This window comes from Leopardus geoffroyi, chromosome X, assembly GCF_018350155.1.
Source record: "Leopardus geoffroyi isolate Oge1 chromosome X, O.geoffroyi_Oge1_pat1.0, whole genome shotgun sequence".
NCBI classification, from domain to species: Eukaryota; Metazoa; Chordata; class Mammalia; order Carnivora; family Felidae; genus Leopardus; species Leopardus geoffroyi.
Genome location: NC_059343.1, coordinates 123,941,378 through 124,210,208, shown reverse-complemented (window position 1 = coordinate 124,210,208; position 268,831 = coordinate 123,941,378). Strand labels below are relative to the sequence as shown.

At 47.9% G+C, this 268,831-nt stretch overlaps 1 protein-coding gene across 5 annotated transcripts; it reads right to left on the bottom strand.

Annotated features, from left to right (window-relative positions):
• Positions 1 to 47,369: 47,369 nt before the first annotated feature.
• Positions 47,370 to 169,347, bottom strand: MAMLD1 (mastermind like domain containing 1). Of its 5 annotated transcripts, XM_045472973.1 has the most exons (7): positions 169,230 to 169,347; positions 168,670 to 168,759; positions 168,049 to 168,118; positions 106,385 to 106,543; positions 85,493 to 87,190; positions 50,605 to 50,689; positions 47,370 to 49,611 (listed from the first exon to the last, which is right to left on the bottom strand). In XM_045472973.1, exons 4-7 carry the CDS (start codon positions 106,478 to 106,480, stop codon positions 48,512 to 48,514), a joined length of 2,979 nt encoding a protein of 992 aa, XP_045328929.1. In that variant the 5' UTR covers positions 106,481 to 106,543; positions 168,049 to 168,118; positions 168,670 to 168,759; positions 169,230 to 169,347; the 3' UTR covers positions 47,370 to 48,511. The 5 variants fall into 5 exon arrangements, with proteins under 5 accessions (XP_045328929.1, XP_045328930.1, XP_045328928.1 ...); XM_045472976.1 differs by lacking the exons at positions 168,049 to 168,118; positions 168,670 to 168,759; positions 169,230 to 169,347 and adding exons at positions 56,722 to 56,965; positions 167,406 to 167,709 and having other exon boundaries at positions 49,586 to 49,611; XM_045472974.1 differs by lacking the exons at positions 168,670 to 168,759; positions 169,230 to 169,347 and having other exon boundaries at positions 168,049 to 168,134.
• Positions 169,348 to 268,831: the final 99,484 nt, after the last annotated feature.

Genomic DNA, 268,831 nt, shown 5'->3' with positions numbered 1-268,831 from the left:
GATACTACAAGGGAAAAAAAAAAAAAAAGAAATTTCACTGACTCTGGCCCAGAATCTGCAATTCACAAACCAAATGAACAGCTGAGGTGTGTACTTCATGCCGTGCCAGTATCTTTCCAAGAACTCTCTTGAGACTTAGTGAAAGGAAACATTTAAGGACAAAGTTCCTTCTGCTTTTTTAAGGTTAGGGACAGGCGACCATTAACACAGTAAAAAGAAAGGAAAAGAAAAAAAAAACAGAAGCAAGACAACTTCAGGAAAAGAATTCCGTGTGTCATCAAATAAACCAAACTTAATAGGACACATTGAAGAACAGGAGTAAAATTCCTCATGCTACGTAATAATTACTAATATATAATATATATACATCAACACTTCATGTAAATGATGGTAAACAGGATCCCTTCAACATCTTTTTCCTCTTATATTTGTTAGTACTCCAGCATCTAAACACAACTGTTTTACCTGATACTAGTGTGTGTATTTTCATATGTATCTATATACAGTCATAAGTCACTATGTACATTAAACGCACTACACACACACACACACACACACACACATACACACACACACACACACACACACACACACACACACACATTAACCCTACTGAAGAGTCCAGACTTCTTACATGAGTAACAAGTCCCTTCAGACTCAACCCACCTACTCTCCCAATGTGCCTCTTCTCTCTCCTCGCCCCAAATTCTGGTCTAGTCACAGAGAACTTCTTTCTATTCTCTGGATGCACCATGTTCTTTCCTCCTTCCAGCCCTTTACACTTGCTGTTTCTTTCTCCTACATTGGCCAAACTCTTGGAAGGGCAGCAGAATAGCACTTGTTCCCGGGCCAGGAAGAATTAGCTCTCCCAGCGTCCTTTTCATCACGCTGATGTCATCATTTGCTTACATGTCAGCCTGCCAACTCCCCTCCCCAGACTGTGAACTTCTTTGAATCACATTCACTTTTGTACTGGGTTTCAAAAAGTGCTCAGTAAATGCTTCTTGATTGCATGCATTGCACGCCAGAGAGGCTGCCTGGTGGGTTACTGAATAATCTGAGTCTTGAAGCAGAGGGATCGGGGAAAACGCCATGGAGAGAGGGCAGCAGCTCGGTGCAAGACCTTGCATACAGTTGGCTGAAACCCTTTGTTCAACCAGGGGATGGGGGTTACAGAGCAAGAACACTCCTCCTCCTAAAGAGGTTAACCCAGCTCCAGCTCTGAAGGATACAGCCCAGGCAGAAAGGGCCAGTAAAGATCAGTCTCAGGCCTGTGGGATGTAGACAGTGACCCTTGCCTCACAGTGTAGGTGTGAGGATCAAGTGAAGGGGGGAGGGCACTTGGAAAACTGTAAACATGGAGCACTACTGGGGAGCAACCACCTCGTCTTGGGTGAGGTCACTGTATTCTTGACCCAGTCCTGCTGTCTCTCAGGCTGGAGCTGCATCTTGTAGTTCAAAGTATGTGTGTATCTGTGTGTGTGTTGGGGGTTCTTCAGGCTTCCCTGCATTTTACACACACACACACACACACATACACACACCAAATGCAGAGGAGCCTGTCAGTAGACAGCTGGCTCTGAGACACTAGGGAGGGAGCAGCAATGCATGTGACATTAAGGCTGATAACCTTCCTGGGTAGTACACGGTGCACCCATCTCCCCACCTAGGCCCTCCGGTGTTGGCTAGGGCACAGGCTGGAGGTGCCTCCTGTCCTCTGGGGCTTTATCCTGTTCTCTGAAGTTAGGGCAAATGGAGCATGCAGGCCCCAGGATGGGTCTATGTTGATCCCACTTCTACAGTCCTCAGTGGGAAGCAGGTCTGAGAAGGGAAAATTCCTGTTCCCTTAGTGTCCTCACACACGGGCCCAGTGCTGGTGCTCTGACCTCCCAGTCCCCACCCCTGCTGTAGGCTGGGAACTGCAACCACCTGGTTCTACCAGGTTCAAGCCCAGGGTGGAGGAGGGTGGAGGAAGGGAAGGGGCATTCTTATAGAAGGAGAAGGCTGTTGGCCTTGGGAAAGTTACTTCTGATCATTGGCGGCTTCCTCTGAAAAAAGGAATCAAATGCCAATTCTCACAGTTACTGTGTCCTAGCACAGTAAGAACAGAGGAGAATGTGCTGTCTAGAATGTCAAGGCAGCAGTGTCCCTAAGCTGCCGGGTTGTGGCTGATAGGAAGGGAGGTGGGAGAAGGCAGGAGCAAGCCCCTGGGCATTCCAGCTCCTTCCTCTGTTTGTTAGGTGTGTGACTTTGGGGCAGTACATGTCTTTCAACCTCAATTTCCTCATCTGGGACATGGGGACATTAGTATCTACATTATAAGCTTATTGTAAGTGATTCTACCCACGGCCCCCTCACCTCTGCTCTTTATTTAAAAAGTAGCCATGGGGCGCCTGGGTGGCTGAGTCGGTTAAGTGTCTGACTCTTGACTTCAGCTCAGATCATGATCTCACAGTTTCTGAGTTCCAGCCCCACATCAGGCTCTGCGCTGACAGTATGGAGCCTGCTTGGGATTCTGTCTCCTCTCCCTCTGCCTCTCCCCGACTCATGTTTCTCTCTCTCTCTCTCTTTCAAAAATGAATAAACTTAAAAAAAAAGTAGCCTGAGCAAGGGCACCTGTGTGGCTCAGGCGGTTGAGTGTCCAACTCTTGATTTCAGCTCAGGTCATGATCTCAAGGTTGTGAGATCAAGCCCTGAGTCAGGCTCCGCACTGGACATGGAACCTGCTTAAGATTCTCTCTCCCTCTCCCTCTGCCCTTCCCCAGCTCAGGCTTTCTCTCTGAAAAAAAAAAAAAAGCTATTATTAAAAAAGTAACCTGAGCCACTTTGGAAAACAGTTTGGCAGTGATTTATAAAGGTAAATGTACACAAGACCCAGCAATACCATTCCTAGCTATTTATTCAAGAGATATGGCAACTTATGTTCACAAAAAAACCTGTATTCAAATCTTCATAGCAGCCTTTCACAATAATAGTCAAAAAGGTAAACAACTCAAATTTCCATCAACTGATGAATGGCTAAACAGTGATGTGTGCATACAATGGAATACTACTCAACAATTAAAAGGAAGAACCATTGATACATGCTACAACTTGAATGAATCTCAAAAATATTATGTTGAGTGAAATAAACAATACACAATACACTATATTTACACTACATTAGGAAAAGGCAAAACTATAGTGATAGAGAGCAGGTTTGTGGTTGACTGGAACCAGAGGTGTGGGAAGGGGGCTGACTGCAAAGAGGCAAGAGGGAAGTTCTGGGGGTGATGAGAATGTTCTATACTTTGTGATGGTGATCACGTGACTGTATACAATTGCCCAAACTCATTAGACTCTAAACTTGAAATGAATGAATTTCACTGTGGAAAAGTTATACTTCCGTAATGCTGGGGTTTAGAGGGGCAGGGGCAGGAGGGTGAGTAGCCTCAGTTAAGTTTCCTGAGACTGCCCACAATTGTCTGTTTTTGTTTGGCTGGTTGGTTGTTTTCAAGAGCCCCAGGGTTTTGAATGGGAGAGGGTGGTGCAGCTTGCCCTCCACACACCAAGGGTGTGCTACAAGGCAAGAGATTGGCTCAGGCTAGGAAAAAGCCCCACCAGGAGAAGATGGTGGCCAAGCCCCATGGGGGCAGGACAGGGAGTGCTTACCTGGGAGCTGAGTCTGGACAGAGGGAACCTGACATCCGTAGACTCTAGAAACCAGAAGTTTTCCCCCCATCTTCTCTCTGGCAACTTCCAATGACCTATAAGCACACACACAGAGGGGCTCCAGAACGCCAAGGGGTCAAGCTGGACTCTGTTCACGTGCAGATGAGAGCTCTGTTGCTTCTTGCTGGTCTTTCCCTTCTACTTTCTCATAGAACTCAGTGTTGAGTTTGGGGCCTCCTTGGAGAGGCCCCGCTGGTCAGCAGAGTCTATTTTCCCAGGTGCTGGGTGGAAGTTTGAGCCAAGTAATGGGACATGAAAACACTCACACACAAAGAGAAACACAATTTTTTTTTTTGGTCTCAAGGCCTCTTGGACATAGGGGCCAGACATGCAGAGATTATTGTTATGACATTACAATGTTTCCAAGGGCCAGTTTTGTTTGTCTCCCTCATCACTACACAAATGTAGGGTGTTTGGGGATGGCTTTGAGGTCTAGTCTACAAGCAGCATGGTGAGAAAATTGCTCCAGACCCCAGTCATATCACAAATCAAACCAAAGCCACACAAAAGAAAGATCAGCTCACAAGATGCCCACCCTTTGCCCCTAATAATGAGGGTTTTTAAAATCTCTATTTCTTACACTAAGAAATTTTTTTGAGGAAGGAAGTCCTATGAGGAACTGTTTCATGATACATTCAAGTGTGTTTTACTCAAAATAGATGTTTAAAAAGAACTTTATCTTTGTCTTTGAGGGGGCTGTCTGATTCATGCTGAGGTGAATAGTATGCTACTTCTCAAACACTGAAATATTCGGAGACCCAACATTAAACCTAGAAGAGAATATATGAGAAAACAAGAAATGAAAGAGAAAAAGACCTGAATGTCAGCAAACATTTGCTGAGCATGAACATTTTGTTATTCAGATTAATCAATCAAAAAGAATAAAATACTTAGGAATAAACTTAACCAAGGAGGTGAAAGATTTGTACACTGAAAACTACAAAACGTTGCTGAAAACAAAGACACAAATAAATTGAAAGACATCCATGTTCATTGATTCAAAGATTTAATATTGTTAACACATCAATACCACCCAAAAGGGATCTAAATATTTAATACAATCTCTGTAAAAATCCCAATTCTGTTTCTTTTGCAGAAATAGAAAAATCCATCCTAAAATGTATATGGCATCTCAAGGGATCCCAAATAGCTGAAACAATCTTGAAGAAAAAGAAAAGCATTGGAGGTGTCACACTGCCTGATTTCAAAACAAATCACATAGCTATATAGTAAGCAAAATAGTGAGGTACTGGAATAAAAAGAATATATGGGGCGCCTGGGTGGCTCAGTTGGTTGAGCATCTGACTCTTGGTTTCAACTCAGGTCATGATCCCAGGGTCTGCACTGAATGTGGAGCCTGCTTGAGATTCTCTCTCTCTCTCTCTCTCTCTCTCTCTCTCTCTCTCTCTCTCAAATTAAAAAACAAAAAGAAGATATATACCAATGGTATAAAATAGAGAACCCAGGAATACACCCTCACATACATGATCAAATGATTTCTGATAAGGGTACCAACACCATTCAATGGAGAAAGGACAATGTTTTCAATAAATGGCATTGGGAAAACTGTATATCTACAGACAAAAGAATGAAGTTAGATGCTTACCTGACACCATACACAACAAATTAACTCAAAATGTATGACATCAAAAGCTCAGGTAACAAATGTAAAAATAGATAATTAGACTACATCAAAATTAAAAACTTCTGTGCATCAAAGGACACAGCAAACACAGTGAAAGGGCAACCTAGGGAGAAAATATTTGCAAATCACATATCTGATGAAGGATTAATATCCAGAATGTATAAAGAACTCCTACAACTCAATAACATAAACTCCAATAGACCAATTAAAAAAAAACAGCAAAGAACTTAAATTGACATTTCCCCAAAGAAGACATACAAATGGCCAATAGTCACATGAAAAGGTGCTCAACACCACCAAGCATTAGGGAAGTGCAAATCCAAACTACAATGTGATATCCCCTCACACCCTTTAGGAAAAACAACCCCCCCAAAACCAGAAATAACAAGTGTTGGTGAGGAGGTGGAGGAATTGCAACACTTGTGCACTGTTGGTAGGAATGTAAAGTGTGCAGCCACTGTCAAAAACAGTATGGTGACTCCTCAAAAAATTAAAGATAGAATTACTATATGACCCAGCAAGTCCACTTCTGGGTGTACACCCGAAAGCAGGGTTGCAAAAAAGTTACCTGTACACCTATGTTCATAGCAGCATTGTTCACAATATCCAAAAGGTGGAAACAACCCAAGTGTCTATCAATGGATGAATGGCCAAACAAAGTGTGGTCTATCCATACAATGGAATGTTATTCAGCCTTAGAAAGGAAGGAAGTTTTGACACATGCTACCACATGGATGAATCTTGAGGACACTATGCTCGGTAAAAGAGACCAGACACAAAAGGACAAGCATTGAATGATTCTACTTATATGAGGCACCTAGACTAGTCAAATACATGCAGACATAAGAATAGTGGGTGCCAGGGGCTAGAGGGAAAGGGATGGGAACTTGTTTAATGGGGACAGATCTTTCAGTTTCTCAAGATGAAAAGAGTTCTGGAGATTGGTCGCACAACAATGTGAGGGTACTTAACACTAGTGAACTATACACTTAAAACTGGTTAAGATGGTAAATTTTGTTATGTATATTTTATTACAATTGTTTCGAAAAGATTGATTAAGCCTCCACAGTAGTCTGAACTAAGGGGGCCAAAAAACCTAGACTCTGTAGTTCATCTTAGACGTGATTGTACCCCTCAAGGTCGGCCTCCACCTAGGACAGAAGGTCTTGTGTCCCACTTCTGGGGCCCCTGGGTGGCTCAGTCAGTTAAGTGTCAGACTCTGGCTCAGGTGATGACCTCGCAGTTGGTGAGTTCAAGCCCAGCATCGGGCTCTGTACTGATGGCTCAGAGCCTGGAACCTGCTTCAAATTCTGTGTCTCCCTCTCTCTCTGCCCCTCCCCTGCTCATGCTCTGTCTCTCAAAAATAAATAAATGTTAAAACAAAACAAAACAAAACAAAACAAAACAAAACAAAACAAAACAAAACTTCCCGCCGGGAGCCAGAAGCAAGCAAGAGCCCAAGTCCCAGGCAGCTAGAAAAATGAGGGAAGCAAGAACAAGAGTCTTTTCCAAGATAAACACCATCACCTCTTCTTTGTGTCACCACCAAATACTCACAGGAGTTTTTGGGGAGGGTCCTTTCCCGGATTGCGTCCCTAAACCCTTCTTATCCACTCTGAAGAAAGCATCAAGGAAAAGGCTGGGGTGTGCAGGGGAGCAGACGCCTTGGAATTTCCCTAGAACCTGCATCCTAAGGATCGCACCCATCAGAGGTGGGGAGCTGGGGGGAGTTCTTTCCCATGTGCCCCAGGGAGAGCCTGAGGAAGGTCCTCCCTTTCCACTTAGAGCACCCGGGGATCACTTCGACCAGTGGAAGGCATGTTCACCCACCCAAAGAAACCTGTTAATCTTATGAGTTTTCCAGGGGTAGCTATTTGTGAGCGGGATGGAGCCTCAGCCCCTTCTCCAGCTCTTAATCCTTGCCTCTGTCAGGCCCCAAGAGAATAAACTGTGTGATGTTTCTTCTAGCGTTTCTTCTAGCGGCAGTGCTTCTAGTGAGAGCGGCAGACAACTCACCTGTCCTTCCTCAGCGATGGGGCTCATGGGAGCAAAGCCCAAGTGCCTGGGAATGAGAGGGCTGGCAATTCTCAGACAGTTAATAGAGCTCCAGGAAAGCCTGGTCTCAGTGCTGCATGTGGCAACCTGCTTAGGCTAAGCTCCCCCTCTCGTTCCCCTCTCCCCTGCCCCCAACACAGAACATTACATGAGCTCTCTCTCTCTTTTAACAGCTTTATTGAGATAAAATAAAATTCACCCACGTAAAGTGTACAACTCAGTGGTTTTTAGCATATTCACAGAGATGTTTAACCACCATCACGATCTAAATCTGGGACCGGGGCACCTGGGTGGCTCTGTCAGTTAAGCATCCGACTTCAGCTCAGGTGGTGGTTTCATGGTTCCTGAGTTAGAGGTCTGTACTGGGGTTCTGTGCTGATGGTGCAAAGCCTGCTTGGGATTCTCTCTCTCAAAATAAATAAATAACTTTTAAAAAGTAAATCCGGGACATTTCATCACTCCCCAAAGAAATCCCACACCCATGAGCAGTCATTCCCTATTTCTACGTCCTGACTATCCTGGGGCAACTACCAACTTTCTCCCTATAGATTTGCCTATTCTGGGCACTTCATCTAAGTGAAATCCTACAATATGTGGCATTTTGTGTCTGGCTTTTTCCACCTAGCATAATGTTTTCTTTTTTTTTTTTTAATATTTTTTTTTTTAAGAGAAAAGTGCCAGCAGAGGAGAGGCAGAGAGAGAGGGAGTGGTGGACAGAGGATCCCCAGCAGGCTCTGTGCTGACAGCAGAGAGCTCGATGTGGGGCTTGAACCCACAAACTATGAGATCATGACCTAAGCCAAAGTTGGACACTCAACTGACTGAGCCACCCAGGCGCCCCTAGCATAATGTCTTCAAGGTTCATCCATGTTGTAACATGAATCAGTACTTCATTGTGTGTATATATACCTACCACATTTTGTTTATCCATGCATCCATTGATGGACTTTCGGGTTGTTTCCACGCTCTTATGAATGAATAACACTTCTCTGAATCCTCATATACATGCATTTTCATTTTTCTTGGCTATACACCAGTAGAATTACTGGATCATATGGTAATGCTATGTTTGGCATTTGTTAGAACTGCCAGACCATTTCCCAAAGTGGCTGCACCATTTTACGTTCCCACCAGCAAGGTGTATCAAGCTGCCAATGACTCCACGTCCTCACCAACAGTTGTTACTTTTTCATTCTAGCCATCCTAGTGGGTGTGAAGTGGTGCCTCATTTTGATGGTTTTGATTTGCATTTCCTGATGACTAGTGATGGTGACCATGTTTTCATTAGGTCACTGGCCATTTGCATATTATCTTTGGTGAAATGTCCATTCAGATCTTTTGCCCATTAAAAAAAATATTCTATTGTTGAGTTGTAAGAATTCTTAATATATTTCAGAATCAAGTCCACTGTAGATATATGATTTGCAAACATTTTCTCCCATTCTGTGGCTTGTATTTTTATTTTCTGGATGGTTTCTCTTGAAACACAAATGTTTTAAATTTTAATGAAGTCAAATTTACCTATTTTTTTTCTTTTCTGACTTGTACTTTTGGTGCCATATTGAAGAAATAGTTGTCAAATCCAAGGCCATGAAGATTTACCACTATTTTCTTCTAAGAGTTTTATACTTTTAGCTCTTACATGGAGATCTGTGGTCCACTTTGAGATAAGTAAAAAAAAAAATTTTTAGCTTATTTATTTTTTGAGAGAGTGATCAAGTGAGCAGGAAAGGGGCAGAGAGAGAGGGAGAGAGAGAATCCCAAGCAGGCTCTGCCCTGTCAGCGCAGAGCCCAATGCTGGGCTCGAACTCATGAACCGTGAGATCATGACCTGAGCTGAAATCAAGACTTGGACGCTTAATAGAGTGAGCCACCCAGTCACCCCAGTTTGAGTAATTTTTGTGTATGGTATGATGTATGGGTCCAACTTTATACTTTCACTTGTGGATATCCAGTACTATTTGTTGAAAGGGCTGTTCTTTTACACAAAATAGTCTTGGCACCCTTGTTGAAAATCAATGACCAGGGGCACCTAGGTGGCTCAGTTGATTAAGTGCCTGACTTCAGCTCAGGTCGTGATCTCACGGTTTGTGAATTCAAGCCCCACATTGGGCTCTGCGTTCTCAGTGCAGAGCCCACTTTGGATCCTCTCTCTCTGTCCCTTTCTCTCCCTCTCTCTCTGTCCCTCTGTCACTTGCTCTCTCTTAAAATAAAATAAAAATTAAAAAAAAAATCAACGACCATATGTGTAAGCATTTATTTTGCGGCTCTCAATTCTATTCCACCAATTTATATGTCTATCTTAATGTCAGTAAGGTACTTCTTTCTTTTTCTTTTCTCTCTGGGTTTATTGGGAAGACCATCTTGGAAGGCCCCTAGTATATCCGGTGACTTCAAGTTCCCCAACCACTCTCATCCCATCTTGTTATCTGGTCCACACAGCAACCTTTGAAGACAAGTGAATAAAGTGATAATCCCACTCTTATAGATGAGGAAACCAAGGCTCAGAGAGGCTGCAGGTCGTTCAAGGTAACTGTGCTGGTAGCCGGCAGAGCTGGGAACAGAACCTCAATTTTCAGCTATGAAGCTCCCTCCTGGACAGTCACCAGTGTGACTTTGGAGACACACTATTTGACCCTTTTAAATAAAGGCAGCTTCCAGCGCTTCTTTCTCTGCCCTGGCTAGTTCACAAAGGTGTTGTGAGACCTGGTGTAGCTCATATGAATCAGAATTTTGTACAAATTCTCAGTGACTCAATACACATGTAGAGTTATTAGTCGTGCATTTCTACAACAGCTCTCACCTGAAATCACCTGGATCAGAGGTTGAAATGGGCCATTTCCCACATCTTCCCTCACCTTGCAGCCATTGTTGGACAGGAGATTACTGTAACTATATCATTTCTCTTTCCCAGTGGAACAGTCACTCTGAGAGAGGTCATTGTCTCAATTGTGTTTGTTGTCCAGAAAGCCCCCAATATACTTCAAGGAGGGAAGCAAATGCAGTATTCTTTTTTGACTCATAGTATTGTATAGCAACTGAGTTAGGCTCTTAAATTAAGCATGCTCTTAATAAATAGGCATTGAACACCTCTGATGTTCTAAACACAGTACTAGCTGCTAACGGTGACACGGAGAGGATTAGGGTACAGTCAAGACTGGCAAAACCCGACAACTTTAGAAGGGAGGATAAGCACTCAAAGAAACACCTAGATGCTCTTTTATTCAAGTTGTGTGCCAGGACACAGACACGGTCCCCACTGCCACAGGTTAGGAGCAAGTAATAGATTACTGCAGTGGATATGAACTCCCCCGAGTAGCTCATTACAACCCAGACTACAAACCATGAAGGGAGGAGAGCCCAGGACACTGAGAGCAGTGACCAGGGCACTGAGTCAGTCAGGATGTCAGGGAGGCTTCCCCGAGAAGGGCATGTTTGGGCTGACATGATATAGTAACAAGTATCGTGGTCTGGAAACGTATAAACTTCTCTGGGGACCCAGAGGACCAACTGATGAAATCTTGGCTGAGGTGGTGTGTGTTTCACAGAAGCAGTGATTTTTGGGACAGGTTTTGAGCAACGAGGTACCAAACGAGAGGGAGATCGCTCGAAGCTGGAGTTGGCACAGAAGAATGCTACGGTGACCACAGAATACACAGTCCAAACTAGGATGCCTTTGAAAGGGGGCACTGTTCATTATTATGCTGGCACAACAAACACACGCTGGGACCGTCCCAGTAAACCCAGACGTGTGATTCCTCTTGGCCAAGGCACAGAGTAGTGGGAGTGTAGGATTGGAGGCGGCCGGACGGATCAGGATGGAAGGTGAGTGCATTCCTTTGCTAGGGCTGCCCTTACAATGTACAACACGCTGAACTGCTTAAGCAAGCAAAATGTATCATCTTCCAGTTCTGGAGGCCAGGAGTCTGAGATTAGGCTGTGGGCAGGGCCGTGCTCCCACTCAAAGTCCTAGGGAATGATCTGTTCTGGGCGTCTCTGCCAGCTTCTGGTAGCTCCTTGTGGCAGCATCACTCTGGTCTTCTTGGTATCCTCCCCATGTGCCTCCGTCTCTGTGTTCAAATGTCCCCTCTTTCATGAGGACACCAGTCCTACTGGGTTAGGGCCCACCCTAATGACCTCATCTTAATGTGATCATCTGAGAAGACCCTATTTCCAAAGAAGGTCATGTTCACAGGTACTGGGGGTTAGGACCTCAGCCTCTTTTGAGATGACACAATTCAACGCTTAACAGTGAGGCAGAAGATGGTGACAGCTGCAGAAGAACGCCACGTTAAAAGGTCTAGACTATCCCGAAGGTCATGGGGCATTACTACCAGTTGGGAAGCTGGCACACAGCATGATCTCTTTCAAAACAGTAATCCTGGCAGCCAAGCCCTTCAATTTAGTCCAATTAGACACGGACAATGCTTTTTTGGCTTTTTTTTTCCCTCCTCACAGTTACAAAAATACCTTGTTTAGTATTGCACTTCTGTTTTGGAAATCAAAGAAAACAAAATATGCACCCTGAAAACAATGGGGCCCCTTTAATAGAAAGGGTATTTCCTCACTCTCCAATCATTTTCACCACCCAGCTTGCAAGACAACAATTGCACTCTCTACTAGAGTACACAGTGTAGGCTGACTCTTGGTAAATGCTTGTGGGGTGGAATAAAACGCTGTTGAATTTTCCCAAGCGAATTTCAGGGGTAGTCCTTGGTGATCTGTGTGATGTATCACTGGCACTCAAACATTTCATTTGCCTTTGACTCCTGACCTACAACAGGGATTTCCACGTGGCTCTTGGTGCCCCCAGGAAGTACCCTGGGGACTGTCCAGAGGGTGGGCAGGGCAGACCAGAGGGGCTTAGCTCGGACTGTTTTCATACTTGTGAGATTTGTGTCAAAAATGCCTTACACTCTTTTTGTAAGAAGTTGGGAAAACTTGGAACTTCGTGCCCCACAACCAGTTTCTCTTAGCCGAAGGGCTAGTCCATTTGGCCATTAAATGAATTTCATTACATTCATTCAGCCAACGAATATTTATTGAGCATGTACTATATACCTGGTACTCTTCTGGGGACTGGCATTTCAGCAGTGAGCAGGGTGTGTTTCTGTGGTTATCCTTTCAGAGGGGAATTTGATGACAACAGAAGCTACTTTGAAGCACATATTTCTTTTTTTAAATGTTTATTTATTTTTGAGGTGGGGGAAGGGGCAGAGGGGCAGGGGGACAGAGGACCCGAAGCAGGCTCTGTGCTGACAGCAGAGAGCCCGATGTGTGGCTCGAACCCATGAACTGTGAGATCATGACGTGAGCCAAAGTCGGATGCTCAACGGACTGAGCTGTCCAGACACCCCTGAAGCACATTTTTCTCAATCAATGATATCCTCCTAAATAATATCTAGTAAAGATCATTTCTGAAATGTCTACACTGCTGCAGAATTCAGTTAGGAGCATGTAGTGGGTTGAATAACGTCTCCCCCAAGTTCATGCCCACCCAGAACCTCAGAATGTGACCTTATTTGGAAATAGTTTTTGCAGGCGTAGTTAGTTAAGGATCCTGAGATGAAATCATCCTGGATTTAGGGTGGGCCCTACATCCAATGACCGATGTTCTCGTAAGAAGGGGAAAAGACACAAAGACACACAGAAGATGAGGCCATGTGAAGACAGAGGTGGAGATTGGAGCGATGAGGCCACAAGCCAAGGAATACCTGAGGCCACCAGAAGCTGGAAGAGCCAGGGGAGTTTCCACCTCTGGAAACTTCAGAGCCAGCACGACTCTGCCATCACCTTGAGTTTGGACTTCTAGCCTCTAGAACTGAGACATGAAGTTTCATGAAGTTCAAAAGAACATGAAGTTCTTTTGAGCCATTGTTCTGTCAGTTCTAGAAAGGCTTTCTTTCAAGGCTTCCCAGACACTTTACTTAACCTTCTCTCAGCAGAGGAGGGACAGGGCACAACAGTCTCCGCACGCATCATGACGAACTAGCACCAGCTGCTTTCTTGCTTCCTCTTCCTTCTCAGCTTCTCAGCAAAGGTTGGCCATGAGTGCTGGGGGTCCCTCTGCTCTTGAATGACACTGGGAGAAGTGTCCACAAGAGTAGGGGAGCAAGTCTAGGTGGTTTCTGCTCCCCTCCCCTCCTTTCTCGAGGCAAAAACGTCTCACACACAACGTTTTCAGCAGCAGCTCCAGCCCTTCCAAGTACCCCAGCCCAACCACCTTGGGCTGGCCAACACGACCTTGGTAGAGGAACACCCCAAACGCCATCAGTTCTGCACCCTCAACCTCACGGTGGCCAACGGGCCAGCGGGAAGTGGGGCGCAATCAAGCCCATGCCAGGTAGGGCAGCTCTAAGTGTGGGAGCCACTGTTGGGAAACCCCTTTTGAGAAATCTGCTTGGGTGACGTGTGCGGAGTGAAGAGCTGTAACCCTGTGAACAAAACGCCTCTAGCCCGACTCCCACTGCTTCCTGTCTGAGGGCCATTCATTTGCGTGCTTCTGACAAGAGTGTCCATTTCCTGAGCCCTGAACATATCTTATTTATGTTTATTATCTTACTTATTATCTTATTAAAATTTCACCACTGCCCTGAGAGGTTAGGAGGATTACTATGGCCGTTCTAGAGATGAGGAAATGGAAGTTCAGAAAGGTGTGGGGGACCCTCCTGACATCAGGTGGCTCTTGAACCCAAGGATGATCAACCCCAGAGCCAATGTGTCTGCCTTTGCCCCACTGCAACTCGCGCTTTCAGATGCCCTGTGTAGAGGGCAAGCTTCAGCAGCTGCCGTATCTCCCCCCTGCCTGTGTTCACTAGCTGCTTCATTTGTTTTTAACGTTCACCTCTAAGACCGATGGGCTGCTTCCCAAGGCCTCCAATTTCTATACTGGATTTATGGGACCTAAAGAGAAGGCACTGATTGCCTCAACCATCCTTGGGGGTGTGCCTGCTTCAGGAGAGATCTGGACCTTTACAAGAATCTCCCCCAAATGCCCCGAGCTTGCGAAAAAGCAAACAAAATCGCTGCTAGTTTGTAAATTTCTTCCTGTGTACCATGGTTAGCATTTTAATTTTAGGCCCAGTTATGGGGGCTGTGTACACTTTGTGTGTTGGGCCTTGTGTGATCCATGGCCAGAGAACACCGGTGCCCACTGACCCCTTGCTCCCTTTCTCCATTTTCGGCGATTCTCCGTGTTTAGATGGCTGTCGGGCTGGGTATATGGTGGTCGTAGTTATGCTTTATCAGATGTCAGTTGGTACACCCTCAGTCGAGGAGCCCCAATATGGCAAAGGCACTGGCAACTGTCTTTTAGACGTGGAGTCTCAGTTTGCACCACAAGTGGCAAGGAGAGAGCTTACAGGAAAAGCCTGTCAGGTTTTTGGAAAGTAGCCTTGGAGAGAGAGGACTGGAAGGGACACGGGAACCAAGAGTAGGGCCCAAGGGCAGGGGCTTACAGTGTTGAGAGGGACAGCCTCCTCAGATGCCACTGCAGTTCCTGGGGCCACACCCGCACTGCCTGGAGCCCTGAGTTTTGGCTGGCATGGAACCAGCTCACATTCCCCTCCTCTACTGCACCCAGAGCCTGCCCATCCCTTTTTCATTGTTCACCCCCAGGGGGAAGCAGCCAGCCAGCCAGTGTCTTCCCATGCAGGGAAAATAACAAATTCCAAACTTGCAGTCCTCAGGACATTGTGCCTGATGTGGGGGTCTCGAGCCCCTTTCAGAAATCATCCTGGAAGCATCTAGGCCTCTTGCCCTTATTCCTTGGGTGGGACTCATCCTACTTCTTCTATTCCTTCCTTCCCCAGTTGGTGGCTGTCCCTCCTTTATTGCGCAGGGTTGAGCAAACAACCGGCTGGACACCAATCAACACTTGCTCCAGGGCTCCAGGACCCTGGGGAGACATTTTCATCTGAGGGAAGCACCAGACCAGACCGGGGACTCTAATCAATGCCTCCATTCTCAGACAAGGTCCTTTTGGGCCATTGCCACACCTCTTTCCCCAAAGTTCCCAGATTTGCAAAATAAAAACACAGGTCATGTAGTTACATTTGAACTTCATGTACACGACGATTATTTTTGGTGTAAGTATATCCCATGCAATACTTAGAATATACTTATACCAAAATTGATAATTTTGCTTATTATTTATTTATTTATTTATTTATTTATTTATTTTAGAAATAGAGCCGAAACAGGGAAGAGGAGCAGAGGGAGAGGTAGAGAGAGAGAGAGAGAGAGAGAGAGAGAGGAGAATCTTAAGCCCCAACGCGGGGCTTCATCCCAGGATTCTGGGATCATGACCTGAGCCTAAATCAAGAGTCAGATGCTCAACTGCCTGAGTCACCCAGGCGCCCCTGCTTATGCATAATTCAGCTGTGACTGGAAGTCCTAGTGAATGTACCATCCCCCACCCCGTCCCGCATCCCACTGATCCACACCGCCCACGGTAGCAGCACCGGGCTGCAAGCCATGCTCTGGGAATAACCAGGGTATTCGTGAGCAAGCATGAGCTTCCCCCCTTCTCAGTAAATGGCTCTGCTCTCATTCTCTGCAGGAAGCAGGCCCATTCACACTGTCTTCTGTGTTCACAGTCACCTCAGGCACAGCACTTACTGGCTTCCAGTATAATTATGGGTTTGCACATCTTATTCTCCACTGGGGTTGGAGCTTCTTGAGGGCTGGTTAATCTTGCTCTTGTCCCTCTGCTCTCTCCCGTTCCTTGCGGTGCCCAGCAGAATTCAGGACTCAGGGCAGAGTGAGCTCAGTAATGGCTAAATGGTGAAACACCCGCCTGCATAAATGCCTCTGATCACAGCGGGGTGACTTGTGACAGGAAAGGCCTGGTGTGTCTTGCTTTATGCACTAGAATGGCTGGTCCCTAAGGGCAAGAGCTTACCTGATCACTCCCTACTCTGTCTTCAGGGCCTGGCATGGTGCCCAACACCCAGCAGGTGCTCAGTAAACACGTGTTGCATGAATCAGCAGTTGTGCTCCTGGTGACGGAGGGCAGCCTCCACGAACATTTCCCAGATGTCTGGCCCCGTATCCCATGGAAGGAGTGAGCTGGGGTGGCGGTGACCGCCTCCCAGGGCTGAGAGGCAGAGGAGTCTGCAGGGCAGGGAGCAGGGCAGGACTGTGGGAGCAGGCTGCACGCCGGGCTGGGGGAAAGGACTGGGCCCACTCGGGAGGGAAGCAAGGCGTGGCGGAGCCCCAGGGATAGAGCCGGGCCGTGTGCCGCGGGAAAGGCCGGGCCCTGGGGAAGCTTCCCGTCCTGGTCCCCGTCTGCCGCCCCGTGAGTGGGCAAGGGCACAAGGGATGGCTTCTCGGCCGAGCCTGCGGCCCAACCCTGGCGGGGGGGGTGGGGGGGAAGGGGGGTTGGCTCTGGCCTGTTGTCGCCCGCTGGGCCGGGCACGTGACCCGCCAGGCCAACAACGGGGCGGCGGGGGACTGAGGTCAAGGGCCCGGGGTGGCGCCGAGGCTCGCTGCTGCTGCTGAGGAGCCCGGGCCTTGGGGGGGCGGCTGCCAGCCCTCACGGGCAGAAGAAGGGGCGCCCAGGCCTGGCCGCCTGGCAGGAGGCCCAGCCCGGGAGGGCCGCCGCGTGGGTGGGTCCGGCAGGGTAGCGACTGCCAGGAACCCCGGTGTGGGCTCCCCCTTGAGCCAAAGCCGGAGGGAACGGGACACTCCCCCCGGTGGCGGCCGGCCGGAGCGGAAGGTGGCCCCTCAGACGTAGGCCTGCCTGGGGGACTCTGCGGTGGACACCTGCTACCCTCAAGCTGCCACCGGCGAAGGCCCCACCTGCCTCCCTGCAGGGGGACTGCTGAAGCCCACCTCGCCAGGGGGCAGCTGCGAAGGACCCGTCTCACCCGCCTCACCTAGCCGGGCTCTGAAAGAGTGGCGAGAGTGGCACGCGCACCCTAGAGGACAGTGAGGGAGACCCACCATGATGCCCTTGTCAGCGCAGCGAGGCCTGGATCTGTGACCCCACACCTAACACCTCACTCCTACGAGGTGCTCGGGAAGTGTTTGTTACTGAGGAAACAGATGAAGGGATGAATGAAGGAAAGGAGCCTGGCAATGACTGCTGAGGCTGAGGACCGGCCCCTTGGGGGATGCCTCCCCTCCGTGGGTGTCTCCGTCTGTGGGGCTGTGGCCATTCTCCTGTGTAGTGTGTCTTTTAAAACAGGGCTGTGGAAGAGGAAGCTGTTGTTCTCTCCTGCCCAGGAGGGATGAGCTAGAGCCAGGTAACCGCAGTGCCCACTTGGGGAAGACATCATAAGTCTGAGCCATGTGGGGAAACAAACCTCGGTGTCCGCTCCTCCCTGTGTCACTGTCCTCCTGCAGGGCCACAGCGCTCTCCACTCCGGGAGGGTGCCTTGGGTGCCTCTTCTGTGGACCACCACACCCTTAAGGTCCTCCAGTGCTGCAAGGCCAGCATCAGGGGCCTCCTCACTTAAGAAGCATCCTGCCTCCTACCGCGAGGGGCCCTGGACCCCTCCCTTCCCAGGATGTCACCCGAACATTGTATTGTGGTTCCATACTCTGAGCACAGTCCTGTATCCTGGAGTCTGAGAAAGCTGGGTGGAGATCCTGGCACCCCCACTTCCCAGCTTGTCTTCGGGCCTCTTTATCTGTGTCTGTAAAATGGGATGACCGGAACAGCACTAGGATTACTCTGAGGGCTGAACGCAGTGTCTCCTCCGAAGGGTCTAGTGCAGAAGTGGTCCTCGGCAAATGGCAGTCTTCGGTCTCCTGGAAGGTCGGGGCTGTATTCTGTTGGCCCCCCAGCCTAACTCTGAAGCCTCCCAGACGGGCTGGCGTGAGCAGGCACTCCAGGAAAATCTGTTGACGCGCTGCCTTGCCCGACCAGGACTGGTTCCCAAACTGGGCAGGGCTGAGCTTGCAGGCTGCCGCTGGGGCCGGGACGGGGAGGCTGACCAGTCTGCCAGAGTGGCTTGAAAAGCACCCACCACTGAGACCAACTGTGTTTTGAAGTGGGTGCAGAGAACTCCTTCTTGGGAGCTGAACTCCCTTCAGCTGCCCCCGTGGCCCAGCACAGAAAGGAAACGGAGCATGTTTGGCTGTGTCCCTCTTTCAGTGCCATCCACAAGATGGCTGCCTCCGGAGGTCTGGGCAGCCGGGGCGGGAGCTCAGTCAGGCTTGATCCCCTGCTGCAATTTGCCTAGTGACCTAGATTTGTGGCCAGGCGCCGGTCTAAACTCCTGCCTGGTTTGGCTGGCGCTAGGGTTTCCAGTTTTAGCAAATAAAAATACAGGATGCCCAGTTAAATTGAAATGTCAGATAAACAATGAATAGTTTTGTAGTAGTATAAGTATGTTCCATGCAAACTTTAGGACATACTTACACTATGAAATTATTTGTTGTTCATCTGAAAATCCTATGCAACTGGACTCCCTGCGTTCTCCCTGGCAAACCTAGCTGGAGCTTTTCCAGCCACTGGGGATTGGAAGGGACTCAGCCTTGGGGGGCGGAGTGGGAGGGGATGGCTCCCACCGAAGGCACTTTGAATTGATGTCAGAACAATGGCAAGGGTTGTTCTGTTTTTCTTTGCATAGAAAAAGAGCATTCCATGTCACTCAAAGGAAAACAGAACGGTGAATTTCAGCTCTCTGCCTTGCTCTATTGATGTTGACCCGGAACATGCCTAGATTCTGAAAGGGATATTGACTGTTACACAAGTGGCCCTTTCATTTGTCTCCGCAACACTCCTTCCAGTGGTTGGTGCCCACTACCCTGTGGCCCGTTTGGCATACACTCGGGATGGGATGTGCAGTGGCCATTTGCCTCTCCAGAGGTCCCTGTTCTGCAGGGCTTTTCTGATGCTCCAAGTACAAAGGCCACTTAATCGAGTGGCCTGAGCCGCACACTAAGGAACAGATATAAAAAAGGAAGGGTTGTTCAATTTCCCAAGCACCTCTGAAGCCTGGGGTGCTTTGCATTATACGATCTCTAATCCTCATAACTCTGAGAGGCCATGTTATCCCCATTTTACCTATGGGTAAACTGAGACCCAGACAGAGAAGAGCATTTGTGTGGGATCATACAGCAGATGAGCGGTGAGGCTGTGGTTCAGACTCCTTTCTCTCTGAATCCAGTGCTTAAACTCATCCCTATTGTCCTGCTCTGTGACCCTTGTGCCCACCAGCTTGCTCAATCCCTGCTCCAGGCCTCAGTTTCAATATTCATTGAATAAGGGGGGATAGAGGAGGTGATACCTGAGATCTGTCCTAGTGATTCTCTTTTTCAAAAAAAAATATATTATATTATATTATATTATATTATATTATATATTATCTCAAACTCCCAACATGGGGCTCCAACTCATGAACCCAAGATCAAGAGTCGCATGCTGTACCCACTGAGCCATCCAGATGATTTAGTCACCACTTTCATGCACGTGCCTGTTGCAAGCAAAGCGACCTCTGCGGATCGACATTTCTATTGCAAAGCTTGGCTAGCAACTTGCAGGCTGCCTATGCTCTGCAGCACGGGCATGGTGGCGGTATAGACGCACTGAAGGTCAAGGGCTCACAGCACTTTCTGTGCAGGCCAAGGGCTCCTGCGTGGAGCCCTTGGTCTCCAGGCCTGAGCAGAAATGCGGCATTGGGATTAACTACGTGCCAGAAATACCTGTGACATACTTGTAAGTTATGAAATACAGGCCTGGGTTCCGCATCTGGACCCAACTCTCCCACAGACATCATGAGAACAGAGGAAGAGTAAGTCTTTTCAGACCTGCTTCCCTATTTCATGGGAAATGGATTTGGGATTTGAGGACCAGGCTCTGGGTGAATGGCCTAGGGACTGAACGTCTTCAGGTGCAGCTCCTGGTAACTGTCCTTCGGTTTCAACCACAGGGGTGGGACGCTCCTCACACCATCTGGTGGGGGAAGGACATGGCTTAGAAGGAGCTGGTAGTGCCTGACCTGACCCTCCCATGCTCTAGGATGCCTACAGGCTGCCGATTCCAGGGCGCTCGGCCCCACACAGCCCACAGATGCAGAGGCTCTGCTCCCTGGACACAACAACAGGCACAGGTGTTCGGTGGGCTTTTCCAGAGGCAGTCCTTGCAAAACACTCTGGTGGTTTCTCCAAAAGTTAAGCACACAGAGTTACCACGTGACCCAGCAGTTCCACTCCTAGGTATATGCCCAAAAGAATTAAAAACAGATGTTTGAACAAAAACTTGTACATGAATGTTCATAGCACCATCATTCACAATAGCCAAAAGGTGGAAACAACCCAAATGTCCGTCAATGGATGAATGCATGAAATGTGGTATTGTCATCCAATGGGGTGTTATTGGACTATAAAATGAAACGAAGTATAAAATCATTATACTGTACACAGAAACTAATATTATATGTCAGTTGTACCTAAATAAAAAAAGAATGAAGTGCTGGTGGATATTACATGGCCGATGAACTTGAAAGCATTATGCTAAGTGGAAGAAGTGAGACACAAAAGTCCATGCTTTGTACGACTCCATGTGTATGAAATATTAAGAATAGGCAAGTCCACAGAGACAGAAAGTAGACAGAAAGGCTGCCAGGGGCTGGGGGCAGGGTGGGGTGGTGAGATGGGAAGTAATGGCTTGATGGGCATAGGGTCCCCTTTGGGAAGGAAGGAAATGTTTTGGAGATAGGTAGGAGTGTTAGTATAGCTCTGTGAATGTGCTCAATGCCTCTGACTCCAGCTCTTCAAGTGGTGAGTTTTATGTTATGCAAATTTTGCCTCTCTTTTAAAAACAAAAAGCAGCTTTCTCTGCCTGCGGGTCCTCACCAGGGTTGAGTTTCAGGAAAAAGCAAGAAAATGGTAGGCGGCTTCTTGCCAGGAATCCCTGGGCACTGGCACTGGTGCTCCCTGGTTCACCCAAGAGCCTGCTGTTCTGCACCCGTAATTTCCCTTGGTATTTTCACTCCTGAGAGAGGAAACCAAATAAATAACTATTGTTTCCACCCTTTGTGGGCCAGTGTCCAGAATATATGAGATGGGGGAGTCCTGTGGCTTTTCACATCCAGGTAACCCCCCAGGAATTTCTGGGGCTAGCACACCAAGTGTACAGTTGCTCAATTTGGCAATGGACAATAGCAAAAGGCAGCTTCTGCTGGGAGGTGAACATCGTCACTCAGAGAACAATCTCTGCTCCAGGCCCACAGCATGTAGAATTGTCCAGAAGCATGGCGCTGACTCGCAGGCAAGTATTCAGATGGGTGGTGCTGCTGTGCCAGGTCCTGCTTCCCTCTAATGCTTCCTGAAGTGCAGGAACAGCCTGTGGAAAACCTCAGAAAGAGCAATCAGGCTTTCGGAGCCTCTCCCCCCCCCCCCCCCGCCCCCCGCCTTTCCCAGGGAAGGTCCCAGGGTATTCAGGCTACTGCAGACTTCAAAAGGTCACCTTTGTTAGAAACCAGAGTCCAGCCGAGTCCTCAGGTCTCCCACAGCTTGCTGGGATCTCCCACGGCTCGCTGCTCCTGCCCACCTGCTCAGGCCCTCCCAGCCCAGGTCTGCTCTGAACCTGGAACACTGCTTCGAATCCAGTTTGGAAGCACATGGGGATTAACTTATACATTGATTAACATAGTCCTCAGTCATACCTCCTGATGCCAGAGAGATCTTAGTAAAGTACGCATCTGAAGGGGCCAGTGCCTGCTTAACACTCTCCTAGACCTCCCCATTACCTTCTGGATCAAGTGCAAGCCCCCTAGCCTGCATTTCAGAATATCTGTAGATCCCAGGTTCATCCTGGCTCTAGCCTCTTGCCCCACCACTTGCGTGACACTCTTCCCCGCTCCTCCCTTCCACCACCTCCCCAGACTCAAGCTTGATGGTGTTCCAACCAGACCTTACACATCTGGAGTGGGGCACAGGGAGGGGGCTTCCGTGAGCCGGGTGCTAGAGTCAGGAGGGGCCAGGCAGGCATGAGGCTTCTGGGAGAGGCTGGCAGTCACACAGAAACGTAGCCTGGACCCCAGGACAACAGGCCAGGTCACTGGAGCCAGAGTAGGTGTGCTCCGGGTCTGCCCTGAGCTGCCTTCGGTGGGCTAGGAAGACGCCTCCTGGCTTTTGTTCCTCAGCATCTTAAACTTGCCACCAGGCCCTGTCATGCTAACAGCTCAGCGTTATGGAGCCTTCCCAATCACAGCTTCTGGCCTTCCTCTGTCACCTCAGCTTGCAATGTCCTTAGGCCCACTTTTGAGCTTTCAAGCAATAAAAAAGTTACTAACTCATAGCAGAAAGTCCAAAGGTGGGACAGACACCATGATATTGTCAAGCACTCGGATTTCTTTCTGCCTCTCTTTGCTGTGAACCAAGCACTCATCCAAAAGCTGGTTCCCCCTGTGTCCCTAATATGGCTGCCAATGGCAGTTCTGGCTTCTGAGATTCCTTGTTTGCACCCACTGGGTGAGAGAGCCAGTAAAGGTCTCAATGGGCCCACTTAGTTCACAGGCTCATCCCTGAATCAGTGACTGTCCCGGGAGGAAAGGTCGTGTGCTTTTTGGCTTAAACCTAGGTGGTCACTTGTCACCCTGAACCACAGGACTGCCTGTGTCACCAGGCTGCACGTGGTCCCACCCAGAGTCAGGCAAGGCTACCCCAGCCGCTGTGCCTCCTTTGTCATGGCACTGCTGCCACTGTGTGGTCACTGACATGTTTTTACTGTCAGCTCTGAGAGGACAGGGGTGCAGAGGTCCTTCTCGGGGTCTCTGTGGTCCCGGGGGCTGTCATAGGAGAGCTGCTTTGCGTTATTTGTTGAATGAAAGACAGAAAGGCTGAGTGATGGGGGCAGTGAGTGAGGGACACAGGAAGCGTGGAATGGAGGGAAGGGAAGGCCACTTCCCCAGGCGGGTTCCAGTATGTAAAGCCAGAGTCAGGGTGGGATATGACCCCGCGTGAGCTCTCTCCTCCCATCTGGAAGCCCCGAGCTACAGCCGCAGGAGCCCTCGCTGCCCAGAGCCTGGCCTGGTGTAGCTCCTTTAAGTAGCTGGGCCAACACCAGGTCTGGCCCATCCTCCCTCCCCCACCCTGGCCTTTCCTGGCTACTGACTTCACTCCTCTTTCTGCCGCCTGTCCTTGTCTCACCCTCTGGATTTGACACACACTGGTGCCCTCTGTCTGGTTATTAATAATATTCAACTGGCTGTGCCTGTTCCCGGAGTTTCTCAGTGCCAGGCCCCGCACCAGGGGCCGCTCCAGGTGTGGGAATCATCACCCTGATTCCCAGAGAGCACTGGGATCGGGGTGCTGCCTGATGGGTCGCTGGGAGAAAAAGAACCTTAGCCGAGGCCAGCGTCAAGGTGCAGTGCAAAAGCAGTAGCTACCTTTCCCAAGGGAGTCCTCGGTTAGGTCCCTGTCAAAAGGTGGATCATAAGGCAATTGCTCTGACTGGGCCTTGGGGACGGGAGCCCTGCTGCCTCAGCTCCCCACCTTGTGCTCAGTGGACTCCAAGACTCGGCCTGGGTTCAAATCTCACCTCTGCCACTCAGTAGCTTGGTGCCCCCAAGCAAATTGCCTCTCTAAGCCTCAAGTGCCTTGTCTGTAGCGAGGAGGGGGAGAGCAGGGAGGGTCCTCACCTCAAAGGATTCTTTTGAGCGTGGCGCGATTTGCTGAGAGGTCAACGAGCCTGTGCACGTGAAGTTAGCACCTGCCTGGCACTCAGGAATTGCTCCTTGCTCTGCTCAGGTACTTGTCCCTGCATCTGAGGACCGCAGCAGAATGCAAGCCCACTTTTTCTGTAGCTCTTCCTATCATCTCCCAACCTGCTCTTTATCACCCAGATTGCCTCCCCATCCACGCATCCACCAATACATTTATTAATGTGACAAATATCTGTCGGGTGCCTATTACATGCCAGGCACCAAGCTGGGCACGGAAGGCTGCCCTCGTGAAGCAGTTGTCATCATTCAGTGTCTAGGAGAGCCGGACTAGGGAGGCTCCTCTGCCCAGATGTCATGGGAGATACATTCCCACCTCCCCAGGTTCCTGTGCGGCTGACGACTGGGACCCAGTCCCATGCCCCCATGCTTTCTGCATCTCCTGATGCCTCGGGGAGAGGGCAAATGCTGACAGGCCCCTGCGTTCCCCGCTGTGCCAGGCTGGTGCCCTCAGCAATGTAAGACTTGTGAGTATTATTGTATCATATTTAAATAAATACGGATGCAGTATGCCCTTGATTGCAGTCATGCAGTGGACACGTGCTGGATGGTCCTAGGCCCAGGAGGTTCTCTTGGGGCCACTCTGGATAAATGCTCTGTGGCTCAATTCAGGCAGCTGAAGAAGCCCTCCCTCCACTGTGAACTGGAAATCCCTTGCAATCACAGTCACAATGTCTGAGGGGAAGAGAGCATTTGATTTACAAAAATCCCACATATATATGTCCCGCAGCCTTGGGTGACTTTCTGGGCACTCTGTGATTTGCCACTGTTTCTGTGCATTCCGGCTGCTGTAACAAAGTGCCATATGCTGGAGGGCTTATAAACAACAGAAACTTAGTTCCTATACTTCTGGAGGCTGGAAGTCCGAGATCAGGGTCCCAGCGTGGTTGAGTTCTGGAGGGGACTGTCTTCGAAGCTGGAGACCATAACCTTACACAGAGGACGGCAGAGAGGGGAGGCAAGCTCGCCCGTGACTCTTATGAGGGCACTAATCCCATTCAGGAGGCTCCACGCTCATGGCCTCATCTAATCCTAATCACCTCCCAAAAGCCTCTGCTTTGTCATGCCATCTGCGTTGGAGGGTGGGGCTTCAACATACCAATTTTGGGTAGACATGAACGTCCAGTCCATAACAGCCATGGGTGTGGGTGCAGGGAGTTAGGGGACATGCCTCTCTGGTGGGAGAGCCACGCCCTCTCTTTCTTCCCACAGATCTGATGGGGCCAATGGGGCCCTGTTGTGACAAGCTGGGCAGCTGGATGGGTGCATGAGCTGGGTTGATGTGCTCACAGATGCTAATCCCAGGATGCCAGGCCTGTCAGCCTTGGGAGCATCGGGACACTCATGGAGGTACTTGGAGATCCTTAGCTGAAAAGGGCAGTGCATTCTCTGATTGTCATAAGGTCAGCGCCCTGGCAAGAGTGCAAGCTGTTGGCTTCACCTGGAATGGCCTTCCTTCCCCAGACTCCTGGGAAGGTCTTTCTTCTTTCATGATAGGCTTTACTCCCTCCAGGAGTGACACCTCCCCCTGTACCCCTGCCAGGCCAGGTTGGGCCTTCTCAGTTGTGCTTTCACTGCCCCCTGAGTTTATCTTTGCCAAGATACTTACCATCTTGTACTATCACGTATTTTCTCCCCATGACCTTGTGACCACTTCCTATTGTCACTTACACTCTAGCTCCTGGCCAAGTAGCTGACATACAGTGAATGCTCCAGAGGATGAATGAGTTAACAATCTTCCGTTGAGAATATCTTCAAGGACAGGAGAGATGAGCCATATAGACATCCCACCAAATGCCTCTGATCCCCTAGGCTCAACCCTGACATCTCAAGTTCAACAGGCGAAGCTTGTTGCCAGGCACTGGGGACATGTAGGCAGGCCGGGCTGCTGCTGGCTGTGGTATGCAAGGCCTTGAGTCGTCACAAGGCAGATTGCATGCACAGGGCCTGCCAGGCCAGCGTGGGTTGGCTGGAGGAATAGGTTCCAGCTCTGGGAGGGGGAGTGAACAAGGTCAGGAGGGCTGGGGGGAGCCGTGACCCTCTTGACCTGTGCCCTGAGGGCAGTGTGCAAGGAAGCACCGCCTGCTCCTGGGGGGGGGGGAGGGGTAAGCGTGGGCACTTGTTAATATTGAATATTAACCTGGTGAACACCAGGCCTTTCCAGCTGGGATCCCTACAGCCCATGATCTCTTCGTGGAGGGTCAATTTTACTTTCAAACTGGGGGCAAATAGTTACTTTAACTGGTAAGACTTGTGAGTATTATTGTATCATATTTGAATAAATATGGATGCAGTATGCCCTTGATTGCAACCTTCCTGTGGACTTTTGATGCCCGTAACATAAGGTATGAAAAGGGTAACGTTGGTCTGCGCCCTTAGACCACCCGTGGGAGCTGCATCTCATTCCCTTCAGTTGTTAGGGAGACCTGGTGGAAAAACTCGAGAAACCCAGCATGTTGGGGGGAAACAGCAGTAGCCTCTGGCATTAGATTGACTTGAATTCCCATCCCACTTCTCCCCACTGGCCTCCCTGCTGATAAGATTGCTGGGACCTTGAGCCGGTGATTCTAATATTTGGGGATGATGAAGCCTGCCTTAGAGATTGGCACAAGGGCTAGAGACTAAGGTGGGAAAAGAGATCCTGCCCCGATCCCTGCCTGGGGCCGGGAACCCACCGACTGCCGAGATAGGGATGGATTGGAAGTGCCTCCTGCTTTCATTGGTGGGTGGGGGCATGGCTGTTCCTGAGCCTATGCTGGGTCCGCTCTGTCAGGCACGGGTCTGAACAACTTGACCCCATGATTTCTGCCACCTTCCTGCCAGCTACGGGAGAAGACAGGAGTCTCTGGGGCTTTGAGGGGAAGAGAGGAGACAGGGGCTTGAGGGCCCGGGAAGGCTCTAGCTTGCACGCTGAGTGCTGATTTGTTGCTCCCACCCTTGGAGGAGAAGTGCCCTCCTCCTCCTCCTCTCCATGGCCACCTCAGCTTCTGGGTCAGCCTTCCCTGGTCTGGCCTCTCCTTGACCCCAAGAAGTAGACTGACTCAGCCTGACAGTTCATTCTGCTCACTTGGCCAAGCCCACTCCTGGGTCTCTGTATGGGGAGGTTATAAGTTCCTGGGCCCCACAGGGGTCTGAGCAGGGCCTGCTTTCCTAGTCCCTAAGTATTAGCATCACCTGCCCAAGGTCCCAGTGATCTTCTCATTGGTGAGGTTGGGCTATGGAACAAGGTAACAAAATACCACAAACTGTAGACAACAAGAAAGGACTGTCTTGTAGTTCTGGAGGCTAGAAGTCTGAGATCAAGGGGTCAGTAAAGTCAGTTCCCTCTGAGGGCTGTGCAGGAGGATCTGTTCAATGCTTCTCCCCTCACATCTGGTGTTTTGCTGGCAATCTTTGGTGTCCCATGGCTTAGAGAAACATCCCCCAGTCTCTGCCTTTATCTTCATGTGGCCGTTTTCTCCCTGTGTGCACATCTGTGTCTGAATGTCCCCTTCTTATAAGGACCCAGTCATACTGGATCAGGGGCCCGCCCCACTCCAGGATGACCTCAGACTAGCTTACTTAATTCCATTTACGATGATCCCATTTCCAAGTAAGGTCACATTTTGAGGAATTAGGGGTTAGGACTTCAATATACAAACTTGGGGGGGAGGGACAGAATTCAACCCATAACAGAAGAGAAATGGAAATTCAAGTTCATCTGATGCCAAAGGCCACCTTTTATCTCAACACGCTGGTGCTTCTCAAATTTTGTCACGGAGCCTCCCTAACAACTGCAGAAAATGAGATTCTGAGTGATCATCCTTGGTACTGACCTCCCAGGATATCTTTTGCTCAGGGCCACCTCCTAATGATTCACATGCCTTGGTCTCCTGATGCCTCCCTCCTCACCCCACCCTCCTCCTCACCCCACCCACCCCACACTGTCCCAACCAAGTCCAGGGTTGATTTTAAGCTCCTCAATTTGTTCCAGACTTCCAATCTTGGTATTTCAGCTTTTCTTCCAGAGGGGAGGCTTGGGTGTTACCACGTAGGAAGGATTCCCTTGGTCTACTATGCAGAGCCCCAGAGTGTCCGCAGTGGCTCCCAGGTTAGGCTTCCATGGGCACCTTAACTGCAATTCATTGTCCTGCCCATTTGCACCATCCTCTAGACTGGGAGAATGTTATTCTGGCCCAGGCTTCTGGGTTTGTGGAGGCCTCCAGACTGCATCTTGAAGAGGAATTGCTTGGGGGACCATGTGGAGCCCTTTCCTGGATATGCGGCTCCTCATTTGCTGCGGGCTGTCGGTCAGAGCCTGAGGGTTCTATGATTCCCCTCTCTGCATGCTGGCCGCACATTTACTTTTAGACTCATCTCAGGAAAGCATGCTCCGATTTAATGCCTTTCAGCCACACTTTCACACTGCTCAAGCCTGTTTCTATTTCACAGTGTGAACACTGAAGTGCCTTGATTAGAATAATCAATTCTGTATCAAGAAACCGCCTCCCCAGGAATGCAGAATCCAGCCAGGTGCCCCGGTGCTGAGAAAATGGTCCCGTCTTATAGCCACATTACCCTGGTCCTCAGGAGCTTTTGTGCATGGTGGGCTTACCATTCCCCAGGTCCTGCCACTATGAGAAAGGAAATCAGTTCTGATCATGTCCTTCTCAAGGATTTACCAAGGGTGACTGCTCCTCCTGCACAGCAGCTTTGGGTTTTAAGTTTGTCAGCCTTCTTAGCCAGCCTGTTGTCAGTTGATGCATTTTAAGGACAATCAAGCATTCGTGATAAAAAAAAAAAACAACATTTTTTTTTAAAGGAAATAAATAATTTGAGGATTTGATTCAGCCTCTTCATCTGTGGGTAGGGACACTGATGTCTGGGGATAGAAAGGAACCTGCCCAAGTTCATAGGGCAAGGTGGAGCCAACGTGACTTCACAAGTCACCACAGTGGGGGGATGAAATGAGCCCCTCAGAGATCAGAAGGAGAGGCCATTGCTCTGACTTGTCTATACTTGAAGCAGTCCCAAATCTTTTGAATCACCCCTTGAGTGTCCCGCTTTCTTCAAAGGTGAGAAAACCCCAGAAAAATCAATCCTATGCTAACTCAGAATGAGGGTCTTGCACTCTTTACCTCTGGGCATTTAGTCACACCTTCAAATATTTATCATGCGCCTAATATGTGCCAGGCACTGCTCTACGTGCCAGGGAAACATGAGTGAACAAGACAGACACAAGCCCCCACCCTCATGGGATTTACGTGCTAGAAGGGAGACAGCAATAAGATGGGAAAAAGTAGCAACCCCAAGTGGAGAACATGATATGATGCCATAGAGAATAAGTGGCTTGGGTAGTCAGGGATGGTCTCAATCTAGCTATGGGAGGCTATAGAGGAGCACTGCAGGCAGAGAGACCAGCAGCTGCAAGATGCGGTGTGGAGAGGAACTTGGTGTGTTGAGGAACAGGAAGGAAGCCGGCATGGCTGCGGTGTGATGAACATGGGGCAGAGTGGTAGACGAAATGAGAGAACTTAGTGGGGCTGGGCCTGTGGGGCTTTGTGAGCTGAGGAAGGGTCATGCTGATTTCTGTGGAGAAGAGGCTGGGAGTGGGCAGGAGAAGCAGGGAGACCAGTCTGGATGCTGCGGTGGGTTAAGTGGTCCTCCCCACCCCTCTGTGCCACAATGTGTCCACCTGGACCCTGTGAATGTGATCTTATTTTGAGAAAGGATCTTTGTGGATGTAACTAAGTCAAGGACCTTAAAATGAAGACCATCCTGGATTGCCCGGTGGGCCTAAATCCAAAGACAAGTGTCTTTACAAGTAAAAGGAAGCTGAGAAGGCATATGAAGATGGTGATGGGGGAGCAGAGATCGGAGTGATGTGGCCACCAGCCAAAGAACACCTGGAGCCACCAGAAGCAGGAAGAAGCAAAGAAGGATTCTCCCGTAGAGCCTGCAGAGGGAGTGTGGCCCTGCAGACACCTTGATTCTGAATTTCCAGGCTCTAGACCATGAGAGAAGAAACGTTTGTTGTTTTAAGTCACCAAATTCATGGAAATTTCTTACAGCAGCCCTAGGAAACTCCTACAGATGCTGCTGCAAGAATCCAGGTAGAGGTGATGGTGGTTTGGACCAGGGTGGTAGTCATGGGGCTGGAGAGGTGTGGACAGTCTTGGGATATGTTTTGAAGGTCCAACTGGTAGGACTTGCTGATGAATGGACTGAAGGAAAGGGAGGAGATTGCTAGCTACAGATCTCCAGTGGGCACCCCACACTACCTGGCCATTTTAGGAGACTGCCTGGATTTGCTACTTGAGTAATAGGGAGAATAGGAGTGCCATGTATTAAGGTGAGGAAGACTGGGGCAGAAGGCTCAGGAGCAGCCAATTGGCAATGTGTTTGGTCAGGTAGCTTTGAAGGACCTGTTAGATATGCAGGCAAAGTTGACATGGCAGCCAGATATTTGGGTATGAAATTTGGGATGGGATCTTGATGAGGATGCCTAGATTTAGGGGGTTGTTGGTGTAGACATGATATGTTTTTTTTTTTAATTTTTATTGTGGTAAAATACATATAATAAAAAATTGACCATCTTAACCACCTTCTTTTAAACAGTATATATTTTTTTATTTTTTAAGGATTTTTTTAATGTTTACTTATTTTTGAGGGAGAGAGAGAGAGAGAGGGAGAGAGCAGGGAGGGGCAGAAAGAGTGGGGGACAGAGGATCCGAAGTGGGCTCTGCATTGAGAGCGGAGAGCCTGATGCGGGTCTTGAACATACGAACTGTGAGATCAGGCTCTGAGCCAAAGTTGGACACTCAACCAACTGAACCACCCAGGCACCTTGACCACCTTAACCAGTTTTAAGTGTACAGTCCAGTGGTATTAAATACATTTACAGTGTTGTGCAACCACAACTAACATCCATCTCCAGAACTCTTTTTCATCTTGTAAAGCTGAAACTGTCCCCATTAAACAGTAATTCCCCATTCTCCCCTCCCTCCAGCCCCTGGCAACATCATTCTACCTTATGTATCTATGATTTTAACTACTCTAGGTACCTCACGTAGGTGGAATCATGCAATATTTGTGTTTTTACAACTGACCCGTTTTCCTTAATGTAAAGTCCTCAAGGTTCACCTGTGTTGTAGCATTTGTCAGAATTTCCTTCCTTTTTAAGGCTGGATGATATTATATTGTATGGATACACCACATTTTGCTTGTCTATCCATCCATAGATGGACACTTGTGTTGCTTTTATGTGTTAGCTAATGTGAATAATACAGCTTTGAAGATATGTATGCAAATACCTCCTTCAAACCTTGCTTTCATTTCTTTTGGGTGTATATACAGAAGTAGAATTGCTGGATCATATGGTAATTCTATTTTTAATTTTGTAAGCTTATTTATTTATTTTGAGAGAGACAGACAGACAAACAGAAAATCCCAAGCAGGCTGAACACTGTCAGTGCAGAGCCCAACATGGGGCTCAAACCCACAAACTGTGAGATCATGACCTGAACCCAAATCAAGAGTCAGATGCTTAGCCGAATGAGCCACCCAGATGCTGCTCTATTTTTAATTTTTTGAGGAGCCTCCAAACTGTTTTACACAGAGGCTGTACCATTTTACATTCTCATCAACAGTGCACAACGTTCAGATTTCTCCACATCCTGGCCAACACTTGTTATTTTCTGTTTTTTTCTTTTTAGTAGTAGCCACCCTAATGGGTATGAGGTGGTATTTCACTGTAGTTTTGATTCATATTTCCCTAATGATCAGTTCTGTTCAGCACTTTTTCATGTGTGTATTGGCTATTTGAATATCTTTGGAGAAATGTCTAAGTGCTTTTTTTTGGTTGCTGAATTTTGAGAGTGTAGAGGTGATATGTTTTGATAGTCATGAGACTGGCTGATACTATCTAGCAGGGGAATACAGATAGATAGGAAAGAGAAGTCTGAGGACTAAGCCCTGGTGCATTCCACTGTTTATAGATTGAGTTAGTGAGGAGCCAGCAAAGAGTCAACTGCTGTCAACAGATCAAGGAAGATGAGGACTGGCTGTAGGTCATTGGTGACTTTCATGGAAACATTTGTAGTGGCATGATGAGGCTGCAAACCCCACTGGAGGGAACTGCGGAGGTAGTGTGAATGAAAAATGGCATTATTCTGTGTAGAGAACTCTTTCAAGAAGTTTTGCTGTGAAGGGAAGTGGACTAGTGAGGCAGATAGCTGGAGGGAGATAGGAGTTGGGGTGGGGGGATATCTCAAGAATGATCTAGAGAAGGGATAAATCGATGCAAGGGTGGTGAAAGGTGATGACTGTATGAGCAAGACCTTTGTGAAGGCGAGGTAACTGGGGTCCAGGATGTATGTGGAAGGACACAAGGACATGTCTTCTGTGGTGACATCAGGGAAGACAGGATGAGTGGGTACAGATGTGAGTCCTTGGTAGGTATGGTATTGTTTCTGTTTTTGGATGGGAGGGAGGAAAATATGTGTGATAGTAGTTTAGGGAAGAGAGGAGAATGTGGTAGGGTACTGGGCAGTGTTGAGCGCCCACATGGTATGTATTGCTACTATTATATTTAAGCAGACTTAGGTAACACCACGTCTAGGCATCACTGCTTGACAAGTGGTATCATAGGTGAGAACTCTGACTTTGAATGTCTGCTTCTTGGAGGGGCCCTTCCTAGCTGGGGAACCTTCACCAAGTCACTTACGTTGCCCAGGACCGCATGGCCAAAAAGTGATGGAGCTATGCTTTAAACCCAGAACCTCCAGGCTTCCTCCTGTGTGGCATGGACTCTGTTCACCAGAGAAAATGCAAAATATCAAGAAATAGCCAAAATGCTTTTACTTTTAAGATATTGTTTGGGAAAATGTGATTTGGGGGTCCATACAGTTTGCCACAGGCTCATTTCTGGTTATTCCAGTCTGGGTTTGAGAGACCATGGAATGCTCCATGGGCTGCCCCTGCCAGGTTCCCAGGCTCTGCCTCTCCTCTCCCCATCCCTTGGGCAGCTTGTCCCTGGCACCTATGAGCCCCTCTCTTGGGGCCTGGAGCCTAGCCCAGCCCAGCTCAACTCTGTGCACCAAGACTTTTGAAGAGAGGCAGGCTTTGTCAGGCTCTATGGGATTCTTCCCTCATGTTCCCAGAACTAAGAGGACCCAGGCCTGGGACTCTCCGATGGTCAGAGAACTCAAAACTGCTCTGAAGGTCTTGAAGAGACTGGCAGAGAGGCAAGGGCTTCTAGTTCCATCCCACTAGGCACCCATTAAAAAACGCTCAGCCTGGTGTCAGACGTTCATGGAGGAAACATCTCAAGCACTATGATTGGTGTTAAAAAGAACTTTAGACACAAAGGTATTCTGGGCCAAAGAAAAAAAATCTCAGAATTTTTCAGTGAAATCTTCCATTTTGTTTGTTTGTTTGTTTATTTATTTAGTCATTCATTCATTCATTCATTCATTTGAGAGTGAGCGAGAGAGAGAGAGAGAGGGAGAGGGGCAGAAGGAGAGAGGGAAGCCTACGCAGGATCCATACTCAGTGTGGAGCCCAACACAGGGCTTGATCTCACAACCCTGGGATCATGACCTGAGCTGAAATTAAGAGTCGGACACTCAACTGACTGAACCACCCAGGCATCCCTGAAATCTTCCATTAAAAAAATGTTGGCCATCAAATCAAATAAAAAACACAACATTAAGTGTCCCAGGCCCCTGTCCTCATCATTGTTTCTTCCTAGCACAACATGAGTCTCTTTGGTGGATTAGAGAATATGGCAACCATATCTTTAAGGCATTCATGGAAACCAAAAGAATCACAGAGGGATCCAGTTGATTTCATGGGTGAATTGAAGATTTGCTTCATTGATGAGCATTTTTGGAGACTTCTTGGAGTCTTTTTGATATTCCACTGCCGCTTACCTTTTGAGTTTGTAGCAGACCATTTTGCTGGTAGGGTTAGAACAGGAGTCAAAGAACCATGCACATAGGCCTCATTTCTGTCCAACAACAATGTCCTTGAGCAAAGGCATTTAACAGAAAGGATCAAATTGGCCAGCTGGGACTTGGCCACCCCACCACCCCTTGACCCCATACCATGCTTTGTGTTCTACCTGGGCAGCCTCCAACAGGAATGCTGACAACCTGGGACTATCCCAATGGTAGGTAGATATCACAGAAGGGCTGTTATGAACTGAATGTTTGTGTTCCCCTAAATTCATATGTTGAAGCCCTAACCCCAATGTGACTATATATGGAGATAGAGCCTCTGAGGAGATTAATGAGGTTAATGAGGTTAAATGAGGTCTTAATGGTGGGACCCTAATCTGATAGGGCTGGTGCTCTTCTAAGGAGAGGAAGAGACACCAGAACTCTCTCCATCATATGAAGACACAGCAAGATGGTGGCCATCTGCAAGCAGCGAAGGGAGCCCTTACCAGGAAGTGAATCTGTTGGCACCACTGCCCATTCCCCATTCAGGTACCAAGCACATCTTGGTACAGAGGTTGCACTCCCTTGGGGGTCACTCACCCACCAGGGGTTGGGCAGTGGATTGTGGAAAGGGAGAATGACTTCCCTGGCCCCAGCTTACATGCCACATTTTCATTCTGCAGCTTTTTTATTGCTGAATGATAGGGTGGCGTTCACCATTCTGTCTGTAACTCTTCTGCCTTTACCATAACACCCAAAGATGAACATCCCGGGTAGGACTGGGCAGGTAGTGACTCTACATGCATGTACCTGGGTGGAACAGTGCATCCAGATGGTATCCTTGGCTATCCCACAGCTGTGGTACCTAGTGGATAAGAGTGGGGGGACAGGAGTGCACCCAAGGGTTTGTCCTGACTTCACCTTTATCAGCTACATGGCCTTAGGCAAGTTACTCCACATCTCTGAGCACCAGTTTCTTCCTATGTAAAAGGACATCATAGTACCACCTCTTGAGTGTTAGTAAGAGAAGAATATCCTATGCCCTTAAGGCTCTGAGCTCAGTGTCTGGGATATGTCAAATGCTTAAGTGGGATTGCAAATTTACCCCCATGAAACTCTTCACATGTACAAAGAAAAAGGTCACTTCAGCAGGTGATATCACAGCTTTACCCTTGTTAATTGATGGTACTGGTCTTGTCAGGCCTGAAGGTAAATGCATCCTTTCCCTGTGCCGCTTTCCAAGACGGCATCTCAGGCAGGCCCAGGTATCACCCCCTCCACCCTCACTACCTCTGGGTCTTTTCACCTTTACTACCGTGGGCTCCTCCCATGCTCTTGGACGGCATGAGTGGAATAGATTTCATGTTCCCTGAACCACCGTCCAATGTGCTCCTAGTGTGCATAAAGCCTTCCTGGGATGCTAGTCCCAACGAGAGAAAAGAGACTCATGTGCCTACATCTCTCTTTGCTTTCCTTTCCCCACCAACCCTTTGGCCTGAAGTGGGTGTGGGGAGCACTTTCTACCTTTTTTCATCACAGCCTGACCTTGTGCTGCCCCTAGCATAGAATAATATGGGCTCATCTTGATATGATGATAATGGGAACTCTATTAGTCAGGGTTATACCAGAGAAACAGAAACAGTAGGATATAGAAAGTGTGTGTGTGTGTGTGTGTGTGTGTGTGTGTGTGTGTGTATTATAAAGAATGGGTTTAGGGGCACCTGGGTGGCTCAGCTGACTGAGCGTCTGACTTTGGCTCAGGTCATGATCTCTTGGTTTGTGAGCCTGAGCCCCGTGTTGGACTCTGTGCTGACAGCTCGGAGGAGCCTGGAGCCTGGAGCCTGCTTCAGATTCTGTGTCTCCCCCTTTCTCTGCCCCTCCCCTGCTCATGCCCTGTCTCTCTTTAATTCTCAAGAATAAATAAACATTAAATTTTAAAAAATGGGTTTATGTGACTGGGGAGGCTGGCTAGGCAAGTCCAAAATTTGCAGGCTGGAAACTCAGCTGTTGCTGCAGGATCGAGGCAGAATTTCTTCTTCTTCAGGGAAACCTTAGTCTTTGCTTTTAAAACCTTTCAACTGATTGGATGAAGCCCACCTCAGCTTATGGAGGATAATCTCCTTTACTTAAAGTCAACTGATTACAGATATTAACTACAGCTATGAAATTCCCTTCACAGCAACATCCAAATTAGTGTTTGATTAAATAACTGGGGACTACAGCCTAGCCAAGGTGACACAGGAAACTGACCATCACAGGAACCAAAGGAATTTAGAAGAAACATCTTTCTCTGTAGATAAAGTCTGGCTTTCAAGACTATTGTCTAGTCATGGACAGAAAAATCCTATTTTAGATATCAAAAGCGGACTTTATCTTTCTTGTTATATTTCTTGTTATGTTCTTCCTGTGATCAGAATATTGTGGGTAGAATATCGCCCACAGGAAATGTGAATGAGAAAAACACATTAATAAATTTTTAGCACAACGTTTTGCCCAAGGAAGGACATTTTGTCTTTACAGCCACGAGTTATCTCACCAGAGAATAAAAAGAAGCAACTAATGAAACCAGCAAGCTCCCATTTGAAAAGAGCGTGAACAAGGGTGGGTGGTGGGGCTTGTCCATAGACTGTCAGAAAGACACCAGGAAGGCCAAAGCTGAGGGGATGGGAGGCACAAGAGGTGCCGAGGACACAGCCAGGGAGTGTTTGTAGCCAAGCCTGGTCCTTGGTGAACCCGGAAGGATGGGCTTGTTGCCTTAGGAGGCAGGTTTAATATTATCAGCTGATAGAGGTGGGGAGAACAACTCAGTTTCTAATTTACTTCTCATCCAAGAGACGATCTCACACTACAAAGGGCCCAGCTAATGTCACCAGCTGGTAATGGCCTGATTCCAGGCTCCACCCAGCCCTGGTTCATGCTCCCGTGCTCTTGGAAGACTTGACGAAGAAGCGAGAGGGAGGAAGGTCAATCTGTGCACAGTAAACTTGGTTTTGCTTCCAGAAAGTGTAAAGAAGGTCCTCCCAAACCTGGACCTGTTACTGTCTTCTCCTCTTTTGATCCTCGCAGCCCAGCCAGTGCCAGGCCATGCCCAGGGGTGGGGGGCCAGGAGCTTGGGTTGCATTTGAACCCCCTCCTGGGAGGCGGTGAGGATACTGGAGAGGTGGGCAGCTGGGGTACTGAGCACTGTTCTCCAGTCTTCACAGGTACTGATGCTGTATCTTTCCATGTAATTCAATGGGAACGGACAGTTTCTTTTATTTTACTTTGGTAAATAGTTTAACATTTTTGGTGTTTCAAAAGACAGTTTTGTTGACATCTAATTCATATAACATACATTTTACCCACTTAGAGTGTGCAATTCAATGGTTTTTTAGTCTACTCACAGATACGTGTAACCATCACCATAGTGAGTTTTAGGGCATTTTCGTCACCACGATGAGAAACCCTGTACCCCTTAGCTATCATCCTCCGTGCAAACCAGCCCCTGGAAGCCACTAATCTCCCTTCTGTCTCTATGGATTTGCCTCTTCTGGACTTCCAAATGAATGAAATCCTATAAAATATGACCTTTGGGTGGGGGGCGCCTGGGTGACTCAGTTGGTTAAGTACCTGACTGTGGCTCAGGTCATGATCTCATGTTTCATGGGTTTGAGCCCCATGTCAGGATCTGTGCTGACAGCTTGGAGCCTGGAGTCTGCTTCGGAGTCTGTGTCTCCCTCTCTCTCTGCTCTTCCCCTGCTCAGGCTCTCTCTCTCTCTCTCTCTCTCTCTCTCTCAAAAATAAATAAACATTAAAACTATTTTAGGGGCGCCTGGGTGGCTTGGTCGGTTAAGCGTCCAACTTCGGCTCAGGTCATGATCTTACGGTCCGTGAGTTCGAGCCCCGCGTCAGGCTCTGTGCTGACAGCTCAGAGCCTGGAGCCTGTTTCAGATTCTGTGTCTCCCTCTCTCTCTGCCCCTCCCCTGTTCATGCTCTGTCTCTCTCTGTCTCAAAAATAAATAAAAATGTTTAAAAAAATTAAGAAAATATTTTAAAAAAGTAAAAATATGACCTTTGGTATTTAACTTCTTTCATGTAACAACATATTCAAGGTCCATCCAAATTGTGGCATAGATCAGGATCTAATTCCTTTTTATGGCTGAGTAATATTCCATTGTACAGAGAGACCACATCTTGTTTACCCATTCATCTGTCAATAGACATCTGGGTTGTTTCCATTTTTTGGTTGCTGTAAATAATGCTACTATGAACACCGTGTCCAAGTTTTTATGTGGACATTTGTTTTCATTTCTCTTGGCTATTGCCCAAGAGTGTCATGTAGTAACTCTATGTTTAATCTTCGAGAAACCTATTGGTTCTTTTACTCTGCACAACAGCCGTATGGGGTATAGATACTACTACTATCTTCATGCGGCAAATGGAGAAACTGAGGCACAGAGAGGCTAAGTGGTTTGCTGAGCTGCCCAAGGCCCCATAACTAACAAGTGGTAGAGCCGTGATTTGAGCCCAGGGGCTCTGGCGTCAGAGTTCCAGTGCTGACGGCTGCCCTTTGCTGCCCCTTGGCTCACAGACCATGTCCAACTCCCATGAGGCTCTGGGGCAGCCAGGTCTTTGACTTTGGCCGGCATCCACTCTTGCCAAGTCCTCCCACTGCTGCTTTGCAGGCCAGGATGGTCAGTGTGCCAAGCCTGTTCCTTTTGTTCCCAGAGGAGCTTTGCAGCCATGGCTGCTCAGAAGGAGGCCGGGTCTAGGCGGTGCCTTGAAAGGCCCACACATTTCTTTATTTCTTGCTGACTGTGGGCCATGCTATTGAGTGCAAGGAAATTGATTTCTCAAATCCAAAGGCAAAGCAATGTAGAGAACAGGATGAGGGTGCTGCATTTCCACGAATGCTCTGTGCCCCACACCCCTTGCATCTTTAATGATCAGAAGAATTCAGTTTACAGAGAACCGGTGAATGTTTCAGTGGCCATGATGAGGCTCCAGATCTTCTAATAGAGCAGCTTCCACCTACAGCCACCCAGCAGTAGGGGGTTGGAAAGAAAAGGAGGAAAATCCACTGTAGAAGAAAAGAAATGGAGCTGGTCTGTGCCCATGGAGATGGCCTGGGGGCTGGAGCCAAAGCCAGGCAGATGGGGTCAGAGTAAGAGCCTTCTGCAACCTGAGATTTGGAAAGCCTTGCACCTGAATCAGCAGCCCCAGTCCTGTCTCAGGGTGAACCCCTTTCAACTGTGGGCTAGGTGACTTGGGGACAAATTAAACCTGCTGGGGTCATAGCTCCCCCATATCAGAAACCACAGCAGCAGAAAGCAGGATTCTCCCTCTTGTCTGCCCAGGGACAACCTCGGGTAACATCTCTGGGTGCCTTCTTCCTGATGGGTTGACCAGGTTACTCTAGGTGGCAAGAACTCTCATGAAAAGATCATTCTGTGTAAGTGTGTGTGTGTGTGTGTGTGTGTGTGTGTGTGTTCTCTTTACAGTCCTCCTATCCCCAATTTCAAGCACATCTCTGCCCCAACAACCTTTTGCTTCATACCCTTACTACTGGGTTGCACCTTGTCATTGACTTTAGAATCTGAAGACACACATGCACATGGGATGTGCCAAAGGAATGGACAATTATGCTAATAATCATAATTCTTTTATGCAGGTATAATTCTGCGTCTTGTTGCCACCTTGTTTTCAGCTCCCAGAAAGCCTCTTTGCAAGGCAACACAGACATTCACACCTGTATCCAACTGGATCTCCATCCTGCGTGCAAGACAAGCCATTAAAAGTGAATCTCAGATGCTTTGGAGTTTCTGTGTCATGAAGAAACACCAAGTTTCCATTTCTGCTGACTGTTTGATTAGATCTTTTCTTCTTTGTCTGGCTGCTGGAACAGCTCTTCCAGTAGGTGGTAGCAGGACTGGTGGTCAAGTTACTGAGGCCCTTAACTGGCATTCATGAGGACAGATAAGAGGGTGCTTTCTTTACTGTAAGATTTGAAGAATGATTTATGAAATTCAAATTCAAATTTCAATCGACTCTGATAAAATAAATGCTGAGTGAGGGTTAAGTGCTAAGCAAGAGCTCTCTGTTTCATTAGTTTTTCCAACATCCAAAGTACTGTGTCTGCTCTCATGGCCTCTTTTGTTGGATCTCTTCCTTATTGTCCCATGCTTGGGGCAGTCAGTCTGGTGGGGGGATGGGTAGTTGGTACCAGGACTGAAGGTCAAGTTACTGGAGCCCTCTATCAGCATTTCTAGGGGGAGTGATGAGAAGCTGCTGTATCTTCTCGAGAATTTTCTTTTGAAGGCATCTGGGAAAACTCAGGATCTAAGGCTAGGTTGAACTTCTGTGGTGGCTCCATGGAGCTCTAGTCACAGCTTGAAGCTCCTCTTGGATCATTGCGTCTGAACAGGAAAGTGATGCTCGAGGCTCTCATGTTGGTATAAGTTGGCTTGGAAAGGAGTTCCAGGCTAGTTTGGGCAGTGGAACCCAGACTTCCAATAAATAGGAAGCCCACATGCTTTTTCACAGCTACATAGCTGAATGGCTTTACCTAGTCCCTATTTTGGACACTTAGGTTATTTCTAATTTTGGCTAGGTCAAACTATGCCGCAATCAGTAATTCCATACACACATCTTTGAGCGCTCGTGTGAGTTTTCCCTGTAATGGATTCCCACCATGTTGAAGGCATAGCCAGTTATCCTCAACCCTGTAGCTTTAAATACAGATTCCTGGGCTTTCCTCTAGCCCCTCTGAGTGATATTCTCAGAGGTTAGGGCCCACATGGATGTATTTATTCGAAAGCTCCAGGTGGTTCTGACTCACAGCCCAAGTTCAAACTCTCCCATCAGGGAGAGAGAGGGCCTGTGTGTCCATGCTCTGTCTATACTGGCTGTCATTAGTTGTTACATCTGGGGCCAGTCTGGTAGAAAGGCATGACAGAACATCATTGGTGTTTCTGTAATTTCTGTCATTATGAAGGAGGGCTAGCACCCTCTCTGTGTCCACTGGCAATTTGGGTGTCCTTTGCTCTATTTTTAGTTTTTGAACCCACAAAATAATAAATGTTTATTAACATAAATAATTTAACTATGAAACATGAAAATGGAGAATTTTGCAAAGATCCATTTCAAAGATATTGAGAACATAGAGACAATTGAGTTGAATAAAACAGGCGAGCAATGGTTTGAGCGAGCAGTTGCCGCAAAATGTTGTCAGAATAGGGGGAGACAAGACCGATCTGTCTAGTTTTTCATGTAGCGACTGGCTATGAGCTCCCTGTGGTTTTGTGTTAAGCTGTACGGGATTCCAGAACAGACGCTGTAGGAAAATCAGGCACTATTCCTCTTCCTCCTTCCAAATATAAACTTGGTTTTTGTGGCCTTTTTCTTTCACTTCAAATCGCTATATTTGTACTTAAAAGCACCTCTGTACTTTAAAAAATTTATTTTCCTCAATGTTTTGTTATGAAAATTTTCAAGTAGTCAGAAAAGTTTGAAGAAATGTACATTGAATCTTCATAGACCACCTCCTACGTTCTATAATTGACATATTACTCTATTTACTTTACCATATCTCTCTCTCTACCCATCCCTCTACCCATCCACCAATCATCTTTTTTTTTAATGTATTTCCAAGTAAGGTCCAGACATGAGTACATGCCACCCCTATGCACTCCAGCAGATAATCAACTAGAGTTCAATATTTGTTTATGATTTTAAAAAATTTTAATGTTTATTTTTGAGAGGGGGTGTGGAGGGGCAGAAAGACACGGAGACAGAATCTGAAGTATGCTCCAGACTCTGAGCTGTCAGCACAGAGCCCGAAGCAGGGCTCGAACTCACGGACCGAGAGATCACGACCTGAGCCAAAGTCGACAACTTAACTGACTGAGCCACCCAGGCGCCCCTGTTTAAGATTTTTCTATTTTAGGTAAAACTCACTTACAGTGAGATTTCTAGATCTCAAAGGAATCATTCTCTGAGTTTTGGAAATGCATGCACCTATGTAACCCATGCCCCTATCAAGATAGAGAATTTACCATCACCCCAGAAAATTCCTTGTGCCCCTTTTCAGTCAAGCCCCATGCCTGTCCTGAGGATCTCCTAGTTCTGATTTTTTTCCCCATGGATCACTTTTGCCCATTGTAGCACTTTATATAGATGGAATCATACAGTGCATATGCTTTAGCATCTGGCTTCTTTCTCTCAGCATAATGCACCTGAAATTTATCCACATTGTACCTTGTTATCAGTTAATTCCTTTTCATTGCTGAGGACTCTCACTTGGTGCACACGAGGAGTACCGCGTTGCATGAACAGACCACTTTGTTTATCCACTCTCTGATTGGTAGATGCCCAGGTTGTTGGCAGGTTTCGATTACTGTGAATAAAATTGCTATGAAATTCTGGTATTTGTCTTTGTAGACAATCTACTACCTTTATTTGCAAGTATTAGGTATATCAGCCTTTGTCTACCATGTGTTCCAAAATTTGTTTCTAATTTGTCACTTTGGACTTTCATGGTGTGTTTTTCTGTATGCGAGTTTCTATGTCTTTTCCTTTATGGGTCCTGGGTTTCGTGTCATGATTGGGGAAGTTTGATCTACCCTATATTATAGGAATAGCCATCCTTGTTTTCTTATAGTGCTTTTACGGGTTATTTTTGCTATTGTAATCTTTGAATCATCTGAATTTATCTTGATGTCAGGAATGAGGTCAAGGATCCAGATTTATTGTGCAAATGGCTAGTCAATTTCTCCAACACCATGTATTGTGTCTCCCTCACTGATTTGAAATGCCACCTTCCTCATTGTCTCAGTTCCCGTGTATGCTTCTATTTCCTTTCTGCTGGCTCATCTGTCTTGCCCTGTGTCAAGGGCCACATTGGAAGAGAGAGAGAGAGAGAGAGAGCTAGAGAGAAACAGTTAATTATATACAGTTGAACCATGAACAACACAGGGGCTGGGGGGCCAATCCCCTATGCAGTTGAAAATTCCACGTATAGCTTTTGATTTCCTCAAAACTTAACTACTATTAGCCTACTGTTGACTAGAGCCTTACTGATAACGTCAATAGTCGGTGAACACATATTTTATATGTATTATATACTATATTCTTACCATAAAGTAAGCTAGAGAAAAGAAAACGTTATTAAGAAAATCATAGGCGAGAGAAAAAAGATTTACAGTACTGTTAGTGTATTTATTGACAAAAATCTGCATATGAGTGCCCCCACATAGTTCAAACTCATGTTGTTCAAGGGTCAAATATGTAGATAATGTTTAATTTTATGTGTCACCTTGACAGGGCCATGAGCTGCCCAGATTAAACCTTGTTTCTGGGTATGTCTGTGAGGGTGTTTCTGGATGAGATCAAAATTTCAAACAGTGGACTCAGCAAGCAGATGGCCCTCCCCAACGTGGGTGGGCCTCTTCCAATCTAGTGACGAGCTGAACAGAGCAAAAGACAGAGGAAGGTGGAATTAGCCCCTCTTTTCCCCTGCCCCGCTCCTTGAGCTGGGACACTTCATTTCATCTTCTCCTGAGTTCAGACTGGGATTTACACAAATGGCTCCCCTGATTTTAGGCCTTCAGGCTCAGACTGAACTACAGCCCTGGGTGTGTGGAGTCTCCAGTCCATGGATGGCAGACTGTGGGACTTCTCAGCCTCCAGAATCGTGTGACCTGATTCCTCATAATAAATCTCAATCTCTCTCTCTCTCTCTCTCTCTCTCTCTCTCTCTCTATATATATATATATATATATATACACATATATATTTATGCCTATATATCTACAGATATCTCTATATATGTATATATATCTATAGATATAGATGTCTCCATCTTATTAGTTCTGTTTCTTTCTTTGGAAAACCCTGACTCACTCTCTCTCTCTCTCTCTCACTCACACACACACATACAGACACACACCACACGTATAGCTCCCACGGGTTCTGTTCTCTGCTATAACCCCGATGGATATCCCCCCCCCCCAACATACCCAGTTCACTCCATGAGGCAGGGGACCATGTCTGTCCCCGTCCCCGTGCATGGCACCAGCATGCTTATTGAATCGCTGAATGGCTACACAGTAGAGAAGCCAACAGTACGTGCTTCTTCAGAACCCCATGCCCACTGGCAGATCCCCTGGGCTGAACGGCAAGTGAGAGATGGTACCTTATCTAGGGATCTTGGCCCTGGGGCCTCCAGTGGCTTGAACCTGCTCTAGTGAAGGAGGGAGGCCCTAGGTTGTCACAAAGCTACCTGGGGACTTGTAGCATTTCCCCTGGGGTTGGCCCCAGAGTTGGGAGGGGTGTGATAGGAGAGGGTATGGAGGCTGTGACTGTGGTTCTTTCTGCAGCACTGTGGGAAGGCCTTCAGGTAGCCACCTGTAAGCTCCTCAGGAACCACGGGCAGTGGATGCTTTGGGTCTTGCGGCCCCCCTCAAGGAAGGACTTGCTCAGGCCAGGGGCGTATGAGGGACTCAGACCAAGGCTGCTTTCTGAAGCAGATGAGGGAGAACTGTCTTCTCAGGAGTCATCTGCAGGCCTCTAAGCTCTTTCACTCTTTCTTCAAGGGGCCTAGAGGGTTTCAACCCAATGTGCCACCCAGTCCAGAAGCATTCCCTGGGGGATTGAAACTTAGACCCTGGCCCAGATGCACCATACTCTTCTTGACCAGGCCGTCAAGATGCTGAGATGCTGGGATGCTGGGACACAGGCTCAGAAACCTATTTGTCTGCCCAGGAGAAGGAAGGCAGAGGAGGAAGGAGCAGTGTCTCCTTATAGAGGGGCGGGTGAGAACACACCTCAGAGCAGGACAGGGCCAGCCTGCAGGCCAGAGGGGATGAAGAATCCAGGGGCCTGTGGCTCCTAGGAGCCAAGGGGCAATGTTTTTCTAGAAGGAAGGAGAGTGTAGTGCTACTGGAGGGGCAAATCCACTGAGGACTGAAAAGCTTGCATTGGAATTAAGGCCCGGAAGAAGCCATACTCTGAGCAGTGCACTTAGGGGAGAGATGGGGGACTGGAGCTAGGTTGCTCTGGGTTGAAGAGTGAGTGGGAGGGTGGCAGGGAGCTAGGGTGGCAGCTGGTTGCACTGTGGTACTTAGGGTCTTTTGAACACGGGTAGGTTGGAAGCCCTTGGTAAGAATCCAGCAGAGGAGAGGCTGAATGTACCAAAGAGAGGGGAGCTAAGCGGTGGCAGAATGGCGGGAGCTGGCACTCCCCGAGATCGGAGGGAAAGGGCTGCTGGGGGGCAGGGAGACCATGCTGGGGTCTGGTGGCAGGCATCGCTCAGGGAGCTGTCAGTGCTGTGGTCCACGCTGGCTCAGCTTTGAGGTCACGTCTGGCTGGGGTGGGAAGTGGGCCCTCTAGGACTGGAAAATGGAACCAGCCCAGTGGGCCAAGCTCAGCTTTTCTTTGGGGGTTTGGAGGGCCAGCAGAGTGGGGACAGCTGTGATCCCCAGAGCCCTCTCGAAGGCTGAGGAGGCTTGACTGGGAGTGCTGGACTGGGGGATCTATGGGGATTCAGATCCCCAACTGACTGGCTGTGAGCAGCATTCACTGGGCAGGTGGGTCCAACACAGAATCAGGAAGGGCACCTGGTCCAAATCCGGATACCCCGGGGCCATTGGAGAGAGGGAACAGGAGAGCTGGGCCCAAGTGCCCTGGCATGGGCCTGATGTGAAGCTGGGGACTGCCTGGGGCCTGGCACCCTGGGGCATTTGGGGTAACACTGGGAGCCCCCGTGAGGATGGTTCCTGGGGACATACTGCCTGTGAGGGGCAGAGGGAGCAGGGACAAAGAGTGTGACAGGGAGTGAGGACAGGAGCTCGTGAGAGACACATACATTACCCAGACCTACAAGGAACGCTCTGCAAGAAGCAGAAGGGGCCTCTGTGAGCCAGTGGGCCAAGAGCAGGGCTTTTGAGTCAAGGCTGTTTTTAGCATCCGTCTGACCGGCAGGCTGGGGAGGTCAGCTTCCACCCCGGCCCGTCTTTACTTAGTCACAGCAATCAAGAATGGTGGGTGGGGGCGTCCTCTTGGAGCACTTCAGGCTCTATTGGACAGGACAGGCCTGCCTCAGTGTTCCAGCCTCCCTCGGCCCCCAGAGTGTGCCATTATCCTGGAACATTCTGTACCTCCAGGATAGGATATAAAAGTCTCCCAGCCAGTTTGGAGGGTAGATGTGATGTATTCAGTTTCTGCAACGATCTACAAATGATCACAAGCAGTGCTTCGGCTCTGCTCTCAGAGCTCACGGCAGGGGCGTCCTGGCTAGCTTCCTCGCTGCCTCTGCGGAGGCGTGCTTTCGTGTGCACCCCCTGCCACCTCCTGGGAAAGGCACAGGTCCCAGCCCTCCGAGTAAGGTTCTCTTCCGAATGAGGCCCGACCGTAAGCCAAATTCCTATTAAGCTCTGTGGAAGGCACTTTTTTGCTGTGAGGGGGTGGCTCGAGCGTGGAGTGACAGCAGTCCCTGCTGTTTCTGTGCAGTTTAAATCGGAAACAACCAGCCGCCAAGCCGCGTGCCACAAATGCCAGCGGGGAGGGGGTAGGAGGGGACCGGAGCGGGGGCGGGGGGGGGGGGGGTGGTGGTGGTGGCGGGCTGGGCCGGGCAGGTGCTGACCGCGAGGGCAGCTCCGGGCCTCCAGGGGGCGGGGCTCCGGAAGGGGTGGAGCTCGGCGGGGGGTGGGACCGCGGGGCAAAGCTGTGGCAGTAACTTCCCGTCCACAGCGGTCCCGACCCTGAAGCCAAGTTCTGCGCCCCGTCGCCCCCGCCCCCGCCCCCGGGCGCGCTGAGCTGCTCCCGCCCCACACTCCGGAGGAACAGGGTTGGATTTAGCCTAGGCTTTGGGGGAGGAGGTGGAGGGGAGGCGGGAAGGCCCTCCTCTCCCGGGTTGTCTTTGTGAAGTGACAGGACTTCTCTCCCGTGCAGCAGACTGCCTCAGCGCCACCCCCCCCCCCCAACTCGTCGCCCTACACGGGTGTCCCTTAAGTGGTAAGAATACAGATCTTTAATTGGGTCTGTCACCCTCTCAGGGGTGAGAGGATAGTGGTGCAGAGGGTCTACATTGGCAGTGGGAGTCTCCCCCTGCCCCTTGCCCCCTGCCCCCTGCCCCCAGTGCACTTGGTTCAGTGGCCTCGGCTTCCTTCTCTGGAAAATGAAGGGCTGCAGTGAAAAATAACCTGCTTCCGTGCTATGATGCAGACTGATGGCAGAGGCAAACTTTTTACCCCTCGCCCCTCGGGTCAGGGCCTGCACGGTGCACAAGGCACGTGTAGACTCTGAAAGAACCAAAGACACCAACAGGCTTAGCTGCCATGGCTTTGTAAGTACTGAATGCTCCCTTGAAAATTGAAAACATAGAGGCACTTTTCTCCTGGCTGTTTATTACAGAACAAAGAAAAAACGCACTGGCTTGAAACAGACGCCAGATTTCAAATGTAAAGGCGAAATAGGAGGTGGCAATTAAAATGTGATTACACAGAGTCTGGACACGGAGAAAAAGTTTACAGAACACGTGTGGGTTTTCTATAACAGACACTTAAATATACATGACAATAATTGCAGATAAAAACCATCAAAGACAAACCCCAAATCAACTATTAATGTTTACAGACTCCCCCCCCCCCCACCACAGACCATACATGAAAACAAATACTGAAAGGCTTTAAACCAGGTACATCTAATCTCCACCCTGCAAGGTGCCACTGGAGGAGCATGAACCTGGGGGTTTCTCTGTCTGAATGATAAACGGAGAACACTCTAGATCCTCAAGGTGGACAGCGCAGCCAGTGTTCAGCTCACAGGCTCTCTTTTCACCCCTCCCAAATCTACAGAACTCTTAGCCTCCTGGCAAATTTCCTCTGCGGGGCACTTGTAAAGCTTCTGCTGTAATATGCGCATCAGGAAAGAGCCAGTGGAGACCCAACAGGTTTGCGAAAGAGTTTAAGAGTTTAAGAATCACACAAGACGATATAATTTTTAGTGAAAATGGCAATAAATGGCCAAGGGGTTTCTACTTGGCATTTGTCAGTTTGTACAATGCCTCTTGGTCACATCCACACCTGCCATTACATCAAAACCATAAGCAACAACCACCTGGCTTCTAAGGTAGTGCTGGGGCTTAACAACCAGCTTAACAAGGTAGCGCTGGGGCAAAGAACACAGCCTGCATATTTGCAACAATGTATAGTAAACACAAACAATGCATAATAAACACAACTCTACTGAAACAAAAGCCGTCACTTTATTTACAAAGTCACAAAATGAAGTATAAATACTTCTGTCATTAACGTTTACGAAAACCATTTACAAAATTTTCAAATATGTACAGGTAGCTTGAAAAATCACCAGCTTTCCATTTTGTCACAGGTAGAGACAGGGATGAGCACAGGCTGATGCCACTCAAATGTGATGAGGAAACTGTGTGGCTGTGGAGGTGGCTGTGAATTTGCTATGGGTCCAGCCACTGCCTAAAGTGGTGGCAGCGCAGGGTTTTCCACGGGCACTTAAAGCCCCCCCGCGCTCTGGGTGGCAGCATCGTGGGCGGCGGCGTGCTCTTCCAAAATGTCGTCGATGAGCCTCAGGTCGCACACCCAGCCTTCCTCTGGGCTTGCGCTGGGGCCCTTCAACAGAGCTTCGATGAAATCTGCCTCACTACAGTCAGGGGGTGAGATCAGACCATTTAGTTGGGGCTGGGGCTGGGGCAGAAAGTCATAGGGTGGCAGCTCAGGGGGGTTGCCCATTCTGGGGAATGGACCTGGGGACTGGCTGGCAGCGACGGCAGAGGCGGCGGCGGCGGCGGCGGCGGCGGCCATGTAGCTTGGCGGCTCAATGCCCTGTATGGGACTCATGGGACCAAAGCTGGCCATTCCCTGCTGGAGGGATTTGGTGGCATTGAGCGCAGGCACGGGACCCTGCACCGGGCTCTGGCCGAGGCTCTGGTTGCCCAGCGGGCTGAAGCTAGGGTCAACCAGAGCCGCACTCACTTTATGGCCTGGCCTGCCTCCTGAGGTCACCTGATTGGGGGGCGCAATTGCCTGATGCGGTGGAAATGTCGGGGCTACCATGGGAACTCTTGCGGGCGCCTTGGTGAAGATGGAGTTGCTATCAAAATGCTGCTGGACGCTATTATCTACACGGCTCAAGGCCGGTTCCCTTGAGACCGCTGTGGTCACAGCTGCCGCCGCCGCCCATGCAGCATTGTTGAACACTGCGGGCATTCTTGGCACACAGGGCTGTCTGAGCTGGTGGGGGCTCGGGGGCTGGCTACTCAGGGGCCTGGGACAGAACCCAGGCAGGGGCACTCTTGAGGGAGTGGCCTTGGGAATCTGCAGACGACGACAGACAGAACCGAGGCTACTTAGGGGGTTCTGGCCCAGGCGCAAGGGTACGGGAAACAGGGGGCTGGAGTTGAAAATTCTTTGCTGCTTGCCCGGAGTCGGTGAGATCACGCCCATGCCTTCATGGCTCTGGTGCCTGGTGGGTGGGATCATTCCTGGACTCAGATTGTTCTGAAGGAGCCCAGCTCTGGGTGGCATCATAGGCTGGTTGGATGGGGGGCTTGCCTCAGTCTGGTTACACTTGGACGTGACTTGTTCTTGGACGGCTACAGAAAGGGAAAAGTGGCGGTCAGTTCCACAGTCACCTTCAACTTGGGCTGCGGCTGCCGCTGGGGAGCTACTGGCCCGGCACTGATTTCTTGCTTTCTGCACTCAGCTCCTCAACTCTTCTCAACTCCCCTTCTTTCTCCACCCTCAGCTCTCCCCACGCACACACCGACATATGATCCCACTGGACTGAAAATGCCAGCTTCTCGGTCTGTCTTTTCAGGTAGATCGTAAGCTCCACAAGGCCAGGGTCCGGGTCTGGTTTTATACTCAGCACTCCGTACACAGGCCTGGCCCTGCACACACCTTGACAGTGGTCCACCCCTTGCCTCTGGCCTTCCTGGAACTTGTCTGTCCTGTCACTGCAGCTGAAGTATGGCCTGACATGCTACTCCAGCTTGGGCAGGGAGGACATTCGGCTGGTGTCAGGCCCAAAGGAACAGGGGTTTTTGCTGGAGAATGGAGGCAGCACTGGGCTAAAACCAGGTGAGGGCATTCTTGGCCCAGCCCAGTGTCGCTCCGCTGGCTGCTAAGTATTGTTTCACACCCATCTCCCCAGCTAGTGTGAAAGTTCCACAAAGTGGGGACCATGCCTGGCTTTTTTGTTAAGGACTGTATCCGCGGCCAATAAGTGTTGAGCCCATTCAGAGCTGCCGTGGTAGGGAAGGGACCCCTGCTATGTGTGCAGGCTCTGGGAACCCCCGCTACAGACTCTTTGAGGAAGAGGTCCTCAACCCCTGTCCCACTGCCCACACCTGAGGGATGGCTCAGGAATGATTAGAGTGGAAGGTCACTCCAGCAGTGGCTGGGGTGGTGGTGGTTGGGGGGCGGGGACAGCTGCATGCTATTTAACTGAGTTGCAGACCTCCCCTTTCTCCCTCAGGAGTTTCAGAAACACTGACAGTAACGGCTTACTCTGGAGTGAATTGTTCCCCCTCCCCCGCCCCCCACTCCAGCCTTCCCCTTTGGGAACAATGACCTTAACTGCTTACCTTGAAACTGACTCATCTGTTGGGCAATATATGTACTCCGCTGTTCAGGGGTCATTGCCATAAGACCTGATCTCTGCTTCTCTTGCTAAACAGAAGATGAAAAAGATGTGTTAGATAGCGGCTACCAAGAAACTCGGCCTTGGGATTGCTGCATGGGGGCCCAGGACTTGGCTTTGGTGTAGCAGAAAGCATGAGTGAACACATCAACACACACTTGCATGCATGCCCCACCCTCCCGCGCAAAACTCCACAGGTATAAACAAAAGTAGGATTCTGCACCTGGGTTAAAAAATCAACTGTGACAGCATAGGATGGGGGCGGGAGAGACAGAGCTTAACAGCAACAGCACACAGAGAAAAGATTCAGGCATTTTGGATGTCCTTCTGCTCAGGATGGGCCAGCAGTGAGATGTGGTCACCAAAAGAGCAAATGTAACATTAGGCTGCATTAATAGAAGCAGAGTATGTAGAAGGAGGGAGGTGACAGTCCTACACTCCTCTGCCTTGGCCAGACCATGTCTACAGTGCTGACAACAGTCTTGGCAGGCCAGCCTCAAGGAGACCCAGACGAACTGGCTATATTCTGAGGACGCTAAGCGATAGGGGTAGGGCTCGGACCCGGAACCACGCAGACAAGGAATGGCTAAGTGAACCAGGGATGCCGTGGCTGGAGCAGAGCAGACTCTGGGCTATGTGGTGGTGGGTACCCCGCTTCTGCAGAGCTGTCACGGGGAAAGGGCTCAGGCTCCTTCTGGGTGGTCCTGGCATGAACGGCAGGATGATCACATGGTCAGATAAATGCATTGTCTGCCACCCAGAGTAGCCACTTACTGCCAACTTCCCGTCATTCTCCCGCCTGGCTGTAGGATGGGTAATTGGGACAAGCTTCCTGTCTCCCTCTCAGGGGACGGCTGGTGGGCTGGGGCAGGAGCCGAGCTTCAGGGCTGCAGTCTCAGCACTGAGTCTCAGTGGCCCAAGGAGATAGCAGAGAACCGGATGAGGGGTCGGGGGCACGACTTACCCGGAGACCCTCAGCCATTTGGTTCCAGGTGGTGACTGGGACCCAGATCTCGCCCACTGCCCTCTCTCTCCCCTTCTCGGGAAGCCTGCTCCACAGTGTGCTGGCAACCAAGGCAGCTCCCACCCCTTAGCCCATGTTTTGAGCTGCAACCCCCTCCCCAGATGCCAGAGGACTTGACCTACAACATGGGCTGCCCAGCGGGGCCTGCTTTTCTGCACCCAGTGGAGCTGGCGCTTCGGAGAGTGCTGGGCTCCCAGCCTGGCGGCAGAGGACAGACACAAGGCACTGGGCAGACCACGCCAGAAGCGATTTCACCATCCTGCAGTTAGCCTGCTTCCTGTATGGGCTCTTGTCCTCCTCCACCGGGGCAGCTGGATGTGGGCGGTGGGGGGCTGCTCCTGGGGCTGCCCATGGAGCTGCCGTCTTCCTGCTAGAGTATGGGGCACCCAGGGCCAGCCCACGCGTGCTCACTGTGCTGAGCCGCCCGCACCCTTCTTTCATATCATTGCAGTTAGGGATCTGGCCCCCGAGTAGCACGGGGGTCACGTGGCTGCCTGAGGCAGGAAGCAGGGCATCGAAGCCAGGCTCTGCCTGCCACACTGGGGGCAGGCAGGCTTTCTGAAGGCAGGCCTTTCACCCTGGGCCAGCACTTTCACTTCTGCTCTTCCCTTCCATCCTTATACCAGCGGCCAAGATCTGGGCAGAAGATCCACAGCCCCCCACTTACTAATGTGACATGTGAGGCTCAGAGAGGTTAAATGCCATGCCCAACGTGATATGGCTAGGAAGTGCCGTGTGTCTCAACAGCAGACCCGGTGCTCTGGCCTCTCCAGCCTGCTGCTTCTGGGGACCGGCTGCTTCTGGGGTCTGGTTCCTGTGGCTGGCTGGGTCAACACCCACCCTAAATCCATTTCCACTGTTTGCCCCATTAGTTGCCTCAAAGAACGCAGTTGTACAAGGGGTGGGGGTGGGGGCCAGGGGGCAGGTTGGAAGAATATAGAGCGCAACCGAAGAAAAAGCCAGGGAAGGGCAGAAGAGTCCAAAGGGAAGGAGGTAGAGAGGAAAGACACCCATGGGGCAAGGGGTGGAGAAACTGGGTGGTGTTGGCCAGATGAAAGAGAATGCTTCTTGAGCAGTCCGGCGTTACAGGGACCACGGGACAGTGCCCAGTGTTCATCCAAGGAAGCAGAAAATCCGGACCTTCCCGAGTTTAAGGGCAAATCTGGTCAGCGGCATGCCTACAGAAACTCTCAAGTTCACATAGCACGGTGACACCCGGCCTGTGGGGCTGGGCCTCTGGCATCCTGGGACACAGACATCAAGCAGGAGTCTCTTCAGTGGCCTGGGGCCTCCAGAGGCCAAGGCAGCCCTCTGCTCCTGGCCTGGTCCTGTTGGCCCTGGCAGAGGAGGCCTCCCTGGGAGGCTGCTTCCTTTGTTTTGCAGACGGAGGCCCCCATCCTTTGTTCTGAATCAATGTGCTCCAAAGATAAGCCCCAAGAAAACAGTTGTTGCCTTTTGACACTGACAATTGGAATCGTTGGAAAATGGAGAAAACAGGAAATGACCAATGTTTTCAGTGACCAGGAGGAAGTGATGGCTGAAAATTGCTGCTTAGTGACAGACACTTGTGAATGATGGCCCAGGCAACCTGTGGCTTTTCATAAGCATGGTTCTGGAGAAGGTCATCAAATGACTCATTTTTCTAGTGCCGCAGTTGTGGAGGTGTCCTATTGTGCCAGGTGACACTGACAGAGCAGTGTCAGGTGAGTGCTCTGTGAGCCTAGCTGTGCTTTCCTCACGGAGAGAGAGAGACCAAAGGCTGGCCTGAACCCCACCACTGTCCCCTGGCACAGCCCAACCTCACACAGCGTCCCCCACCAGCAGGCCAGGCCAGACGCTGTGTCAACCTCACCCTTCAGCCACCGCAGGTGAGTGTGTCCTATAAGGCCCAGTGCAACCACCTGGATGCTTCCTCACCACTGCAGGGAAAGTGGTTGCCAGATTCAATCACTTAATCAGAGGGACTCTAAACTGGATGGGGGATGGGGGAGAGAAGGAAGAGCAAAGGACCAGCAGGACTCACGGACAAAAGCCTACAAAGGGTTTCTGGATTTCAGCCAGATTCAGACTGAGGTTACTGTCCCCAGGACCCTGCAGGAGAGCATTCTGACTCAGAAGGGGATTCCAAAGGAATAGCTCCAGGGGGATGGCAGGGAATGGGCCCAAAGCCTTGTTTTGTAGAGCACATTGAGGGTGAGAAGGAGTGGGGGAGAGGGAAAAAGGGAGATCTTTTTCTGCTTTTAGGTAACTAGGCCTCCTTTCCAAGCAGACCCACCCCCTGAGTGTCCCCAAAGGGAGCCAGCCTGCCTGGCCGCTGAAGGCACTCAGCTACCTTAAAGGTTCAAAGGTTAATGAGTTCTACTGTGTAGGTTTGTTTGTTTATTACTCCACTAGGAAAATCACCTTCTTTTGTAGTTTCTGGAAGCTAGATTTGGAAACAACTCACCCACTTTTGACTTTTCTTTTGAAATGACAGGAAGACAGCTTTCTGCCTGGAAACTATAAAATCAAGATCAGAATTCTTGGGACTCTTGCTCCCATGGGGGTGGGGTCCCCTGATACCCATGGGCTCTGGCTTGTCATGGCCGATGGATGAAGGCAGTCAGATACTTCCATCGGGAGCCCTGTTTTGAGGGGGTGTTGACTCTTTTCGGCTATAATCCTCCTCAGTGTCCTTCAAAACCACAGGGGCTTTTTCCTACAGTGAATGACAAATGAGGTTCATAGTTTCCTGGTCCCTCCTAACTCTCAGAACCCGTGACTCAGTTTCTCCAGGAGGCCTCTCCGTGGACCGTTAAGGCCAAGATCTGGGGAGCAGGGGATTGCCGAACACCTGTTCTTTTGAGTTGCCTTTGCTCGATGCCCTTCCTGGTCCAGAGTGCACCCAGTGACATGTGGGCCTCAGTGACTCTGGAGCCCCCAGCGTGAACATGCTCAAGGACTGGATGGGAAGACAAGGTTTACTTAGCAGCTCTGTTAGTCCCTTTGTCAATCAGCGTACAAACACTTCTTGTGGGCTAACGCTGGGCTTCTCATTGTTCCGGAGCTTATAATGGAAGGGGAAACTGACAAGATACAAGTCAGTCAAGGAAGATCACTTCAGATGGTGACATGTCTTCTAAAGAAGATAACGACAGAGTGAAGGGATCAAGAGTGGGTGGGCACGGCAGAAACCTTGGGTCAGGGCATGGGACCCTGAGGGTAAATCAGAGACTGCCACACTATTCTCTAAGACAGGTGAAGCCTGGGGCAGCAGTGGTCTGCTAGGGTCTTTCTGTGCCCCTCCCGGCCCTTGGCGTTCCTACGCCAGAGACCTCCCCCAATGGAGACACTGCTGCTTTTGGGTCGGAACCCATCTGAGGCTGTCACTGGGGGCTTCACAAAATCAATGCCACCAAAAGCCAACAGCAGAGAGCTGTAGCTCAGGTTTTTCACTCTCTGGTTTTCTGTCTTTGTACTTGATCTCCAACTGCATGAACTCTATTCTGACTCCTCCTCCATCTTGGTGGTTTCAGGGCTGCCTGGTCCCGGAAGGGCTTGGCCTCAATGCTGGGAACAATCCTGGGGCAGAGGAAACAAACGTCTTTGCAGCTCACCTTTCTTCTTCCCCTATGGTGCCTGCGTCCTCCGTCTCACACTGAGTCTGGCCTTCCTGAGTCATGGGCTGAGCTGGCAAGGCTCTGTCCCTCAAAGCCCCCCAGGAGGGTCCAACTTCCAGAGATTCTTAGGAAAGATTTGGGGGCCAAGCGTCTGCCTGGTCCTCCACTGCTTGGTGGAAGGCGTTGCCTCGGGAAGAGACATAATAAGGTAGGGGCTAGGAATTTGAGGCAAGCTAGCTGGGATCCCCTTCAATGTTTGACTTCTGAGGGAAGAGAAAGGCAGGGAAGACTAGGGTGGAACAGTGACATCCTGAGTGGACCATATCCCCATCCATTTTTGCTAATTCTGTTTTCCTGGTGGCTTTGTGCTGGACGTGATTTCTCAGGTTTCAACTGAAGAGCGAAGGGCTGAGGAACACGGTGACTCTGAGAGCACACACAGAAAAGGGGGAAAGAGGCAGGAATCAATAGACCTTGAGCAAAAGGCACTGCTTGTTCTTCCCGGCTGGGGCTGGCAGGATAAGGAGAACAAGGCTGTACCTACCGAAGCAGAACTTCCATTAAAGGCCAGAATCCCGGCACCCTTTCAGCTTGATGACCATCTTCTGATCACTATCACTTAGCAAATGCTCATTTCGCCAGTTTTTTTTTTTTCCTGCAGATAGGGCAGATGTCCTGTGCACACTGATATTTTATGTACCAGAACAACATTTCCACGACCCAAACGATACGCCCTGCAAAGGCCCACTCTGGCTGGCATCCACCATCTTGCTCCCACCACCGCTAATGTGACTCTTCAAGCGGTTCCTTCTAGGCTGCAGGGGATGGTCCAAACTCACAGCCATTGTGGATAGGCTTGGCTTGGCTTCCTTCTGCCTGCTCTCCTCTGGCTGCCAGTCCTCCAGTGAGGTGATCCAACTTCCCACTTTTAGGGTGCACGAGTCTGGAGTGGGGTCAGAGAACACTGTGGGGTGCAGAGTCCACAGCAGATCGCTGGCAGGAGAGGCAGTTCCTGAGTACCCGCTAGGCACAGAGCAGGCAGGTAATGGAGGGTATCCAGAGGTGCAGAAGCAGAGTCCCTGTCCCCCTTGGGCTCACAGTCTGGCCGCAGGGACAGACAGGCAAGGAAAGACCCGGGGTGCTGGAAGGCGTACCACAGGGAGGGAGTAATTGCAACCGGGGCAACCCCCACTCATTTCCCTGGAGGTGAGGCTCAGGCGCCTGGAGCACTCTGCTTGCTTGGGTGGTCTCTTTGCCAAAGATGGGCTGGGACACAGTAGAGAAAGCACTAGAAATCCCTCATAGGTGTACAAGAGCTTTATGGGCTGTCACCTCCTGTGTTCCTCCCAACAACCCTGTGAGGCAGGCGGGCAGGCTGAGCAGGGGACTGCGCCCCAGTTGACAGATGAGAAAGCGAGGCTCGGGGGAAGTGACTTACCTACAGCGTCGCAGCTAGGCAGTAGTGGAGCGGGCACCTGCCTCCAGGCCTTCGGATCCCAGCTGCCCCAGGGCGCTGCCTCTGAGGTGCTGTACGAGGAGGTGACTCGGGCCAGCTCATGAGCAAAGGAGCTGCCGGGCAGGAAGGACTCACTCCCCAGGGCCTGGCAGGATGGGGGCTGTCGCCCGAGGCTGACCTGGGGGGGCCTGGCTTCCCCAAGCTTGCAGGCTTTGTCTACATGAGTCTACAACAACCGATTGAACAATCCATCAGCTGTTTGGCCACAAAATGGTCCTGACTGATCTTGTCACTGCCATGACCGCCTGCCTAGCTGGGTCCTATGAGTGTGGTGCTTATACACACCACCTGGTCTGGGGCCACAAAACCAAACAGCTTTGCGCTCTTAATTGTCATGGGTCACAAACTCCTTTGAGAATCCATTAAAAGCTATGGTCTTTCTCCACAGAAAAAGCACTCCCAGTGGTGTTTCCCCTTTCCCGGCCCACCAACATTTTACATATAATTTCAGGGGTTTTCTGGACACTTAATACCCATCCAAGGATCTCAGTTAAGGATCCCCTGCTTTGATCAGTCATTGTTTTGTTGGAAACGGGAGGAAAGCTAGGTCACATAAGCTGGTTCATCGGCAATGACCTTGACCAATCCCGATCCCTCCCATCCCTTTACCGCCCCCCACCCACCCAACAGAGCACACAGTTCTAAACTGGTTTGTAGGTTTGTGTGTGTAGAAATGTTGAGGAATCTGCAAAACCAAATGGTGAGTGCAAAACCAAACAGTTAAGTGTAAATCCCACAACAGCCAAGTCCTGAACTCTAGCCCTCACCGCACTTCACCTTACCAGGGCCCCGAGGTTTTGGGACTTGTGTGTGTGTGTGTGTGTGGGGGGGAACCTTTCCTTTCTGTCATGTTTTAGATGACAGGGATTTCACCAGAACTGAACATATGACCCAATTCTTTCAGCTAACAAACAGCAATTTAAAAACCTCACACTTGATAACCGTGTCAGAGAACATTTCAAGACTCAAATGAGCTGCTGATATAGCCCTGACATCCTGATGAACACACCGAGCGCTTGACACAGCCTCTTCCGTCTCGTGCTGTAACACCTGGGCTGGGAGGCACGATCTGTGTCTCCTATCACCCCAGTAGAAAGGGAAAGCTTCATCCCCCAAACTAAGCTAACCAGCTGGAATCAATTCACTTCACTGCAATAAACACTTACTAAGCACCTACTGTGCACGGGTCTGTGCCATGGACAGTAGGCCGGTAGATATTTGGATGTATCGTTTGAAATAACACTAAACATCGCCACCACTGATTTTATTGAGCATTTGCTATGCACCAGGCACTGACCCAAGTGCTTTCAAAATGCAGTCTCACTCGGTCCTTTAAGGAGCTGTCTCTGAGGCAGGAACTACTATTGTCCTTATTTCACAGAGGAAGATGCTGAGGCCCAGAAAGGTTAAGTAAGTTGCCCAAAGTCACACAGCTAGTTAGGAGCAGAGCAGGATGCAAACTCAGGTTCGCCTGGTTCCCAAGCCCACACGTAGTTTGCCGTGGTGTGTGTGTGTTCAGTCATTAGCTTACCAAATGCAAAATGCATTTTGAAATGTAGAAACTATTCAAATGCAGCATTTAGAAAAGTTCAAAGTTTTACAAGGGCGGTCCAGACAAATTCTTAAGAACAAATTATAGACTTCAGGAGGGGACTGGGAAGACATTCTAACTACCTGGAGAGTTTCAGAGAGTACACCCGTCCCCCAGACAGATACAAAACAAAACAAAACAAAACAAAACAAAACAAAAAAACAAAAAACCAAACCAAAACAAACAAACAAACAAAACAACAACACAAAATATCCTTAGCAAGTAAAGTCCGTGCACTTGGGAAAGAAAAGCTCTTCACCATCTGATGGTGTACCCACCGCGCAGGGCCCAGTGCCCCTCCTCTTGGGGCGGTTCACTCGTAGGGAGCTCAGCTCCCTGGCCATCTGTGGCTCCGGTTTTTCAAGCTTCAGTTTGTCCTTGGAGCAAGGTCATCCGGGACCTAAGCAGAGAGGTCGCCTTCTACAACTGACAATTCTTAGTGCCCGCACACCTAGCTCCTTGATAATTTTACACACTATTTTATAGCCACATTGGAGTTTTTACAACCCCCAAATGCAAATATTACTAGACCTCTGATTACTCACCCGCTCCATGACGACACAACTGAAAAGCAATGAATAGGGCTTATTTGTAGGGAACTGAAGCATTTTAAGCTTTTGCTCAGGAATCCCTGGTAGCTTCATGTGACTTGTAGTATATTAGTGATGGGTCAAGAAACAGGACCCCCCATCAGTGTTAACATACGCTTGCAGTGCCTCAGTAGTTTATCAGGCAGAAAAAACTGCAGATGGCACATGGAAATTACCAGCGGCGGAAGATGCCCCAACAGTGTGGGCAGTTCTATTTCGGCAGCAATTGGGAGTGGGCCTGGAGCCATTCATTCGAGTGGAGCAGAATGGGAGCAGGCACTTGGCGGACCAATGCAATCCCCAGTTGAAAAACAAAACACATAAAATACATGAGATTCAATCTTGACTGTGACTGACCAGCTTTATAGCCGATGCTCATGTGTCTCCTCTGTTTTATTTGGTTTGGAAAGAAACCCTGCTTATCACGTACCCTGTAAGCGTGAGGCCTAAGTTTCCAAGAAATGGTGGTTAGGGACATTTCAATTCCTTGAGGTTTCCAAATGTAAGGTAAAGCCATCGCTTTCTTTGGAATCACTGAAAATCTGAGAAAAGCTAGTCAATGAACAATTGGTGGGCACAGTCACTAGCTCTTAGACTGGCTGGTTTCACGTGACTCCAGACCTCAGAGAATTAGACCACAGGTGGATAGTGTCTGAGAGTAGTGCCCAATTTCACAGAACTCACAACCATTCAGTTCCCTGGATCCTGAGGTTTCCATGGTTGCAAAAGAGTCTGCTGGACTGAGGTTGGCCAAAGGTCCCTCCCCCTGAAAAATCCTCCAATGGCTCGCAGCTGCCTAGAGATGCAAGCACATCCTGTTAAATTCTGCTCTTAGGGCTGTCCATAACCTTGGCCTCCTGTCGTCTTGGCAGTCAGGTTTCCTGTCCCATGGTGTCATGTACTCTATCCTCCAGTCATGGCAAAATCTCCTTTGAGCTCATCAGATCTCTCCAGACAGGCTGCCATGTGTGTTCAGCCCTCTGAGCTTGTGCCCCTTGATTCACCCAGCCTGGAATTCCTTTTCCCCAAGTTTTCACTCTGGGAATCCTACATGTCCTTCGAGATCCAGCCCCTCCACCCTGAGAATTCTGCCTCTCCTTCAGCCTAGCTCCTGTGGCTGAACACCTGTGGCTGACTGAACATCCTTGCTGGACCAGGTCTTAATTATCTCTGAATCCCTCTGGTGCCCAGGTAGTGCCTGTGCCTTTGCCAGGGGCTCAGCAAATACTCAAAGTCCAAATGACCTTGCTTTGTTATGAACTTGGCGTGATGTCCCAGGCGCTTGGGAGATGGTAATCTGGTGAGAACCGTGCTGGCCTCTTTTTGGGATGAACCTTACTGACAAAAGGAGCCTTGACCCTCACTGAAGCACATCTACTCATCCTTTTTTAACATTGTCATGTTAATAAAACCCATCCAAAGAACAGAGAGGAATCATAACCGCACCATAAAAATAACATCAGCTAACATATTTACTGGGCACACACTGTGTGCTGGGCACTGAACTCTGCATACATGCAGTTGAGACTGTGGCTAGTTTACAAGACAAAGAAGTAGAGATACGTTTACCCAGGGCACACAGTGGCAAGGAAGGGTACAGACCCGGATCTGATTTACAGCGTGGCTAAAACCCAAGCAACTCCTGGGTCTGGAAGTACAGAGGCTCCTTCTCTGCACATGAAGAGGAACAGTAAGGTATCCTCTTTCGTTTACAGTGGAGTAACTGCACCTCGTTGGCTATTCTGTGACATCATTGTAGCTCAAATGGGTTCTGGGACATGGAGCGAAGGTTATGACTAACCCCCGTAGACATTCAGCTACTTTGCAAGAAGCGGATGGGTGTTCTAACTCTATAAATTATTAGCTAGATTATATATTGGTCCAGTCTTCTCCACCATGGGGATTCAGAAGGAAGTATATGTGTACTCACAAGGTTATAGCTGTGTACTATAATTCCACCAGCTTCTGGGAGCTTGCGGATTTCTAGCCCCCATCATCCAAGAGTTCAGGTAATGAATCTTGAACTCCTTTCTTTCTTTTATCTGGCCTTTACTAACCATGTAATAGAGGTGAGCAGAGAAAGCCCAAGAGAAGGACCTGGAGGCTTGGCACAAATGCCAGAGACCCCCAGAACCCAAGGTCCTTCAAGAGCTGGGCCGACTTCAGAAGCCAGCTCCAGTTGTTATCCAGATAGCGCAAAGAGGTCAAGGTGGAGCTGTGGAAGAAGCTGAATCTTTGGGCATATTGGTGAATGTCCCTACGTGTCAGAAGTGACAGGAGACAATTTTGTAAATGTGAAGTAATGCATTAGGAAAACAGGAAAAATGTAATGTGAGTTAGACTTCTTGGTTTTCTGCTTGCCATTTCCCTACTTGGCCAAGTGCAGATGAGAGTTCAATATATCACAATTACGTGTCTGTTAATAATAACACAAGACAGCTATACAACTCAAGTCTGGGATTTCATAAGGAATAAAATCCCAGAAGCTCTATAAGCAGCATTGTCCTACAGAACTTTCTGAGATGATGTTGAATCATCCTCCCAGAAAGGAAAGAAGGCTCTATACCTGTGCTGCCCAATATAGTGGGCACTGGCCTCACGTGGCAAGTGAGCACTTGAAATGTGGCTACTGCAAATGGAAAACTGAATTCTTAATTTTATTTACTTTTAATGGATTAAATTTATTTAAAAAGCCACATGTGGTTGCTGCCTACAATACTGGAAAGCACAGCTTTTGGCAAGGCGGCCAAGAGTGCATGTAGGCTCTGGAGACAGAGGTTTGGGCTGGGGTCATGGACTTGCTGCTTCTTAGCTATGTCATTGTAAGGAAGTTACTAACTCTTCTGTGTCTCAAGTGGTAGGGATTGTGAAGATTCCTTGAATTAACACATATGCAGGGCCTGCCTGTTACACGCACTGTCTGAAGACTAGTGAGTGGTAGTCTTCATTAACAGTAACACTTCTGCCATATACTAAGCACTGTTGCGATGCTCCATGTGGTGTCCCAAGAATTGTTCAGGGATTAGCCTGGAATCAGACATGCTACTTTAAACATGGTTTGGCCAACACAGTTCAACAGGGCCATCACCTCTCCCATCTCTTGGTAACCCCTTCTGGGGGTGTCTTTCAATTAATTTTTGGGACAAACCTATGAGGAACGTACTATGATGAACCCCCTGTAAATATGAGGAAACTGAGGCACAAAGAAGGTAAGCAACTTGCCCAAGGTCACTTGTTAGTAAGTGCCAGAGCCTGGACTAGAACCCAGATATTGTCTGACTTCAAAGCCCACCCTGAGTTTTGCTCAATCAAGTGGCCCAGCTGAAACCTTTGCTATTATATACAAGCAGACCAGCAGCAAGAACATTCTGGAAGGCCCTGAGGGGTCCACAGCTGTGAAATGGCTGCTGGGTTGGTTACTGTGTGGCCCACATGTTCTTTTTGCAACAACTGTATCCCCAAATTAGGAGAACTCCAAGTTGGAGCATTTCTGTTATGATACATGTGGTACAGGGGATGAGAGGGAGCTAGGGCTCACTAAAGAGATTCTGCTAAGAACTCTAGGGTAGCACCAATCCCACCCACTGGGTGAAGCTTTCCCGTAAATTTGCATTTTGTTAGAGTGTCCTTGGAGCAGGGTATTCTGTATGCAAGAGCTGGAAGAGTTTGAGCTTTTCTGGATTTTTTCCCCTTTATAAATGTATATTTAACCTTAATTTTTCAAAGTTTAAATGTCTAAGGCTGACTAAAATTGATGAGGTCCAAAATCAAGTTCACTTAGTCAATCAAGTTCTCAGACTTGAAATTTAATCACAGGATTAAGTTCAACTGGTAAATTGCTACTTTGCTGAGAGAAGAAAAAAAAAAAAAAAGCCAAGAACACAAAAAAGGCAAAATCAATAATGTATACATCAATTAAGGAATGAAGGAATAAGTATCTTTTCTGCAGCATGAATTCCAATGAGTAGGCAAGTGGCCTGAGAAGCACCTGGGCTAAAGACTGGCATACACCTCAGTATCCCCCATCGCGTGAGGCTCAGAGCAGGTCTGCGGTAGTCTTGATATTTAGGTGAGCTGTTTTCTGTGGGGCACTTCTGTAGTGTGGCCAGTGCTGCACCTGCTGTCATTAATGCGGGAAAACAAGATAGGAAAACTGGCTGGTCAAGGCTAGGTGGGCCACTGGGAATCATCACAGGAACAAGGTGAGGTCTAGACCCCTACTATGGGGGACATCAAGGGCAGGGCAAAAGGGAGGCCATCAAGGCTCTCTGGAAGCTAGAGAGCCTCAGCAGCCAGGAGAGGCCTGTGGCACTAGTTGCTCTGATAGCTTCTGGAAGGTTCCTATTGTCTCATGACGGTGATGGTGATGGTAAACCCCTATGATGTACTGAAATTGTACAACATGCCAGGCACTGAATAAAATGCTATACAGTTTTTATCCCATTTAATCCCCATGGCAACCCTGAAAGATGGGTACCATTACCACCTTCATTTTAATAGGGACGAAAATAAGGTTCAGAGTAACAAAGTAACTTGCTCCAAGTCACACAGTAAGTAAGTGGCAGAGCTGGAAGCCAAACCCAGGTCTGGCTTACTCCAAAATCCAGGCTCTTAATTACAAATACTAACCCTTATGCTTATGCATTCCCACATTCTTTCCTTAGCAGTGTCTCCCTGCTGGGCGTAGTGAGCACTGCTGACAGGCCCCAGGGCGCCAAAGGAGCCATCCGACTAACCATCACATTCGGGCAACCGAGGAAGGGAGTGGCAGGATTTCCTTTGGAGACTTCCGGATTTAGACAGCAGATTTAATGCAAGCATCTAACTTCACTCCCTCCCAAAGCCCCACTAAAAGTGCGGTAAGGGTTTTGTTTTGTTTTTTAAAGGCACAATCCCATGAGGGTAAGGAGAACAGGAGAGAAGACAGCAGCACCATAGTTTCCCAAGCCAGTGAATGGCTAGACCAAGGTTAACGGACTACACAGCCTGAAGAAACTGAATCACAAGATGTCAGAGGGAAAGGCAGAAAAGCATCTTGGTCTGAATGGCCTAATCTTCATTGGGCTCACGGACAGGAGCTCCAGGTTTTCTCTGGAAGGAGGTGAAGGGGACAGACGTGACCAACGTAATGCAGTAGATCTGGATCCCCTCCCTCACTCTATGTCTGTGGGTATCTGCCTCTCCTTGACCCTGGCAAAGGTCTGGCTTGACCATTTGCTTCTAAATTCCTGCTCTGCCTTCCAGATCCTGCTGCCTGGATCAGCTGAGGACACTCAACTTCACCCCACAGAGGTGTCCTGTGTTCACCTACACCTAAATGCTGGAGGAACTCGAGGCAGGCTGTGGTGAGCTCAAAAGGAGACACAGAGCAGCCCAATCCCTTCTGCCATATTTTCTGTGTGTCCAGTATCATGCCCATAACTCTGCCAGGAGTCCTGATGGTGGTGGGCTCTATACGTGCCCCAGTCCACCACTGTCTTTGGCCACCAACTTCCCTAAAAGGGGAGCTGGGGGCAGACAGTGGCCAGGACTACCCAGCTTCTCTTCTTTCGGAAGCCTTCAGCTAACAGCAGCACTATGGTTCTTTGCTGCTTACGTATCTACCTCGTGCCCACTGCTCAGTTCTCCAAAATGAAGGGACTACTTGTTCAAGAGTTCATTAAGGAAACTATAGAAAAGCAAGAGAATGATTACATCAGAATCAAGAGAGTGGTCGCCTCTGCGGGGAGGAGAGGCTAGGATCACAGAGGCACATTGGGGGTCTACTCAGGGGGTGGCAACATTCTATTTCTCAACCTAACTGGTGGTGACACAGGTTTTCACTTTGTACTTCTTCTTTAAATTGTACATATGGGCCTTGCACACTTTTCTGCACCTATGTTATATTTCACAATAAAAGTAAAAGCTATATACAAAGCTTGGTGTCAGTAATGTGACAAATATATTTCTGCATAGGAAAAAATGAAATGCTGTATTCCAACATGTTAACAGTGGTTATTCCTGGCTTATTTGTATATTATATATTTGTGTATTTTATTATCACACGGAGTTTGTGTTTTCTCTATACTTTCTTGCACTTTCCAAGTTTACTATGAAGAACACATATTACTCTTGTAATCAAGAGATCATAAAATGTATTGGAAAATGACGAGGTCCCCATCTAAAATTGAAACCAATGAGGATCAACACAAAATAGATGGGAGGAGCCATCAGTGGAAATCAGACAATAAGTACCTAAAGAGATTGGAGAGAAATAGAGAGAGAGAGAGAGAGAGAGAGAGATTGGTGACTGTCTAATCTACCTAGGAAGACCTCAAAGCTCATCAAGGGGCTTCAGGTGCATTCCTATATTTGACTCTTAGAAGTCAGGAGAGTTGTTATCTCTGGGAAATGGGAGGGGTACAGAAAAGGCTTCTAAGATATTTAAAATTTTTTTAATGTTTATTCATTTTTGAGAGAGAGAGAGAGAGGCAGAGAGCCAGTGGGGGAAGAGCAGAGGGAGAGGGAGACACAGAATTGGAAGCAGGCTCCAGGCTCTGAGCTGTCAGCACAGAGCGTGATGCAGGGTTTGAACTCACGGACTGCGAGATTATGACCTGAGCCGAAGTCAGATGCTTAATGGACTGAGCCACCTGGGCGCCCCTAAGGTATTTTGAATGTTTCATTTCTCAACCTGGTTGGTGGGTACATGGGTATTGGTCTTATTATTATATGCTTTATATACTCTTCTGTGTGTATCATATGGATTCAAGAAAACCAGGATTAGAAAAATCCAGGAATCCTGTAAACAGAAAATATGGTGCTATGTCAAAGGAACAACTCAAGTTCATAAAAAAATCATCATTGTTTACAAGTTAAGAAAAGTTGCTTTGGAATTTTGACCTTATTTTCTTTTCTGTTGTCAATCCCATCTCTCTGGAGATGCTCCAGTCAGACAGGTTTAGGGTGAGGTCAAGGCTGGAAAGACCTAGTACAGCACACTCTTCATGAAATTTAGGGTTGGCCTGGTTTCAGCTCCCTGAACCCTGGCAAGAATGCCAATACTCCCAGAGCTCAGGGTTCCTTCCCCAGATTTTGTCCACAAGGATGTATAGGTGAACTGCAAATGAACCAATGCTTTCCTGCTACCAATGCTTTCTCATGCCTACCTGTGTGCTCTCCTTCCTTCCCAACCTTTAAGGGGCATCATTCTCTACTTTCTTTTTACTGAAATCCTCATCTTCTGTTGTCTTCTGACCCATTCTGCCTCCCTGGGGCTAACACCTCACCCTACTACCCTAGCACTTTTGTAACTGGAGGGGAAATGAGAGATCACCTACTTGAGTCAACATTCCCTGTAGATGGAGAGGTCCATGGTTTGCTCAAGATTGCCAAGCAATGGACAAGCCTTGCTCTGGGAAAACGGCCTTGGTGATCACAGTATCCCTCCTGTCAGGTAAGTACAGTGGTTGCCAAGGGCTGTGCAGAGTGTGTCATGAAGAGTATTGTTTAATGGGGACAGAGTTTCAGTCTTGCAAAATAAAAAGAGTGCTGGAGATGGATGGTGATGATGGCTGCACAATGTGAATGTACTTAATGCCACTGAGCTGCACACTAAAAAATGACCATTTCTATGTCATGTGTACTTTAACCACCATAAAAAATGAGGGAAAAAAAGATTGCTGAGCAAGTTAAGGACAGAGAGTCTGAGAGGCCTACAGGGAGCACCTGTCTGTTTTTGCAGGGATTCAGTCTCTGGGAGTGGGACCTTGCAACACGACCTTCTGAGAAATACTGCTTGCTACCAACTCCCTACCTGGTGGGTGGGGACTCTGGGGCTCATGGTAGGGAACAGCTTCGCCCCAAGTCAGAGGAGACTAGAACTCAGCACTTGTGATTTCCAGTCCATGGTGCCTTCTTGCAACCCCTTTATCCCAAAGGAAGCCACTTTCCCTGGTCTAAATGTCAGGAAAGAAGAAAAGGGCAGGAAGAGTATGCAGTGTTGATGCGGGGCCTGGTGGGAACATATCTATATGCGAAGCAGATGGCATGAAGAAGAGAAGAGGTGTCCCATACAGAGTCGACCTCTTTAAACCTCTCTGTGATTCTCACTGAGAGCAAGAAAAAAGGGTACTCCACATTGCTGAGTTAAACAGGCAGAACAGTACTGGGAAAGCCCTGCTTTGTACACTGCTGACAGCCAGCACACCCCCACTATAGCCCGCATGTTCGAGCCCTGAAAATGGCCTGCAGGCTCAGTGCCTGACTCTGGGGTGGGTTCTCCCAATGTATTTTTGAGGAGAAGAAGTTTTGGAGGCCATGGTGAACACATCCAGAGGCAACTTGGCCAACTGGGCCCTCAGTAGAGCACCATCTGAGATGCGCAGGTGTAAGGCCAAAAAACCCACAAAACAAACAAACAAACAAACAACCACTTCACTGCATCCTGGCTCTGCTGTGTCTCTCTCCCTGACTCTCTGAAATGTTTGCCTTCTTTTTCTTGTCCCAGCAGGGAGAGCCAGGACTCAGTGGCAAGAGCTCTCATTGGGTTAGGCCCTGCCAAAAGCCAGGCCAGCCTGGCCCTCAGCTTCTCCGGGAACAAAGAACAGCCTCATCCCTCTCTTGGCCCCACCGGCCTCCACTTCCCAGCCTTCTGGCCTCTGGCTTCCCCAGTGCTTCTTTACAGACCTCCAGTCCTTGCACAGATGTTCTAGTCATTAGCATATACAAATGGCCACTTAGCCCAGATTACACCAAGGTAAGTCAACAGCTTCAGCTCTGAGAGTTGTCACACTCTGGCACAGGAGAGGGGCTCTTCCCCCGGAGAGTCTGGAGGACACTTGTATCCACTCAGCAAAAAGCCCATCTATTTGGCTTGGTAGCAGATAATGTGAGAACTAATGGAACCAATTTAATCCAGTAGCACCAATCAATAAGGGGAGAAGTGATGGGTGAGGGAAAGTACCAGAGGGAGAGACAGTAGACCTGGGGTCTAGGCTTAGCTCCTCCTTGTGCTTGGCAGCTGGGTGGCCTCAGGTGGCCTCTCTATGCCTGCTTTTTCATGTGGAAAGTGCGCTCTGCCAGGGGCTATTGTGAGAAGAGGATGGAAGGAAGAGGGGAGATTCCTCAATATGGGCTCAGTGCAGTGCATGGATGTGGAAGGGCTAGTTCCACCTTCTGTCCCCATTCCCACTACTAACTATGAAGAGCTCTGGCCTGGAAGGTAGGTGACTGCAGTTTAGCCTGGGCTTTGCCATTAGCTTTATGAGCTTGAGAAAGTCTCTTGCCTTTTTTGTCTATTGAGATGATCTTTTTGTTGTTGTTGTTCCTTGTTTTACTAACATGGTTCATTACAATGAATGATTTTCATAGGCTGAACCAGCCTTGCATTCCTGGGATGCAGCCCACTTGGTCATGGTGTCTAATCCTTTTCATAAGTTACTGGATTTGTTTTCCTAGGGTTTTGTTGAGAATTTTTGCATGTTTTTTTCCCTGAAGGATACTGGTCTACTTTTTCCCTTTAGGGCCTCACTGTGTCCTCATCTGTAAAATGATGTTGTTGAACTAGACAAACTCCAAGGATTCTTTCAATATTCATGTTCTCTGATTTTAGCATACTCACACAACTAAAAAAATAGTGATTCTTAGGCACTAGACAGACAAAACTTATACTCTTCCTTGTGTAATCAAGAGGCTGAATATTCATTTGTTTATTTCCCAAATAACTGTAGTCCCTTCAGTCTGCCCCACTTCTAAAGCCTGGGAATCTTTTGATGCTTAGGATAGAAACTAAAGCCAGCCAGCTAATTCATTTTAAACTTCTTCCAAATGCACATGGTTGTGTTTTCCTAGACCTGGGGTCAAAGGGTGAATTGAACAAACAAGGGGACAGGAGGGAAAACCAAGAATCCAAACACTAAATAAACAAACAATGAAGAAGCACAGTCCACCTACAGACTAATCAAACCAGCCTTGGCCTTGTCCTCCAAAGTAGTCAGTCTCGTTCTACCCCATGAATCTATCCTTGTAGCTATCTGTCTGCCAGGGACTCTGGGAAGGGCCTTCTAGTCATAGCTACTGAAGGAGGGATGTGGTGGCTGTGCTAAAGGCTGCTGGCATCTCCAGCCATGGGAGGCATAATTGACTGATAGCCTCCAGAAGCCATCCCTTTGGATCTGTCACCGTATCTGGCCCCAGTCCCTCTCCCGGCCATTGACTGAACATAGCAGGTATACTACTAATGCAGGCCCACTCCTGTGAGGTACAGGTCTCTTCCAACAGCAACTTTGGCTCGAGGACTCTCCACTGGCCTTGCTGAACCTTTCCTGGAGCTGCACTGCAGTCTAACATTGTTCTTTTTTTATGTTTATTTATTTTTGAGAGAGAGAGAGAGAGAGCAGAGGAAGGGCAGAGAGAGAGAGAGAGACAGAGGATCTGAATCAGGCTCCATGCTGACAGCAGAGAGCCCCATGTGGGGCTCAAACTCACAAACTTCGAGATCATGACCTGAGATGAAGTCAGATGCTTAAGTGACTGAGCCACTCAGGTGCCCCTGCAGTCTAAGATTGTTCTTACCCAATCCCCCTCTGTCTCCCGATCATCATGGACCACCTGCACTGTGGGCTGAGGCTCTCCCCGCCTTCTCTTGCTTCCTTTGCCTTTAGCATTCATAGGCTTCCCCTACCCTCATACATTTCTTATATGTCTAACTCCATACAGGTGTCTGCCTTTCAGCAGACCTGAACAGACACCAAGGAGCACTTGGCTAGTTAGCTCTTCTTGCTTTCCAAAAATATAGAGGAAACCCTTTTTTCTCATCCCCCGCCCTGCCACTCCCCACACTGCCCGTGAAGCACCATGGTGAGCAGTGAGCAACATGAGAAGCACTCTCCTGCCTCTTCCCTTAAGCACTTGGCTCACAGCTCAGAGATTTCATTTCTGTCTGAGTTTTATTGGAGTTTCTGTAATTTCCTGGGCCAGATATCTTTTTCTGTCATCTTCCTGCCTTACCCTAGTCATGAACTGGGCAATGCGAGTTGTGGGGAAACCCTGGACAAGTCCAGCAGCTCTCAGCAAACGCAGTACGACTGGCCTGCAGAGAAAGTTGTGATATCTACCATACTGCTCTCTCGACCTCATCAAAGTTTTGCAACCCAGTAAATGGGTGGATTATGGGGCTGTTTTGCAGGAATAAGGGCTAGCTCTGGGAGCTAGAAAGGCAAACATATACATAACCTACCATTAAGGCTGGGCAAACAGACATCCTTTTTGATGTGTGGACATCCAATGAGAATGGGCCCAGCAGTTACACTGAACTTAGGCACAGTCTTCAACGTCAACATCTGCAGGATATACTTCTAGTTAGTTTGTAGACTTGAATAATTGGCCTTCTCCAAATAATTTATTTTAAGGGTTTGGTTTGATTTAATTATAAAATTCTATTTAATAGCAGAGGGTTGATTACAGCAATGGTAATAAACTGTCAAGAATGTATGAAGTTCATATCCCATTCCCAGATTTGAAGCCACCTGCCTGCTTCAAGATGTAGAATTTATTTATTTCCCTACTTATTTATTGAAGTTGATTTATTTATTTTGAGGGGAGGAGGGGCAGAGAGAAAGGGAGAGAAACCCAAGTAGGCTCCGCACTGTCAGCACAGAGCCTGATGCAGGGCTCGATGTCACGAACCATGAGATCATGAGTTGAAACCAAGAGTCAGATGCTTAACCAACTGACCCACCCAGGTGCCCCAAGATGCAGAATTTATGAGCTCAGAGTCTGTGTCAGAAGTCAGGGACTCCAGCTATTACTCAGAGCCAGTCATTTCATGGCCTTGTGGAACTCCCACTGCCTCAGTGGGTAAGTGCAGGGTTCACCCAGATCAGCTGTGTCCTGCTGCCTGGGGCATCCTGTGAGCTGAGGGGCCTCTACTGCCTTCCCCCAACCGCCTATCTCCAAACTGTATGGGTGTGATATAAGAGGGAGCTGGGTGCTCAAAGGGCTGCTACCTATGGTGAGGAGCCCCAGGGTGCCTGGTAGGTAGGGAGATACCCAGGGTCCCTGAGGCACCAGGCTGCCAGAGAGAGGGGGAGGGGGCTACAAAAGAGTTGGCTGCAGTTGCCGGGGACACTAGGGTTCTCTGTGTGTTTGTTTCTTCTGAGGACTTGACTGTTGTGTTCCTTTGAAGCACCTGTCATCATACACTGTAGAATGCAGAGTGTAGATTGTTCCATAGTTCTCCACTGTAATAAAATACTGCAGCTCAAATCTGCTCACTCTGCCTTTTATAACATTCGCACAACACATATTTACTGAGCACCCGCCACAATCTAGGCCCTGTGCTGTGACAGCATTGGTGGATAAGGCAAATGTGCTTCTTGCCCTTTTACAGCTGGCACATTTGTATTATGGAGAAGCACTTAGATGAGGGTCGGTAATACAGATTGATTAAGTGCTGCACGGGAGCACTGCAGAGTGCTAGAGAACAGGAGAACCCAATCCAGTCTGGGGAAGGATTGGTTAGAGCAGGCTTCATGGCAAAACTGAGCTTTAAGCTGTGGCCTGAAGAACGATGGCGTGTTAGCCAGGTGAGAGGCCCTGGAGAGGAAATTGGGAAAGTTCTCAAACCAACTTTATCTATCATAGCTGCACCCAGTGCCACTCCTCTTCCAAGACCTGACTAATACCTAGGTTATGGATATTTGGGGGAATGCTTACAAAATGAGGCCTAAGGATACGGGTTCTCCCTGGATAAAGGGCTGCTTCCAGGAGTTGCATGGTCACCCCAAAGAGCCACCTTCACATTTCTGTTCCTAACTTATTAAATGCCAGAACTTCGTTAACCTTCTTAAAGCCCTAAGGTGTTCCGGAACGTGAGGGTGGTGCATCACCTGCAGTTTCTAGATTGGAACCGAATCCTCTTGGGGAGGGAGTAAATGGGCTTTCTGTAGGGGTGAGCATCTGGGAGGCATACGCTTGGGAAGGAAAGAGCAGATGGACATCGATGGTTGAAGACGCCAATTGTCACAATATAGTTGGCCGCTTGGCCAACATCTAGTTTTCCTTCCCTTGGCACCTTCCCCAGTTTCCGCTCAGGCAACCTCGCCTGCCCCATGCTACCTATACGCTTTGGGGAAACCTGGCTCCACTCAGGGTTCTAGAGGTGGGGCACTTAGCTCAGCTCACAGGAAACAACGCAGTAGGCGTGCAATCAGTTCAGGCCACGAGGCCCCGAATTCCCAGGGGTTTCTGGGAAAGAAGCCTCCTTGTTTACCTGACAGAGCTTCTAGAAGCAACTCTCTCTCCTGCTTCTCTGCCTGAGGGAAAAGGAAGTTTGTAGCCCCTGGAGCTGCTGGCAGCCATGGGTGCCCACAAGGGGGAGCCAGCTTTAGGATGACGGTTGAGCTGTTGATTCAAACCACCACTGCAGTCCCCAACTGCTGGACTTCCGCTTATAGGACTCAGTCCGTTCCTTTTATTAGCTGAGCCAGTGTAAGCTGGTTTTCCTGTTATTTGTGACTCAATACACCCTAACTGGTAAGGATTGAAGCCTGGGCCCCTAGGCCTCTGAGCTCATGAAGTCTACATTGTACCTCCAGCCTCATGTTGGAGAACATTGCATTTCTAATGATGAAGCGCAGAGCCTGGTGGACCCTGTTCAGCCTCCAGTCATGCTCCTTTATCCCTGGACTGGTTTAAAAAGAAATCTACCACACGTGAACCACCTGCACCACCTCCTCCAACAAACATATCTAGTGCAGATCAACTACGGCAAGCTTGGGCAATTCATTCAGATCTCAAGTGCAGTAGTCAAGCTCTTAAATACTCTATTTTGCATTAGTTGAGTGCATACACATTTTAGAAGCAATCACGTAGCTTAACAACATTAAGGATTTCTAGTTCATATTCAATTCCAATGCAAACCTGAATATGTACTTTGTGGCTTTCTGTGAAGAAAATAATTGAGGACCCAAACTGGAATTCATCTATAGAAAATAGGCAGCGCTAGCTCCTAAAAGCAATTATTGGCATTGAGCTCCTGAATTTTTAAATCCCTTCAAAAGTCCAAGAACATACCAGAAAGTAGAGATTTCAGAGGTAATAACTGTAAACAAAAAAATTAAAAGCCCATTAAGAGGTGTTGCCAAGTCGGATGCTGATGGCTCTAGAAACAATTATGAGGGTTCATTCTATTTCTCAATCCCTAGTCCAATATTGTATTGCAAACTTTATTTACCAGGAGAGTGGGAAATAGACAAGTCAAGTGCAAGTTTACAGAGAAACACTTCGCCTTCACGAACCTCTTCTGCAACAGGGGAGTATATAGATTAGAGTTTGGCTGGACAATGAGATCAGGCAGGGCGGACAGGGTATGTGGTCACCCACCACTGCAAGTGACTTTCAGGGGGGCAGGAACAACGCGTGAACCTCTCTGTGGCCTCTGCACAGGGCTGATGCCTCTGGAGCATTTGGTTTGGTGGAATAGAGCCTTCCCTCCCCAGAGGGCCTTACTGCAACGCTTTGTGCTCCTTTCAGAGGTAAGCCATGAAGACAGGGGTGGAGGACTGGGAGGGGTGTGTGTGTGTGTGGGGGGGGGGGAGACTCCGTAAGAACATCACAGTTGTCTTCAATTCTCCCAAGGACCCTGAAGTCAGGAGACCTTTCTAGAGGGCAATGAGAATGCATCTCCTTGTAATGTAATTATTCTGCCAAAGAAGACACTTCCAAATGAAAAGTTAACAATCAAAGAAACAAACAAGACAACTGTCAAAATGACAAAAACACACAAATAAGAACAAAACCCTCATGACGTCGTTTCCGCAAAGGGTGTAAAAATCTGTACTCATGAACTGGTAAAAAACAAAAACAAAAACAAAAACCTGACTGAAATGTATTGGTTTGTCAGGAATATTGGTGCCACCCCAGAGTGGCATGAATGAATCTTAAATGGGAAAGAAGCAATGGAAAGAGTGGCCTGAATTTTTAAGCCAGCAATTTTTTTGGGGGGTGGGGTGCAGTTCTTACGTGCTGCTGTCACTGTGCTACCTGCAGCGGCCCCCGGAGGTCCCGTTTTGGCCTTCCACCAGCACCACCACTGCCACAGAACAGCCGGTGCCAACTGCCACCTGAGGTACTAGACTGTGGGTCTGTCGGAGGTGGAAGAAACCCTGCGCTCTCAGATCCCACATTTGGGGACTGCCAGGCACTGTTTGCCCAGTGCTGCAGGAGGACACGGGCCCCAGCTGGAGCAGAAAAACGTGTCACGAGCAGGGGGTGGTGGCACAACATGAGAGCCCAAGTTCATCGGCCTCCTAGGCCTTGAAGTCTGGGACTTCTGACCGATAATGACTCAGAAACACTCAAAAATCGTCTCAGGAGCTTAATTCTGCAACGCCACTTTATCCCTTCCCGCCAGCTCCCATTCATTCCCCCAAAGGGTCCTCCAGCTCACTGCGACCGAGCCAGAGAAGACTTCTTCCTTTTTGTCATCAAGTGACAGCACAGACAAGACACAAGTGACTCTGATTAAACAGTGGACGCCACCAAGCCCTGAAATGTCGAAATCAGTGGTCTTGGGAACCGGGGTGTGAGTAACCAACCAGGTGTGTCGACTTTTCAAACGTCAGTTGGCATTGGCCAGAGGCTCTCACTCCCTACATTGTGTGCCAGCGTCAGGCCTTATGCGCTGGTTCTTGTGTGGTTGACATCCTTCACTTTTTCCAGAACTCTACCCCAGGGCCTAGCACTTGCTCCAGAGGGATACTTTGCACAGAAAGCCAGTCACAGACAGTGAGTGCCTAGCATCATTCTGTTGGCTCTTGTATTAATCAGCAAACTGTGAGTCATCACAGCGTTTCCAGACCTGCAGCTGCACCAGAGAACCAATGAAGCAAGTGGGGTTTCTTATCCCATTCAGAAGCAGAGACAATGTCCCTTCCTGTCTATAGTCGCTTCTCTGTTCTCCGACCTGCGTGTTGTCCTGTCTCCAAAATGCCCAGAGAAGGACAGAAATTGTGTTCAATTTACCAGGAGAGTTATTTCTCCGTGGTGGCTGTGCCCGAGAAGTCTATGCCACGTGTTTGACATGCATGCATCTTGCTAGGACACCCAGCAAACGCAGCTGGCTCCCCGAGACGATGCGCATACCCATATCCATACCACTGCTCCCTATGACAGAAAGCGGGCAGTGCACCTTGCTGCCACCTGTGCGTTGTCTGCTAATTCTATCTGCAAATAAAATATTGCTTTTGATCAGGAGAGGAATAGCAAGTGTTTTAAAACTTAAGGTTTTTGGGGCGCCTGGGTGGCTCAGTAGGTTAAGCGTCCGAATTCGGCTCAGGTCATGATCTCGCAGTTAGTGAGTTCGAGCCCCACATCGGGCCCTGTGCTGACAGCTCAGAGCCTGGAGCCTGCTTTGGATTCTGTGTTTTCCTCCGTCTCTGCACCACCCCTGCTTGCACTCTGTCTCTCAAAAATGAATAAATGTTAAAACTTAAGGTTTTCTTTTTTATCGTGGTAAAATTTGCCATTTTAACCATTTTAAGCGCACAGCTCCGTGGCATTAGGTACGCTCACAGTACTGTGCAGCCATCCCTGCCATCCATCTCCAGAACTTGTTCATCATCCCAAACTGGAACTCCATCCCCATTAAACACTAACTTCTCCTTTTCTCTCCCCCAGGCACCCACCAGTCTGCTTTCTGTCTCTAAAAATCTGCCTACTCTTGGTGCCTCATAGAAGTGGCACTGCACAGCATTTGTCCTTATGTGTCTGGCTTCTTTCACTCAGAATAATGGTTGCAAGGCTCATTCATGTAGTAGCACATGTCCGAATTCTCTTCCTTTTTAAGACTAAATAATAATCCATAATACGAGCATATGGATTTGTTTTTCCATTCACCAGTTGATGGGCATTTGTGTTATTTCCACCTTGTGGCTACTATAAATAGTGCTGCTATGCACATTGGTGAACACATATCTGTTCAAGACCCCGCTTTCAATTCTTTGGGGTCTATACCTAGGAGTGGAATTGTTGGGTCAAATGGTGATTCTATGTTTAAAGTTTTAGGAACTGCCATCACGTTTTCCACAGTGGCTGCACCACTTTGCATTTCTACTGATAGTGCATATGATTTCCAATTTCTCCACGTTCTTGCCAATGCTTGCTATTTTCTCTTTTGTTTTGTTTTAAATAATAGCCACTCTAATAGGTGTCAACATTTTGTCTGTTTACATTTTCCACAGCTTGTTTCTGAAAGTGTTGCCTGATAGAGGGAAAGGGTCATGGAACTATTCCCACTTATCTGCACTCAGGGGTGGTTGGGGGCCTCCCACACCTTTCAAAGCTTTGTCACACGGAAAGAAATGATCATTGCTCAAAATTGCAAGTGAGGAGTCTACCTTCGTCTACTGGCCTACAGAGTCGGCTGCTTTGGCAAACTCTCCTCTCGTGCCACCCGGCCATGGGCCTGCAAAAAAGAGTCTAGGTCCCCACCACTATGCTCACCTTCTCTTCTCAAACATGGAGGATGGCCAAACGCAGCAGTGTGCTACAGGGGGAAAAGCCAGGTGGAACCTGTGCCGGCAGCTTCAAACATGAAGTCCGCCAAAGCAAAGCAAGACTTGGAATACTTTCTGCTGAAACAGGGCTACTACACATGTGTCAGGCCTTCAGGGCCACATTTAGGCCAACACTATATGATACTTTCCTAAAGTGCCCACTTCCCTTTTTCCTGCATACCTAGTTCCAACTCGCGACAGCCTCGCTTGTTTCGATGGGAAGAACAACAACCAGATGGAGTAACATGGAGAAAGCATCATTTGTCACCGTGGGCAAAATTAACGAGACCAAAGAGAAACCCAAACTTTTTCAATCCCATAGGAAAAAGCAGAATCTTTTTCTTTGCGGGGGGGGGGGTGGGGGGGTGGGAAGGGTTTTGCTTTAACCATAAAGTGTTCTACCATCTGCTGCCCCCTTCAAGCTCACCAGTAACCAGGCCAGAGCACACAGATCTTCGAATTTGTCAACCCCCAAGGGACAGAAGAGGTTAAGAGTACAAATGGACTCAGGAGAGGTTTCCTAAATCTGTGCTATGCGGGCCCTCAATGGTGGCTGGGGGTCGGTGGGGGGATGTGGGAGGGAGGCGGAGGAATGCAGCAACATGGCGGGCTCTAGGTATCAGGGCCACAGCTGAATGGTGCAGGCCCCCCGTGACTTTCCAGCCTCCCTAGACAGTTTTTACGTCTTATAATTTTTCACGTGGGGTCCATTGAAAGGTGCTCACCACACAAATTTATGTCCTCTTCTGCTCTTTGCAAACCTTCCTTTGCTTTACAGTGACAAATAGGTAGGTTTTGCTACACTTCGTTTTAAACGCCTCATTTTGAATACCCTGGCTTCAGCGAAGTTCATGGTTTCTCGTCAAGTATGTGAAGGCAAGAAGAACGAACAAACAAAAAACCCAAACAAACGTGACACAGGAGGTTTCTGAAACTGGTGGCCTTCTCGGCCTTCACAAGTCAATCACTAAGCAACTACAAAATTATACCTATCGATCTCTATGATTGAGGCGTCTGTACTGGGGGGGGTTTTGCGCATCCCCACGATTTGGCTGTGGACCTCACTGAGTGATGGGTTGTGACTCCAGGTGCAAAGCAACGTACCCCTGCCTCACTGCAACACGCCACCTCGTTCTTCAACTTCCAACAGAAAAAAAAGGTTGACGTTTAAAAGGTTAGCACTTGACAAGCAGCACATTTTGAATTTCCGCTTTTTAAAAAAGAGCCGTCGCTTTGAGGTGGAGGGTCATTAATGATTCTCAGAAACCGGAAAAGAAACAGAAAGAAAAACCTGACTCTTGGTAATATTAGTACCAAGTTCTGAGACTGCATTTCCCAAATTCAACACCCTTTGGAGTTTCGTTTCCTGGCAATTCAGAGTGGTTAAAACAAAACTTGGTCAACACGGAGGAACTAGCCCCTACATTTTCAAAAATGTATGTTACACTGTGTCTAATTATATTTCTTCCCAAAGCAGCTAAAAAAAGGTTTCCCCAAACGAAATAACATGTTGCGGCCCAATTTAGGAAGAAAGGAAAAAGTAAGCCGTTACGTACAATCACGCTCACATACAAAATGAAGACGCTTATTCAGGAAAATGCTGCCCCATCTGGCAGAGAAGATATGTGCTGAGCTGGCCCCTGGCTCTAGTGCACTGGGAACCTGACTCACCTGCCCTGTCCTCCCCAGGGTGCTTAGAGCTTCCCCAGAGGCCTCCACTCTCTCATTTCAGCAGGACTAACCTTTGAAATGAAGCTGTGATGCTTCGTGCCAGAATTAGTAAAAGACAAACGCAAAGAAACTTTTCTCATAATAGGGGAGCAGTGCTGCTCTCCCCCAACCCTTACCCTCAAGACAAGAGAATAATGAAGGGGAGGAGCGAAATGACTCAAGAGCCCAAGGTCACAGGCCACCCCCCACCCCAACAATATGTGCTGTGTCTGATTCCAGGGGGATCAAGTATGCCAGGCCAGAGAACGGCCACCTGGTTTTAAACGCTAACAGACAATTTGAGACTAGAAGAAGGCTGGCTCATGTCACCATCTCTCCTGACTCTCTCTTGTTTTTAAATTAAAATTGTTTTTTAATTTTAAACTTTTTTAATTCAAGTATCATTAACATACAGTGTTATATTAGTCTCAAGAGGACACTTATTGTGATGAGCACGGAGTTAATGTATAGAATTGTTGAATCATTACATGGTACATCTCTGAATCTTTCTCTAGTGATAAATGGAGCCGATGTGACTTTGACAAGAATAGACAATTCTCTTGGTCTAGCCTGCTTTTATCATTTTGTTTTCCATGAGAGGTCATGGTGCAAATACAAAGATTTTAATTTGCAGTGCTAACTGAGACAGCAGTAATTAAAGGTTCTGCTCTACTGAGCAGGTGAGTACAGCCCTGGAAATTCAAACCAAAAGGAATCTTGAGTTTCTGCAAAGGTTCTTGTGGCAGGCTTTGGGAGCGGAGTGAGTGGTGGAGGGGAGGGGGGAGGAGAGCGGAGGAGGCATCCCTGAAGGTTCAGCATGGGTGCTCTGAGCACCGCCATCATCCATCTGGGGCTCTTAGCAAGCCTCCCCATCCCCCAATGCCAATGACTAAGCGGAAGCAGCAGTCCTGGCCCTCGCTCTCCCTGGCTCTCTGCTCTCCCACTCTCCCGCTCTTGCTCTCTGCTCTCTCTGCTGTTTGCTCTCTCTGCCTGTCAGCCACAGTCCTGGGGTTGGCCCATTTGTTACTCAGCATTCACTGCACCACCCTCCCCATGGCCCCTAGCACTTCATTTTTTAGAAACTTATTTATTTAAATTCAAGTTAGTTAACATACAGTGTAATATTGGTTTCAGGAGTAGAACCCAGTGATTCATCTCTGACATGTGACACCCAGTGCTCATCCCAACAAGTGCCCTCCTCAATGGCCATCCCCCATTTAGCCCATCCCCCGCCCATCCCCTCCAGCTCATAGCACTTCTTCGGTCTGCGCTGGGAGGGAGGAGCAGCCAACGTTCCCCCCTTCTCCCTGGCCAGGAGTGCTCAGAAAGCTATGGCCTGACTCAGCTGCTCTGCTCCTTTCTGGGGTCACCGACCAGTGTTGTCCACCACTTGGCTTCTCTTCAGCCACCTCGCAAATGTCCTCCCTGACTAATCCCCCCCAACCCCCCCCCCCAAGAGCTGGAGAGGAACCTGGACACTGAGGCAGTCTAACCCATTCCACTGGGTTACTTACTGGTGTTCTAAGTTTCAGGAACTTTCCGGACGTAGTGGCAGCTAACATGTATGGAGCGTTGTTGTGAGCCAGGCCCTATGCCAAGCACTTTTACTTCACTTCATTTAATCCTCCCAGCGACCCCCTTAGATAGGTATACTAGTATCTCCATTTTATAGATGGGGAGACTGAGGCCCGGAGAGGGAAAATAGCTTGCCAAACTAAAAAGTAGCAGAGCCGAGATTTGGACCCAAGTGTTCCAAAGCCTGGGCTCTCTTGAACCTGGTCTCAAGCCCAGTCCTGGGGCCTACACCCTGCCAAGGCCCTGGGGTCCCCTCCCCTGTGCTGTCTCCATCAGGCCCTGGGCAGTGGGAGTGCTGCACTTTAGAGGGCTCCGTTTGCCAAGGCCAAGAGGGACCTATGGCTGAGGGCAGTGAGAGGGCTTCCCCAAGGCCCCACTTCGGACCAAGCTGCCCAGATCCTCATTGCAGGCCCAGCCCCTCGAGGAGGGAAGATGGCGAGCTCTCTCAATTTGCCCACTGTCTTCGCAATTGTTGGGCGCTCATTGCTGCCTCAGCTAAGCGGATGGGAGGCTTATCACTAAAGGTAGAAAGTGTAGCAAACCCAGGAGGGGCCTCATCCAGCCTCCCTCCAGTCGGGCTGGACTCCCCTCGTACCCTTCTCAAAATCTGTCCAAACAATATCATGTGCCTCTTTGGTCTGTTTCTCCACAGCTGCCCCCTTCCCCTGTGCCTCACCCTGCCTCAAGGATCAGATTTCAGGCCTTTTTGTTCTTATTCCAACTGGCCGCCATCCACATCCCTCCTCCCCAGGATGCTGCGCTCCCAGCTCTCCAAGCCATGTGCACTGAGGGCCCTCGAGCTGGGCCGCCTCCCACCGCCCCCATCTCCTCAATGGACCTGTTTTCGTCTCTGAGCAAATGGAAGTTCCATTCACCCATGGTTGGTGGTAAAATTGAAGTTCGAACACTGATTTTTGCATGTATCTCCAATAAGTCTTCAGGGAGAAGGAGTCCTAAATTACGGAAACAAAATTCATCTTGATTAAAAATGGAGAGACGTCACCCAGCCTTGGGAGTAGGGTGGGGAATACAGTGAGGAGATCTGGGGTCATTAAAATCCGACACAGAAGGGCTGGATGCCCCAACTCCAAAAAGTCGCTCCCTTAGTAATTCCAAGCCCACATCCCTTAGCTGTAATTTCAAACCCCAAAAGCTCTGAAAGCCTATTTTATTTTGGTAAGTTGGGCATCAAAATTTATTTGGGGACAAAAATTGATGTGGACTTAAATATTTGTATTTCTCTGCAAAAGTAATGAAATGCTGCCCCAGGTTCTACCGGAGGCTTGTGTGATATTTGGTATATGCACCACATGATCTTTCTATAGTCCCAAATGTCCTCAATTTGGAAATGCACCTGTCCTCAGAGGTGGTGGATCCCAGCCCAGCATGTACTGTGTGCCAGGCAGGGCTCTGGGCAATTTCAGCTTAGCGCTTCCTTTGTCTTCCAATGTCCTAAGGCTCAGAGGGACTAAGCAACATTGCTCCCCACCCAGAGCTCAGTCAGTGTCAGTGCCTGGACTTGAACCCCAGTGCCCTCGCTTCAGCTACCATGCTAAACTGCCACCCTGGAGCCAGATGGCATTTGCCTTTTACCTTCAGTACAAGCAAATGGTCCACTGAAATTGGGTCGTTTACCTAACTGGTCAAGTGAAATTCTCAGAGCTGAGAAATATGAGCTCCTGTAGATGACTGGACGTGGTTTTTCTGCTTACTCAAGAGTTGGTTTCTCACTTTTCATTTAGAAAGTACTCTTTTCAGAAACCAAAATCTGGATTAAAATGAAGGCCCAGTGCCTCTGTGGTAACATCTGGAAGTGCAACAAGGTAGTCTGTGTCACCACGTAGTAGGTGAAGAGTATTTTCTGAGGCTCAGTCTGGCCATCAGTGAAATTCGACCAGCTGGCCCTGCTGGAAGGAAGAAGCTTGTGCTCTTTTCTCTCTCCTGGAAGGGTGAGCAGGGCTGAGTTCTCAGGCCTCAGAGCAAATGCAAAAGGCCATGAGAAGGCATGGTGAGCTGTTGATGTGCAAGCCTGGATGTCCATTCTGTGTTTTGGTTAGAAGAGTGCCATGGACAGAACCGGGAGCCAGGCGAGGGGTAGTGAGAAGGAGATCCCCGCCCGCCAGGCAAAGATGACCTTTTCCTTTTCCTTTTTTTTTTTTCGTAGGAAGTGTATTGTTTTTTTTTTTTTTTAATTAAAAATTTGTTTAATGTTTATTTATTTTTTGAGAGACAGAGCACAAGTGGGGGAAGAGCAGAGAGACAGAGGAAGACACAGAATCCGAAGCAGGCTCCAAGCTCTGAGCTGTCAGCACAGAGCCTGATGTGGGCCTTGAACTCACGAACTGCAAGATCATGACCTGAGCCGAAGTCGGACACTCAACCGACTGAGCCCCCCAGGGGCCTGTTTTTTTTTTAAGTTGATTCATTTGTGTGTGTGTGTGTGTGAGAGAGAGAGAGAGAGAGAAAGAGAGAGAGAGAGAAAGCATGAGCACAAGTTGGGGAAGGGCAGAGAGACATGGAGACAGAATCCCACACCGTCGGCGCAAAGCCTGATGCAGGGCTCGAACTCACGAACCTTGAGATCATGACCTGAGCCGAAACCAAGAGACCGACGCTTAACCTACTGAGCCACCCAGGTGCCCCCGCCTTTTCCCTTTTCCACCAGGCCTGGAGTTGTGTCAGTGGGGCAGGGCCTGGGACAGGGAGAACCCTCGAGGCTGTAGGCTGTCAATCTCGCGGTAGGCAGGGGGTCTGGAGAGAGCACTGCTCACATTTTGTCGTGACACATCTCAGCCCCCACCAAATGGATCTGGAGGCTCAAGGCCAGGAGTTAGTCATAGTGATAGCAAACCTTCCTTGACAGGTACTTTGTGCTGCTAGGCCTTGTTCAAAACGCTTTAGATGTATTAATGCATTGAATCCTCAATCAACATGTCATAACCTATTGCCCATTTTGTAGAAGAGGCAACAGTTTGGAGGTTACAGCAAGATCAGAAGGCTCTGGAAGCAGTGCCCCATGCATGGGGTTACAAGTATGGGCTCTGTAGCCAGACTCCCTTCTCTGGCCCTAACTTCCTGTGTGACTGGGCAATTCTAGTCACTTCTTTGTGCCTCAGTCTTTTTGGCTTTAAAGGGAATGATAACGGCCTCTATCTCTGATGACTAAAATGAGAAAAAGGCAGGTGAAGAGCTGAGTTGTATGCCTGGCCCGTGGGCACTGGCCAGCACTGGCAGCGAAGGCAGCTCTTGGCAGCAACAGCCTCCCATCCAGGGAGCCCAGGCTCCCCCCTCTGCTGGTGGCGGTCACCTGAGCCCTTCCTAGCCTCAGGGAGCTTGGCTGCTGGTCTTTCCTCGGAGCACTTTCTCCAGCTCACCTAGGTAATCAGTTGGGTGTGATTTTCATGACTCAGGTCATTAAGGATTCTCCCTCTGAGCCAGCTGATCGGGTTCTGAGGCCACATAGTCAGGCTACAAATGTACCCCACTGAAGAAAAAACCCAAACGGGTCACAGTGTTAGATGGTGATCGGTCTCCAGGCTGAGGACCTTGCCTGCTAGGGGGAGACTTCCAGCTCCACGAAGGCAGATGGCAGTAAACCCGCCGCAGACTCAAACCCAAGTGCTCCCGAACTGCACACGAGGGCCTGCGGCTCGCCCTGGCCACACCCACGGATGCTCTGTTTGCTGCACAAGTCCACCAGAGGACCAGTTCCCTGGTGTGGAGCTCTCTGCTTGCTTATGTTTCATGAGGCATGGAGGAAAAAGACTTGGTTTTTCTCCTCCGGGGGCTGCCCCAGTCACACTCATCCAGGGCCCTCAGAAAAGAGGTCAACCCTGACAGGTGCTTCCCTTGGGCCAGGTCGCCAGCCAAGCTCTCTTCCTTGGCTGTTTTAGAGAAGAGAGAGGCAGAGTGGGAGACGGAAGTACCAAGGCTGGTCCTGGAGGGGATGGTTCCTGAGCCTTAGGAGCTGTGGGGGTGGGGCAGGAGAAAGGTGGGAAGGCACTGCCAGGCACAGGGGATGGTAGGAATAAAGCCGACTGCCAGCACTTCGAATGATAGAAGCAAAGTGCTGGACAGGGCCCGATGTGCACAGAGTCCAAGGAGATGGATGGAGCCAGGTTATGGGCCCCTGGAAACTTCTGGCCAAATGTGAAACATGATCTGTTATGATCTGTTATGTCAGGTCTCTTGAAGGTAATGTTTTGAGTGATGGCTGGTTTATTGGGGAAAACCAACTTAAGAGTCAACTCTGAGTCCAGGCAAAGAATCAAGAGGACTTGAACTTGGGCAAGGCTGAGAGCAATGGAAAGGAGGGACCAAGATAGAAAGTGCTCTGGGTAGGCAGAAAGTGCTCTGGGTAGGCAGATATCTGACATGGTCCCCAGTGACCCCTGCCTCCTGGTATTCACACCTTCATGCTTGTGTCCAATGAACAGAATACAGCAGAAGTGATGGGACATCACTTTCAAGACTACGTTCTAAAGACTGTAACCTCTGACTTGCTGGCAATCCCTCTGCCTCTCTTGCTGGCACATTCTGTCTTGCTTAGTCAGACGAAGCCGGCTGTCATGCTGTGAGATGCTCTATGAAGAGGCCCACATGGCAAGGAACTAAGAGAGGCCTCTAACCAACAGCTCATGAGGAATGAGGCCTCAGTCCAAACACCTGCAAGGAACTGCTTCCAGCCAACCACCTCAGGAGTGAGCTTGGAAGCAAGAACCTTCCCGGTTAAGCTGGAGATGATGATAACCTTACAAGTGACTCAAGGCCAGAAGACCCAGCTAGGTGATGCCAAGACTCCTGGCCCATAGAAACCGTGAGGTAATACACCTGTGTTGTCTCAAGCAGAGGTCTTGGAGTCATTTGTTACACGGCAATAGATAACCAATGAGGGCAGGGGTCAGAGCAATGACGAGGGGAAACTGATCAACACCCCTGGGCGGGCATCAGCTGAGCTCAGTGATTGATCATATTGTAGATGAGGGAGGGGGAGAAGTCACAGTGATTCTGAGAAGAGCACAGGCTCTGGACTAACACTTCCTGGTTCCCAGTTCCTGCTCTGTCCCCTGGCTATGTGACTCCGGGCAAGTCATTTCAACTCTCCGAGCCTCAGTTTCTTTGTAGAATGGAGATGGTAAAAGTAACTACTTTATTCGCATCTGTCCTTTTCATTTAGGGCCTGCCTCAGTGTCCAAGCCAGCACAGTGGTGAAGGGCACACTGGGGCTGCTCAGCAGAAGTTTGCTGTGGCACTTCTGGAAGGCTCAGCGTGCAGCCATATGCCAGCAGGGTAGGATTTACATGCCTCGGCGCAATTTCCTTGCGTCCTACGAAGCCTTCACTAGTCCTGTGTGAGGGAACACGCTACCTGGCCCGGTGCAGGGGAAGGCAGTTCTAGGTGATTCTGACTCATCTCCCCTGGTTCCTTCCCCTAACAGCACCTTCTGGGTGCACTTTTCTTCCCAGGGAAGTTAAGTGACTTGCACAGGAGCTAAAACCATAACCTCGGCCTCATGAACACTGCACCTTGACCACACAGAACTAGCTGCCTTCAATAGACTTCTCCAGAGTTAAGTCCAGTCTCAGAGAGGACTATGGCCAGATTTGCCTCCAGAGCCAAGTATCAATAGCACGAGACACGGTTCCTATGTCCAAAACAAAGGAACGCAACCGGACGCGACACTGTCTTACCTGTCTGGGCAGAGAAGGCATGGAGTCCGGGGCCACTGGCCGCTGAAAGCGCGGGGGCGGCTGCTGCATCATTTGCTGCAGGAGGAGAGAGGAGTGGTCAGGCTGCTGCTGCAGCTGCAAAGTGGCAGTGGCGGTGGAGGAGGCGGTGGCAGAAGAGGCCGGGGTCGGCTGCTGCAGGTAGTGGAGCAGGGACGGCTGCCTCGAGGTGGCGGGCATGGAGGGCATCTTCTGGGGGCCCGGCTCAGAAACGAAATGTGACAGGGGCTTGGTGTTGCCAAAAGTGAATGGCTCCGGGGCTCCCGGGCTGGGGCTGGCCAGCCCCTGCTGCATGATCACGCTCAGGGTTTTGGGTGGGTTGGTGGCCATGGGCTTGAAGATGGTGTTTGCCGGCTGCTGCGAAGGCAGCTGCTGCTGCTGACTTAGCGGATTGCCGGAGGGGGTGAGGCTCCGGATCAGGGAGCACTGCGGAGTGAAGGACTGCTGCGGCAAGCCTGGGCTGGAGAGCTTCTCCGGGCGGTAGGGCGGGGATGGCCCCGGGTTGCTGGCGGGCAAAGCAGACATCAGGTGTCCCTGAGGACTTTTGATACTAGAGGACACCAGGTTGGCAAGGAGGGAGCTCTGTGGGCTGTACTGCGGCTGCTGATTGAGAGCCGGGCTGGGGAGCTTCTCGGGAGTGTAGAGCACGGGGGGCCCCAGGGCGGCACTGCTGCCGGATGCCATGCTGGCCAGTAAGGCGTTGGGGGAGCCTTGGAAAGCGCTCCCGGGCAGGTTGCCGGACGCCATGCAGGACACCATGAGGCTCTGAGGGCTGAACGGCGGTGGCGGCGGGTGTGGTGACGGCACCGGGCGGTAAGACGGGGAGAGGCCTGGAGGAGGCAGGCCAGACCAACTGGGGTTGGGCCCCGGCTGCCTCGTAGCAGACCCCTGCTTGCTGGCTGCCAGCACCTTCAGCTGGTGGGCGTGATGCCACTGAGGCACTGGGAGTGGGGGCAGAGCGACCGGGACCATCCCCTGGACCTGGCTCTTGGTCTGTGCTGCCGAGGAGCCCGGCGAGGCCACTTGCTTCCCGCTGGCAGGAATCACATAGCTGAGCCCGGCCGGGGAGGGCGGGACCGGCAGTGGCGCGCCCGGGAGCTGGCCGCAGCTGGAAGCAAACTCCTTGCCGGAACCGAGGCTCTCCAAGTGTGGCATCTGAACCGAAGGCTTGGCACTGGCATCGAGGGTTGCCTGTGGGTGCTCTAACACCAGTGGTTCTTCTGGTTTGCTCCCCAGTATCTTCTCAAGATCTAGCTCATTCGGAGAAGGTTCTTGAATTTTTGTTAGCTCCTCCAGGAGATCTTGAAGTTCCTGGTCCACAGCCGGCATGCTGTTGGCTTTGTCATAGTAGGGACCAGAAGGCCCTTTCAGTCCCATTTCTGCAGCCGATGGCACTGCAAACGGTGAACCCATCATGCTGCCATTCATGGGATTAGTTTCGAGTGGTAATGGATGGCCAGGTACTCCCACGGCGGCAGGGCTAGGGTTCATTGTCAATGGAGGCACCTGCAGCTCTGCACAGGGAGTGCTGTGATGGGCGCCTGGGCCCATAGAAAGGGTAACGTCTTCAAGGCAAGGCCTCTTGATTTTATTAGGGTAACCTCCGTCAGCCATGCCTGGAAACTGGAAGCTATCTCCTTCCTGTCTCCTTTTAGTGGGTCCCTGTGGTGGAGAGAGAGAGTGAGAGGGAGAGAGAGAGAGAGACAGACAGACAGAGGGAGAGGGAGAGGGAGGAGGAATTTTTATAAAGCCTTGGCACATGAAAGCTAATGAACAGGAAACTTGCAACATAAAACATCTCTCAGTTTCAAGACTTGTCAAAACTATACAATACAGCCTATTTTGGGGGACCATAATGCTTGCTTCTTTGTTGCTGTGTTTCATTTAAACTGTCTTGTTACACTTCAAATTAGGCATTATGCTGTCTGTATACTAAACACTGCAGAAAGTCCCACAAAGGATCTTCTGTGCCCACGTAAGGGAGAGCTCACCAAAACTATGCGGAAGTCACTAACTGAACTGAGCCGCCCCAGACAGGCACTGGAGGGCAAACTGGAAGTACTTCAGATGCTCTCAATTCCTACCTGTGTACAGATATCCCCATTTTTAAAAAGGAAAAGCACAACACAGACAGGCAACTTTTAGGTTGCCTCCCCGTCTCGTTTAAATGCACCGGGCTGTGGTGACCAGACGGAACACAACAGAATCTTTAGAGGAATGAAGTAGATCTAGGTGTGTGCTTTGGGGCAACTGTCTGAGATATACTGTCTAGGGGAAAACACAAGTGGCAGAACAGTCACTGAGGCATGGTTTCACTTATCTTTGCACACGCGGACACACACAACACACACACACTACTAGGTACACACAAAAATAACGTGGAAGAACCTACACGCAACCATCGGGAGTAGGGATCTTTTGGGGAGATTGGCAAGTGCCTTTCTATTTTCTATGGTTTACTATCACATGTTTGTTTTTATTGAGAATGACTTACAACCGTCCCCCTCAAAGTACAGGAAAAGGCCCCGATCTGCGACCTGCACCTTGGGGGAGCTGCTCACCATTTATAAAAGCATAGCCTTTGGGAACAAAGCAGTTAACGAGGCACTATTTCCTACTCGTTCAAGGCTTCATACAGTCATCTGTGGCTGTCATGTTAATAACCATGACCTGCAAGTAGAGGGGAAAGCAAGTGGGGTGGAGTGGAGGCATGTGTGAAAAGAGAAGGGCTTGGAAATTACCTACACGCCAACAGTGGAACACATATACAGGTGAACCTTGAAAAATGCCCTGTGGTCAAAAATCCGACTATAATTTTTGACACCACTCAGAACTTAACTACAAATAGCCTACTGTTGACTGGAAGCCTTACAATAACATACAGTCGACTAAGCACATATTTTGTATGTTATATGTATCATGTACTGTATACTTAGAACACAGTAAGGTAGAGAAAAGAAAATGTGATTAAGAAAATCATAACGAAGAGAAAATGCATTTATGGCACTGGACTGTATTTATCGGAAAACATTTAAGCAGACCTGTGCAGTTCAAGCCTGTGTTTCCAGGCTCGACTGTATTTCTCTTGACACACTTTTTCATGTAAAGAAACTCTGTTTAGCTTTAGAAGTCTTCCTGGGACATTCGTTGCTGATCCTTTGATGTCGCTTCACGTCTGGCTCACTGGTGGGGCGGAGGGTCAATGTGTGTGGTAGCGCCACACTGGCCACGACTGTCATGACAGAGTGAACATCAAAAGAGGGCTGCACATGTCACGTTTTGGTGCTCATCAGCTTCATTGAGAAACATCCAGATTCCCAGGGCTTCCCACCACAGACGAACTGCTTCAGTCTCATTCAGAGCAGGGCCCGGGTATCTGAGTTTTCTCAAGGCTCCTGGGCCGATTCTAAATGCACAGCCAAGATGGGAACCACTGGCCCAGAGCGCGAGTGGAGGCAGTGTGGTGAAAGGTCCTGGTTCTGAGGCAGACACAAGCAGGTCTTTGCCTTGCCACTTAACCCCTCTGGACCCCGGTTTCTTCATTTGCAAAATGAGCCTTATTTTAGTTCTCATCTCATGATGCTACTCTGCCTATTGAGTACAATGAAGCAGATTCTGTGACACCTAGTAAATCCTCACTGACTGGTAGCTGGCATTACCAAGGGCAGCCATGGAAGGGCCCTGGAAGTCCAACCTTGTCCTAGGAAGAGACAGGGGCCCTGACCCCAGGGAAGGGGAAGGACTTGCCCAGAGCTGCTCAGCTGGAGGGCAACAGGGTGCAGGCCAATGCAGGGCCCCTCCATGACCACTGGGCAGCCTCACAACCCACCGCCTTAAACCGCCCTGGTGGCAGGACACTGTGTCACTTCTGCAGGAGGGGTTCCACCACCTGGAGTAATGGGACTTGCCTCCTTCTTTGCCTTTTCTCTGCAACCTGGACAGGGGCACTTTGAGGGGCCGCTCTGCCATCAAGTCCATTGGGGGCTGAGGGCCACAGGGGAGGCAAAAATGCACTGGGCAGGGTAGAGAAGGTGTAAGAAGAGGCCTATCTGGTCATCTGCGTCCGCTCTTCCATCCAGGGGCAATGGACTCTGTATTGGCCCGGAGCAGGTGCTTGGGAAACAGCAGCTGAATGAATCCATGGACAAATGAACCCAAATGCCCCGAGACACAGGCAGCTCTGCCGCGTGCTTTCCCGGCCGTTCATTCCATCAGTCATGGGGCAGCCCACAAACAAGTCACTGAGTCCCAAACGAAAATTCCATTTTGTCTACATTCCCCCAAGGACTTGAAAGAATTCCCATATATCAAAAATAGAAATGGATGACCGAGTACAGGTTTTATAGCAGACCCCTTGCAGGGAGTCCGAGCCGGCAATGGCTGGGCCCAGCGTGCTGTGGTGGTATCCTGGACTGCACTACAGGTGTAATGACAGGGAAGCATATGTGGCACCAGACAGGGGAAGGAAGGGAGGGCGGGGACCGTGAGTTCAGCAGCCTGGAATCCCTGGCAGGCTCTGTGGGTTCCCAGACCGTTTCTTTAATTGTTAGTCTGCCGTTACCTCGTTGGAACCAAGGTAGCAGGACGTGGGGAAGACCAGGCATGGCCACGGGACGCGACAGCTAATATTAGGAACCACTGGCAAGGGAAAGTGGTCTCTAACTCTCTGAAATGAGAGGGCACGTGCATGCAACTTTCCAGGCCCCCAAGCCAATGGTCCCCACTCAGTCCCAATTCTGGAACCCAGCTGTCTCCTCAACAACAAAGCGGACCCCAGGATGCCCCTCCAGGATGTTAGCTCACTGCTGGTGAATCCAATTTGCTGGAGTGGGTGCCCCCCCTCACTGCGCCAAGTTGGCAGCTGGATGCCTCACTGAACACTTTGGGAGGATGCCTAACCAGGGGCCACGTTGGCCTCGCTGTCCCTGGGAATGCAGTTGTGGGGACTGGGGGGGGACGTGCTGGCTGAGGCCACCGGTTCGGCAGGGCAGGCGGGAGCCTCTTTGGCGCTTCCCTTTTTCAATGGACGTTAAGGGAGACTTCGCTTTGTTAGAGGCCTCAGCTCTGCGTTTCAGGTTTTATGCTGAGAGCTTTCAACAGCCAGCCTGAAGCACCCTGGCTGAATGGCCAGAACCCCAGCCAAGCGTGCACAAGGCCAAGGGAAGGTGGCTGTGTTCACACAGAGGCACTCAGCCTCTTGACATCAGCATCTGCCTCCCCCAGGCACCGCCAAGGCTTGGAAGTCTGCTATCCAGTGACTTCTGCGCCTAGATACAGGCTTGCATGCATGCCTTCTCTTGTGCACCCCCGGGATTTGTTACTCATCTCAATTTCCAGCAGCCAGCTGGGCTTTCCTCCTTTCCTAGCACCACACCGGCTCCTCTGCGGGTCACCTGGGCCAGTGGGTGCTGGGCTGAGGTCTGCCTGACTGGGCTGGTTGCTGCTGACTGAATCCCAAGGCACCCTTGGGTGCACCCTTGTTGCAAGTGCAACAAAAGCTGCTACTCTGGAATGACTTCCCTCTCAATGTCATGTTATTGGTGGCAAGTCCCTCCCTAAGCTTCCAGAACCTTCTTAAACAAACCTTCCAGCTTTGCACGTGTCCTGTTTTCCAGTCTCTGGACTCTATGACAGCAAACTATTGGTTCCAGCTACCATCGGCTCCTCTTTCCTCAGGCCATGTATTGTGCATGATCCTGCCCACTTGCTGTGAGGTTTTTTTTTTTTTTTTTTTTTTAACAATAAGTAAATCAGAAAGAAAATAAATAAATCATTGGATGGTAGCAGGATTTCTAGAGACCACATCTCAACCTTCTCTTTTTACAGAAAACAGAATGAGATGTGATTTGCTTGTGGTGGACACAGCTAATTAGTGGACGATGACAACACTAGACCCCAGGTGTCCCCACTCCCAGCCTGAGCCCTCACAGGCCCTTTGGTGGCAGGAGGTGGGGCAGAGAGGGGAAGTGAGGGAGCTTCCCTGGTGTCTTTTAGAAAGGAATGACCATCTCCATCCCCAAATGCCTGCAGAGTCCCATTTCATAGGCAGGCAGACACAGCCACCGATGGGTCCCCAAAACCTTATGAAAATTCACTAAACTGCATTTAAAAGCATGTGATGGCTTCCCCACCCCCTAAATAATGAGAAAAGAAAGGCAACCCTTCTGATAGGGGCCAAGTTCAGCTCTGAACTCAATATTATTTCTGGTTCTGTCTGGATAAAAAGAGCAAGGATTTCTTGGGAAAGGTCTAGATTATAAGAGTACAGTCCAGGCTCATAAAATGGGCATAAGAATAAAGAATATAATATATGTGTGTGTATACATTATAAATATATACGCATGTAAAATACATAAATATATTACGCTTCCCAAAGAAACCTGGCAGGCTGGTATGAACACTTAATTTTGGAAACTGTAGCTAGAGGTTTAACATGGACACGGTTCCTGTTGGGTAAGTTCATAGGAGGCCAAAAGCGTCTAGGAGAGATCAGTTCAGGGAGCCTTATTTCCCTCCGGAGGTCGCTGGGCACATGGGGCCTGAGCAAAATTGTCAAAAAGGTGGAAATGGCCTGTGGCTTATTAGTCTCCCCCTTTCTCCCCCACTGGTGCCTCCTCCAGGTCAGCTTAGGCCAGTCCGCTTGCCGGTTCTCTCAGTCTCTCTCCCAAGTACATCTGTACTCCATCAACATCTTTCTTCAGTACTGTTCCACATTCCCTGAGTTTCTGAGGGCCTGACGTTGCCTCACTAGATTGGATTTCAAGCCCTCAGAGACAAGCATGATCCCTAGTACGCTTGCTTGGAAGGAAGGAATAAAGGTATCATGCATGGTGGACGTAGCCTCAGAATAGGTAAGACAATGATGCATCAGGATTGGGTTTGCAGGAGCAGAGAGAAGATGGAAGGGAGGGAGGGAGGGATAGAATATGCCCAGATATATTCAGGGGATCAGATGAGTGTCTATGTGTACAGTATAAAGGCCTATATTGGGGCGTATATTCCATTTGCATGTTTGTTCTTCAGAAAAACCTCCTCATACACTGAAATGGACCTTCTTGTAGATCAAACAGGATTTTCAGCATTTCCAGAATTGTAAGATATGATGCTTTGGACAACCCCAGGGTAGCTAAGAATGGCAGAGAACCCTGAAAGCCAATTGGCTTCAAGAGGAATCAGTTGGTCCCAAGCAGGAACCTCTGCTAGTAAGCGGTTTGGAGCGAGAGTCTGATGCTACATATAGGGGATTTATTGGTGCCCCTGGCTTGCCCTGATCCAGCAGAAAGTGCAGCCTCAGCACCTGATGCAGCCGGCGGCAGGCAGGGGTGCAGGACAGAGCCTTGAAGGAGGCACCGAAAGACCTGCATTTAAGTCCTAGCTCCTTCATTTGCTGTGTGACTGTGGGCCAGTCACCACCCCTCTCTGAGCCTCAATATCTTCTATAAAATGGGCACTCAGCCTGCACTGTGTGCCTCACAGCATCACTGAAGCATGCACACCAGGAGCAGTAATTGTTACTGATCTCATTCTCCAGGCCCTGGGTCCCCATTCCGCCCCACTGCCCTCCAGCCTCGGCCTCGGCTTGCCCTCTGAGAAAGAAGGACATGCCCACTAGGACTGGATAGAGGATTGGAGGGAGCAGAGGGACGTGAGCAGCCTAGACCTGACAGCCAGCAGTGCTGCCTCCCTCTGCGTGCCACCGCCCCATAGTCTGGGCACTGTCACACTGCTGGTGGCACTCTGCTACCCCAAACTGGGGACTTGTGGCTTTGGCAAGCATCCACCAGACCCATCTAAGCAGCAGCCCCAGCAAATGTAGAAATGAGCAGACCTGGGTGGGTAATTTTCTAGAACTGCATTCTCCCTTTCTCTAGTGTAGACACACTAGTTGGAAGAAGAGCTGGCAAGTCTTAAGAATGGCTCCAAACCTATAGACACATACAGATCCAATGAGCTCATAATTCATATTGCCCCCCTCACCCCGAGAATTGAAATATTCTGTCACTGGACACGGGTTTCTGGAGCGCTACCCTTGCACTCCTAGCTTGCCAGAGCTTCCAGGCTCTTAGAGACAGGCTGGGGCCTCCCACTCATGTTAGGACTGGTGATGCCTGGAGCCAGAGACAGATGCGCCCATGGGCCAGCTTCTCTGACTCTCAGGTTGGTCTTTCCTGACCTCGTTTCCTCCGAACACATTCCCATGTAACCTCAATGGTGGGATAAGGATGATCACTCTGGGGAGAAGAGAAAGATGGGGAGAAGAGAAAGTCTCAAACGGTTGGACGAATTTGGCAAGGCTGGCCTACAGATGAAGCAGGTACTGCGTGGGGCTGGAACAGAAACTGAAGGTCGAAGGCAAAGGCCCTGCCTGAGTCCAGACAATCCCATCTGTGCAGGACCCAGGTTAACAAGCTTCATCTGCGTTTCACTGGAATTATGCTGATGAGCCCAGAATCATGCAAAGAAGGGGAACAGTGGAGGCGGAGCCAAGGTTGGAGGCCACACACCTGATGTTGGGAGGCTGCCAGGGCCGCTGGGCAGACCTGGGTCTCTATATGTGAAGAGGGCAGAGGAACCTTCAGAGGTCATTTAAACTGAACCTCCTCACTTCCCTCTGGGCTGTGCTTCTAAAGACCCTGTGGTATGACCTCTCCTAGGTCTCTGCCTCACTTTGGGCTTCACTTTTCCTAGCTGTAAAGTGAATGCCTCCCAGCTTTGGTAAGCTAATGCTGTGACTTTCTTTCTCTACTGCTCCTGTAGGGAAATGATGGATTCTCTTCTCTTTCACCCAAGGGGGCCTCTCTCCCTGGGGCGGGAGTAGGCCAAGGACGGCCCAATGGCCCACAAATGCCCTTGCCATACACAGGAAGTGCACATTATTGCCAATTGCAGATACTCTTAAAGAAAGCACAACATCCCCCAACCCAGTGGGGGTCAAATTGTGGTCGTTCCCGAATATCTCTATGTCTTTTTAATAAGGGATTACTTGAACGTGTGTGTGTGTGTGTGTGTGTGTGTGTGTGTGTAAACTAGCACTTTAGTCCTGAGAATAGCAGATCTGCTCCAGCTGAATCGAGAAATGTGGCCTACAATTTTGGTCAAATGAGCCGTGCTTACTTACACATTCTATTAGAATCCTACCAAGTCACCAGTCACCAGGAAGGCTGCCAGCTCCCCAACCAGCTCAAAGGGCATGTGAAAATCAGTGATGCTGTTTTAAAGCTTGTTCCTAGAGATCTATACAGAAGGACAACTTGGCAATGTGTTATGTCAGTCATCTGGGCCTCTGTCCCCCACCTGCCTGCCCTTAACTGCTTCAACCAGTCACTGGAAGCATTGTCCAACTGCAACTTTGGATATCTCCAGTTGGAATCCAGCACATAGGAAATGAACAAAACTGAAGGGAGGGTGACTGAGCTCACAGAGAACACTATACCAAAGGCACCACAGTGCTTCCAGTTTTCCAGAGGTCGTGAGCTCTTATATTTTGATGGCAAAGCCTCCTGGCAGGAGTCAGGCCTAGCTGCCAGGGAGTGCTTCTGCAACTGGGGCCTGGCATCCCCTCAGCCCTGTAGCTTCAGTCCAGCCTGGCTCACCTGTGGACTCTTAGGTATGGACAGTGTGAAATCATGGTCACAGAGCTGTCATTTCCTGAGGTCTAGGTCATCTCTTGGTCTACCTCATAGCCAAAAGAAATCTCTGTTGAATCCAGGGAGGCAGCTCCTGAGAAAACACTCTGTCTAGAATGCTCGAGAGGTGGAAGGACTCAGAGGTGAGGAAAGAAAGTCCCCACCAGGAGGCTAGGCAGTTTTCATTGAAGCCAAACTTCCCTTCATCCAGAAGCTGACACCAATGGAAAACACCCTCAAGCAGTAACCAACAGACACCCTGTTGAGCCAGTGGGGTCTTGACACCTCTTATGCTGGCAGACTGTTGAGTCTGGTTGTCATGTTGCTAACATCTCTCTGTTGCCCTGGGCTGTGGCTGACCCTGTCCACAGCTCTTCACATCTCTAACCAGAGCACATGCACAGGTGGCCTAGTGCTCAGAGCCACCCAGGAAGGTGGGGAGCAGCCACACTTGTAGCTCTGGACCCACTTGGTAGGCCCTGCATCCATACCACGAAGCCTCCAGCGAGGCCCCCAATTTGGCTGATGACCATACATTGGATGGGAAGCTCTTATCCCCCCTCCCTTGCTGTCTGGCTCCTGGCTCCCCAGGCCTTCCTTTCACAAGTGTCTCCATATTGGCTGGAACTCTGGATGTGGGTTCCATCAGGCAGTGGTTGTCTCCTTCCTGATGCTTATGGGATTAGGAGTGGGGTCAGCCAGGACACCTCTGGTCTGGGCCCTGATGGGCTGAGTTCTGAGAGGGGGTGTTGGTGCATTTCAGGGATGTGACTTCTGGCAGAGCTAAGCCAGGGTAACAACCAGCCACTGATAATCCAAGAACTGGAAACAAGTCCTGGGTCATTTGGAGCTGGAGCAGTTTGAGCTGTATGGAAATCATGCACCCCATTGGGTACTCATGGCTCTCCATCCAGATAACTCTAGAGACCTGTGCTTGTGTACGGGTGAGCACAGCAGCAATATCTCTCCTCATAGCAAGGCCCCATTGGATTCCTGTGGCTGAGTCAGGGCCACGGGGACAGTCCTCGTTTTGTGGGAGGCGCTCCTCCCCATTGCTGGGACACCAACTTGAGTAGTTTAGAAAACAGAATGGTTGCTTATTGTTCAGCACCTCCTCTGTTTGCAGGAACAGATGTCTACATTGTGGGGACTGGCTGATGCTTATAGTTTGGGGGGCCCTCTTCAGGGAAGAGAATATAACCTGAAAAGAACAAAATTAGGGGCATCTGGTGGCTCAGTCAGTAGAGCGTGCGACTCTTGATCTTGGGGTTGCGCATTTGACCCCACGTTGGGTGTAGAGATTACATGAAAAAAAATCTTTGAAAAAATCTTAAAAAAAAAAGAACAAAATTAGGTGCCAGGCCTTGGAAGGTTTGAAGGGTGAGTCTTAAAGCTTACGTACAATGTGACCTCACTTCTGCCTGCGCCCCAACAATGGGCTAAGTCAAATGGCAACAGGCTTTCAAACACGGCAGGGATTCCCTTGCCTGAGAAACCCAGCAGCTGTGTAGGTGGGAGAAGAATCCAGAGCCACCTGGTCAGTCTCGTGCATTCTGAAGGTCACATGCTCGGTGAATAAGCACATTTTAGCAGCTGAGTGCCAACTTCTGACTCTAAAATCTACTAACTGTCTGCAGATGTATCAACCCCCGTCAGTAGATTTTAGCACTAGGCTGTTTGAGCTGTGACGCCACAGACACAGAGGCTGGGAGAGGATATGGGATAAGGAGCATCAGGTCAGTCCAGAGACCCTCCCCATGGTTAGGTCCTCTTTTATCTACAGCTTTATCGAGTGACGCATGATTGATAAATAAAAATTGTATGTATTTAGGTTATACAATGAGATATTTTAAATGTACAGTGTGATGATTTAACAGACACATACGCTGTGAAATAATTTAGGTCTTTTTTTTTTTTTTTAAACTGAGGTTAAATTCACAGAGCATGAAATGAACCTTTTTTAAATGTACAATTCAGTGGCATTTCGGTCGTTCACAACGCTGTGCAACCAAAATGGGGATAGGAGGGCCCACTTCACACATTTTTATAAGATCACATGAGTTTAGAAATGTAAAGTGAGCATCGTGTCCAGCATGGTGCACATGCCAAATAAATATTCTTTCTGTTTCCACTCTTGAGAATGCAAACACATTCTTGGTGGTCCCAAAATAGCCTTTAACATGGTTTACTCAGCAGCATTTGTCATTCAAGGCAGATCTACATTTACTCACTGGCTGTAGTTCTGAACAGCTGTATGCAAGGCTAACTTTTGTAAGCTAAATCATAATAAAATGCAAGAAGACTTTGCCATTGGGAAAAGAAAGAATGTGCCATTGAAAGGAAATCTTTAGTCAAACCTTTTATGAAGTAAAAGATCTTTCATCCAAAGTCACATGCTCTTTAAGGTGTGCACTTGGGGATATAGGCTTTTTTGGGTAATGAATCCTAATTTAATTTTGCCCACAAACTCATGCTGAAGTTCCAAAAAGTACACAGCAACAGGAGTGGGTTACATATCGAAAACAATGACAATTCAAAATATTCATTTCTTTCACTGTATATGGAAAGTGTCTGTGATTGCCTCATGGAATATGTCATAGAATCTAAAAACTTCCCCTGCCTCAGTGCATGTGTGTGTGTGTGTGTGTGTGTGCGTGCGTGTGTGTGTGAGGGTGGGGGTGCCGTGGTATAGATGGCAGTGATGGTGGCGGTAGTGGTAGAGGTGGTGGCGATGATGGAGGCAGCAGTGATGTGGTGGTAGCGATGGAGGTGGTGGTGGTGGTGGTGGCAGTGGAGGCGGGGGTGGCGGTGGTGCTGCGGATCTGGGGGTAACCCTAAGGACACCTCCTCCTTGCTCTACATCTCTGTCAGAAGCTCCATGAGCTGGGCCAGAGGAAGAAGACTCTCTCTGAATTCGCAAAACCCTCAAAACGGTCTCATTGCGGTCATTTCTAATTCTCTTTTTCTCATCCAGAAAGCAAACTGAATTACTGGTGAAAACGCAGGAGATTTTTGTTTGTTAAAATGCTGCCGATAAAGTAATTTTATGTCAGATTTAACTACAGGAAAGGGCAAGGCATTTCTCAGTTCCTTAGCTGTCATGTGGCTAAAATAAATAGGATGGACAGCAGTTAGCCCCCGTACACTTAGTTCTTTGAAGCCATATATTCAGAAAGCAGATGTTGGGTGTTGGTGTTTGGGGGCTGGCTTCCTGGAGATATTTTATATTGGCCAAGCTCATTGTTCTAAACCCCAAAGGCTTGACTTGAAGGACAAAAAGAGGCAAGAAAACGTTCCGCTTTCTTGACAGTGTCCCATCAGCAGTCCTATCACTAGACAGCGTTAGCACCAGAGGCTCATTCTAGAAAAAGAGGCAGCTAGAGAGAGTGGCACATGGCTTCTGTCCACTAATTGTGCAAATCAAGGTTGTCTAGGGGGTCTCAGGTGAGCACACACCAGAGATAGAAGTGGTGGGGCAGCCTGAGGAGAAGCTGGAATTCCAGCAGCACAGACAGTAAGTGAGCACAGAGTGAGCGGTGTTCGTCACAGGACTGAAGAAACGGCTACGTGACAAAGGCTAGGTGGCTCCCCTTAAAAGGAGACAGTTAAGTGGACATCTAAATGCAGGCCTCCAGGCAGGAGGACAGAAGTGAGAAGGCCCTGCGGGGAAGCTCCTGGCATGTTCCGGGGCAGGCAGGTGGCCAGCAGGCTTGGTGCGCAGTGAGCCAGGGAAGCAGCCGTGTGCTGGCACAGGACGCCACAGAAGGCGGTGGAAAGGTGGTTGTCAGCAGTGGGAATGATCAGTTCAGCTTGTTTGTGGAAGACCTCTCTGGACGCTGACGGGACAGGGAGAAATGGACGTTGTGGGAAGAATGGGGAACAGTCACAGAAGCAAGGACTCCAGAGGAGGGAAAAGCTCCAGAGCAGGGGACCAAGCCGGCTGTGGCATAGAAGAGGAAGCAGAACACTCGGGGAGGTGTGAGGGTCTGTGCTTCCTCCCCCAAGCGGTACCCACTTATTAGGAGAAACTGTGGCTTCAGAAAAAAATGAACCACAGCCCAGTGACCTAGGTCAGAGGATGGCAAACTTTTTCTGTAAAGGCCCAAACAGTAAATATCTCAGACGTTGCAGGCCCTGTGGTCTCTGTCGCCCTTCTGTAGTAGACAATATGTTAATGGCCGGACGTGGCTGTGTGCTAATAAAACTTTACAAAAACAAGCTCCCGGCTAGATTTAGCCCACGGGCTGGACTTCGCCACCTCTTGACCTAGAGCCAAGCTGAGCATTTTCCCCGAGGGACATAAGTTATTTCCAAATTGCCCTCCTTACACTGCAGGGGGCCACGGAGGTCTACCGTTCACAAGAGCGTCATGCGACATTTCCAGAGCTGAAAAGCTTCATGGTTTCTACCATCGCCCAAGTTAGGTGACCATTTCTGAACCGGGCCTGAACTGGGCAATGTAGGCAGCAGTCTCAAATGCCATGTTTCACCTTCGCTAATGACAGTGAAAGGAGAGAACACCACCTCCTCCAGGATGCCTGTCTGCCTTGCTCTTCCAGCTTTGGTATACCCTTGAACCATTCACATCTTGTCTATCAGCTTAAAACACCCCTTCTTCCCTCAGGCCTTCACGGGTCTCTATGATAATGCAGCTTCATCTTCTACCCCTTTCACCCCCGGCCCACTGCTCTGGTCCACCTCCAGGCTGCCATGTTAGGCCTATAGCTCTCTGACAGCAAGGATTGTTTCCTCCTCATCTCTGTACCCCCAGAGCACCTAGCCTTGTGACAGGGCTCAGCTGGCATCTGCAGGTTTGAATGAACCATTGGAGCAAAAGGTTTCCTGCAAATTATCCTGTTCTTTTTGTTTCTAAGCACAAGGCCAAGAGACAACTGCTTTTCAGAAACTGTGATTAAATTCACTAACTGGCCCAGTGACCCTGGACATGTTCCTTCTCCTTTGTGTGCCCTTGGCCTCTTATGTTCAACACAGGGGGTGGACTGAACGATTGCTAAGGGACTTTATGGCGAAGAGGAGCAGTAGCCACTGCTTACTGAGCATTTATTATGTGCCCAGGCCTGAGCCTCGGGTGGGACAGGAGACCTCGGGGTCACAGGGCTGCCTGTGCCCGTTGGGGAGCAACCGAACTGTGAGGGTGACCAAAGTCCACAGCACTGGAGGAGACAAAGGCACATTTCTGTGGAAGGGCAGGGTAGCGGGAGAGTGGGAGGTAGTGGCAGTGGTAGCCACATCTGGGCCTTGGGCCTGGGCCCCCAGTGGTCAAGTCCAGTGGCCTGTGGCTCATGTCTGCCTTTCCAACTTTGGTATTTTGGGGGTTGGAGGTCTGGTGAGAAGGGAGGAGGAAGATGAGGAGAAAGAAAAGGCAGGAAGGAAGGGGAGAAGGAAAGGCAAAGGGGAGAAGGGAGGGTATTAAATTATTCTATGTCGACTGCAGAAATCAAAACCTGAACCCCAAACCTCAGAAGCACATGCTTCCCTTGCTCCCCTGTGAGGTCTGGAACTCCGCACCCCAGGGGCAGCTCATGACCCATATATCTGTCTGCAAGCAGAGTTATATTGAGTTCCTAGCTGGAGATTTTCAGCAAAAGCAAGAGACCTTAGCTGACACAGGCCAGCCCAGGGTTTGGAGGAGCCCCAGGCCCTCATCTCCAGGGCTTGCCCCCAGTTTGCACATATCCTGTGGGGAGTGATGCCTGAGCTTCTGCTCAGCTGGGCCCTTCTACTGCCCCGATCTGGGGCCCAACAGAGTCCACTCTCCTTCCCGGGAAGCTCAACCTCCAGAAACCTGTCACCTTGGGCCTAATGTCAAGGCAGCCAGGGGCGGGGCCAGGCAGGAGTGCAGACAAGGCAGCACCGAGCCCCCAGATGCCAGCAGAAGCCAGCTGCCAAATGGAACTCGCCTCCCAGCATCCTCTCTTTCAAACAGACTGCGATTTTCAGGTCACCGGTTTGCTGAACTGGGCTGCCCAGGCAGGACCCAGATGCGGAGCCCAGCGGTATCCTGCCGGCTGAGCAGCACAGAGACCTGGTGGAAGACATCAGTCTGGAAGCAAGGCCTCTGCCTGGTGGCCGCCCTGGCTGAATGTCTGAAGCAGGAAAGGGCCCTTCCTGCAGGAGGAGGAGGAGGGGAAAAGGGAGCGAGCAGCTGCGTGCTCCGTGGGGAGGATCCCCAAAATAGAAAGGCGCATACGCACTGCAGGCCTTGACCCAGAATGCTCAGAGCTACAGTGCAAATCCAGCTCTTCTCAGTCAGAGAGGCTGCTGATGAGACTGAGGTGTCCTCAGGGGTCCCGTGAGTTTCTACCTGAGCTCCAAGGACAGCTCCCCACTGCCTTCTGAGTCAATGCCAATCTCTGATCATTAGAAAAAAAGTGCAAACAGCAGTAACACCTGGTGGTGTTTAGGCTGTGTTTATATCCACATCTTGATCGTCATCATCCCAGAAACCCTGGTATGGGAAGAGGGTAGATTATCAACCCTACGGTACTGGTGCAGACTGAAGCCCAGACACTCAGGCAAGATCTCACTAAGCGTCAGGTACAGTGACCTACCTGAGGAGCTGGTCCCTGGACCACCTGGTGCCTGGAAATGAGGCCATACACATACCTCCCATCTCCTGGAGCCAGACCTGTACCTGCAACATGCCCACAGCCTGCATGACGCAAGGGACACTGGGCTTCCCCTCCAGGATTCCAAGAAGGCCGTTTGGACAAAGTCCAGATCCTGGCTGGCTGTCCCTACCTCCCTGTAGGATTTTTAATCAGTCTGGCTCACTGTGTACAAGCTGGGCTGTAGGCAATGCCAGTCAGAAGGTTCCAGGGAACCACCGGGATGAAATAAAGACTCATCCACTCTATTTCTGTTGATGGGCTGTCTCTGCCACTGGAATGAAATCTCCAGGCAGCCTGGGACTCTGATCCACTGCTCTGGCCTGAGTTCCCAGAGTCATGGCCAGCCTACAGAAGACTCTCTCTGGGTTCCTAATCTGGGAATGGGAAGCAGCAAAGGAGGAGGACCTTTGGAGTCAGGGCGCCTGGATTTGAGATCTGAGTTTCCACCCTACTGACTGTAACGTTGGGAAAGTCACCATCCTCTCTGAGCCTCAGTCTCTTCATCACTGAAGTGGATACACTAATCCCCAAGTCACAGGAGCAGATGAGCCAATGTATACAAAGTAGGTCACGCAAGAGAGCCACTCCACTCTTCTCTCCTCCCAGTTTCAAGGTAGGATAAGTAGAACTACAGAGTATGACTGATTTGTTCCCACTGCAGAAAGCCTGGGAACAGTCCACTCCTCGACTGGGAACTTCTGGAGCCCGGGGTGTAGCACTGGGTTGGGCACACAGGAGAGACCCTGGAAATGTGGTGGGAGGCCAGAGACAGGCCCCCCAGCTCAAGAGGAAAGGGACATGCTCAAGGTCTCCCGAAGCACTAGTCTGAGGTCTCCTTACAGGGTCCTGTGCTTGTTTTGGAAGGAAAAGCCATGTGCTTCCAAGGACGATGGATATACATCCTGAACCTGATCACATGCCACAGCAGGAAGTGACTAGCCCTCCTCCTCCTGGGTAACATTCCTTGTTACACTTGGGGCTCCTCTCTCCCCCTCACTCAGCCCCACTTGCCTTTAGAGGTGAGAAGCAGAAGGGGTGATGGGTTGGTTTTGGGCAGTCTGTGGGTTTGGAAAGCAGGCTGCACTTGGGGCTACCCACATGAGGACTCTGTGTTGCTTGCCACCTTCTTGATGGGCATCTTTCTGTAAGTCACTGGGTTTCTCAGGCCTTAGTGTCCTCACCCATAAAGAGGGAGAATGGTTGGAAAATTCAGAAGTAATGCCGGGCATGCCAACTCACTGTCACCTATAGCGAGCCATTTAGTATGATTAAATGACAAAACACAGAAGATGAGCAGAGACCACAGTGTCTCCTTCCTTCTCCAACTGTGTGCCCTTGACACCCCCATCTTGTCTGGAGCCGAATGGACTAGGTGGCTGCTCAGAGTTGGGCAATCTTTGCACCTGCAGTGGGTGTCGACTGAGACAGAGATGACATGTGACATGTACTCCGAGTTCTACTTCCATGCAGGCTCCAAAGCACTTCCATCTGCAGTGCTAATGTTTTAGAGATTCTCACACTAGTAATCAGTCAGCCCACCAATCTGGGGGAGGAATGGAGATCTTAACTTCAAAGGGAAGGACCAAACGTTCTGCCTCCTGTTAAAACTCCATATACACTGATGGCAGAGACTGGATGCCTTATTAACCTTGGGTGGATGCCCAAATGTTCAAAAGGTAAAACTCTGCTTTTCTCCAGATCATAAGACTCATTAAGCAATCATGCTGCTGAATGAATGAACAAATACTGAAAAGGTACTTGTGCCGCTGAGATCTCTAATGATGGCTACCACTGCCTGGTATGTGCTCAGCGCTTTGTGATTTTCAACGTGCTCTATGACTTCGGTCAAGTTGCTTAACCTCCTTGAGCCTCAGTTTCCTGGAGATAGCCTCTTCATCTCAGGGTTAGCTTAAGGATTACAAGAGCTAATGCTCCACAAGTGCCTGGCACCTAGTCAGTGCTCAATTAAATGTGGCTATCCTTACTCCTGGCTCATTTGACTTTTGGCCTCGGGGAGGGCAAAGGATGGACAAGGTCCCAGAGCTATTTAGGAGCAGAAGCAAGACTAGACTCCAGGTGTCCCGAGCCCTGGTCTTAGGCCAAGAATAATCATCACATCAGATGTACGTTTTCCTGCAAGGGGGTTCTCGATTATTCGCATTCCTGGAAAGCCTGGGGCTAATTTAAAAGAATTCTCCTTTGAGGGTGATAGAATTTTATTAACAGATCTTTACTTGAAACATTTTTGTTGTTGTTGCTTTTGTTGTTGTTGATAGTTTGTTTTGGGGGAAAAGACAAGAGAACCAAGTCAGCTGAGTGTCTCAATCAGGTCACCATGGGAAAAAGATGCTTGCAGGATGAGGGAGAGTGGTGTACACGGTTTCCTGCGGCTGGGGGCGGGGGCAGGGTGTCATCCTTGGATGTTAGTAAGCAAAGAAAACAGTGGAGATACAGCTGAGGCAAACCAACAGGCCATTCTGCATTTCATCTGTCTGTCTCTGTCCCTCAGGCCACAGACACCCAGGCTGCTGAGAACCTCAGTGTGTACTGCAGAGCTCCATGTTAGAGCCGGTGTCTTCCCAAGGCTGCAGAGATTTAACAACCAGGAAAACTCAGCTATACTCAAGCCAAGGACTGCCCTGGCTGCTGGCTGATAGCAACAGCAGTACCTGCTGGGCCAGACTCTATGCTTACCTATCAGGCCCAGCCAAAGGAGTGGGCTCCTTCAATGTCATCACCTTCAGAGGCCGCATGCATCTTCCAAGAAGACACATGTGCTTTTTGTTGCAAACAGGACTCATCTGACAGAGGTGCTTTTGGAGCCTGAGGCATGTTTTTTGGATTCCCTCAACTGGGGCAAATCCTTGGTCTTCTAGGACAGCTTGGAATTTTGGAAACGGTCAGGTCGCTCAGTCAGAGCCAAGGGCAGTGAACAAGGTGTGCCACAGAAGAAGGAGAAGGACTGATTTTGAACAAGTCAAAGTGAGTGAGTCTAAAGCAATAAATGTGAGTTTTTGGCAAGGCTTACAAAGGACTCCAAAAGGCCATCTGCAAAGAGACGCCAAGCCCAGAAATGGCATGAGCAATGGCAACTTCTCCCACGTGAGGGCATGGATGGCTGTTCCAAGGGCCTATTCTAAGGAAAACCCTTTCAGCATTGAGTTTATACTGATGAAAACCAAAGCAGTTACTTACTAGTCATAGTTTTTTTAAAGGGTGTTGGTGGGGCTCATGAGGAGAAGGAGAAGAGGACCCTCGCAAATACAACCCACCCATGGCTCCTAGGAACAAAAACAGGTGTGAAACAAAGGAGAAATTGAAAGTCACGCCCAAATGAATCTGGATTCTGGATGTATTATCATGAGGTTTTCCTTCACTGATTCATTTGTTGATCATAAAAGAGAAGCAAGAAATCTGAGGGGTAATTAGGATGGAGGTTAGAGATTGCCTGCTACAAGATGTCTGACTGAAGGGCTGGCAACTTGGAGGACAGGTGGCTGTCCAAGTGATTGCTCCATGACTGTCATCCCATCTGACTGCCATCTCTGTGAGCTGGAACTCTAGTAATCAAAGTCTGTTAATGTCTATGTACTCAACCGGATACTACATTCTCAATACACTGTTGGTGGTAGACAATGAGGAAAAACAGAGAAGCAAGATTTCGACAATCTTTCCCAACACCTGTGCACATCTCAGAATCCTAAACTAAATAGAAAGCTGACTTACTGAAAGTGGATTGCCCTTGGAATTGGAGAGGCCTGGCCCTCTAGTTATGTGAAATGACATTACCTCAGAGCCCCAAGCTCCCAGTTCTCTGAACAGGAAGGAAGCAGACCCATGGCTCTATAAGAGCCATTTCCTCTCTGCTCTATTAATTTCAGAGATTAAGTAAGCCACTCCTCTGTGGACCCAATACACTGAGATAACAGCCATTGTGTTTGCTGCAACTCCTACTAATGGAGCTAATCTTGGTAGACTAGTGATGTTGCAGGCTTTTGATGTCAAATTCAACTAACCAGTGGCTCTCATGGTCTCCTCTATCATCCTGGCTCCTAGACCTACCACTGGAAGCCCTAACCCCGAGTTTCAGATATTTGGATGATGTCTGGGTCCCAAGGGGAGAAAGTAGGAATTTGTCAAATGGGTTTTTAAAAGGACACCAGAGCCAGAGAGTTGAATGGGAATCTCATTCTGTTCCCTACTCACTGGCTTCTTGTTCTCAGTGGTACTAGGAAGCTAATGAAATATATCTAGTGCCCATCAGTCCCACATTCCCTGGTTTCTATTAAGAGAAAAAGAAGGCTTTTCTTCCCTCTCACTCTTCCTTTCTTTCTAGCTGAAGGGGTGCAGTGCAGAGATCATTAGACCGGGAATCCAGATGGAGCCTTGGACTATATTTCTTGCTCTTCCAGAAATTCATAAGGGGTAAGGTCAGCTCATCTCCTACATCTTTTCTAGGTCAGATTCTAGTCCCTTACATTTTGGGTTGGTTCCCTGCCAACAAATTTGCACAGAGAATTTCAATAACACATCTTACGTTCAAGTTTAAGATTAGAAGCATTCAACACCCCCCTCCCCCCAATAGCCCATTGTCTGACCGATTCCTGGAGCTTTCTGGGCTCCTGACGATTTCCCACCATGGCGAAATGGGGAACCATGCTCTTGATTACAAGCCGACTTTTCCAGTCATCCATTGTTTGACCTGCAATTTTATTCTTGACTCTCCAAGGCGCTTCCCAAACGACCTAGACACAGGGCTTAGGGAGACAAAAAGTACACTGTCTTTCAGATATGAAGATGAGACCATAGACCCCGTGAATCACAGACTTTCACTCTGAGGACAGGTTTGGGTGGAGTCAGCCACATTCCCTTTCATGTCTCTCTCCCCACCCCACCACCCTCATTGAGCCCCTTCCACCCCCAGGGATGAGGGGCACTTCTGTAAAGCAGTTGGCTGGGATGAGATGGCAGTCCCCAGCTATGGGGCAGAGCAGAATTCAATGGAGAGCTGAAGGATGGGTAGAGAAGCAGCCTGATGTAACTAAAATAACACTAGGCTTAAAGGCAGGGAATGTGGGTCCTAGGTCTGGCTCTTTTGCATGTGTGATAGATATGCAGTGAAATTGAGGGAAAGACTCTTCTGTTCTCTAGCACAATTTTCTTATACTAAAACCATGGTAGGTGGGTCAGGTGACAGCTTATGGCCACTTCTGCTCTACTAGAGTAAGCCCACTCTACCAGAGTATGGCCCACTGAAGGAGCAGCTCCCAACTCTGGCCCCACTAGCACCCAGCCAAGTGATCTAACAGTTTATAGCCTGACTGTCAGTGGAATGAGGCAATGGGTGTTGGAAAGGGCTCATGAAGCCCTGCTGTACTGGTTTATGAAAAAACCAACAAAGCAGGCTGTGATCAGGTCTACCCCAAGGTATGCTCTCCACAACAGATAAGCAGACCTGTGCTAAACCAAGTAAAGCTTTTTTATTTTTTTTCATTTTATTTTATTTCATTTCTTTTTGTTTTTCATGATGTAGACATGAAATAGCTGCTCTGCATTCATTCATTTCTCCTTCTCAGAAATCCCCTTGACAGTATGGCATCAGGCACTAAAATGCAATGTCTACACTTCTGCCTCTGGAAAAACGGAAACGTACTCTTCCCATTTTCCCACTGAGTACACTAAAATCTCTGGATATTTATATAAAACAAACATAAGAAGATCCCAAAAAGTGGAAAGAAGAAGGGACCTTGGGACTTGAGGAACGATGTGGTGGTGAGTTCTCTGGGTTTCCTTTTGGCTCACCAATATCAGACATGGACCTGAAGAAGCTGGCAACCCCAAAATGCCAATGGACACAGGCAAAAAGTCCCCCAACAAAAGTTTACTTTCTTTAGCTAAAGGACTAGGACAAGGGAAGACTACCAAGGCAGAAAATTTGTATCCAAGAACTGGTACAATTCACCTAAATACCACAGAAAAAAAGTGTGGTCCCACCAAGTCCCAACATCAAAGGCCAAGTGGGGCCTAGACTCCACCCCCATCTGGCAATAATGATTTATTTCTTCCTGCCCCCCCGGGGTAGTATCAAAGGAGGCCTAACAGACAGGATCTTTTACCCTGCAGAGTGGTAATGAGTCCACATCCCATCACCGCCAATTTCAGTGGAGATCATATGGGGAATGGTAATGAGGCACTTCCACTGATCCCAGCCAGGATGGTATCAGTGAAAGCCTAGTAGGAAGCTAGAACTACCACACTGCCCAGCAGTAATGAGCCACCCTAACCTTGTTGTCAATGACTTCAATACCCACAGGAAAGAAATGAGATGGTGTCTCCTTCCCTGCCAAAGCATTGTCAGAGAAGTCAGCTAAAACAGAAGAGCTAAGTAAGTGCTGAAATAAGAGAACTGTCAACCCGGAATCTTATACCTAGGGAAAATATGCTTCAGATATGGAAGGGGAATCAAGATATTCTCAGATAAAGGGACACTAAAAGTATTTGTTAGTAACAGACCCCTCCTAAGAGAATGGCTAAAGGAAGTTCTCTAAACAGAACGGAAGTGATAAAATAAGGGATTCTGGACACCACCAAGGAAGAATGTACAATGGAAAGAAAAAATATGGGTAAATATAATACACTTTCCTTCTCCTCTCAAGTTTTCTAAATTACAGCTGAAGCACCAATTATAACATTGCATGCTGTGGTCCTAAATGTTATGTGGAAGAAATATTTAACATAATTACATTATAAACAGGGGAGGGTAAAGAGGTGAAAAGAGGGGTAAGGTTCCCATACTTCACTCAAACTGGTAAAATGTTGACATCAATGGACTATTACAAGTTATGTATATATGACATAATACCTAGAATAACCACTTAAAATGGCACACAAAAAGATGCATGCAAAAACACTCTACATGAATCATCAAATGAATTTCAAAAAATGTTTAAGCAACCTACAGGAAGTTAAGACAGAGAAAATAAAGAAACCAAAACATTTCTATACACCAACAGTGAAGCAGCAGAAAAAGAAATCAAGGACTTGATCTCATTTACAATTGCACCAAAACCTATAAAATACCTAGGAATAAACCTAATCATAGAGGTAAAAGATCTGTATGCTGAAAACTATAAAAAGCTTATGAAAGAAATTGAAGAAGACACAAAGAAATGGAAGAACATTCCATGCTCGTGGATCAGAAGAACAAATATTGTTAAAATGTCAATGCTACCCAAAGCAATCTACACGTTCAATGCAACCCCTTACAAAATAACACCACATTCTTTACAGAGCTAGAAACAAACAATCCTAAAACTTGTATGGAACCAGAAAAGACCCCAAATAGCCAAAGAAATCCTGAAGAAGAAAACCACAGCTGGAGGCATCACAATTTCGGACTTCAAGCTATACTAAAAAGCTGTAATCATCGAGACAATATGGTACTGACACAAAAACAGACACATAGATCAATGGAACAGAATAGAGAATCCAGAAATGGACCCACAAATATATGGCCAACCAATCTTTGATAAAGCAGGAAAGAATATCCAATGGAAAGACAGTCTTTTTAGCAAATGGTGTTGGGAAAACTGGACCGTGGCATGTAGAAGAATGAACCTGGACCACTTTGTTATACTATACACAAAAATAAATTCAAAATGGATGAAAGACCTAAACGTGAGACAGGAAGCCATCAAAATCCTAGAGGAGAAAACAGGCAACAACCTTTTTGACCTCTTTGACCTTTGAAGAAGCAACTTCTTACTAGACATGTGTCTGGAGGCAAGGGAAACAAAAGGAAAAATGAACTATTGGGACCTTATCAAGATAAAAAGCTTCTGCACAGCAAAGGAAACAATCAACAAAACTAAAAGGCAACTGACAGAATGGGAGAAGGTATTTTCAAATGACATATTGGATAAAGAGCTAGTATCCAAAATCTATAAAGAACTTATCAAACTCAACACCCAAAAAATAAATAATCCAGTGAAGAAATGGGCAAAAGACATGGACAGACACTTCTCCAAAGAAGACATCCAGATGGCTAATAGACACATGAAAAGATCCTCAACATCACTCATCACCAGGGAAATGCAAATCAAAACCACAATAAGATACCACCTCACACCTGTCAGAATGGCTAAAATGAACAACTCAGGAAACAACAGATGTTGGCGAGGATGCAGAGAAAAGGGAACACTTTTGCACTATTGGTGGGAATGCAAACTGGTGCAGCCGTTCTGGAGAATAGTATGCAGGTTCCTCAAAAACATAAAACTAGAACTACCCTAGAACCCAGCAATTGCACTACTAGGTATTTATCCAAAGGATACAAAAATGTTGGCTCAAAGGGGCACATGCACCCCCATGTTTATACCAGCACTATCAACAATAGCCAAATTATGGAAAGAGCCCTAATGTCCATCAACTGATGAATGGATAAATAATACATGGTCTGTGTGTGTGTGTGTGTGTGTGTATATATATATATATATATATATATATATATAATTACTGAGCAATCAAAAAGAATGAAATCTTGCCGTTTGCAACAATGTGGCTGGAACTACAATGTATTATGCTAAGTGAAATAAGTCAGTCAGAGAAAGATAAATATATGATTTCACTCATATGTCGAATTTCAGAAACACAACAGATGAACATAGGGGAAAGGAGGGAAAATAAGTTAAAATGAGAGACGAGGCAAACCATAAGGGACTCTTAAATACAGAGAACAAACTGAGGGTTGCCAGAGGGGAGTTGGGTGGGGGGGATGGGCTAAATGGGAGATGGGCATTAAGAAGGGCACTTGTTGGGATGAGCACTGGGTGTTATACATAAGTGATGAATCACTAACTTCTACTCCCGAAATCATTATTACATTACATGTTAACTAACTTGGATTTAAATAAAAATTTTTTAGAAAGAAACAAAAACAGAACAAAATAAATTGGTATAATTAAGCACTAACTACCAGTAAGTTCGCTAAAATGAGAATGATCTAAATCCACCAATTAAAAGACACAAATTATCAATATTGGAATGAAAAAGGTAATATTGCTACTGATCCTATAGACATGTAAAGAATAAGGAAATACTACAAGTATCCCTACCCACATGAATTTGGAAATTAGATGAAATGGGCCAATTTTCTAAAAGCACAAACTACCAAAATTTACCCAAGATAATTATTAAAGGAATTCCTAATTTAAAAAAATTCCGGAAAATGACAACTCCAGGCTTAGACAATTTCACTAGAATTATTCCAATTGTTTAAAGAAGAATTAGCACCAATTCTACATAATCTCTTCAGAAACTAGAAGGAAACTTGTTTAGAAGAATTAGAAGAAACTAGAAGGGAATTGTTTAAAGAAGAATTAGCACCAATTCTACATAATCTCTTCAGAAACTAGAGGGAACACTTCCCAAAACTGTGTTACCCTGACTGTAAGAATGAAGACTGTACAAAGAAGACTACGGACTAATATTTCTCATGCATACCAACACAGAAATCCTTAACACAGTTCTAGCAGTTTATGAGAAGAATTATACACTATGATCAAGTTGGGTTCATTCTAGGGATGCAAAGCTGGTTCAATATTCAAAAGTCAACCCCCATTATCCGCCATACTGACAAGCAAAATAATAAAATTCATGTGATCCCCTCAAAACAATGTTGAAAAAGAACAAAATTGGAGGATTCACACTTTCCAGTTTTAAAACTTACTGCAAAACTACAGTAATCAAAACAGCATGCTATTGGAATAAGACGGGCATATAAGCCAATGGAATAGACTCGAGAATCCAGAAATAAAGCCATAAAACTGTGGCCAATTGATTTTCAAAATGGGTGTCAAGACCACTCAGTGGAGGAAAGAATAGTCTCTTTAGCAAAATGTGCAAATGTGTCACATGCAAAAGGATGATGTTGGACCCTTCCCTCACACTACATTAAAAAAAATCAACTCAATGGATCAACCTAAACATAGGAGCTCAAACTATAAAACATATACAAGAAAACATAAGGGAAAATCTTTATGACATTGGGTTTGGCAATGGTTCTTAAACATCACACCAAGAGCATAAGCAACAAAAGGAAAAAATAGGTAAGTTGGACTTCATCAAAATGAAAAACTTTTATGCATCAAAGGTCATTATCAAGAAAGTAAAGACAGCCCACAGAATGAAAGAAAACAATTGCAAATCATATATCTGATAAGGTTCTAGTATTTAGAATGTATAAAGACCTCTTACAACCCAACAATGAGAAAAGAATACAATCTAAAAAATGGGCAAAAGACTTGAATAGACATTTCTCCAAACAAGATAAACTTATGGCCAACAAGCACGTGTAAAGATGCTCAATACCACAGGTGTTAGGGAAATGCAAATCAAAACCATGACATACCACATCCCGCCCATTAGGATGGCATACTTAAAAAAAGGAAAATGACAAGGGTTGGCAAGAATGTGGAGAAATCGGAACCCTTGTACATTCCTGATGGGAATTTAAATGTTACAAGTGCCGTGGAGAACAGTTTGGCAGTTCCTTAAAAAGTAACACAGAATTACCATCTGACCACACAATCCCACTCCTAGGTATATATCCCAAAGAATCAAAAATAGGTATTCAAATACTTTTACACAAATGTTCATAAGCGCATCATTCATGATCATCAAAAGGTGGAAATAACCCAAATGTCCATCAATGTATAATGGATAAGCAAGTTTTGGTATAACCATACCATGGACTGTTACTCTGTCATGCAAAGGCATGAAGTACTGTCTGCCACATGCTGCCACGTGGATGAACGTTTATAACATTACACTAAGTGAAAAAAGCCTGTCGCAAAAAGTCACATAATGTATGAAGTTATCTTAAATGTCCGGAATAGGTAAATGCATGCAGGCAGAAATCAGATTGGTGTTTTCCAGAGCTGGGGGAGGGGAGAATGGAGAATGACTGCTTTATGAGTATGGGGTTTTATTTCAGTAAATGTTTAGGAACTAGATAGAGGTGATGCTTTAGTACATTGTGAATGTATTAAATAACACTAAGTTGTTATGTGAATTTCACCTTTAAAAAAATAGTGACCAAAAAAAAAAAAGAAAAAAGAAACTAGTGACCACACTAAATACTGGCAACAGTGAGAGGAATCAGATCGCGCACGCATTGCTGGTGGGAATGAAAAAGTCACTCCGCAAAAACAGTCACTGCAAAACTGTTTAGTGGTTTCTTTAAAAACTAAACACGCAACCGTTATAGGACCTAGCAGTTGAACTCCTGGGTATTTACCCCAGAGGAACAAGGACTTGCGTTCATACAAAAATTCGCAAAGGAGTGTTTGTAGTAGCTTTATTCATAGTAGCCAAAACACGGGAAACAACCCAGAAGTCCTTCAATGGATGAATGATTAAACAAACTGGTGCATATATACCATGGAGTACTATTCAGCAATACAAAGACATAACTGTTGATCTATATAATGACCCGGATGAATCTGCAGAGAATTCTGCTGAGTGAAAAGAGCCAATCCCCTCAATTTACATACTGTGTGATTCCATTTATGTAACAATCTCGAAATGTCAAAACTATAAAAATGGACTGATTGGCGGTTGCCAAGGATTAAGGAAGGAATGAGTGAGGGAAGGAAGTGGATGCATCCACACATGGGCAACATGAGGGGGTACATGTGGTGATGGAAATGTTCTGTACCTTGACTGTACCAGTGTCAGCATCCTGGTTGTGATATCACACTATAGTTTTGCAAGATGTTATCATTAGGGGAAGCTGGCTAAAGGGACATGGAATCTATTTGCATTATTTCTTACAACTGCATGTTCATCTACAATTATCTCAAAACAAAAACTTCAATTAAAATCATATAATCATATCATTTGATGCAGAAAAATCACTTCACAAAATTCAACATCCATTCATGATAAAAAAAAAAAAAAGACCCTCAGAAAACCAGGAATAGGTGGGAAATTCCTCTACTTGATAAAGAATGTCTACACTGAACCTACAGATAACATCACACTTAATGATTAAAAAATAAATACCTTCCCTATAAGGGGCGCCTGAGTGGCTCAGTTGGTTAAGAGTCCCAATTTGGCTCAGGTCATGATCTCGTGGCTCGTGGGTTTGAGCCCCCCGTCGGGCTCTGCAGAGCCTGCTTGGGATTCTCTGTCTCCCTCTCTCTCTCTGCCCCTCCTTGACTTGTGCTTTCTTTCTCTCAAAAACAAATAAACTTAAAACATTTTTAAAAAATGCCTTCCCTATAAGATTGTTAACAAGGCAAGGATGTCTGCGTCTTCATTGCTTGTACCAAATCAATATGTTGTACACCTTAAACTTACACAGTGTTGTCTGTCAAATATATCTCAATTAAAAAAAAACGAAGCACTGGAAGTTCTGGCTAGTACATTAAGGTAAGAAAATGAAATGAAAGGCATGCATATTAGAAAAGAAGAAGTAAAACTATCTCTATTTGCAGTTGACATAATTGTCTACATGAAAAACCTTAAGAAATTTACAAAGAAACTCCTAGAACCAAGAAGTGAGTTCAGCAAGGTCTCAGGATACAAGATCAACAAATAAAAATCAATTACATTTATAAGTACCATCAATGAATAAATGGACACTGGATTAAAAATACAGTACCACGGACTACTGCCCCAAAACTTCCTAGGTGAGACCCAAACAAAACATGTATAGGACTTACATGCTAAAAACTGCACAACACTCATGAAAGGAAAGAGAGAAGAGCTAAATGAATGGAGGGATGTTCTGTGTTCATAGACTGGAGGACTCAGCATAGTAAAGATGTCAGTTTTTCTCAAATTCATATGCAGCTTTAACCAAGTCCTATCAAAATCCCGATTCCTTTGTAGATACAGACAAGATGATTCTAAAATAAATGGGAACAATTTTCCAATATTAAGTGGAAAGGCAATGGAAGTAGAAGAGGTGAAATGATTTTCTGGTTGCTAGACTCATTATATGGCTGCATTAATCAAGACTGTCCGGTATTGGCAGAGGGACAGACACACAGATAACTGAAACAGAACACAACCCAGAAAAAGACCCGCACTAATATGCCCAACTGATTTTTGGCAAAAGCACAAAAGCAATCCGGTGCAGGAATGATAGCATTCTTAACACATGGTTCTGGAGCAAAGGAGCATCTGTAAGCAAAAAGTGAACATCAACCTCAACGTCACCCCTCACACAAAAATCAACTCAAAATTGACCATGGAATTAAGTGTAAGATGTCAAAATATACAAGTTTCACGAAAAGAAAAAAGTAGAACATCTTCAGGATGAAAAGCTAGACAAAATGTTCTTTCTCAGATGTGATCCCAAAAGCATGCCCCATAAAAAATATCGACAAATCAGACCTTATCAAAAATAAAATCTTTGGCTCTGTGACCCTGTGAATAGGAGAAAATATGTGCAACCTCATATGTGATAAAGGACTAGTATCTAGAATATGTAAGGAACCTCAAAACTCAACGGTAGGAAGACAAACTACTATTCAAGTAGAAAATGGGCAAAAGACATGAAAAGGCATTCCACTGTCGAGTTTCTATGGGTGGCAGATAAGGACATCCAAAGATGCTGAATGTCATTAACCATTAGAGAATTGCTAAAATCAAAACCAGTTATGACAGCAAAACCAGGTGAGGATGTGGAGAAATGGGTTCACCCATGCACTGCTGGTGGGAATGTAAAATGGTACAGATACTCTGCAAGATGGTTTGGTAGTTTCTTCTAAAACTAAACATGCAAGTGACAATTTCTTTTTTCTTTTTTTAAATTTTTTTGAAGTTTATTTTTGACAGACAGAGTGCAAGCAGGGGAGGGGCAGAGAGAGAGGGAGACACAGAATCCGAAGCAGGCTCCAGGCTCTAAGCTGTCAGCACAGAGCCTGACATGGGGCTCGAACCCATGAACTGTGAGATCATGACCTGAGCTGAAGTCAAACACTTAACCGACTGAGCCACGCAGGTACCCCTGCAAGTAACAATTTCTGTCCATGCGAGAGAGCTGTAGCAAGACTCATCAGAAAAAAAAAAATAAAACTGTAGCAGGGCACCTGGGTGGTTCAGTTGGTTAAGCATCTGACTCTTGAGCTGACAGGTCATGACCTCACAGTTTATGAGATCGAGCCCCACACTGGGCTCTGTGCCGACAGCATGGAGTCTGCTTGGGATCCTGTCTCTGCTCCTCCCCCACTCATGCATGCTCTCTCTCTCTCATAAAATAAAACTCTAATAAAAAAGAAAAAAAACCTGCAGTAATATTGATTTTTTAGTTTTGATATTATACAACTGTGATTTGCAATTTCCCATGCATCTGTAATTACTTCAAAATAAGAATCGAACTGCTATTCCAAACAGATTTCAGTGTCCAGATCCAGAAGTTTGTATAGACCTTTTTATTCTTTAAAAAACAATTACCACCCAAATCTTTCTTGAGTACTTCAGGGACCAAGCCCGAGGCCTTGGCTGTGACCTCACTCAAATACTAGGATCTGGGGACAAAATGGCATATAACGTACAATGCACCCAAAGAAAACTGGAAAAAAGAGACCCCATTTACCACAGAGGCCATCACTAACTCTCTGGCCTGGCATCTGGAGCCCGTGTGGGGGACGGAGGCCCGGATCTTATTTCAGGGCTGGCAACACAAAACCTATCGACATCAAACAAGCTACCCATTCAGCTCAAAAGAAAAAAGGCAAAAAAAAAAAAAAAAAAAAAAAAAAAAAATGCCGCTTTTGCTTTTAAAGACTTCACTCCACTGATTTCTTGTCCTGCCCCTTTGTGGCTCCCAGCGGCCAATGTAAAGGGGACAAGTGGGGGTAATGGCCAGAGCTTCTTGAACAAAGGCCTGATTCTCTGGTCCGCAGTAGCAGCCTACTGGCCCAGCATCACATCAGTGCACTTGGGTACTGGCTGGACCCAGGGCTGGGGATCACAGCCAATGGAGGAGGGTGCTGGCAGGATGTCCCACCTGGAAATTGACTTTGTTTGGTCCAAGTCATAGGAGTCTCCCACCCCCAGCCTCGGGACACGGTCTCGTTTTCTCTTTCCCTCTAGATGAACCTGGGCCTGGGAAAGAGCCCTTGGGCAGACCTTTCTGTCCACAGCAGGGGTCTGCCACCTTCCCACTCCTGAGATCTGCCTGGCTTCTCCTCCCCTGGCAATGCCCATGAGCACCTGTCTGGGAAGTCTACGCCCCTTGCATTAAAAGAAACCAACCCCCAGCAATTTTTCTCAGCCAAGCACAACCCAGGGCTGTAGACGAACCCTAAAGCCATCTGCCACGCAGTTTGGATTTGAGTCTCACAAATCCATGTACACTCAACTTGCCATTTCATAAAGAAATGAAATGCTCCAGGGATATGTGTTGCTTTGTGACTTTGCGGACTGAGCACGTGGGGGATCAGGATGGGGCAAGGACTGATCTCAGACCTCAGCTTCAGAACAGAGGCCGGTGGGCAGTCTCTCTTTCCCCCTCAGGCTCTAAGTGCATACCTGGGAGCTCCTGGCCACCCACATCTGGAAGACATCAGCCTGAGCTCTGAAGGCACACTAGTACCTCTGGGGCTATCACCGGCTCACCCCACCCCGCATTAGCCATGCCTCTAGTGCCTGAACTCTTGCAGGTCTGCAGACTCTGCCAGATCCCTGATGTCCACCTCTAAGTGCCAGCTGGGGCCAACTCTACCTTGCTGCTGCCTAACTTCATGTGTGACAGTGGAAGGAAACGAGGAGCCAGATTAAAGGCATGTGGCAAGAAAGGAAGGGGAGCATGAGGATATTGCTGGAGCAACCCTGAAATCTTCTTTTTTTTAAATGTTTATTTATTTTAAGAGAGAGAGAGAGAATGCAGGGAAGGGGCAGAGAGAGAGGGAGACAGAGAATCTGAAATAGGCTCCAGGCTCTGAGCTGTCCACACAGAGCCTGATGCGGGGCTCGAACTCACGAACCATCAGATCATGACCTGAGCCGAAACCAAGAGTCAGATGCTTAGCTGACTAGGCCACTCAGGGGTCCCCTGGAATCTTCTTTAAAAGCACAAAGCAGTCCTGGGGCGCCTGGGTGGCTCAGTCGGTTAAGCGTCAGACTTCGGCCCAGGTCATGATCTCATAATTCATGGGTTCAAGCCCCGCGTCGGGCTATGTGCTGACAGCTCAGAGCTTGGAGCTTGTTTCAGATTCTGTGTCTCCCTCTCTCTGCCCCCACCCCACTTATGCGTTTTCTCTCTCTCTCTCTCTCTCTCAAAAATAAATAAACATTAAAAAAAAAAAAAGCACAAAGCAGTCCTCACGCCTTTGACCCCCAGCCCCTACCAGCTTGGCCAGGAATAGCCTTGGGTTTTGGACCAGAAGAGCCAAACGGCATGCTGCACCGTGAGGCCTACTTCTCAGCTTCACCAATGGACCCGAGAGTGTCCCTCATCCCAACCACTTCTTCCTCTATGTACCCTGGGTAGGGTGAGGGTGAGGAGACGGGCACTGCTCAGCCATTCCCCAGGCAACCTCTGAGCCCATGATGTCCCACCCCGAGGCTCCAGGTTGTTGGGCACATTTTTCGTCAGGACAGAAGCCATTCAATAGGAGAGCCCTCATCTTTCAAGGGTGAAATTTAGCCCCCAAAGCAAAGAAAAAAGCCCAAAGACCTCCAGGTTTCAAATGCGCTTGCAGATGAGCACATCTACGATATGGATGGCTAAATAAGTCAAATCTGTTTTCGAACATGCGCACTACTGCTATAAGTCAGGTGGAACTGTGTCCCCTTCCCAATCATATATTGTCATCCTAACCCCAGTACTTCAGAATGTGACTTTATTTGCAAATAGGGTCATCGCAGATGTAAGTAGTTAAGATGAGGTCATACTGGAGTAGGGTGGGCCCCTAATTTGGTATGACTGGTGTCCTTATGAAAAGGGGACATTTGGATCCAGAGGCACACTCACAGGGAGAAGGTCATGTGAGGACTGGGGTGATGCTGCCACAAGCCAAGAAGTACCAGATCATTCTGTGGCCCCTTCAGAGGGAGTGTGGCCCTAATGACACTTTGATTTCAGACTTCTATCTTCGAAGTGTGAGAAAACAGATGTCTGTTGTCTAAGCCTCCCAGTCTGTGGAATTCTGTTATGGCAGCCCCATCAAAATCATACACCAGGGACAAAACTGATTTTATGGGAAGGTGGAAACCAGCAAGGAGTGGCCTGTGTCCACAGCAGAGTACACTCACTGGTTGGGCTCAGGGTACTTCTTCTTTTGTGGCGAAATATAATCTCTCATTAGGATGTCTAAGAGCTGGAGCATTCAGAGCCCAGGGCAGTCTTCGGCTCTGGGCACTTAGAGAACACTCAGTTCTGGACTATTATTCATCTGCCCACCCCATTAACCTAAAGCCAGGGATCATCCTACCTATCCCAGGCAGCTTGGAACCAGAGCACCTGATGCAGTGCTGTGCTCATGGCAAACAGTTTACAAAAATTCTCTAGACAAAACTGTGGTGCAGGGGCCACGTGGGAAAGGAGAAGCAAGGAAACAGAGGGAAAGAGGTTCCTCCAATGAAGATTCCCTTGGCTTGATGGCTGGCTGCATGCAGACCAGGAAGCTAAGGCCACTCATACCTTCGAGACTTCCAGGCTGGATGGTGGGAAGAAGTATGGGGCTGCTGATAGGCAGAGAACATTGCATGAGGAACAGACTCAGCAGCTCACTGCCATCAATCATGGCCACTGTGGGTACTAATCACAGCAGATCACTAAAAGGTACTGGCTAACTGTGAATAATTACTATCTGCCACTAGCAATCTTAGTGTTAAGCTGGGCACAAGTCAAGTAGGATGCCATGGTCCAGCAGGATTCAGACCTAGGAGAAGCAGGCAGAACCCTGGCTGGAGACAGGCAGCTCAAGTGTTAAAGAGGCCAGGCTTCTCTGTCAGTATAGGCAGGGCTTTGGAGCCCAATGACAGGCCTTGAAGCAGGAAGACCAGCTTCTGAGTCATGAGTTATGGGGCTCTGGGAAAGCTGCTTAACCTTAAAGACTCAGTTTCCTCATGTGTAAAGTGCAAACTTCTATGCAGAAATATAACAGCTACCACTGGGTGCCGACCATGAATCAGGCATCTGTTTGGCAATTCACACAGAACATTTCACTGGCTCTGTCCAACCTTCCTACAAGGTACATATGAAGAGCTCCCTTTGTGTCCCCATCAGCCAGGGCAGGATGTACTTGTCTAACAGTTGGCTTCCCCTCTGGTTTGTAAACTCTCTGAGGGAAGGAAGCATGACTTCCATGTGGCTGCAGCTCCAGAGTCAGAACACACAGTAGGGGGCCAGGAACTATCTGCTGGATGGATCTGTAGAGTGGATTCGAGCTTGGGTGGAAGGCTGGACTAGAACCTTCTAAAGCAGTCCCTCAGCCTAGGGTGCTGATGACCTGGTGTGTTGGAGCCCATGTGTCTGTAGGAATACATGACATGTTCCTCAATATTTCTGTGCATTTGAAAGGACTGCTTTGATAGTGCGCAGAACTATAAGGCATAGAATTATATAGCCTTGTGCTAATAAATATATCAATATTCCAAAACACCAATACCACTCTTACTTTTTAAAAGTTGGCTTTAAAAAGTCCAAAGTGATGTGGAAAAATTGGAACCCTCAAATATTGCTGGTGAGAACATAAAATGGTGCACTCTGGAAAACAGTGTGGTGGTTCCTGAGCAAGTTAAACATAGAATAGCTACATGATTCAGCAATTCTGCTCTTGGGTGTATACCCAAGAGACCTGAAAACATGTCTACACAAAAACCTGCACATGAATGTTCATAGTAGCACTATTCATAACAGCCAAGAGGTTTAAATCACCCAAATGTCTATCAACTGGTGAATGGAGAAGGAAAATGTGGCCTATCTATACAATGGGATGTTATTCAACCATAAAAAGGAATGAAGTGTGGGGCACCTGGATGGCTTAGGCGGTTAAGCGTCCAATTTCGGCTCGGGTCATGATGTCACAGTTCGTGAGTTCAAGCCCCGCGTCAGGCTCTGTGCTGACAGCTCAGAGCCTGGAGCCTGCTCCCGATTGTGTGTCTTCTTCTCCCTCTGCCCCTCCCCACTCACATGCTGTCTCCCTCTCAAAAATAAATAAACATTTTTTTAAAGGAATGAAGTGTGATATGTACTACAACATGGAGGTACCTTGAAATCAAGATGCTAAGTGAAAGATGTCAGGTACAAGAGGCTACAGATTGTATGATTCCATTTATATGAAATGTCCAGAATAGGCAAGTCTGTAGAGAAAGAAACTAGATTTGTAGTTGCCTAGGGCTGTGGGGAGAGGGGAGAATGTGGCGTGATGGAGGCTGGGATTCTTTTGAGGGCGATAAAAATGTTCTAGAATTAATTGTGATGATGGTTTGCACATGTCTGTGAATATGCTAAAACTCATTCATTCATTCTAAATTTTCAAACAGTGAATTGTACGATATGTGAATTACATACTAATTGAACTTTTTCAAAAAGCCCAAATTATCACTCCTTAATCTAACTTGGGATTTTAGAAAGACGCTCCTTTTAGAGAAAGGATGAATGAACATCTTGTAAGTTTTTGGAAAAAAGAAAGTCTATATCCTCTACTCTTTTTTTTTTAGTTTTTATTTTAATTCCAGTTATCTAACAGTGTTACATTAGTTTCAGGTGTACGATATAGTAATTCAACACTTCCATGCATCACCTTGTGCTCATCAACACAAGTGCTCTCCTTAATCCCCATCACCTGTTTCACCCATCCCCCGCCCCTCCTCTGGTAACCATCAGTGTGCTATCTATAGTTGAGAGTCTGTTTCTTGGGTTCTCTCTCTCTCTTCCTTTGCTCATTTGTTTTGTTTCTTAAATTCCACATATGAGTGAAATCATATGGTCTCTGTCTTTCTCTGACTGACTTATTTGGCTTAGCATCATACTCTCTAGCTCCATCCATGTCATAGCAAATGGCAAGATTTCATTTTTTATGACTAATATTCCATTGTATATATAAACCAACTCTTCTGTATCCATTCACCTATCCTCTACTCTTAGTAAAACTGGGTCCTTGTGAAATGGGATGTCAATGGGCCTTTTCACCTGTTGCTGGTGACCTTTCCCTAGTGACCCACATACTCAGGAAAAAACTTACCAAGTTGATGTGGAAATGATATCTCAAGCTCTGGTTGATTACACTTTTCGCACTGCCACTGCTGCTCCCCAGGAACTCCCCACTCTGCCTCCTTTTTCCTTTGGGGTTTCATGCCACTGATGTTAAAAATGTCCTCCCTCCCCAAATGACCCCCATCTGGGTGTCATGTGCCACTCAGTGACAGATACACTTGGAGTTGGGGCTTCCTGGCAAGTACAAATGTCCTGCAGTCCCACACAGTGGGCTCAGATGGCAGAGTCCTGCTTCAAGGGGCTAAGACTGGTACAGACCACTAAGTTAGCTGAGAGTACTGTTTGTCCAGTTGGCCCCGCCCTGAAAGGGATTTGACTTTAAACCTGAGCAGTGCATGATGGCCACCCATTATGGCAAACAGAGAACAGAGTTTTCTGGAACATGGGGACACCAAGAAATTAGGGCAGACTGAGACAGTCTTAGGGCAGTGATGACAATGCTAATCTTGTCACGAATGACTGCAGCAGGACTGGCCTGCGAGGTGATGTGAGGCCAAGTTTTGTCAAGACGTCATTTTTTATTAGACTTGTGCAGCATCATCTTTTCCTGTTATAGACATCATATACTTTGAGAACTGAAAGAGCCCTGAGATTTAACATGGCAGTGCAAGTGAAGGCAGGGCCCACTACTTGCTGACTTTTCCATGTGTTGAATGCCTATAAGCTGAGTTTCTCTAAGCTTCTGCACAGCTGATCATTAAATTTGGGGTTGTGTTGGAAGGTTTCAGGAAACTGCTGTGGTGTCCTCTGCAGAACCAGACCATCCCACTCACATGTTGTTACATGAACGTACACAGAGACACAGATGCACACAGTCATATATGCACACAGAAACACATTGACACACACACAAATGTCACACATACATGCACACACACACACACACACATACAGTTGCATGTGCATTCAGAAACGCACACAGACACAGACACAAATGCACAGTCACACATACATACAGAAACAGAGATACACATAGACATGCACGCACAGGCAGACATACACACATGCACAGACACACACGTGCACACACACAGACACACGCAGACATGCACACAGACACACACGTGCACACACATACACAGATACACAGAAATAGACACACAGATTTCCCTCCATCTCCCCGCCGGGGGCACTAGGTGCCCTGGAGAAAGCGGTCCCTCTCTCAGCTGGGAACACTGCCTCAGTACTTGTGGGAGCCTGGCCTCTCTACCTTCTAGCTGGGCCCAGTGGCGGCCGGCAGAGGGAAGCGCGCGGCAGCTGCCCTCCTCCTTTCCAGCCCTTCCTGCCACTTAGCTGTGGGAAGGCACACACTCAAGCAAGGTCCATTCCCCTCGAAGTGACCAAAAGCAGTGTTGTCCCTGGACTTCCCATACAAGTAAAACTGGCAGTGCTGGGCTACGGAGGGGGAAAGCGTTGGACACGGTTTGACTTTGCAGTAACTTCACCAGGCAATAGCCTCAGAATGTAGAAACAGCTTGTAAACACCTGCCACTTGGGCCCAGGTGCCAGCAGCCAACCGTAACCACAGCCAAACCAGGCACATAGAGGTGTTCAGCGTGCTGTTAGCTGGTGGCCAAGGTGAAATCGCAGGCAGGACCTGGGACCCAGGGGACCTGGGTTCCACTTCCATGTTACACAAACCACTTGACCTCTGTGAGCCTCAGGCTCCTCATCTGCAAAATGGGACTGATCTCCTTGGCTCTTCTCCCCCTCACATGTATCATGTGAGGGTCAGAGGAGAACCTGAACTGGGAAGCCCATGGGACAGAGGGGCAGGGGCATGGGGTGGGTAGGCCCTTTCTACAATGCAGGAAATGGAGCAAGCCACTGTGCTGAAAGGAAGTAGTCCCTTTTTGTGCCCTCCTCCTTTACAGTAAAGTTTGGTTAGGATCCTAGAATGTTAATATTGGGAGGGAAAACTAGAGATTATAGGTATACCAGTATGGAAACCAAGGCAGAGACTTGTTCAGGATCACAGGAACGATGGGCAGGGAGAGCTGACAATGAATCCCAAATCAGGGCACCATGGCAACAGCTGGACTGAGGACAGGCACATGAGCTAATGTTCCCTCGGGTTCACATTCTGAAAGGTACCGGGCAGAGGAAGCCTAATAAAACCCTGAGGCTGCCTCCCAGGCTGTCCATGACCCTGCCTCCCTTCAAAGTATGACCCTGCCAGCCACACTGAGGTTTCAGCCTGTCCCTGCCAAGGCTGATGGGCGAGCCTCTTTACCTCTCTGGGTTTCACCTTCTCTCAACGTCTTAATGACTTTGGCCTGGAGGACCCTATGAGGCTTGCCAGCCGGCACCACCTCAACATCAACTTTCTTCTACAGCCATCTACCTGTTCTGACTTCCTTGCCAGAGCTACTGGAAACACTCTAGACCGGCTCCTGATTCCCAGTGGGGCTGGGTGGACTTTGGGATCCTCTCTTTCTGCATTAAACCAAAGACCCATGGAATCCCCCGCTCCCTGTCCTCTGGGTGGTACACAGGCAATCTGGGGATCAGAGCCCTGGGTCACTAATTAGGACAATGCTCAAGAACTCTTCATCAACCTCAGAGTCCAAAATGCTCAAAAAAGAAAGTGGGAGGAAATGAGGCCACAGCTAAGAGAGGAATGTGGCCAGCTGTCACTGGGCCTGGCAAGAAGATGTCCCTGTAAGGCCTCCACCCACAGTCCAGCCTTCTGTCTCCAACTACACTGTCAAGGGTCCACTCAGAAAACTACCTAAGAAGGTGAGCAGTACGAGGGAAGCATACTTAACGGCCTATAGGAGCAGTGAGTTAAAAGAAGAAACAGAACAGCCGTTTCTTTCAAAATAAAGATTACTGTTATTAGGAAAGAAAAGATTTGTGAAGAGTTCATGTTTAAGTTGTCTTTCTTAACACATTCCACTCTATAGATGGATTTAGAATAATGGGAAAAAAACCCTAGTGTTGCACTTACAGACTTCATGTGAAATCTCATTTGATGGGAGGAAAATCTGCTTTCAGGACTTACGATGATGAAATAAATTCTCTCCATTCTTGGAAATGCTTCTTTGCAAATATTTTAGATATTATTTCACAAATGAAAGAAAACAGTCAAGGCTGCTACTACCAGCTTTGGAGGAAACGTTCTAATTTTCAAGATATTTATCACGAGTTGGCAACAATGGCCCTGGTTTCCACAAAAAGTGGGAAAATTGCTGTGCATTTCGGAAATGGTTCCCAGACACTCCCCTTTGAGGACACAGTCAACAAAATGCACACAAGTGTGATCAGCAGGCAACTGGCTGAAAGGGAAAACTGTCATGAATACTTTTGGAGGCTACTTGGCTTGATAGCAAGAGTGAATTTACACAGTTCAAATTACACGAGCCGATTCCTGTTCCCAGTCCTACGCCGAGTTCGCCTACTTATCCAACATGAAACTGCACTGCTGTGATCTGTCACGAGCAAAGGACAGGCTGCTGCGTCCCAAGCAGATCTTACATGCAAATCACTTGACACATCCCATAAATTCAAATGCTAATACAGAGTGAATAAGACATCTTTTCTTGATCAAAACTGTCTTGCCTGAGACAGAAAACAAACAAACTCATGCCATTGGCTGCGGCTTAAGACTGTGAGGCCACATGTACAGTGTGCTAGCTCACCAGGAGGAAGTTTCAGGAAAGTGACTAAAGTTCTACTTCGGGCTGATTCTATCCTGCTCAAGGGCCCCAGCTGGCTCCGATCACCTGAGGAGGCATCCTGAGCCCACTAGGAAAGATGTAATTCTAGCTTCTCCTGAGCCTGACTCTATCCACTGCATTTATTTCTTCTGGACTGATCTCTTTGCAATCCAAATCAGTACCACCTCCACAACTTCACTAGTCCATCATGCTCTAATTCCTTCAAGGATAAATATTTAACCCTGTTCTTGGATTAAATGTAAATGTATATTTCTGGGGTTTAAGGGTTCAAACAGCCAGAGCTTGAAAGGCATATCACTAGGGCATGTTACAGAGCCACAGAGCCACAGGTTCTTCACTAGAGTGTCATCCATCACACCCATCAACTGTGCACAAGGTTGGTTAGGAATTCAGAAACATTCCAAATACACACTTCTGTGCCAAGACCACAGTTCATTCATCCAATCGGCCATCCATTTATTCATCTAATCAAGCTGCCTGTGTCATACTGGTTCATCCTTCCTCTTTTTACTTATACAAAAAAAAAAAAAGGATGGGAGAAATACTGAAGTTATAAGACAAACTTTTCATTGTTTATTGCAGTGAAGTTAAGGTACAATAAAGTTCTGCTAGCTGTATAACCTTGGTGCATCCAAAAGGTATTGTTTTGTAATTGTAATATTTCCCTTCTAAAACGGTTAAGAAGGTTCTGATGGTTTCTGAAATTAATTTCATATTCATTTAAGAAATTGCTTTTTATGACAGAGTATCTCTGCTGAGTTTCTCTCGGGTATCGGAAGCTAGAGGGAGGAGCCCGCACATCTACAAAGGCTGATAGGGTCCCTGCTTTCTATTAAAATGTTTTCCAACTCTCAAAGCATTCGTCAACATGCTCAGAAGAATCAGAATGAAATGATTCCAAGGCTTGGTGTTCAGTGTCTATAGCGTCTTACATGGGTGTTTATGAAAAAGCTCTGAAGTTGGAATCAGGGTCCCTGGGTTCAAGTCCCAGCATGGGAGGTTGCTGGCTGTGTGCACGTAATTTTGAGCCTCTTTATCACCCCGTCTCTCACCATCCTGCTGGCTACTTCTGCTTGTCTATACCACTCGATATGAACCAAGGACGAAGCTCCAGGGATGGACACAGCAGTACCTTCAACATCACACCCAACAGCCCACTGCGGGCACTCAGCCTAAGATCATGGTGACACCGTTGGCAGGCCCAGCAGGCCGAATTATTCTGGCAGGCCGAATTACACTGAGGTCACGGTCAATAAAAAGTCCCTAGTTTTTTCTCAAGCAACGGTTCCCGCATCCTACACTTGGGCAGATGGGTTCACAACCAAAATGGAAGACTTGCCATTTGTCCCTGTTAAATTTGCCATGACGATCTCAAGCTTGTCAAGATCTCTTTGGATCCCAAGTTCATGATACAGAGAATTTATCATCCTCTGGCACTATGTCAGGGACAAACACCAGATTTGGGTTTTTCTATTCTCACCCAGATCATTGAGGAACAAGTGAAACTGGCCATGAGAGAGCCCTGGGTCTTGCCTCTAGACTTCCTTCCCTAAGGGAGGTCATTAATCCATTACCCATGGCCTTGAGATCCAATCCTTTAATTGGTTACACAACCATATAACTGGGCTGTAAACAAGGATTTCACAACTGACACTACCAATTGCTTTGCTGAGGTTTAAAAAAACACTTGCTTGCTTTTCTCTGACCTACCTGCCCAGTGAGCAACTCCAACAAAAAAAGGAGGCTATTCTAAAACTTTTTTTTGAGAGAGAAAGAGAGAGAGAGAGAGCCGAGTAGAGGGACAGAGAGAGAGGGAGAGAGAGAGAATCTCAAGCAGGCTGCACACCCAGCGAGAAGCCTTATGTGGGGCTCCATCCCACGAACCGTGAGATCATGACCTGAGCCGAAATCAAGAGTCAGACGCTTAACCAACTGAGCCAACCAGGTGCCCCAAAAAGCAGGCTATTCTAACACAATAAACTGCTCTTAATGAGTCCATGGTGGCTCCACGGGGTCCCTACTCCTTCTGCTTTTGTTTTAGACTCGCTTTTTACTGGTTTCTTTTTCCTTTCTTTTTTTTTTTTTAATGTTTATTTTTGAGAGAGAGAGCGAGTGTGCGCGAGAGAGAATGAGTGGGGAGGGGCAGAGAGAGAGGGAGACACAGAACCTGAAGCAGGCTCCAGGCTCCAAGCTGTCAGCACAGAGCCCAACGCGGGGCTTGAACCCACAGACCTGTGCTATCATGACCTGAGCCAAAGTCGGATGCTCAACCAACTGAGCCACTCAGGTGCCCCTACTGGTTTCCTTTTCTAAGCATGCATTCATTCGCTTACTTTCTCTAATAGCATGTTCCACAGTTTTTCCAGGAAGCCATACCACTCTGACTACAGCTACATAAGATATCCAGCATGGGGAACTTCTTTTCTGGCAGTATGGAAGTACATGCCCATCTGGTGGCTTATGGTTCCTTTTTGCAGTTGTGTGTGATTCCTTAATGCTCCGTGATGAAGGTTCACGGTTTTGTTAGCAAGTGCTCTCCCTTCAATGCCTGGCCCTTTGGCTCCCTCTCTCACAATCCCCTCATCTGTCATGGTCTCCAAGTCTAGCTGAGCAGCACCAGCAGCCCATGAATCTCTGCACGACGAGTCTCTTCACTATCCAGGGACTCCAGGCCGTAGGGTTTCTTTGCAACCTTGTCTCTTTTGGGTCACACCCCTCCAGCTCTCCACCTTGGACTCCACTGCATCTCGGCCACTGCCATCAGATGCTACTGCCTCTCCAGGAGCTCTCAACTCTTCCTTTCAGTGTGATGAGCTCTAAACTATTGTTTCTTGCTCGTGGAAAAGGGTTTCTTCTGGTCTTCCCTGTATCATGCCTTTCTCCACGTTCCTGACTCAATCTTCTGTCAGAAAGCAGCGTTCCTGGGAAACGTGCGAAGGGGAGAAATGCACTTCCATAACAAACTCATAAACGTCCAGTGTAAGCTTGTTAGGAATTGCCCTGGGCCCCCAGCCTTCCAGTGATGGTTGAGTGTCACTTGCTGCATTTCCAAAACAGGAAACACACAATGCTTGTGCAGAAGAAGAGATCTGAGAAACACTGTGCAAAAGAATCCTGGGGAGATGGGGGGAACTGCGCGGTCATTGACCAAAAAGACATCTCAGATTATTTGTCAAGATTCCTGAATAGATAGGAGAGGTGATCTGATTACCCACAGTAACGGGAAATATAGGGACCAGCAGCGAACACATCGAAAATTCCAAAGTTGAGTTTGTGACGCTTCAGGTAGCTAAAGGAGTGTTGTGGTTGGAATAAAATTGATAGTGTTCAGTTTAATTGAAAAACAAACTCACGTGGCTATTTATGAGAGAGAGAGGTAAGGGATCTGAAAAGTGGCTGTGAACTCAAATTAGTGGGGGAAGTTGTCACAACTCCATATGGGCTTGAGGCGCTCACACTCACAATTATTTTCATGTGTTCTGACATTGGGTCATGGGTTCTCAGGGCCCCCACATTACTCTCTGTGGCTAAAAGTACAAAATAGAACCCCAGTGTTGTTGATTTGCTGACACGTGGACTCTTCTCTTCCTAACGAGTGAGTATGTCCCCTTGAATGAAAATCTGTATGGCCACACTAACACCATTTTAGCTCTAGAGCATTTTGTGGGGCACTTGAAAGTCCTTCGCTTTTAACATGGTTGTCGATCACATGGTTTTAATCACTAAACTTTGATTCCTTAAATGTGACACCAAACAATGTGATTTGCAAAGTGCACAGGCCAGTTAAATAAAGTGGATTCAGTTCACTGGTGGCCTTCCTGCTTCTCCGGCCAGTAAGTGCCATTTCTGCTCTCATGGCTCTGACAGCTGGCTTGCTGGGACCCAGGAAAGAAGGAAATGGGCCAGAGAAAGCCACCCTGGCAGCAAAGGGTCCTGTTAGGCAGGTTTGTAGGGCAATCCTGAGACAGGGCAGTGTGGGGTGTGGTGACAGCATCCCAGGCACATTGACAGCCTCTAGGCAGCCACTGATCCAACTTGTACAAGTCTCCTCCGCTCATCACAGTGGCCTCAGCTACAGCTTCTCCAGCTGGTTTGGAGGCCAAATCCAAGAAGCACTTTGCACGATAAAGGCAGAAATGGCCTTGCAGCTGGCAAGACTGCTCCAAATCACAGGCAGAGCTGGTGCTCATCTGGCCCGGCAAGACAACAATCTATGGTTCTCTGCAAAACCTGCTGTCCCAGCTTGGACCCAGACTGGGGTGGGGGATGGTCAGTGCTGCTAAACGTTTTTTGAGGAGGGAATTGGGAGTGATCGGAGCTGGACCTTCATGGAACTTGGTGGGACTTCACATTCTGAGGGGCAGGGTAGTAGCTGAGCAGTTAAAACACGGACTCTGGCACTCAATGGTTTGGGTTTGAATCCTAGCTTTGCCTCCAATTAGTTATGTGACCTTGGGGAAGTCACTCAACCTCTCTGTGCATGTTTCCTTATCTGTAAAAGAGATAATAATTGCCTCTGCCCATTAGGTTGTGATAAGGATCAAAGGCATGATACTATAACGCACTTAGAATAGTTGCTGACATGTAGTAAACCCAACCAAATGTTGGCTAGTGGTACTGTCTTCCTCTAGGCCCCCATCCAGGCCCAGCAGAGGGGAACCTGGCCACTGTGGCAGTAACTGCTGGGTGGAATGAAACATGTCAGGTGCACAAAGCAACGTCAACTGTTTTTCTGTCCAGTCTCCCCCCACTGGATATGAGCCACATGCTGAATACTCGCTTCTTGGAAGACAGCCTGGCACATGGTAAAAGAGCAGGTGCAGGAATCCCCCCTGGAAAGAGTCCCAACATTTAAAAATTCCTAACTTGGGTGCAAACACAGGTGGGTAACAGACAACAAGAGACCTAAACAGGCTTCAGGCACTCTACAGAGCTAAGAGCTGGCCTAGGAGTCTGGAGGTTGGGTTTTGAGAACCTTTGCTGCTCCCTTGCTGTGGGGCCTGGGGCAGTCCCTGCCACTTTCTGGGCTTCAGTGTCCTCTCTGGATGACAGTGTGAGTTGGGACCATGGTCTGTACCCTCCAGGAAGTTCCTTTCCATCAGGTCACAGAACACACGTGCGCGTGTGCACACACACACACACAGGCACATGTGTGTGCGTGTGAACAAGGCACTAGCACAACAAGAGGGGAAGGGATACACCCAATTCTAAGGCTTGGGCTCACTACTATCAAGTTCAAGGTCAGGCTCAATCCCTTCCTCTCCTCCCCTTCCCTTCCCTCTATGTTTCTTTCAATTCAAGTTAATTAACATCCAGTGTAGTATTGGTTTCAGAAGTAGAACCCAGTGATTCATCTCTTAATGTGACACCCAGTGCTCATCCCAACAAATGCCCTTCTTAATGCCAATCACCCATTTAGCCCATCCCCCCCAACGCCGCCCCTCGAGCAACCCTTAGTTTGTTCTCTGTATTTAAGAGTCTCTTATGGTTTGCCTCCCTCTCTTTATGTTTTTTCTCCTTCCTTTCCCTATGTTCAGCTGTTGTGTTTCTTAAATTCCACATATGAGTGAAATCTATGATATTTGTCTTTCTATGCCTTATTTTGGAACTCTAGTTCCATCCACGTTGTTGCAAATGGTAAGATTTCATACTTTTTGATCGCCACGTAGTATTTCATTACATATCTATTCATCAGTCAATGGGCATTTGGACTCTTTCCATAATTTGGCTATTGTTGATAATGCTGCTATAAACATTGGGATGCATGTGCCCCTTTTAATAAGCATTTTTGTATCCTTTAGATAAATACTTAGTAGTGCAATTGCTGGCTCATAGGGTAGTTCTGTTTTTAGCTTTTTTTTTTTTTCAACGTTTTTTTTTTTATTTATTTTTTTGGGACAGAGAGAGACAGAGCATGAACGGGGGAGGGGCAGAGAGAGAGGGAGACACAGAATCGGAAACAGGCTCCAGGCTCTGAGACATCAGCCCAGAGCCTGACGCGGGGCTCGAACTCACGGACCGCGAGATCGTGACCTGGCTGAAGTCGGACGCTTAACCGACTGCGCCACCCAGGCACCCCTGTTTTTAGCTTTTTGAGGAACCTCCCTACTGTTTTCCGGAGTGGCTGCACTAGCTTGCATTCCCACCAACAGTGCAAAAGTGGTTCCCTTTCTCCCCATCCTTATCTGTTGTTTCCTGAGTTGTTCTTTTTAGCCATTCTGACAGGTGTAAAGTGGTATCTCATTGTGGTTTTGATTTTTATTTCCCTGATGATGAGTGATGTTGAGCATTTTTTCATCTGTTGGCCATCTGGATGTCTTCTTTGGAGAAGTGTCTATTCATGTCTTCTGCCCATTTCTTAACTGGATTATTTGTTTTTTGGGTGTTGAGTTTGATAAGTTCTTTATAGATTTTGGATCCTTACCCTTTATCTGATATGTCATTTGCAAACATCTTCTCCCATTCTGTCAGTTGCCTTTCAGCTTTGTTGATTGTTTCCTTCGCTGTGCAGAAGCTTTTTATCTTGATGAGGTCCCAACAGTTCATTTTTGCTTTTATTTCCCTTCAGGCTCAATTCCTGACAGCAATATCCACACACCATTTCTATGTCAATTATAGGATCCAATTTCTCTGGTTTACTTTATAATATGTTCACTTCCCCTCCCCCATGCCTAAATGTGAAACTTATATTTAAAAAACACATTTTGTGAAGCAGGTACATTTTGACAGGAACAATTTGAAATTGCCACGGGTGTAAACACACATGAATAGCGAGTGCTGTCTGTCTGGTTTGCTTCAGAGAGCCACATCGTCTATGCAGAGGCTCCTCAGCTGGCCCCTTTCTCTGAAGGGCATGAACTATGGCATACCAGAGAAAAGGAGGAGCCCAGACTAGCCAAGTGGTTGGCATTGTTTTAGGTTGTCAGCTTATGACTTTTGCTTTCAGAAGCCAGTGCCCATGTTGGCAGTGATGGTCCCCATCCCTAATTCCTTGTCATCTTTGGGTAATGACAATATTAATATCCAGTCTGGATGATGAGGCTGGCTCATCTACCTACTGCCAAGCAGCCAGCCAGAGGCATTATCCGAGTGAGGTTTTAAGGGGAGGAGAGACAGAGACATGGATGACTATTGTGCGCATCACAATAATGCTGACTACAGGCAAAGGAAAGAGTGGAATGCGCTGAAGCACCCAACCCACTGACCCTAGCCACATTTCATGAGAATCCTTACGATCGCAGCGAAACCCGCATCGAGGTGGGGAGAGCGTCAGACCAATGCTCAGCAGGCCGCACAGTCTCTGCAGAGCTCCACAAGGCCATAGGGAGTGTAGCTACACACTTCCCCTGGCAGAACACCACACCACATCCCCACACAAGAGGCTGTGGCCCTCCGTCCCTTCCAGAACCCACTTCTCCATGGTTCTAGGTTCTCTTGCAGCCCACCTCCACCATGTTTGCCTTCTCCATCATGTGTTAGTAGACACACCAGGTGGAGAGCAGCAAATACAACTGGCTTATAGACTGTGGCAAGCTAGCAGAGAAGCACTGGAAAACAGCTCATGCAACCAAATGCCAATGTTTGAGCAAACCACCACCCTAGGCCTGCCTCCCCCGCATTGGCCCTGCAAGTCTAGCTACTCAGCGCTTCCATTTGCAGACATAAACATCCACTTACGGGTTCTGAAAACACCATCTAAGCCAACATTTGGACTCAAGTAATGCTAACAGGGCTGCATAATCAGTAAACTCCCTTTTCTGCTGTGTGGCTTTGCAACACTCTCCGGGAAGGAGGTACCGGAATCTTACAGATAAAAGCTGACATGGAAGTAAGTTACCAGTACATAAAAATATTGGATTTTAAGTAAAAAATATCGTCCCCTGCAGATAAAGAGAACAGAGATTTTTTTCCTTATCTAAAAACAGATCCTTTTGCAGAATTGCTGAAATGGAGGTAATTATGAAGAACTGAGAACATTAATCAAGAAAAACCTGTTCTTTCCTCAATCCCAAACTGTGTAGATAGACGAATCAATAGACTGAAAATGGAATTAACTTACACCACAAGGAACAGTTAGTTTTCTCCTCCGAAATCCATCTGACGTTCACGTCCTCCCCAGATACAGCAGAGGTTGTCCCACCATCAGCAGGGTGAGAGGCGCCCCTCACCCTCCTCTCTGAGTGCTGTGCTGGTAAATAATTAACATGCAGCTCTCCAGGGGAAAAAAAAACTCTCTCGGGGGCCAGTTTCTGGCCACCAGAAAAATTCCTGCAAATGTAATAATAGGCTTTCGGGAGCAGGTGTGCACCAGCTCTAGCACACCACCGTCCCCCGCAACTCCCTGTCTGCGTGTATCCTAGGTCTTCTACTCCAGGATTGTAGAGATGACAAAGAGATAAATCACCAGAGAATGCAGATTACTCTAACGGTCATACACATGCAGCCTTCTGGTTTAGGAACTCTTTCCCTAATGATAGTTATTAAAGCTAGTCTTTATTAACGACTGACACCAGGCCAGGATGCTTTACAAGCATTACCTCATTTAATCCTCATGTCAACATAAGGAGGTGGGTACTCTTGTCATTCCCATTTCACAGAGGAGACAACTAAATTCAGAGAGGTTCAGGAAGTCATCCAACGTCACACAGCTCACAAGTGGTGTGTGTGGGGGGGTGATGACCAGAACATAAGTTCCCTGGTTGTGCTTTGGCAGTAAGAAGAAAGCACAACATTGTATCAGAAAAAGTTGTAAGGTCAACAGTTTGACTTAGCTGAAGAATCAGGAAAAAAAAAAAAAAACACTCAATCAATGAACTAGGTTTCAGTGTTGCCCTAGCAGAGGGCTCTTAACCTAGGGTTAATGCGTAGAATTCAGAGAGACTGTAATGTTCAATGGAGGAAAGAATTACATTTCTATTTTCACTAACCTCTAACTGCATTCCTTTCGCTTATGAATTTTGGCAACACACCACAGTAATATTTACAGAACCTGTGACTTTGTCACCAGAGAAATCGCAGATATTTTTATTTTACATTATGGTCATAGCAGAAATCTCCAAATAGCACTACCTTGAAATTACAGTAATTATGAGACCTGCTGCCAGATCTTACCTCATGTGTTAAGAAGCACTTATTAACAGAACAAATTTGTGATATATGTATATATGATAGCTATCTTGATAACGATTTCAGTCTAACTGGTATCCTTTGCGATCCCATTGCTTTATGTGTGCATTTGAGAACAGTTTTTTTTTTTTTTTTTGAAAAAGGTCCATAAGTTTCACCAGAAAGCCTTCCAGAAGGTTTGAGGACCAGCTTGGTCCCAGAATGCTCAGAAGCCACCCCTCACAATTGCTATAAGAATCGTAGAATCTACAGCCTCCCCTGCCCCCATCTCCAGGTATAATGAGCTTTTTGATTGTTAGTTAGAGAGGTTCTCCCAAGAGCTATGTGTCTGGTTTCCAGAAACAAGTATGCTTGTTTGTTTAGGATGGCTGGGCCCACTCGGACAGAGGCCATGCCCATGGCTTATAATCGTCCACGGGCACTCCAACATTTTTCCCTGGTGAGACAGCTTGGGATCATGAGTCAGTCCTTCCTGGGAAATGGCTGAGAAGCAGCTTTCAGAGATGAGAATGAAGTGGAGGGGGTGACTGAGGGATGGGCAGGGGAGAGGTTGAGTCAGACCCCAGACACTCTTCTAGGCTATCCTAGAAGCCCTGCTCTGAGGAAAGGGGGCCCTGGTCTGCCCTCCCCGGGGCTGAATCACTTGGGGGCGGTTCGGCTCCTCCACCTGCATTTCCCTTGGTGGGGCCCCAGACCCAGTCAATGTCCGCCCCAGAGAAATTCTAGAACAAGTGTGTTACTATCTTGCTGGAAAAATACTAATAGGGTGGGTCCCAGGGAGTATGACACCCACCTCCTCTTGGCTTGGGCATCAAGGGAATCCTAAAGGCACCCACAGGATCCAGAGGCACCTGTATTCTAACAGACTAAGGAAGCAAAGCTGTAGTTTGGGGTTTGGAGTAGTTCTGTTTGGACGGCACTTGGTTTTGCTCATTTCTACGCAGGCTCTGTGAGGTGATGGCGGTCTGAGGGCAGTGTGCCCTTCCTTCCTGACCTGCATGCTTGAATTTCATCTTCCCTGGCCATATGACAGGGAGCAAGGACTTCACCCCGAGCTCCCTCCCCGCCTTGCCTTTCTCCAGTCAGTCTTTTAAAAGATAATAGAAGAAAGAAAGGCTATACAAAAGAGGAAGTAAGCAACAGGTGGGAAACAGGTAACCTCACAACTGCCCTCTCTTTCTGACTTAGCCCAAGTTATAAGCCAAATGGGCGCTGCCCACTGCAATGGGTTCTGAGACCCAGGCAATACTGTGGCCACATAGGTAGGATCAGGGTCTGGAAGTGGGTGCCCAGGAAAACTGCCCATTCGTTCCACAGAGAGGTCCCAATTCTCTGGCAGGCAGCCAGGAAAAAGGCTCTGAACACACGCTTAGTTGCTGCTCCCGTCCCTCGGCCACTGGCCATTATCAGGCTTCCTTCAAAGGAGCCAGTTTGACTCCTGCTGACGTTCCCCTATCCCCAATGTGCCTCTGTCCCCCACATCCAGTTTGCCCTTCACCACATGCCCTCCTTCTGATCTGGTTTCATAATATAGCTCCGAGACCTAGACCAAAGGTGATTTCTGGACACAGCCTAATGTCTGATTTGCTACAGAACCGGTCAAAACCCCACAAACCTCTGCCAACCCCACAGAAAGGCATGGATTTTAAAAATCGCAGCAGCGTAGGGGCACCTGGGTGGTTCAGTCGGCTAAGCGTCCAACTCTTGATTTTGGCTCAGGTCATGATCTTGCGGTTCGTGGGTTCAAGCCCCGCATCGGGCTCTGCGCTGACACCACAGAGCCTGCTTGGGATTCTCTCTGTCTGCCTCTCGGTCTGCCCCTCCTCCACTGGCTTGCACTCGTGTGCTCTGTGTGTGTGTGTGTCCATCAAAATAAATAAATAAACTTGAAAACCATTTGGGAGTTTCTTTAAAAGTTAAATATGTATCTCATGACCCAAGCATTCCACTGCTGGCCATTTACCTAGGAGAATGAAAAATTATGTCCACACAAATACTTGTAACTTCTGTTGACAGCACTTGTATTCATAGTCACCAAAAATTGGAAGCAACCCAAACGCTTACCAACAGGTAGATGGACGAACCAATGCGGCATAATCTATACAACAGAGTATTAGCAATAAAAGGGCATGGGTGTCAGTCATTATGCTGAATGAAAGCCAGAACATGGGGCACCTGGGTGGTTCAGTCGGTTAAGCATCTGACTTTGGCTCAGGTCATGATCTCGCAGTTCGTGAGTTCAAGCCCTACATCAGGCTCTGTGCAGACAGCTCGAAGCCTGGAGCCTGCTTCAGATACTGTGTGTCTCTCCCTCTCTGCCCCCCACCCCTGCTCACACTCTGTCTCTCAAAAATGAATAAATGTTAAAAAAAAACACTAAAGGAAAAAAAAAAGACGCCAGAACAAAAAAAGAGTCCCAATTCTGTGATTCCATTTATGCAAAACTCTAGAAAATGCACACTGCTCCACATTGATTGCAAGCAGACTAGCGGCTGCCCACAGATGATGAAGAGGGTCAAGAGGGAGGGACCTACGGTGGTGGGTACATCATTATCTGGCCTGTGGTGATGCTGTACACATGTGTCAAAACTGATTAAATACGAGCAGCTTGTTGCATGCCAGTTACCTCGACAACACAATGAACCAATCCGATTGGCGGCTCAGCTGCCAGCTTTGTGTGCCACCCCTGAGCTTTGGACTATGGCAGTATGGGCGACTTTTGGCATCTCATATGATGCATCAACACGCCTTGTCATTGTTTTGGTGCCCGTGCTTCCTTAGCTCTCTGGATGACAATCTCCAGTATATTTTCACTTGAATTTTCTGGAGGGTTACAGGAGACCCCAGCCTAGGGAGAAGCCACCAGTGAAGGAATTCCCTCTTTAAACTCATAGCCATTTGTGGAGATCCTTTAGCAGCAATGGAGTGAGTGCAGTGGGCCTTGCCTCCTTACACTTGGGTTTCACCCTTTCCCACCACAGGATGCTGCTAATCCACCCAGAGGCCAGAGAGAGCAGAGAGTGCCCCAGCACACGGTGATCTGCGGTGGCTCTCCTACCTTGCTCTTTATTTCATGGGGACAAATGGGAGCTCTGTGTTGCCTGCTGCTCAGCTGAAGGTGGTGGCAGGGCCACAGATAGGGTTACTGACCTCTCAACTTTCAGAAAATGAATAATAAAACCTCGTGTCAGGCCTGCAGTGACTTGGTTTACTGAGGTAAAAATCACGCAACATTAAGCTAACCATTTTAAAATGGCGTTTAGTCTCTTCACAATGCTCTGCAACAGGCTTTATGTGATCTCAAAGCATTTTGATCACCCCAAAAGGAAACTTTGTAGCCATTAGCAGTCACGTCCCATGTCCCACCCCCCAACCCAGCTCCTGGAAGCTATTCATCTGCTTTCTGTCATTATGGATTTAGCCATTTTCGGACATTTCATATAAATGGGATCCTACAACAATTGGTCATTTGTGTCTGGCTTCTTTTCCTACAGACTTTGGGAGGTCGTCCATGTGGTAACACAGATCAAGACTTCATTCCTTTTCATGGCCAAACAATATTCCACTGCATGGATTTGTAGGCTGCCATCTTGTTTCTCTGATAATAGCATGTGACAACTTCTGAGCAACACCCAGAATTTTTTTTCTAATGTTCCTCCTTTTAGAGAGAAGTGAGGCAACCTGGGTCTGAAGTATAATACAATCTCTCCCCAAGCCACGACAGCCACTGCCAGACTTTTATGACATGAATGTCCCCCTCATAACCTCCTCAATAGTCCCCAAAAGCCCATTCAGTTATCTTTCATACCACTTGTGTTAGTTTTCTGTGGTGGCTGTGACAAATAAAACACTAGAAATGTATTCTCTCCTGCTTCTGGAAGCCAGAAGTCTGAAATCTAGGTGTGGGCAGGGTCAGTTCCTTCTGGAAGCTCTGAGACAGAATCTGTTTCCTGGCTTTCTTCTAACTCCTGTTGTGTTGCCAACGGGCCTTGGCATTCTTTGGTCTGTGGTTCCATCATTCCATCTCTGTCACTCTTCATGGGGCCTTCTCTTGTGTCTCTGTATCCACCTTTCCTTCTGCTTGTAAGGACACCAGTCAGATTGAATTGGGCCCACTGCCATGACCACATCTGAACTTGAATACCTCTGCAAGGACCCCATTTCCCAGTACAGTCACATTCATAGATGGTGGGGGTCAGTGCTTCACCGTATCTTTTTAGGGGACACAACTCCACCCACAACACCATTCAAGTCTCCAAGTTGAACACCTTCCATACTCGTTAATAACTTATTTTTATCACAAATTCTAGCTTACATCCCTGTGTGGGTGAGACATCAGTCAAGCCTGTCTTCGGAGTAATAGCCATCTGTTGATTCTGCCTCTCAGCCGTCTGTCAGGCCTGTCTCCTTCCACTGCCCTGGCTTATCCTCATCATTTTTCCTCTGGACTCTTGCCACAACCTCCTCTCAGGGGACCTCCTCTGCCTCTGGTCTCTTCTTTCCAATTTTTCCTCTAGACTGCATTCAGAGCCATCTTTCCAAAACACTGATCTGACCATCTTCTCTGCTCAAAACTATGGGTGGTGCCACACTCCCTCTTGGGAAAGTTCCAAAGCATGGCCTTTGGAGTCCCCCATATTTTCCTGCTCCTTTCTGTCCTGCCTTCAGCCCCCTGGAGCACCTGCTGCTCCCAACCTGACCACCTCAGGGCCTAAACAAAGGCCTGGCTGTTTCAGTGGTAGCTTCTGCTCCTCATGACCTCTTCCTCACTGCCTGTGACCTCTGAGCCATATATCCCCCTCCTTTCCCTGAACCTGAATATCACTTGGTTTGGACCCTTCTGGCATCCATTCATCTGCCCCTCTGAGCATTTTTTCTGGGCTGCACATTAAGCTTGGATCTCAGTGGGAGAAATTGACCTATGACACATATCAGAAGGTGCTCAACACCAAAACAGAAGGGTTTTGAGGGTGATAAAGCCTGACCAGATTGTAAGTTCCTACAAGGCAGAAAGCACAACACACCAGCATTTCATACTCAGTAGTTAGTACAGTAGCTGGCACAGAACAGGTGCTTGGGAAATGTCTGTGGAATGAATTTTGACTAAGAAGACTGATAGGAAAACAAGACAGAGTGGTTTCTAGCATGCTTCCTAGCATCAAAATAATGCTAGGTCCAAGGACCTAGGACAGTTCCTACAAGAACTGCCTAGAAATAATTATACTGCAGGGCTCGAGGCAACCGATACCTTCAGAAAACAGAAATGTCCTTTGGAGATTAATGGAGGAAGTAGCATTCTATAGTTTACTTTCTATTTATGGTCACTGGTGTTATATTTCTTTGTTGGTCTGTCTCTTCCACTAGCCCAGAGTTTTTCGATGGCAATATATGTGTGTCACTATACCCCAACTATGTCAAGGTAGTAGGGAATGGCTGCTGAACATCCGTTATTGAATTCACATCAAAAATGCCCTGGTGTAATTATCACTGACCACTGACAGCCTTCCTACAAAATGTGCCAATGCTGCCAGTTCTCTTTACCTGCACTGATAGAGTAGGAAAGAAGGAATATCTACAACTAATATTGAAATGAGCCTTTGGGAACCTAGTGTGATCTCGTTTCTTACTCCTCCTATTCCTTCTCCTCCTCTTCCTCCTTTTCTTCCGTCTTTTCTCCTGCCTCCACCTCTACCCCCAGCCAGAATAGTTGGAGGTGATGTGGGAGAGGAAGGTTAGGTCAGCTCAGAAAATGCCCTGATATATATATATATATATATATATATATATATATATATAGAATAAAAGGAAAGAGAGAGTGAGAGACAGACAGAAATGACCAGGAATAAAATGGACTGCCCATTAAGGGAATAACCTTCCTGCCCCTGGAAATGTATGTTCAAGCAGGAAACAACAGAATGAAGAAAATGAATAGAGAATTTAGGGAGCAGAAGTGTGGTTATGCTAGATGACTTTAGGATTCCATCTAACATGGAAACGAATGGCTTCTAAACTGCTAGAGAATCAGGACTGAATGACGAATTAGCTGGCTAGGGGGTGAATAAGAATGCGTTGGAAATAACGTATTGGAGTGAGAAGGAAAGAGGAGCAAGTGATCCTTGCACACACTGACTTGAAGGTGTGAGAGGGCCAGCCAGTGAACAGGCTCCCTGGGACTGGAGTTCACGTGACAAGCTGTAGATCTAGATTTGAAGGTCACTGGTTTACTTCATGTACCCAAACAACCAGGGAGGGTATTCACACAATAGGAAAGAAAACCCCATTTATAGAAACAACAAAGAAAATAACATTCTTAGGAAGAAACAAATGGAAAGATACTTTTTGCTCTTGAATAGAATGACTCAACTCACAAAAACATCAGTTGTCTCTAACTTAGTGTATAAATGAGATGCAATCCTAATAAAAAGTACCAACAAGCTTCTTAACGTTGCTACATAAGTTGACACTAAATTTCATATGGAAAAATAAATACACAAAAATAGCCAGGAAAACCTATTTTAGGACATGTTTGCTTTCAACCAAGATGGAGTAGTCCCATTTGTCCCAGGTCCTCCCTCTTACAACTAAAAACCCTGCATATTGCCCAATGATGTGAATATATTTAACAATACTGAATGTACACTTACAAATGATTATGATGATAAATTTCACATTATGTGTATTTTACCATAATTAGAAAGTTTGGACATAATATAACAAGCATAGGAAGACACTAGAAGAAAGAGAAGGTGGTCAGCCTAGAGACTTACAGACTTGAAGAACAGCATGTCAGGGAGTTGGATGGGTTTCCTTATGGACTCCCATAGATCCTGGGCAGGATACTGCAGAAACCTACAACCTATAACTGCCAACAGGTACAGGTGATAAATAATAATAATAATAATAACAACAATTATTATTATTATAGTCTTTTCCCACTAGTCAAAAAACTGAGGAAAGGTGGCCAAAATGACAGAGAACTTTCTTAAAATTCCCTACCCTACACCAGCCAACACCAACAGAAAAGCCATCCTTGTCCTGTGGCTTCAGCCAGGCAAAATAGGAAGTTGATATTCCACATCACCTCACTCCCAGCCCTATGTAAGCAGATGGCCATGCTCTGATTCCTTGGCCCAGAGGTGTTGGGGGTCCAAGCATGATCCCATTTTCCCACCGGAGTAGTGTCAGCTCAAGAAATTACAAATACTCCTGAAACAAATTAATGAAATAGAAAATCTCAACAAAGAAATAGAAGTTATAAAAAAAGAACCAAATGGAAATTATAAAACTGAAAAGTATAGTAACAAAAATAAAATTACTCACTGAATGGGCTAATCAGTAGGATGGAGATGAGAGAAGACAGAGTTAGTGAACTTGAAGACATATCAATGCAATTCAGCCAATGTGAACAACATAGAGAAAATAAACTAAAAAAGGAGGAGACCTTCAGGGACCCAGAAGAAGAGGAGAGAGTGAGATTGAAAAATTAGTCAAAGGGGCGCCTGGGTGGCGCAGTTGGTTGGGCGTCCGACTTCGGCCAGGTCACGATCTCACGGTCCGTGAGTTCGAGCCCCGCGTCAGGCTCTGGGCTGATGGCTCAGAGCCTGGAGCCTGTTTCCGATTCTGTGTCTCCCTCTCTCTCTGCCCCTCCCCTGTTCATGCTCTGTCTCTCTCTGTCCCAAAAATAAATAAACATTGAAAAAAAAATTAGTCAAAGAAAATATAGCTAAAAATCTTCAAAATTTGGCAAAATCATAAACCTACTCAAGAATCTGAGATAATCCTAAACAGGAAAAATCCAAAGAAATTCACACCAAGACACTTCATATTGAAACTTTTAAAAACTAAAAGACAAAAAAAAATCATAGGGAAATATCATTTCAAAAGAAAGGGGATTTCTTTTCAGGAACCATGGGGTGCAGAAGGAAGTGGCATAACATTTTACAAGTGCTGAAAGAAAAGAACTGTCAACTCCAAATTAGAACTCTGGCAAAAAATATTCTTGAGGAATGAAGGGGAAATTGAGACATTCTTGGATGAAGGAAAACTAACGTATGTTGTTGCTAACAATCCCACCATTAAAGAATGGCTTAAAAAAAAAAAAAAGAATGGCTAAAGGAGGTTCTCCAGAAAATAAATAATACAGAAAAAGAAACTTTATAAAGGAAAGAAATTCAGAATAGATAATAACAGTGATAAGTATAATAAATGCTTCCCCTCATGAGTTTCTTGAATCTTATATTTGATGGGTGAGGCAAAAACTGTAACACCATCTCATGTAATTCTCAGTGTGTACAGAAGAAATGGTTAAGACAATTATATTTAAAAAGTGGGGATGGAAAAGGGATCTAAATGGAAGTAGGATTTCCACACTTCACTCAAAGTGATAAAGTGTAGACTGTAGACTGTGATAAATTACTTATGCATATTGTTATGAGAATAACATTAAGTGGATACTAGAGTAATGACTAAGAAAAATTATACAATGTGATACTCAAAAACGCTAAGTATAAATCAAGATGTAATTCAAAAATATGTCTCAGTCACCCACATGAATGCAAGGAATGAGAAACAGAGGAACAAAAACCAGAGGAAGCAAACAGAAAACAATAAAATAGTATACTTAAGTTAGAACACAGCAACAATTACATTTATATGGTATAAACACCTCAATTGAAAGAGACTGGCAGAGTAGATTATAAAAAATAGCGCAACTATATTCTATCTATAAGATATTCCAAATATAATAGCATAGGTAGGTTGGAAGTAAAAGGATGGAAAGATATGCCACGCAAACAGTAATTAAAAAAAAACAGTAATGGCTGCATTAACATCAGAAAAAAACTTGAGAGCAAAGCAAATTATGGGAGATAGACAATACCTAATGATAAAAGAATCAATCCACTGGTAAGACCTAATGATCCTAAATGTGTACACACCAAACAAAAGAGTCTCAAAACACATGAAGCAAAAACTGAGAGAACTAAAGGTAGACAAATCCACATGATACTTGGGGACTTCAACGCCCCATGTAAGTAATACAACCAACAAAAATGAAGAACTCAACAGTACGTTGTGGACTAACAGGATCTAGATGACATTTATGGAACACTCCACCCAACAACAACAGATTACACATTTATTTCAAGGGCCCAGAGAACATATACCAAGATAGACCATATCCTGGGCCCAAAAACACACTTAAACAAATTTAAAAGCATTGAAACCACCCAGAGTATATTCTTTAATCACAATGTTTTTGATCAGAGTAGAAATCAATAACAGAAAGAAATCAGGAAAATCTCCAAATACTTAAAAATTAAGCAACACACTTTTAAACAATCCATGGGTCAAAGAGAAAGTCTCAAAGGAAATAAAAAATGCATTTAACTGTATGAAAATGAGGACACAACTTCTAAAAATGTGTGGGGCACAGCTAAAGCAGTGCCAAGAGGGAAACATATAACACTAAATGCATACACTAGAAAAGTGGAAAGGTCTCAAATTAGTACGTAAGATAAATCAATAATCTAAGCTTATACCTCAAGAACCTAGGAAAAGAAGTTTAAAATAAACCCAAGGCAGCAGAAGGTAAGAAATGATAAAGACAAAGAATCAATGAAATTGAAAATAAAAAATAGAGAAAAACCAATGAGGGGCGCCTGGGTGGCGCAGTCGGTTAAGCGTCCGACTTCAGCCAGGTCACGATCTCGCGGTCCGTGAGTTCGAGCCCCGCGTCGGGCTCTGGGCTGATGGCTCGGAGCCTGGAGCCTGTTTCCGATTCTGTGTCTCCCTCTCTCTCTGCCCCTCCCCCGTTCATGCTCTGTCTCTCTCTGTCCCAAAAATAAATAAACGTTGAAAAAAAAAAAAAAAGAAAAAAGAAAAACCAATGAGACAAAAAGCTGATTCTTTGAAAAGATCAGTAAAATTGACCTCTAGGAAGACTGAAAAGAAATAAAGAAGACACAAATTACCAATATCAGAAATAAAGCAGGGAGCTATAGCTTACAGACCTGGCAGACAGCAAAAGGCTAATAAGGGAATATTATGAAAACTTTACATGCACAAATTTGACAAATGAAACGGACCAATTCCTTGCAAAGCACAAGCTAACAAAATAGATTATTTGAATAGCCCTATCACTACTAAGGAAACTGAATTCATAATTTTAAAACTTTCCCCCCCAAAAAACACCAGATTCAAGTGGTTTCATTGGAGAATTCTACCAAACATTGAATATGAATGAATATCAACTCACACATTCTATCTTACAGAAAATAAAGAGGAGGGAACACTTTCCAACTCATTTTATAAAATTAGTATTGCCCTGATATGAAAACCAGACAAAAACAGTTGAAGAAAGAAAACTAGAGACCAGAGCCCATCATGAATAAAGATGCAAAAATCCTTAAGAAATTGTTAGCAAACTACCACAACTCTAACAAACTACCACAACTTCTACAATATGAAGAACTATAACTGTTAAAAGAGATGAATTTGCAGTTAAAACCTCTCAAAGAGAAATCTCCAGACCTAGGTGGTTCCACAGGAGAATTTTATCAGATGTTTAAAGAAGAATTAGTACCACTTTTACACAATCTCTTTCAGAAAACAGAAAATGCAGGAAAACTTCCCAATTCATTTGACGACTCTGCTATCAAAGCCAGACAAACACAGTACAAAAAAAGAAAACTACAAACCAGTATCTTTCATGAACATAAATTGAAAAAAATCAACCAGATATTAGCAAATAAAATCCAGGAATATATAAAAGGAATAATATATAATGATCAAGTGGGGTTTATCTTGGGATTGCAAGGTTGGTTCACCTTTTAGAAATTAACTCATGTTATCCACAGTATTAACAGGCTAAAAAAGAGAAACCACATAGTCATATCAATTGATGCAGAGAAAGCATTTGACAGATTCAACACCCATTCATTAATTAAAAAAAAAAAAAACCACTTTTGGGGCACCTGGGTGGCTAAGTCGGTTAAGCGTTTGACTCTTGGTTTCAGCTCAGGTCATGATCTCATAGTTCATGAATTTGAGCCCTATGTCGGGCTCTGCACTGATAACTGAGGAGCCTGCTTGGGATTTTCTGTCTCCCTCCCTCTCTGCCCCTTCCCCGCTCACTCTGTATCTCTCCCTCTCAAAATAAATAAATAAACATTTTAAAAACAAACACCTTTCACAACATAGGAAATAAGAACTTCCTCAATGTGACAAAGAGCATCCACAAAAACCCTACAGCTAACATTATGCTTAATGGTGAAACACCGAATGTTTTTCCTCTAAGATCAGAAACAAGGCAAGGATGTCTGCTGTCACCACTGCTATTCAACAAAATACTTGTAGTTCTTCTAGCTCGTGTAATAAGGCAAGAAAATAAAATAAAAGTCATACAGATCAGAAAGGAGGAACAACATCTGTCCCTAGCTGCAGATGACATGATTGTCTACATGGAAAATCCCAAACACTTTACAAAATAGCTCCTAGCACAAATAAGTGAGTTCAGCAAGGTCACAGGATACAAGATGAACACACAAAACCAACCACATTTTCATATATTAACAACAAACATTTAGAAACTGAAATTAAAAACACAATACCAGAATGGCATAAGGATAGTTGTATAGATTAATTACACAAAAGTGAGGGTCAAGAAATAAATCTTATATTCATGTTCCATTGCTTTTTTACAAGAACACCAAGGCAAAACAATAGTTTTTCAACAAATAGTGCTGTGGCCACTGGATATTCACAGCCAAAAGAATGATGAACTTCTTTTACACCATACACAAAAATTAACTCAAAATGGAAGACAGACCTACATGTAAGAACTAAAATTACACAAACTCTTATCAAACATAACAGTAAATTGTGGTGCCTAGATGGCTCAGTTAGTTGGGTGCCCTACTTAGGCTCAAGTCATTATCTTGTGGTTTGTAGGTTCGAGCCCCACGTCGGTTTCTGTGCTGACAGCTTAGAGCTTGCTTCAGATTCTGTATCTCCCTCTGTCTCTGCCTCTCTCCCACTCACGTTCTCTCTCTCTCTCTCTCTCTCAAAAATAAATAAACATTAAAAAAACATAGCAGTAAATCTTTGTGTCTGAATTAGACGAGAGTTTCTTGGATATGGCATCAAAGCATGTGATTTAAAAAAACTAGATAAATTAGATTTCATCAAAATTGAAACTTGTGTGCTACAAATAATACCATCAGGAAAATGGAAAAATGACCCAGGGAATAGAAGAAAATATTTACAATTCATATATCTGATCAGGGTTCGGTATCTAGAATACATAAAGAACCCTTACAACTCAACAACAGGAAAACAAATAACCGAACTTAAAAATGGGCAAAGGATCCAAAGAAATATTGCACCAGAGAAGATATACAAATGGCCAGTCAACACACAAAAAGATGCTCAACATCAGTGTCTATAATCAAAAAGACAAAATTGCAGATGTTGGTGAGGATGTGGAAAAATTGGAACCCTTATATATTGTTGGTGAGATAGTAAAATGCTGAAACTACTTTGCAAAACATTTTGTCAGTTCCTCAAAATCTTAAAAACAGAGTTATCGTATGACCCTGAAACTCCACTTGTAGGTATAGACCCAAGAGAAATAAAAGCTACATCTACACAAAAACTTGCACATTAATATTCATAGCGGCATTATTCATAATAGTACGAAAGTGGTAACAACTGGTGAATGGATCAACAGAATGTGGTATACCTTACAATTGAATATTATTTGCCAATAAAAAGGAATGAAATACTAACACATGCTTGAACAAGGATGAAAGTTGAAAATATTATGCTAAGGGAAAGAAGTCAGTCACAAAAGGCTACCTATTGCATGCATTCATTTATAGGAATGCCCAGAATAGACAAATCCACAGAGACTGAAAGCAGATTAATAGTTGCTAGAGGCTGAGGGTAAAGGGGAATTTGGAATGGCTGATGATGGGTATATAGTTTCATTCTAGGGTAACTAAAATGTTCTGAAATTAGATATGGGTGATGGTTGCACAACTCTGTGAATATACTAAAAACACCACTGAATTGAACACTCCACTTTTTTAAGTTTATTTTTATTTATTTTGAGTGAAAGAGAGAGAATTAGTGGAGGAGAGGCAGAGAGAGAGGGAGAGAGAGAGAGAGAGGGAGAGAAGGAGAGAGGGACAGGGAGAGAGAGGAGGAGGAGGAGGAGGAGAGAGAGAGAGAGAGAGAGAGAGAAGCCCAAACAGGCTCCACAATGTCAGCACAGAGCCCCACTGCAGAGCTCAAATTCACAAACCCTTGAGATCATGACCTGAGCCAAAACCAAGAGTCGGACATTTAACTGACTGAGCCACCCAGGCATCCCTGAATTTAACACTTTAAGTGAATTTTATGGTATGTGAATTATACCAGAAAAGAAACATGTTTTAAAAACACAGTATCGGGGCGCCTGGGTGGCTCAGTTGGTTAAGCGGCCGACTTCAGCTCAGGTCACGATCTCGCGGTCCGTGAGTTCGAGCCCCGCGTTAGGCTCTGGGCTGACAGCTCAGAGCCTGGAGCCTGCTTCCGATTCTGTGTCTCCCTCTCTCTCTGCCCCTCCCCCGTTCATGCTCTGTCTCTCTCTGTCTCAAAAATAAATAAAACGTTAAAAAAAATTAAAAAAAAATAAAAACACAGTACCATTTACAACTGCTCCAAAGGAAATGCAATACTTAGATATTAAAATCTAGGAAAATATGCATAGGGTCTGCATCTAGAAAATTACAAAATACTAATGAAATAAATAAAATTTCAATAAATGAAGAGACATCCTCTGTCTATTGATTAGACGACTCAACATAGTAAATATTTCATTCAAACTGATCTACGGTCTTAATGTGATTCCTATCACAATCCCAGCGAGGCTTTTTGCAGACACAGGTAAGCTTATTTTAAAATTTATATGGAAGCTTCAGGTCCTAGAATAAAACAATTTTGAAAAAACAGAATACAATGGAAGGAGTCACTCTACCTGGGATTAAAGTTTATTATATAGCAGCATTAATCAAGACTGTGTGACAGTGGCTGAGGGATAGGCACATAGATCAATAGACCTATACAAATATGCCCCGCCCATTTTTGACAAAGGTATGAAAGTAATCCAATGGAGGAGAGAAAGCCTTTTCAACAAATGGTGCTTGAGCAAGTGGGCATCCATGGGCAAAATAAATAAAGAAATAAACCTCAACCTAAACCTCACACCTTATGTAAAAATTAACTCAAATAGATCAGTCATACGTGTAAGGTACGTAACCAGAAAACTCAAAACATACATGAGAAAATCTTTGGGACCCAGGGCTTGATGAAGAGTTCTTAGAATCAACAACAAAAGCATGGTCTGTAAAATAATCTTTCTGTGAAAGAATATGTTAAGAGGATGAGAAGGCAAGCTACAGATCGGGAGAAAATATTTTCAAATTACATATTGGATAATGGACAAGTACGTAAAATATATAAAGAACTCTCAAAACTCAATGGTAAAAACCAAACCAAACCAAACAAAAATCCCACAAATGATCCAATTAGAAAATGGGCCCAAGTCATGAACAGACATTTCAGCGAGGAGAATATACGGATGGCAAATAAATTCAAGAAAAGATGTTCAATATCATTAGGCATTAGGACGCTGCTCTCCTCCTGAAGAAAACACACAACAAACAAACGAACTCCGACAATGAGATAGCACTACACACCAATCAGAAAGGACCTCTCATACATTGCACTTCACCACTACCAAAATTATGCTGACTGAAAAAAGCCCATCCCAGAGGTTATATGTTGTTTAATTACACTTATATTACATTCTTTTTTTGAAGTTTATTTATTTTGATATAGAGATAGAGAGCACAAGTAGGTGAGGGACAGAGAGAAGGAGAGAAAGAATCCCAAGCAGGCTCCATGCCATCAACACAGAACTGGATGTGGGGCTCAAACTCACAAACCACAAGATCGTGATCTGAGCCGAGATCAAGAGTCAGTTGCTTAACCAACTTAGCCACTCAGGAGCCCCACTTATATTACATTCTTGAAGTGGAAAAATTATAGAAGTAGAGAACAAATTAAGTGGTTGCCACGAATTTGGGACTTGGGGTGGGGCTGGGTGAAGAGGAGGTAGGTTTGGTTATAACAGGGCAACATGGAGGTGATGGAACTGCTCTTACTTTTGACCATAGTAGTGATCACATTAACCTGCCTATTTGATAAAATGGCTTTCAATTAAATGCACACACATACATAAATAAGTGCATGTAAAATTGGTCAAGTCTGAATAAGGTGGATGGATTGTATCAATGCCCATGTCCTGGTTGTGATATTGAACTATAGTTATGCAAGATGTTACCTCTGGGAGAAACTTGGTGAAGGGTTTATGGGATCTCTGTTTCATTATTTCCTAAAACTGCATGCGAATCTACAATTAACTCAAAATAAAAAGTTTTTGAAAATCACGATGTAAGTCTTTTATATTAAAAGAGTGTCGCATTAGAGGAACAAATTGACCAGCAGAATAGAGCATACATCTAGAAATAGACTCAAGTATATGTGGAAATTGAATATGTGATAAAGGTGACATTTAAAATGACTGGGGAAAAGATAGATGTTTTCAAAAATGGGGTTGTGATAACTGAGTAGCCATTTGAAAATAAGCAGAGATCCAACCCATATAACCATCCATAAGAATAAAGTCCAAATGGATTAGGAATCTAAATATAAAACTTGAACCCTTACAAACAGTGGAAGAAAGTCAGGTAAATTCCTCTTTAACCTGGGTATGAGGAAAAACTTTCTACATGTGACACAAATCCAGATGCAATAAAAGAAAAGGCTGATATTTGACGACATAAAACCACTTTTGCAGGGTGCCTGGCTGGCTCAGTTGGTGAAGCATGCAACTCTTGATCTCAGAGTTGTGAGTTTGAACCCAAGGTTGGGTGTAAAGATAGCTTAAAACTAAAATCTTTGTTTTAAAAACGCTCTCGCATGGCAAAGAAATAAACAGCATCAGAAAACAACAAATTGGGAGAAATTACAACACATATCACAGGTTAGAAAACAAATAGCCTTAATATAAAAACTCTTAAAAATGAGGATAAAAGACCAAAAACTCAGTAGAGAAAAGGAGAGAGACATAAACACATAATTCACACACACACACACACACACACACACACACACACACACACACACAAAAGGCTCTAGAGCATATGAAAAGATGCTCCAAGTCACTCATAATTAGAAAAATGCTAATTAAAATTACTGAGATGCCATTTCTAACCTATCAGATTTACAAAAATTAAAAAGTATAGCAAACACTTTATTGGCAAGGTTTTAGGAAAACAGACCCAACTCTCACTCGTTACTGATGGGAATGCAAACCGTTCAGGAGGGGAATCTGGCAATCCCTAACAAAACTATATAGGTGTTTACTGTTTGATATGCCAACATCATTTCTAGGAATCTGCCCTGAACATATATCTTCAGCAAAATGAAAATACATATGCACCAGGTTGCTCACTGCAGCGTTGTTTTAATTGCAAAATACCAGAAACAACCCAAAGCTCATACATAGGAAGGTGGTTGAATAATCTATGGTATAGTCACATAATACTATATTATGAGCTGTAATAAAAGAATGAGAGAGAGCTCTGTGAAATGATAAGAAGTGATTGCTAGGATGTACTGTCATGTGAGAAAGCAAAGCTCCCCCAAAAGGATCTGTAGGATACTATTCTTCATGTAGGAAAAACGGGCTGTGGGAAAAGACGTGCGTATCTGCTCATTCGTGCAAAAATGAATGGAACGAGGTAGGAAGGGTAGACGTAATGTGAAGTGTCACTTTCTGTACAGTTCTAACTTTTGGAATTCTGTTATTTTTCACATGCTCAAAAAAAAAAACACACAAAGAATTAAGATTAACAAATACGGGGAAACAAAAACCCCAAAAGGAATCTAAACAGAAACAAGTCAACTGAACCATACTCAAATGACCACACTGGGGATAAGGGGATGGAAAACTAGCTCAGGTAATTTTTTAACACAGTCTTTGGATGATATAACCTCAAGCTAAAGACAAAAAGAACTCTAAACAAATATCATACTCTAGTTAATGGGCTTCTTCTCACAGAGTTATGGGTTAGCAATTCTGGGACTACCTTCTGTGTATTTTAGGGTTCAGTAAATGAGTAAATACACTATGGATAATAGCAGAGAGATTTCTCGCTGTCCTAAAAGGGAGTTACAAATATGGACAGGGAAAGAGAACTGACTTTGCTGTTGGATTAGAATTTAAATGTATCAGTGTGAACTGCTGGATGATAGAGAGAGAGAGAGAGGAAGAGAGTAGATAGATGGTAGACAGATATGTAGGTGGGTAGAAAGAGAAATTACCACAATAATGAAAACTGATAAAATAGTAAGATAAAATGAAATATAGATGTAGGTTAATTATTTTCCTACCTTTGTAGGCTGAGAGAGTCTATTAGGAATGATGCTCTTGTAGAAATAAGCATATATCTAGTACCCAGATCTTGGTTTCTAAATACCATTCTCCATTAAAAGAAACTAGGGCTCCTTGGAAAAATGGCTGATTTTTAGGGCTGAGGCAGAAAATGTACAAGATGAGCCTGGAGCATCTTGTTATGTCAGAAACTAAGGCCATGCTCAGATAATAATTAGAGATGTGTCAAAAAGACTTAAGAGCTAGTACAAAGGGGCTCCCACTGGCCAAATAATGGGGCAGTTTGAGCATCAAAATAATGATAATAAAGGATTATAAGTCAATGAATTAAAAAATAACCCATGAGCTTATCTGATATAAATATATAAGAAATCAGAGGGAGGGTGTGGGGAGGAAAACTCTCTATTATAGTATAAAGCTGAACAATACATATAGAAGGCACGATGAAATTAGAAATTCATTCTTTGGCAACCAGCATAATAAATTTGCCTCAGGCAAGAGGATCTTCAATGGACGCTAAACTGGTGAGTGAAAGTTTTCAGAGTAACAGGATATTAACACTTCTTCCAATATATCCCCATTTGATCATTTCAGCAGGAAAAATAGTACCTTGGCAGTGGAGAAACCTGGCAGACAGTGCATTAACCAAGCGATCAAGGTTAACATCACCAGTAATGAGACATCTAGATATCACAGACCTCATGATATGATGCACTGAGAACGACACAGCATCACCTCTATGGCAATTCCTGCCAAAAGTGCAGAACCCGAATCTAATCACAAGGAAACATCAGACAAACTCAAAAGGAGGGACATTCTGCCAAATAACTGGCCTATAATTTTCACAAATATCAACACTAAAACCAAAAAGACAGATTGAAGAATTGTTCTAGAATAAAGGAGACTAAAGGGACATAATGACCAAACATACCATATCACCCTGAACCTTCTTTTGCTGTAAAAGATATTATTGGAAGAATCAGCAAAACCTGAATAAGGTCTTTAGATTCGATTGGAAACAATGTTAGCTTCCTGATTTTGATCATCATCCTGTGCTTGTACAAGAGAATGCCTGTTTCTAGGAAATATACATTCAACTACTTAGGAATGGGGGCATCATGTCTGCAATTTATTCTCACACAATTCAGAAAAAGAAACTCTCTCTCTCTCTCTCTCTCTCTCTCTCTGTGTGTGTGTGTGTGTGTGTGTGTGTGTGTAGGGGAGTGGATAAAACAAAATGTGGTAAAATGTCAACATTTAGGGATCGAGTGAAAGGTATCCAGAAATTATTTGTACTATTCTTGTAACTTTTCTTGAATCTAAATTTATGTCAAGGTAAAATATTAAATTAAAAAAAGCTTAGAAGCCATCAATTAACCCCCGAGGATGAAGGTGTAGAGAGCAAAGAGTAGAGGCCTAAGGGTCAACCATTAGAAAATGCTCACAGTTGATGGCAGGGTTTCCCAGAAGCAACAGGACAGGAGTCTCTAGGCATACGCAGGAATTCAGGGAACAGTTACTGTCATTTTGATAAATTTCAGGTCAAAACTGGAGCCTTCCTTGGACAAAAGACCTGTTGCCAATGTTCACAAAGCCCAGCTCAGGGTGACAGAAACCAGCTGTTTCACTGAATTCCCTAATGCAGAAAAGGGAGTCCTCACGAGTCAGAAAAACTGAGTCATTTTGGAGGATGACTGGATGGATAGATAGATGGATGGAAGGATGGATGGATGGATGGACAGGAGACGGAGAGTTAAGATGCAGCTGCTGAGCACTTATAATGTGGCTAGTCTGCACTGAGATGTGCTGTGAGTATAAACTACACACTGGAATGTAAAGAGTTCGCGTGATAAAAAATGTACAATATCTCAGTAATTGTTAAGTTGATCATATGTTGAAATATTTTGGATAGATTGGGTTAAATAAAATATATGATTCAAATTAGTTTCACCTGCTTTTTAACTTTTTAAATGTGGCTATTAGCATTACATTTCTATTGGACAACAGTGGCCTAGTTGATACATGGTTTTGTAAGTTTCTGTTCAAATCTCACCTTCTTGGCAAGGTCCTTGCTTCCCACCCTATTTAAAAGTGCACCCTTCCCTGCCACTCCCCAATTCCCTTCCTTGATTTATTTTGCTGCAAGTCAGTTATCACCTCAGACATATTATATTTTTTACTTATTAATCTTGTCTCCCTTTGGTCTCCCCCACTGGACTACCTTCCATGAGTGTTTTTTTTTTTTTTTTTTTGTCTGCTTTGTTCACTCCTTCATCTTTGCCCTGACAAATCATTAATTTGCATATGTTCTTTCACATTGGGTACTTAGTAGCCTTTTACATCTTATGTCTCATGTATCTGCCTATCCTTCCTTCCTTCTGTCCATCCATCCATCCATCCATCCATCCATCCATCCACAGTGCCCGGCACATGGTCAATACACAAAGTATCTTCACTGAATCAACTTTTCAGAATGACTTTTGACCTGTTCTTGAATTGATCAGCACCCAAGTTCTAGTTTTGAATGACTTTGGGCTCCAGTTTCATACTGGCTCCTGACCTGTCCAAATCGGAGAGGAGAAGCAACCCAATGTACCCTACTACCTGTAAGGGTCCACATTACAGAGAAGGGTCTTGGGCACTGCCCTCCTTTCCACCTCCCTTCCTGCCTTGGTTTCAAGGCCAAAGCTCCTAAAAAATCTGAGTGAGGGGAAGGAGATAGATTCGTTTTTCCAAAAGGCAGACAGCCGTCAGGAACTATGTGGGCAGAGGAGCACATATACTAGAGAGTGTTTGTCCATTTCCGTTTTCTTGCACTCAATGTCTACCTACCTCTTTCAGTGATTCAGGCAATCACTGAATTTTACCTCTAGAAAGGATTTAAAGGTCATATACTCCATTGGTCAAATCACAGCCTCTAAATATAATCCAACCCAAGAAGAGGAAAATCTCAGAGAGCCGTTTACTCTTCTCGGCCAGCCCAATGGAGTGATGGGGGCCATGGGGCCCAGAGAGGGGAAGAGAATTGCCAAAGGTCACACAGTGAGGCAGCAGAGCTGAGCCTAGCACCTAGGCTGCCTCCCTTCCAGATGCTGGTCATGTTTCAGGCCAGAGAAAGGGGTGGCTGGGCACAGATAAGAGGCGGTTGGGTGGGCCACAACCAAGAAAAATAGTCCCAGGGTTGGTGGCTGTATGGGGATGGGCCGGATAGATTTAGTAAGCGCCCCACGAGCTATAGGTGGCCAACACAGACCCTTTGCTCTGTGGACACTTGCAGGTGGTGGGACACATTGGGCTGCTTCTCCTCTCCAATTTGGACAGGTCAGGGGTCAGTATACACCTGGAACCCAAAGTAATTTTTAAAACAAACAAACAATAAGCAAATACGCCAAGTAATGTGGGTGCAAACAGTTGAGAAATTTAAAGCTTCTTCTAGACAAGAAAAAACTGTTACTCGTTACAAAAATAAGGGTGAGGTGGCTTGAGGGTTTTTTTCATAATGAAAATTAGCAAATATGAAGTCCAACTTAAACAGCCCATATGTTTAAATTAAAATAATTCCAAATAACAAGTGCCCAAGGACCACATCCTTACCCCCGCCCCACTGTTTTTTAAAAAATCTGTTTTATCTTAAATTAGGCATTTGGTACCAACAATATTAAATATTTACTTTAGTTGAGAACAACTCTTAGTTATTGGGGGCAAGGACTTTTTGATAAGCTACTATTTGATAGCTAGAAATGAAAATCAGCCCTATCTTCCTTCTGCTGCCCACAAGCTGGATGATGCTTCTGTAAGAGTCTCTGTACAATGGGGTGGAGCAAACAGTGCCACAGTGGGCTGAGAGTGGGAACACCTGAGTCCTGGACTAGCTCAGCCCCAGAATCCTCCTGTGTAAAACCAGGGTTCTCTAAGGGAACTTCCACTTTTCCCATTCATTGGTCCTACATAAATACATATCAATTCTTTTTGTCTTTACCCAAACTTTCAGAACTACTCTTGCCTATATAACAGCCACAGCCCCCACCTACCAAGCTAACACAAAGCTCCCACATTGTCAGGTCTCTGGTCAAAAAAGAATAAATTTTGATATTGGAGCATCTGGGTGGCTCAGTTGGCTAAGCATCTGACCTTTGATTTCAGCTCAGGTCATGATCTCACGGTACAGTTCCTGAGTTGGAGTCCCGCTTAAGATTCTGTCTCCCTCTCCCCCTCTGCCCCTCGCCCTCTCGTGCGTGTGCCCTCTCTCTTTCTGAAAGTAAATAAAAATAAAAACTTTCAAAATATTTGACTTACCCTTTTCAAATATTTTAAGTAACTTAGAGTTTAATTTGCAACCAGAGAATCATGGAATATCGGGGCTAGAGAAGCTCTTCAGATTCCCTTTCAGATTCAGTCAGTTCCTTCATTGTACAGATGGAGAAACTGAGGCTCAGAACTGGACCTGGAGCACATACTGGCTGACCCCCAGGTGGATGTTCTTCCCACTATAGCACTAGGGACCCTTTCCAGACTCAAAGCTGGTCCTAAACAGTGAACCTTCCAAAAGGCAAGTGCCAACTGCCATGATTTCCAATTTTCAGTTGATTACTCCACGTGCCTACAATTGCTAGAGGTCATCTGCTTTCAAATGACTTGTACAACTCCTCCCCCTCCAGATGAACACTGAAGCTGAGGCTAAGACACCCCAGCAAAGGACAGAGTTGGTGCCACTCCGCATGCATAAGGACCCAGTACCGAACAGCCATCTTCAATGTGATCCCTACTTAACGAGCCCCCTGGCAAATCTGGCTTTCTTTAACACAAGAAACAAAGGATGGGGGGACACCTCAATCTGTGTGCAAGCCAGTTCAAAGCAAAACAGCACGCATCTCTTTATAAAGGAGAGAGAAAGTCCAAGCTCCTAGCAACATACTGCCTTCCAAACGGTTCTACCTTGAGGGTGGGGGATGGGCATAGCCAGATCTGCAAATGTGTGGCAAGGCACAGCAACTGGCTAGGCAAGGCCAGGATCATCCTCGGAGGGTTCAGATGGCTTCACAAACCTATTCTTTACTGTCTCAGCTGACTCTCAGAACCTGAGAGTTCTTTAGGGCCACACAGGCTTGTCTCTAAGAGAGGTAAAAAGCCCCTGCTGTAAGGAGCCAAGGGGCCTGGAAGAGCACAGGCCCAGCAGGGGCCAAGAACTCACCTTCATGCTCACCTGTGCTCTTGCGCAGCCCCTCTCAGTGTCTCAGTTTCCCTACCTATGGTTTATGAGCTCTCCTGGCCTTGCCACAAATCCTTCCACATTTGCAGTGTTGGACGTGGATGGTGGAGGAGGTCCTCTGAACTGTGCCCAGCAGGCCAGCCCCCTCTCCGATCACAGTGCCTGCATACCCCTCCTGAGGCTGCTCTCCTCACCACGGAGAACACAGGGAACACGACGCTCCCCTCCCTCAGGACAGGGCCCTGGCCAGATACCCGGGCAGGTCCACCACCCCATTTTCTCAATGAGCTGGCTAGACCTTTTCAGTGGTTTGGGGGAAGTCAAAGACCCGCTTTGACCTCCTAATGCCAGGTGTGACAGTGGAAATGTAGAAAAGCAAACCAAATCATTGGCCTTCTCAGATTCATTTGCTGACTTCCATGGCAGGCAGACAGGGAACCTCCCCCAGGGCACGGGCCAGATACACATGCCCTGGCCCCACTCTGGAGCTGCTGAGGGCTGGGTGAACAGGATCCCTAACCAGGGAAGGCCTCCAGAACTGTCTAGATCCCAGAAACACTGCATGGCCTTGGGGGTCCCTCCTAAGCCAGAGAATTTTTCATGCTGTTTGCCTGGGTGTAACTTACACAATTATCAAAGGAAGAAACAAAAGGACTTTCTGTGTCAAAAGAGACCTGTTTTTATTTTGTTACACTTCTCAAGCCACATGGGAAGGCAAAATGAAGAGTAACCAGTGACAACCCAAGAGTGTGTCCTGAGCCTGATGTCTGCAAGACCATCTCACCAACACCAGGTCTTTTGAATCTCCCATGATGCCATTTCGCTGGGTTGGACTGGCATTCTCATATTGCCATTTGTCAACTGAGGACACTGCAGCTCAGGTAGGTTCAAGGACTTGCCTAAAACCCCACAGTTGGTCAATGACCTATGCCCAAGGCAAAGCTCATTGTTCTTCCTGCCACATCGCAGTATTTCTATGCCCATGAGGTGACCAGGGATGACCATGCAATCTGGCACAGCCCAAGGCACCATATTGAGGTGTCCTTAACCTGGCTTAAAGAAACCTTGAGGGAACCATGAATGGGCTTCCAGAAAGGCCTATGAGCCCTTGAAATTAGACGCAATATTGCATATTCTTGTGTGGTGGTCTAAGGAGAAGACCCACGACTTCCATCAGATTCCCAAAGAAGTCTGTGACCCACAAAAGGCAAGGAGCTATCCCTGCTCCAGAGACAGGTATTATTTTTGTTACGATTTGGGGCTCAGGAGGCCAGCTGGAGTCAGCTTCCCTGGGGGCAAGCTCAGGAAAACCTTGGCAGCCAGGTGGTCCTGGCCATTCTCCAATCTTATGAACAGAACCAGCTTTATGCAGGGCATGGTGCCACTCTGGGGGGTGTCCAAAAGGGCCTCCCTAAACCCCCAAACCCTCCTACCTCCAAGCTAAAGAGACAACATGGCAACCCTTGCATCCCATAATTCAAGTTGGAGGTTCCAGACTCTTTGGAGGAAGAGAATGACATCAGAGCATAGAAGGCTAAGGATGGTGTCTTTCCAGGTAAGGGGGAGGGGTTGTGAGGGGCAGGTCTAGGACCCAGGAAGGGGATGGTAGGGAGACTGGACCCGAATTTGGTTTGCTCAGGATTTTGCAAAGGGCCAACCCAAAGGCGTGACTGAAAAGGCCAGAGAGCCTGTCCCCAGCCATGTGGGGAACAAGGGCTTCAGACTTAGCCCTTTCTATCTGGGTCCCACCTTCCAGAAAGGATGTGGTGAGGATGAGAGAGACCATGTCAGCTTCTAGTTCTCAACTTCTGGGGTGACATGAGCTCTAGAAGGCAAAGTGCTTCTCCTTCCTGAGAGGTAATGAGGAGTGATCGTGCTTTTCTGCCCCTGAGACAGAGGTGCCTGTGAGAGTACAAGTCTGGCTCTCCAGCACAACGTGCTGCCTTGTGCACATTCTGCTCCAGAGCCTAGCACGGTGCACTCGGAAATAGGAGCAAAAATGATGCTTTGGGGGCCTCCAGCCTGGGGTCTGAGAAGCCAGGCTTCCCAGCTACCCCAGAGAGGGGAGTGGTCTCTGGCTCCCACACTCACCCACTGCCCTTTGGTGAGAGGTGCAGAAAAGGCCCGTAGGGCCGCCAAGGGGCTGTCACTCTGGAGGGATGCAGGGAGGAGGAGAGAGAGAAGCCTGCTTGGAGACCTCCTGTCAGGGGAGCCCTGCGGTTTCTATTTCGTTGTTGCCGCCTCGGGACCAGATCTTTGGGGGGCTCCACTTGGACCTCACCTGCACCGTGGGACCAGCGCTCACCACCCAGCCTTGGAGAGGCGGGAGGCAGGGCTCAGGCCGTGCTACTGCACAGGGCATCGCGCATGCTCCACGGATTGTTCAAATGGCATGGATTGTTCAACTTTAGTTCAAATGGCAGCCCGATTATTCTAACACCAAGTGTGTCGAATTTGACTCTGTATCCCCCAAATTAACTTAAGAGTGGCAGTGAAATGAAATGGCATACTTCTTTGAGCTTTTGTTACAGCACGTTTGCACGGCAAACTGCGAAGAAAATGTAGTAATTAGGGGTTAAATTAATCCTTGACAGACAAGCAGCTTAGAGACACTGTGCCCTCCTCCCTGGACCTAGCATAACGCATGCCAGTCTTTCAAGTGACTCTGGCAAACACACCACAACTACTGTCCCACTCAAAATTCTGAGGTCGGCGCTGAAGCTTCTGGAAACAGATGGTAACCCTGAGATCTCTTTAAGAACCAAACCCAAACAATCCCCTAAACTGCCAACAGAGCCCACCCGGCCAAGCCCTCGGAGGGGCTGGCTCTGTGTGACTGTCCATCCTCGACTTGAAAACAGGATGAGTGGAGACACACTCTTTTCTGAGGTCCCCAGGCCCGGGCCCCAGACTGCTCCTTAACTTACATGCCATCTTTGCTGGTTTAGATTTGGAGCTCTAATCACAAGGCACCCCTCTGCCTTCCTAACAATGCTAAGAAGCCAAGCATACCACGATCTCACGGCATTGGCTCCTCCTCAAAAGGAGAGGCCTGTGTGCCCATAGCATGGGTGCAGAGTGGGGTTTCCTGACTCAAATATGGTTAACTGAGAGTCAGTGTACCCTCGGGAAAGTTGGGCCCCTCTCTGGGCTTTGCCTTCCTCTTATGTAAAGTCACAAGGTGTTCTCAGCTAGAAAATTCTCCACCTTTTAGCACGGGAATTTGTAGGTGACTTGGGGCATCTATGCCAACCATGTGCAGGAACTGTAGTCAACAAACTAATGGGGCCATGCAAAGGAAGACAGGGCTGGATCCTGTCCCCCTCCTCTCTGTGTCCCTGAGCCTCTAAAAGAAGCTAGCAGGGGATAGGGTTCAGGATCAAACACTGGGCAAAATATGAAGGCTGATGCCATTGACTAGCTCATGCCCCGTGGCGTCCAGGGGCCTTTTCTAGAATCAGCAGAAATACATCCCTATGGCCCAGTGTCCAGGTCCTGGCACAGGTGAAGGGAACAGGGAGACACAATGACCAGCTGGCTAGGCCCCCTCCCAGCATGATGGAATGCCATGTTCAGCCCCATCCTCCTCTGGGCCTCATGGAACAGCTCTCGGCACTCAGAAAACAGCACTGCCCAAGCCCCACTTAATGGTTATTTACTGGGCAGAGTGAGCAGCAGGGCATACTGGGAGGGGAAGGCAGCTGGGCCCCCCACCCTGAGGAAATGGAGGGACTTCCAGGCTGGCACCCAGGCTGCACAGAAAGGGACACTGGCTCTCCCCAGGATCAGAAGGCAGTCAGGGCAGGACTGGGTTGCTATGGATGGACTCCTTCTCCGTGGTCTGGTCTGTCGGGAAGAGCCTACCCTCTGTGGGCCATGGAGGAAAGGGGAGTCTGAAGCTGGGGCTCTGTCTAGGCGAGGACAGTTCTCACAGACTTTGCAAAGGGCTCTTTCTTTCTGGTGCTCGTTAGGCCCTGTCTCTAGGAGCTTTTACTCCGGGGAGCCCATAGTCAGCAAAACCCCTCGATTTGCCTCACCCTGGGTGACCTTTCTGGGCTGTGACAAATCTGATTGCTTTGGAAAATCTAAAGAGGTCAGATTTTGGGGGTGGACTCGAGGCCCAAAGGAAATCGGGGAGGCTCTGTGAACAGGGAGGAAAAAGAAAGCAACTGCAGGGTAGGGAGGAAACCCAACTCTTTTGCTTCTATCCCCTCCTCTTGCACAAAATGCTCCTGGGGCTTCTGAAGCCCGGGGCTGGTCATTTGGGAGCAGGACACCACTGGGGTTGTGCGGCCACAATCCTCGAAGGTAAATATTATATCACGCAAGCTACTGTTCCTCACCTCTGAGGGACTCCTGACCAGTGACTCCATGGGCCTGTCCTTCCTTTGCTACAGTTGCAACCCAATGATGACAACAGTGACAATGACAACAAGTAATACGCCTTGCCATACAACCCCATCAGGGTCATGTGGATTTAGGAAGCTTCCCTGCTCTCCACCTGGAAATGTTTCAGGACGCAATGCCTGCAAAATCAGACTGCTTCCAACTGAACTTCGAGAGGCTTCTTTCCTACCGTACAGCTGACTGATGCTGCCTAGGTTACCCTGGGTGGCGGAGCTGGGAGGGGTGTGATGGGAATCGGTTTATTGTGCGGGTGCATGGTAACCGGCTGCTGCTCCCCGCCATCTATCTCCCTCCCCGGCCACATCTGTCTGCTCCAACAAACACTCAGCCTTTTCTGCTTGGATAAGGAGATTTTCTAGTTACATCCATTATATGTGTATCAACATTTATGGCAGCAAGATAATTGCCAAAGAGCTCAGAGGATAAAAGGTCCTTCCCCATAATGTTCGCACCCCCCTCCACGTTTAAAAAAAAAATCAATATTAAAATTAAGCAGGACAGTGGCAGGTTCTTACATGGCTGCTGTGTCCTCAAAGTTGGAAATGTGATTTTTAAAATATACCCAGCTGGACTAGGAAGAAAAGAAAAGGTTCAACAGCGAGTTCAGAGCCCAAACTCCAGCGGGGCACGTGTGTGTAGAGGGAAGGCCTTTTTGTCCTTGAAATCTTTGCTAAATAACTGCAAAGCAGCAAATCTGTTCTCCATTAGATGAGTCCTTTGGAAACATGCCAGTCTAATTTCAAAGAGTTTGAATCCCGTTATCTGTAAACCAACCCAATGATTAGGAGGCCGGCCGTCAATAGGCCCTGAGATCACCAGATTAGGGTTACTGGACAAGAAGCCTTCTGGGTTGCCTCCCAGCCTCCAGGATCTATGTTTCTGGGTTACAAGTTCACACTGGCATAAGACACAGAGAGAGGGAGCACTTCCCACTTTTATATTGTTTTGATTGGACTTCTGCCATTTTTTTTTTTACTTCTCCCTCTTCTTGCTGCCCCTCAAAAATCTCAGCCCCATTTCCCTCTATATGTAGTCATTTTCCCCAAAGGTGTTTCACTTTACCAGAAAATGACTATTTCATTTACAAATCACAGTGTGTGTGAGCTGGAAGGCACTGACTCCTAGGTCATGAAGGTTGGGGGGAGGAGGAGGAAGGAGGGGGACAGACTTGCCCAAGATCACTCAGCTAATTAGTGGGGAGAGTGTTCTAGAACACAAGTTTCCTAGCTCCTAGGCTGATTATCTCTCTAGTGCACCACTGCAGAAAGAAAGAAAGAAAGAAAGAAAGAAAGAAAGAAAGAAAGAAACAGAAAGAAAGAAAGAAACAGAAAGAAAGAAAGAAACAGAAAGAAAGAAAATCAGACTCTTAAAAAAAGGAAAGAAAATCAGCCTCTTAAAAAAAAGAAAGAAAATCAGGGTCTTAAAAGAAAAAAGAAAGAAAAGGTTTACTGCATAGAAGCCCCTTTAAAGAAGGAGAGTAGTCCAACTATTGTCAGATGAACTGCTGATTTAAGATCAGTTTCTGCCCATTTTATAAGCCTGGATAGCCACTGAGTTTCCTAGGGATGATCTATTAACAGGTGCATTTTAAACCTTTAGGTGATCTGCTTAAAATGGGGGGGGGGGGTGGAAATGATACTAAACATGCTGACCACACTTCAGAAAAAAAGAAAAAACAAAAAACCTTTCCTTATTGAAAAGGATCAACAAATCAACAACAGTAAATCTCCTAACTTAAGATGCAGTGAATGGATGCCCCCCCCCAACCCAGCAACAGGCTATTTCCTGGTTGAGTTTAAAAATTCAATGACGTTCCTGTTTCAACCCACACATCTGTGTCACTGTCAGCGTCAGTGGCAGGAAAACAGACGAAGTCACCCTTTGCTAATGATTTCCTAACATGGAATTTCCTTGTATCTCCTCAAACACTTTGTACTGAAGGAAAACTGAAAATGGTCGCAGCCGGAAGATCTTTGTGATATTTTTAATGTGTGTATGTGTGTGCGGGGTGGGGGGAGAACTGCTAGTTTTTCTAAAGCTAATAGGAAGAAAACAGAGAGATTTCCTCCCAGGCATCTGGGACCATCTCAGCCCCTCTCCTGCCTCCTTCTTCCCAAGTTCCACTTGGGGCAACATTCTTTTATCAGTGTTAAAGGAAACACACCCTGTAGGCACGCATGCGGAGAGAAGCCAAGGCAGCACGCAGAGTAGCGGGCAAGGCGTGTGGAGAACCACCAAAGCACAAAGCAATATAGAAGCCCATCTCCTATCTCCTCTGGAGAATATCCTATTTAATATGCAAACTGGTCATCAAGAGAAAAGAGGGATGTTACTTTAAGGCAAAGAAGCTGATTAGTTGCTCTGGCTGGCAGCAAACAGCTGGTCTGTCCGGCAGGTTCAAGGCCATTTCAGCTACTCTCTTATGGAGGCACCATATGTTCCATCTCGCACATCAGCAGCTTTATTTTCCAATGATCTTGCTACAGAAGGGAAGCACAAAGGGGGGAGGAGAAGGTAGAGCCTATGGTTTACCCTTTGAGTACTTTCTTGTGGTTTTAGATGCAGTTGGGATGTGTGTGTGTGTGTGTGTGCGCGCGGGCGCGCGTGTCTGTGTCTGTGTGTGAGAGAGAGGAGGGGGTGGGGGAGGTTAACGCTTCACCTTCAATTCCAAAAACCAGAGAACAAATGTTTGACCAACACTTTCGAATAACCTCCAGAGATGGGAATGGAGTGGATTAGGGGAAAGATATGCAAAAAGGCACAAATAATATGCCGCCACAAGATTAAATGGGAAGGGGGACGGAGGCGGGCAAGAGATCGGGAGGAATCTGACTTCGTTGTTCGGACCCCGCCCACTTCTCCTTATTTGTCAATTTTTTTCTTATTGTCAGTATTCCTTTTCGGAACGGAACAAACTTTACGAGAGAAGCGGACAGATTTGGAGAGGAGGGCGGAGGCGGGGCAGACCAACAGGATGGCGAAAGGTTACTTCTAACATGTTTAACATTCCTCAGTGCAAGTCCGGGTTCCCACAAATTTGGGGGGAAGGGCAGGTGTAGGGGATAGGGGCCCGCTAAATTCTCAATCCAACTAATGCCGGCAGCCCATGCATCCTGGACACCCTCAACTGTCCGGCGCTGGGTCCATGTAGAGGCGACAAACCGACGCATGGTCGGGAGGTGCAACCCCATCCCCACTGTCCACTCAGGCATCAGGAACCCCCGAGGCTGTGGTTCCGACTCCCTCCCTGCCTCCAAACAAAGGGGGTCCGCAGAGCATTTGAGCCCCGGTGTGTGTGTGTTGGGGGGAGGGGGTGGCCGGCAGGAGGGCGCAGGAAGGAGTGAGGAGTGTAGCCGCAGGGTGGCGAAAGCCTCAGTCACTACCGTCGTCTCCGCCACGGGCGGGCGCGACAGCCGCCCTGAGCCGGGAGGTGAGGGGCGCGGGCTGCAAAGCGAAACCGAGGAAAGGGCGCCCCCTATGCCCGCGCCCCGCGAGCGCAGCGGCGAGCTGCGTCTGCCCTTCCCGCGGAGCGTGCTCGGCCTCCGGCCTCCGCGTCCTTCTGCTCGCCGTGCCTCCCGCCCGGCGGTCCGTACCGCCGTAGCCCCGGGTGTCCGCAGCCAGCAGGCGGGGCGCGCGGTGGGCGGCAGGAGCCAAGGGCTCCCCACGCGTTTTGGGGTTCCTGGGGAGGGTCTTCGAAATACAACCCCCTCCCCCACCGCCTACACTTGCCCTCCTGTCCCGAGCGACTCGAGGCCAGTGGGAGGCCGCCGCCCCCGCCCCCTGCCTCTGCGTCCCTTTTCCCCTTCCCTCTCTCCAGCCTCCTGGGAAACAAAGGGGCTTTTTATAAAGCGGATTGTTGGCGGCTGCGGCGGCGGGGGTAGGAGGGAGGGGGATCTATAAAGACAAGAAGAGGTGGGGTGGGGGGAGAAACTGTGCGGCCTCCGGGAGCCCCATGCGGCCGGGCGGCCGGGAAGCCCCCACGGGTGCGCGGCCCACCCCGCCCGGCCCGCGGGCACACTCGGGCGGCGGCCCGCGCCTGCCAAGGGTTGGGCTGAGCCGCTGCGATGCTGCCCGCCGGCTCGCCGCAGCCCGGGAACAGATCACTCGGGCCGTGGGGCCCGGGCGCTGGGGACCGCACGGTTCCCGCGGGGGTCTCCCCTGGGAGACCCGGGCCCTCTTCCCAGCCAACTCTTTCGAAATTGCTTGGGCTCGGGGAGACTTTGCGTCTTTGTTCCAGCGCGGCCGCCTCTGGTACGCTCGGCTCACTCGCCCTCACAGACAATGTCCCGGAGCCGGCCTCGTTCGGCTACCCGCAAACGACACGTTTGCTGTGGGGACGGCACCCCGGAGGCGGGGGGGCGGGGGATTCCTTGCGCTGCCAAACAACGACGACAAGCCACCCCGGCAAGCAGAGTCCCTTCTCCCCGAGTCCCCCAGCCATCCTGTGCTCCCTCCCGCGCACACATTCAAACCCACACTCCGGGTGCCCCGCTTAGCCGCCCAACTGCAGGAGCGCGGTGGGGCTAAGCCCCCCGCCCGAGGTGCGTCAGTTTGCTCAGGTTCCGACGACTTCAGGGCAGTTTTCTGGCAGGCTAATCCTATTAGTGTCTGCTCAGTCCGCATTTAATCACGGATCAAAATCAGACGGTACCGCCAGCTTTCCAAGTGGCTTCGGACACACTCACTGCATCGGGACGGAGCCTAGCCGAGCCAACTGGCCCAGAAAAGTATTTGGCGGCGCTCCGGGGGGCTTCCCGCCCGCCCTTGCCGGCGCCGGGCGCCCGGCTCCTCCGCCGCTCCGAGGCCTGGGAGCTCCGAGCGCGGGGGCGCCGGGAGCTCCGGGCAGGAGCCCAGTCGGGGCTGCCTCGAGCCGCCAGCTCTGCTCGGGGCTGCTCTCCAGAGGAGGATTTGGCAGGGGAGGGAGCGTAAGGCAGCGGGCTCGGCGCACGCACACTCCACACTCCGAACTCGGTGGCGGCAAACCGGGTTGGGGGGGTGGGTGGAATCCTGTGCCCAGCGCCCACTGTCGACTGGCCAACGCTCAGGGAGCTGGCATGCGATGGCAACGTCGCCGGTGGCATCCGGGCCGCCAGCGGCCCGGGGGTCGCCGGAACGGAGTGGGAGCTTCCCGGTAGCCCGGCAGGGCCAGAGAAGATCGTGTGGCTCGCGCCCCTCTGCTTTCCCTCGCCGGTACTTAACGGCCCCCGCCCGGTTCCAGACGCCCGTTGGGCGCTGGGGAGCAGGCAGAGGCCGAAGTCCCGGACGATGGGAGCTGCGCTCAGGCCGGCCCCGCCGGTCCGAGAGAGGGGCTGGCCGCGCATAGCGCCAGGTGGGCCGTGTGCTCGGAGCAAACTTTGGGGTCCCCTCAGCTCCTCCGCGACGGGAACCACAAGTGGGGGCCACAAGTGCCCCCTGGACCCCCCAGAGCAGCCGGACCTCCCGCTCCCGCCCTCAGCCTTACCGTGCTGCGGAGCTCCCTCGGCGGCGGCGGGGGCAGTGCCCGAGGGGCGGGCGGCCGCCGGCGCAGGCAGCCTGGCCTCGGGCACCGGCTGAGTGGCCCGGCCCGGTTGCAGATCACCCTCTGGCTAGCGGCCGGTGCCCCCGCGCCCGCCCGCCGCCGGCTGCTTCAGCTTGCGGCCAAGTTCATGCCGGCGGCGCTGCAGTGGCGGCCTCAATCTGCTCGCTCCATTCCCACCGCCCGGCTCCGCGCCGCGCGCCCGGAAGGTGGAGTTTCGGGGGTTTAAGTTACTGATAGGCATTTCTCACTGCTGTGTCACTCGGGGAGGAGGAGACACGCACGCCGCACACTCACACACCCTCACACTCACGGCGACGAGCGGCTCGGCCTTAAAGGGGAAGCCACGCTGCCCCGCCCGCGACCCCGCCAGCCCTGAGCCCCGAAAGGCCGAGTTTCCAGGCAGGATGGGGCCGGGGGCAGCGGAAGCGCGGCGGCCGCCCAAGGGGCCTACCCGACCCTCCTGCTACTCTTTGAAAGGGAAAGCGGCCGCAGGCTGGCTTCGCGTGGTCGCCTGGTTTCTCCAGCCCACTCGAGCCAGGGCAGCTGGGGAGTGAGGGAAGGAAGGAAGGGCCACGGCCGCACGTACCTCGGTGGCTCCGCTCTCAGCGGGAGGCGGTCTGTGCCCTCGGCGGCAGGTGGCCCGTCTAGACGGTGCGCTGATGGGGAAGAGCGACAGCGGGGTGACCGTGGGCCCCTGGGCACGGGCGGATGGAGCTCGCGGGAGGGCCGCAGGCGGAGCCCGGCGCACTTGGAAACCCGCACGCGGCAGGTAGCCTTCCCGCTTCTGGGCTGAGCGAGCCGGTGAGCCGCGCGCGCCCCTGACAGACGGAGAGCGAGCAGGGAGAGCGAGAGAGCCGGCACTCACAGGCGGCAGGGCGAGACAAGCGCGCGAGACTGACAGAGACCGAGAGGGACCGAGGGAGAGACGGAAACCGAGACGCACGGGCAGACCGAGAGAAAACGACGGAGACAGAGTGCTAGAGAGACACCAGGGGGGAGAAAGAGAGACAGAGAGAGAGAGAGACAGAGAGAACGCGCGAGCCGATCCCGGAGGACGCCGGAGAGTCACAGGGACGGGAGTCTCACCATAAAGTAGCCTGTTCAATCTCCTCCCCATACACCCCTTCCCCATTCTGAGCAGAGCAGGGACTGACCCAAGAGCTGGGAGCCGGGCCCCCCTTCCCCCTCGCCCTGGGAGGGCGCTCACCTTCAGCGGTGGCTGCTTGGGTAGGTAGCGCCCGTCCAACTGGCAACGCGTCTGCTAGCTGGCTCCCGCCACGACAGCCAAGCCGACCTGCTGTGACGGCAGTGGGGGCCCATGCTCTCAGGTGGTGGCTACTAAACTACACACCCCCTCGCCTAGCGTCCTCCTTCCCCCTCTCCTGTCGCCCGCCCTCTTCCCCCTCCCCTCCTCCACTGCCCGCCACCACCCCACCCCCCGCCTCCGCGCAGACCCTGGGCCGCCCGCCGGTGTGCTCAGCCGGGAGCCCAGGGGCGCCAGCTGGTCTCCCTCCCCACTGGCCCCGGGGCCGGCGAAGCCCCTTCCCGAGCTGGGCTGGACCTGCCGCCTCTCCGCGCGGGGTTATCCCAGGGCAGACACCTGCGGCTTCTGTACGGACATGGGTTCCTTGTGAACCGCCCGGAGGGCCAGAGCACGCTGTCCGCCCTCTTCCCTGGCGCCAAAGCCAGCGGCTCCCCTCCCCCCATGCCCGGGGGACTGGCTTGCGCCCCTTCTCCGGGGCCCCCGGCCGGGGTGCGTTTCCTTACCTGGACTTCCTGGGTGGTAGCAGCGGCGGGGGCTGAGCTCAGCCCACGGACGCCGCGTCTCGTCCCGAGGCAGCAGCGCCTGCGAAACCCCAGAGCCCAATCACAGTTCCTGCCCGCACCTCTGAGTAGCGACCTGTCACCACCACATCTGGTCGCACTCGGCCGGAGCCGCGGGCCAGGAATAAAGGGGTGGGCCCGCCGCCCACTCGGCCCCTCCTTCTCTCCGCGCCCACGCCCTCGGCCCGCGGAAAGCGCTGGGCCCCCCTATGAGAACCAACCAAAGTCCCTTCGTGGGCTACGTAGGCGCAACGGAGCTGGGGAACTGGACACTTGCCTCCGAGCGTTTCACAAAGTTCCCAGACTGAGGAGCGGCGTCCTGCCTACCGCGAGGCACAGGTGTCAGACGCCTCTACAGCCCCCCCCCCCCCCAGGCACCTTGAGGGTGCCCCTCAGCCAGGCTGTTGGATAGGAATCCACCCTGGCTGAGTCCAGCCAGGGCTGCTCTGGAGAAGTTATTGCTCTCTGGTGATCAAACTGATCGCAATCCCTACCTTCAACCCACACAAGGCTGCCGTGAAGTCCTGGCCGTGGCCTGTCCCTTCCTGCAAGGAGGGGGAGTCATCCTAGAGCTACCGTGTCCCCTAGAGCGATAGAGAGCTCATGAGTGTCTTGAAGAGAATCTGATTAAACGCAGCAGATCAGGGGATAACTGAGTCCTTCACAGAGAATTGCAGAGTGCTTTTAAAATTTGACCCCAAGGGTCCTGTCCACCTGGATGGCCACTAGGCATCTCAAACTCCACATGCCCCCCAGCTGAGCTCTTGGTCATCCTCAAAACACTCCTCCTGAGGTCTGCCACCTCAGTTCATGACGGCTCCATCATTCAAGCGTCCATCTTCAAAGTGCATCCACCATCCCAGCCTTTTCTCCTTCTCCACTGGTGCCGTCTGAGCCCAGCCACCTGCATCTCCCACCTGGGTTACTCCAGTGGTCAGCTAACAGGTGGCTCTGTTTCCTACCTCTTCCCTGTCACCTTCTCCCCAAACCCCAGTCCAGTCCCTCATCTCGGCACACCTGCAGTGGCTCCCCATTTTACTCAGTAAAAGCAAAGTGCTCCTGGTGGCCTAGAAAGTCCTGTACAACATGCCCCTACCCCCAATCTGGATGGTACCATCTTCCTTCTTGCCCTCCCTGGCTCTGCTAGTGAACTGCAGGCTTCCCGACTCTTTCCCAACACACCAGGCACATCTCTCCTTAGGGCCTTTGCACCCTCTGTTCCCTCTGCTGGAATGCATTCTCCCAGAAATCTATGGGGCTGGCTCCCTCATTTCCTTTAATATCTACACAAATGTCACCTGGCCTCCCAATGTAACGTTTCAAAGCCTCACACCCATCTGTGGCACTTCCTCTCGCCTTCCCTGCTTTGTTTTCTCTCTAGTGCTTACCACCAGCTGAGCTCTATAGGTTAGAACCCACAAGGGCTACTGCCAGGGCCTGCTTTGCTCTATGCTGTCTTCCCAGCTCCTAGCACAGTGCCTGGCAGGGAGTATCTGCTCAATGAATGTTAGTAGGATTCTATTTTTCTGGAAATATCTGGGGAGAAACTTTCAGGAAACTCTGGGGGTCATGGAACTGTACACACACACTGGGAAAGGGGTCCATACTTGTCATACATTTTAAGGAGTTTTATGGCCTGAACAAAGGTTAAAGAGGATGGAGGTCAGGCAAAGAGCTTTGTGTTAATGTCCTGAAACCAGCCTCAGGTCATGTTACCGAGGGGCACTGTGGCCCAGATATGTTGTCATTCTTTCAGTTACTGTTGGAAACAAAGGTTCCCTTATGGTTGTCACCTTGGGCATCCCAAGGTTGATGGAGAAATGGGAGGAGAGGCTGGATGAGGGCTTTCTCCTCACTGAATAGACTGGCTACAAGACCCTTTTGTCACCCAAAAGGCAGACGACGTCTGGAGCTGACAGCTCCCTACATTTACCTAGGTCTACTATGTGCTTTATCTGCATGGGCCCATGTACACAATGAGGTGTAAGCCATCATTACCTCCATGTTCTAGATGAGGAAACGAGGGGCTCAGAGAGATGAAGGGACATGTCCAGGGTCACACAGCTTGAGAATTGCAGAGCGGTAAACAATTGGGTCTCAAAGCTTAGGCTGCTTCCACCGGCAACGGGGCCACTTACGTTTAGTGTGTGTAGTCCTGGCCGGTGGGTCCATGTGAGGAAAAGAATTCCACCAGGCTCTCAAGGGGCTCCTCTTCTCCTGGGACACCCTCCTGGCCTTGATGCTGAGAGGGCTGCCAAGCAAAGGGTTGAGCTTGGGCTGTGCAGGTCCACGCACATCATGCCAAGGCTGATGTGGGCCCTGCCTTTGGTCTGTCTGAAACCTGGAGCTCAAGGGATATGAAAACAATCAGTGGCCATCTGTCACTCATTGTCCTATTCCTGCGAACATGCAGTGAGTTTTCCCAAGTTCTCATGACAAATGCTGGGAGCTTAACTGGGCAGCCTGTAGAATATGGAAAACAGGCGTGCTGACTGCAGATAAGAAACACATATCCGGTTGCTCTGTTCTTCGTCACTCCTCTGCTCCAAAGCATCTTGTGGCTCCCTACTGCTGGTGGCACTGAATCCCAGCTCCTCAGCCTGGCATTCAGTGCCCTCCATTTAGTGGGTCCCAGCCTCCATTTCGAGATTCATCACCTGGTGCTTTCACACACGCCCCTGGGCCTCCTGCCTGGCTGGACTATTAATTGGACACCAAACAATTCCCAGTTCTTCCCACCTCTGCACCTTTGCCTGTGCATCTCCCCTGCCTAGAATTCCAGCTCTTCTGTCAAAATCCCACCTGATGTTCAGGGCTCATCTCAAAAGTCTCCTTTTCCGTGAAGCCTGGCCTGAGACCCATCACAGTACAGCATGGGTGCCCTCCCTCCCTTGACCATCGATGGGTCTGTCTGTGTTTCTCTGATTCTTCAGGCCCTTGCCCTCAGCCTCTCCCATTTCACTGTTTTACTAAAGACTTTTGGGGTTCCCCCCAAGCCCATCTGATGAACTCACAGTTGAAGGGGATTTGGGGTGCCCCCTGGATGACTGAATCCAGATCCAGGAGGAAGAAGATGAGTAATGGGTGTGGCAGGGCTCAGCACTGGAATTTGGCATGTCCCCCCACCAGCCCCTGACCACTGCTGTGCATGTATAGAGGTTGTTGGCTGTGTCCACCCGCCACACTCCACCCATGCAGAGGCCATGCCCCACAGCCAAGGCTCTGAGTTCTAGGCTCCTGAAGCATTCACTCGGGGCTTGCTAACTCCTCTGGTGACACTCATCACCCTGATGACCACAGCAGACTGGAGGCCACGACTGACAGACACCAGGAGAGACAAATGCCTGTGGGATAGCCTAAGGTAGGGAGGGATTGCCCCCTGCAGAGGAAGTGCAAGCCAGTCCAGGAGGCTGGAGGCCAGATGTCGATGCAGGTTCTGCTGCCTCCTGGCTATATCACCTCCCAAGCTCCAGCTGTCTCCTTAGTAAAATGGGGGTCACAGTAGTACCTGCTTCACTGCACTGTAGTCAGGCTTGTAGCCTCTAAGCATGGGACCACCCCTGGCAGGATGCCTAGGTCATTAGTGTTCAGAGAAGAAGCTACCGTTATGATTATTGTCCCCAAACCCCCAAGGACAGGAGGCAGGTGTTGAATGTAACATGACACATGTAAAATGAAAGCTCAGGTCCCACACACAGGTCCAGACATCACATGATATTGGGCAAACTGGGAGCACGTTGATATGCCTGGCGAAAAGGTGAGTCTATGCCACGTAGGAAGCCAGATTGGGGCACTTACAGAGGACAGGTGGCAGTTTGTCCTGGTGGGGTTAAGGAGAGCCACTGGGAAATGGGTTGAATTCTTTCTCTTCCCCGTGTTCTTAAACAATTTTAATTTTAGGGGGGACATTGGTGGTAGTGAGCATTTTTAAAAATCACAATGGAAACAAATGGGAAATTGTTAAAATATTGATTGTAATTTCCTAGCGACTTCACTGATTTAAAAAAATAAGGAACCTTTAAGAAAAAAGGCCCTCATTAGCAAGCGAGCAGTTAATTAAGGGGCTGTAGAATGGCTTGCATTGATTTTACCGTGAAACCAGAAAACTGTGGCTACAAGTCAATTCCACCCCCCTCCCCGCCAGCTCCTTGCTTACCATGAATGCCACTTCCAGAATGCCATAGGCAATACCATCAAAGCATAGATAAGGATGGGCAATGGTCATTTACACAGAAATGCATAAATAATTTAGGGAATTAACGTAAATCCAGATGGCTGCCAGTTTTCCTCTTGCACCATACATACAGCTGAAAGACATTGTCAAAGCTTTTATATAGAAAAAAGTATGCAGATGGCTTGCTAATTATTACTCTTTATGCAATGACATTTTTTTCCAACCACACAGGCATGGCGCAGGCCCCACATGGGAAGAGGCTCCATCCACTCTTCTAGGACCCTTCAGACCATTTGCAGTTTTGTGATTAAAAAAAAAAAAAAAAAACCCACACGTACAACAAAACCCCGGCCTGTGGCTATCCTAGCAACCAGTTAGGCTGCTGCCGCACCATCACCACAGCCATTCAGAAGGTTAATATGCCCTAACGCCAGGGAACCGGCCAGGCCCAGCTTCGGGCAGGCATACTATCTAGGCAGACGTTTGCAGAAAAACCAGACAATGTGCCCCTGCTGTTCTGGGTTTGGAAAACGCAATCATTTGAGCAATAAAAGCAGCTAAATCTTGGGGCACACCTACTATGCCCCAGGCCCTATACTTCACATCATGAGCTCAATGAAGCCCTGTGAAAACTAATTTCAGAGCTGAGCAAACAGGCTCAGAGAGGTTCAGCACGTTGTCTGAGATCACACAGTTACTCACCGGTGGAACCAAGATTTGAGTGTCCATGGCAGTCTGGGTCTCAACAGCCTCCATAGAATCCTGTTATGATAAAGCTCACCAGGGAGGACGGAAGTAACCTGTGCTCCCCGAGCTTACTAGTGCTGTGCCTGGCATTTGGCTAGTTGGCTGGCTCACACAGCTCACGAGAAAGGATTGCTACATTTTCAGAAACTTTGTGAACCTGTTGATGACTCACTGGTAGCTTGGACTTGGCCATGGCAAGAGTACCTACATCACAGAAATGGGCAAATGCTGCAAATCAGGGCTGGTTGTTAAACATTTAACAACATGCCATCGCATGCAGGTGCTGCAGCTGAACACTACCTACTTCAAATCCTGGCGCCACCACTGGGGCAAGTTTCCTAGCCTGCAAAATGGGGGTGACAATAGTGCCCACTTGATCGGGTTATTGTGAGTATTGAATATAAGAATCCATGTAGAATCAAAACCACACTCAGATATCACCTCACGCCAGTCAGAGTGGCCAAAATGAACAAATCAGGAGACTATAGATGCTGGCGAGGATGTGGAGAAACGGGAACCCTCTTGCACTGTTGGTGGGAATGCAAATTGGTGCAGCCACTCTGGAAAACAGTGTGGAGGTCCCTCAGAAAATTAAAAATAGACCTACCCTATGACCCAGCAATAGCACTGCTAGGAATTTACCCAAGGGATACAGGAGTACTGATGCATAGGGGCATTTGTACCCCAATGTTTATAGCAGCACTCTCAACAATAGCCAAATTATGGAAAGAGCCTAAATGTCCATCAACTGATGAATGGATAAAGAAATTGTGGTTTATATACACAATGGAGTACTACAGGGCAATGAGAAAGAACGAAATATGGCCCTTTGTAGCAACGTGGATGGAACTGGAGAGTGTGATGCTAAGTGAAATAAGCCATACAGAGAAAGACAGATACCATATGTTTTCACTCTTATGTGGATCCTGAGAAACTTAACAGAAACCCGTGGGGGAGGGGAAGGAAAAAAAAAAAGAGGTTAGAGTGAGAGAGAGCCAAAGCATAAGAGACTCTTAAAAACTGAGAACAAACTGAGGATTGATGGGGGCTGGGAAGGAGGGGAGGGTGGGTGATGGGTATTGAGGAGGGCGCCTTTTGGGATGAGCACTGGGTGTTGTATGGAAACCAATTTGACAATAAATTTCATATATTGAAAAAAAAAAGAATCCATGTAAAGCACCTACCACAATACAAGTGATCAGCCAGTATTAGTTGTACAAATGTTTACTGCACCTGCTGCTAATTATTATCAGGATTATTATTACTAGTATCATACTTGGCAGCTATCCACTTTCATCTATAGAGTACAGCAACATGTCCTAACTTGACTTCTTGCCTCCTGTCTCGCCCCATCCAATGCATCTTCCTCACGGCTGCTGGGGTCAATTTCTAGAATACAGAGCTTACTTCATTCCTCCCTGGCTTAAAATATTTCCATGGCTCCCTATTACTCTCAGGGAAAAGTCCTTACTCCAAAATACTAAAATTCCTTAGCCTGCTCAGGCTACCATAACAAAGGAGCACAGACTGGAGGGCTTCAACAACAGAAATGTACTGTCTCCCAGTTCTGGAGGCCAGAGTCTGAGATCAAGGGGCTGGTAAGACGTTCCTTCTGAGCTGTAAAGGAAGGGTCTCTCCCACACATCTCTCCTTACCTTGCAGATGGCCATCTTCTCCTGGTGTCTCTTCACATTGTCCTTTTTCACAACACATCTTTGTGTCTAAATACCCCAGCCCCCAAATTTTATAAGGACACCAGTGGAATTGGATTAGTGTCCCACCTAACACTAGTGCCGTCACACCTTAAGTTAATTGATGACATCTGCAATGACCCTACTTCCAAATACGGTCTCATTCTGAGGTGCTGGTGGTTAGAACTTCAACATACAAATTTGAGGAGGGGGACACAATCCAACCTATCACAGTCTGCCCTCTGGCCCCTAGAGTTCATGTGTCTTTCTCATATGCAAATGACATTCAACACCCCATCCCCATGTCACCCCAAGTCTCGACTCATTCTGGCACCAGCTCTCAGCCCAAAATCTCATCCTAATGTCATTGAAATCAGATATGGATGAGACTTGGGATAGAATTCATCCAGAGCCATCACTGTTGTAAACCTGTGAAGCCATGTAAAAAGTTGTCTGTTTCCAAAATGTAACAATGGGGGTAATGACTGTTTTTATGTGTCAACTTCACTAGGCAGAGAAATGCCCAGATAGCTGGTAAAACCTCATTTCTGGTGGGTATCTGTGAGCACATTCATACAAGAATCAGTAGTTTGAGCAAGGAGAACCACCCTCTCCACTGTGGGCAAAGACCATCCAATCTATTGGGGGCCCAAATGGAACTGAAAAGTGAAGGAAGGGTAAGTTCCTCTCTCCTCTTGAGCTGGGATATCCATATTTTCCTGCCCCTGGGCATTGGAGCTCCTTGTTCTTGGACCTTCAGACTCCCAGAGGTACACAAGCAGCCCCCTGGGTCTCAGACCTTTGGACTCCGACTGAATTACACCACTGCCTGTCTTGGGTCACCTTGCAGACAGCATATCATGGGACTTGTTGGCCTCTGTTAGTGTGAGTCAACCGCTACATAAATCTCCAATCTATTGATCGATCAACAGATTGATATAGATATCTGTTGCTCTGTTTCTTTGGCAAACCCTGAGTTATATAGTGGGACAGGCATAGGATAGACATTCTTATTCCGAAAGGGAGAAATTAGAAGGAAGAAAGGGATCACGGGTCCCAAGAAAGTCTGAAACAAGCAAAAGTCAAATTCCATTTGATTTGAACACTTAAGAATAATCCTCTGTCTCAGTGCTCTGTCCTCTGGGTTTGCCCCCCAGCCTCCTTGAAGACAACGCATGTGATGGACACAGTGAACAACTGGTTGTTCCAAAACACATTGTTCTTTCACACCTCCGTGCTGTGCACGTGCTGTTCCCTGCAGGTGGCAGAGAGCCCTCCTTCCTCAGCTCACTTGGGGCACTCCTCTGTAGCCACCAGACCTCAGATGAAGCCTTAGTGCTCTTGTGTGCAGGCTTCGTTGACCCACCTCCTCCCCGCAGCCCAGGAGAAGGAATCATCCCTTTACAGAAAGCGCCTCTGGTGGCTGAGCTGACTCTAGTGCCATCTTCATGGCCCTGGCCTGTAAACTGGGGGTCCACCTGTCTCCCCAGTAGACTAGGTACTGCCTGACTTCAGGCACCAGCTCTGGTTCATCATGTGTTCCCAGCACAGGGGCAGGCACAGAGCTGGTATGCAATGTACAAATACAAATGCCTGTGTATCTGAGTGATTGACTGCACCAAGGAGCCTTTTCTGAACACCTACTGTGTGCAGAGTGCTGGACTTGGGCTGTCCACTTGGGGTCGGCAAAGACAAACCATCTCACACTCATTAGAGAGAACACATGTACCCCCACTTGAGGGCTGGAAGGGCCCTTAGCAGCAGATGCTGATACCTGACCCGTACAAACTCATTGGATCCTCACACCGACCCTGGGAGAGATTACATAGCATAGTATAAAAGCAAGCAATTAGGAGCCAGCCTGATTTCAATCCAGGCTTTGCCACTTACCAGCAGTGTGACTTTGGACAGCTTGCTTATGCTCTCTGTGCTTCTGTTTCTTCATCTGTAAAATGGTGCTAATTGGGGTACCTACCTCGCAGGGTAGGAGTAGGATTCAGTGAGTTAATACCTATCAGATGTTAGCTGTTATTCATATGCAGCCAGTGTATACCTCCTGCCGCTGCAAAATCCTTGCTAAGGGCAAAGCATAGGCATTTGCCCTGTGACAGAGCTGGGCCAAGTAAATCCCAAGAGCCCCTCATAGGAAATGACTTCAGTGCACCAAGAGGCAACACAGACAAATCAATATGGAGGGAGCGATCCTCTAAAGAGCCAGTGATACTGGGTGCCTTGTAGGGGCAGCTCCTTCAAATGATAAGACGCCTGGCCTGGAAGGCAAGACCCTGGGGACTTCGCTCAATCTTGCAACCGGCCCAGCATGAGACCCATTGCTAGGCTTTATTTTGTGGCTCAGACATGGGCTTGGACGTCCTATGTGCAGCATTTTCCAGGGAGCGCTTCCCCGCCATCTCACCTGCCCTGGTGACCGAGAGACCAGTCCTGGCTGCAGAGTGGCCACTGGTCATGTTGGAGTTGCGGCTATGCCGTCACAGTCCTGCTTCCAGCCGCATGGCACGTCCACCAATGGGGAAGCCATGCTGCCTTGAGGAATGAGCATGGATGGCATCTGGTGCAGTTTGAGTCATGAAACCAAAAGGGCAAGGAAGTTTGTCTCCCGGCCCTTTCTCCTGAGCACAGAGGCAAGTGAGGCTAAGCAGATGCTTTGCTACCCAAGCACATTCTCCCTGAGTACCTCATTACTCCCTCAGTGTCTCAGGACCTGCGATGCAGAACAGTCTTCTTGCCCCTGAGATGCTGCCCGAGGCACTTCCAAGGTGGCACTATATAGGGAATTACGGTACTGGGAATTTGCCAGGAGGAAGAGTGTGTGCTTTACATGGGACTGAAATGTCCCTGCTGTTCAGAGAAAGGAGATTCAGAGAATAAGGCAAAATCGGTGCCTTTTGCAGCAGCCAAATTTCCATCTCATAGCTGTGTGCCGGCAACGTGATGCCCAGAGCCAGATCGCGCAGGCTGGTGTCATGTTGCAGCAAAACAACCAACCTTAGTAATCAAATCCCCTGGACCTGGTGGCAGATGCCTGACTGGCTAGGAGGGCCATGGTGCCCCACTTTAGGGCTTCAGTCTAAGCAAGCTAGACGTGGTGCCACACTGACCCTTGCAAACAGGTCTCTAGAAGCTTCCTACCGGTGACCAGGTGGAAGTCAGCTTCCTCCCCATCCTGCCCTATCCCACAGAAACCCCCCTTCCCAGGATGCATCATTGTCCATTCCAGAGTCCTGGCCCTGGCTGTGAAGCCACAGCCACACACTGGCTCCTTGTTCCTGAAGCGCGAATGTGGCAGTGCACCACCCCACCATGCCTCTCCATGAGCTCAGTGAGGCTGGGGGAACCGGAGCAGAAGCCTCGAAAAACTTCTGTAGCCCTAAAAAGCTGTAGCCACAAGGGACCATGTTTCTCTACAGTTGGACGACCAGCAAGCAGTGAGCATTTCCTGCCCCTGACAGAGGCCAGAACTAGCCTGCTCTCCACTCAGGGTTTGTTCCTGCTAATGAAATGGCCATTTCACCAGTGCAACATTACTTAGCGATTTATTAGTGATTATTGATTTTCAGTTGTGGTTTCCTGGGACTGTGGGATGGTGCAAATCGAAGGCATCCGGCCCGTGGATGTCCATCCATTTGCTTGAGGCCATGGGCTCAGATGCAAGCAGCTTATCCTTTGCCAAGAGCACCCAGAAATGCAAAGAGCTCATCCCCCGCCGAAAGCTCCCAGAGAGGCAGCCGGAGCCGCTTGCTGCTGCTCAGCTTCCACTCACTGTCTCCTGAAGAACCCTCTAGCCCACTTCCTGTAAAATCCCAGCTACAGATGGGAGCAGACAGGACTTTACACGGATGCTGTTATGATTTTTTTTCACGGTCCTGAGTGGATCCTCTCCCCCACTCCCAGAGCCCAGCTCTGCCCTCCCCCCGTTCCTACTTCTTTGGAGTGGTCCATTGTCCCTCGGTTTGGAAAATGGTGGCATTCCGTCCCCTGGCAGAAAGGAACCAGATGCCTCTGGACCAGTAGTCTCTGTTGCCTGTGATCTTCGTCCTTCCCACCACCAGGTTCTTGGGCCTGGAAAGAATCCTAAGCTTCACTCTCCAACCTGAGAAGGAGCAGGCACTCAACACTCTCTCCCAAGCGTCTCCTGAGCAGTTTGCCCCAGCACTACACTGGTCATGGAAGAAAGATCTGTTTGAAAAACAAGGGGAGGGGGGAGGGTTACCCACACATCTTAGCTACCATATCCGATCTGCCTAGCTTCACCTGTCTCTGATTCCTGCTACCTCTGAAGCAACCGTACACCATACGTCTCTATCCTGGGTGTGGAATACTGGGAGAACCTGTCTGCTAGGCACACATGCAGGGGGGTTAAGTTTCCGTGCAGGGAAACTTTGGCCAGTGGGGAAAGGAGATGAAGGGTAACTTCTGCCCTCCCCCCACCCTGTCCCTAGCTCTGAGACATGTTTCGTGTGGATTCTCAGAGGGCTACATGGCATCAAGGAACCGGTTACACACTATAGTGCGTAATTAGATATCATAGCCTTGTTTGGGCTCTTCCCTCCTCCTTCCCTATTCCATCCCTGCTCCCTCCAGTTCTCACTCCTGCTCTCTGGGATCACATTTCCCAATGAAGATACTTGCAGATAAGCTTTTTTCTCTTATGCTCTGATTTCTGGAAAACTAGGTAATTGGTACTAGGGAGGGTCTTAGAAATCCCGAGGATGGGATTCTGGAACCAGATCTCTTACTAGTCAGATGGCAATAAAGACCCCATTTCTGGTGGGAAAAGTGGTGACAGCCCCTGACATGTAGTGGCTTTACAGTTATTCAGATTCTCAGCTGTCAAGCATCTAGTTGTGTGGTAGTTGTAGCACTCAAACTGCATGGGGATGGCAGGAATCATAAGGATTTGGGGGTCCTCTGGCTTTTGTTATTTTTTAGAAACTTGCAATAAAGAAAATTACAAGCTTGTAATTCACAAACCCTGCAAAAGCTAGAGGGCCTCCATGGAAGCATTTAAAGGCATTCACGTCTCCTTTAGCACTAGGGCAGACCATGGTGAAAAGCAGACCCAACATCAAATTGAAAGGACAGAGTGCTGTGAAGAAGATTAAATATAGACTCGATAGCTTCTATATCAAGGTCTTGGTGGGAAAATAGTGGGGCCTTGAGAGCTGGGATAGAGACATTTGGGTGGATCAGCCTGAGAATATTGAACCTCATATTCTCCAGAACCCTCCAGGCTGGCAGCCTCTTTTCTTTTGCCAGGGGACAGTAGCCTACCCCTGTCTGGAGACCCTGCAATGGCCACACCTGATGCATGTGCTTTGCAAATGATGCTTTCCCTTTTCAAGACTCACCTCCACTGTCTCTTATTGCCTCCAGGATGACAGCCAGACTCAGATCTCAGTATACCCCAAGCTTGGAAGTACAGTTCTTGTTTTGAAAGAAAATAGCTTGCGTGACAAAAGAACTGCAGAGACTGGCTAATATGTGCTTGTGACAGTTGTGAGGACACTTATGGAAGTTGGATATTGAAGGTGCTGGACCCAGGGAGTAGATGGGGGAGAATTGATTAAAATAGTGGCACTCACTTGTGTCTAGGCATTCAATGTTCAAAAACACTCGGAATGGATCCTAATACTCTGTTGGGATGGCTCCTCGAAACTTGGACATGACAATAGCCTATAATAAATGAGATGTAGATGCTATAACTTGGTATATATAGTCTTGAGGATGCTATAGTATTGAGAATGGAAGCATAATGTTCAGAAAGCTGTTAGAGCAGATCTGTTATATGACACCAGAAAACCTACCATTTGACTAGGTTCCTTGCATGGGACAAAGAACATTTCCTTTACCAAGGCAACAGGGGAGAGGGCACTAGCACATTTGAGAAGCTAGGTGGGTAGCTGTCCTCTCTAAGCTGAGTTTTACAGTATGAGATGCCACTGTGACACTGGGTTCCCTGATACCAGTAGACATGATGAGACTCAAAAATGACAGATGGTGACACTTTGCCATTATTATAGTGGGGAGCAAGGTCAGAGTAGCAACCAGGGTGCCATACCTTCAAGGGATATGTGTGATAACTAACAAACCATTGTGTTCCTAGGACTGATAGATGGAGAGATAGCTGGGGTGTCCCTTGATTAGTATAATAAAAAATATCTAAACCTTATGAGCAGAGGGTACATGTTAGCCACCACAGTGAAAACTTCAATTCCTTACCCAGTTTCCAAATCTATATCACTTCCCAAACCCAGATCTCAGATTGAAGGGGAGACTGGTTTCTTGGTGGAAGAACCCTACAGTGTCACTGCAGTTACATATGACAAATATTCTCCCAATCCTTCCCAAACAGACATAAAGACATTTGTGAAGGTAATTATGCTAGGGAAAGGGAACTACTTCTACTTTTTAAGTGCTGTTGGAGACAGGGTCTGAACTTACACTAGTATCAGGAAACCCAAAATGCCACAGTGGTTTTCTCATTAGAGTGGGAACTTATGAAGTCAGCTGATAAATGGAGTTCTGACCCAATGGTTCAATGGATCTGTGGACCCATCCTGTGGTCATTTCCCTGAATCACAAAGTATATAATTTGGATAGATATTTTTAGCAGTTAGAAGAACCCTCATATTGGTACCCTGATTTGTGGAGTAAAAATTATTTTGACAGGAGGAAGCAAGTAAAAAGCACTGAAACTGTCCGTTCCCTCAGCCAAGATGGTAAATCAGAAGCAACACCAGGAGGAATTGCAAAAATCAGTTCTACTTTCAAAGACCTAAAGGGTACGAGGGTAATGGTTCCCATCATATCTTTATTCAACTCACCCGTAAGGTTCCAACAAAAACCAGATGGACTGTGGCAGGTGATGGCGGCCACTTACTGCAAACTTAACCAGGTGGTCGCAGCACTGCTTGTGCTATCTCTACTGAAGCAGACCAGAACATCCTTTGGCACTCGGTGTGTGGCTCTTGGTCTGGAGAATGCATTATCTTAATCCCCACCAGTAAGTGGGATTAAAAGAAGTTTGCCTTTATACGAGCAGGCCATCAGTACATATTCAGTGTGTTGTCCCAGGGCTAGGCGAATTCTCTGCTCTCAGCTCTCTCCTGATGTGGTCTGTGGGGACCTTGGTCTTCTTGACATTTCCTAGAACACCACAAGGTCCACCATACTGATGAAACTGCTGACATCATGCAAATTGGATCTGGTGAGCATCAAGTGGTAAGTACACCAGATGTCTTTATAGGATACATGCAATTAAGAGGGTGGGAGATAGGCCCCAAGAAGGTGCATAGGCTGCCGTGACAGCGAAATTGTTAGGGCTCTAATGATCTAAATGTGCCACAGCATCTCCTTTAATAAAAAGAATAAACCAGGGTGCCTGGGTGGCTCAGTTGGTTAAGTGTCTGACTCTTGATTTTGACTCAGGTCGTGATCTCACAGTGGTGAGATCCAGCCCCGAGTTGGGCGCCATGCTCAGCGTGGAGCCTGCTTAGATTCTCTTTCCCTCCATTGATCTATGTGTCTGTTTTTGTGCCAGTATCTTACTGCTTTGATGATTACAGCTTTGTAACACAGCTTGAAGTCCGGGTCCAGCTTTGTTTGTCTTTTTCAGGATTGCTTTGGCTATTTGGGGTCTTTTCTGGTGCCATGAACAACTTAGGACTGTTTGTTCTAGCTCTGTGAAGAATGCTGGTGTTATTTTTATAGGGATGGCATTGAACATGTAGATTGCTTTGGGTAGTATCAACATTTTAGCAATATTTGTTCTTCCACTCCATGAGCATGAAATATTTTTTTCATTTTTTTGTGTTGTCTTCAATTTCTTTCATAAGGTTTCTATAGTTTTCAGTGTATAGCTTTTTCACCTCTTTGGTTAGGCTTATTCCCAGGTATTTTATGGTTTTTGGTGCAATTGTGAATGGGATCACTTCCTTGATTTCTCTTTCTGCCACTTCATTATTGGTGTATAGAAATGCAACAGATTTCTGTATGTTGATTTTATATCCTGTGACTTTGCTAAATTCATGTATCAGTTCTAGCAGTTTTTTGATGAAGTCTTTTGGATTTTCCACATGGAGTATCATGTTGTCTGCAAAGAGTGAAAGTTTGGCTTCCTCCTTGCCGATTTGGATGCCTTTTTATTTCTTTGTGTTGTCTGATTGCTGAGGCTAGGACTTCCACTACTATGTTGAACAACAGTGGTGAGAGTGGACATCCCTGTCGTGTTCCTGATCTTAGGGGAAAATATCTCACTTTTTCCCCATTGAGGATGGTATTAGTGATGGGTCTTTCGTATATGGCCTTTATGATCTTGAGGTATGATGCTTCTACTCCTACTTTTTTTGAGGGTTTTTATCAAGAAAAATGCTGTATTTTGTCAAATGCTTTCTCTGCATCTATCGAAAGGATCATGTGGTTCTTATCCTTTCTTTTATTAATGTGATGTATCACATTGATTGATTTGTGGACATTGAACCAGCCCTTTATCCCAGGAATCAATCCCACTTGATCATGGTGAATAATTCTTTTAATGTATTGTTGGATCCAGTTGGCTAGTATCCCGAGAATTTGTGCATCCATGTTCATCAGGGAAATTGGTCTGTATTTCTCCTTTTTAGTGGGGTCTTTGGTTTTGGAATCAAGGTAATGCTGGCCTCGTAGAATGAGTTTGGAAGTTTTCTTTCCATTTCTATTTTTTGGAACAGCTTCAAAAGAATAGGTTTTAACTCTTCTTTAAATGTTTGGTAGAATTCTCTGAGAAAGTCATCTAGCCCTACACTCCTGTTTGTTGGGAGATTTTTGATTACTGATTCAATTTCTTTACTGGTTATGGGTTTGTTCAATTTTTCTATTTCTCCTTGTTTCAGTTTTGGTAGTTTATATGTTTCTAGGAATTTGTCCATTTCTTCCAGATTGCCCATTTTATTGGCATATAATTGCTCATAATATTCTCTTATTATTGTTTTTACTTCTGCTGTGTTGGTTGTGATCTCTCCTCTTTCATTCTTGAATTTATTTATTTAGGTCCTTTCCTTTGTCTTTTTGATCAGTCTGGCTAGGGGTTTATCAATTTTGTTAATTCTTTCAAAGAACCAGCTCCTGGTTTCATTGATCTGTTCTTTTTTTTTTTTTTTTTTTTTTGATATTGATTTCTGGTCTAATTTTTATTATTTCCCTTTTGCTGGTTTTGGGCTTTATTTGCTCTTCCTTTTCCAGCTTTTTTAGGTGTAAGGTTAGGTTGTGTATCTGAGACCTTTCTTCCTTCTTTAAGAATCCTAGGCCTGGATTGCTACATACTTCCCTCTTATGACCACCTTTGCTGCATCCCTCTTTCTGCCCCTCCCCGCTCATGCACATGTAAAAGCATGCCTTCTCTCTCTCAAAAAAAGTGAAAAGAAAGAAAGACAAAAAATAAAGGAAAATTAAAAAAAGAAAATAAAAGAAAAAAATAAATTATTTTTCCTCGAATTGACTACCATTAAGAAAGAGACACAGAACTTGGTGGATCTTTTTGGATTTTGGATGCAGCTTAGAATGTATCTGGGAATTTTTCTCCAAGATATTTATTGGGTTATTCAGACATTGCCAGTTTTAAGTGGATTTGAGAACAAGAGAGGGCTCTGCAATGTGCCCAGGCTGAAGTACATGCTACTTTGCCTCTTGAGCCCAATGACTCATCAGGTCCAATGGTGCTAGATGTGTCTGTGGTAGAAGAGAATGCTGTGTGGAGGCTTTGGCAAGCTCAAATAGCAGAGTCATAGTGTGGACTCGTAAGGTTTTAGAGCAAGGTCATGCTTTCTATGGCAGAGAATTAGAGAATTGTTCTCCTTTTTTAAAAAATTTTTTATAAAATTTTTTTTAATGTATATTCATTTTTGAGAGACAGAGAGAGACAGAGCATGAGCAGTGAAGGGGCAGAAAGAGAGGAAGACACAGAATCTAAAGCAGGCATAAGGCTCTGAGCTGTCAGCACAGAGCCCAATGGGGGGCTCAAACCCACTAACCGTAAGATCATGACTTGAGCTAAAGTTGGTTATCTGACTGAGCCACCCAGGTGCCGCCCCCCTTTTTTGTTCTCCTTTTATAAAACAGCTCTTGGAATGCCACTGGGATTTGGTAGAGAATTAGTGCTTGACCATGGAACCCTGAGTAACTATAAGACTGCAGTTGTCTTCCATGAGCTAGGTATTATTAGACCCATTACCTTATAAGGTCAAGCAACTACATCCTTTGTATGATGAAAATAGTAATTTGACTTTGGATCCAAGAAGGTCCATAAACTCAACTAAATTACACAAATAGATGGTCCAGGCTCTTGTGTCATCTATATCAGTTACATTGATCATGCCTTTCCCTCAGCCCATACCTGTGCTTTAGGGAGTTTCCCTATGACCAACTGATAGAGGATAAAATAATTTAGGCCTGGTTCTCAGATTGGTTAGCATGATATATTGGTGAAAGCTGAAAAAGAAATAGACTGTTGCTACTTTCCCACCCACCTCAGAAATGGCATAAAGAGCAGTGGCAATGGGAAACATTCCTAGTTGGTGGAGTTGCAAGTGGTAGAGTTGGTCATTAACTTGGTATGGAGGGAGAATTGGCCTATAAAAGGATGGACCAGTGGGTAGTGGCAGGTGGCTTAGCTAGTTGTCATGGGTTGAATTTTGTCTGCCTTCCAAATTTATATGTTGCAGACCTAACCCTGGTATCTCAGGTTGTGACCTTTATTTGGAAATAGGGTCATTGCAGATAGAATTAGTTAAAATGATGTTAAACTGAAGTAGGGTGGGCCCCTAATCTAAAATGACTGATGTCCTTACAAGAAGAGGAGATTAGAACACAGACACACACACAGGGAAGAGCATGTGAGGAGACACAGCTCAGAGAGGTGGCCATCTACAAACCAAGGAGAAGCCTCCCTCCCTGCCCTCAGAAAGAACCAACCCTGCTTACTCCTTGATTTTGGACTTCTAGCCTCCAGAACTGAGAGGCAATACATTTATGTCCTTTAGGTCTCCCAATTTGTGGTACTTTGTTATGGCAGCCCTAGCAAAATTAATACACTAATTGGCTAGGGTCCTGGAAAGAACATGCTTAGAAAGCCATGTTCATGGCAAAGGAGGTACAACAATGGGGTCACCATGTACCAAATCAGTCAGTAGTAGCAGGTGTAATAGAATAGCCTGTTAAAGGCTTATCTAAGATGCCAGCTTGGGGACAACACACTATGGAGTTGACATGCTATCCTTCAGAATGCAGTGTATACATGGATCCAATGGCTGATATATGGTTCCCAGTAGTTAGAACCCACAGATCTGGAAGCCAAGGTGTGGATATAGGAGTGGACCTTATCACCATCATTCCCAGAGACCCATTTGTTGAATTTGTGCTTCCTGTCCCTGAAGCTTTAGTCTCTGCCAGATTAGAAGTTCTGGTTTGATGGGACAGAATGTTTCCACCAGGGGTCACAGGAAGTATTCCATTGAACTTGAAGCTGCAATGACCATCTGGTCAGTTTGGGTTTCTCATGCCAGCAAACCAGCAGGAAAAGAAAGGAGGGGTTAGGGTTGCTGCCATACAATGGTGGCAAGGAGGAATATGTTTAGAGCCTGGGGAATTCAATGGGGCCATTTTCTTGATGCTTGTATGTCCAGTAATAGAGTTGAATGGCCACTTGTAGGAATCCTGGCCCAATAAGAGCAAGGTGGCTAAAAGCTTAGAGTCTTTGGAGATAGAGGCCTGAGTCACCTCACCAGACAAGCAACACAGACAAGCCAAAGTACTAGCCCATGGAAGAACATTTCTAGAAGAAAGGGTGGAGGAGGGAGAAAATGACTTCAATTATGGCCTAGGGATCAGCTGGGGCCCCAGGGACTGTCACTTTTTCTTAAATTTTTTTTAACGTTTATTTATTTTTGAGAGAGAGAGAGACAGAGCATGAACGGGGGAGGGGCAGAGAGAGAGGGAGACACAGAATCGGAAGCAGGCTCCAGGCTCTGAGCCATCAGCCCAGAGCCCGACGCGGGGCTCGAACTCACGGACCGTGAGATCGTGACCTGAGCCGAAGCCGGAAGCTTAACCAACTGAGCCACCCAGGCACCCCTTGACTGTCACTTTTTCAATAACCCTCTTGCCTTAAGTATTTGCAAACATTGCAGCCAGGCATCACCTTGAAGGGACCTTTGGGATGGACAAAATGGACAGCATTTTATTTTCTCAAAAATGGAGGCCACATATTGTAGTAGGAGAGTTGGGCATAATGGAAGGCACAAATCCGAGTGGTACAGGGAATGGACTGTATAAGACATTTCAGATTCTCCTGGCCTCACCCATCTTTTATTCAGCCACTGCTGTTGTGACCAGTTCTGTGGAGATTCTGGCCACCTTCATGCTGATGCAACCTGCCAATTCCTTGCAGTGCCTATGATTGATGCTTCTCCTCTCCTACCTTGGGGTTCTCTGATGCCTAGGGATGGGATTCTGGAAATGCACTCAGCACCCTCATACATGCACTCTGGCATTCGCGGGTATTAACATCCCATGAGGTAACGACTTTCCTTTTTCTTCTGTCATGGATGATCTCGAGATGCATTTCATATGGTTTCTTAGATGGGCCCATAAGTTCAATCAGCCAGTTGCCTTTCACAGTGGCCAACTTGATAAACACGTTATTCTGTTGACTTTCTTTCCCTCCCTGCACTGCTCCCCATGCCCCTCACTTCTGCTTCCTGGGGTCACTCTCCACTGAAAAATATTCACACATAGGTCTTTGTCTCAGGTTCGACTTTCTGGAGAGTGCAGGCTAAGAGAGCCAGGGCATGCCTGTCCTCACTGAGTTTCCAGGCTCGTTGCAGAGACAGATACAGGACATTTATATATGTGGTGTAACATGTCTCGCACAGGGGCTGTACCCAGTGCAGCAGGATGTGGGAGATCACAGGAGCCCTAAGTAATCTGGGGAGAGGGGCTTAGGAGGGCATTCCTAAATTGTGATGGTTTAACTGATATAGCGTGAGTAGAGGGTTCGTCAGGAAAAAGGGGTGTGAGCCAACACTTTGGGGGAGAAGGTTTTTTTTGTAGAAGTGAGGGGAGGAGAGGATGCATCAGAGATTGCTTGCTGTTTCAGCCTTAGAAGCAGGGGTGATTACAAGGATGTAGAGGATGTTGGGCCAACCAGAGCAAAGAACTCTTTCTAGAGGTGAGGCCCTGGAAGAGATGGGACAAGAGGGGATCCAGGACCCAGGGAATTGGGTCAGCCATACACAGGGGAAAGAGCAACCCTTTTCCTTTGAGACTGAGTAGAAAGAAGGAAGAGAGGGAAAGGAGATGTGTGGTGATTTTGAGGTGGAGGGGACAATGGAAGCTTCCGGTTGGATGACTTTGGTCTTCTCTGCAAAGCCCAAGCTGAGCCTGCTGCTGGCAGAGTCAGGGTGGGGCTAGGGCTGGAGGAGGCTGGTGGAGAGGCTCTGGACAGCTGCTGTGGGGAATTCCAGAGGGATTGAGTTGACAGAGGGAGCGCCTCCTGCCCTACCTGCCAGCCAGGCAGATGGGACTTCGCACAGAGGAGGGCCTTAGGATGTTCGCTGAATGTAGGATGGGTTTGACATTTCTGGTCGAAATTGCTGTGAGTTCACGCTTACCCTCCACTTGACCCATGCTTCGTTCTCCTTACTGCCACCCCCACTGTCTCCAATGCACCCCCCTTCTTATCCCCAAGGCTTTGCCTGAGTTGTCCCTCATGCAAGCAACAACTGGTCTTAGATCCCCCCCAAGCCACAACCCACATTCTTCAAATTGCAGCTCAAAGCCCCACCTCTAAGAAGCTATCTTTGTGATTAATACCAACCATTCTCGAACCCCTCAGCAGAAGCCCCAGACGGGCCCTCTTGTCCCATGCACTCCTATAATTCCTGTTGCTTTCTGAATTTAGCCAGGACTGGGAGATGACAAGCACCTATCTCAGGACCTATGTTAGAATGCCAGGTCTGAAGGGCAGGGGCTGAGTGTCCTGCCTGCCCCCCCCCCTCCCATCTTGCACATAGACAAATAAGAAGTCCAGATTTCCTTTGGGGTCAAAGTCTGTCAGAGGTGAGCCCCATCCAGGAGCCCCAAGACCACTCCAGGGGTTCTCAAGCCAAGTCTAGGCACCTGGAGGAAGACCAGGGAGAGCTTCAGGTCATCCAGGAGACCCTTAGATTTGGACCCAGAATATTGTGTGTGCACGTGTATGAGATTCTGTGTGTTTTTCTGGAAAGAAGTTCTCAGCCCTTCAAAAAGATCTACAACCCCCTCATAGCCCAGAATCATGGCTGTGGACCTTTCTTGTGGGATACACCCTGTAGTGGGCTTACACCCCACTGCACAACTCATCTGCCAAGCGTCCAATCCAGACAGTCAAATGCCTGGTGTTGTGGCCACAGATATTTGCATTTAGCCAGAATGTAGTCTGTGAGTCATAACATCCCCAACATCCCAATGAATGGATGACAATTAATTGAGAACCAACCAGGTTTATGGGTCTTGTGGAAATCCTAGAAAATCCTGACCTGTTGGAGCTGGACCATGAGTTTTGCCAGATGTGAACAGAAGGTGCTCCAAGAAAAAAAGAATTCTGAAATCAAAAGAGTTTGGGGGATCCTGGGTTAAACAACATTAAATGGTGCTCTTTGTGGTTGGACTAATGAGAGTCTTCATTAGGCAATGGAGGCTTTGAATTTTCAGGAGAGAGAGTATTTCCCAGCTGGATTTAAAGTACTACGCAGCCCCTTTGTAGAGGCTCTGGTAGAATAACAGTTCTGTTGACCCTGTTTGAATGGGAAACCATTTCATGAGTGTCAGGGGGTTCTGTTCACCCCCTACTTAGCTGGAGAAGTCTCCTGGGCACGTGAGCTTCCTTGGGGATGAGTGGAAGGATGGTCAGGGCAAATGTGAGTGCTCAGGCACTGCCCACACTGTTGCTCCACACCCCTGCCCTCGGCCCCAGCTGCCACGTGTCTCTCCTACAATCCCTGGTGTAGCACTTACTTATGTCCCAGATGCCATCCCAAGCACTTTACAGTTACTCACTGTATCAGGCAACGTTCGTCAGGGAAACTGGGCCAGTAGGATATAAATATATAAGGAATATATTAAGGAGTTGGTTCATGCGATTGTGGGGGTTGGCAAGTCCAAAATTTGCAGGACAGGCCAGCAGGCTGGAAACTCAGGCAGGAGCTGATGTTGCAGGCTTGAGGCAGAATTTCTTCCTTCTCGGTAAACCACACTTTGGTTCTTAAGGCCCTTTGATCAGGGCAGGCAGCTAGCTAGCAACAAAGGCGGGATCCGAACACAGGTAGCCCAATTTCAGACGGCGCTCTTCCCACTACAGCAGGACCACATCTCAGAGCAGCCTGCCCACCAAAAGTCAGTTTCTCAGGCCAGTTGTCCCCTGGCTCCAGGTCAGGCTTTAGGGACCAGAGCTCAAGACCAGCCACAGTCTTGGACCCAGGGGGCTGTGATGCGCCCCCCTCCCCAAGATTTTCTGCTGACAGGAGACGTTCCCACAAAAGCAGCAGGAACTTGGCACCTGTCTGGGCCAGGCCTGTAGGGCTTTATTTGACTGCGTGTTTGTTTGGAAGTGTCTCCGGGTTGTGTTTCCTGGGCATGTGTGCTCAGGCCTGTGGGGGTGGGGAGTGCGGACTTGCCGCCTGGTCAGACTGTGGAGCTCAATATCTCTGTGCTTCCAGCATTGCTCAGGGGCTGTCCCAAAGTCTGACACTGTAGGCCCATGCCCTGGTGCATGCCCACCTGGTACCCCAAGCCAGAACCATGGGCTGCCAGTCTCCCAAATGGACATGCCTCCATGAGATGTCCAGAGGCACCTCCCATGCTGGCCACAGGGCTATACTGCAGGCCTCGTATCTCAGATGAGGCTGGAGCTGGGGGCTGATGAGGGGACTGTCCCTTGCATTGGGCCTGACATGGTGACTTTGGGAGAGACCTGCCTCCTCTCTGGCCTCAGCAATCCCATCTGTATGATGAGAGGGGAAGACCAGAATGATCCTTAGTGTGCTCTCTGTCTTAAAACTGGTCTTGGACAGCAGAGTTTGAAGTCACTTCCCAGATGGCTCTATTGAGGACTCGTTGTTTGGAGCTGGGTTTCAGGAGCTGGCTATAGACAGCTAATGGCTACGTGGCACTTGTTTGCACACTTGCGTAAAACAAATTAACAAAACCCAACAGACCTCTAGTGGAGGATGCCATTCTAGGAGCAAGGGACAGCAGTTGAGACCAATACAATTTGGGAGGAATCAGGAACTTTAGGAGATGCAGCCTCAAAGTTTACTCCCTCCCTTCCTTCTTCTCTCCCTCCCTCCTTCCTTCCTCCCTTCTACTTTTCTCTCTCCCTCCCTCCCTCGCTATTTGTCATCTGACCCCAGCACAGGTCAGCTCCAACAGCTGAACAAGGATAGCAGGCCTACACCCTTGGATCATTGGGGGAGGGGGCGACCAGCAGCATTCTTCCCCTGCCTCCCCTCACATTTAACACGCTCCCTCATTACTCTGAAAGAAAAATGCCCGGATTCCGGGAAGCAGTACAAATGTGTGCTGGCCTTGGATCCTGAGATCCTTACAGAAGGCGACCACAGATGTGTGTGCTGCAGGCTCTGGCCTCTCTTTCCTTCTGGGCCCCCGTGTGGCTGATCCTTGGGCCTCAACGCTGATCTTTGGTCAGGCAGCCCTGACCAACACAGAGTTTAGAAGAAAGAACTAGCCCAGCCAAGGCACTCTGCAGAGACACCCTCTACTGGGCTGTCTCAGAAAGAAGAACCTAGAAGCCTGAGTCCTTATTCTCGCTTTTGGCCCACTGGGCTTCCGTAGGAGAACTCCCTTGGCTTCTTTACAGATTCCCAAACATGTTCTTGTCCATTCTGTGCATCAATCCATCTGTTGACTCTTATGCCCACTACATATGTACCAGGTGCTGGCCGTGTGCTAGCCCTGGAGGCAGAGTGGTGACTGAGAGCTACCTCACCATTGCTCTCTTGATGCTTGCCATCTTGCAGTGAAGATAGACAAGGAACAAAGAATTGTTTCAAAGGCTACAGGGAGTCCCCTGAAGCTCTGAAAGGGGGCAAGGAGCACATGGCCATGAGTGGGTGCTCAGAACTAGGCAGGGTGAGGGCATTTGATTGCAAATGTCCTACCTCACAGTCCAGGGCTTTCTCTACCTCTCTTCACCACCCACCCCCAGCAGCTGCCAATTGGATTGTCATTTGCTGTCATCCAATGACCTTATAGCCAATGACAACGTCCTGCACTGGCTTCCTCTTTCCAAGCCAGGTGATAAAACCAAGGCCCTTGGGAAGATGGAGAGAAGGCCAGGACGTAGGCAATTAGGACACCTTAACAACCTTCCTTGGTATCCTGTCCTCACCAGCAGGACCAGGATTGGCCCTGGGGTCCTGACACCTGGGAGTGGGACCGAGTTACAGGGACCTGAAGGGGGCCTATCAGGGTGGGGCTGGGAAGAGAGTAGACCTGCTTTGGTGAGGGATGCTGTGGGTGTGGCTGTGCTTAGCATGTAGAAGGAACCAACCAACTTTGACCCCTCTTCTGTGCAATAAGCCTGCACTTTGCAGGTATGGAGGCTGAGGCTTAGAATGGGTAGGAGTGTGACTTGTCCAACATCACGTGGCTAGTAAGTGACAGGCTGGTATCAGACCCCACATCATAGGACTCCAGTACCACGCCATACTGCTTTGGGGGGGGGGGGGTTGAAGGGAAGAAGACCTGTATTGACTGTCCCCAGAATAAGGGAATCCAGAGGACATCAGACTGTCAGAAAGGGGCAGGAGAGAGGGCTGGTTGAGTGGTGTGTGGTCTTCCAGCCCAGGCTTAGACAGCTCTGTTCCGGGGGACTGCCTGCAGGGTCTTCCAGGGTGGGACGCCAATGACTTCTTCTCTTGCTTCACCCTTGCTGCACATTTGCCTTGGATTTTGGAACGGCAATCAAGGCTTTCTAAGCGCTGGCATCATATCGCTGTCCAACTCTGTGCTCAGCATTTGCCCGCTGGTCTGAGGTCATCCTGATGCCACCCTGTGTGGGAAGTCCAGTGAGCAGTCCCACTTGACAAGAGAAAACCCAGAGGCATAGAGTGAAAGACACAGGCCCAAGGCCACCTGGCCCCCCAGTTGCATTCTTGTGCCTCTCTGACCCACATTGAAGTGTCCCTGGCTGTGCCTTTCTGCAGAGTGGAAGCTTGGCTTACACTAGCTGAGCCATGTTCCTGAAATTTCACAGAAGATGCTGGAATTCTGTGGCAGTCCTCTCACACTAAAACACCGGTACCCTTTGCAGCTGCACAGATATCATTCTCGCAGCAGTTCGCACTGCTGTCCACTGTCCACCAGGAACCAGAAGCCCTTCCCACGTCCCTGTGACTACACCCATCAGCTTTCTTCCCTCCTCAGGGTGGGGCTGACAGGCACTTCCCAGACCTCCCAGTGCACAGGCCTACCTTCCTGCAATAAACCTGATGGTCTGGGCCCATTGTCATTACACAGAAAATCTAAGCAGCTCCATCAGGAGGTGTCCAGTCCATTCCAGGGCTAAATGTGGAAGGGGAGGAATGTCAGGAATTCTTTAGGCTCTCAGATTCCACCTTTCTCTTTTGGAGTGGAGGAAAGAAGAAGCAGTAACTATGAAACTGTATCCTTAGCCCCAACTTTGGTGCTGAAGGGAGAGGGAGGGCCCGGGAGCCCCAGGGACGACGGCCCCTCACACACCCTCAACCGCCTCTGTTGTTTCTGGTTCACCCAAACCAGAAACACATTGTTTCTGGTTCACCCAAACCCCTCTGGAGCCCTGGAACCCCGAGTCTGGGGCTTCAGGCCCCTGCACTGTCCCGGGGTTGAGGTCCTCTGGGGCCCAGCCGCCCACCCCGAGTGGGGCCCATGGCCCCTTGCCCAGCCAGCCTCTTCCTGCCCTTGTGCCTGCACCCCCAGGCTGGCCCCATGGAGGTCTCACTCTCCAAGACTAGTCCTCTGCCCCTTAACACCCGCCCAGTTGGCTCGCTGAGGAGGACCAGGTCAGGGCTTGGTGGGAAGGGGGGCCCCCAGACTGCAGCCTGCGTCTGTCTCCTCTGTGCATTCCTGCCACACTGGGGACATGGGCCATCTCTGTGCTGGCAGGCGGGGTTCTGCCACTAGAGCCACTGGTTACCCCGGAAGCCCTGGGTGCACCTCCGCCAGGCAGGGACCTGCCTGCGGCTCAACGAGTGGCCTGCTGTCCTTTGCTGAGAGGCCCAGCACCAGGGGAGGCTGGGGAAGCCACCGGCTTGCAAATGGCAGTGCCCTCCCACTTGGGGGGAGCAGCCCACTCTTCAAGGGCTGTCGGGGACAGACAGACATTCAGGTAGGAGGTGAAGGGGACCCGGGGCTGAGGCCCCGTGCCTGGGTTCCTCTGACAGCCTGGGAAGGAAGGGAGAGGTGAGGGAAGGAAGAGGGGCCACGGAAAGAGGGGAGGAAGGAGGGCACCCATGGTTTTCCTGGGCACCCATTGGAAAAGTGCCACCAGTCAGCACCAGGGCCAACTTGGGACCAGGGTGGCTAATTCTGAGACGTGCTCTGTGTTCTCGGGGCCCATGTGCTGGACACATGCCACCTTCAGCAGGTGAGTGGGATCACTACACCAAGCCAACTGAATCCCTGAGGAGAAAATCTCCCAGATTTTCCCCAGCCTCGGACCCATTGCTCCTGGTGGTCTTGGGTGGGACTTCTAGGTCCTCTCTCTGGAGACCGTGGGTGCCTGGAGAGACCCTGAAGAGAGCTCTGGCCAAGGACACAGAGACCCTGGGCTGGCCCTGACTTGCCTGTCACCTTGGCTACAGGCCCTGCCCCCTGTGGGCCTGGCCTCCCCCACCTGTCAGCAGCTTGGGCTGGGGACCTGGCTGACCTGACAGGCCCTGCCTGTCCCTCCCACAGGCTCTCAGAGACTGGCCGGCTCAGGGCTCCAGGTTTCAGGCATGTGAGGGCCCCCTGGGCCACCCTGGGTCAGCCCTGGCTGCCTTATTGATGCACAGGGATGGGAGGCCAAGCCAGCTTTGGGCCCATCTGTCTCCACCCCTTCAGTCCCAGTACCGCTCCAGGGACAGGGTGCTCCTTCCACTCTGCAGAGCCGTCCTCCCCATTGTGGACAGTGCTGGTCCTGGAGATTGTCATGGGGCAACCAGAGTTCCGGTGGGCATGGCGACCTGGAGCTAAAGATGTGAAAGGGGTGGCAGAGACAAAAGCTGGTAGGGCTCTCTCAGGCTTGAGCTGAGGTTTATCCCAGTCAACATTGCCTGGAGTCCATACAAGAACCCCGGGAAGAAGTTTCTTGCTCTCTCCATCACACAGATGAGGAAATGGTGGTCCAAAGCCACACGGTAGCTTGAATGACCCCAGAGCCTCTAAACTGTTGCTTCTAGGGGACTGAGACCCTGTCTGGACCTCACTCCACCCAATGCCCAGCACCGTGCCAGACACAAAGGAGACATCCGGCTGGCATTTCGTGAACAATCACCTGGCTAGAGGAGCCACCCAGCCAGCTAAACAGGGAGCTGTACCCTGTCCGGGCCTGTCTTGACCTATGGGGCCTGCAGCAAGGGAAAGCTGCTTCTGCACAGGGGCTGTCCCTTGCCATCCTGGCGCACACGGCACAGAACCTGTTGCCCCAGGCCACAGGGGCTGGTTCAAGGGCACTTGGTAACTAACCTCTGTGTCACAGGGCTTGACCCCAGAGGAACCCTGAACCCACTGAAGCCTGAGCAAGACAGGGTACCGCTGATTAATTATGGTGGGAGGGGCAGGGCAGGGTGGGTAGGGGGATGATGGGGGTGGCGGGGGGAAATGCCTTCAATGTCTTCCAAGGAATTACACTTCTAGAAATGAGCATAAGTTACAATCAATTTCCAGATAATACTTGCCTTGAAAGACAGGCTGGTGGCTTGCATGTTCATTGTACCCAAACTTTAATTAAACCCTTTAAAACGAAAAGCTGCCTGGCATTATTCTGCTAATTGACCCGACCTGGTGAAAGAAGGCCCTGTCTGGGACTGCAATGATTGTGTGTTAATAACATTTATTCCTGCGGTCTCGCCCAACTCCCTATTATGTATTCAAGAAATGTGTGGGCTCAAAGCCAGTCATCACAAAGCAAAAGGAATAAAACATCCAAAGACCCTTTCTCCCGCCCTCACCCTCCCCACCCCCGCCCTGCCATTTCTGGTCAAGCTCTGTCTGGTCTGGGCTCCCTGTGCCCCAAGTTCAGGTGGTATCATTTGGGCTTCTTTCCCCGTCTAGCAGTGGAGATTTGGAAGTCCCTGTGGGTGCTGAATTTGGCAGTTTGGAGACTCAGCAAGGTGATGGATAGGCAATATAGTATGCGGCCCATTCTCCAGGATTCTGTTCAGAGAAGTCAGGGGTTCTGACCAGCACAGACCCTTAGGTTCCTCTCCTTAGAAGGGTGCAGTGCCGGGAGCTGTCACAGCCCTTCCGGAACCTCAGACCTGGCTGTCCTTTAGCTGCCCACATGTCTGACAGGAAAGGAAGTGCCTGCAGCCTCAGCTCCCTGGCATTTCTTATGCCACACAAGGCGTGGGTTAACCCCGAATTTGAGGCCCAGCCCTGTCTCTGCCCTGCTGAGACACCACAGACCTTGGCGTCCCCCTCAGTCCTGGGAGGGGAGCTCAGTCTCTGGGCCTACAGTCAGCCCCATTCTTACAGAGCTGCAGGCCTCCTGGCCAGGGTGGGGAAAGGCTCTGTTTGGGAAGACATGGAGGGAGCCCACCTGCAACCCCAGCCCCGATTACCTGCATGCTCTGTGCTGTGAATGGGGCAGGCTGGCATTGGTGGAGAGAGAAACCACAGCACAGTGTTTCTTGACCAGCCCTGCCTCCCATGCTCCAGTCTCACCAAGAGGTTGTACCAGTGAGACGGCCGGGCCAGAGAACTGTGTCCCCCTGGGCGTGGCCCCAGGGTCTCCATGGCACAGTGGTAGGCGCTCTCTCAGTTACCCGACAAATGGGTGCTGAGGATGACAAAATGAACTGGTGCCAGGTGCTGCCTCGGTAGCTGTGGAGACAGAAATATCTAAAGTACCACTTGGCAAGTGCTGTGAGAGGGACACGTGCAAAGCACTGTGGGAACTCAGGCAAGGGAGTGACTAAGCCTTCTGGGGTGCAAACTGCCAGACAAGGAGGGCTTCTCAGGGAGGGGGCATGGGACCTGGCCTTAAGGGATTTACCAGGGAGAGAAGCAGAGGGAATAATGGGTGGGGGAGACTGAAAGCACACAGAAGCTCCCAGTGAGCTCTGGGATGCCTTTGGCCTTGTCGACGTTTCCCACCCTCAAAGCCATGTGGGAGGGGTGAAGGGACGGCTGTGCTTGGGGCTGGACAAGCGCAGAATCCCAGATCCTACATGGAGAAAGCAGGAGGCAGTCCTAGTAAGAGGGAATAGCTCAGAAAATCTGGAGGGGACAATGATGGCAACTGCCTGGCACACACACACACACACACACACACACACACGTGTGTGCACACATAGAGACACATGCACGCATGTGCATATATGCAGACACAGTCAGGACTGCATGCACGGGCACTGCTATGGATAGAATGTTTGTGTCCCCCCAAATCCCTAAGCTGAAGTCCCGCCTCCAAGGGTGATGGCATTAGGAGGTGAGACCTTTAGGAGGTGCTTAGGTTTAGGTACAGCTTCCATTATGGGATTAGTGTCCTTATAATACGAAGAAAAGGGACCACAGTGTTTTCTCTCCACCATGTAAGGATACAGTAAGAAGACATCTGTGTATGAGGCAGAGAGACAGCTGAGGACCAGGAACGAAATCTGACGGCACCTTGATCTTGTACTTTCAGCCCCTAGAACTGTGAGGAAGAACTGTCTGTTGTTTAAGCCCACCCAATCTTTGGTTATTTTGTTAGAGTGGCCTGAGCTGAGTACCAGAGGCACATACGTAGACACACGCGCATACACAAGTGCACACACATGGACACACACAGACACGTGTGCACACAACCTACAGACGGGTGCATGCAAGGGCACGTGCACACTCAGGGAAGCATTCACTTGTCCATGCACAGATGTGTGCTCCCATCCAGAAGCATGCTCAAGGGCATGCACCCCCCCCCCACATGCACATGGCCACACATTCGTGCACAGAGCATATGCACATTAACCCCCCTTTCCATGGTACCCCAGCCTTGTCTGCTCTTGGGCATCCAGTCAAAAGGCCCCGCTCTATGAATGGAAGCCAAATCTGGAACAGACCCTCAGTGTCCCATTCATTCCACAGGCTGAGACTCTGAGTGGCCCTTTCAGAAAAGCATGGAAAATCCTGTCCCACGACTCCTAGATGGGACAGCCGTTCCAAAAGGATGGATCAAAATCCATTCTTTCATCTCTGCTTATGCTTCCCCTCCCCCACTGCCACCATCCCTGGAGGGCTGGTAAAGGGGCACGTGGTGGGGGCAGGGGAGGCAGTGGCTGCAATTCTAGGGTGAGGGGAGGGCAGGCAGCCTTGAGCCTGGCCCACAGGAGCAGCATCTGGCTCTGTGTGTATGCGTGTGCATGTGCATATGAGTGTATACCAGTATGTATGCATGTGATTGTATGAACTGAAGGCAGCAGCCCTTGCTTGGCCCCCTTAGAAATGCTGAGCCACTGCCATCTGCCACCTGCATCCGTGCCAGTGGGTGCATGGCAGGATGGGTGTGAGCAGCCCAGAGGGAATAGTAATGTTCTATGACCTCAATGGCCATGAGAAGGGCTGGGGGTCAGGGTGGACCGGGGGGTGGGTCATAGTCACCAGAAGCCAAGTGGGCCTGGAATACGGCACAGCCAGGTTGAATGCCAGCTCCATCCCTGTGTGGCTTTGGGTGAGTTCAGTCCCTCTCTGGGCCTGTTTCCCCATCGTAAGACCTTGTTAAAAAGAAATAAAGAGGTAAAATAGTTGCTACCTTTGTTCGAGGAGGGAAAGCGAATTTTGAGAATCAAGAGACTTGCATGTATTGTCTGCAAGTTCACTCCATAACATGCAACTAGCACAATGTCACCAAGGGCAAACTTCGTGCAGGCTCTGCACTTGGGCAGGGAACATGTTCAGGGTCATGTTTGGAAATGAACATGGCCAGCTGTGTCCCTCCCTTCAGGAACTGACATTCTAGCCAGGGAGGTGGAATAGACAGAGCTGGATGCAATCGGTGGTCTCTTAGGACCCTCCCCCCACCCCACTCTGAGGCCCCTGAGGTGGCTCCTAAGTGGCCCACTCAGAGAAGATGTGGTCGGCAGAACAATGCCTCCTCCCCCAAAGATGTTAACACCATGATTCCCAGAACCTGGGATTATGTTACTTTCTATGGCAAAGAGGATTTTGCAAGGGGAATTAAATCAAGGGCTTGAGCTGGGAAGATTTCCTGGGTCTTCCCGGTGGGCCCTGAATGTAATCACAAGGGTCCTTATAAGAGGGTGAGAGTCAGTAGCAAGACATGTGACTAAGGAAGCAAGAGACGGAGTGATGTGAGGAAGGGCATGAGCCAGGTACGAGGCACTCTCTAGAAACTGGAAAAGGCCAGGAAGCAGATACTCCCCAAGAGTATGTAAGCCTGGACTGGCTGGGCATCATGGTCCTCCACTGGCCTCTGACCCCAGAGGTGAGCCCAAAAAGTCTTGAACACCTGTGCTCTGGCAGCCTGGACACCGAGCCTCAGAGAGTGACGGGACCTTTGCCAAAAGTCACCCAAATGGGTCAGTGTCAGATGGTGGCAGAGCCTGAGGCTCCTGACTGCCAGCAGCCTACTCTTTCTGTTGTGTGAGATCACTGGCCCTGATTTATGGGCCAAAGAGACCTGATTCAATAGCAGACACAAGCAATGACCAATTAGCCCGCTGGCATGGCATGAATTTCTTCACTGGCCTTTGCAAGACCTGGCTGAATAGCACAAGAAGGTGTTAACATCGATCCCGGAAGCCTCACTTCCCAGCCGCTTGGATTAGCACTGATGATTGTCCAGCCTGTGACAACAGTGGTGGCTGGGAGGCAGCCCAGCTCACTTGGCTGACCATGCCTTCCTCACCTTTGCGTGACACCCCCTTGGGAAAAACAGCCAGAGCAGAGGAGAGATGCGTGGGCTTCCATCTCGCCAGACTCAGGTCTGGGAGGAGACCAGGGAGTGGGATGGGGGACAGAGACCATCCCACATCTGTGTCCTGTCCTTTCTTCTTGCTGCCAGGACTTTCCTTTTGGGCAATGCCAGAGATAGACTTATAGCACCATTTGGGGCAGTAACACAACAAGATGGGAATTGTCCCTTTTCTTTGGCTCACTGGGGACCCCACGGGGTCTCCCACAGATTCTAACTGCAGGAAGTCCTGGCACTGTGCAAAGTTCTGTACCTCCTCCCCAACCTCCTCTCCAAGGTCCTAGCTTCATGCTCAGGAGCCTCTGAGCATCCCAGACCAGTGGATGCCAGAAGGTCAGACCGAGGGTCCTACCCCCAAGGAGACCTCACAATCTCTTGGAGGAGAGAAAGGGGAGTCGAGGTCCCCCCAGGGGTGTGTCCCCAAGAATCATAAATGAGAGCCTCAAGGTGTCAACCACCACCCAAAACTCTGTGAAGCATATCTTGTTATCCCATTTCACAAAGGATGAAAGACTGAGCCTGGGTTAAGCAGCTTGCCCGCTGTTGCCAGTGGGAAAGGAGCACCACAGATGGGAACCCACAAGGAGTGAATCAAAACCAGTGCCAAGCCACGTGCTGGACAGGTCACGAGTCTCCAGGGGTCCCATTGTCCCTGATCCATGTTTTGGGACTTCTCATTGACTTGAATTCTCATTTGGGAGCTCCCATATCTCCATTTCTGGTTGATCTTCAATATATTTTCTCTATTCCAAAGTAGTTAATGGTCTGTAAACACTTTCTTAAATGCACCTGGGAGCTATTTTGTCAGCACAATCTTTTTTATTGTTCTAATACAGTGGTTCCCAAAATGTAGTTTACAAACCAGTAGTAATAGTATCACCTGGAGCTTCTTAGAAGTGCAAGTTCTCGGGCCCTGTCCCTGTCCCAAACAGATCGAAGCAGACATTCTGGGAGTAGAGCGCAGCCAGGACTGGCTACATAATTTGTGGGGCTCAGTGCAAAATGAAAATGCCACATCTCTTCTTCAAAATTTCTTTAGAATTTCAGGTCAGTGACAATGACTCATTAAACCAAGCATGGGGCCCTTCTGAACATGGGGCCCAGTGCCATTGCCCAGGTCACACGCCCAGGAAGCTGGTCTTTGGCATATCGGCTCTGTTTCCCCAAATACTTCAACTGATTCTGATGCCTGCTCACATGTGAGAACCACTGCTGTAACGTGTTTTCATTTTAAAAGTAGTACCTATTAAGGGGTGCCTGAATGGTTCAGTTGGTTTAAGCATCTGACTCTTGATTTTGGCTCGGGTCATGATCTCATAGTCGTGAGATTGAGCCCTGCATCACTCAGCACTGGGCATGGAGCCTGCCTGGGATTCTCTCTCTCCCTCTGCCCCTTCCCCACTCACACTATCTCTGTCTCAAAATAAATAAACATTTTTTAAAAAGTAATACCTATTGGGACTCCTGGGTGGCTCAGTCAGTTAAGCATCTGCCTTTGACTCAGGTCATGATCTCACAGTTTGTGGGTTGGAGCCCCACATCAGACTCTCCACTGTCCATACAGAGCCCACTTGAGATCATCTGTCCCCCTGTCTCTCTGCCCCTCCCATGCTTGCACTCTCTCTCTCTCCATTTCTCCCTCTCTCAAAAATAAATAAATAAATAAAACTTAAACAATAAAAATAAAATAAAAATTAATACCTATTAGTTAAAGAAAATGTAGGAAATACAGAAAGATGCAAAGAAGAAAATTAAAAAGAAAGAACCACAAATGATCTCGCCACCCAGAGACAATCAATGGTTAACTTTTGTCATATTTCTTCCTGCCTTTTTTTCTAAGCACAAGTTCTGGATTTTTATATACACGGGATCCCACTTTAACATGCTATCATAAGCATTGTCCATGTAATCACACCTTTGTTTGAAATATCACCTGTAGTGGCTACCCACCTGTGTCACCTGGCCTATAGCTTCAGATCCCCCATGTCCCAGCTTTTTGCTCTATGAAGGGGGCAGGTCTACTTTTTGCCCAGAGCTATCTTACCCAAGTGGTCTGCTTAACCATTCTTGGCACATGTGCAAATCTGGACACTGAACTCAACACTCACTGGGGCATCCTTTGACGAACAGATAAATATTGTTCTCTTCTACGTCTTGGGCAGACAATTCGAGGTACACTCTTTTGGGTCTTCAGAATGTTCTCTGTGGGTCTGACCATAGCAGTGACCAACTCAAAACATATCTGGTTCATTCTTTCCAGCCCCTCCCTCCTATTCCCTGGAACCACTTCACAGAAGAAACGTGTCAGACCCTCCATTTGAGGTGAACACAAGCTGAGATGATACTCTTCCAGTCAAATGGACGGAGCATTGTTGTCTTAACTACTTGCACTTGTGGGCACTTCATTGCCTCCTGGGTTTTCTCCATTTTACACTGAGGCGGGTCTCTCTGGGTATGAAACTTTTCTGCACACAGGTGAATTTCCAAGAACAGAATCCCGGAGATAGAATTCATGGGTCAAAATGTTGAGCCTTTTTTTTTTTTTTTTTTTTTTTTTTTTTTTGTTTAGAGAGAAAGTGAGCATGGGAGAGGGGGAGACGGGCAGAGGGAGAGAAAGAGAGAGAGAGAGAGAGCAAATTTTAAGCAGTCTCAACACTCAGCACAGAGTCTGATGCAGGGCTTGATCCCATGACCCTAAGATCATGACCTGAGCCAAAATCAAATAGGATGCTCAACCGACTGAGCCACCCAGGAGCTTCAAAATGAGCATTTTTAAGGCTCTTAATCCTGCTCTGTCTAAAGGGTAACACGTCAGCTCTGGCTGGTCAGGCCAGCTGCACTTGACAGACCGATGGAAAGTCTCTCTGGTTTAAAGGCGTAGGAAGCATGGCCTGGACACAGTTCTCACACCGCCCACCAAGAGTAAGTGGCAGGGCCAAGTCAGAGGTGGGGAATGGGAACATGGATGCACTAGTTTCCTGTGGCCACCATAAGAAAGTACCACATACCGAGAGGCTCACACAACAGAAATATACTGTCTCACAGTCTGAGGTGAAGATGTTGGCTGGGTTGGTTCCTTCTGAGGGCTATAAGGGAGAACCTGTTCCCTGCCTTTCTCCTAGCTTTTTGTGATTTGCTGGCAATCTTTGGTGCTCCTTGGCTCATAGAAGGATCACCCTGATCTCTGCCTTCATGTCCACATGGCATCTCCTATATGTGTGTCTGTCTCCAAATTTCTCCTTTATATAAGAACACCAGTCACATTGGATTATGGACACACCCTACTCCAGTATGACCTTCTATTAACTAATTACATCTTATTAGTGACATCAACGACACGATTTCTAAATAAAGTCACATTCTGAGGAACTGGTGCTTAGGACCTTGACGTGTATATTTGAAGGAGACAAAATTCAGTCCCCAACAATGGGGTCATAGCTCACATGGGAGGACCTATCTGAGGCTCTGTGCCTCCATGTAATCAAAAGGAACAAGGCAAGGGCCCTCCTTCAAACCACAGCCTCAGAAGCACTTGGGAAATTATAGGTAAAAAGAGCAATGGTTCCTATCTGTAAATGGATATGGACTGGAGCTTGTCCCAAACCACAGTGCCTAAGCCAGGGTTTTTAGTCCACCAGGCCAGCACAGGTCCTCTCCAATGCACAACCCCCAGTAAGACCAGAGGACCACAGATTTGAGCCCAGATAGCTTAGCCCCTTCTTTTTCAGAGAGGAAGATGAGGCCCAACGAGGGCAAAGGGCTTGCCTGAAGTCACAGAACCAGGAAATGGCAGTCAGGCCTGGGACTATGTACTCTGGACCCTCATGGCTGCTCCATGGCCAAATGTCTCCTTCCTTCACCTCTTTAGCAGAGACTCTCAGAGCCATGAGGTCCAAGAGAGGCCTAGGCTGGTGGGGACTCACTCAAGTGCACCCAGCAAGCCAGTGATGAGGCCAGGACCAGACTTGAAGTCTCTTGACTCCTAGCCCAGTGCTCCTTCCAACACCCTTGCAGGTGGTGTCTACCCCTGTCTCTTATGGCACATTGCATGGACCCTTTGTTAATAAGGGTGTCACACCAAAATGTCTTAACTCAAATATGTTTGAGAAATATTACATTCTTCAAAGTTAAACCACGGGATTTGTCACGGCCTTTTCTGTGTTATGTGCATTACGGTCCTCCAACATGGGGATAGAATGTGCAGAGTTTTACAACTGCTTAGACTTCAGAACTCCTTTATCTGTGAATCTCTATTGACTTTTCTTTAGCCCCTTGGGATGGGCCCCTGAAGTCTGTGGGAGCCTTGAGGTCTCTCTACAGGGCAGCAGGCAAAACAGTGTGGCTCTTGGGAGGATCCTGCTGTAGGGACATATGGGAAGACCGGAGGGGGGGGGGCGGGGGGAGGAGGGGCCGGGAGCAGAGGTCTTCAGGCCCACACCTGCCTTCTGTGCACTCAGGAACTGGAACCATCTCTGGCCTCCATAAGAATTAATTATTCAAACCTCCTCTTGACAGCACCCTTTAATAAACCTCTAATTTATTCTGTGCTGAGGTTTCATAGACATATTTACCTGTATACAGAAACATCCAGTCTTCTTTTCTGTTCTCATCCATACCTGCCATAGCACTTAACAGCACCTTGTACCATTCAGCTTGTAGCCAGGAAAAATGTAACCTACTTCTCGTACCAATTTCCATCCTCATGACGGAGCTCAGTGTTTCTGGAGGAAGCTTGAGACTTTCAACCCACAAAGGAAGGGAATATGGATAGAAGTGGCCTGACCCATGGGAGGGCCGTGGTGGCTTCCATGTCAGCTCCTTAGGGAGGAGCCAGGTCTTGCCTCCATACCAGCAGTGTGTTCCATGTGACCAAGGCTGGAATGGGGGTTGGATGGACAATCTTTGGTGCTGGAACCTTTGCAAAGAGGGCTTGATTGTCGGGAAAGGGAAAGGGCCTCCCTCAAAATTCATGAGGTCCAACTTTGAGGATTCCAGGGTCAACAAGGCAAGTACATGGAGATGAAATGTCCTTTCTGACAGAATTTGTTTCCCAAGCTGAGAGAAAATGTGTTTGGCTAAGGACTTTTGCTGGAGCCCAAACTTGGCAAGCCCAGATGGATGTGGGTAATGGCACCTAACCTCCCAAGGCAGAAAAGCACAAGGTAGGAATCCCAATGAGGGGAAACCTTTGCAGACAAGAAATCTCACGTCTCAGCTCTGGGTTTATAGTATATCGAACTAAGTGCTATGAAGCATTCATATTTAGAGCCAACAGACAAGGAACAGGGTCCATGTGCCCAATCCATTTCACTGTTGTTGTACAGGAGCCTGTGAGGTAGATGCTTCTTCCCTTTCACAGAATGCAGGTGGAGGCAAGAGAGGTGAAGGATTTTGTTTAAAGTCACCCTCATGGCAGAGCCACCCCAGGCTTTCAGAAACATGGAGTGTGAGAAGGAAGAGGAGCCCCCAATTTGGCACCCTTGGCCACAGGAGAAGGCAAAGGAGCCCACAGCCCTGGCTCCACTCTGCACTCAGTGCCCAAGGAGAAGCCTGGAAGCGAAGCAGGCAGGAAGCCCCTGTTATCAGCGTCCAGGTTGCCTGTCATCGAAGGAAGTGTGTTCTCTGCCCTTGCTTCAGGGGAATTTAGGAGCCACGAAGCAAGGCGGGTAGTGCAGGGACTTCCTGCTGATTCGGGAGGTCGAGAGAGGATGGGCAATCCACCTGACCTCCCAATGCATGATAAAAGGTGTGTTCTGAATTTGGCAGAATATCCTGTTTTATTCATGAAGCACCGACCCGAAATAGAGTGAGAGCTCTTACATGTGGACGTCCTGGCAAGTTTGGAAAGTAAGAAACAAAAATACCTCAGCCACAACATTTTCTATCTCAACTTCAGGCAGGCGTGTTATGTAATTGTCACTTAGTCATACTATTAAGTATACAAATTGCCAGGTTGATAACAGGGTGGAGGAGGATGGGGGAGGATTTGCTGGGGGGAAAGCCCCACCTCCCAGCTCCTCAGGAACTGGGCAACTGGCAGCGCTGCGGCCGCTCCAGGGCTCAGGAGCCAGGAATGGAAGACAGAGGAGGCAGCTCCCCGTCTCATCCAGCCTCCAGGGCCCCTGACAATGGCTGGAAACAGGAAACCCTGCCTAGATCCCCAAGATGACCACTTCAGTTGCAAGTTTGGGAAGATTGATAGCCAGGGAAGCCGGTTCCCTGAAGCCCATTGGAGGAGGAAGGGGCTGGGCTTCAGGCTTGGGAAGCCCCCAAGGCTCCCAAGGGATTACTTAGGAGCGAAACCTTTGAAAGGCCCTGGTTGCCCCAGAGGTTGGAGGGAGGCTGGGGTCAGGGACGCCCCCTCCTAGGGGCCTCACCCATGTCACCACCACTGACAGCCTCAACCTGGCTTTAGGGCCAGAATTCTGCTTGCTGAGAAGGATTTGTCAGGGGTGACAACACTTGAAACCTCAGCACCTGAAGAAAAATGGCGTTCATTAGCTGTAAGGCCCGAACTTGATTTAGTTGTTGATCTAAAAACTGAGAAAGACAGAGACAGAGAGAGGAAGACAGAGAAAGAGAGTGAGCCAGAGCCAGAGCCAGAGAGAGACAGAAAGAGAGAGTCACAGACAGACACACGTGAACTGAGAGAAGGGGACGGAGAGATTTGAGAAAGAGCGTGCCTATGTCAGAGGTGTGTGAGCTGGGAAGAGCAGGCCTGAGTGTGGGAAAGAATGTGGTGGGAAGGGAGGAGAGAAAATGTGTGTTTGGTTGTGATGGGGCGGGGGGAGCAGATGGGAAGAACAATCGAGTTGTTTTTCATCTTCCCCCAGAGGGAAGCTACACGCTCAGGAGAAGAGGAAGGAAGGAAGAAGGAAATGCAGGAGGATAGGGAGGGACCCGGCACAGCCCGGGACTAAGCCTCTGCGTTTCCTTTGGGAAAGGCCAGGTTAGGTGAGATTCGAGCTTGGCCCAAGCGGCAGGCACCCATACTTACAGAAGCCCTGCAGCTTCTCAGCCTACAAGGCAAATACACCATTTGCTTTTCACCCTGGGGGCCTGCCGAGTACAGAAGGCCCGTTTGGGCACCCTTTCAGGTTACTCACCTATGTCCTTCATAAGCGCTACAGGCTGGTCACACTGGGCGACTCCGTCCTTGTTGATGTGCCCTCTACTTTCTCATCTTTCTGATTTTCCTCATACTATTTCTCCAACTTGGAATGTCTTCCCCCTTCCTCTCCACCCCATGCATCCTTTCGGAGGGCAAATCAAATGCCATCTTTTTCGCGAAGCCATCTTAAATTCTCCCAAGGATAATGAATCATTCTCCTCTCTATTCTCCAGAAGTAATGTGCTTTTATCGAATTAACTCTTTGTCATTCTGCCGTATGCTTTCTCTTTTTCTAATTAGTCAAGCATGCTTACGGAGATAATTCAAGCAAAAATAGAAAAGCATCAGGGAACATGGGTGGTTCAGTCGGTTGAGTGTCTGACTTTGGCTCAGGTCATGATCTCACAGTTTGTGGGTTCGAGCCCCCGCATCGGGCTCCCATGCTGACAGCTCAGAGTCTGGAGCCTGTTTCCGATTCTGTGTCTCCCTCTCTCTCTGCCCCTCCCCCGCTCATGTTCTGTCTCTCTCTCTCTCTCTCTCAAAAATCATAAATAAAAACATTTTTTAAAAAAGTAGAAAAGCATCAAGAAAAAAAAAGTCAAAGGGGGAAACCCACCCATAACTCCCTCTCCCAGAAACAACTGCTGTTAAGATTTTGCCATATTTCTTTCTAGTCATATTTCTATACGAAGTTTCCTTGCTGTATACAGACATTAGTATCCTGCTTGTTTCATTTTCCATTTGTTTGGGAACCCTAAAGCAGAGCCCACCTCATACTATAACTTTTGCTGCAACAATCAACATAACTCAGAAAACTCAAGAGGATGGAAGGTGTCTGTATTTGCCCATAGTTTTACTCTTTCTGTTGTCCTTCTTTCCTTCTTTCCTAATGTTCCAAGGCTTTTTTTTTTTAATCATTTATTCCCTACTTAGAGACCTTCCTTCAGCCATTCTTTGGGAGGAGGTCTGTTGGGGACAAATTCTCCTGGTTTTCCCTCAGAACGAAATGTATTCTGAATTTGGATATCTGGATTGACAGTTCTTGAGAAATGCTGTGTCACTTCCTTCTTCTGCTCTGTGGTTTCTGAGGAGTAATCTGCCCATCATTCAAAATTTTCCCCTATAAGTAAGGTATCATTCTCCTCCACTTCAATCAAGATTTTTCCTTTGTATTTTTGTTTTTAGGACTGTGATGTGTCTTGGCATATATTTCTTTGAATTTATTCCTTTTGGGTTTCACTCAGCTTCTTGAGTCTGTAGGTTTGTGTCTTTTGACAAATTTGGGACATTTTCAGGTGTTATTTTTTGAATACTTTTTCAGATGCACATACTTTTTCCTTTACTCCTGGGACTTTAATGACATGAATCTTTTTTTTTTAATTTTTTAACATTTATTCATTTTTGAGAGACAGAGAGAGACAGAATGTGAGCGGGGAAGGAATAGAGAGAGAGGGAGACACAGAATCGGAAGCAGGCTCCAGGCTCTGAGCTGTCAGCACAGAGCCCGACGTGGGGCTTGGACTCATGAACAGTGAGATCCTGACCTAAGCTGAAGCTGGACACTTAACCGACTAAGCCACCCAGGTGCCCCAATGACATGAATCTTTAATGATCTTTCAATATAATGATCTTTCATCATAGACCCACAGGTCCCTGAGGCTCTGCTCATTTTTTTCCAGTCAATTTTCTCTGTTGTTCAGACTGAGTTCTATCTTCCAATTCACTGGTAATCCTCTGTCATCTCCAATCTACTACGGAGTCCATCCAGAGATATGTTCACTTCAGTTACCACATTTTTCAGATCTCAAATTTCATTTAGTTATTTTTTATATCTTCAATTTCTTTGCTAAGATTTTTATATTTTTATTTGTTTCAGGCATGTTTGCCATTGAGTGCTGAAGCATTTTTATGGCAGCTGCTTCAAAATTCTTGTCAGATCATTCCAACATCTGATTTGTTTCATTGTTGGTATCTGCTGATTATCTTTTGTCATTCAAGTTGTGATTTTCCTAGTTCTTGGTATAACAACTGATCTTGATTATATCCTGGGCATTTTAGGTATTATGTTGTGATGCTCTGGGTTTGACTGAGATCTGTTACAGTAGGGCTTGTTTGACACTGTTCAGGGCTGCCTTGTGAGTGCCAGGTGGTGTTGGAAGTCCATGTTCTATGCTCAATCTCCTTTGACACCCTGGGGGCAGGGGGTGAGGAAGGGACAACTTGTTACTGCTGAGTGGGAGTAGGAATTCACATGCTCCATTGGGCCTCCAATGCTACCTCCTGTCTGAAAGAGAGAAGAATAGCTTCTTACTGCTCCCTGTGTGGCTTCCATGGCCTGAAGGGTGGAGGTCTCCTTAGTGCTGGAAGTAATGAAGATCTCAGCTCCCTACTTGGCCTTCTCCAATACTCTTCTCAAGTGGGGGAAGTTGTGATGCCTTGTTATAGCCTGGTCAGGGTGGAAGTACGGGCTTCACACTCAGCCTCTGCTGATTGGGAAGGGGTGAGGGTCATAGTTTCTCTCTGATGTTTGGTTGTAGTAGAGAAGCTATCTCCCAAAACATTTCTATCTTTTTATGCTTTCCCTTTCCTAGTCCTTTGGCTAGCAAGACGAGGCTTTTGTTAGGGCCTTTTTTCATGTGCTCCCATGGATGTTTCTGGGTTGCTGGCTTCTTCAACTCCAAGTCTGGGATATATGAGGCAAAAAGAAACCCCAGGTACCTCCTTACTATGTCATTCCCTGAGTCCCCTGGTCCCTGGCTGGTCTGCTTCTTCTACCTTTCAGAGTCTCCTTATATTTGTTTCATATGTGATGCTCAGGAGCTTTGCCATATTTCATGAGAGGAATAAGGACAAGTGTGTCTACGCCATCATGTTCCAGCTGCAATTTCACTCTCTTCATCCTCATAACAACTTTGTGAGGCAGGTACTAATTCATTTCCATTTTACAAATGAGACAAATGAGTCCCAAGGAGATCACACAGATACCAAGTACTAAAGCCAGGGCTATTGACTCCTGGTGTAGAGTTTATTCCATGACACAAGACATGATGGTTTCTGGTGCCAATCTGGAGGAGGCAATGGCTCTGCTTTCCCATGCCTTCTTGGGGTATGGAATGGGAATCTCTCTCATGCCCACCTTTATGGGCAGTGTGGCTCTTATTTAGATATCTCAGCAGAAAGTCCTGGTTCACAGGCCAGAAGGACAGAGATGAACAGGCCATGAGAACATCTGGTTGAAAGCCAAGGCAAAGCCCTATAGAGATTTCTTTTTTTTTTTTTTAATTTTTTTTCAACGTTTTTTTATTTATTTTTGGGACAGAGAGAGACAGAGCATGAATGGGGGAGGGGCAGAGAGAGAGGGAGACACAGAATGGGAAACAGGCTCCAGGCTCTGAGCCATCAGCCCAGAGCCTGACGCAGGGCTCGAACTCACGGACCGCGAGATCGTGACCTGGCTGAAGTCGGACGCTTAACCGACTGCGCCACCCAGGCGCCCCTAGAGATTTCTAATGAACAAGGCAACATTCTTGGACCCTTCGCTTGCTCCTTGGGCATGGTGAACATGGTGGGCAATGGGCTCACTATAATACTCGCTCCCTGTTTGTGCTCTTGGAAGCACTTGTCCATGTCTTATCTTGCTAGAAACCAAACCTTTGTTACTTGTATTAGCCCCCATTTACAGGTGAGGACACTGAGGCCCAGAGAGGTGAAGTGACTTGATAAAAGTTCTATAGCTTCTAAATGCTTGTGCATCTGGCTCCCTTATGATTGAGAAGCCCCTCAAGTGGGGGTACTGTATCTGATTCACATGAGTCACCAGCATCTAGTTTAGTGCCTGGCACAGAGGTGACTTAGAATTTTCTTTGATTTTCTCCTACCCTGGCTCAGTTGTGGATGGTGTCCAGGGGTGACTGGCACCCACTAGGAGTCCCAACTCTCAGTCATGTGCAGAAAGCCAGGCTTGGGGCGTGGGGAGAAGGTAAAACTAAGGGGGTAGCCCATTGTAACCGGCCCATCTGGCCTGCGTTCCATTCCAGAGGACCTAGGGATGGACAGCCCAAGGCTTAGTATTAGCCAAAAGGAGAATGGCTGGCATAGCATTGGGGTCCATGAGCAATGTGGGAGGGCTCTTTGAATGCCTTCTTTCCAGTGTTTAGGAAACATTTTCTGTGGATGGGCCCTTAGCAATCCCCCCTTCACACCCCACTCTATGCCCTTTGAGTGGGACCAAGCTGGTGACTTCATGCTAATTATAAGGTTTCAGTTATAAGGCTCCAGACAGTGGCTGAGCAGACATATCTCATGTTACATCTTTCTGAACCAAGCTAAGCTTATATATGTGCTGCTAAGTAGAAATATTGCTATCGGATAAGATTCATAATAAACTGCTGCTTAGACTGAGCAGGAAGCTACTTAGGAGAATGGGGGAGAAGATTCATCTGGCTTCTCTACAATGAGGTTCTTGGTAGCATGTCATAACCCCAGCAGTTTGCTGAGCATGGCCACACACACACACACACACACCAGCCCTCTGATGGAGTTTTTTCTGTGATCAGGCAGTAGGGGAGCCATTTTGCTGCACTGTAGACTGGCTGTATGGCAATGGGGCTCGTGGCAGCTTGGTTTGGTGAGTGCTGCCACACAGAGGGAAGGGGACATCCTCATTGAGTGGCCACTGAGGCTTGTCTTAGCTTCCCATTGACCAAAGCCTGAGCTCCAGGTACCAGGGTCAGGGGTCCAGAAACAGAACCTGGGGAACACTGTGCTCTGGGAGCTAGCCAGGCTGGCAAGGCCACATGGGAGACTGAGACTGTCCTCACAACCTACTCACACTGAGGCTCTGGGCTTGCCACCTGGCAGGTTGGGATAAAGCAGCCAGGCCTACAGGCTTGTGGGTTCAGGGAGCCTTTTGCTTTGGGAGCTTGTATGGTGGGAAGCCTATGATGGGGCTGGCTCTGTGATGACAGCAGTACCCTAGTGACCCAAATCTGCATCACCTCTTGTCCACTATCTTTCCAATGCAGTCTTACTATGTTCTGGGAAGAGCCTCCCCAAAGACCTCAAATGTGACCCAAATCCAGAACTCTTACTTTCTCAACCCTGAAACATTTTTAGGCTTGGTGGCATAGGTGTACTTAAAAGACAGCCTTCTACTTATGAATCAAATCAACTATGTTTCTTAATTCTCCTCAGAGAACAATGAGGATTTCCATGTAACCAGGCCTGTGGAGGCCAGAGAGTTTACAATTCTCAACTGGACTTTTAATGCATAACCCCTTGGCCTGGCATGTTCTGTTAATGCTCAGTGAAGTGACCATTCACTGAGCAAATACCACATGCCAGAGCTTACACATAAATACAGGCTCTTCTTGAACCTTTACAACCAACCTGCCACAGTGTATTAGTTTTCTGTAACAAATGACCACAAACTTGGTGGCTTGAGACAATAGAAATTTCTTCTCTCACAGTCTGGAGGCCAAACTTCCAAGATCATTATTACTGGGGCTAAATCAAGGTATCAAAAGGGGCAAGTCCTTCCAAACTCTGGTGGAGAAATCTGTTCCTTGCCACTTCCAGCATCTGATGGCTCCAGGCTCTCCCTGGCTTGTGGCCACATCACTCCCATATCTGCCTGCATGGACACGTCACCTTGTCTTTTGTGTATGTCAAATCTCCCTCTTATAAAGACACCTGTGATTACATTTATGGTGCATCCAGGTAATCCAGAATCATTTCCCCCATCTCAAGATCCTTCTTCTTCTTCTTCTTCTTCTTCTTTGGCCATTATAAAGGAACATTCACAGGTTCTGTGGATTGAGGTCTGATATTTTTGGGCCACATTTTCACCCTCCAGTTCTCTGGGGGCAAGGGTGGAGTAGGGAGAATGCTTATAGGCAAAGGCAGAATAGAGCTGTGACCACTTGGGGAGGGGCCAGGTCAGGGCAGAATTTGCAGGGATAGAGTGTCCTGCTCTGGAATGAGGATGCATGTCAGATTCCTCTCTGTGCTTTCCACCAAAGAGCCAAGCCCAGAGTCTTATCCAGAACCAGTGTTCAGACAGGTTTGGAGGGAGGCTTGGAATGGAGGATAGATGGAAAGATGGATGATAAATGGACAAATGGAAGGCCAATAGGACTCATCAATGTGCCCTGAACCCCCTCATCCTATCTGTCTACATTTCCCCATAATCAGGACAGCTGCATTTCTCCTGCACTGTTTTCTTTCCCAGCCAAGGTCAGTCTTCCCTCCATCCAATGTTTCTCATTTGCTCTGCTTGTTGATTCTGATTCAGAGCCGAAATGCCTTTGGAAGTACAATCAACAGTCTCTTCAGCTCCGCTCACCGGCCTGGCGAGGATGGAGATCAGATGCCAGCTGGGCAACCGCCCTCGTCTCTCCACACGGCCCCAGGCCCAGCTTCATGGGCGCACCTCTCCCCCTCGCTGGCCAGGCCTCTGTGCTTCTTCCTGCAGTCCTGGTGGGGAGGCCTCTCTTGAATTTCCCTCCAGCATGGCCGCTGTCCTGGCTGGAGCTGAATTCAGGCTTTTCTTCCCCCGAAGAGTATGTCCCGGTCTCCATGGAGCCCTCACCACCTCTATTGAAATTCAAGCTCAATGACAACACTGTCATTGGAAGAAAGTCTCTCTCTCTCTTCCTCAGATGCTCCATTCTATTTAGACTCCTCCCCAACTTGGTCAAACGAGCAGTGGTAATTTGTCACTCCAGCTGGCAGAATCCACATCTGAAGTGATTTCTGTGTTTCAAGAGCCTCAAACTCCCAACGGCCACATCCTTCAGCTGCGCATAGGTAACTAACCACTGCTGACCAGTTACACACCTTGTCAAGCCCGAGCCCCCATGTGACTTTGAAGGCAGAGATTATTTCTGGAGCAGGCCCTCTACAAGTCTGCCTTTTTAAGCTGCATTTAGAGAACAGCAATCTTGGGTGCTGGGTGTGGTAGAAAGGTGATTGCCTTTCAGCTACCTCTGTACTAGTTGTGTGAATTTAAGCAAGCCACATAACGTCTGAGCTTTCATATTCCTCATCTGAAAATGTGGGTGGAATGGCCTCTACCTTACAGAAGTATTGTGACAACCACATGAGTTAATGGGTATCAGGGAATGTAGGGCCCTCCTATCCTCCTCTGTGGGAAGTGATATGGGTGTGGCTAGAACTTGAACTCTAACTCTTTGAAATGAGCCAGGAGGGCGAGCTCCCCAGGCCTTGGGCCCACCAGGGAGAACTTTGTAGCTGGAAGTGGAGGACAATTCCCAACATAGGTGTGAGGCTGCATTGGGGAGAGAGTTTTGGAGGGAAGGACAGATGTATTCACAAGGTGGGCCAACTCAGGGAGCTGATGAGTGTTGAGTGGGCTCCTTACAGTGTTGAGTGGAGAAGGGTGCCGAAGACACCTCCTCTCCCTACAGGGTGGGCTGTAGAGGTTGTGTCCAGGATCCACTCACTACCCTTCAAAACTTAGAAGCCTTCCAAGACCCCATGGGCATTGCATTAGTCAGAGTTCTCCAAAGGACCAGAAGCAATAGATGATCTATCTCTCATCTCTCTCTCTCTCTCTCTCTCTCTCTCTCTCTCCAATCTGTCTGCTTTAAGAAATTATCTCACATGATTGTGAGGTGAGGACTGGCAAGTCTGAATGTGTTGGGCAGTCTGGCAGGCTGGACACCGAGGTAAGAGTTGTTGTTGATGTCTTAGGGCTGAAGGCTGGAGAGTCAAGCAAGGTTTCTATGCTGCAGTCTAGAGGATGAATTTCTTTTATCTCTTTAGGAAACCTCAGTCTTTGCTCTTAAGGCCTTCAACTGATTAGATGAGGCCCACCCACCCTATGGAGGATAATCTGCTTTATTCAAAGTCAATTGATTTAAATGTTAATCACATTTTAAAAATACCTTTAAAGCAATATGTAGTCTGGTGTTTGACCAAATACCTGGGCACCATGGCCTGGACACGTTGACAGACATGATTAACCATCATGTGCACCTTGACTTTGGCTATTCTGTAATGTCCCCAGCTGCATGCAAACTTGGTCAGGGCCAACTTTATGATCAGAGAAGCAAATCCCAGGAGATTGGGTGATGCTTTTCTGAAGTGAGATGGTGATAGTGTCTTTGGTGGCCTCTAAGCCACATCATCACAAGGTGAGCAGAAGCTGGAGGCTGAATTCCCATTCATACTTTAAACTCCACGTTCCTCAGCATGCTTTCCCTAAATGGTGTGAGGTAGGGCACAGGGCAGGCGGGCAAGAGTGTTGGGCTCTTAGGCTCTCCATGCTTTCCTTTTTGGCAACCCCCTTTAGCCCTGTAACCTGGTAGGTACTTTCCAACATGTATTGGCCTCCTGCCCTTAGGTAACTCACGCTGGATTTATCCATTCCCTCGAATGAAGCTCTAGTGCAGACTGTCAGTGATATGGCATTGCTTGGCTTCCAAATGTGTCAGCCTTAGACCCCAGACTGAGGATACAAGGGCTTTTTGAGGATCAAGAGGCCAATGCACATCCAGAGCCTCAGGGTTTTTAAAACTTTCTCTGCAGTTCATTGCACCCCCACCCCACACACACACACGAAGCTTTGCCAAATGCTATAAAGAATGTTTGGAGGCCTTCAGAGTGTTTGGACTTGGATTCTGTGACAGGTGCAGCTGGGTTCCAGCTGAAGGGTGAGGTCTGAAGTGGGCCACAGGGGACTTTTGTCTTAATATACCAGGACTTGGCTAAGTGTTGGATATAGAGAGGGAGTTCTGGTTGTTTTTCCACTGATTTTGACAGCTGAAAACAAGTAAATCTTATGAAAACATCGGAGTCAACATGGGAAGGCTGTAGAAATAACCAAGAAAGGCCCAAATTGGTGGCATGGTAGGCTGAAAAATGTCCCCCAAAAGATTCAAGTCATGATCCCTTGAACTTGTGTTACCTTATATGGTAGGAAAAGGACTTTGTAGATAGGATTAAGAATCATGAGATGAGAGATTGCCCTGGATTAGTCAGGTGTGCCATAAATATAGTCACAAATGTCCTTAGAGGAGACAGGCAGAGGGAGATTTGCCACAGACACAGAGGAGAAGGCCAGGTGAAGATGGTGGCACAGGCTGGAAGAGTCAAGGCACAGAATCTCTGCTAGAACCTCCTGAGGGAGCATGACCTTGCCAGCACCTTGATTTCAACCCAGTGATATTGGTTTTGGACTTCTGGCCTCCAGACCTCTGAGAGAATGCATTTCTGTTATTTTATTTTATTAAATGTTGATTTATTTATTTTGAGAGAGAGCATATGTGTGAGCAGGGGAGGGGTAGAGAGAAAGAATCCCAAGCAGGCTGTGCGCTGTCAGCGTCCAACACGGGGCTTGATCCCATGGACCATGACATCATGACCTGAGCCGAAATTGGATGCCTAACTGATTGAGCCACCCAGGCGCCCCATACTTCTGTCATTTTAAGCCCCAAGTTTATGGTTCTTCGTTATGGTGATGGGTAGGGTGATGTGAGTGCCCTTTTCTGGAAAAAGGAGGAAAGATCATGAATTGGCCATGCTGGAAGGGTCTAGAACAATCATCTGGATCAGGCTCCTTGATGATGGGGAAACTGAAGCCCCACCCAAGAGGGGAAGGGCATCAGAAAGGGTCCACAATCAGGTGGTGGCGGCTGGCTGACATCAACTCCGGTCTCCTGCCTCCTGGGACTGTGGGCATGTCACCTGCCCATTGTTCGTCTCAAGAAGTTTGGCTTTCCACCTTGTCCATGTCTTATCCTTTCCTTTCCCCAGGCAATTTCCCTTTGCCTGTGGCTTCCCCACCATCAGTCTCTAGAACCTTTGTCCTCCTGGGCCTCAGATCTCTTCTGGCCCCTGGTTTGGGCCTCCAGCTACCCATGGCAGGGCTCACTCAGTCTCTGAGGCTCCAGACTTCTTTCTGCCTGATTCGAGGTTGCCCAGCACTCCCTGCACCCCAGGCAACATGTCTTCCTCATAGGCAATCTCTCGCTCACACAAGAACACACTTCAGTAACAACAGCATGAACACCAAATATACAGAGGATGGCTCCTGTCTGCAGCCTCAAGGGGTGTCTAGGGCTCCTGAGCTTCTGCTGAGGCTGGCCTCACATTTTGTAGGCTGTAGTCTTTCTAGTACTGCCCAGCCCAAATACCAAGAGAGCAGGCTGGCAGGCTGCCTGGCTGGCACTCTCTGTCTGCCCCCTCACCACGTGGCAGCCTACCTAGCTCACGTGCAGCATGCCATGTAGTTGGCAGTCGGCAGACAGGGGCCGCTGGGGATCAAGAGCTGGACCCTGTTAACACGCTGTTTCAGCTATACCTTGGTCTGGCTGCCTGGTCTTTAGCACTGCCCCTGTGGCCACCACCACACCAGCACCGTGTCAGCCAGCTTTTCTGTATCTATCCCCGAGAATAGATGGAAAGGGTACCACTGCTCATTTAAAAATAAATGCCATTTCCTAAGAAAGATACCAACTGTCCTGTTAAGGATCGGCATCCTGCCTCTCTGGATTCTAACACACAAATCTCCAGCAAAACAATGCCCACACCCCAAATAATGATGGTGACCTTCAACTTGTCCTCATGTGCAAACTCTCACCAACCTGCTTTGAAATCTTCAGCCAAGGTCCCTAAATGCTCAAAGGACTCCATTGTCTGACACCCAGCCTCTTTGAGGAGGCCTGCGCAGGCGACAGGGCAGCTGTCAGGGAGATCCACTCTTTGCTCCAGAGAGGCGAAGTTGGTGTCCCGAGGCATTGCTTTCTACCTTTTAAAGCACCAAATCACGATTAAACCCTATGCTCAACTTGGCCTCAAAAATGACTCACAAAATGGTAGAACGTTTCACCTTTTGGTAGCTCTGCTGCCATCAAGTGCTTCTTTGTGGGGAGTGCTGATCTGCTTCTGGGCATTTCCACAGCTGTTCTAGCTCTCAGGCCTTATGTTACAACCCTGGGCCCCCAGTTCCAGGCCGGCCCTCAGGAGAGCCTAGGACATTACTCACGACCCCTACGCCCACTTCAGATGCTGCGAGCTCATGTCTCCTTCCCATCTGGGATCTGTTCTCCCCAAACACTAGTGTTTGTCCTCAGGCACTTTCTTCATGCACCTTCATTCTAGAGGCTCCACCTCTTCAAGGCACACCATGGCTTGTCCGGCTGCCACATTTCCCTGCTGCCGATGCCCACTTCCATCGCCAGCTTCTGAGGCACATGGCTTATGGCCTCGAGATTCAGGATCTCATATTTCTCCCTATGATTTTGTTCTATTTGGCCCAGACCCCTTGGGGCCCCTGGAGCTAAGGTTGGATGTGTCAGTTGCCCTGTCTACCTTGCTGTTGCCTGTATTCGACATGCACATTTTCTCTCTCTTCCTCTGGGGTAAGGTCCAACTCCCCAACACAATTATAAGAGTCCTGAGCACAAAATACATGTGTGCTAAGTGAGAGGTCTGAAGGGATGAAGTACACTCCCACCCCTCGCCAAGGAATAGATATATTTCAGCAAACCTGCCTGCGATGGCCCCTCTCCAGGGCAATGTTTATTCTTTCATAGATTGCCATTATGTTCTCTATAGGAAAAGAGAAATTTTCTAGTTGTCTGAGCTAAAAACCTTTTGGTCATGATTGGGTTAAGGTCGGGTCTTGTCCCAGGGGACTTTGTTGTGGGACCAGAGATAGGTCTGGATCACTTTGGCATGAACTTCCCACATTTCATTAGTTTTCTGGAGCTCCTGTAACACAGCACCACAAACTAGGTAGCTTAAAATAACATAGATTTACTCTCTCTCAGTTTTGGAGGCTAGAAATGGGAAATCAAGGCAGGGGTGGGGGAGCTCCCTCCAGAGGCTCCAGGGGAGGATCCTTCCTTGCCTCTTCCAGCTTCAAATGGCTCCAGGCATTCCTTGGCTTGTGGCCATGTCACTCCAGTCTCTGCCTCTGTCTTCACAGGCTGTCTTCCTTTGCGTGTCTGTTTTATAAAGATACATGGGATAACATTTAGGGCCCACCCACGTAATTCATCTCAAAATCTTTAACTAAATCACGTCTTTTGTCATATACGGCAATATTTACAAGTTCCAGTAATGAGTACATGGACATCTTTTGGAGGCCACCATTCAACCCCCTACATACTTCTAGGATCTCTCAGTAGCCCCAGACCCTGGCCACTATGCTGGGAAGGCCCTGATTCTACTTTCCATGTTCACAGCTTCTGGAACAGGCCCACCACCACCCCATCTGTTTTACAAAGCAAGGCTATAGCATGACACTTCCGTGGGTTGGTTGGTATCTGCCCGGCTGTCAGGTGGATGGGCCAGGAGGAGATATGGTAGATCCAGTGCAGTCAACAAGAGGATGCCTGTCTGAGGAAGGGCACGCATTAGGGACTGTCCATCTTTAAATGACAACTGGCCCAGGGCTGGAAAAGAACTTGAGTTTATTAATGGACATGTAAGCTCTAAAAGCAAGAGAGAATGCACCACAGGGTTGCAACGTGATACAGCAGCAGAAGAGACAAAGCATTCTGAGTGCTGCCCCCAAAGCATCATCACACCCCAGAACTGGGGGACCGTCATAATCGTCCACATAGTACATGAAGTTATGCAACTCTTCAGATATAGATAAACTTCAGATATAGATTAACTTAGTCCATAGGGTTTTGCCTCCAGTAAGAATATGCTCCATTATGGAGACAAGTAATCAAGACTCTGTGGTCTATGTCTTTCCCTCCCTTCCCAAGCCAGCTGCTTTGAACCCTCACTTGTACTCCTCACCCTGGATCAGTAGGAGACCCTCTTGTCGGGTTTCCAGACCCGCCCCGACTACCAGCAGATTAGGAACACCTATTAATAGCCTCAGGGGCTACCAGCTATGGTCACTGTCTAGATGACCTACATGTATCATTGGGGTTAAGAAGGACCCCTTTTCACAATGAAGAACTGTCAAGACTCTGAGGTTACTCAGACCCAGGGGAGTGCCTGACCAATCTAATGAGCCACTGGCTGGCAAGGCCATGCTGGTGGTGTATCAGTTGGCCACTGACCACCCACAGCCACCAGAGCAGGGGAGGTGCTGAGTGAAGGACACAGTCCTGAATCCTTGCAGAGGAACTGAAAGCCCTATGGGGGGGGGGGGCTCCCTGCCTGCCGCAGTAAATCGGCCCGACTTTCCTGGAGCTACCCACACCCCAGTCTTCCACACTGGCCAGGCTAGCAGCTCTAAGTCTTCTAGAAAATGCCATGCTTGCCTCACCTTGTGCCTGATGTCCTCTCACATGGGATGCCTTCTGCTCTGCCAAGTCAAATCTTTTCCCAGTCTTTCTGGGAACTGCCATATCCAGGAAGCCTTTCCTGATTGCTTTAGAATCTGTTTTAATTCATTTTGACTCTCTAACAATTTACCCCTGCAGAGTTAGTGTGTGTGTGTGTGTGTTGGTTCTCCTGCAAGCTTGAAGGACAGAGACCAAGACTTGCTCCTCACTGCATCGCCCTCCAGCCAGCTCAGGGCCTAGAATGCAGCAGGTATTCAATAAGTGATGGTAAAATGGACTTGACTGAGGGATAGACTGACCTTTCTCAAATCAAATCATGCCCCAATTAGACACAGCTGCAGCTCTCTCCGAATGAGGATGAGGCTTGGGGTCAGGTCCTGCCTGGCTCCCAGCCTGTTTCTTTTCTCTCCACACTTCTGGGGCAGTTTGACCCTGAACTTCAGGCTCAGCCCCAGGAAACTGTGAGTGTCCATGGGACCTGAGGTCATCCTAAAGTCCAGCCCAGCTCATTCCATCTTGGCTCAGGCATTGGAGCCCTGGCCCTGCTGATGGATGTCCAGATCCTAGCGTGTAGCCTGCTTATGAGCTGCTGCTGACCTCTGCTTAGTGACTTGTGGCAATGGGCTCAGCCTCTGCCCCTACTCTGCTGGGCCTCCTTAGGGGTTGCTGCAGGATTACTTGGGGGCTGTGGTGGACTGAATGTGTCCCCAACAAATTCCCCCCTGCTCCCCCCAATTCCTATGTTTAAGTCTTAACCCGCAGTCTGGTATTTGGACATGAGGCCTTTTGTAAGTGGTTAGGGTTAGATGAGGTCGTGGTGGTGGGGCCCCATGATGGGATTAGTGCCCTTATAAGAAGAGACCCAGAGAGCTTACTCTTGCTCTCTGCCATGTGAGGACACAGTGAGAAGTTGGTTATCTGAACTAGAAAGAGAGCTCTCACCAGAACTCAACCATGCTGGCACCTCTATCTTAGATCTTTAGCCTCCACATCTGTGAGAAATGAAGTTCTGCTACTTAAACCACCCAACCAGTGGTGTTTTGTTATGGCAGCCCAAGAAGACTAAGACAGGGGCCTACCTGCTCTGTGGCCCCAGCCTCTCCCAGCCTGTGCTAGACTAATAATACACCTTTCCCGCAATGATGTCCACATCCTAATCCTTGAAGTCTGTGAATGCTACCTTCCATGGCAAAAGACTTTGCAGGTGTGATTCAGTTAAGGATCCTGACATGGGAAGATTCTCCTGCAGTAACTGAGTGGCCTCAATATAATCCCAAAGGGTCCTTATAAGAGAAAGAGGGAGGCAGCAAAGAGGGATTTGAAGACACTCCACTGCTGGCTCTGAAGATGGAGGAATGAGCTTCTAGAAGCTGAAAGAGGCAAGAAAACAGATAATCCCCTACAGTCTCCAGAAGGAACCAGTGCTGTTGACACCTTGATTTTAGACTTCTGACCTCTAGATCTGTAAGAGAACAAACTTGTATTGTTTGAAGCCACCAAGGTTGTGGTAATTTGTTATGGCAGCCACAAGAAACTAATAAACAGTCCCAGGTCCATCCTGCCCTCTGGCACTGACCTGACCTGTCTCTTCCTCCTGAGACAGTGTCAGGCCCTGTCTCCCATCGGTGCCTGCCTCAGCCTCAACCCAAGTTGTCCCCACCTGGTGCAGGACAGTCTTCCAGCCCTGCCTCCACCCTGTGACTGGAGTTCTTCTGCCCCAAAGGCGAGGGGGCAAGCCCTAGCCATCCATTCTTATCCCTTCCCCATTCTGCTTATAAGTCAAGGACCTAGGAGGAGAGAAACATCCTCCCAAGAAGGGGTGCAGAGCCTAGGGGGAGAAGGGAGCAGCACATCTATAGAAAGACTTCTAGACACCAGATGAGGACTGATGCTGATCAGTGCCAATGATCCCTGAGGGAACGTGGGCCTGCGCCACTTAGCAGGCAGGCCAGCCATGCTCTCCACACTTCAGGTACTGCAGAGAGCTAGTGGTCAGCTGACCTGTGGCCAGAAGCATTCAGCAAGAAAGGACTGGAGGCCAAGGAGGCCCTAGTTTGGGCAGCACAGGGTGTAGGTGGCATTGTCAGTTGTGGACCAACCAATCACAGGAAGAGGTCCCCAGGGTAGCCTGTTGGATGGAGTCCCTGGCACAGAGCCTCTACTGGTCATACCTTCCTCATGGGGACTATTCCCTATCCCATCTTGGGCCTGGGCCCAGTGACGGCAGGATTCAATCCATCTGGGGGTCAGCAAGGGGGTTCTACCTTAGTAGTACTAGGTAAGTTCCTTCAGGACCAATCCTCCCACAGACAACTATAGATTCTGGACAAAAGAAAACCAAACCAAAATACCTGAAGGCACTGGAGAGCTACCTACCCAAAGCAGGCAGACCAGAAGGGGATGAACACTCTGTAGAAAGCAGCAGCTCTAGGTAAGCTTCCCATTTGTACACTTGCTACACTTTGCAGGCTGCTTAACTGAGGAAACATCCCCATCTTTCTGGTCTGAACCACAAGAGGCATGAGGTCAAGGTGCTCTCAGCTGTTGCAAAGTGAGCAGGATCCCACATGGGAGAGGGGCCTAGGCCAGTCCCAGACCCTGTGATGAACACTGCCCAGTTCTCTGGCTGACCCCCGACAATGCATGTATGGGCACGCCAGAGATGGATTTCTGCAAGGTCAACTTCCTGGTGTACTTGACCTCTTCTTGACATCTAGTGAGCATCTATTATGTGCCGGGCTCTGTGCAAGGTGCCAGAGTACCTTAGTCTGGGTTTCTCTGGAAGCAGTGATCAGAAGTGGGCACTTGCTGCTGCTTGTGACCACCACTCAACCTTATGTGAATGGAATCTTGGGGCCATGTGTCTCAGAGCAGAAAAGAAAAGAGTGTGTCTACAGACCCCCACTTCCCACTGGTCAAGAGCTCACTCCACAGGGCCTTTAACTGCCTCCTCCTCCATTTCCAGGCTGCACGTGAGCAGATACTAAACAAGGTCCCACAGCATGCCATGCTTCTGGGCCTATAGGGAAGCCATGGGTGGGAGGCGTGAGGCTCACAGTGTGGGTGTGAAGTGAGACCTCTTACTTGCTGTGGGACTCCTGTGGACTAACCCTCAAGGTGATGGTGTTGGGAGGGCCCCTGAAAGGGGATTGAGTCATGAAGGTGGAACCCCCATGCATGGGATGAGTGCCCCTACAAGAAGACACACGAAAGCCATGTGAGAACACAGCAAGAAGATGGCCATCTGCAAGCCGGAAGTGAACTCTCGCCAGAGTCAACCATGCTGATACCCTGATGGCAGACTTCCAGCCTCTAGAACTGTGGGAAATGAAGTCTGTGGTACAAGCCCCCTGGTCTATGCTATTTTGTTACAGCAGCTCGAGCAGACCAAGACAATGACCTTGGACATGCAACTTCACCTCTTGGACCTTGTTTTCTCACCTATGAGAAGTAGACAAATAGCACTTGTTCTGTCTACTTCTTAGGATTTCACAATGATAGTGGCTGGCATTCATTGTTTCCTGGGTGTCAGGGCCAGGGCTAAAGATAGCTGTGGTTGGGTCCTCCCAAGTACTATCAGCCACCGAGCTGAGACTCTGGGCCAGTGATGTGGCCATGGCTGGCAGCTCAGAGATGAACCAGACCCAATCTGACAGTGTTCCTCATAATCTAATGGGGGAGATAGACCCAGGCACTGCCACCAACAGTTCAGCTCAGTGTATCATGTTAGCTCTGGCTTCTGATGTTCCTAGAACTGGGAGGATGATACTAATTGACCTGTGGAGGCTTCAAAGCACAGCCAGGTGGAGCTGGGCTGTGAAGAAAAAGCAGCATCTTCATGCACACGTCATTACCAGCAGAGGAATCAGCTTTAGCAAAAGCCTGGAAGCATCATGGGGCTGAAGTGCCAGCAGAGCCTTGGGTGGTCGAGGGTGGCTGCATGTGGGCTAGGGGTGGGGTCAGTGGGAAAGGAGGTTGGAGAAGCAGGGCAAGCCTTGCTGGCCACCACCAGAAGCTTTGACATGATCCTGAGGGCAATGGGAGAGCCATGGGAGGGTTATAAGCAATGACATGCTAAGGTCAGAGTCAAAAGTTCTGTCATCCACTGGAGATGTAGGAAGGGAAGTACATTTGAAGGAGTAAGTGGGGAAGCGGGAAACAGGTAGGAAGATGTGGCCATTGTGTGGGCAAGCAGTGGTAAAGAGCTGACCAGAAACCATGGCATGGAGACAGCACCAAGCAGCCAACTGAAGGTCTTCAGATGGACACAGGGGGTTGTGTTCTGAGTCATTGCTGTCACAGAGCACTTGTATTGTGAGCCGAGGACCTGGAGAGCTGGAGATGACTCTCATAAAACAATCCCTTTGAGATACCATGGAGCCCAGGGCTTCACATGAAGCCTGAGTCAGCACTTTGCTTACAGATCCTGCTTCTCCAAGATTTGTAACTTTTACGTGAAACGTGGGTCTAAGGGCCCTGACTTATAACACTTTGGTTTGGCTGTAAGCACCTTTTAAAAACAAATTCCATAAAATCATTTCCAGATTCCATCTATTCATTTGCATTAAAGTCTGCATTAAATAGTATCTCAGGGCACCTGGGTGGCTAAGTTTGTTAAGTGTCTGATTCTCAATTTTGGCTCAGGTCATGATCTCATGGTTCATGAGTTCAAGCCCTGCATTAGGCTCCACACTAACAGTGTGGAGCCTGCTTGGGATTCTCTCTCCCTTTCTCTGTCCCTCTCCTGCTCACACTTTTGCTCTCTCAAAAATAAATAAACATTTTAAAATAAATAAATAATAAATAAATAGTATCTCTCTCTCTTTTTTTAATAAGAAAGCTTTCATTTTCAAAAATAAAATTGGGCAACGATTAATACATAAGGCGACCTTGTTTCTTTTGAGAATTTAAAAATCCTAGACCTTAAACTCAGCATCTGCTTTGGTCTGAATTTGGTCAGAACAAAGCAATCAATCCTGCCTGGGCATGGGGACAGCATTTTCCCTAGGGATGCACAGCCAGTGGTCAGAGAAGGGGAGCCATGCTTGCCCTGTGCTGCCTGTCAACCAGTCTGCATCAGACTGGTGCCTTGGCCCAAGGGATTGGGACTTCTTGAAACCCTCAAGGTAATCATTTTAGAGAATGTCCAAGCTAGAACTAGTTTTAGAGATGATCCAGGCCAATAGTGCAACAGTGCAATGGGCACGTTGGGGCCATAACTTGGCCCCGCTTATGGTGTGAACAGGTGGAAGAATGTGACCTAAAAGCCAGCATCCTCCTCCCAGCTCAGTGCTTGCTCTGCATTCTTGCTCGCCCCTGCCTCATGTACTAAGGGCCATATCTGCTTACTATAGAAACACTGATGGACCCAAGAAGTCTTTCTAGAACCACCAGGATCTAAAGCAAATGGTCCATATCTGTCTCAGCTCAAGCCCTGCCTGGCCAAGATGACTGAAAGTGAAGGCCTCAAACAGGGCTGGGGGCAAGGCAAGGCCAGTGAGCCACATGAAATGCAAAATATCTTGAGGCACACACTCGTGGGTGCTGACTCTGTACTTGTGCAACCCTGAGGTGAGGCCTTCTTAGATTTCTCACTGGCCTACCCTTAGTCCCACCCCAGACCCGAGTGCCAGTGGCTTCCATGTTGGTTCTGAGGGTTCCTCCATCAGACTTGGGGACTCCTGCTCCCACAGATGCCTCTAGGTGCCTGGTCTACCCTCCCAAGGGCAGAGCATTGGGAATTGACAAAACACATTGACATCCATGATGTCAAGGCAGAGAATTTTAGTAAGCCATTCTAGATTGGGCAAGTGAGGCTCCATGAGGGTCAGCGGCTTGTCCAAAGCCACACAACCTACAGGCGTCAGAGTTGTGAAGTGAATCAGCCCTTCACTCTGCCCAATTTCTTCATCCTCCAACCTTCTCCTTCCCAGATCTTCTGTTTCCCCACCATTGTCCACAGCCACTGGGCAAAGTCTCCTGAGCTCAGGGCCTTCAGGTAGACTTAGGTCACTGGTCCTCCTGCCCTATAGGACCCACACCAGGACCAGATATTTTTAGGCAAACAAAACGGTTATGAGGCTGAAATAATTGCCCTCATTTTGAGTCTCTGAGTCTTTTGAGATAATATAATCTTGTGGGGCCCCAAAGAGGCTCCCGCCTGCTCTGCTGATTGGGATGGAACAAGCCCAGGTAATTGCCTCTTCTGTGTAAAGACCAATTTGTCCAGGGAAATGAGCATGGTTGATGTAATCAATTAAAACACTGAAAGCAGTGCAGAATATACAGGAAATGGAAAAGAAATTGGAGCCCTCTGCCCTGCCTCACTTTCCCAATGCCTGAGTCTTGCCTGACCAGCTGACAATTTCTTTCCTTTTTGGGCCCCACTCCAGTCTGTCAAAAGGAGGCAGAACTGACAGGGCTGTTGAAGGTATGGAGCCCCGGTTCCCCAGCCAACCCAGGCTCCCTTGCCAGTTTTGGCCAAACCACGGGGGCAAGGTCTGCTCTTGATAAGAAGCCTCGAGAAATGTGGGGCTTTTCCTGGGCCCAGCCCTGTGTTAGGCATGGTCTCCCACTGGGGGTGGGGCAGGAGCTGCAGACTCACCAGGGGTCTTCTCATAGATGGGACCTTGGATCAGGGATGGGTGCCTGTGAGGACCTGGGGACCAGGCTGAGAAGCCATGCCACCAATGAAACCTCAGGGCTCTGGGCTAGCTCTTGACCTCTGTCTGGACTTTGGATGCCCATTTACCAGCCCCAAGCTCTGTTGGGCTGCATCCCTAGCTCTTGAGACGGGGGGAAGCTTGGGTGGCCTGGCTGACCAGCTTGCTAATGCCCCCTGGCGTGGGGCCGACTCACTGGCTGGCAGTTTTTTGCTTTTGGCCTGGTGCCTGCAGCTGTGACACGGGCCAGGCCGCCTGGTCCTTGGGTCCCCTGCCTGCTGGAACCCACTGTATGTGGACAGGCAAGTGCATGCCCAGTGCTGCAGGATTCCTCCATGCACCTGCATTCAGGGTGACCTGGGAAGCAGAGAGGATGAGAGACAGAATGTGGGACGCAAGATGCCAGTCTTCTCGTCTTGTTTCTAGCCCTGATCCTCCAGTGAGGGGCCCTCCCATCCCATGTCAGGTAAGCTCTTGCTCATCTCTCAGAAGAAAAACAACAAACACCCACTCAGGAAATACCACCTGGGGCTCAGGGGTTGGAGTTTTGTTTCTGAAGGAACCCACCACATTAGCCTGGGAAATTGCTGGTGACCATCTTAGGGCCACACATTGATGTGGAAAAGTCATGGCTAACCTCTTGACAAAGAACAGCATCCAAATATTGACAAGCTTGGCCAGGGCACAGATGGGTCTTTTTATCTAGACCTGGTGTATATCCCTAAATTACCTCTTAACTTCTTGAGGGCACCGAGCAGGTCTCAGAGAGTCTGCTCTGTCACTCCACCACACCCAGATTTGGGGGTTTGGGGCCCATGGTGCCCAGGAGGCTGAGATGATAGAGGATTCTACTTACTCCCATTTGACCTCAGCAATGATCTAGCTCTGGCGTGGCTCACCCTTCAAGGAGTGTGGGACAGACAGACCATGTGGCAGACATCTGCAGCCCCCGCACACTTGGGAAGCACTTCACCTGCCAACTGGAGCAGGTCCTCTCAGCGACTAAGACCCTTAGACTCCAGGACAAGGATGGCACATGGGTTTCTGTTTGTGTTCCAACATTGACAGACTGGAAGTGACTGGCTCAGTGGGACGAACACCATGATTGATTAGCAATGTCTGCCATACCAGGAGGAAGAGGGCGATGGCAGGTGTTTAGGGTTCTTGCCATCCCTGGTCAGGGGAAATTATAGGGATGTGCAGGAATGCCAAGGAGGGAAAAGAGGAGGATGGAACAGGTTTTGTTTAAAAATTTCATTGGCTTTCTTAGTCTAGGCTGCCTTGCCCCCCAGTACCACTTCCCAGGCCATATTCATTCTGTGGTGGAGGCAAATGGGAGACAGGTGTTTACCAGCAATCTCTGCTTCCAAAAATGCCAGATGGGTCTGTGTTTTCATCACTATGGTAGCGGTGGCTCTGGGCCCCAAAGGCACAGTGACACTAGGCAAGAGGGTTGGCATTTTTCTGCAGGAAAGAAAACTGAGTTATCACAATAAGATGCCTCTTCCTGTATCCCCCTGTGGCCTCAGTCTTCTGTAGCAACTGAGGCCAAAGTTATTTCTTAGAATTGAAAGAAGATTATTATCCCTTGATTGAAACCATTGTTTTTCCTGATCAAAAGCCTCTCAGTGGCTGCCACTGCTGATCCCTACCCCGGTGATTATGCTGTGATCAGCCAGGTTTGCGGCCTAGAATTCCACAAAGGCCAAGTGACCAGTCTGGCCTGAATGTGTTGCACTGGGGACGCCAGTGTTGGGACTGAAGGGCGGTGCTGTGTAGGGGCAGGAGCAGCTGTTGAGACCAAACTGTAAAATTTTTCCCTTTCTAGCCAACTCTTGGCCTCAAGAGTCTCAACACCCGCATTTATCTCTGTTCCCTCCCCAAAGCCCACTCAGATGCCAGGAAAGAAATACAGAAGGGGCTACACCCATAGGGGCAGAAAAGAGGGGAATGAGGCAACCTTAAGTCAGAGATGCATCTGGAAAGTGAATGGATGACTGGTGGGTGAGTTTGCAGAGTGAGGAGAGTGGAAATGTAAACTGTGAGGACTCAGGAATTGGAGGCACCAGGGTCTTCTTAAACGCAGAGCATGAGATAGGACTGAGGTCAAGAAGACTGATTCATAACGTGTATCAAGAGTAGCTAGCCCTCAAACCTCCTCCCTTAACTGGACTCAAGCACTCTGACAGAGGACAGGAGGCCGACTTGCTGGGGAGGCATGCAGGTGAAGCTTATTGAGAACAGAGTTTACTCGGAAGCCTTGGAACTGGTGGATGCCAGCAGCCAGGTTTATGAGATGGGGGGATGCCTTTTTGGGGGAAATGGCCAGTTCAATGATGGAAATGTCACTCTCTGATGTAAGTGAAAATGGTGGTATGCTTATACTGACAGTTTGGGGGAGGAAAGGGTAGAGTATGTAGGGATGACCCAAGAGAGATAAATCCTTATTTCCCACAGTAGTAAGTCAAATAATTTTCTAAAATGGTGAAACCAAACAACTGTAGTCCAAACATGTTATACAGAGCACTTAAAGTACCTACTACAAGCTCAAGAGCTACAAGAGTTGGAAGAGGCATACTCCATGGAGGAGGAATGGGGGATGAGGGGCGGGGCAGGGGATGCCATTTTCAATAGAAACCTGGTGATTTATTTGGCTTTTTAAACCGTTTACAAGTATTGTCCTGATAAAAGTAAAAAATAAGTAATCTTTATAAGGCTCGCTTGAGCCAGATGTGCAATTCAAGTGCCTAGACTTAGCCAACACTTTAATGCTGGGGGCAGTCTTGTGGCAAGATGGTATAGCAACAGGACAAGTCGTATGAGCGCTGGCCAGGCACTGTTCCGTGCAAAGCAGTTTCCTTCCCATGCTACTGACTCACCCAATGCCCCTGTGTTCCTATTCCACAGGAAGATGCAGTGGCCCGAGAGAGGAAGGGTCTGTCCATAGTCCCACCTAGCAAAGGCTAGAAGGGCAACAGAGCAGATCTTTGCTCTCAACTCACCCTTGTGTGAGCACAGCCCTATCACTAGCTCTTAGCACTCAAGGGAGAAGCCATATCCCACAGGGCTCCACAGACGTTCCTCTGAGGTGGATCCTACTAATATCCCTATTTTGCAGGTATGGCCACTGAGGCACAGAGGGGCTAAGGAAGGGTTAAATAAGGGGTGAAGGTGGGCCAAACACTCCTGGGTAAGATTTATGGAAAAGATAGATCACACATGAGATGAATTTTTAAATTAAACTTTTTATTTTGAGATAATTGTGGATTCACATGCAGCTATAAGAGAGATCCCTTGCACCCTTTACCTAGTCTGCCACAGAATCTTACAAAAGTGCAGTACAATATCATCACCAGGACATTGACACTGATATAGTCAAGACACAGAACAGTTCTACCACTGCAAGGATCCTCTTGTTGCCCTTTTATAACCACACCTACTTCCCCTGGCCCACCCATCCTTAGCCCCCTGGCAACCACTAACATGTTCTCCATTTCTGTCATTTCGGCATCTCAAGAGTATTACATAAATGGAATCATCCAGCAGGTAATGTTTAGCGATTGTGGTTTTTCACTCAACATAATTCTTTGAACCTCCATCCAGTTAGTGAATATCACTAGTTTGTTCCTTTTTGTTCCTGGGTAGTAGTCCATGGGGTGGAGGACCACAGTGCTTCACCTTCCCCCTCTGTAGACCAAGGTGATGACAGTGCTCACCTTGTCGTGAGGATTAAATGAGTTACTACTTGCAAAGGTTTTAGAACGGTACTGTGCACCCACTAATTGCTATATAAGAGCAATATATAAGGGTTAAGTAAAATATAAATGAGGTGCGGATTTCACCTTGGATTTGTAAAAGCAGCAATCAAAACAAAACAAAACAAAACAAACAAACAAACAAAAAACACACAACTTGCTTCCTGATCAGCAGACAGATCACTGGAGCTTGGTCTCCAAATCAGAAAGCTCTATAAACCCTCTCAGAGGGGCTGTGTTGTCTATTTAGGGCAAGTGAAAAGATGCTTGTAAATGGTCCCTGTTCTCCAGCCTTCTCTTGTTTTAGCAGCAGGAACGTTGTCAGGAGTTTCTTCCCTGACTCTTAAGCTTTGGGTCCTTCTCCATCCCCTTGTGCCCACAGCCAGTCTTGACAGTGCAGCATTGAAAGTTCTCCACTATGCTGCTGACATTTCAAGCCCTAGTCAAAACATCAGCCTTGTTTATATCAGGCGTTACGAAATGTCCAAAGCAAAATGCTCACCTCGGGGGAAGTGGGGTGAACTCATTTCTGCAGCACAGCCTTTGGGGCTCAACTTCCCCGATAAGAGCTCCATCTCTTATCAGGATACTGGAGGTGAAAATCTTGGTTAACTTGAGTCCATGATGTGAAGTGAAATGCAAGGCTTGTTCACTGTAACACCTGCAAATTCCAAACCAACGTCACAACAGTGACAACGTGCAAACCCCCGAGGGCAGTATAAGTGGCCCAGGAGGTCCCAAGAGGGTGGCACTGAGATCCAGTCCTGCCAAGCAAGGGCCAAGTAGAGGGGGGCGAGTTCACAGAGGACCCCCGCTCCCTGCTCCAGATGCAGCCCCTCCCTCAGATTGGAATTTCAAGTGGGAATTGGTAAACCCAGTTGCACAGGAGAAAAACTGGGACCAAATCTGGGCCAAAAGGGTTTGTAGTGCAAATTACATTTCTCTGCTAATTGTAATCTGTTAATTACATTCAAAAAGGACATAGAAAAGGGGGAGGCTCCCCACCCCCAACACTCCCCGAAACCCAGTGCTGTGTGTGCACTGGCTCAGCCAGGCGAGGCAGACACAATTTCAAGACGCAAAGGCACACATTGAAACATGTCGCTATATTTAGAGATAATGGAATTTTTCTTTCTTAAGGCCTGATATAAACTTTGATTACATAGCATTTCTTTAATTTGTTGCTATTCAAGAAAACCCTGGGAACACCAGGGCAAGCAATGCCTTGCTTTTTCCATTTGCATGTTTCATTTGCATATTTTAATTTCCCTGACTGCAGCTCCACACCTACATGTGCAGTCCCTGTGGGAGGGAAGAGAATACTTTTCAGGATAAATAATGCCTTCTGGTATTATTTGGTATTCTTTAGCCCAGCTAAAGAATAGGGAACCTTGCCGGCAACCCCCCAAACAGCCTTCAACTGCTCCACTTGTAGAGTTTCCAATGCTGAGCACATCATCCTGGAGGCCTGGCAAGACAGGGAGCCCTGAAACCACCTCATTCTCCCTCCGTGGGGCACAGATGGGCCACCGAGACGAGACAGTGCTGCTTCCGTCCCTGGGACAGAACCCAAGCCTTGGATCCATGCCTCAGCCTGGGGAGCTTTTCCCGCAGTGGCATTCTCCGGCGAGGCATCTAAAATGTATCAGTGGTCTGTTTCTCTTTATTGCTGAGTAATATTCCATGATATGGATGGATGTACCACAGGATGTTTAACCATTCTTATTGAGGGACATTCGAGTCTTTGGCTGTTACAAATACAGCAGCAATGGACAAGCATGAACGTAAGGTTTGACTCCCGGGATCAATGCCCCAAGGTACCATGGCTCAGCCAAATGGCACTGACATACATGAGTTACATGTGGCTTGTAAAATTCAGAGCTGTACCCTGAGTTGAGAATTTTGGACTCTCCAGATAGTGCTCTTTCTCCAGCTGCTGCCTCTCAGCCCACAGCAGCCCAACAGAATATCTTCAAGTCTGCTTGAAGCTTTCAGGGGTGGGGGCAGGGATAGGTCTTTGGCCATAACAACTCACAGGAAACTGCCTGTGCCATCCAGCATATCAACTGGCTTTGCAAGTACACGGTCCAGATGTGTCAGGCCTGTGGACACAGACCCCCTTTATGAGGCTCACTCAATGGCTGTCTGTGAGCCCAGGGTTGCCCAGCTATCTCCTGGCCAGGGGCATGCTGGGTAACTGCCAAGCCAATGACAGAGTTCACACTCTCCGGCCTTTTCTCCCTCTTCATGTTGACTGGAAAGTCTCCATCTTCCACAGCGTAAGTGGGGACACTGCAAGCATAGTTGTAGGCTGGCAGGGCTCGGGCCACTCTTCATTGTATGCAAGCCATGGGCATCAGGCACTTGCTCCACAAACATTTACTGAGAAGCCGATACGATAGGTGTCCAGGAGCTTACAGCCTGGGGGGCAGGGGGGATTCAAGGAAACTCGAGGATCCATAAGCACAACCTGGTTGGCCGGGGAAGCTCAGGGGGGAACAGACCCCAGCCAGATCTTGGGGGAGGGGAGAAGAGCTTGTGGGGGGGGCACTGGAAGGAATGACAGGACATGCGCAGAACATATTTGGAGTGGGAAAAGCAATCTGGGGCAAGGGAATAGCTGCAGCAAATGCCTGGAGAGCTAAATTGGGGGGGAAGGAGCAGTTGTTTTCGTCCACAGTGGAGACTAGCATGTGAGAGGTGCAGTGGCAGGCACAGGCAGGTAGGCTGGAGCCTCAATGGAGAAGACCTGCAAGGCCAAGGCTAGGTGAAGGGGTCTTGGGGGAAAAGGGGTCTTGGGGGAAAAAAAAGCATTTTTGAGCAAAAGTGGGTGTGGGGGGAGCAACATCACCAGAGGAAGCAAACAGTGGGATTATTTTCTAGTCCTGACCATCCTTCATAAAAACACTTTGATAACATCTGTTATCACTGTGCATTTCCAGACAAGCAATTTGAAACCCTGCCATGATCTGGGCCCAGGCGAGTCATGGGGTGCAGATTCCGAGGGACTCTGTGAAAGCGGACATTCCATACCAGGGCTAATTTCAAAGCCCATGCTCTTTCCCCCATAGCACACCTTGGAGACATTTTTTTTTCCCTTTTTCACTTTGAATTTTGAAATAATTATAGATTCACAGGAAGCTGCAAAGATACTACCTACAGAGAGGTCCTGTGTACCCTTGATCCAGTTTCCCCCAATTATTGTTACATTTCACGTAACTAAAGCACAATAAAAAAAATCAGGAATTTGATATTGGTGTAGATTATGTATAGTTTGATGTCATTATGTCATGTGTGCAGATTCCTATAACTACCACTGCAATCCAGACACAGAACTATTTCTTCCAAGGATATTCCCTGTGCTACCCTTTCACACTCTCTCTTCTTCTCCCTGTCCCTCTCCATCCCACCATCCCTAATCACTAATTTTTTCATTTTGAGAATTTTATGTAAATTAAGTTTTTTTTCCACTCAGAATAATATCCTTGTGACCCTTCCAAGTTGTCGCATGTATCATTGGTCCATTTCTGCTTATTGCTGAGCAGTACCCATGGTGTGTGATGGACCACAGTTGAACCATTCACCTACTGAAGGATAGTTAGGTTGTTTCCAGTTTAGGACTATTTATTACAAATAAAGCTGCTATGGGGCCCCTTGCTGGCTCAGTCAATAGACCATGTGACTCTTGATCTCGGGGTTGTAAGTTTGAGTCCCATATACCAATAAAGCTGCTATGAATATTTGTGTATAGATTTGTGTGTGAAATAAGTCATGCAGTAGTTTTGTGTTTAGTTTCATAAGGAACTGCCAAACTATTTTCCAGAGTGGCAATTGCATTCTGCGTTCTCACCAGGAATGTATGAGTGATAAAGTTTGTAAGTATCATCTCCAGCACTTGGTGTTATCACTGTTTTTTTTTTTTTTGTTTTTTTTTTTTTTTAGCTATTCTGATGGATATGCAAAGATATCTTATTTTGGTTTTAATTAGGACTTCTTGATGGCTAATGATATTGAGCAGCTCTTCATGTGCTTATTGGGAGTGGTTAGTTGATATTTTTGAGCGCTATCCTAGATAAAAGTCTTTTGTTAGATATGTGGTTTGTAATCGTTTTTTTTTCCCACTCAGTAATGTGTTTTTTCACCCTCTTAATGGGGTCTTTCATAAGCAAAGTATTTCATTTTGATGCAATTCAATTAATCTGTTTTTTCTTTTATGGATTGTGGTTTTGGTATTTCTTCACTAACCCCTAGGTCCTGAAGATTTTCTCCTATCTTCTCTCCTAAAAGTTTTACATAGTTATGTATTTTATATTTAAGTCTGTGATCCATTTTGAGTTCATTTTTGTACAAGTTATGGAGATTAGGTCTAGATTTCTTTTCTTTCTTACTTTTTAAAAATTTTTATTTGTTTATTTATTTATTTATGCCTATGGATATCCAATTGCTCCAGCACCATTTTTCGAAAAGACTGTCCTTTCTCTGTTGAATTGCTTTTGCAACTTTGTCAAAAATCTGTTGGGCATATTTGTGTGGGTCTATTTCTGGGTTCCCTGTTCTGTTCCATTGATCTTCGTGTCTATTCCTCTGCCCAAACCACACTGTCATGATTACTGCAGTTATACAACCGGCCTTAATAACAAGCAGAGCAATACCTCCTCCTTTAGTCTTCTTTTTCAAAGTTGTTTTAACTATTCAAGTTCCTTTGTTTTTCCTATATAAACTTAAGGATAATATTGTCTATATTTACCAAAAAAAAATCCTGCTGATATTTTGATTGGACTTGCATTTAACTTGCATATCAACTTGGAAAGAATTGACATCTTCACTATGTTGAGTTAAAAGACTAAAAGGTCTCTGAACATGGTATGTCTCTCCATTTATTTAGATTTTCTTAGTTTTCAGCATAAAAGTACCGTACTTGTGCTGTTAGGTTTATAGCTAAGTATTTCTTTTTTTTTGGAATGATTGTAAGTGGTATTGTGCTTTTAAATATAGTTTCCACATGCTTAGTGCTAGTATATAAAACTAGGATTGTTTTTTGGGGTCTTTTCTTATATCCCATGATATTGCTGAACTCATTGATTACTCATTCTGTAAATGCCTTGGGATTTTGTGTGTGTAGATAATCATGCCATCTGCAAATAGGGACAGTTTTATTTCTTCCTTTCCAACCTTATATTCTTGATACCTCCTTTTCTTGCCTTATTGGGCTGGCTAGGGCTTCCAGTACTGTGTTGAATAAAAGTTTAATTGTTCCTGATCTTAGAGGGAAAATATTCATTCTTTCACTATTAACTATGATATTATCTGTAGGGTTTTTTTAAAAAATAGATATTCTTTATCAAGTTGAGCAAGATCCCCCCGTACTCGTCTGCTTGGGCAGCCATAACAGAATATCATAGTCTGGATGGCTTAACCAACAGAAATTTATTTTCTCACAGTTCTGGAGACTGGAAATCCAAGGTCCAGGTACCAGCAGGGTTAGGTCTCTCCTTGGGTTGCAAATGCCACATTCTTAATATGTCCTAACATGGGCTTTCTTCCATGCACATGCAGGGTAGGGAGAGAGAGGGACAGAGACAGAGATAGAGATCTGGTGTCTCTCCTTTTATAAGGACACCAGTCCTATTGCATTAGGGTCTCACTGTTTGACCTCATTTAACTTTAATTATCTCCTTAAAGGCGCTATCTCCAAATATAGTCACATCGGTGGTTAGGATTTCAACACAGAAATTTTAGGGGGACATAATTCAGTCCATAATATCTTCTATTCCTAAATTACTATGAGCTTATATTTTTTATCATAAATGACTGTTGGATTTTGCCACTTGTTTTTGCATTGTTCAGTGCAAGTTTTCTTCTTTAGAATGTTGATATAATGGATTACATTGATTCCAGATATTGAACCAGCTTTACATACCTGTAATAAACCCCACTTAGTCATGGTACATAATTATTTTCATATATTGCTGAATTATATTCCTAATCTATGTTTCAAGAATGTATATGTCTCTACATTCATGAGGGATATCAGTGTGTAGTTTTCATTTTTTGTACTGTCTTTATCTGGCTTTGGTGTCAAGGTAAGATTGAGCTCATAAAATTAGTTTGGAGTTTCTTTCCACTTTTATTTTCTGGAAGATACTGTGTAAAATTGGTGTTAATTTTTCTTTAAACCTTTGGTAGAATGTGCCAATTAAACCATCTGGGGCTGGAGATCTCTTTCTCAGGAGTTTTTCAAAATTATGCAATCTTTTTAATGGTCATGTGTCTATTCATACTCTCTTTTTCATAGTGAAGAGACCTTTGGTAGTTTGTGCTTTTCAAAACTTGACCCATTATATTTAAGTTGTCAAATGTATGTGTGTGAAGTTTTTCATAGTATTTCCTTGTTATTCTTTTGATGCCTGTGGGATTTGCAGTGGTATTCCCTGTTTCTTCTCTTTTTCTTGGTCAGTATTGCTAGATATTTGTCAACCTTAGTGATATTTTTGGAAAACTAGCTCCTTATTTCATTGATTTTTATCTTGTTTTCTGTTTTCAATTTCACTGGTTTCAGTTATTTATTATTTCTCCCCTCTGTTTGCTTTGGGTTTATTTTGTTCTTCTTTTCTATGTTTTTAAAATAAGAACTTAGACTATTTATTTGGGACTCTTCCTTTTGTCTAAGGTATGCATTTAGTGCTATAAATTTCCTGCTTGGCACTGCTTTAGCCGTGTCTCACAAATTTCAAGATGTTTTATTTTCATTTCTACTTGGATGCTATTGTGGCCACAGGACACCTTCTGTATATTTTCAATTCTTTTAAATTTGTCCAGGTTTGTTTTATAGCCCGGAACATGGTCTAGGTTAGTGAATATTCTGTAGGCACTTGAGAAGAATGCTTGTTCCACTATTGTTGGGTGAAGCACTCTATAACTGTCAATTAGATCTTGCTGCACGATGGTGTGGTTGAGTTCTTCTAGTCTCTTGCTGATTTTGTGTTTAGTCATTCTATCAATTGTTGAGAGAGAGCTGTTGAGGTCTTCAGCTATAATTGTGGATTTGTCTATTTCTCTTCTCAGTTCTATTAGTTTTTGCTTTACATATTTTGAAGTGCTATTGTTTGGTGTGCACACATTTAGGACTGCAATGTCTTTTTGTTGGGTTGACCCTTTTATTATTATATAATGTTCCTTTCTGTCTCTGGTAATTTTCTTTGCTCTGAAGTCTATTTTACCTGATATTAAAATAGTTACTCCTGCTTTCCCTTGATAAATGTTTGCATGATACTGTTTTTCTGTCTTTTTATTTTCAATGTGCCTATATCATTATATTGAAATGATTTTCTTGTAGATCTCATATAGTTGGGTCATGTTTTTCAATCCACTCTATCAATATCTGTCTTTTTAGAATTCCATGTTGATTTATCTATAATGTTTTTGACAATATCTGTTTGTATAGTTTTATTAGTGGTTGTATTGTAGTCTGCTGATATCAACACTTTACCAGTTTGAATAAAGTGTAGAAACTTCATCTCCATTAATGTCCCTTTGCCTTCCCTCACTTTATAGTCTAATTGTCTTAAATATTTTCTCTATAAATGTCATAACTTCTGCTTCAATCATCTACATCATTTAGAAAACTTAAACTCTTATTCTTTCTGTTCTTCATTCCTGAGTTCTGGGTTTTCTTATTTTTAACATTTACTTCTTGTTTAACCAGCTTTCTTTAGCCATTGTTTAGGGTAAGTGTGCTAGTGATAAATTCTCCTGAGAATTTATTCATTTCGCCTTCATTCCTTAGGGTGATTTTCTCTGAGTATGGAATTCTAGGTTGACAGTTCTTTTCTTTTAGCACTGGAAAAATGTTGTGCCACCTCCTTTTCACCTCCAGAGTTTCTGAAAAGAAATACACTGCCCCTCAAAGCATTGTACCTTGCTTTGGACAGAATGCATGCATCCCTATTCATATGTTGAAATCTTAATCCCCAAAATGATGGGATTAGGAGGTGGGGTGTTTAGGTGATCATGTCCTGAGGTTGGAGGGTTAGTGCCCTTATAAGAAGAGATCTGAGAGTGATGATGTCTCTCTGCCCCATGTGACAACACAGCAAGAAGACAGACATCTCTGGGGTGCCTGGGGGGCTCAGTCAGTTAAGCATCAGACTTCAGGTCAGGTCATGGTCTCACTGTCTGTCCATGAGTTCGAGCCCTGTGTCAGGCTCTGTGCTGACAGCTCAGAGCCTGGAGCCTGCTTCAGATTCTGTGTCTCCCTCTCTCTCTGCCCCTCCCCTGATCATGCTCTCTCTCTCTCTCTCTGTCAAAAATAAATAAACATTAAAAAAAATTAAAAAAAAAAGACAGACCTCTCCAAACCAGGCCAGGGGGCTCACCTGACCATGCTAACACCCTTATCTCAGATTTCCAGCCTCCAGAACTGTGAGAAATGCATTTCTGTTATTTAAGTCATCCAGCCTATGGTATTGTTATAGCAGCCTGAGCAGACTCAGACATACCTTTATAGGCCATGAATTAGTTCTCTAATTATTTTTAAGGTTATTTTCCCTTTGTCTTTAGTTTTCTGAAGTTTGACTGTGATGTGTTGGCATGGATTTCTTTGAGTTCATCTCTCTTGGGTTTTGCCCAGATCCTTGAATCTGGAGGGTTATATCTTGTGCCAAATCTGAGAATTTCTCATCCATTATTTTTTCCAATATTTTCAGTCCCGCTCTGTCTCTCTCCCCCCTCTCCTTCTGGGACTTTGATGATGTAAATGTTACATCTTTGTATAGTCCCACATATCCCTAAGACTTTGTTCAATTTTTTTTCTTTTTGACAATCTATTTCTTTCTGTTGTTCAGATTAGGTAAATTCTATTGTTCTATCTTCAAATTCACTGTCTTTCATATCCTCCTTCCATTCTTCTGTTGAGCCCATGTACTGAGATTTTTTTTTGTTTCAGTTATTGTATTTTGCAGTTTAAAATTTTTAATTTTGTTCTTTTTACCTAGACTTGCTATTTTTCATCTGCTTCAAGAATATGCTCAGTGAAGCATTTTTACTATGATTGCTCTAAAATCCTTGTCAGATCATTCCAACATCTCTGTCATCTAGCTGTTGACATCTGTTGATGGTCTCTTCTCATTCAGGTTGTGATTTTCCTGATTCTAGGTATGACAGGTGATTTTCATACATATTCCATGCAATTTGGGAATCATGTTGTGAAACTTTGGATCTATTTAATCTTCATTTTTGCAGAGATAGTCACCCTGTGGAAACATACTATGTGAGTCCAGTTGGTGGTGGATGCTCTGCTCCCTAGTGCACCCTTATAATACCATCTCTGCAAAGGAGCAGTGCCAAATTACACCCTTGGCATTGCCTTGTTGCCATAAGATGGAAGTGGAAGTGCATCTTCCTGTTGGACCCCACTGACACTACCATGTCTGGAACAGTTTAGTACCAACTAGCACCACTTCTCACTGTCTCATTCTACCTCTTTGCTATTGGAGTGAGGCCAGAAATTCTATTTCCCACTTGACCTTGCTGATACTGCAAGAAGGGAGTAGTTTTTTTCTTTCTTCTTTGGCTGGAGTAGGACAGGTAACATCAAAAATTTCTGTCCCACTAAGTCACCTTTTCCCAGTTCTTCGGCTAGAGGGAGAAGACTTTTCTTGGGTCATGTTATCCATGCCTATTGCTAGTTCCAGGTTGGAAGTATCTATAGTGTGCTGTCAGGGATACGCAGGAGGCAGTGAAGAAACCCAGGGAACTCACCACCATGTCATTCCTCATGTCCCAAAGTCACTAGACAGTCCTCTATCTTCTTTCTCCTTTGCGGGGGTTGGGGGGTGGGTCTTCCTATGCTGTTTATTGCATCATGTCCAGGGTTTATTAGTTGTCATAGAGAGGACCTGGGAGGAATGGGACTATTCCATCTTTGGCGGACATGGAAGTCCCTATATTTTATTAAAGTAATAAGAATGACAAACCCATATTAAATGCTTGCTATAGACCAGGTACTCTGTCTTCTGAAAGCTTTCTGTATATCATCCCATTCTATCCATATGCAATGCTGTGAAGCAGGTATTAGCATTCTCATTGACGGGTGAGAAAACCGAGTCTCAGGATTGAGATGGCTTGCCTAAGCCATCACACAGCTAGTTGGTGACTGAGCCCTGTCATTAACCTCAGTGATGAAAGGCTTCTTAGATTCAAGAACAAGCAAATTGCAGCAGGAACAGGGAAGAAGGTAAGATGAATATTCCTAGGGAAGGAGCAGCAGCTCAGCAAAGGGAATGAGCACAAACATTTCTTGAGCATCTACTTCAGCACAAGCATTGCATTAATAAGTTTATGCATCATGCCATCTGGGAAGGCTCTCTAGAAGAGTTGGCATTGCACTGGACCTTAAAAGATAAGTGGGATTCCTACAGGCAGAGAAAGAAGTGAAAGAAATTATAGGTAGATGGAACAGCATGAGCCAGATCAGAGAGATTGGAAAGCACAGGAAGAACTCAGGGAATGGAGGCCACCTTGGGGAAGCTGGAAAATGGGGAGATACAGGTGGAGAAGTTGAAACAAGACCAAGCCACAGAGGGCCTTGAGTGCAAGGTGCTTGGGCTGAGTGCACCTGGAAAATGAGAAGCAAGAACAATGGGTCCTGGTCAGATGCAAGGTCAACATGGTCCTGTGGGTAGCTGTAAGCCTGTCTTCTTGCTTGTGGCTTCTGGCTTCTGAGAAGTGCAGTTTTATGTAAGCTGAAGACTTCAGTTCCTGAATACATAGTATTAAACCTTTGACTAGATGTGATAATTTCAGATTACTGAAATAACAGGCCGAAACATTGGGAATGGTGCAATTCCTGGAGAGAAAAGGGAGATAGGGACTGCAGAGCTGGCTGGGGGGCTGGACGTCCAGGGTAGTCAACTCAGAGCCCGCCCAGGAGTGGGCCTAGATTCAGCACCACACAGCACCAATCCGTCACATGCTGGGAGGATTGGAGAGGGAGGGGGAGATGGGGCCTCCAAAGAATCTGGAGTCCCTGTCCCAGCCAAAGGCCTCTCTTCAAAGCAGAAAGAGTGAATGAGTTGCTTTCACCTCTGCCTTCATTATTCAACCTCTCTGGCCAATTGGCATATCTTCTCTTAAAGACAGAATGGAGGACTGAGAGCTGGAAGTGTCCTCAAAGCCCAGCCTAGTGTGTGTAGCAGGGGCTCAAAAATAGATTCCTTGAGTGACTGGATATTTGCCTTGCAAACTGGCAGTGTCCATTCCCATGTTCAGTATATTTCTCCATAATCTGAACCCTCCAACAGCCTGCCAGGCAGGGCTTCTAGTCCCACTCTACAGATGAGCAGGCCAAAGCTGCTCAGTAAGAAGGGGGGATACACTGGATGCAGTTGAACCTCTGATCTTTGGCTTATGTGCCCACCCTATAGGACCCCCTACCCATCTCTGACTGGCTCTCCATTAGGCACCTCGCCTCACCTGCCCACAAGGTCCCCAGCCTCTGCTATCCCCCATTCCAAGCCTCTTTGGAAGAAGCAACCAGTTTCCATCAGCTTCTTCCTTGGCAAGCTTACAAACTCTGGGTTTCTCTGCGCCCAGCCTCCCCATTGCCCCCATGTTATTTGGTGCCATACCTGTTGATCTCTTGGGTGATTTCATGCATCTGGTCCATGAGGGGACCTCATATGCAGTTCCTTACTGTTCCTTGGCATTAGGTGTTCCTCAATGCTGAGTTTTCAGAAGGTCCACCCAGTCTGCAAATAGACCCTGGCACCCATCCTATGATCACCAGTGTTCAGCTGTGGTGTAGTAGAACAAGGCCAAGTTTTGGTACCAGGCAGATCTGGCTGTGAATCACAGCATGGCATCTTCCTTGCTCTGGGTCTTTGATCAAGTAGTATATGCTCTCCCTCTGAGTATGGTTCTCAGAGAGAACCACAAATTGCAAGGCATCTAGGTCCCTCCTTCTATGAACCCTACACCTGGCTAGAGCCTCTCGGTAGAAGGAACAGTTGATGGAAGATGCGCCTGTGGCCAGTGAGGTCTTGTTCCACTACCATCCCCAGAAATCAGGAGAGAGGAAGGACATGCATCCAGCTAGCAATACACTCCAGTGTGTGTCTGGGGCATCATGAAGTGAGTTTGCTCAAAGGCTTTAGACAATGGCATGCATCCTGCCCAGCCATTTCCCACTTCAAGCATCATGGATGGCACTCCCAGCAGCAGTCCACATTGCCTCTCAGATCCCCTGAGCAAAAGCACTGAGACCTTGGAGGTCTTTATAGGGGTAGGCAGGGGTAGGGAGGATGGGAAGAAGGGGCCACTGCCAAGGACAGCCTTGCTGGGAAGCAGAGCAAACTGAGAAGGGAGTGGGAGTTGCACACTTCAGAGATCAGGCCCACTGAGGCCCCAGACCTTGAGGGCAAGGTAAGTCCTGCTGCAGCCCGTCACCACCCCCAGCACAGAGCCTCACAAGACCCTCTCTGTAAGAAGAGCCATCTTCTCCCAGAGTCAAACAGAAAGAAAATCCATCATTCTAAAAGAACAGCAGAAATTTCCTGAAGGAGCAGAAATGAAATCTGGAAGAGAAGAGATTTTAACAGATCTGATATGGGCTTTTTAATCTGCTAGCTGATATCTCTAAACTAATTTCCAAACAAAGAGAACAAAGATCCAGCTGGGCCTCCAGGGACACTTATATTTTCTAACTGAAAAGTGCATCAGGTTGGATGAAAGTGAACAGACCCACACCCACAGCATAGTCTTCCACGAGCCAAGCATGAGAAGGGCAGGCAGGCTGGGGGGAGGGCAAGGGGATGGAGGACAAGGAGGGAGAGCATTGTCAGGAATGGGTGCACCTCACTCCTTGACTTTAAGAACTGTCTTCTAAATATTTTCTAAACAATTTCTTTACAGCTTTACTGGGTTCACACGCACAGGCAGGCATACCCAATGAGGAGGGGTCTGACATCTAGTGGCAGGGCAAAGTGACCCAGAGACCTGGCTGGGGTATCTGAACATCTAGAAGTGAACCCTGGCTCCACCATCCCTTCCCTTGTCTTGGTTAGCTGTGTGACTTTGGCAGGGCCTTTGACCTCTGGTTTGAACTCTGCCCAGCCAAATTCCCAGGTCTTTGGTAAACAGCAGAGGGAGAGGGGCTCATGACACATTTGGGGAGCCCTAAGGGCGGTGCCCATGAGGTACAAGAGTCTCATGGCCATCAGTGGCTGCGTACGGGCATCCAGCAAAGTATGGTTCAAGTCCATACGAAGCCAATACTGCCTTCTCATTTCCTACCCATTCAACCAACAGAAAAGCCACATTACCTGCAGGATCTCTTAGGTCCACTTCCGTACTCTTCTTCAGGAAGGCTTGCTCCTCCAGCTTGTCCTGCACACTGCAGCCAAGGTGTGCCCCCCACATAGTCTTGACCATGTCCCTTCTTTGTTCCAAATTCTCCCACGGGTTCCCATTGTCATCAGGATAAATTCTAAGTCCCATGGAATGGCCTGCAAGGCCCTATAGGATCTGGCCCTGCAACAACTTGGCCCTCATACTCTGCCACTATCTGCCCACCAAGTCCTGCTAGTCATCTGGCTCCCACTCTTTAAGATTCTTTTCATGTTTCCCACCACACTGTTCCTGTGGCTGTCTTCCCCATTAGACTGTGAAGTGTGATGGCACTGAGTGGCTTCATCTATGCTCGGACCTTTCTTTGCTTGGCACAGAGATGGAATGAATCTCAGGGACCATGTTTCTGCATGGACACAAATTGAGTGACACAGGAAAAGAACCCAGTACAGGCCCACGTCACCAAAGGCCTGCTGTTCACATCACCTCTCCAACCCAATGGGCTTGGGACCTCATTGAGACACACATGAATTGAGACCCCTGGAGTCTAAACTCCCTGAGCCCCATGAGCACCCTGTATGAGAGGCTTATTGTCATGCCCTGCAAGACAGAGCCAATGCCTAAGGTAGCACGACTTAAACCTGTGGACACCCAGTTGCTGTCCATCATGGGGTGGGAGCCTCTGCCAAGTCCTTGCTCACCCACATGCTGTGTGGGGTGCTGAGTGCTGTTGACCCTTCTGCCAGCCTTTCCTTTCCCTCTGGCTTTGGTCAGCATCGGGCAGAGAGACAGTTTCTTCCCTCAGGAAGCCTGCAGCCTCTGGGACACCATAGGACAGCTCCCTGGGAGAAGTCTTCTCTCTTGCCTTGAGCACAAACCCCTTGAAGCCTAACCCATTGTCTACTTCCCCCTCTCAGCCCATAGGACCTGCTGACCCTTTCAAATGCAGAGCAACTCCAGTCATTGAAACAAATTGCTAGTAGTTACTAACCCAAAGTGAAGGGGATACATTTGTCAAGGGGAAATAATTACCTACTTGGGGGCACTCTACAAAGACAGTCATATCTCAACACATCTGACCTCAAGCCAAAAAGGCCAGCCCCTGGAAGAACTACACCCATGAAGCTCTGCTTGAATACTGAGGCCAAGGCTTGGTTAAAAATTGATCTTAGAAATAGTCTTATGAATGTCTTCCAAATTTAATTTGAAACTCTTGACTAGTGTTCCACTGAGTATCTTAATTCTAAATCCCCAGGTTTAAAAATTGCCTTTCTTTCTGAATTTGGGGCCATTGGAGAAAACTATGTCTCTCTGAGCATAAAAATATGCTCTCTTCTTTCTGATGATAAAAACTCTGGGGTTCTACATGTTGTTGTTGTTTTTTTCTTTTTAACTCTGGCTACGAGTCAGATCCTGGCTAAATGTTATGTTTATTCCACAAATTGTGTTAACTCTTGGAAATACCAAGTTTGTTTCTTCCCTTTTCCCCTGATTCTTTATTTTCTCTCAGTGTTCCTACTTTATTAACTTGGACAAAGTCCACCCTACCCCCAGTACTTTATAGAGTCAGGGTAGGGATATACAAATCACACTTTCAGAAAACTCTTTCTAGAATAATAATCATAACCCAGCTGGGTGCTCAAAGAATAGGGTTCTGGGGCCTCCCTTAGAAGAGGTGGATGACTGACTGAGTCAACATGCAGACCTGAAGCATTGACCAAATGGCCAAGATTTTCCCTCTTCCTTTCTGCAATACAGTTGGAAACTAAACCCAAGAGAAGGAAGAAGACTTGCCCAAGGTCATGGCCCAAGGTGAAGTCAGAATTGGAATAAATCTCTCCTGGCTCAGTTATTGTTCTATCTCACTACATCCCTCTTGCCCTCCAGTTTTACATATGGGGAAACTGAGGCCCCCAAAAAGCAAGTAGTTGATGATAACTCCCCTTGGCCACAGAATCCCTGAGACCACAAAGGATATCTAACTTTTTGGTCTAATCCCATTATGGCACTGACATGTGTATTGCAAGGAAGAAAGAAAGAATACGTTCTTTTCTGTAGTGAACCATGTGCCAGTCTCCACTGTATAAGTAGGGGCATGGTTTAAGCTATAATATAGCCAAAGCTGTGACCTAGTGAGGTGTTTATATCCCCTGCCAGATATAAGCAGGGGATTCTGGGAAAGCATCAACAACAGATTTAGGGCCTTTAGTTCGAACCACTTGGGATCCTCCAGTCTATCTTGGTGCTGAATAGAAGGCATTTCAGATTACCCTTCCATCCGCTTCTGAGTCTACAGCATGCCATGCTTATCTAATCAGCTGCATGCACCCCTAACAATAGTACCCTGAGCGGTGCACTCAGCCCTGCCAACACCCATCTATCCCAGTGTTGGGTGACAGACTTCAGCAGAGTAGTCTAAACACTTCCTGGGGTTCTAGACTAGGGCTCTGGCAAGTAGAACTGATCCCCTCCTCCCATTGTCCTTGTCCTGATATTCACTGGAGAGTATTTATAGCTTGAGGAGCCCAAGTAGAGGGAAAGATACCACCAAAACTGGGAGTGGACTATGCCACGGGAAAATGGAGACTCTGTAATTTACTCCATTATAATTCAAGAAATAAAATCTATTTCCGGTGATTAACTGGGTCTATTTATAGACTGTGAGGCCTGAACTGTGATATTTATAGAATGTCATCGCATTTAGCAGTAATAGCACAATTACATGTTTATGAAGTAATGGTTTTGCAATTTTTCCTAGAATTCTCTGACATTTAGATCTGGAAATTTTACATTTTAACAAGCAAGAACAGCAGCTATTTATTTAAGGGTGAACAGCAGAAACTGCCTTCTCTGTAACTCCTTTCACTCCAAGAGTCCGCAACCCCCCAATTCATTTTGCTTTCACATATGAAATAAGATGATGTACAGCAAATAATACACCTATTTTTGTGGAGCTCTAATCTCTTTCTTAAATTGTGTCTTTCATTGCTCGGGACTCTTACATCCCTGAATCTTCCTCCTTGGGATTTGGTGTTGACGTGTTTCTCCTTTTCCATAATGATCTAAGCTAGACTAAAAGGCCAAGACAGATGTGTTCAATACCAAAATAATACGGTGGAAGTGAAATGAGACACTGTGCTAAAGAGTCCCGCTTTGCGGTGGCTCATAATTTAGGACTTGGTGGGGCAAGTGCAGGGACTGGAAATTCTCATTCAGTTCTCAGTCTCAGGGGTAAATCAGCATGACCAGTTGGGTATCCCTGAGGCAGGTGCTAGAAACATTTTGTAAGGCTCAGGAATGAGTGCTGACCCAAAATCCCTTTATCATCTAATTCCAAGCTGGACATTCTTCACACACACAGCTACCAAAGCACAACTCACAGCCCCTGGCAGCAGGCACAGCCTTAGGTGCTGGAAAATGGGTCTGCAGCAATGAGCTGGTAGCATTCGTTGATTCCCATGGCGTAAATGTTCACTTCGCAGCTGGTTTCAAACTACCAATGCGATGCCACCTGTCAGCTGACTCCAAAATTTCTGAAAATTGATCCTCTTTGAGAACCAGTATTGACCAGCTCTAGCACACCACTGCCTCGGGCCAAAATGATGAAATGGAACCTGCACCAGGCTGGGGGGCCAGAGTTCTGGGTCCAGGACCAACCAGTTCATGGGGCAGGATTCATTGGATCATCCTTATGAACTCACATTTTCTACCCTGAGCCTCAATTTCCCCGCTGTCAAATGATGAGAATTGTCCTTGCCCTGAGCCTGCTTTGAAGGCACTGGGATGTGACAGCTAATGGCCAGGAAAGTGCACGGAAAACATGGGTGCTCTGCATGTGAGAGAGGCTTCTTGCCTTCCCCCCACCTCCCTGCTAAGTGCCCTCAACACCTCTCCGTGTCCTTTCTTAAACCTGCCCACATTTACAGGTCACAAACTGCATCACTTTCTTGCCAGCCAAACTCCTTTGTGGCATTTTTTGGGTGCCCCAATATTTAAAACATGGACGTTCTGGGAAGCAACCACAACCTGTCTGGCTGTGGAGGCCTCAGTACCCACTAGAAGTTTGGAAGAGCTGTTTCTGATCATATCAGACACCTCTGGAAAGGAGTGCGGGACTGAAGGGTTCAACATCTTTGGCCTCCCCCCACATCACCTAATGTGGGGCACTGTGCACCTCACACCTTCACTTTTGGTAGCTGACCCACCAATTCACTTGGCCTTTGCCCAGAAACTGACCTGGATATCCCAACAAATTGCCACCTCCTCCTCAGGAGATGGCAAAGCATTCTGGGTCACTGGAGGGATCCCCTGGTCTGTGGGCTCAACATCGCCAACACCTGCCATGGGCAGGCGTCTCTCTTTGTGGTGCCTCATGTTTGAGTCCCCAGGGGAGGGCAGATGCTGACGCTGCAGGATGCCCTCTCACCTACCATTGGCCCCTCTCCTGGGCACTGGGTGTTGGCTATGGACATTTCCTCTGGGAGGTCCCATCACCTGGCAGTGTCCCTGGAGAACTGCCCCTCCTCCAGTGCTCATCATCTCAGAAAATGGCCCCTCCTCTGCTATGTCACCCAAGTTGGAAACCAGGGGTCATCCTTGACTTCTCCTTCTCCCTCATTTTCCACAGCCAACCAAGTACGAGGTCCGGTCCATCTTATTCCTCCACGTCTGGGAGCCATTTCATCCCTCCCGGCCCACTGCCACCACCATCTGGGGCCTATAATAAACTCATGACTGGTGGTACCCTGCCTGTGGTCGCTCCCTTCAATCTGTCCTCCACGTTTCGTGACATGATCTTTCTGAGTTGCACATACAATCATGCTACACTCTGGCCTAGAACTCTTCTGGGGCTCCCTGTTGCTCCCACTCTCCCTGAACAAGTTATCTACAGCTCTAAACCTCAGAGTCTATGTAAACAATTGTCCCCTCGACATCTTCCCTAGACACTCTACAGTTTCCTCAAACCCAAAACCCGTTGTCACAAATGGAACTCATCACCCCCCTTCCCCTTCCTCACACCTGCTTCTTCCCCAGTTCTCCCCATCTTGTCACAGGGCACTGTCACACCACTGCCCCCGCTGTGGGTCAGGTCAGGAAGCCATTATGTTGACTCCTTCCCCTCCTTGGTCCTTTCCATTCTACATCCTAAAAATACAGAATACACCCACTTCTCTCCAGCCCCACTGCTACTGCCCTGGTTCAAGCCATCATCATTTTTGCTTGGAGTATTCCAAATTTCCCTCCCCCAACCCATTCTATCCTCTTAGTAGCAATTCATGTGCTCTTAAAACACAGATCTCATGCTACTTTTGCTGAAAAAATGTTCAAGAGTATTCCATTACCTACATTATAAAGTAATTTGCATACATTACCTCCATTCTGTATAACAACCCAGGAAAGTAGCTATTATCCCAGGAAACTGATTCACAGGGAGGAAACAATATAGTGAGAGCACAGCAAAGCCAGGGTTTGAATTCAGCTCTGTCTGGCTCTAAAGTCCATGCCCTTTCCCCATACCACATGGGCTGGGGGAGGGATAGTGGGCATGTGAAGTTTGCCAAAGCAGTGCAAGCTCTTTCCTAAAACACACTCAATCTAGCTCATTCTCCAGCATCTCTGACAAGGAAGGAAGCAAGGAAAAGAATCCAGGGCTCAGATTAGGGCTCTGTAAGGGTGTTACCAGCTTAGACAGTCACAAACTCCAACACTCAAGAAGGCATTTGTCTGCCTATGGGTCCTCTTTGAGGCCCATTTTCAGTTCCGCTAATACTGAGGCATCAACTACATATAATGAAGTGTGGGTGCATGTACAGAAGGTGCACAATCAAAGAGGTAACTTCTCTTGCCCTCAGCCCCTCATTAAAGAAATGGGAGGATGAATCCCTGCTCTGTTCCCTCCCTGGGCTGTTGCACTGGTCAAGGAAAAAGTGGACATGAACATTTTTGCCAACCGTGTAGTGTGTTACAGGTATGTGGATTTATTGAACAGAACCTTTTAATTTTCCTGTTGGTACTGAAAAGACCAGGACTAGCCCCCTCAGTCAGAGAGCCAGCGCTTCTGGGGCATTGTGGGTCTATGGCTGTGTGGTGACATTGTCTCTTGTCATCTAAGTTTGTCAGCTTATACAAGTTGTAGGCCTGGTGGGCTAATTCTCTAGTTGCTTTCTACCCTGGGCCTCAAACCATCGACTCAGGGAGGGGCCACTTTCCTAACGCACATTCCAGGAGAGCAGTGGGTGCCTCTGGCCCTGCAACCTGACTGTTCTTGGGCAGACACGCCTCTGGAGCCCAAGATAGGGATAAGACTGACTTGAGTTCTAATCCCAGCACTGTGTCGTAACAGCTGTGCAACCTGGACTAGCTAGCCACTCAGAGCCTCAGCCTCATACATAAAACAGACTTAATAATTACTTTGGCACAGGGTGAGTTTTGGCTTCAGATTAAATAATTAAAATTATTTCAGCATACAATGACTAGACATCCACTCTGCCAGCCACAGAGCCAGGTAATAATAATCACTAGCATTGGTTGGGTGCCAGGTGCTTTATGTGTCCTTATCAGTGCTAGGAGGGAGGCACTACTGTTATCCCATGTTATATATGGAAAAGGAAACCAAGGCTCCAGGAGGTGAGCTGACTTTCCCAAAGTCATACCATGAGTGAGGAGCGGATTGGGACTAGTGCCTCCACACCATGGAGCTTCAGTCTCTGCTTCCGTGCAGTCCCTTGGGGCCAGAGGCACATACTGGCCACAAGTCACAACCAGCATGGTCACCCTGCCAGCTTAGGGAAGAAGTAGGCTTGGGCAGCCTTTCTGTAACAAACACATCCGTAGTCCAATGGATCAAGCTATGTGATCTTCCTCGACACCCTTGAGGATTGTGGGCAAAGGGACAGACAGATCTAAGGATAGCTCCTGGCCCTCTCCTTCTTCTGGGGCCCTACATGTAGAGCCCTCTCCTTCTTCTGGGGCCCTACATGTAGGGCCCTCTCCTTCTTCTGGGGCCCTACATGTAGGGCCCTCTCCTTCTTCTGGGGCCCTACATGTAAGGCCCCCTTGGTGACCACCTCGGTCACAGCTAAAAAGACTGTCCAACCCTTCCCCAGCTTCATCCTGGCTGCTGGCTGGCAGAGTCGATGTCCAACTCGGTGTTAATGATTAACACACAGTGGTGGGATCGCAGAGTTGCCTGAGAGTCCTGTGTCCAAGAATGAACTGCATTGCTAAATCAGCGAAGACAGTTGCCAAGGTAACCCCCATGTAATCTATTTAACTGGCTCCCCAAACACCAATCAAGGTCAGATAACGCACTCGAGCACCATATGAACACACTCAGACAGCATCAAGCTTTGTAGCAAGACAGCAGGGAAGGAAGAAACCTCATTAGGAAGAAGGAAAAAAAGCACCCTAAATTTCATTTTGAAAAGTGTTAATTGGGAATGCAGTAGGCTTGGGTGGGGGCCGAGTCCACCACTTGGGGCATGTCCTGGCCACAGAGGAAGTCACTGGGGGCCACTTGTTAAGAGCTGCCACAGTCTTCCCACTTAGGATCCAAACAAAAGGCGTGGCTAGACAAAATTATTCATTTCATTGAGTATTTTACTAATGCAAAGGCTTGTATTTACATTTTATCTGAACGGGGTTGTTTTCACCCCTTTTAGGGGTCCCCTTATCTGTTTCTCATGTTCAACCACTAGCCCTCTCCCCAGCACTTCTCAATAGTTTTTTTTTTTCCTTTTAAAATTTTTTAGAATACTCTGAGGGGCCATTGAACTTGCATTTCCTCTTCTCTCACCCCATCAGCATCCCTAGAGAGAGGCCAGGAGAAAGCTCCCACTTTGTACACTTTCTCTCAAATGCTATCTCATTTCTGGCTCCTAAAAACAAGGTCCTGGGCAGAAGGTGGAGACAGAGAAGGGGAAGCATGGCGGGGGGGGGGGGCGCAGTTAGACTCCCCTGTCTCTGGAGGAGACTCCAAACAGCAAGCCCTGTCACATCACCCATCCTTGTCCTGGGCTGGCACTGGGTCAGGAAGAATAAAAGTGGCCAGCTTCAAAGGGCAAGCTTGAATCAAATCTCCAGAGCTCCAAAGCTTTGGGCTCTGTGAGGCCCTCTTCAGAGTTCCTGGCCTGTTACAGCATAGGTGTGCCTGCCCTACTCATTCATCCCCCCAGTCTACTTCCCAATCTTCATCCAATCAGTCATGGTGGTCTTCTGTCTCACAATGCCACCATGGTGCTGAACCCACACTAGGGTCTTAGAAAATGTTACTGAGTTAAGTGGTCCACCTCCTCATGGAGCATATCCTGAGACCTGGCTCTCTGCTGTCTAGTGTTTAGTATATCTTCTCCTTTCTGGTCTTTCCTGGGAGGAGAATGAGCCATCTGAAGCAGCTGATGGGCATGTCCATCAAACATTTCCTCCAAAGAAGAGAAGCCTTTTGCTTTTTTTATCCAGAGGCCCAGCCATGTGTGGATTTGTCAGATTTGTGTCTTAAACCCTCTTTTTCAAGCATGATTAACTTGAGGAACTAAGAGAGCTAAGAGAGCTCTCAAGTCTGATGGCTTCATCAGAAAATTAGCAGCTCGTGACTGGATTTGAACCCATCAGGCAGAATGCTTGTGCCATTCACAGTCCATGATGGAAAGTGTTCCCAGATGAACTGGAATACCCCAAGGCAGAATAACTGCTTTATGAAAACATAGGCTGCAACTCTGGGACCTTCAAGCCACCACTTCCCCATCTGTCTTAAATATGGGAAAGGGTGCCCTAGGACACAAGACAGACCCACTGAGGGCATACTCCTTAGGTTTAGGAATTACCAGCAGATGTTCCAGAAAGGCCATCAACTGGGGATGTGGAGGCCGGGGTCAGCATGCTATGCTGGAGGCGGACTGAGTTAGAAGAAAGGAGGGGGGGTTGCAACTCCACAAATACGTGCACGTTCAACATCCCGGGCAGATAGTTTTAGAGAAGGCTGTCCTTCAACAAAGGTGGATATAATTGGATATTTCAGATTTGGCCAACGGGCTACTTTCAAAGTCCGGTGCAAATTGTGTAATGGCTGTGATGTATTAACACACACTGACCTGGGAAGCATTGTTCTCATCCTTTGAACTTGGGCACCAGCCTGGCAGTGTGCTAATACTGCAGACTTTTGTAAAGTCTGATGCAGATGGAAGCTTTCCTGTCCTCCCAAGTTGCTCTCTGGCGAGAAGGCCACTCACCTTGAAGTTTCCCAGATGGAGGGCTGAAGGATGGGTTTTGGTAGCCCTGCTTCTGAAATGGAGAGGATCACAGCGGCCCACCTTCAGTAAGGTTCCCAGAGGGAGGCTCGCCCCTGTTACTGCTGCCTGGCTGGGGAGAGACATGAGAGGGCCCTTCAAATTTTAGCTCAGTGTCCTTTGCTCTCAAGGGCTCCCCTGATTTCCTTCTTCCTCAGCCAAGGCCAAGCTCTTCAAGGAGACAGAGAAGCAGGGGAAGGGCACGTGCCCTGGGATAGGTGGACACCCTATTTCTCACCCCTTCCCTGGTGTTCTTTCCTCCCACCATTGGACTCTGTATAAAAGGATATCATTTTGAGAACAACCCAAATGTCCACTGCCAGATGAATGGATAAACAAAATGTGATATGTTATATAAATGGAATGTTATTCAGCCTTAAAAAAGGAAGTTCTGACACCTGCTACAACATGGATAAAACTTGAGGCCATTATTCTCAGTGACTCAGTGAAATAAGCAGTCCCCAAAAAGAAGGAAATAAGCATGATCCTACTTGGATAAAGGCACTTAGAGTCATCAGCATGGCAGAGACAGACAGCAGAATGGTGGGTGCCAGGGGCACCCTGGGGCAGGGGGAAAGGAGTTGTTTGATGGGGATGGAGTTTCAGTTAAGGAAGATGACAAGAATTCTGGAGATAGTGGTGGATGTGGTTGTACGACCATGGGAATGTACTTAATGCCACCAAAGTGGCCACTGAAAACGGTTAAAATGGTAAATGGTATGTTATGTATATTTTGCCACAAGACAACATTTTCGAGAAAAAGCCCCACTTGGATCCTCTTGCAGGGAAGGAAGAAGGACTGGGGAATCAACTAACTCCTATTTAGGTCAACCCCCACCACACTCACTTTAGCCAGGGAGCACTTTTTCTGCAAGCACTCTTCAGCAGGGCCTTGGCACTGGGGGGCTGTGGCACAGGAGAGCTGCACAAGTGGGCTCCTCGCCCACTGGGAATCCAAACAAACAAGCCTGCCGGTGGCCCCAGGCTCTCCTCACATAGGGAGGAAGGCAGGCAGAGGGCCTGGAGAGGGCTCTGACTGGTGGGAAAGCGGAGGCCATGTGCAAGACCACAGAGTCCACAACCACAGACCTGGGCCACAGCGGGTCAGGACGGAGCCCGATGTACACCACAGGGCTGCAGCCTTGCTTGGCTGGAGTGCCCTTCTTTGGGCGTCTGGGCCATGCCAGGCTCTACTGGAAGAGAGTACCAGACAAAAATACAGATGCTGGCCCAGGAGGGACCATTTTGAGCCGAAACTGCCTCCCCTTAAACCGGATAGAACCCATTTTCCTCTGTAAAAAGGCTCCAGAGGCAGGATGATAAAGGAAGACAAAGCAGGATGTGTATCCAGTTTTACAGAGGAGGAACTGAGGATCAGTGAGGGCAGATGATTGCCCAGGGTCACAGCTAGTGAGTGACGGAGAAAACACCGGAATCCATGAAATCAAGCACTTTGGTTTACTGCCCCCTATGGCCCCACAGCAGTCAACTGGAGGTGACCATTTATTAAGTATTATACATCAGGCACTGTGCAAAGGACTGTTTGTATTTAATCCTCACAATACTGGGGAGGTGGGTGCTGGGATTATCCTGATTTTACACAAGAGGGTGTGGTGGCTCAGAGAGGTCAAGTGACTTGCCCAACTCCCACAGCCATGAAGCGGTACCCTGGAATCCCAACCCCAGATGGTTGAGCTTTGGAAACACGTATTCTTAACCATGAAGTTAGCCAGCCCCTCCAGAATTCTTTAAGACGTGCTTCTTTCAGTACACTGCATCCTTGCTACTGGAGAACTGAGACCCAACCATGTATGTTACTTTTGACCCCACTCCTAGATTAACACAGAAATCAATGTCAAAGAGGCCTTAGAAAGCAAGTTTTAGGGGGCCCTTGGGTGACTCAGTAGGTTAAGCATCCAACTTCGGCTCAGGTCATGATCTCGCAGTTTGTGGGTTTGAGCCCCATGTCAGGCTCTGTGCTGACAAGTCGGAGCCTAGAGCCTGCTTCAGATTCTGTGTCGCCCTCTCTCTCTGCCCCTACCCCACTTGCAGTCTGACTGTCTCTCTCTCCCTCAAAAATAAACACTTTAAAAAAATAGAAAAAAAGAAAAAAGGAAGCAAGTTTTAGAAGCTGGAAAAAAAGAGGCCAAAGGGCAGAGATCCCCAGATGTCACCAAGGGTAATACCAAACATGCATTTCTTTGATAGGCAGTGAGAAGTCCCTAACTGGCCTTTTTTGTTTATTGTATTTTTAAAAATTGATATAACGCACATACCACAAAATCTACCCTTTGAAAGTGTACAATTTTTAGTAAATTCACAAGTCTGTGGAACTGTCACCACTATCTAATTCCAGAATATTTCCATCACCCCAAATAGAAACTATACCCACTATCATCAGGGATTCCCCATTTCCCGTCCGCCAGCCCCTAGCAACCACTCAGCTGCTTTCTGTCTGTGTGCATTTCCCTACTGTTGACATTCTGCATAAAAGGACGCATACAGCTTCTGTCATTGTGCTTAAGGTGCAACCATCTTTTCGTGGCTAATATTCTGTAATATGGATAAACCACATTTTGCTTATACATTCATCAGTTAATGGCTATTTTGGTTGCTTCTGCTTTTTACTGTTATGAATCATGCTGCAGTGAACTTCTGCATACAACTTTTTGCGTGGACATAGCTTTTCAGCTCTTTTGGGTCTGTACCTTGGGTAGAATTGCTCGTTCATGTGGTCATTCCATGTGTAAATTTTGAGGACCTGCCAGACTGTTTTCCAAACTGACTACACCATTTTACATTCCCACCAGCAACATAGGAGGGTTCCAGATTCTTCATACCCTCACACCATTTATTTTCCTTTTTAAAAACTTCCAGCCATCCTAGTGGGCGTGAAGTGTTCTTTCACTGTGCTTTTGATTTGATTTCCTCATTGGTCATGTGTGTATCTTCTTTGGAGAAATGTCTGTTCAGATCTTTTGCTCATTTTCAATTGGACTATTTGTCTTTTTATTGTTGAATTCTTTACATATTCTGGATACAAGTCCCTATCAAATACATGATTTGCTGGGCACCTGGGTGGTTCAGCCAGTTAAGCGCCTGACTCCTGATCTCAGCTCGGGTCATGGTCTCACTGTTTGTAAGATCACACCCCATATCAAGCTATGCGCTGACATCATGGAGCCAGCTTGAAATTTTCTCTCTCTCTCTCTCTCTCTCTCTCCCTTGCTTATTTTCTCTCTCTCTAAATAAACAGTTTTAAAAAACCCAAATATATGATTTGCAAATATTTTCTCCCACAAATTGACATTTGGTTCATACAGTTCAGAAACATCAGAGTTGGGAGGATCTTCTGGGATTGCTTTATCTCTTGATCCCCCCGTACTTGAATGTCCCTTCAAGAATACCAGCTACTGTCATGGTAACCAGGTAACCAGGCTGTATACTAATGGCAAAAACAGTTTGCTCTTAAAAATCACTTTTAGTCCAGAGGTGCCTGGGTGGCTCAGTCAGTTAAACATCTTACTCTTGACTTTAGCTCAGGTCATGATCTCACGTTTTGTGAGATTGAGCCCTGAGTTGGGCCCTGAGCTGTCAGCATAGAGCCTGCTTGGGATTCTCTCTCTCCCTTTTTCTCTGTCTCTTTCTCTCTGCTCCTCCCCAGCTTGCTTACATTCTCCCTCTCTAAAATAAATAAATAAACATTAAAAAAACATTTTTAATCAAAAGTAACCTCTCCCCAGTCTGCTATGGAAAATAGATTAAAAACAAAGCAAAGCAACCATCCAGAGACAGCCAACTTCAATAAACAAACAGCCCACCCAACCAAGTCTGCAACACTCAAAGCAGTAATTCCATTTGTCACACAGGGTACGGCCACCTCATTTATCTCCAGTTTGGAAAGATCTTACTCCCTGAGATATTACAAATGAGATTTAAATGTATGTATGTATGTATGTATGCATGTATGTGTTTATGTTTATTTTTGAGTGAGAGAGAGACAGAGTGTGAGCAGAGGAGGGGCAGAGAGAGAGGGAGACACAGAATCCAAAGCAGGCTCCAGGCTCTGAGCTATCAGCACAGAGCCCGATGCAAGGCTTGAACCCATGAACTGGTGATCATGACCTGAGCCGAAGTCCTATGCTTAATTGACTCAGCCACCCAGGTGCCCCCCACAAATGATATTTAAACTTAAAAAGCGACTTTTGATTTTGGTTCACATCATGATACAGGCTTGGGTCATGGGATCAAGCCTCACATTAGGCTTTGCACTGAGCATGGACCCTACTTAAGATTCTCTCTCTCTCTCTCTCTCTCTCTCTCTGCCTGCTCTCATGTTCCATCTCTCTCTCAAAAAAAAAAACAAAAAAAAACAACAAAAAAAAAAAAAACTCATTCAAAACACACGTGTTTGATCATAGCAAAGTCCCAGCAAATTGGCTTAGTCCATTTCAACAGTCCACCCAGAGTTGGGAGTTCATTCCCGCAGGCTGAGTTTAGTGAACCGCCTCAGGAGTGCAGGGGGCCCCCCGGCAGGGCCACTTGGTAGCTCATTACAAGCATGGTCAGGCTGTAAGGGACCTGCTTGACAAAAGAAGCACTTGCATTGAAAACGAGTCACCAAACAAGCCTCCGAGTTGAGAAACCACAGCAGTATACTGGCAATAATAAGAAGGTCTCACCAGCTGTGTCCAAATCCCAGACCGTGGTATCAAACTTAACTAGAAAATGGCACTAGATATTGGGAGAACGAGCACGTTGTTCTTAGACTTGTGCTGCAATCTACAAAGCACCTGGGAATACCTGTCCACCCCAGTCACTTCTGCTTCTTGGCCCACACTTGCCTCTAGCCAGATCTCCTTGGCTAAGGAAAAGATTGGAAGGCCAGTGTTCACATCAGCGAGGGCCTTGGGCCTTTTGCCACCAAAGACCCTGTTGTGGCCCGGCCCGGCCCCTAGAGTGTGCACAGTGTGTGTTTGTGCTTTGAAGGGTGTAGAGCCACCCCATGTCAGCCAGATGCGAGGGGACACTAAAGCTGGAGTCTTGCCAAAGATGCCCCCTAAAGCCTCCATCGAGAGCCATACCTTTGCCACAGAGAGACTACACTTGCTGGTTTGGTTCTGAGGTGTTGTGTAGGGGCCTTGTTCATCCTGCGCCATGCCAAACGAGTAGAAAGTGGCAGAGCAAATTCAGCCCCTCTGCCCCCCAGAGGACGAGGAGCGCTTCCTCTGGAGCCTCTCCCAGAAGAAGGAGCAACAGCACCTCCAGCAACAGTAGAGTGAGAGCCAAGCCAGGACTGGCTGTCTTCTGAGCTCAGATCAAATTCTTGCAGCAAGGCCATCTCGGCTGTATTCCTCATGAAGGAGAAAAACACAGCACTGCTATCTCAACCACTGGAGAGTGGTTTGGAGGAACCATTTTCAACTTCTTTTCAAGTGTGTTTGCTGTAAACAAAGAGCACATTTCATGGCTGCTATCTCTGTGGCTGGGGCCTACCATATAGGCACAATGACGTAACAACACTATAAACTTAGAAAGAGCTTAAGTCCTAGACAAAAAGCCATTTTCTCCAAGGAAGTAGGGCCGGCCATGCCTGGGCCCCTCCTGGAAAGTTTGAGTTTTGTGGTTTCTCTGCTATTAGTGGGCTATGGACAACTACTTCTCTCCTGGGAAAGCAGGCTGACTGGCAGGTGTGCCTCACAGAGCTGTTTCCCAGCAGGCAGACACCGCACCGAGCATCTCACTCAACCAAATCCATCCAGCTTGGCCACAGAGCACAGGAAGACCAAAAAGCTGTTTAGAGCTTTCCTTCAAACGTGTGCAAACTGTTTCGATCTGAAGGGATTACATTTAAACTCTCAGGGGCGCCTGGGTGGCTCAGTCGGTTAGGCGTCCGACTTCAGCTCAGGTCACGATCTCGCGGTCTGTGAGTTCGAGCCCCGCATCGGGCTCTGGGCTGACAGCTCAGAGCCTGGAGCCTGCTTCCAATTCTGTGTCTCCCTCTCTCTCTGCCCCTCCCCCATTCATGCTCTGTCTTTCTCTGTCTCAAAAATAAATAAACGTTAAAAAAATTAAAAAAAAATAAACTCTCTTTGTAGCATTGCCTTGGGAAACTTAGTGTGACAAAAAACGGTGGAGTATCCAATTTTGATTTTCCAACAACTTCCACGTTTGATCCAACATCCGCCCTCCTTCCCCTGGTCCCAAGCCCCTTGTGGTGCTGGCCACACACTGAGTTCTTGCCCTTTGTCCTTCCTTGCTCAGGGCCACTGCTGGGTCCCCAAGAAGAGACTGAGGCCCCCACCATCTAAGGCATCAGCCCCTTGCCCAACTTCTGTGCTTTCCTTGGAGCTGCCTCCCAAGCCTCTTTCTTGGGCCTAGAGGACAGTAATAGTCTCCCCTTTTCTGGAGGGGTCACTCAAATTGATACCATAGCAACTCTGAGCAGGGAGTGAGCCTCCCGTACAGAGCTAGAAAGACTCCATCTGGGCTAATCTAAGAATGCCCAGGCTCTGAGAGCCACTGTTATAGGTTCAATTGTGTCCTCCACTCCCTTGTAAAAAAGAGTTGTTGGAGTCCTAACCCCCAGTACCTCAGAACATGTGACCTTATTTGGAGACACGGTCTTATAATCAAATTAAAGTGGGGTCATTAGGGTGGACCCTACTCCAATCTGACTGATATCTTTTTTTTTGTTTGTTTGTTTGTTTTTTTGTTTTTTTAAATTTTTTTCAACGTTTATTTATTTTTGGGACAGAGAGAGACAGAGCATGAACGGGGGAGGGACAGAGAGAGAGGGAGACACAGAATCGGAAACAGGCTCCAGGCTCTGAGCCATCAGCCCAGAGCCCGACGCGGGGCTCGAACTCAGGGACCGCGAGATCGTGACCTGGCTGAAGTCGGACGCTTAACCGACTGCGCCACCCAGGCGCCCCGTGACTGATATCTTTTAAAGAAGTGTTTAATGTTTTATTCATTTTTTGAGACAGAGACAGAGAGAGACAGAGCATGAGCAGGGGACAGACAGAGAGGGAGACACAGAATCTGAAGCAGGCTCCAGGCTTTGAGCTGTCAGCACAGAGCCCGACGTGGGCCTCAAATCCATGAACTGCAAGATCATGACCTGAGCCGAAGTCGGACGCTCAACCAACTGAGCCACCCAGGCGCCCCCTGATATCTTTATGAGAAGAGGAGATTTGGAGAAAGCACAGAGGGGAGACCACGTGAGGACAGAGGGCCCTCTATAAGCCATAGAGAGAGGCATATAACAGACCCTTTCTTTACAACCTGTAGAAGGAAATGAGGAAATGACCTTGCTGACACCTTGATCTTGGACTTCTGGCTAAGAATCGTGAGTTAATACGTTTCTATTGTTCTAAGCCTCCTAACCTGGATTTTGTTACAGCTGCCCTAGCAAACCACTGCAGCCACCCTGCAATGACAGCCAGATGATGGATATTAAACATCCAAAGGAATTTTCTGGAATAAATGTCAAAATGCCTCTCAAATACATAATACAGTACAACCCAGCTCTCCTCCCATATTCTCTTTTAAAAGCATTTGAAACTGTTTTTTTTTTTTTTTTTCAAAAGAAAAATAAGGGAAAATGAGAGATGTGTACCCATCAGGAATATGGCAAGCTGAAGGCCAAGGCAGGCAAGGAATGGGAATACAGACCCTTCGTGGGTGCTGAGCCTGACCCTAGTGCTCCTGGCGAGAGCCCCACTGGCGCTGAGGGGATGGGACTGAGGATTAGGGGAAAGTAGTGTAACAACCCAGAGAATGGAACAAAAGCTCATGGTGGCAGCTCAGTTCTCAGAGTCAGAACCACATTGGGCAAAGCCAGTCTTCTCAGACGGATGCCAGGGCTGGCCTGAGGCTCTGTGGTCTGAGTGGGCCTCCCAGATTCCCCCTCAAAGCCCCACGAGGGTCCTGGGTATGTGGACAAGAGTCAGTTAGGCACCCACTGGGGAAGGAGTCGGTGTCTCATGGCACCCTGCAGAAACGTCTCAAGTCAGGATGTTTACCTGAGCCAAATCAGGGTGCCCAGGTAGGCCACTCAAAGGAGACAATAGCCAGGGATTAGCTCTCTCCCCAACCAAAAACATGCCCCCTCTGCACAGGGATGGTGGAAGGCTTATCTTCATGGATCCCAGAAGACCAGACCTCAAACACAGTAAGCACTGTCAGGAGCAATAGCAACAACCAAAACTAGGTGGTGATGGACAGTGTATAGCATTTGTGCACCCGAATTTTGTCACTACATCCTCCAGGAGCCTTGGGCGCCTGTTCACTGGCTTGCCTCAGATCCTAGGATCTGTGGCAGAATCAGAACCCAAACCCAGTGCTCTTAATGATGCCCAGGTCGCCAGTGACACTTTCCCCAAAGCCCCAGAAAAGTAGAGAATGTTGCTGTGAGGCTACAAAAAAGCTAGAACAAATGAATCAAACAAAACCAAAAAGCCCCAAACCCGTGTGTGCCTCACGAAGACGGCTGTGGGAGAAGTGTTTGGCTTGGAACCCCAAATGTTTTTCCAAGCTACAAAAAGGAAGACCAAGAGTCAGAGGTTCAAGTGGGCATATTGACTACATTTCCAAGAGTGACACAATAGTTTAGGAATGGCTGGAGTGTTGTTCTTCTTGACTTACCTTGGTAGGTACCAGTGAGGGGGAAGCCACCACCATTTCCAGCCAGTCACCCGGGCGGCGAGCAGCAAGGCTGAGTGTGTAGCCCCGAGCCTTCCCAGCGGCAGTCCTAGGGGCCCAGGCTCCAAGATAGCACTCGATGAAATGACAGGGCCAGTGGCCAGTGACACGGGACCATCCAAGGAGTCCCCTGATTCTGCCCAATGGGACCCCCCCCCCCGATGGCAGAAGTAGAACAATATAAATGATCAAAGGAAAAGTAGGGAAGAGTCAAACCCAAGGCCAGGCGTTTTTGGACTGGGCTTGCAAAAAGGCAGAGGAAGCCATCACACAATCTCCCCTGCAGACTGGAAAGCTGCCACAGGACCTGGTGGACAGGAAGGTGGGGAGAGAGGTGGCCGCCAGCCCGCGGACACTAGAAATGAGAGATGAGGTTGACTGTGTTTGATAGCATGTGTGGGTGAATGTGCACATGTATACACACGTATGTGTGCAGGTGCCTGCACATATGAGCGTGTTTGTGTGTGGATGCATGCATGCTTGCGTGTGTGGAAGCATGCACATGTGCTCATTTGTACACATTTGTGTGTATGTGTTATTCTTTATCCCACTGATGAAGGTTTCCCTGGGGTTCCCTGGTTCCCCCTTCCCCAAAATATAGTATAAAGTGAAAGAAAAAAAAATCCCTGAGCCTCAGTGATTACTCATCCAACCGGTCCAGAAGGAAGAGAGAGAAACAACACACAAGGAGATTAACTTGACCAGTATCCTAGTAGCCTCCAATCTCAACTCCCTGGGAGTTACTTGCAGAGGGTGGGAGACTAGAACCCAAGACTTCTGACTTCTACACCAGGGGTCTTCGTTCAGTACCCACTGCTTCAGGACAATCACACACTTCTGAGCAAAATGACAATGGGAAATAGAGGGACTGAAAGGGCTGAGAGAGGCCATCCAGCTTTGCCCCTGGCCTGCTGTGATCTGATCAGGTCCACTTCCTGAGGGCAGGATGGAGAATGGCCACGGTCCCAGTGCTCCTGTGGTATACATGGTGACAGGTGGTCATTTGAGACAGCCTCATGAGTGATTGTGGTCAAGGCACCTGGAAGATCCAGCTCTGTTGTTGTTAACATAGAGGAAGCAGGGTCATGTGGGCAGACTGACCACTTGGAAGTGGCTCAGGGAGGGCCCTCTGTGGCAGGTTAAGCCTTTATCCCATAAACAGTGGGAAGCAATGGAAGGGTTCTAGGCAGGGAAGCCACACAGGCAGGTGTGAGCTCAAGGAGTCTTGCTCTCTGAGTGCCAGTCAGGCCCCAGGGAGACGGGAGAGGAGGCTGGGGGGGGGGGCTGGCCCCAGAGGGTATAGGGAAAATCCCGGCTCTAGCCCCCAGAAGAAACCCTCTGCCTACAAAGTCAAATGCCACCTCAAAGACAGCAATGACCATATTGCTTTTCCAACCATTTATGCAAAAGAGTCCCCCCACAAAACAGGTGTCAAAAATACAGCAAACCTTATTGTGCTGAAAAAGTCACTTTGACAAGTCTACTATACTGAGATTGAGTCATGACAGCATAAACGAATATTTCTTGTGTAAGTCCATACTGAAAGTGGGGAAATGGGATTGTAGAATTAAGCATAGTAACACTTGGAAAGGTATTCTTATTTCCTTTGGAAAATTCTAGCACTACTCACACACATGTTGCCCCTCATCCTCCAAACCTGTCCCCCAACAGAACACACCATTTGGATGCCCAGAAATATGAGTGGCTCCAGAGGTGGTAGTGCTCTGGCTGCCAGCTGTGAGTGAGCTTCCCGTGTAAATCAGTTCCACAACCTCAACTACAGTCACGTGAGAAATCTGGGGGACCTTGGGGACAAACAGCAAAAAGAGGACATGGATTCCCTAGACAGAGTAAAGCACTCTAGCTCTTGACTACGTTTGCTAGTTTCTCCCGTGTTTATAAATCCCTTTGGCAACCGAAGCTAGAAGGAAAAAGCAAAAGAAAACTCCAGTGTCCATGTCTCCTTTTGCCACATTTAAAACCAAAATCAGCTGGGCCATTCTGCTCCATCTTGCACTTCTGCAGCAGCCATTTCTCTGCCCCTTCTGATGCCCCCAGTGCCCTGGCACCCAAAGATGCTGGTTTGTGCCTCTTGGCTTTCCCCATTGTGTTGAAGGCCTGTCTGTGATTCTCCTAGTTGGCCCTGGTGTCAGGGCATGTGCGGTGGGCTCCGAATGTCCACTGCCTGCCTGAGTTTGCACTGGTTTGGGTTCTACCTGGAAGTCTCCACCTCTACCTTCCTGGGATCCCATAGCAGAGAACACCCCTTCGGCTTCTAACCTTGCCTGGACACTGGTGGACCACCCTCCACCCCAGGAAAGGCTTGGCTGAGGTCCAGTTTGGGGTTAAAAGTCAGGAAAGCCCATGAACCGTCACCCTACATTACCTCCCCACCCAGCCTGGGGTGAGATGGGATCCCCATGATACCCACGGTCATTATTTATCCAAGGCAAATAAAGACCATGTAATGGTTTGATATATGAAGCTACTTGAGGCCATATAAAGACCAAATAAAGATTTGATGCTGTATGAAGCAACTTGAGGCCAAGCAAAAGAGGCAACAATTGTGGTTTTATAAGTGATTGCACTGACCTTCAAAAAGTGAAAAGTATTTGGGATCTCATCTAGTTCATGAGGCTCCTGGCCTGGTCAGTTCAGTGTCCACACTTCAGGGACAGCAGAGGTGATGTGTACAAATCGGAGATGGGAAAAGCACATTGTGAATTGTCACCAGGTACCACTGAACCACAAACCAAGCCTTGGAGAGTGAACCACTTATTTGTAGCAATCCCAAATAAGGATACGGGGGATCTGATCTCAGAAATCAGTACCACATCTGTAAATTATCATTCTTCAATTTCTAATCGTTTCCCATCCTGAGACTGATTAAAGTCAAGGGTGGCAAAGAAGCGCTTTGCCCTGCTTGGAGAAATCTCCATGGGTCCGGAGGCAGTGGAAGCAACCCAGGGCTGGCTGAATTCCTGTGCAAACACTCATCATGCCACAGTTGGAAGGAAGAAGCCTTACGGAAGTGCAAGGTGTCAGATACTTTTCAATTAACAGCCCCTTGCTTAGTGACATCGGACCACAAGCCACCCGCTCTGCCACCCACTCCCACACAGCCAGCTCAGGCCAGCAGGCCAGCAGTCCCCAGAAGCCTGGATCAGTCATTTATCTGGGGTGTCCTGCTCCCTGCCTAGAAATCAAATGCCAGCTTGCATCCTCATCAGTCCCAATCGCACATCAGGTGGAGTAAAAGAAACGTTTACAATACAAATCTTGTGAGTGGCAGGAAAGCCAGATTGCCCCAACAGCTGACAGGAGGTGCCCCTCCGGCACACTGCAGCGGTCGAAACATCATTTTCCCTCTAGGCTTCCAGGTTTCTGGCCGAGACCCTCCTATAATAAAAAGACAGATTAACAGGAGAAAAACAAACAGAAGCTTAATAACCTGGATACCTCCTGTATCCAAGGGAGAGACCTAGGAAGACTGAGCAACTCCCTGAAATGGCCCACGCCAGCACCTACAACACCATCTTCAGCTAAAAACAAAAGAAGATGTTGGGGGTGGGGGAGGCAGCCAGGGGAAGTTATCAGGAAAAGCATGGTAAACAAGGGTAAGGTTGTTATGTAGGTTTAAGTCGGAGGCCCTCTCCATTGATAAGAGTTTCTAGAGATTAGAGTCTTCCCCTCTTCCTGGTACAGGGAGGCAGCCACCCTTACAAATGGAGATTTCCCTTATAAATGTAAATGTCTCTTACAAAAGGGTAACTTGTACGCTGTTTTCAATGCTTCTCCTGAGTCTGCCGGTTCTTAAAAATAGGAGCTCAAGGTAATCCTTAGCCAAAAAGGCGTACTTTGGGGTGGTAGATTCTGCCCCCCTTCAACAGCCTGCACACTCCTAGGATTTGAGGCCTGGGCATCCCTGGTGAGGGGAAAAGACTCCTCCCACAGGAAGGTCTGCTCTCTGCAGCATCCTTGTCTTGAACAAGGCAGTCACCCTTGGACACTGGGTGTCCAAGGACACTGGGACACTTGGACACCCAAGGACACTGGGGCCAGACCTGCCCCTGCTCCAGGCCCTTACCTCAGAGACCCAAAGCCAACTTGCCCTTCACCACAGACCTGCTCAGTGACCATGGGTTTGGGCATGGTGGGTGGGTGACTTTGTGTCAGGCAAGTGTGTCGGCTGGCAGAGAGCACCCAGAGCTACTTTGCTCTCTCTCTGGCATAGTTGTAGGCAGAACCTATCTTCTTTTCTTTGTAAAGCACCCAAGAACTCATCCAAAATGAATTCAACATTCCCAAGGGAGCAGACATGGACAAAGCTGGAACTAGGAATATTCTGGAAGTCAGAGCAGCTCTCCCAAGGCCACCCACCTGGGAAGAGGAGAAAGAGCCCTATTTAGACCCCCGCTTTCTGCCTCCCAAGGATATGGCCTACCCTGCTCTGCCCAGTGTGTGACCCCAGGTGCTGCATGGCTCCCAAATGGATCTCACCCTGGACTTCCATGAATAAACTGCAATCCAGGGGATCACATATCTTCATTCTTCCTTGAGAGAGGAGAGGCATGGCTTCTCAGGAAGTGACTGGAAGGTTAATTCTGATGACCCATCCCCCTGCACTCCCCTCTTGAAGCATTGCCAAGCTCTTTGCCCATTTGCAGGGCCCATTGGCACATGTTTGAGTTTTGCTTGGAGTCTCTTTGGTTCCCTGTGCTGTTTCTTTCTGGTCCTTTGTTTACCCTCTATGACTGAGGCACTGCTCTGGATTTAGGCAAATGTGAGCTCCAATCTCAGCAGTCCCTCACTTCCCTGCTGTGTGACTAGGGGTGAGGGATTTAACCTCTCTGAGCCTCAGTTTGTTCCGTCAAGTGGAAAGTTCATTTAATACCCTATGCCTGGCAGGAGGCCTCAAGACATCTATTAGATGTGTCCTGAGCCGTGGGTGTGTGTGGCTCCCAGGGCAAGTCCCTTCAGCTGGGTGTGGAACAAGGGTGCTGGAAGCAAGAACTGCAGGGGGCAGGGAGTAGGCTGGAGAGAGAGTAAGGCTGCGAATGACCTCCTGTGACTGTGACCTTGTTGGAGCCTTGCTTCTTCATCTTGGAGGACCTCCCCTGTTTGGGATTTTGCCTGCTTTTGCTAAGTGTTTACCAAGTTCCTTCTTTGTACGGGGGGATCTGGTGGGAAGTAAAGCAGACCAAGACTCTTCCTTCATGGCACTTCCTGGCTAGGGGTTCCTGGGCTGTGGCTGCCACACTGTGCTGGGATTTGGGAGCTCCCTGCCAGCCCGAAAGCCCTTCGAGTTGGTGGTGTGCCCTCCCTTCGCTGGGAGCCCCACACCTTGTATCTAGCACGTGCTTTCCCCAGGTCTGCCTGGGAGCTAAAGCACACGGCCCTCCTTCTTTGAAGGCAGATGTCTCAGGAAGGTTTGCCATCAGCCACTGAATGAACACCTGCTCTTGGCGGCAAGCTCGTGGGGCAGGTGGAGGGCAGTCAGAAGTTGAGGCACAACAGAGGGCCACCAGCAGCAGCACTGATGGCATGGTGGGGGCAGGGGGACACTGGGGATTGGGGTGGTGGGGAATCG

Bases quoted from the DNA above. Each gene is read 5' to 3' on its own strand.
- MAMLD1 (XM_045472973.1), bottom strand. From the start codon at position 106,480: ATGGATGACTGGAAAAGTCGGCTTGTAATCAAGAGCATGGTTCCCCAT. The intron at 87,191-106,384 runs GTCAGACAATGG...TCTCCACCACAG, and splicing joins CCAGAAAGCTCCAGGAATCG to GGACCCACTAAAAGGAGACA. The intron at 49,612-50,604 runs GTAAGCAGTTAA...CCCTTTCTGTAG, and splicing joins ACAGATGAGTCAGTTTCAAG to CCGTCCAAGAACAAGTCACG.